The sequence below is a fragment of the Bactrocera tryoni genome, chromosome 1 (genome assembly GCF_016617805.1).
Source record: "Bactrocera tryoni isolate S06 chromosome 1, CSIRO_BtryS06_freeze2, whole genome shotgun sequence".
Lineage (NCBI taxonomy): Eukaryota > Metazoa > Arthropoda > Insecta > Diptera > Tephritidae > Bactrocera > Bactrocera tryoni.
The window spans coordinates 24,949,648-25,238,005 of NC_052499.1; the positions used below are offsets into that span (position 1 = coordinate 24,949,648).

At 36.3% G+C, this 288,358-nt stretch overlaps 8 protein-coding genes and 1 long non-coding RNA gene across 19 annotated transcripts in view; 2 read left to right on the forward strand and 7 right to left on the reverse strand.

Annotated features, from left to right (window-relative positions):
- Positions 1-523: 523 nt before the first annotated feature.
- Positions 524-67,223, reverse strand: LOC120772089 (transmembrane and coiled-coil domains protein 2). 3 transcript variants are annotated; one of them, XM_040100494.1, is made up of 14 exons: positions 66,524-67,223; positions 38,405-38,449; positions 14,693-15,076; positions 5,976-6,503; positions 5,534-5,722; positions 4,491-4,555; positions 4,259-4,428; positions 4,013-4,140; positions 3,629-3,812; positions 3,387-3,507; positions 2,831-2,935; positions 2,635-2,748; positions 2,281-2,456; positions 524-1,178 (listed from the first exon to the last, which is right to left on the reverse strand). In XM_040100494.1, the coding sequence occupies exons 3-14, from the start codon at positions 14,919-14,921 to the stop codon at positions 1,052-1,054; spliced, it is 2,136 nt and encodes a 711-aa protein (XP_039956428.1). In that variant the 5' UTR covers positions 14,922-15,076; positions 38,405-38,449; positions 66,524-67,223; the 3' UTR covers positions 524-1,051. The 3 variants fall into 3 exon arrangements, with proteins under 3 accessions (XP_039956428.1, XP_039956444.1, XP_039956436.1); XM_040100510.1 differs by lacking the exon at positions 5,976-6,503 and having other exon boundaries at positions 66,524-67,222; XM_040100502.1 differs by lacking the exons at positions 38,405-38,449; positions 66,524-67,223 and adding an exon at positions 6,743-7,183 and having other exon boundaries at positions 14,693-14,780.
- Positions 22,011-23,057, forward strand: LOC120772108. Its single transcript, XM_040100522.1, has 4 exons — positions 22,011-22,059; positions 22,113-22,211; positions 22,268-22,447; positions 22,689-23,057. Exons 1-4 carry the CDS (start codon positions 22,036-22,038, stop codon positions 22,737-22,739), a joined length of 354 nt encoding a protein of 117 aa, XP_039956456.1. The 5' UTR covers positions 22,011-22,035; the 3' UTR covers positions 22,740-23,057.
- A 715-nt stretch (positions 67,224-67,938) lies between the features above and the next one.
- On the forward strand, positions 67,939-190,766 carry LOC120772068 (histone-lysine N-methyltransferase, H3 lysine-79 specific). 4 transcript variants are annotated; one of them, XM_040100458.1, is made up of 10 exons: positions 69,536-69,801; positions 131,403-131,548; positions 173,279-173,654; positions 174,385-175,788; positions 176,623-177,206; positions 177,469-177,644; positions 178,280-182,722; positions 183,272-183,511; positions 183,600-184,076; positions 189,035-190,766. In XM_040100458.1, the coding sequence occupies exons 4-10, from the start codon at positions 175,510-175,512 to the stop codon at positions 190,399-190,401; spliced, it is 7,566 nt and encodes a 2,521-aa protein (XP_039956392.1). In that variant the 5' UTR covers positions 69,536-69,801; positions 131,403-131,548; positions 173,279-173,654; positions 174,385-175,509; the 3' UTR covers positions 190,402-190,766. The 4 variants fall into 4 exon arrangements, with proteins under 4 accessions (XP_039956399.1, XP_039956415.1, XP_039956392.1 ...); XM_040100474.1 differs by lacking the exon at positions 69,536-69,801 and adding an exon at positions 105,263-105,361; XM_040100465.1 differs by lacking the exons at positions 69,536-69,801; positions 131,403-131,548; positions 173,279-173,654 and adding an exon at positions 67,939-68,450.
- Positions 190,767-202,483: 11,717 nt separating this feature from the next.
- LOC120782657 lies at positions 202,484-203,656 on the reverse strand. Its single transcript, XR_005706272.1, has 2 exons — positions 203,479-203,656; positions 202,484-203,419 (listed from the first exon to the last, which is right to left on the reverse strand). It is a non-coding gene; the product is annotated as an uncharacterized LOC120782657 (long non-coding RNA).
- A 5,744-nt stretch (positions 203,657-209,400) lies between these two features.
- LOC120779370 lies at positions 209,401-217,592 on the reverse strand. The gene is made up of 5 exons (XM_040111566.1): positions 215,887-217,592; positions 215,721-215,830; positions 215,536-215,668; positions 215,020-215,479; positions 209,401-214,956 (listed from the first exon to the last, which is right to left on the reverse strand). Exons 1-5 carry the CDS (start codon positions 216,831-216,833, stop codon positions 211,567-211,569), a joined length of 5,040 nt encoding a protein of 1,679 aa, XP_039967500.1. The 5' UTR covers positions 216,834-217,592; the 3' UTR covers positions 209,401-211,566.
- A 723-nt stretch (positions 217,593-218,315) lies between these two features.
- Positions 218,316-220,598, reverse strand: LOC120782467 (translocating chain-associated membrane protein 1). Its single transcript, XM_040114760.1, has one exon. The coding sequence runs from the start codon at positions 220,469-220,471 to the stop codon at positions 219,368-219,370; it is 1,104 nt and encodes a 367-aa protein (XP_039970694.1). The 5' UTR covers positions 220,472-220,598; the 3' UTR covers positions 218,316-219,367.
- Positions 220,599-221,288: 690 nt separating this feature from the next.
- On the reverse strand, positions 221,289-230,765 carry LOC120771398 (activating signal cointegrator 1 complex subunit 3). Its single transcript, XM_040099370.1, has 10 exons — positions 230,599-230,765; positions 228,820-230,489; positions 227,989-228,687; positions 227,215-227,903; positions 225,654-226,202; positions 224,709-225,585; positions 223,580-224,588; positions 223,051-223,501; positions 222,856-222,987; positions 221,289-221,900 (listed from the first exon to the last, which is right to left on the reverse strand). The coding sequence occupies exons 1-10, from the start codon at positions 230,706-230,708 to the stop codon at positions 221,568-221,570; spliced, it is 6,519 nt and encodes a 2,172-aa protein (XP_039955304.1). The 5' UTR covers positions 230,709-230,765; the 3' UTR covers positions 221,289-221,567.
- Positions 230,766-238,293: 7,528 nt separating this feature from the next.
- Positions 238,294-240,537, reverse strand: LOC120778079 (chymotrypsin-like protease CTRL-1). Its single transcript, XM_040109780.1, has 4 exons — positions 240,421-240,537; positions 240,175-240,351; positions 239,914-240,118; positions 238,294-238,920 (listed from the first exon to the last, which is right to left on the reverse strand). The coding sequence occupies exons 1-4, from the start codon at positions 240,506-240,508 to the stop codon at positions 238,320-238,322; spliced, it is 1,071 nt and encodes a 356-aa protein (XP_039965714.1). The 5' UTR covers positions 240,509-240,537; the 3' UTR covers positions 238,294-238,319.
- Positions 240,538-253,385: 12,848 nt separating this feature from the next.
- LOC120766809 (dystrophin, isoforms A/C/F/G/H) overlaps positions 253,386-288,358 on the reverse strand; it is a 776,746-nt gene continuing 741,773 nt past the window's right edge. For all 6 annotated transcript variants that reach the window (XM_040092514.1, XM_040092517.1, XM_040092515.1 and 3 more), the window contains 12 exons: positions 270,725-270,984; positions 268,235-268,435; positions 267,435-267,568; positions 267,049-267,278; positions 266,814-266,942; positions 266,638-266,734; positions 266,263-266,393; positions 265,520-265,675; positions 263,682-263,802; positions 263,173-263,615; positions 262,835-263,111; positions 253,386-254,557 (listed from right to left, as the gene is read on the reverse strand). In XM_040092514.1, coding sequence (XP_039948448.1) covers positions 254,322-254,557; positions 262,835-263,111; positions 263,173-263,615; positions 263,682-263,802; positions 265,520-265,675; positions 266,263-266,393; positions 266,638-266,734; positions 266,814-266,942; positions 267,049-267,278; positions 267,435-267,568; positions 268,235-268,435; positions 270,725-270,984 — 2,415 coding nt within the window. In that variant the 3' untranslated portion in view covers positions 253,386-254,321. The remainder of the gene's footprint in view (positions 254,558-262,834; positions 263,112-263,172; positions 263,616-263,681; positions 263,803-265,519; positions 265,676-266,262; positions 266,394-266,637; positions 266,735-266,813; positions 266,943-267,048; positions 267,279-267,434; positions 267,569-268,234; positions 268,436-270,724; positions 270,985-288,358) is intronic.

Consider the following 288,358-nt stretch of genomic DNA (forward strand, 5'->3'; position numbering starts at 1 on the left):
ATAAGTTTTTTGGCAATTGAAATTTGTAGTTAGATATTTTCTATTTTTATATTTATGCTTGCTTGAAAAACGTAGGTTGAATATGGCGCGGTACATATTTGAAAAGAATTTTAGAATTAGTAAATGTATATAAGGTATCTTAGAAAGTTTTCAATCTACAACTTCAAAACTTTGTTGTTATCATTACATTACAGAACAAAGGTTTATGGAGGTTATTGTTGTTGGCGCAAAAATGCATTTTAGACTGTTTAAAAAATATTTGAGATATTAAAAAATGGCAGAAGAACATTTAAAGCTTAAGCTTCACCTAAAATACATAGGTTCAATTTTGCAATGTGTGTGTGTGTGTGATTGTGGCATACAAATGAGCGCATATGAGTATAAAACTAAACTAAACGCATTGTGAAACAGTGGAAATTGAGTCATTATTTTTAAAATCAATGTCAAAGTGTGTGTAAATGTCCATGTATATCCGACTAAATTTAACATTTCCCACAAAAACTGTAACTAACCCGCTTGTAAATCAACTTTATGTTCGTATTAGCTGTATTTCAAAGAAATTCCAATTATACATGAGTATTTTCTCTTAAATTTGTAGTGGCGCTAATATTATATGTACTTAAACAGGAAATTAATATACTATAGTTTAATATGTCACACGTGTAAATCTTTGCTAGACGCGCACCTCACATTAAACCACGCTTCCAGTAGAGTGCAGCTATACAAGACGGGTGCTTTAGGCCTAATTTATAGCGTTACTCTCTAGATATATGTATGTATTATTATATTATATAATAGTATTTAACATTGTAATTTATTTGCATATTGTTTTCCATATTTCTCTAATGACACTAACAGCTAATCAAAATTAACAAAATTTGTATAACTAATTGCTGCTACATTCACCCGCGCATATACAGATGTATTGCTGCCGTTACTATCTGCTGCCAGCATATGTATTTCTGCTTTCTGCATTTCGCATTTCACTTTCATTGTGTGCTTATGTCTACGTTTATGCTTTGTTTGTTTACAAGCGCGCCATTTACATACTTCATTTGACAACCAGTGATTCCTTTAAGTGTCGCATCAGTCCAGCGCCGATGTCTTGCACATCCGGCCATTGTCGTATCACAAATATAATGAAGAATATGAATAAGAATGTCGTCAGCACGCGCACTCTGTTAAAACAAAAACATAATTTTAAATGATGAAAAAATAATATATTGACATGTATGGACTATAAACTTGATACTACATTTCTGAAAAAAAATTAAGTACAAACAAGAAAAAATTCTTAAAAAATATATGTTTATATACATATATTATGTAAACAACGCGACAAAAGTTACTAAATATTAAAAAAAAAAAGTATAAATACACCCAACTCTTCTTTTACACGGTTTCTTCTTACACGGATTTGAAGTTACACGGTTGAAAAAAAAATTTATTTTGTAAAAAAGTCGACGACGCAAGACCTTTCGGAAAGTAGTCCGATAATTCAAAACTCTATTTCCGGGCGAAAGTTACCATTGGATAATTTGATGAATATTTCCAGTGATGTTACCGACTTTAGTCCAGTTCATCGCAAACAATTGCGCTTATTATCAAATAGCGACGAATAGTTTTGTTGCTATGTAAATATTTTTTCATTATTTCTATTTAAATTTTTTTGTTCTTAATTCTGCATTAACAGATTTCCTTTATTTTTTGCTTGCTTTACCAATTTTTCACCTGTATGAATTATGTATTTTAAGTTTTAATGCTCAATAAATATCAATTTGTATGTATATCTGATATTTTATAGTTTTCAACATTTTTTACACGGTTTTGCGAAGTAAATATAGTTCGTTAAGTTAAGTTGGGTGTACTTATTACGTCACGAAATTTCTTTATAAAGCCCTACATGACGTATGATTAACATTTGTTTTCATATCTTCCTCAAAGCTGTGTTGTGTCTACAAATGATATTAATCAATTAATGACAGCGCTCTAATTCTAATAATTTCCCCTTAATTACATTCATACTAATATATTTCATATTACTTTCAAACTAATTGTATGTAGGTATGAATATGTACATACATATGTATGTTGCTTGACAAACTTTTAACACTTTAGATCATGTAATATTTGATGGTAGACAGGGAAACCTTGTCATCTCTTTGTTATTATACAAAAAGGATATATGGCAAGTCTAATACAATATAGTTTTTCATATAATCAAGAACAAAGTAATTCTACCTCTTGTAAATGAAACAACTGAACACTCTCCGCACTTACCTCGTCTTCAAGAACGGCATTATAATGCCTGCTGCCGTCGCTACCAATAACAACACCACTTGTAATACAGTTAAAACGACATTAATGAGCTTGACGACGAGCGCTCGTGCATTCGAATTGTCTATACCCTCGACGGTAACGTACTGTTGTTGTGATAAATGTTCCATTTTGGATATCTAAGTTGGGGAAATGTGAAATTCATCAAATATACAATTACAATTAATGAACATTGTGTATATTAATGAAATGCGCTAAACGCCGCATTTACAAATAAATGCATGAGCACAAAAATGCAATGTTTAATGCATAATGTTAATTCATTGCTTTCGGAAATATTAATACCACTGCACTCACCCGCGTTTGGCAATTTTCCAGTACTTCATTAACATCGCGCAGTCGCTCATCACTTTGATATTGCACCTTTTCCTCCATATCGGCAATTGTTTGCTTTAGGTTTTCGATTTCATTCTGTAGCAGAAGCATTACGAGAATAGGAATAATGTAGTTAGCTTTATAACGGAAGTTTTTCCCTACCCCCTTTTTTACGTACCTGATGCAGTTCGGTTAAATCGTTAATTTGCTCCTCTAAACTTTCGGCACGGTACCGTTCACCTTCTAGCGTTGCAGTTAAACTGTTTAATTCCTTTTGTGCAGTCTAAAAAATCAAAAACAATATAAAAATCTGATTTAAAGAAACGTTCATGCTTTGTTTAGAGTGTTTACATCTACTCATTAACCGAAACAGTTGGAGCGATCGTCTTGAAATTTAACATGACCGAAGGAATAAGGTAATTAATTTCGATTTTTTGCGACACTGATGTGTAAGTTTTTTCACAAAAAAACTTTTTTTTTGTTGTGCCGACATAGTATCAAAATCAAAACTTTGACTAGTTCTTTGATAATTACTTGTATTCAACTATTATATCATTTCTTTTGGTTTTTGGATTTGATATCAATTTGAGTTAAAAAATGTTCATAATGAATCACCGATTATTAAAGTACATTAAATTATATAAATTTACATTTTTTTATATACTCGTATGTATTTTTGCATCTTAAAACTCCTTAATGGGAAAAAAGTTAATTGTTTTTGCTATTTGGCTCACCTCTAGTCTTTCAACACGTTCTTTTAGTTTTTCGATTTCATCTTTTCGCTCAGCCAATTCGGTTAAAAGCGATTTGAGCACAAGATGATATTGACTCGCGCCCGATTGACTCTTGCCAGAGCTAGAGGAGAACAAGTAAAGGGGACATAATATTAATAATCATATTAAATTTGTGACAAATCAAATATAAGAAAGAAGGCGGCATAAATGAATGTGCGCATTATTAATATAGGTACACTCACCCGGCTGGTATGCTCTCGCTGGTGACGCTGCTGCATTCACTACCGTTATCGCTATTAAATTTACCGCTACCCGCGCCACCAGTGTTACCCGAACCGGTGGAGGTGGCCGCTATGTTATTACTCGGCGTCGAACTGCCAATCAGTTCAGCATTGACGGGCATGTTAATGTTGTTGATTTCAGTTTCTGCCACATAAATAACAATAAATAATTTCAATGAGGAACTAGGTTTATTATTTAAAGAGTAAATATTAGTTATTTTTTCATTAGAGCGACAATGCAAAGTTAATTATCTTTCATTTTTAATTATGAAAGTAAAGCGATTCAAAAACGCTACACTTGCGCCTAAATGTAGGCTAGCGCACATGCAATACTTTCACACTCACCTGACATTTGATTAATATTATCGGCGCTACCGAATTTGTTCTTAATTAAATGTGCGAATTCACGCGGCTTAGACATCACCGAACCAGAAAAGCCGGTAATACCGTCGCGTATATTGCCACCGACATTTCTACAAACGCGTGGGCGGAAGCAAATACGGTAGATTATAGCGCGAAAGCGGAAATTAGAATACAAATTGGATTAGAAATATTGTAATATGTTTTTAATTTTTCATCGAGCGCTCTCACCTCAAGCCCTGGCCCACATCTCGTAACACTTCGCGCGGCTGGCGATGCTGACTTTTATTCGCGAATTGATGATTGGTTAGATCTTTCGCTCGCTTAGTGTAGTTGTCAAGTTTCTTTTGTAGCTGTGAGATACTGTGTGCGCTTTTCTGGTTTTTCTTCTCGAAGACGGCCTAAAGCGATGACAAAGCATTGCATAAGTTTCTAAATATGTACGGAGTGGCGCATTACCTACCTTTATTCGCTGTAATTGCTGCTTATCAGCACTGGCCGCCAACTTCAAATACTCATTCACGTTATCTGGACAATGAGGAAATATCACAAAAATATACGATTACTCTTTGTCGCCTAGTTGTAATAGATCAAGTAGTCAAGTTGTTTGTACTTTTTTCATTTATTTTATTTACCATTACCAAAGTTTTTAAAAATATTTTTGAACTTAATCAGACAAATTGTTGCTGTTGTTGCAGTTTCATAAATTATGCTGAGAATGATTATTGCGAACGCGGCAGTCCATTGGTGGTATATAGCAACCGCAGGATAAAGATTTATTACCGCAACTAACAAAACCGTCTCTAAAACTGACAAAATGTTCAAATGGGAGTCCAAGAAATAAACGGTTTAGTAGAAATTCGAGCAAGCCAACCACCAAAGAAGAAGTATTGGGGAAGAAAGCTTCAGAGGATTTTGAAAGAAATTTCTGTTGTGATTTCGAATCGTCTGCGTGTGTATGTATGTTGTATAGAGATTGATTTTCTTCTTCCTTTCACAATCTAACAACGTCATTCCGTTAAAAAATATATGTACATACATATATGTATATATAGCATGGATTAATGAAGAGAAAGTATTCGATAAAAGATGATTCATTCACATCTGCTTTCGTTTGGACACTTCAACTTTAATAACTCTGTATTACTTTAGTCGAAAAAAATAGATAATACCGAGATTTTTACAGTCGGAATTTCGAGGGTTATACTGTGTCTCATTATGATGGGTCTTAAAATGTTTTGCATGGTATGAGAAAGGCCTCACTTATCACCATTCAATATTTTCGCCTTTAAACGGACCTCGGACAAAAGCTAAGAACTGAGTAAATTTATGCCGTATTATAAGAACATAAGGAAGAAAGGATTTACAAAATTTAAGAAATGTACGAAAACTGACTTCCAAAGGGTGGGTGGTATTAGACTTACACCTATTTTTGTATTACACATTGCAAATATAATTTAAATGTAGTTTCAATTCAAATTAATTATCTAAATAATTCTCGCTCACCATCTCGGGCTGTTTGTTCCTTCCGTATGGACTCTTTCGTACATTGGATTTTCGTGTTGAGACGATCGAGCGCTTGCAGGCTGGAGGTACGTTCATGTCGTCGATGGTGTTTCTTGCTGCCATCCGCGCCCACTTGTGTGCCATCCTGTTCGTCGGAAGCGAACGACTGATAGCAGAGATCCTCGTTGCCTGATAACATTAATACGTCATAATTAGAAAATTGAGACAGTTGATCATCAAAAGCAAATAAAAAAAATAATAATAACAAGAATAAAACATAGAAATAATGCAAAGCAAATTAGAAGCACGACTTGAGAATGTGAGCCAGGTATTTTTGAACTAACAAATAAAAGACCTTAGCACACATTTCAAGTTTACACAAAAACAGGCATATAATAGACTAGCGTACACATATAACTACATATTTTCTTGTTAGTCACACCTGAAAGACGCGAATCCTCGGCGGAAATGCCACCCATACCATCCAGTGTGCTACCATCACCACCGCCCACTATGAAGCCGCCGCTGACGCCCCCCGCACCGATGCCAACACCACCACTGCTGATTCCGCCGATACTTAAACCGCTCAGACCGCTGTAGGCCAATAGACCGCCCTGATCGGAGCCATGTGTGCGCTGGAACTCGCGCCGGCTGCGTTCGCGACTGCGTCGACTCGACGGCGAGTGGCTACGGAAGCCGCGAAATGTGGCGACAGTGGCGCCACTGTTGCCGCTGCCGATACAACCGGTCATAGTGCTGCTGCCGTAACTGCTGACACCGCCCGTCGATGTGGTGGTCGCGAGCGAGGTACCCGATGCGCCGGCGCCGCCCAGTGTGCCGGTGGTGCCGACCACCGTCGATCCGGCCGTTGAGGACGTCACCGCTGATAACGCTGTGCCGCTGAAAGCCAAACGGTCGTGCTGGCCCGCCGAATCGGTGCTATCACCGCGATTACTTCGTTCACGTGACACTGTGGCGCACAACCAGCGGTATTGTAAGAGGTGCAGCCGAGTGCCCAAATAACACACGTGAGCGTCGTACAAATCCGGACAGAGACAGTCGTATGTAGAGAGTTTTGTTGTTTGGTTCGATGAAGTTTAGTTGTTTTGGTGTAGTTGTTGTTGTATTATCAATTTGAAGTAAAATGTTGAAAATAGAATTAAGTTTATGCTTTGTATTTTCAGTTTTCTAAGATTATTCTGTTTTTACGTTTAATTTGGTTCTTCATTAGATGCGCGTAGCCCAATGAACTGGCGACAGGTGACAACAACACGAAACACACAACAATTATTATGGCAATACTAACAGCAACTATGCAGATATTAACGATGCAGAAGCGGCTTGTTGTTGTTGTTGTCAGAATGTTTATATTGTATTTGTTTTTTTTTTTTATAAATTTGATTGTTAATGTATTGTTTGTTTGCTTTGTTGTAATTCAGTGTTGTTGTTGTTATCCTTGTCTGTGCTGTTTGCGTTTGAAGCTAAAAAGCAAGCGTTAAGCGAGCGGGCGGACGTGCTTGCGTGTGTAGTAGTGCTGTTTCTTCTTCTTCTTCTAATTTAAAGTGATATTTTTTTATAGCTTTTGTGGGCGTGTGAGTGCGTGCGTGAGAGCGTATGCGTGTATTGTAATTGTTGTTGGATGTCTTCGAACTGTGCGAAATGCGCAAAACAATAACAATGAGCGGAAAAAATCGAGAACGAGAACAAGAAGAAGAAGCACAGTATGTTAAAACTCACAGCAGCGTACACAAAACTAAAAATCAGTTATTCAATCATATGTACATACAGTGTCGGTCAAAAAAATAAAAACAGTCATCCAGATAAAATTTCAAAAAATATGTATTATTATTTTTGGCTCATTCAGTAAGTTTAATTTTTATTAAAACTAAGTTCGAAAATATTTCATTGTAAAAAAATTAACTGTTTAAAGTTATACTGAATCACATTGGAAGCGGACAACAAAATAAGAACACTTCAAATAATTAAGAAATATGATTAAAACGGAAGTGAAAAAAGAGTGCATATTGGCTATTCTCTTAAATAGATATTGTTTTTTCACACGGCTTGACACCTTTTTGGCTTTGAGTCCACTGGGATCGCATAGGTAGTCAGGGAAATCGAATACTAGGCTTTTTGGATATTCCCCCATAATTCTTCCTTCTTTTCGACCTAACGGTTCCAAATTTTTGTTTCGTTTCCGGTCCGGAGATTTGGCAGGCAAGATGAAAACGTCAATTTTATTGTGAAGAAATCTATTTCGTGCAAGAGCCGATGTTTGGGGTCGTTGTCCTGTCGAAAATTTCACTTATATATAAGCATATTTCATTCTGGCATTGGAAGCTTAACTTTATTGAGTATGCTGACGTAAATAAATCTGTCCATCTTTTCTTTTATCCAATACGGAAGACACATACCGTACCATGAGAAGCATCCCCATATTATGATGCTTCCACCCGTGTACTTCAAATTGTTCATAGTATATTTGGAGAGGAATACTGCATTTTTCAGACCCCTTATCCAACGTTTACAATCACTTCCAACTAAATTGACTTTCGTCTGTCCATACCATATTACGCAATTGTTTACATTTATTGGGCCATTCCATTCGACATGAGTTTTAACGAATTCGATGCAAAAGTTTCGATGTCTCTGTGTCAATAACGGTACTTTGCGCACTGTTCTTCCATAAAGTTTACTTTCAATCAGACATCTTCTAACTGATTGAGTACAAATTTGCACTCCAATACCCCGCAACGATGCAATTCTAATGAAATTATCGTCTGAGCTTCTTGTTTATCTTGTCCTACCTGTTTTGCAGTGAGTTTTTTGTGGTAACAGAGCTTGGTGCACGAATGTTTTAAATCTTCAATAAGTTTTGCGACTTCCCGAATACTTTGACCTTCATTTCTTAGTTTTTTTCTACTATTTCCCACTCTTTTGCAATGCTTCGTCCTACCCATTTTTTTAAAGCTGTAATGCTTACCGATACAAAAACAAATAAATTGGCCCAACTTGCCTTTGTTCTTATTTTATTGACCACCTTCACATGCTTCACATTGGCAGTATTCGGGAAATTCGCAAAAAACCAATTTAGCTGCGGAGTTGCTAACCATATTTTCTTTTCGCATGGGATGCCACCCAATCCTCAAACAAAAAAAATTAACAAAAGTTGCCTTTAACAAATAATTTGCAATCAAACACTTGATTAAATGCTCTTTTTTGTCCGACACTGTACATATGTTTGACTATTTGTACTTTTTTTAGTTTTTTAGTTTTAAAATGTTCCAGATTTTAAAAATAGCGTGCGGCTGAGTTATATTCCTTAACTATTGTTCTATATAAAAAATTATTAAACGCTTGCAAGTCTTTGATGAAGAAACACTTAAACATATGTATAGTAAATCTGTTAAAGCAAAGAATAAAACAGTTTGTGTTGAAAATGAGAAACTTGAGCATTAAGAGACAAAGGTTTACCTCATAAGTATTTACTATATGATATACAACATGCAAATGTAATGAATACATACATACTATAACGTTTATTTACTTTAGTTTATGTAGTAGTATAGTGTGTAAAATTAAAAAAAAAAATATACTTTTCAAACCACGCAGAAACTAGAGTTAAGGTCAGAAGAGGTATTTTATTTAATAGGCTTTTTTGACATATCACGAGTGAGTCTTGTCAAGCTGTCATGTTATTTTTGTTCAGTATTGTTTGGCATTTCATCAAGAAAGACTTACGCCTGAACAACATTTAAAAATCGTTCAACTTTATTGCGAAAATTCAAGTTCTGTAAAAAGTTTACGTCGTGATCTTAAATTGAAAGCGTACAAATTACACCTTGTGCAACGCTCGACCTTCCTAAGCGACCATCACTTCGCTCTATGGGCTCTAGAAAGGTTCGAATTTCTGCCATTTCTGGCTCAGTGGGTTTGTAAACAAACAAAATTTCCATATTTGGGACGGTAAGCAACCTGAAAAGATTCAAGAGCTGTCATTTCATCCAGAAAAAACAGTGGCTTTGTTGTGGTTTGTGGGCTGGTGGAATCATCGGTCTATATTTTTTCAAAAATGATGGCGTTGAGAACGTAACCGTCAATGGCGACCGTTATTGTGCCATGATAACCGACTCGGTGGAATTTGGTTTCAACAAGACGGCGCCACTTCCCACACATTGCATTAATCGAATGAATTTATTGAGAGCACACTTCGGTTAGCAGATAATTTCACGTTTTGGGCCGGCGATTCTTCAAAAAATAAATGCCAAAGAAAGTTCTTTCAAATGATAAACATGAAACATTCCTCATTAAATATAAAGTTTCTGCGTTTTTTCTTTAAAAAAGTAGATAACCTCGACATGGGTCACACTTTACATATGATTTTCAATGAGTCAATACTCTTTTGAAGATCGATTCTTTGACAGCTGTGGTTTGATTTATAGTGTAGTTTGGGTTTGCCTATTGAAGCCGAACGATCTACAAGCTCATCGCATCTTCGGTGAATGGACCCAAAACGAGAAGACCATCAATGCCTATTTTCAAAAGAAAAATTTTTTAAGCGATGGAGTTCACTTCTAGTAGAATTGGTCCGTTAGTAAAAAAAAATTTCTCATTTGGAATGATGTCACATTCAGTCAATGTTTTCTTCAAAAATGAAGGCGAACAATCTGTTGCAGTCAATGGGGAACGCTACAGAGCCATGATTAATTAATTACTTTTTCATGTATCAATTGAAGGATGTTGATGTGGACGAACTTTTGTTCTAACAACCATCCATATAACCAACAAAGCAACTAATTTTGTAAGAAAAACTTTTGGTAAGTGCGTCGTGAGCCTGTGGCGGGCCGCACATTGGGATTTCCGTGGCTGAAATTCAAAAATGGCATGTTGTCTGATTTGAAAGAAAATTTCACAGTTTGTTACCAACTATCTATACATTATTTTCCCAAAGTATTAGAATTCTATCTGCATGAATGGTGAATGTGGAGAACATCAAAATTAGCAAAAAATTTACTCAAAAGTCAAATCATTGATACAATAAAACAACTATTGAAATTCAACTTTATTATTAACGAGTTCATTTTGAATATGTTTGCAAAGAAAAATCTATTTGGGTTTTCCACCATCAAAATCCATTAGTGCCATAAAAATAATGCATTTTTAAAAATATTGTGGAACAACATAATTTGGACGTCAAAATTTCAATGTTCTTCAAATTCAAACTTGGTGCAAATTTAAGAATTATGCGCTGTCTGATACTCTGTTGAGGATTACATCCCTTTTGTCGATTCACCGAATTACAAGCCGAAAGCCTCATAGCTAGAATCTTATTTTAATTATTTAAAATTTTGAAATTAAAAACTTAATTGAGATTCTAGAAAATTTAATGGTAAGTTACCGCATCATTCCAAAAGTATATAAATATAACTACTGACCAATGATTACAGCACACTATGCCATTTTCTACGTATTTCCGAAAGAATAGTAATTGCGCGTACTAAGAATAAAACTAAGAAGATGTTTTTCAATCGAGATAACATTACGAGTTATCTTAACTGTATATTTAAGAACAATCTATTATATAAAAAACAAGTTTACAGTTACTACAAAAAAAAGTTACAACAATCGAAAAAAATCATTATGCACATATAGTTTCTTTACAAAAAGGTACATATGATTTTTCAAAGTTCAATAGTTTCTGCGTTTTTTTTTAAAAAAGATTGATGAGTCTTGATTTTCAATAGGTCAAAGAGATCGGTCTTTAGCTGTGGTTTGATTTATAGTGTAGTTTGGTTTTGCCTATTGAAGCCGAACGACCTACAAGCTCGTCGCATCTTCGGTGAATGGACCCAAAACGAGAAAACCATCAATGCCTATTTTCAAAAGAAAATTTTTTTAAGCGATGGAGCTCGCTTCTAGTAGAATTGGTCCGTTTGTAAAAAAAAATTTCTCATTTGGAATGATGATAATCCATAAGCCACTGTTTGGTTAGCTCTACAGTCAGTGTTTTCCTCAAAAATGAAGGCGAACAATCTGTTGCAGTCAATAGGGAACGCTACAGAGCCATGATTAATTACTTTTTCATGTATCAATTGAAGGATGTTGATGTGGACGAACTTTTGTTCTAACAACCATCCATATAACCAACAAAGCAACTAATTTTGTAAGAAAAACTTTTGGTAAGTGCGTCGTGAGCCTGTGGCGTGGCCGGATTAAGGGGGGGAGCCTGCTTTAAAAGCTTCAAAAAATCGATTTTTTTTTTTGCTTAAAGCTCTTTAAAAATAATCTAAGAATATGCCCCCATAGTTATAGCAGGGAATTCGAAATATTTTCGAAGCTAGAAGGAAAATAGGGACCGAGCGTCTAGCAGATATCTAAGCGCTTAGGCAGAAAGCGAAAACTTTGACACGCGATTTCTCGGTTTTTCATTTTTACGATTTTTCTTAATTGGCGGGCAGGATAGAAAAAAACTAAACCAAAAACTCCTCAAAAAAAGTCGAATTTTTTAAGCCTCTAAAGCAGGCTCCCCCCTTAACCGCTGGACAATTTTTTGTTATGTTTACGGATCACGGTTATGTGAAGTAGCTTGTCTACGCAGATAAGCCAAAGACCACTGACGCCTTTGAAGTGAATATTCAGGCGTACTGTCAAAATTTATCGAAAATTGGCTCTATCGGCTGCTATTTATGCTTCCAAGCCACGACGGTCTCTTGCCTTAAATCATTTGGTCAACCCTTATTTTTTTAATAAAGCTAAATTCTTGGCCATTCCATTAAACTATAGACGTTTTATTTCTTTTTGTAAACCAAATGTCTATAAAGACACCCTTTAGTAATTGTGGACTATTTCAAAAAATAACCAGTAGTAAACTCTATTACTACATAAAAGAGACCTAAATATTAAATCAAGAACTCACAAGCTGCTTGCTAAAGAATAGTGCTTCACAACTGAGTTGCAGCTGGAAACAAATATATGCGAAGAAGAATAACACAATTACTAATAGTTTTAACAAAAATGAACATATGTACATATATATAGTACATATATGTGTATATAAATGTCCGAACATGTACTTCACTGTGCGCAAAGCTTTTAATCATCTGTCTGAGTGCTACCACAATAAATACTTTATCTTAATTGTTGCATAAATGGAATTCCTTCGTGCGGCTACGAGTAGTTAGTTATAAATGTGAAGAACGCGCTCCCAATAATGCGATATGCACTAAGCCGGTCATAAATTGGAGCCACAACTGCACATATGTACAAACACACCCACATACAAGTATATGTATATTGACCGGTATTTCTATATGGATAGTTTCTTCATGGAAATGAGCCCAAGTAGTTAAATGAATTATGTGCATACCAAGCTTAAATGCATGTGTGTGTATATGTAGCTTATATCTGGGGACACACCTACTTTTTCGCCACACCGCAAATACAAGCGGAAATGTCCAATTGACTTGAAGAAAACGCGCTACACAATGACAGATAATAAATGGACATTGTGATATACTACTTTGAAGGAATTCCAAGGAAAGGTGCTCATCAAGCAAATTAACCAGCAAACAAACAAACATACATACTTATACATACTATGTGTGTATATACATACATATGTACATGTGAATACAAAATGGGAGATTAACTGCTAAAATTAGCCACAGTTCAAATTTAATTAAGCCGAAGCCAAGCAAAGCTTTTGAAAGCATAGGATAAATTTTGTTCTATTTTTGAATGCCGTGAGCTATTTATGTATGTACATACTTATATCCCTATATACATATGTTTGTACATATCCACATACATACATAAAATAAAATTTATAGGTAATGTCGATATGTAAATGGTGAAAAATAAGTGTTATATAATAAATACATATAGTATAAGTACAACTGTGATCGAAATAATAGCAGTGGCATAACCAGTAATTTTAATGATGCAAAGAAATAGTGTCATTGATTTTTATTTATTCAAGTTTAAAAGAAATATGATTTCCTTACAGATTAACATAAAGTGCTTCCTTAAATAAGTAAAATTGGGCTATCTATGTCTTATTTAATCCAAAAAAACGCGCATGTACGTAGTAAGAGGAAACCGCCATAGATTGATTTTGGCACTTGCATTTTTTTCCATCATATTTAGGATCAAATGAAGCTTTTACTGGCCTCCGTATATACCTTCAGGGTCCTCGAGAACCAAATAAAACAATTTTTGTTTCGTCGGACCACAATATTTTGCGCCATTTTTCGACTGACCAATGCAGGTGCTCTTCAAAAAATTGAACTCTGCCATGCACTTGTCTTGGTTTAAGTAATGACACCTTTCTTGGGCTCCTGCCGTAGAGTTTAACTGTTATCATTCTTTTTCTTATTGTGGAAGCAGTGACTCTAAGGTTTAGCTCATCTTTAATTGTTTTTTAGGTATAAAATGGCTTTTTTTTTGTCACCTTGTTTCCGGATTCGGTTTCCATATTTTACATTCGCTATTATTTTGGCAGGACCTCCGAGCAAACCTTAACTTGTCAGATTTTCCTTCCGTCAACATTTCAGATTAATTTCATTAATAAGACCCTCTTTTTTTTAGAACAATGTTTGGTGGTCCGGCCCATTTTTGCAAAAGAAATATGTTTTAAAATTTAAAGAGCGATGTGTTCACTAAAGAACTGTTGTTTCAATTAACATTAATTGAATTTTTCGCATTTCAATGAAATTTTTTGAAATTATGCTGCTATTTTAAATCAGATAAGAAGCAACTACGAGCTGAAAAAATAACGGGACTCCAAGAATGTGGTAACTGTATCAAAAATCAATTTAAGCCCAGAGTGGCAATATTTGGACCTTTTAATTAAATAAGCAGAATTTCTTAAGTGTAAAAATAACATTTTTTTAATTTTCACAAACCAATGCTATTATTTCGAATACAGTTGCGGTATATGTATGTACAAATGTTCCTTAGCTTCAGTAATATTCAAGTTAATTATTATAAAACTGATAATGAATATATGAACATGAAAATGTATGCACATAAATATTAAAGATAATCATAAAAGCGTTTAATGCACATCCGCAGGTTACTTGCAAACGGATCTGTGAATCTGCATACATACTTATAAAATTAAGTATATTTAAGCTATGTAAATCCATGCAATCTACGTACTTTGTTCGGAACTGCGTGTGTCTGATGGAGATCTACTTGTGCGCAACTGTCCGCTTCCTGCGACTCGACTAAGCAACAACAAATTGTTATTATGATGATCTTTCGCTGGCGTTGTTGCGGCACTATTCGTTGCTGTTGCTGTTGCTGTTGCTGCTGTTGAGGTTGAGAGTAATGACGATAATTGTGTACCACTACCACCAGCAGTACGCGTCATATGTACTGAGTCCATACTTTTGTCAATGCATAATAGTCAAGTGTCTTCTCTGCGGTGTGGTTGTTGTAGCTACTGATACAGTGGTTATGTGTATGTATGTACGTGCCGTTTTTTTGCTGTCCAAATAAGCCAGCGTTGCGCAATTAGCTTCACGTACTATTGTGCGAAAACTGCAATGAGATGAATAATACAAACGAAATTAGTCGCCATTCAAAGCTATTTAAATGGTAGTAAAGAAGGTGAAGGGCAAAATTATTATTAGGCGTAATAGTTTTCAATCCGATTAGGAGCCAGCTGAAATAAAAACAAGAAAAAACGTTAACTTCGGTTGTACCGAAGCTAAATACCCTTCACAGGTGCATTTCTCTTAGTAACTATATGTTTAGTTTGTATGGAAGCTATATGCTATAGTAATCCGATCTGAATAATTTTTTCGGAGATTATGTTATTACCTTAAGCAGTAATCCATGCCAAATTTCGTAAAGATACCACGTCAAATGCGAAAGTTTTTCATACGAGCCCTTGATTCCGATCGTTCGGTTTGTATATCAGCTATATGCTATAGTAATCCGATCTGAGCAATTTCTTCTGATATTACATCATTTCTATAAACAATAACTCATACCCAATTTCGTAAAGATATATCGTCAATTGAGGAAGTTTCCCGTGCAAGCATATGATTCCTAGCATTTAGTTTGTATGGCAGCTATGTGCTATAGTAATCCGATCTGAACAATTTCTTCGGAGATTACATTGTTGTCTTAGAAAATAATCTATGCCAAATTTCGTGAAGATATCAAATGCAAAAGTTTTCCATACAAGAACATTTTTCCGATCATTCAGTTTGTATGGCAGCTATATGTTATAGTGGGCCGATATCGACAGTTCCCACAAATGAGTAGCCTCTTGAAGAGAAAATGCCGTTTGCAAAATTTCAAAACGATATCTTAAAAACTGAGGGACTAGTTCGTATATATACAGACGCACAGACAGACGGACATGGCTAAGTCGACTCAGCTCGAGATACTGATCATTTATATATATGTATACTTTATAGGGTCTCCGACCCTTCTTTCTGGGTGTTACAAACTTCGTGACAGACTTAATATACCCCGTTCAGGGTATAAAAACAAGAAGAATATGTTAACTTCGGTTGCACCAAAGCCATAAATAATACCCTTCACGAATAAACAAATTTTGATCGATCAGTTTGTATAGGAACTGCTATGCTATAATAATCCAATAAAATATTCCATGCCAAATTTTGCAGATATTTTAACGACTAGAAACATTCTCCAAGCAAGAACCTGATTCCAATCGTTCAGTTTGTATGACAGCTTTAATGGTTCGATGTCGGTCGTTGCGACGAATCAGCAGTTTCTTGGGGAGTAAAGGACGTGTGATTTCAGATTGGTATCTCAAAAACTGAGTGACTAGTTCATGTACATACATACATATATACTTATAGACGGACATAGCAAGACCGACTCGGTGCTGCTGATTATTTGCAAAATTATTTAATTTGGTCGCCGAAATTTCCTTCTGCGTGAGACAAACTTCCTGGCAAGCTTACCCTGTTCAGGGTATAATTATAAATAACGAATAATAAATTTCAATTCAACTTCGTTTCGCTTTTTCTCGCATCTCTAAAGAGTTTCTCATTACTTACATTTCTACTTGGACTGAGAATTTCTTAGTGACTTTTAATATCCGAATGAAACGCGTAGTTCAGTAAGCGGAAGCTTAAAGAAAAATCTTCTAAATTTCATATCTGTATGTAATATTTAGATATCTAAACATTTTATCGATATTAAATATTTCGAGAAAAGACTTATTAAATTAAAAAAAAGGATTTTAATTAAAAGCCGAGAATACGGAGGCTGCTATATACATATATTTCTGGCCTAGACAACACTAAGTGTTGCCAGGTGCAATCTGACATTTCCATTGGAAAGTTTGACATTTTTTAGCATAACATCACTCAGAACGTTTTGTCATTTAACCGTGAATTGTTTTATTTACAGGGAATTAAAAAATTCATCTCGGCCAAAAAAATGGAATTAACTCGTGAACATTTTCGTGCGATCATTTTTCACAACTTTCGACGTGGATTATCACGACAAGAGTGCATCGATGAACTAAAATCTGTGTATGGCTATGAAGCTTCATCCTATAGCACTTTGAAAGACTGGTTCAACGGATTCAATCGTGGCCGACGCCCGCTCAAAGACGAATTCCGTGAAGGTCGTCCAAAATAGCCGTTGTGCCAGAAAACATCGATGCCGTACGTGAACTGATAATGCAAGACCGTCATGTAACATACCTTCAGATAGAGGCATGCCTATGCATTTCTCCCACCAGCATACATTCGATATTGCATGAACACCTGTCCGTAAAAAAGGTTTGTTCTCGTTGCATCCCGCAAAATTTGACAATCGCTCAAAAAAAGGCTCGTGTGGATTGGTGTAAAGAAATGCTGAAAAAATATGATCTCTGTGCTTCAAAAGACGTTTATAAGATCGTCACAGGTGACGAATCATGGATCTATGCGTATGAGCCCGAGACAAAATAGCAATCGACCGTGTGGGTCTTTCAAGACGAGCCAAATCAAACAAAAGTTGTTCGTGGAAGAAGCACTTCGAAGCAAATGGTCGCCTGTTTCATCGGCAAAACTGGTCATGTGGCGACTGTTCCGCTTGAGCAACGTAGGACGGTCAATTCTGAGTGGTACACCACCATTTGTTTGCCTGAAGTCTTCGGAGAAACGAACAAGAGAAGACGAATCATTGTGCACCATGACAATGCGAGCTCTCACACATCGGCTCAAACCAGCGCCTTTTTGACCGGCCAAAAGGTCGAATTGATGGGTCATCCGCGTACAGCCCTGACTTGGCACCCAATGATTTCTTTTTATTCCCACACATCAAGAAAATAATGCGTGGTCAACGATTTTCGTCGCCAGAAGATGCTGTTGAAGCATTCAAAAACCATGTTTTGGAGGTGTCTCAATGGGAGTGGAAAAAGTACTTCGAAAATTGGTTTGAGCGCATGCAAAAGTGTATAAATCTTGATGGAGAATATTTTGAAAAACAATAAAACCATTTTCGTTGATAAATATTCCTATTTTCAATATTAGGCCAGAAATATACATAGCAGCCCTCGTAATGTATATTAACCAGACGTTGTAAATCCAAATAAGTGAAAAATAACTGGATATCTGATATAAATGTATGCTATGTTGCTATTTCACAAAAATTACAATGCGTCTAACTATAAAAAGGCTTCCCTTAATTACATCGAAACCACAAGAATGTGCTCAACGCTTTTTAAACTGATACTCTTACAAGTGCAATTTATTTTGTAAACTCTCATCAGTACAAAAATAATTAAGTTTTTAAGGCCGCCTTACACATACATACGTACATCAACATGCAATATAATATAAAAAATTATAATAATATCTATAGTCTTTATTTATTTTTTATTGCGCGAAAAACAGTTTAGTTGATAGTAATAGTACCTAAAAATTAAAAAAAAAAATTAATTTCCCAAAGTCAAACATTATTTAAAATATTATAAAATAAAATGCACTGAACCAAACCAATTAGAAAATAAAAAGTGAAAAAGTGGAATTCGTACTTTTGTATAAATGTATGAATAAATGTGTGAGTGTAGTCATAATGCAGGGTTGTTCTTAAAGATGTCGAGATCTTTGGTGTTATCTGCTTCATACTTGATTAATTAATATAAATATCGTCACGAAGATAAAAATTGTTTACATTATGCGTTTTAGAATTTTTTTTGTGCGGTGTAAAAGTTGGAAACAGTGAAATTAATAAGAAAATAACTAAACGGCTTTGAGAGATTTTTAAGTTCTAAGTAGTCCCACAAACTGTTTGAAAATTCTTATAAATTCAGTTCCATATCGTCTCTCTTGTACAAGTTTGTAAATATCGCGTTAATAAATGATTTTGTTATAAATAAAATTAATTTAAACAATTCTATTGAGGGCTTAAAGGACACTTCTCGAGGTAGAAAGTTTAAATTTCGACCTTTTACATCTATTAATTTCACTAATGTCTAGTCTAATGTGAAGACAAACCTAGCCTATAAATATATGAATATAAATGAATATAACTAATTTCATTAGGAACAATTTGCAAACATTTTAAAGTAGAGCATATCGTAAACATGGTATATATGTATGAGTGTAAGTCTCCAAAGGATACATGTCTATGTATGTATGTATGTTTTTATAAATATAAAAACAGCAGAAGCAATAAAAAAATAAATCGGCATCCAAGCTGGATGCATAGAAATAACAACTAGAGCAATTTGTTTCAGTGCAAATTCCAAAGGTGAATCACCCAACATCCGACTAATAAACAATTTTATTACTCTCAACTGAAAGAAAAAAGCAAAAAAATTATTCAAACAGCACAAACAAAGGAAGTGGTGTTCGCGGGGCGCGTGCGCAAGGCGATAAGAAGCGGGCAGCCGAGTGGATGAACAGAAACTGTTATATACAAATATACACATAAACATATGTACATATGTTTGAATGATCACTTGTAAAATAGGCCGGCAGATTAGAGAAATTGAATGACTAGTTATCGTCTAAATATATTAAGCCATACATATCTATATACATATGTACTTACATACATATGCACGTGTATATATGATTGGTTGTTGAGCGGAAGTGTGTGATAAGAGTACAGCGTTGTCACTACTATCTTCGTGTTCATATAAAAGAATGTACGTATTCAATATTTTTGCAAAGTAAGTATGTATATGTATATCGTCACCTAAAATGCAAAACAACGTATCATCAAAAAATAGAAAATCGCTACAATTTTATAACCAAAACTCAAATTTTGTTTCAATATGAGCGGCTTCTATTATAACATTTTTCCTTCGCCTGTAACTTATGAAAACTTATGTTACGTTATTTTGCATTTTAGGTGACGATATGTAAAGCTGCCTTCCATATTGAAAGCGTGATAAAAATATAAAGTACAAAATTAACAAGTAAGGAAGGGCTAAGTTCGGGTGTCACCGAACATTTTATACTCTCGCATGATAAAGTGATAATCGAGATTTCATTATCCGTCATTTACATATTTTTCAAATACCGTATTTTTGTAAAGTTTTATTCCGCTATCATCATTGGTTCCTAAAATCAGATAGAATCAGATGGAATTCAAAATAGCGTTATATTGGAAGAAGGCGTGGTTGAGAACCGATTTCACCCATATTTCGTACATGTCATCACGCTGTTAAGAAAATATTATATACCGAATTTCATTGAAATCGGTCAAGTAGTATATAGTCCTGAGATATGGTTCTTGGTCCTTAAGTGGGCGGCGCCACGCCCATTTTCAATTTTAAAAAAAGGCCTGGGTGCAGCTTCCTTCTGCCACTTCTTCCGTAAAATTTAGTGTTTCTGACGTTTTTTGTTAGTCAGTTAACGCACTTTTAGTGATTTTGAACATAACCTTTGTATGGGAGGTGGGAAGTGGTTATTATCCGATTTCTTCCATTTTGAACTGTATATGGAAATGCCTGAAGGAAACGACTCTATAGAGTTTGAAGTTGACATAGCTATAGTAGTTTCCGAGATATGTACAAAAACTTAGTAGGGGCGGGCCACGCCCACTTTTCCAGAAATAAATTACGTCCAAATATGCCCCTCCCTAATGCGATCCTTTATGCCAAATTTCACTTTTATATCTTTATTTATGGCTTAGTTATGACACTTTATAGGTTTTCGGTTTTCGCTATTTTGTGGGCGTGGCAGTGGGCCGATTTTGCCCATCTTCGAACTTAACCTTCTTATGGAGCTAAGAAATACGTGTACCAAGTTTCATCATGATATCTCAATTTTTACTAAAGGAAAGACAGACATCCGGATTTCAACTCTACTCGTCACCCTGATCACTTTGGTATATATAACCCTATATCTGACTCTTTTAGTTTTAGGACTTACAAACAACCGTTATGTGAACAAAACTATAATACTCTCCTAAGCAACTTTGTTGCGAGAGTATAAAATCATATCAAGGGGACTCACAAGTTGTCATAACTCATCGTAAAATCATAAATTTGTACACTACTTTATAACAGTTGTTGTTAGATTGCAAACAAAAACAAGAAAAAAGGTTAACTTCGGTTGCACCAAAGCTAATATACCCTTCACGGATGCATTTCTTTTAGTAACTATGTGCTCAGTTTGTATGAAAGCTATATGCTGTAGTAATTCGATCTGAATAATGTTTTCGGAGATTATATTATTACCTTACGCAATAATCGAAGCCAAATTTCGGAAAGATACCACGTCAAATGCAAAAGTTTTCCATACAAGCCCTTGATTCCGATCGTTCGGTTTGTATGGTAGCTACATATATGCTATAGTTAACCGATCTGAACAATTTCTTCGGAGATTACATTGTTGCCTTAGAAAATAATCTATACCAAATTTCGTGAATATATCTTGTCAAATGTGAAAGTTTTCCATACAAGAACTTGATTCCGATCGTTCAGTTTGTATGGCAGCTATATGTTATAGTGGTCCGATATCGGCAGTTCCGACAAATGAGCAGCTTCTTGAAGAGAAAATGACGTTTGCAAAATTTCAAAACGATATCTTAAAAACTAAGGGACTAGTTCGTATATTTACAGACAGACAGACGGACATGGCTAAATCGACTCAGCTCATTTATATACATATATACTTTATAGGGTCTCCGATGCTTCCTTCTGGGAGTTACAAACTTAATATACCCTGTTCAGGGTATAATTAGTGGTTTCACATAGTCTCATAAAGTTATGAGTTATAACGATCCGAAAACATGGCGTTCAAAGTTGTATTTGCGTAAACTTATTTTAGTATGCAATCCAACAACAAATTTTTTTGAACTAGTATAAAAATTTATGATTTTATGATTTTACGATGCTTTATGACACGTTGTGAGTACCCCAAATAAGTTTACCCAAATACAACTCTGAACGCTATGTATTCGGATCGTTGATCAGCCAATTTCTGTTTATTTTCAGTTTGCTTTTGTGTTGTGGTTAGATTAGTGTTTGAATTTTTCTCAGCTTGCTATTTTCGAGCGTTTTTGGATTAATGGAGCCGTTTAATGTTATACAAGTAATATGAAAATGAATAATAAATACAATTTTACTAATTAAATGTGTTTTTAGACAAAAGCAAAGCGGGTGCGTTCCAACCCAACAAAGAAGTGGCTGTTGGAAGAAGAGAAATTATTGGTGGAATTTTTGACGCATAACAGGGAATTTGAGGTACTATATCTATTAAATAACAACTTAGAAATAATCTACTATAATTTAAATTACAGAAGCCAACGTCTCAAATTTATTATAGACGTTTTGCAAGAGAGAGCAACATTGCGGTGGACTGGAAAGTGACACGCTCGAAGGTGCGGTATATGCGTATAACATATAACAAAGCAAAAGCATGGGCGCGCTCGACTGGTGCAGAGAGTATGGATGGCGAAACTATGAAAAGTAGGATTTTGTTTTGTAATTTAAACTACAATTTCCCTGTTTCTGCATGCGTACAGAAGTTAAGCAAATAGGAAGTGTTGAGAACAATTGCGAATTTATGCAAATGGTTCAAACCATAAAATGGAGTGAAATAACTAGCAAATCGCATCAAAATTTGAGAATTTTTATTTAAATGTCATTCATCCTTCTGCTCTTACTTAGAATAACTAGACATTTTTATTTCAGCCACTTTACTTAAAATGTGTACGTTTTTTTATGAAATGGATGAAATTTTCGGCGGTACACTGGTTGAGTCAGCAGTGATCAACGAGAGTTTGGAGAGCAACGATAACTCGAACTATTCAGAAGTAGACCTCAACGAGTTACCGTCTTTTGCGGCTGTAAACGAAAGCAAATGTGGAAATAAGACAACCCGTAAAGGAATCTATTCCAGAACTGCGGACTCAGAGATTCTACAATTTCTATCTGAAATTATCCAGCTGAAAAAACAGAAAATTGAGCAAGAAAAGAGTTTTAAGGAGAAGGAGTTGGAATTAAGAGAAAGGGAATTGGCGATTAAGGAAAAACAAATGGAGTTAAGAGCGAAGCAAAAATTAGTACTAAAAGACAAAGAAATGGAAATGAAACTGAAAGAGTTGCAAAGTAAAGAAAAATTAAAAATAATGGAATTACAAATGAAGGAAAGATTAAAAATGGAGGAATTGAAACACAAATACAAATAAGTGGAAGTTAACATAGTGGTGCAAGTGGATTTAAAATTATTTAGAATACCTGCAGTTTTTTTCAATAATTACTTTTTCTATTAATTTTTAAAATAAAAATAAAAAACCTTTTTATTTATGTGTGAATTAAACCAGTAAATAGTGAGTATATATATTTGAATACCGTGTACTAATATATAAGTATATGATATTAAGTTGTTATATGCTTTTGTTTGAAGTCAATAAGACTCCAACACGTGAGTTGGAGAGGTTCTAAACGAATTCATATCTCTGCCGGAAATTAAAGAAATCAAATATATGTAGTTATAATTGTGAAATAATCGACTCTTCAAAGAAAAAAAAAATGATAAAAATAATTGTTGTGTTTGCTTTCTTATCTATCTTATATTGTCAGAAGTGGGTTACAATTTGTAACAAGGTAAACAGTTATTGTGCATTTTTGGAGTAACGTTGATGAGTAAGTTGATGAAAATAAAGACAATCATTATAATTGTAAATAATTGAAAAACAAACGAACAACCAAAAAATAATATAAGAACAAGTAAGGGAGGGCTAATTTCAGGTGCAACCGAACATTTTATACTCTTTCAAATGACAAGAATCTAAGCCAGGAATATACCTTAAGTTACAAAACGTCAACCAGAGGGTTGGAGTCCCAGCAATTATATATATAATTATATACATATGTACATACATATATACATATCTTAGACACTGACCGACATATTCGACATAAGATTTGTTAGAAAAACGAAAATCATTATATGAAGATATGTAGTATATGGGAGTTGGGGGTAGTATCGGCTAGATTTTATTTATTATTGCCAATACCACATATTATTATCATGACACATACTAAAAAATGTTTTCTGAGATTAATTAAGATACCTCACAGAGCATCACCAATCATATAGAGTAAATTCACCCGAATGTTATATGGGGGCTAAGTCAAGTTTTCGCCCAATTTTATACACTTTATTCACAAAGATACACTGTTATCAGTTAAACATTTAGATATAATGTCACCTGGCAGTTCGAAAATCGTTGTAATGGGTATATGGGAGGTAAGGGCAGTATTGATTCGATTGAAGCCATTTTTGATACACAGAGTTACTATTATCAGGAAAGGATTATCTCTAAACTTCAATTATATATCTCACACACTGATAGATATTTGCGGTAAGAAGGTCACCTGGTGTCCAAATATTCGGTACCTAGGGGCTTGTTTTTGTTGGATTTGTTGAAGTTTACGCAAATACAACTCTGAACGATCTATGGAATTTTTGTCAATATGGGAAGTAGGTGTGGTTCGTTATTAACGATTTATAACTTTATCACAGTGTGTCATAAGCATCGTAAAATTCATAAACATTTTTTATAGTGTAAAAAAATTTGTTGTTGGATTGCATACTAAAATAAGTTTACGCAAATACAACTCTGAACGCTATGTTTTCGGATCGTTATAACTTATAACTTTATGAGGCTATGTGAAACCCCTAACTCTCACATAAAAATATCAGAAGTACATATGTGACGTACCAAATTTGGTTGAAATCTTGAGCGATTTATCTTGAGCGAATTTGGTTGCTTTGCCTTAAATGGATAGAGAGATATGTAAATTAAACCTATTAGAGGGCGGGACCACACCAACGTTTTCAAAACTTTTAGCTCACAGATGCCACTTGCTTCTGCGATCCTCTGTACCAAATCTTCTATATCTTAATTTAGCGCTTAGTTAGGACACTTTATATGTTTTCCTATAATGGCGTTTTGTGGGCGTGGCCCGCCATACTTTTTTGTCAGAGTACATGCGTACCAAGTTTCATTACGATATCTCAATTTTTACTCAAGTTACAGCTACACGGACGGACGGATCAGATGGGCAGACAGAGGGTCATTCGGATTTCAACTCGTCTCATCATCCTGATTATATAACTCTATATCTATCTCGCTTAGTTTTAGGTGATACACACAGCCGTTAGGCGAACAAAGCTATTATACTCTGTAGCAACATGTTGTCGCAAAAGTATAAAAAGGCATGGTTTGGCAATTTGTAATCAATTTCACGTGAAGCTACGAAGCAACAATTTTCAATATTTTGTTATCAACTCACTTGACTCATTTAAGTGATAACAAATATTGGATTTAATTGAATAGGTAAATATTTACATTTGAAACGCAGAGAAATAATGCTTATTTCCACACAGATATTGTTTATGAGGTCCGATGACTGTTTGACTAACAGGCGGCTCCAATATAAAATCTTAAAAGAGGAAATGTGATGTTTATAATGGCACATACATATGTATATTATATAGGCCGCCACAGATATGTAAGTGTGCATAACCGCAATTGAGGTTTGTTGGTGCACATTTTTGTACAAAGTTATTAATCTACATTGTACAGCGTCAGAGAGCAACACTCTGGATTTCTCCAAAAGATAAAGTGGTAATCGTTAGTCGATAGATTTGAGCGGTTACTCGATACTTAAAAGATTATTGTGCCGAACATGACACGAGATATTTATGCTTGCGTGAAGAGACTTCGATTCAAGAGTTTCCGTTAAATTCGGAATATATTTTATTATTACAATGAACTGGTATGCTTTTGGTGAAATTTGTCCGCCTGGCACGTTGGAGTGTAAAGTATCCTTATATACATATGTATGCACATACACAAGTGTAATTGTATTATATGCCGATATTTATTTAATATTCACGCATACTTATATATATAAATATTTATTTATATCAAGTGATATATTGTCTACAAGCTTTCTGTAAATTGAATAGAAATTGAAATAATAATACAATTCCGCCGTCATAAAAGTAATTTTACTGTGAAATTTGTAATTTAAGCACTTTGTAGTTTCTAAGGAAATATTATTATTATTAAATATTATTCGACTATTACTTATCACACTAGTATTATGAGTAATATTGTTTCTATTTTTACTCTTATTTGTAGTTTTTTTTTACATTCATGTTAATGACAGAATAGAAATTAATTGAGGTTTTTACCGCGACTTAAGGTCTATTGTGCCCTTATTTTCATAATAAAAACAATCAAGTAAAAAATGGGCGTTGAAAAAAATGTTTCATACATACATATGGCCGCGAACAAAAGAAAATACGTTTTCTTCTTACTGAATAAAAACAGTTCCCAGAACGGTTCGTCTTACTTAATCCAAACAAACCTTTTGGCTGGGTTAAAACCAAGGCAAATGTTTGATTTGTCGAACAAATTTCTAAACTACTTAAGTGCTAAATGTCACTCATACGACATGTTGCACCACAGTAAAAATCAATATATTTATTGAAATGAAAAATTATTAACAGAACATGCACAACAAACTTTGTATCAGGTCATAAATGATTTAATTATTCAAGGTTACCAAATGTAAAAAATTATCTTCAAATTGCCTACAACACCTGTTAATCATGGCGGCTAAAGAGCTTAATAACCTTAATGTGACTACTGATGCATGGAAGTATATGTACATAACCTATAGACCGGATAGTTATAGGCAATTTATGCAACATATGTTAATTTTCACAAAAGTAGTTTGCATTTAAAAGTATGTACATATATGTATGTATCTAGGAATGAACTGATGATTTACAGAAATCTTGAAAACGAAAAAACCAACTTAAACCGGAAAGGAAACAAAATACGTTAAGGGGGTATTCTGGTCTAGAAGCATGAATTTCAGATAATTTTTAAAGTGTCGTAAAAAAAGGCAATTAATATTTTTACTATACATTTTTTTATTAGTTATTTGCTAATTTTAGAAGAGTACAGAAAAAAATTAAAAACTAAAAAAAGTAAAAAATTTCAAAAATTATGAGCTGACGAAGTGGGGGGTCTCTAAAAATTTCCACGTCACCATATTCATGATTTCAACCCTCCTAGTTATCTGAAACCAAAAAAAAAGATTATCAATCTAGAATAATGTCGCAATGGCCGGAACTACGGAAAAGTGGGAAAAAATTTTTTCACAAAATAGCGACTGCCTGAAAAAAAAAGTTTTTTTGGATCAGTTTTTCTAACTATTTCGAATTTTTTAAAAATAATAAAAATAAAAATTTGGGGATGGGGCTAGTTCCAACCATAGACAAGCCTATAAAGAGGACGCTATAAAAATTTCAAGTAAATCAGTCCAGTAGAACCTGAGAAATCGTGGGTATCGTTACGAAAAAGTCAGTTTTGAGAAAAACGCGTTTAAAGTTTCGCGTAATGTCTTTTGTTCGATTAGTTCCGGCCGAACCAGTTTGGATGCCGGGTCAGAAAAATGCCTATATCTCCGAAAATAATTTGAATTTTGAAAAAATCCTCTTGTACACATATTCTTGAATAGTTAAACTTTGAAAATATAAAAAAAAAATCGATTTTCTTAAATTTCTAGAGCAAAATACCCCCTTAAGCTTGCAATGTCTTTAGTCGAAACAAGGACAGAAGAGAAGATTTCAAGACAAGTTTAGTTAAATAAAGGACGTATTGAAGTTTATCTTCTGAACTACGTACGCAGGTCAAAGTAGTCCACGATATTTAATATATGATTTAAATTTAAATTTAAATTTTTTTTGCAGACTTTAAGTTTTTGTTTTAGCTATAATTCTTATTTTTGTAGTAGCTCATATAGATTTATCTTGAACTAGGTTCTTTATTAAAAATGCTGCATGAACCTGATTTGAAAGAACGAGAAAAAAACACTTGATTTTATTACAAGAAAAAGATCAGAGACCATAATCATTATTTATGATTTTTACGAGCGCTGCTATATATATTCTGGCCTAGAGCAACACTAAGTGTTGCCAGGTGCAATCTGACATTTCCATTGGAAAGTTTGACATTTTTTAGCATAACATCACTCAGAACGTTTTGTCATTTAATCGTGAATTGTTTTATTAACAGGGGATTAAAAAATGCATCTCGGCCAAAAAATGGAATTAACTCGTGAACATTTTCGTGCCATCATTTTTCACAACTTTGGACGTGGATTATCACGACAAGAGTGCATCGATGAACTAAAATCTTTGTATGGCTATGAAGCACCATCTTATAGCACTGTGAAAAACTGGTACAACGAATTCAATCGTGGCCGACGCCCGCTCAAAGACGAATTCCGTGAAGGTCGTCCAAAAACAGCCGTTGTGCCAGAAAACATCGATGCCGTACGTGAACTGATAATGCAAGACCGTCATGTAACATACCTTCATTACATAGATATTGCATGAACACCTAGCCGTAAAAAAGGTTTGTTCTCGTTGGATCCCGCACAATTTGACAATCGCTCAAAAAAAGGCTCGTGTGGATTGGTGTAAAGAAATGCTGAAAAAATACGATCGCGGTGCTTCAAAAGACGTTTATAAGATCGTCACAGGTGACGAATCATGGATCTATGCGTATGAGCCCGAAACAAAACAGCAATCGACAAAAAAAATAAAAAAAAAATAAAAAAACATTTTCGTTGATAAATATGCCTATTTACATTATTAGGCCAGAAATATACATAGCAACCTACGTATATATTTTTAATTTTTTTGCTCACTATAAAACTAACTTTTAGATCAAAATGTGTATTGGTTTTCGTTTTGTAATTAAAAAGAGAATTTAGTTAAAAATAACCCTTATTTATGTTGTTTCAAAAACAATGATTTTATATCTATGATTTATTATAAATTAATCAAAATTAATTATTATCCGTGAATAAAATTATAGAAATCCGATATTAAAAAATCATAATGGAAATACTTAGATCGTCGCAAAATGAATAAAATGACATGATCTGTTTTTTTTATGTATGCTAGTTTTAGGTTATTGATTTTGTCATTTAAAAATCTAAAAAGTAATCATTATTTGCGGTCCTTGGTAAATACGTCTTATATGTGTACAAAAATATATATTCATTTTATGAAAGAAATATCTGCAGAACAGCAATAATCCAAATTTCCAATTATTTACAACTAGAATCTAAACTATTTGTTCAACTATACTCTTCACTTGAGTTTACTGTTACGATTACTGTTTACTGTTTTGAAATTGAAGCTTAAATTACATACTCCAACGCCCATTAATACAAACGCAAACTGTTGAATGGGTGGCAGAGCCTATGATTCGAGGTACGTATAATATAAAATTTAATCGCTGATATACATATGCACGAAAACCTAAGTATGTATGTATATATGTATGTAAATTATTTGAACTTTATTCCCTTGTACATATATTAAACTAACAAGAAAGGATGGGCTAAAATCGCGTGCAACCAAATATTTTATACTCTAGCAACTTTCAAGAATCAAAGCCAGGAAAATGCCTTAAGGTGTAAAACGTAAACCACAGGATCGGAATCCAAGCAATTATATAAATATATATACACATACTTACATAAACTATATGTATATAATTCATATACTGACCGACATATTCGGCAAAAGATTCGTTAGAAAACCGAAAACAACTATATGTAGTATACGGGAGTTGGGGTTAGGTTCGAGCCGATTTTATCTATAAACTATTATTATGCCACATACTGAAAAATATTCCTTGGGTTTCATTAAGGTACCTCACATACAACCACCAATCACATGAAGAAAAGTCCGCCGAATGTTCCATTAGTTATAAGAGGGCCAGACCAAGTTTTATCCATTTTAAGCAAAAAGATACACTGTTAGGAGTAAAACACGCTTTGTAATTTTCATTGAGAAAACTGAAATATTAGCCGATATATACGGTATAAAGTCACCCGGAAGTTAGAAAATCTTTATATTAGGTATATAGGGGCTCAGGGAAGTATTGACTCCATTCAACCCATTTGTAGCACACAGACATACTATTATCAGGTACAAATTCTCTCTGAATTTCAATTGCATATCCCAATCACTGACCGAAAAGTCCGGTCAAAAGTCAACTATTGATGCTGGGGTCCACATATTCGGTATCTAGGGGCTTGAACAGTTTATCCCGTTATATTAATAAATTCTTTATTTTTGTACAGGAATATGAAAGAATCAAATGGAATTGTGCCACCGTTAAAATCTCAATTTTTATTCAAGTTATAGCTTGCATGGACCGTCACCCGTATTTCAATTCGTCCTGTCATTCTGATCATTTATATACGCAGGTTGCTATATATATATTTCTGGCCTAATAATGTAAATAGGCATATTTATCAATGTGTTTTTTATCGAAAATTTTTTTTTTTTATTTTTTTTTGTCGATTGCTGTTTTGTTTCGGGCTCATACGCAAAGATCCATGATTCGTCGACACCTGTGTGTATAAACGTCTTTTGAAGCACCGCGATCGTATTTTTTCAGCATTTCTTTACACCAATCCACACGAGCCTTTTTTTGAGCGATTGTCAAATTGTGCGGGATCCAACGAGAACAAACCTTTTTTACGACCACGTGTTCATGCAATATCGGATGTATGCTGGTTGGAGAAATGCATGGGCATGCCTCTATCTGAAGGTATGTTACATGACGGTCTTGCATTATCAGTTCACGTACGGCATCGATGTTTTCTGGCACAACGGCTGTTTTTGGACGACCTTCACGGAATTCGTCTTTGAGCGGGCGTCGGCCACGATTAAATTCGCTGTACCAGTTTTTCATGGTGCTGTAGGATGGTGCTTCATAGCCATACAAAGATTTTAGTTCATCGATGCACTCTTGTCGTGATAATCCACGTCGAAAGTTGTGAAAAATGATCGCACGAAAATGTTCACGAGTTAATTCCAATTTTGGCCGAGATGATGAGAGATGATGATAAATAAAACAATTCACGATTAAATGACAAAACGTTCTGAGTGATGTTATGCTAAAAATGTCAAACTTTCCAATGGAAATGTCAGATTAAAAACCTGGCAACACTTAGTGTTGCCCTAGACCAGAATATATAAAGCAGCCCTCGTATACATAATCCCATCACTAGTTTTAGGTGATACGTATGTACAACCGTTAGGTGAACAAAACTATAATACTCGTGTAGCAACATGTTGCAAGAGTATAAAAATATTCATAACTACACACATGTATGTACAGATATAAATAATAGTGGTTGTATTTCTGAGTATCCTCTTATGGTTGATTTAATTAAATATTTATGCAAATATTGACCAAGGAATTTTCTTCACTGACTCATCGCTTTCGGAAAGTGTTGATCGGATTAGACGTGAAGAGAGGTGACAGCCACATATGGCGATGTATGTGAACAGCCGGGCCGAGCGCCATGAAGGGTGTAATTGGAAATGAATTTTAAATATTTAATAAGTAATTTGAATATACTTGGCTGTTGACGCTCGTGCTTTGGTGATGATGGCGATGAATAACGGTGGCATATTAATTTTATTAATGGAAATTGGGTTAAAAATCAACGCTTGGTGAGTAGTGGGCTAAGTTAAGGTCAAATTATGGGCGTAGTGAAAATATTTAGGCAATAACATTTTATTTTTACCTCGCAGCGACAAAGGTTACCTTTCTCCTATTTCTTAACTCAAAAAAATATTATATTGTAGTATAGAATTTGTTTTGAATTTTAAGTAAGAACAAGTAAGAAGGAGCTAACTTCGGGTATAACCGAACATTTTATACTCTTGCGGCAAATTTGCAAGTGGTTAGAACTAAGTAAAGGTCTCACAATTAGGACATACTCCAACGATTACCCCTCCTCCCGTCCAACCGACGCGAGGGGCGCAATCCGCGAAAACAAAAATTTCAACAGCCAAAATTAAGAAATAGATTTAAGTAAGTTCATTATTTTTAAATGATACTTGTAAAGAGAAGATAAAATCATTTTTTTAAATGGTAAAAAGTGAGTCTGTTAGAATGGAATGAGAATTGAAATCATGACATACATATACGGCGGAATGGTTCTTTTGATTCAAAATTTGTTCTAGAAAATTCTTAAAGTAAGGGTCTAAAATGCCTGGTAGAGCAAAAGGGAACGTTAAATTTAATATCAGATAAAGAGATGGGACTGACCCATTCATGAGTTTTACAAGAGTTTAAGGCTTGTTAGTTATATCAGGTATATGTATATGTATGTATATTTAAACGTATGTCTAATAAGTAGGGAAGAGGGCTAAGTTCGGGTGTCACCGAACATTTTATACTCTCGCATGATAAAGTGATAATCGAGATTTCATTATCCGTATTTGTGTAAAGTTTTATTCCGCTAGCATCAGATAGAATTCAAAATAGCGTTATATTGGAAGAAGGCGTAGTTGTGAAACATATTTCGTACATGTCATCAGGGTATTACGAGAATATTATATACCGAATTTCATTGAAATCGGTCTAGTAGTTCCTGAGATATGGTTTTTAGTCCATAAGTGGGCGGCGCCACGCCCATTTTCAATTTTTGAAAAAGCCTGGATGCAGCTTCCTTCTGCCATTTCTTCCGTAAAATTTGGTGTTTCTGACGTTTTTTGTTAGTCGGTTAACGCACTTTTAGTGATTTTCAACATAACCTTTGTATGGGAGGTGGGCGAGGTTATTATCCGATTTCTTCCATTTTTGAACTGTATATGGAAATGCCTGAAGGAAACGACTATATAGAATTTGGCTTGACATAGCTATAGTAGTATATAGATATGTACAAAAAACTTAGTAGGGGGCGGGGCCACGCCCACTTTTCCAAAACAATTGCGTTCAATTATGCCCCTCCCTAATGCGATCCTTTGTGCCAAATTTCACTTTAATATCTTTATTTATGGCTTAGTTATGACACTTTATAGGTTTTCGGTTTCCGCCATTTTTCGGGCGTGGCAGTAGGCCGATTTTGCCCACCTTCGAACTTAACCTTCTTATGGAGCCAAGGAATACGTGTACCAAGTTTCATCATGATATCTCAATTTTTACTCAAGTTACAGCTTGCACGGACGGACGGACAGACAGACATCCGGATTTCGACTCTACTCGTCACCCTGATCACTTTGGTATATATAACCCTATATCTGATTCTTTTAGTTTTAGGACTTACAAACAACCGTTATGTGAACAAAACTATAATACTCTCCTTAGCAACATTGTTGCGAGAGTATAAAAAGTTAGGGTTCTGCTTGTGTTCCTGAAAGACTTGTACATAAAAATTCCTTATTAGTTCGGATGGCAGGAAACAAAAGTTTGTGAAATAATCTCAAGCAAAAATCTGAGAAGCTATGTAGAACAAATACATTGGAAATTTATAGACGCAAATTTCATATGCGAAATATATAAATAAATTTTAAGCAGAATCAGTTTTACTGGGCAAGACGCTGTGACCTGTAAGTATCACGTATTTCTAAGTAAACATCTGATATTTTACGAATTCTGAAAGTGAAATGAAAACCTACAAAAATATTCCATTAATGTTTGTAAGCCATGTAAAAATAATTACTTAACTCAGCTGTCAATCTTGTGAACATATATAACAATTAACTCCGACTCATTCTGCCTGTTATTGTTATCGTTTATGCGATATATGTTATATGGAAGCACATGTCGTGCACCGCTTTTTCTAAAAGCCACTTGACCGACAATAAAATGACTAATTATATGACAACTCCCCCATTTCGTTCATTACACACATACATACATACATATGCCAATAAGTATCAGTCATTTTAAGTACTTAGCGTAGTATATATAATATCACCTATGTAGATGTTAATAGACGTGCAAATAATAAATAGGTACTTCATGCTAATTGTAGGATTATTAAATTTAGATGACTAAATTAATGGTTGTTAATGTTACGAAGCTAATACCATAGCCCGAGGTTAATAGCAGACATAATAAGAATATGAATGTCAATTTCGATACAATCTCTTTTTTTGAAACCATACCAACAAACCATTTCTCACGTTTACTTCATGTATATATATATATGTATTTGTTAGTAGAGTGGTCAAACAAATTCTGTTTTCGGTTTCAGCGTTTAAATTTGGATCAAGGAAATCACAATGCAATCTGAGCTTTTTAAATTCTACCTACTTCTATCTTCTTCTTCTTTACTGGCGTGGAAACAGCTTGCGCGGTTATAGCCGAGTTAACAACAGCGCGCGTTCTTTTCGCTACGTGGCGCCAATTGGATATTCCAAACGAAGCCAGGTCCTTCTACACCTGGTCTTTCCAAAGGAGTGGAGGTCTTCCTCTTCCTCTGCTTCCCCCAGCGGGTACTGCGTCGAAAACTTTCAGAGCTGGAGTGACGACATGATCTAGCCAGCGTAGCCGCTATCTTTTAATTCGCTGAATTATGTCAAGGTCGTCATATATCTCATACAGCTCATCGTTCCATCGAATGCGATATTCGCCGTGGCCAACGCGCAAAGGACCATAAAGACTTCTATTTAGTAGGTGTAAATATGTATGATTCAATTACGACGAATTTATTTAGTTAGCCCACTTCACATACTTTCACTATCTACATTTATACATAGGTGAATATATACGTAAATATGTATGTTGCCTTTTATATTTGTGTTTCAATCTGGAAGCTAACAATTTTATCGTAAGGTTTGACATTTTTGATGGTATGCCTTCTCAGAACATTTTCTGTGGTTTACAGTAACTTAAAATATTCTTCTCGATCAAAAAATGGAATGAAATCTCGAATATTTTTGGGCAATTTTTTCTTTACAACTTTTAACATGGATTAACTCATCAAGAGTGCCTCGATGAACTTAATCCAATTTTAGACGATGAAGTTCCATTAAGGGACAGTATTTATCGATGGTATGGTGAATTCAATCGTGATCGTGGATCACTCCAAAACAAATTTCGGGAAGGTCTCTAAATCAGTTGTTGTTCTGGAAACTATTCATGCTGTGCGCAAATTGATATTGCAAGATCGTCATGTAACCTATCGTGAGATTGAGATAACTATGGACAATACTGGGACTAGCATACAATTAATATTGCATGAAAATTGAACTGTACGAAAATTTGTTCGCTTTGTAGGGTCTAACCCTACATAATTTAGCAATCGCTCAAAAGCAGGCTCGTGTTGATTGGTCCAACGAAATGTCTATGATATCGTGAAATATGATGCGTTGTGGATTTATGATCATATGAGCCCGAAAGTAAACAGCAATCGACTGTATAGGTGTTTTCAGAATCCAAAACAAGTTGTTCGCTCACGATGCACTTCCAAGCAATTTTTTTTTTTGGAAAAACTGGACATATCGCAACTATACTTCTGGAACAATGCAGAACAGTGATTTTTTTGCCAATCGTCTTTCAAGAAATCAGGAAAACCAACCGCCGAAAACGGATGGCTCTTCACCATGGTAGCAAAGCTATCACACATCAACTGAAATAACTGCATTTTTGAGCACTCAAAACATCGACTTGATGAGCCATCTTATTTTGAAAAACAATAACGCGATCGGTGACTAAAATTTAAGCAAGTGCCTAATAAAACAATTTGGATGACAAATCATTTCAGTTGACGATCGGTCTTCTTCTTTTCTTTTTATTTTGCTTTCAAAGGCGCCAAATAATGTTTATTTCCAGATAAAAACAAATTTAGAAAGACAACTCAATTGACAGATGAGATCGCAATGTTGTAGGATTTATAATAATCTCAAGATCATAGATATTAAAAAAAATAAACAATTAAAATGCGTGCATGTGTTCTTTCAGTAAAAAAATAAAAATAATTACTAAATACCCAGAATTTTGACATTCATAAAATATCGTTGATTAGTTTATTTATATTTCCAGATGGCATTATGATGAAAGACTATGTTTATTAAAGTGATGCCAACAAATAAGCCAACAAATGAAGTAGCTTATTTCGACCTTAATAATATACTAACATTTTTATAGGATATTTGAAATATTTTTTTTATTTAAAGCTTTTTAAAGTGTAGCCGCTCAATTCAATTGGTTAATCAGTTTATTTCCAACGTTTATTTCTCATCTCATTCTCTCTCTCTCCAATTTTCATATTGTCTGCAGTTGTTACTTGAAGACAAAACAAGTGACTGCTTTAATTTTTTCTTTCTGTTTATTTGCATACGTTTCTTTGAACAATGACCTTCCAGTTTTTCGATTATAAAAAACATGAAATATCGGCGAGCCTGTTTCGTATATACATATGTATTCTTTACCAAATGTTTTTGTTAAATTTTTATACTCTCGCAACAATGTTGCTAAGGAGAGTATTATAGTTTTGTTCACATAACGGTTGTTTGTAAGTCCTAAAACTAAAAGAGTCAGATATAGGGTTATATATACCGAAGTGATCAGGGTGACGAGTAGAGTCGAAATCCGGATGTCTGTCTGTCCGTCCGTCCGTCTGTCCGTCCGTCCGTGCAAGCTGTAACTTGAGTAAAAATTGAGATATCATGATAAAACTTGGTACACGTATTCCTTGGCTCCATAAGAAGGTTAAGTTCGAAGATGGGCAAAATCGGCCAACTGCCACGCCCACAAAATGGCGGAAACCGAAAACCTATAAAGTGTCATAACTAAGCCATAAAAAAAGATATTAAAGTGAAATTTGGCACAAGGTATCGCATTAGGGAGGGGCATATTTGGACGTAATTTTTTTGGAAAAGTGGGCGTGGCCCCGCCCCCTACTAAGTTTTTTGTACGTATCTCGGAAACTACTATAGCTATGCTAACCAAACTCTACAGAGTCGTTTTCTTCAGGCATTTCCATATACAGTTCAAAAATGGAAGAAATCGGATATTAACCACGCCCACCTCCCATACAAAGGTTATGTTAAAAATCACTAAAAGTGCGTTAACCAACTAACAAAAAACGTCAGAAACACTAAATTTTACGGAAGAAATTGCAGAAGGAAGCTGCACCCAGGCTTTTTTGAAAAATTTAAAATGGGCGTGGTCTCGCCCACTTATGGACCAAAAACCATATCTCAGGAACTACTCGACCGATTTCAATGAAATTCGGTATATAATATTTTCTTAACACCCTGATGACACGTACGAAATATAGGTAAAATCGGTTCACAACCACGCCTTCTTCCAATATAACGCTAGTTTGAATTCCATTTGATGCCTTTTCTGTGTAATATATACATACATTAGGCACCAATGATGATAGCGGAATAAAACTTTACACAAATACGGTATTTGAAAAATATGTAAATGACGTATAATGAAATCTCGATTATCACTTTATCATGCGAGAGTATAAAATGTTCGGTGACACCCGAACTTAGCCCTTCCTTACTTGTTAAATTTCAATTTCGTATGTTATTGCATAAAAGAATATGTTCTGAAAACATTTCATGTGGTAATTTTCTATAAATCACCGTTATTTACCGTAATGTAAACAATCTCAATATTATTTAGATATGCACAGTGGCGAAATTGAGATCCGGACAAGTAGCCAGGTAGCATTTATAGATTTGATTGAAAAAGGATTTTAATTTATATAAATAAAAGAAATATGTGCTATTTCGTTAATTATTGATTTATTTTTGGGACTTACAGTTTAGAAAGTGAAAAAAATATATATAAAACATGCCAAATCTAAAAAAATTACTACTGTGGATAAGAGCAAGATTTTAACTTTGCGTAAAAAGTCTTAGTATACGGAAGATCAGTGAAAGAGTAGGATTCAAGAAGTCTGCCGTCGGGGATTTTTTGAAAAAATTTCAAAGCAGTGGGTAGCTCTGAGTAGTAAGCCAGGCTCTGGAGCAACAAGGAAAACATCTTCTAGGGAGGATCGACAAATAGACCGCAATAGTCTAAAGGATCGATTCAAAAGCACTGAAGACAACAGGATGGAGATCATAGAAGACCTTTGAACCGAAACCGCTGTTAGAACTATACGAAACAGGTTCCAGGATGCTGGTTTCAATGCTAGACGATCCGCAAAAAATCACAAAAGCAGCACAAACATTTCAGAATTTGTCAAATTCAATGCCGAAAGCAAAGGAGGCTCAACAAAATATTAGTTTTTACAGTTTTGGAGTGTTTAATATTCACTGACGATTAAAATTTATTTTTGCAAAAGAAATAGCATTAAAGTTATGTAAATATTTGTTATTCACTACTAAAACACCAAAATACACAAAAATAACAAAAAATACATTTTAATAAGTTAATTTGTTTTCTTTCATTTAAATGTACAGAGAAATATAATAAGCACAAGCAATATTAAACATCAAAATTTAAGGAACTTGGCCGAAAAAATAAGAAAAACCATGACTTTTTAACTGTCCGGATTTCAATTTCCGTCACTGTATATGCCAAACTATCAGCTGTTTAATTTGAAAAATAACTCACCGAAAACCAATAATGCATCAATACTCTCAATTGTTTATGTTTTTCCTGCAGATGAAAAAAGAAATAATATTATAACATTAGTTAAAAGGAAGTATCAACTAGATTTTAGATAGCAATATTATTATTGCGGAAATATAACATAGTTGAACTTCGGTCATTCGAACTTCTATAAATCGAAGTTCTCCATACCTCGATTTCCTGAATTGGCAATAGAAGTGAAATGTCAAACAAATTTCTTTCCATAACTCGAAGTCTCTCTAACTCAAATAAATAACATTAACTTTAACATCCAATATTCTACTGAAAGAAAAATTCTACAATGGTTATAAAAAAGTTCGTACCAAATCATCAGACGAAAATTAAAGCTATTTCCTATTCAAGTACCATTGTGAAAGATGACTAGTCATACTTGATACCTGAGAAGCAATGTCATCGCAAACACCTGCTCATTGGCTTTGAGTGGGACGAACGCCCATATCGCACCAGAGAAGAAACTAACGAAGGAGAAATAAAGTAGTAGTGGCTATGGCAAACCGTAGTCAAATGGGCGTAAAATATGGTTGTCATTTTGGCAAAAGATAGCAAACACATAGCGGGCCAGCTGGCAACGCGGCCAAGCAGACAGGAAATATCGATTGTTGGTGGCAAATTGTGCGCGAACGCAACTCAAACTGCCCAGAAACTGGAATGCGTGGCATAAAAAATAACAGCGTGAAGGAAGTACTTTCCTACCACTCATACCCATTTATGATATTGTGAGCATTGCGCATACGCCATGGTGTGCAAAGTTCAACATTTGTATGTGATTTCCATATTAAATATTTGCATATTTATATAGGTATATAGATAGATTTTTAAAGGTATGATACAGCATACACAAGATCGAGATTTGCTTTTCTGAAGACATCGCGGGCGCACAAGCAAATGGTTGATCATTACAAATGTATGGGCGCAAAAGCCGTTCAGTTAGCGAGCAACTCTGAAATCTTATGCAGCCCGCATTTGAAGTGTTCTTTTCAATTACGTGAATTTCCACTGAATTAAACTTCAATCCATTTGCCAGTTTCATGCAAACCTTATGTTGGCGGCTTTGTCAGCTGCTAATCGAGTAGATATAGCCTTAACGCAATTCATATGATTAACAAAAAAGAATGAACTTTGAGGCTTCGAAGTTGAAAATGTTATGAGTGGATTTTTATGTTTTTGTTAATGATTTTTTTGCGATTAACTACTGATTAGCAAATTTAAAATATGGCATGCAATAAAAAGCAATGAATATAGCAATATTGTAAATGTATTATATACATACATATACTCGAAGTAATAGGTTATAAACGGGCAGGGAAACAGGAAACCAAAGAAAATAAAGATATGGGAAACCATATTTATATAGTAAATCATAATTTTTATAGAGAAGTTTATAACATTCATTGGCTTAAAAAAATACAAATTTCGGAAATTCTATGAGACATGTGTTATAAGCAAAAGAGCCGACAAAGCGAAATTTAATATTTATTTAATTTCCTAGAGGAATAGCTGACACATTCGCATTCAAAATAAACCTATTTGTTTGACAATCGTTTTCAGTTGGCTAACTGGGTGATGTATGTTAGTGTCAAGACCATGCATAGACCTTTGTTGCTGATGAGCCAGCTACAACTGACCGTTTACAATCGTCAATTTTGGTTCGTTCAACTCCGAAAATATGTATGTCTATCTGTATCAATTACTTATTAGCAAACCCTTAAATTAAATTTTAAATTTTTTTTATATTGTCAGTGCTTTCTAATCCCTAATATTGTATATTAAAAAACAAGAAAATGCGTTAACTTCGTTGGCACTGGTTACTCCATACATAAAAAAGTCTACATACAAGAACTTGATTTTAATAGCCTAGTTCCGTTCTGCACAAATTCTTCGGAGATGCCTCAGACAATAATCCATGTAAAACTACGAAAACTTATCAATACAAGAACTTGATTCTGATCGTTCAGCTTGTATGGCAGCTCTATGCTGTAGTGGTTTCATATCGGCGGTTCTGACAAATGAAAAGTTTCTTGGGGAGAAGAATATATAGTTTTTAGAGTCTCCGACGTTTACTTCTGAGAATTAAAAATTTCCTGACAAACTTAGTAAATTGGCCACTCGGACTGTTTTTAAATCCTCATTACACGGGGAGCCTTGCTTTATTGCTCTCTACTGTATTTTGTTGCTCTTTGTAAAATTATTGATAAACAAAACGCGGCGATCGCATTGTGTTGTCTCCCGCTTTCAGAAGATAAGAAAATATTTACGAGTAAGTGAATAACATTCAAGCTGAATAATGTTAAAACAAAAGCTGTAACAACAAAAACCTGTTGTATGTAAGATTACAATGGATTAAGAAATATGTAAAGAAACAAAAAAGTAAAACAAAAAATCAGGTTAATATGTACATACTCTTAACTGGAACTAAATAAAAAAGTTGATGTAAAAGAATATACAACAAAGAATAGCTGGAAAACTATCGAAATATGTAAAGTGGAAAACCCAGCCGATAAGCAAAAGCAATGTAGAAGAATATGTAGATAAGTCCAAAACACACACAAAGAATGAAAATAACAGCAATAAAACTAGTAAATCTTGCAATTTCAAATAAGTTACACAAAATCTCATGAAAAATCGCACACAAAAGAGCAGCGCAAAGTCAGCGCTGATAGAAGCAAAAATAAAAACAAAACAAAAATCACACAAAAACAAAGAATGCAGCCAAGTGCACTAACCCTGAAAAAGCCTGAAAATTACTCGCTGCTCACGAGGCGTGTGTCGTCGGCGGTACTTAAGCGTTTGCCTGGCTGTGCTTTATTCATTCGCATGCTTGCCTCTGGCTTTCTGTTGACAGCGTGGCACACTCGTACATATTTGAACTTTCTATTTTTATATTGTCTACACACATCTAACCTTACCAACAAGCACACACACTTACACAAGTGGAACAAAAGGTTTAGTAGGGAAATGTAGCGAAAAGCGGAAAAGCTAGCAAAGCGGGTGTGCAAATAGCAATGCGGACAGGGAGTGAAGTGTATGTAAGCGCAGTTGAGAAGAAAAAACAAGCGCCAAGCCTCAAGTGGAATAAAAAGTGGCATATGAATAAGCAGAAACTAATGCACGCATTTGGTGGTATGTGAGAAAATGCATTATCGCTCTTTGAAAGCATATTGCCTATATAAATATATATATGTATACTACATTAAAAAAGAGTGAATGAAATCCTTGAAATCCTGGGACATAAAAAACTGGTATCTCTCACCTCTTCAAAACTTCTGAAGAGAGCTTCAGAAAACTTGAGTAGAATTAAAAATATATTCTACATCGCATAATTATTCAGCTTTCCCCTACCATCTCTCTGCCATGAAAGAAATTCATTTTTATACTCTCGCAACAAAGTTGCTAAGGAGAGTATTATAGTTTTGTTCACATAACGGTTGTTTGTCAGAGTCAGATATAGGGTTATATATACCAAAGTGATCAGGGTGACGAGTAGAGTCGAAATCCGGATGTCTGTCTGTCCGTCCGTCCGGGCAAGCTGTAACTTGAGTAAAAATTTAGATATCATGATGAAACTTGGTACACGTATTGTTGGCTCCATAAGAAGGTTAAGTTCGAAGATGGGCAAAATCGGCCCACTGCCACGCCCACAAAATGGCGGAAACCGAAAACCTATAAGGTGTCATAACTAAGCCATAAATAAAGATATTAAAGTGAAATTTGGCACAAAGGATTGCATTAAAGAGGGGCATATTTGGACGTAATTTTTTTGGAAAAGTGGGCGTGGCCCCGCCCCCTACTTTGTTTTTTGTACATATCTCGGAAACTACTATAGCTATGTCAACCAAACTCTATAGAGTCGTTTCCTTCAGGCATTTCCATATATAGTTCAAAAATGAAAGAAATCGGATAATAACCACGCCCACCTCCCATACAAAGGTTATGTTGAAAATAACTAAAAGTGCCCTAACCGACTAACAAAAACCGTCAGAAACACTTAATTTTACGGAAAAAGTGGCAGAAGGAAGCTGCACCCAGGCTTTTTTTAAAAATTGAAAATGGGCGTGGCCTCGCCCACTTATGGACCAAAACCCATATCTCAGGAACTACTAGACCGATTTCAATGAAATTCGGTATATAATATTTTCTTAACACCCTGATGACATGTACGAAATATGGGTGAAAAAAATATGTTAATTATTATCACTTTATCATGCGAGAGGATAAAATGTTCGGGGACACCCGAACTTAGCCCTTCCTTACTTGTTTCTTTTAAAATTTGTATCAAATTAATTTTATGCTAAATTTTCCTCCACAGAGATCTGCCTAATAGTATTCTCAGGCATATCTACATAACTTTACCAAGCAAAAGCGCCTCCTTACTTTTAATACAGCACTCGGCTGATGCCACCTCCGAGCACATTTCTGCCGGAAAAAGTCTCTGTAATGTTCGTGTGCTGTTCGGAGAGAATTAATAATTGTAGTGTCCTATATTTAATTGTACAACAACAGGACAGAAACCAATGCAAAAGTCGGCTCTAACCGATTTATTATCCGGTAAACGATTCTTACAGACAAGATGGAAATAGTTTAGTGCTGTCATACGAAAATTTTCAAAATTAAAAAAATATGTTTCAGAAATTTTAAGTTTTGGACAACAGAATTAATATGTAGAGACTTGCTGAAAAGGTGAGCCCCCAGCAAACGCGACAAAACGTACTGTTTTATTGTGACCGTCACACAAATCAATGAAACGATGACTAAATTGCATGGACTGGCCTTCGAATTTTTTTCCATATCAACCGTATTCTCCGAAACTGGCTCTCAAGACTTTTTCCTATTCTGAGTACTCAAGAAACTGTTCGTTTTAAAGTAATCTAGTGACATTATAGAGCTAATCACCAATACAGAGGCCTATTTGGATGCGAAAATTCAATAATAAAATTGAATAGCAAACCCGAATTTCGTAATTTTTTAACGAAACAACAAGTAAGCTGTATTTTCTATACAGGGCCCATCTGATACCGAACTTTTTTTGCACACCCTTCAAACCGAATCTTCCTACATCCTATTCGCCGAAATTTCGATTAGATAACTAGCTATTAACAACGTATACATATACTATATACATAAGTAAAAAGGAGGCAAGTTAAAGGACCTATTGTGTTGTGAGCTAATAAAACTACCCTAACTAGGCGTTAGACTTAACCAGTTTGCGGAAACATTTGAAAAAGTCGTAAGTCATGCTACAAGTCATAAGAAGAGCGGTGCGAATAGGAAAACAGGAGGAAAGTAGGCATATAGATGCTCTATAGCATGACACATGCGACATTCACATGTAGTGTGTATTTAAAGGCTGTTCCAAACGCACAAAATTAGCATTAGATAGTAATTGATTGAGATTTTTTAATTGAATCATAAAGTACATAGGATTGGGTGATTTATGAAATAACACATCGGACAGATGGCCTACACAGCTTTCCGACACATACGCATTCGCTTGTCGAAATTTTCCAAGACTATGCTGCATAACCCCTTAAAAACTGTATGGAGCTTCTTGAAATTTTCAATTCTTGTCCACGACGGTGAATTGAGGTATATGGATTGTCAAGGACACTCTCACGCACTGCTTCGATATTCTCATTTGAACGGCTTGTTAATAAAAAAGTAAAGAATATGGTGCTTGAAAATCGTCAGGCAGGAGTCAGAGAGATGACAAGAGAGTGCGTCATCTCTCTCGAGTCCGTTCGAATGATTTTGGTGGATATTTTTGATATGAAACGCGTTCTTGCTCAATTCGTTATGCTAATGTTTTTTTTTTCAGCAAGAGTACAATGTGTATTCAGCAGATTTGGCTTCGTGTGACTGTTTTGTTCGTTCTGTCCGTTTTCAGTTGATCGAAGAACAAAATTCGCTGAAGGAGCTGAAGGCCATCCCAAAAAGTGCTTCGAGGACTTGAAAAATCGTTGGCATAAGTGTATTACATTTGGTGGGGATTACTTTGAAGGCGATAAAGAAATATTGATAATTTATTTCCGTGTACTTTTCTGTCACATAATGACCGCAAATTAAAATATTGCGTTAATTTTGGGACACCCTTTATGTCTACACGACTAAGCGACTGAGTGCCAGAGTTCATGAAATTGAGCTTTAATACAATTTAGGTTGCTTTTGCTATCACTTTTGCGGCGGAACGCGAAGTCTGGGTAATGGAAATATCAAATTATTGGGAGCGATGACACGCGATTTGTTTTAGGTTTTTTGTGTTTTTTATTTTTGGATATTTTTGGAATTGCCTTTTGTGACATTTTGTCACATCGAAAATTACGCGAGAAATGTCAAAGTACTCATAACAGTATTGCGAAAGAATTTCATGAATATTATACAGTTATTTGGTGTTGCTACTCACTTTCTTTTTGGTGATGAAACAAGCTTAATTGAATTAAAATGGTGGTGAGTCATTTCGGAAATTGTTTGATTTTATTTCTGAAGCCAAAATACCAAAATTAAAAACCTCCGTAAAAAACATACATACATATGTATGTGTGTGTGCATAGTTGCAGCTGACATTGGCGTACAAAAACAACTGCTGCTGCTCGCATAATAACTATGGAAGTGATGAATGTCATAAAAGTATGTCGGAATGTATGTTATACTAGTTTATATGTAAGTATGTATGTTATGTACGTTCGCAAGAGAATGCTTATAAAAATGCCTTTCAAATGAGCAGACTTTATTGGCGTCGCTGGAAAATAAAAAAGCAACGAAAAACGCTGACGCGACTACGAGCCGACACCAACAATCAGCAGCGAGTTATTGACCTGTATCACGCGTCATAAATTAGCGCATAGATGGGAAATGCAGAAAACAAATAAAAAGCATTTACATATACTATATTTCTAATATGTACATGTAAATAAATACATATATAGAAAAATTTTAAAGTGCGGTGGAAAATGTTAATTTTTAACCTAAACACACACTTTATATTTTCGAAAGTGGAAAGCGCCACAATTGGCCATCAAAATTATTTATAATTAAAATTTTTTTTTGCTTACCCAGCGGCATATTGTTAAATTTCTATTACAACACACAATGCACGTTACAACAATACAGTTTCATTATGTAATTTATTATTATTTCAAATATGCATGTTGGCATGTCAGGCCTTTCATGCATGCAAAGCTGACGGCCATGTGCTGTACAAAGCAACAATAATGCGTATGAAAAACTTCATTAATAAAACAACTTTAGGCCAGCGCTGCAAAGTCAGTCGGAGCCCCTATAAATAAATTGTAAGCGTGTGTGGATGCAAATTTCAGGTTTTTTATTGCTTTGTTTTGGAGGAGAGGCCACTGTTACTTTGATTTATTTGTACGTTGACCGAGATAACGGTATATGTAACTCTTTGGTTAACACCAACGAGTGTTTTAATAAAAGCGTAAATAAAGAGCGGCTCGGGAGAAAAATTATTTAAATTAAGGGGTTAGGGGTAGTCAGAGGCACGAAAAAATGAGAATTTTCAGTATTTTTTTTTTTGCTATTAAATCGTGTCATTTTACAAAAGTAGTAATATGGCATTATTATAGAATGTGTTGACTTGAAGTCACGAAAATTTCAAAAAAAAAATTCATTTCAAAAGTTATAGTTGTTTGTGTGGACCCAGTTCCAAAAAAAGGTACTTGCGGTGACAACCATAAGTCCTTGGAGATTCATCTAAAACCAATTGGACAAAAAAAATTAGTTTTACAAATAGATAATCCTGGGCCTGTTCGAAGGATTTTTTTTTTGTTCAAAAAATAAAAAATGGCAGGCTCAGGAAATTTTTGTCTAAATTTTTGGGAAAAAATCAACAGTTAATTAACCATAAAAATTCGAAATTTTTGAAAAAAAAATCCTTCGATCAGGCCCGAGTTTATTATGTATTCTTAAAGCTGTATAAATTTCATTAAAATCTACTGAGCGGTTTCCGAGTTACAGTTGTCACCAGTTCAAAAAACATGCACGAGCTCTCTTTGTTATTTGTCGAATAACTCAAAAACTAATTATCGGATCAACGCGACATTTTCAGAGAATATTTTTAAGATATTACACTTAACGAAAATGCAAAAAAAAATTTATTTTTTGAAAATTCTGACTATCCCTAACCCCTTAACAAAAATAATATGGCAAACGAACAACTACCATATAACGTTAAGGGGTTACATGGGTTTACGGGTTTCAAGAAATCGATTTTTTATTGTCTTATTAAATTCTCCAACACCTCTAGAATATTTTTCTAAATTTCCAAGTTGATCCCAATAATAGTTTCGGAGATATAGCCCTGAGATCTTGTGCGCTCAAGGCTAGCTACGCTAAGTGTTAACGAGTTGAATTCGTACAAGAGAGTAAGCGGATCCCTCATAAAAGTGTTTTATAAGTGTTTATACACTGTCTTCAATCCTACCAAGTTTGATTTTGTATATTTTACATCAGTTTTACTATAATAAATAACCCAAATACCATAGGAAGATACAATAAAACTTAAGACTTAAAATCAATTATAATAGTTTATAGAAAACCAAGGGGTTACGTAAACTTTTTGTGATATGGAAAAATGCCTTTCTTCACCAAGCAAAAATCGTAGCACAACATATGCCTAATCGGTTACAAGATGAATTTTGACTATTTTAAGGCTTTTTTTAATTTCTGAACCCAATGAAACAGCATATTTTAAAATTGCAAATCTCATAGTCTTGTAGAAACGTTGCTGATATACAAAAATTATCTTTTAAGTAGCTGGAACTTTCCAGGAAGAATAAGTGCCTTGTAATTAAAAATTATTATTTTTTTCTTTCTCCAACCAAATTTATGGAACGAGATATTTTTTTAAGTAGTTGGAAGTGAGTTATGAATTTTTTTATTTGATAATAATAGAAGAATAGAAAACCGTTAGGCGGATGACCTTTCGGTTACAATTGAGAACTCATGCTTAGATGTGTCTATCAACTTATTTTTCAGAGTACGAAGCGAAATATCCCTAATGCATATACATTTTAATTTTAAATTAAATTAAAATTTAATTTTCACATAATATATATGGTTTATGCTTAATACAATGCATAATTAGACTCTAAATCAACTATTGTCAACATAGTTTAATATTCGCTTAGTTGTAATTAGTTGTGGTGAGAAGCTAAATAAATCCCTCAAGACTCCATATATAAGCATAGTAAGTACATATTTATGGTGCAACTGAACTGAAAACTTTTTTTTGCAATTAAACGATTAATGAGTACAACAAAAAACAAACAAAATGTAATATAATAAATATACAACTACTGGACGGTGAGTTATCGCATTAATATGAATAAAAAGAAATAGAAAGAAGACCTACCAGGCATTGTTAATTACATTTTTTGAGCCAATAAAGTACATAATGTCATTGCACATGTCGCTTTATAGTCATCGTACGAGTATATTAAAGTAAAGTTAGATAATAACAATTAAAATATACTTTATAAGGGATTGCAAAAAGGCGTTGACGAAAAATCTAGCACGACAACTAAGTTGAATATACAACGGTAAATATCTGTACAAATCCATAAACATGTAACCATAGAAATATTAAACCCAAAAACAATCGAGAGAAAGTGAGAGAATAGGTACACTGGACAAAGATGAAATTGAAAAAAGAAATAAGTAAACAGTTATACCCTGCTCGATATATTGACATATCCTATAAAGTACAATGGGGTATTTATTTAATTTTTTTCAAATATTTCAAATATTTAAAAAACAAAACTAAGAAGGTGTGTTCAACAAATAATATAGCACTTATATAGAATAAATTTAATTTAATTATATTTTCTTTGAAAGTTATTATTTAGTCAAAACAGGTTCTATTGGACCTTATACAACCATTTGGAACGATCAACCAGTGAACAGACTTTTCTACCAATTAAACATTAACTAGCTCCGGGTCGATAAATTATGACCACAATTTTTATTCTTTATTAAGATCTATATAAGTACTTTGGCATGCGTTTGAATCAATTTTCGAAACACTTTTGCCACTCTGATTGAGGCATCACCAAAACATGCGTTTAAATACATCAACCGCCTCTTCAGGTGTCGCAAAACGTTGACAAGAAGTCATTCGGTTCCCAGGCAGGGCTATAGGGTGCATGGCTCATTAAATTAATGTTTTGAGTACTCAAAAATGTAATTGTTTCAGTCGATGTGTGAGAGCTAGCATTGACGTGGTGAAGAGTGATCTGTCTTCGGCGGTTAGTTTTCTTGATTTCTGGAAAGACAACTGGCAATCAACGATCTCGATTGAATTCACCATACCATCGATAACCACTGGTTCTTGATGGGGCTTCATCGTTAAAACTTGAATTAAATTCATCTAAGCACTCTTAATCCACTTTGAGAGTTGTAAAAAATAGTCGCCCGAAAATGTTCGCTATTATATCAACTTTTTGGTCGAGAAGAATATTTTAAGTTACTGTCAACAGAAATAGCGCTCGTATATTAAAATGTTCCGAGAGGGCATACCATCAAAAATGTCAAACTCGACAATGAAATTGTGGGTTTCTAGATTGCAACAATAGTGTTGCCAAGTCCCGAAATATAAAAAGCAACCTACATACGTACTGGAGTACGACTCATACAATCATCACCATCAATTTTTTCATCTATTCGTATGTCTCAGCGAATTTGCTCATCAGTTAATTTTCCTTACTTATATTTTTTTGTTAAATTAACAGCAGTCGAAGATAAAATAAATACACATAACATGTTTACACCTTAGAAACAATCTAAAAGATATTTACAGTTGAGTCATTGACCACAATTAGTTGCAGAAAAATAAGAATGTCATCTTTTAACATAAAGCTAGAGAGCATGATGCTTGATGAACAGCAATTATACAGCAAATTTATTTCGGAATAATAACAATTAGAGAAATAATCATAGGTAACAAAATAACACAAGTACTAATTCTCGCAAAGCCTAAAAAAGCCATGAAAGCGAAGCAAAATGGCCGAAAATAAAAGAGACAATATAAATAAACCAACCGTCTGTTATAAAATAATAATAAAAACAATAATAATTAATGGGAAAAAACAAAGAACAATAGTAATTACAAACTGACAGCGAAAAGTGAAATCGTGTTTACCAGCATAATAACCCATTCGTGATGGTAAGAGATAACAAAATTCGGTGATGTGGCTATGACAGCTGGTATATGGGTAAAACATTTCACACAAGTCACACTAACGAACTGACAACTTGACAATTGATGAATGTCTTGCCTGACACTCATTCGTAGACTGCAAAAAGGTGGAGAAAATAAACAGTTCAAAGGAAAGAAGGCAAAAAGCCAAACTAAAAATTCAATAAACGATAGAAAAGCAATTTCAAATCTCACCACAGCCGATTATCCGTATTTGCAGCATCGAATTGCTTGAACACATTGGGAAGATAATTGTTTTCCTACCTGAATAAGTAGCAACACAACTTCCTCTTTAGAGTGCACATGCACTTAAATGTCAGCAAATCCCCTCACAACTGAACAGAACAGTAGGAAATATGAAACAACAAAAAAAAATAGCATTAGAATGTGTGAAATGAGAGCATTGTATACTCAGCACCTTGTGTAGCGGCATAAATTATGATTCACGCGAGTAAACCAAATTTGTAGATCCTAGGCGTTCGCATTGCAGTCAGCGTTCAATGCTCACAAGCGTTTTATTCATGAATATCGAATTAGAATACGCTAAATGGTGAAGTAAACAAAAAACACTATAAATTAGTAACACACAGAAATGGAGAAATGCTTTAAGTAGCTGTGATGACTAAGATTAATTAATATTTCATTCGGTTTAATATAAAACGTGTTTTGCATTTTTTCTGCGATAAAACCACATTTTCAGTACAAAGTTTAACGAACGAAATACACGACTCAGCATTCAATGTCAAAGTCGCAGATACTATGGCGAGAAAAATCTACATTAATGAGAGCCATATTTCAAAACAGCTAAACGCGACTTAAGATTTTGTAGTCAATATGTTCCGATGAACTTATTCCAGATCAGACGTTGCGTTTTATATTGGAATTAATTAAAAAAAACACTAATTGTTAAGGAAAATCAAATACCAATTTATTTCATGTGAAGTATAACGTCATTCAAATAGAGTTCACGGCTACTTTCGCAGGAACGAATTCGGTGACCCTAATTTCGAGTATTTTCTCCACTAAATCATATTGTTATCGAAATATTGACTTATAAAGCCAGAAGAGACTTCAAATAACACCACAAGAAGTAGTCGAATGGTTTTAAATCACAACTTCGTGGGGGACATTCAATGTCACAATTACTTGAAATAATCCCACTAGCTTCATTTCCAAAGAAGTACGGACCGATGATACCACCAGACCAAAAACCACACTAAACTGTCAATTTAGGAGTATGAGGTTTTTATGAATAATTTTTGGATTTCTTCGCACCAGAATGGACAGTTTTATTTATTTGCCACAACACTCAGATGAAAGTGAGCCTCAAAACCGCCAAGTTGTGGTTTGAGACAGTCTCCATTTTTGAGAACGTCTTGGAATCGACAATTTGCGGCCTTTGCGACCTGATAGCAATATTTTCATTAAATCGAGCACTTTTTTGCCTTATTGGCACTTGAACATTATGTAAAGAAAATGTACGCTATAAATTTTCAACAATTCGACGAATAGCGAGCACAGCTGCACGATTATTACGACCATAAAAATGCAAGGGCGCACAAGAGGTTGCATTTGGAGAACGATTATTTTGATAATAAAATTGAATAATTTGTAAACGTTATTCATGCGTATTCTTTCCATGATGAAATTGTAAACATTACTGATTACAGATCATGACATAATAAAAATGACCAAAACGAAATTTAGAAATCATATCATCCCTATTGGATAACCCGATATTAAGGCACGGTGTTGGTAAATGGAAAACATATCTGATCGGAATAAAGATAACATTTCCACTCCAGAGTTAAATTTATGTCGGACGGTATATCATTATAAATCCCGTTTTTTATTACATTGTAATTTTCTATAATTCATAGAGCTCTGGGCGCGTTGAAGTTAGTGAACATTAGTTCGAACGTATAAGCTTGCAAATGTTATTACAGATTTTTTTACGTAACCTTGGCCAGCGCGATTTATTATACAATCAATATTGCTGAATACCTTTACACACAAAGAACATGGCATAATATTTACGCAAAATATTGGCGCATAGAAGATTACAACCAAAACAAAACACAGCAAGCCACGAAAAAGGTAATATGAGAACAGATCGTCGTTTATATCGTGCAAGCGTTCGGCGGAATACGACCAAAACAAAAACTAAAAGTCAAAACGTAACTCAGAAAAGTTTTGTTTTGCAGCATTGGCAAATCACATATACATGCACAGTTAAATGTGAGTAACTAAAATAGAAAACCGGAAAGCAAATACTACTTAATTAAGTTTTGTTTTCGTTGGACTTGGCTTTGATGGAGCTGCGTAACAGTTTTCCATGAATAGTCAACTCCTATAGTAGTTTATAGTTATTCGCTAGTAACTGCGCACATACATATTTATGTTTGCTTGGGCGTCAAGCGCAAGCCGGTAGTCAGTCAACACGAGCCGTGCTGAATATTATATCAGCGCAAATGGCAGCGTCTTCGAGTTAGTCATCGGGTTGAGTAAGCTTCAATGTGGATTTTAATGTGCACACCTCATATGTGATAACATAAAAAATACAAAACAAAAGCAAAAAGTTATTGAATAAAAAATTGCAGGAAATAAACATTTACACAAACAATTAAATAAAAAAACTATTCCAACCTTTGCGTTCTGATAATTTTAAAAATCATTTTTATCAGAAGTCATACGCTCCTCGTAAGACTGATTTAAAACACTTTCTATTAGTTTTGCATGTTAGTTGATGTGTTCGTGCGTATATTTTCGGCGACCGTTATCGCGACCACCGCGTACCGACTATTTGATGCCTGAAGTCGAAGTTTGTAATCTCGGCGACACTTGCTTTCAACAAGACGGCGCCACTTCTCACACATCGCATAAAACAACGGATTTATTCAAAGAACATTTCGGTAAGTAGATAATTTCACGTTTTTCAAGACTAAAGTCTATGCAGACAATCCAACTTCGATTCAAGCTTTGGATCAAAACACGCATATTATTCGCCAGTTATCAGTCGAAATGTTCGAACGAGTCATTGAAAATTGGACTCAGCGGATGGACTATCTGAGACGTAGTCGCGTCAAACATTTCGAAGAGATAATCTTCAAAAAAATAAATGCTATATATGCGATATGGAGGATGGAGTCATGTGTAGAAGTTCACGCAAGTGAGGAAAGTTCTCTGATCGCCATTCACTTGGGAGTGGCCAGAAACGATTCTTTTACACATGGCTCAAGCAGCTCACTACTTCCGGTCTTTGACCAAGTATCCTCTGGGTAGCCTAAGAACATCCGTTCGAAGGCGAGCTAAAGTGAGAAGGCGAAACATTCCCTACAAGGGTTGTGCGCTGGGCTTGGGACCCGCCACGTAAAAAACAATACCAATGAAAATGTTAAAACAGCCTCGGATGAGAGACCCCCTTTTGATGACGACCATGGCAAACGGAATAAGGACTACGATTTAAGGGCATGCACCTGGAATGTCCGGACCCTTAATTGGGAAGGTGCCGCTGCCCAGCTGGTTGATGTCCTCGCAAAAATAAAGGCTGACATCACCGCCGTCCAAGAAATGCGATGGACGGGACAAGGACAGAGACGAGTAGGTCCTTGTGACATTTACTACAGTGGCCATATAAAGGAGCGCAAGTTTGGTGTTGGATTCGTGGTGGGAGAGAGACTCCGTCGCCGAGTACTATCATTCACTCCGGTGAATGAACGTCTAACCACAATCCGCATCAAAGCGAGGTTCTTCAACATATCGCTGATTTGCGCCCACGCCCCGACGGAAGAGAAGGACGATGTGACCAAAGATGCCTTCTATGAGCGCTTGGAGCGCGCTTATGAAAGCTGCCCCCGCCACGATGTCAAAATCGTGCTTGGCGACTTTAACGCCAGGGTGGGCAAAGAAGGTATATTTGGCACTACGGTCGGTAAATTCAGCCTCCACGACGAAACATCCCCAAATGGGTTGAGGCTGATTGACTTCGCCGGGGCCCGAAATATGGTTATCTGTAGTACTAGATTCCAGCACAAGAAGATTCATCAAGCTACCTGGCTGTCTCCGGGTCGAAAAACTACCAACCAGATCGATCATGTTGTGATAGATGGAAGACACGTCTCAGTGTTTTAGATGTGCGTGCGCTCCGAGGTCCTAACATCGACTCGGACCACTATCTTGTTGCAGCTAAGATTCGCACTCGCCTCTGTGCAGCAAAAACGCACGCCAACAAACACAAGGAAGGTTCGACGTCGAAAGCTGCAATCACAACAGACAGCCGAACGATTCTCTACTCGGCTTGCACTCCTGCTCTCTGAGAGCACTCGTCAACAACTCGGTATAAAGGGAACTGTGGGACGGCATTTCAAACTCCTTACGTACAGCTGCAACCGAAACCATTGGTTTTCGGAAAGTGCAAAAGAACAGCTGGTACGACGAAGAGTGCCGTGTCGCAGCGGAGAAAAACAGGCTGCCTACCTCGCAACGTTACGATCGACCACTACACGTGCGGGATGGGATAGATACCGAGAGTTGAAGAGGAAGCGAGACGCATTTGCAGACAGAAGAAGAAAGAGGCCGAAATGCGTGAGTACGAAGAGCTTGATAAGCTGGCCGACAGGGGTAATGCTCGAAAATTCTACGAAAAAATGCGGCGGCTTACAGAAGGTTTCAAGACCGGAGCATACTCTTGTAGGACCCCCAAAGGTGATCTAGTCACTGATGCCCAGAGCATAGTTAAATTATGGAGGAACACTTCTCCAGCCTGCTGAATGGCAGTGAACGCACAACACCAGGAGAAGGAGAACCCGATTCCCCAATCGATGACGATGGAGCAGACGTTCCATTACCCGACCATGAAGAAGTTCGAATAGCAATTGCCCGCCTCAAGAACAACAAAGCGGCAGGGGCCGACGGACTACCGGCCGAGCTATTCAAACACGGCGGCGAAGAACTAATAAGGAGCATGCATCAGCTTCTTTGTAAAATATGGTTGGACGAGAGCATGCCCAACGATTGGAATTTAAGTGTGCTATGCCCAATCCATAAAAAAGGAGACCCCACAATCTGCGCCAACTACCGTGGGATTAGCCTCCTCAACATCGCATATAAGGTTCTATCGAGCGTATTGTGTGAAAGATTAAAGCCCACCGTCAACAAACTGATTGGACCTTATCAGTGTGGCTTCAGACCTGGAAAATCAACAACCGACCAGATATTCACCATGCGCCAAATCTTGGAAAAAGACCCGTGAAAGGAGAATCGACACACACCACCTCTTCGTCGATTTCAAAGCTGCTTTCGACAGCACGAAAAGAGCTGCCTTTATGCCGCGATGTCTGAATTTGGTATCCCCGCAAAACTAATACGGCTGTGTAAACTGACGTTGAACAACACGAAAAGCTCCGTCAGGATCAGGAAGGACCTCTCCGAGCCGTTCGATACCAAACGAGGTTTCAGACAAGGCGACTCCCTATCGTGCGACTTCTTCAACCTGCTCGTGGAGAAAATAGTTCGAGCTGCAGAACTAAACAGAGAAGGTACCATCTTCTATAAGAGTGTACAGCTGTTGGCGTATGCCGACGATATTGATATCATCGGCCTCAACACCCGCGCCGTTAGTTCTGCTTTCTCTAGGCTGGACAAGGAAGCACAGAAAATGGGTCTGGTAGTGAACGAGGGCAAAACGAAATATCTCCTGTCATCAAACAAACAGTCGTCGCACTCGCGACTTGGCTCTCACGTCACTGTTGACAGTCATAACTTTGAAGTTGTAGATAATTTCGTCTATTTGGAACCAGCATTAACACCACTAATAATGTCAGCCTGGAAATCCAACGCAGGATTGCTCTTGCCAACAGGTGCTACTTCGGACTGAGTAGGCAATTGAAAAGTAAAGTCCTCTCTCGACGAACAAAAGCAAAACTCTATAAGTCGCTCATAATTCCCGTCCTGCTATATGGTGCAGAGGCTTGGGCGATGACAGCAACCGATGAGTCGACGTTACGAGTTTTCGAGAGAAAAATTCTGCGAAAGATTTATGGTCCTTTGCGCATTGGCCACGGCGAATATCGCATCCGATGGAACGATGAGCTGTACGAGATATATGACGACATTGACATAGTTCAGCGAATTAAAAGACAGCGGCTACGCTGGCTAGGTCATGGCTAGGTCCGGATGGACGAAAACACTCCAGCTCTGAAAGTATCCAACGCAGTACCCGCCGGGGGAAGCAGAGGAAGAGGAAGACCTCCACTCCGTTGGAAGGACCAAGTGGAGAAGGACCTGGCTTCGCTTGCAATATCCAATTGGCGCCACGCAGCGAAAAGAAGAAACGACTGGCGCGCTGTTGTTAACTCGGCTATAATCGCGTAAGCGGTGTCTACGCATTAAGAAGAAGATATATGCGATTGTTACACCGGCTCCTAAAAATCTTTCTCATACTATCTCGGGGGTAAAAATTAATGTCCTACCCATATTCAGTAATTGATTTAAAAGTACTGTTATATGACTGACGGACGTGTGGACAGACGGACGGACGAAGAGACGGACAATTATTCGGAATTCAAGCCGTCTCGTCATCCTGGTATATTTGCGAAAAACATCCGCAATTCACGACTACACAAGCCAATAATTTTCTATCATGACAGCGATTGGCCTCATGTTACAAGACCAGTTACACAGCAGGTTTTTGAAGTTTTGCCCACTTTATAACCCAGAGCCTGCCTCTTTTGCCATTCGTTGCATAAAGCCCTCGCTTGAATACGGTTCACATTGAAACGAGTTATTAAACACCCAGCTGGCGTAGTGTTTTTGGGATGGAATACACAAAATGCTAGAAATATGAGAAAATGTTATAGCCGCAGATAGGCAATACTTCGAATAATGCTATTGTACACACATGCTTTTCTGAAATAAACTTTCAAATTTTGAGAATACAGTTTGTTATAGTTAATGAAATATAAATTAAGAATGAATAAGTAATTTAATTTTTTTTCGAATTTTAAAGAAGAATTTATTAGGAATTTTAAAAAATTAAAAAAGAAAATTGTATTTAATGAACATACTACATATGTACATATGTATATACCTATGTGGTTATATACGTAAGTAATTTTTTCACAAGGAAATGTGGTTAATCCGCCAAACAACTCACATTAGCCATTTTTTTTTGCAAACGATTCTAAATGAGTGTTGCGGTATTTGCGGTTTTTTGGTAATTTTTTCAGGTTGCTTCATTGTAGTGGACAAATTGCATTTAACAATTTATTATCTTGACAAAACAGCGGCGGGCACAATGCCTCACTTTGACCACAAAGTTGAAGCTTACTTGCACACTCTGCTTTCAAATTAAACTCTATTTGCCGAAATGTTTATTTATGACAGATGGATTGTTCATAATGTCATACAGGAGATGAGTTTATTGAGTGTTAATTAGTGCTGAGGGGTTATAATTTAGTTTTGAGATTTTGCCCATTTTAAAATTGTGAATTAAAGAATTATTTTCGTCAGTAGCTATTTTTCACATTTCCGGCAAATAAAAAACTACTAATAGAAAATAAATTGTGTCTCAAACACTTTTCGTGGTGTGTTGAATTCAAATGTCCACATAACAGGGGAGAAATATTTTGCAATTGATACAGCATAATATATGTATATCAGGTGGTGAGCAGATAAATATGATGGTGCACATACAAAAAAATGTAAATGCGAGTTTAGTGCTGTGGCTGTATTATAAAGAACAGCATAGCAATAAATAATTGATAATGGAAATTGGCGAGGGAAAGGGTTTTAAAAATAAATTTGTTCATGGAAACAAATCGCTAAATCATAACATCAATGTTGTTTGGCTAAAAATGTGTGCTTAAAACTGCGACCGTCTTTCAACAGACTTTTTGCCCACTAGCACACTGAAATGGTGTTCGTACAACAATACAACCCACGTAAAGTACTTCGGTTGTGAATTTTTTTATAAAATAAATAGCATGAATGTGCGTGATTCTTAAAAAAATACGTTCTGGTGGGAAGTCAAGCTGTGTAATTATATGTGTGTGTATGAAAAAGGCAATTTCATTAAAATCATGGTAAATATAGCCATAAAAGTACATAGCCGAGATGTGGTCGAGTGGTCAAGTTTGCAACTAGTTATTTGCGTTTGCCAAAAGCCGCGTACAAACTCTCTGTTGACTCAGCAAGTCAGCCAAGCGAGAATTTAATAACCACGTGTGCATATGTACATATGTATGCATATACAAAATCTAACCTATCTGTTTTATATTACTTATTGAAATAAATGAATTTTAACTGATTATAGTTGAATCCGCTTGGAAACAATTGCTGCACTTGACTGCAATTTTAGCGCCAAAAAGCACTTGCCAACCATAAATAAAGGCTTCATTCAGTTAAATGATTACCTTCAATAATATCACAACTTTTAATATTTATTAGCAGCCTTTTGCCTGCTGATTTAAAATGCTTTGTTTTTAATTTATTTATTTGTTTACATTTTTTTTCTATCAGCTGTGATAATGTAATGGGTTCGAGTAGATTAGCTCCTAATTAACAAATGTCAATTTTGTATGGCGAAATCTTGCCAAATCGGCTAGATTTGTGAGATAGTCTGTTCAACAGCGTCAGTGACCCAAACATGGTATTTGTGCCGAAGATTCGCCTAGTATCCACCCTTTTGTATCAATATACACCAATTGTATATAATTTAATATTAAAATAAAACTTAAAGAAAAAGGAAATTCGAGTCTATTTTCATCATTATCACAGTAAATCGGCGCAATATTTCTGTATATATATTATAGTGTGACCAAACCTTTTAATGTCAATGAACTAGTAAGGACAAAGTAAAACAAAGGAATAATATTTTGTAAGTCCCAGACGAATGCGTTCTTCAATATTCCATAATGAATCTTCGGATATTCTTCAGATTTATTTAGTAAATTAGTTACAATTAGTGTCTAGTTGACAACCGCAGATAGTTTAGACACCAAAGAATATTGCAACTGTTAGCTCAGGAGGATTACGGGTTCTGGTATTCAAATATTTTTGAATTCGTCTTCTAGTATAATTCTGCATAGCTGAATCCTATTCAAACAAGCTGCATCAATAATGGTGTATTTCGTCACCATTTGGTCGAATGTATCGACACCACTTGTATAGTAATTGTAGAAACAGATATCCGCTCAACCACTCCTCCTTTTTGAAACATATAGGCTTATATTATGTTTATAACAGTAAAACTCGATAGTTTCGACAAGTTTCAGCAACATTTCATCTTTTAGCATCAGTCCACTTACTTCGCAATAGCGAAAATCTTATTTAAGGGTATCATGAAATTTCAGTATGATTTCAGGGTTCAAAATTGCATATTCGGGCCAAATATGTGTATTAATGTCAGAAAACAAATACATACTACGTATTTATTTATACTCTCGCAACAACTGCTAACGAGAGTATTATAGTTTCGTTCACATAACGGTTGTTTGTAAGTCCTAAAACTAAAAGAGGCAGATATAGGGTTATATATACCAAAGTGATCAGGGCGACGAGTAGAGTCGAAATCCGGATGTCTGTCTGTCCGTCCGTCCGTCTGTCCGTCCGTGCAAGCTGTAACTTGAGAACTTTGAGAAAATTGAGATATCATGATGAAACTTGGTACACGTATTCCTTGGCTCCATAAGAAGGTTAAGTTCGAAGATGGGAAAAATCGGCCCACTGCCACGCCCACAAAATGGCGGAAACCGAAAACCTATAAAGTGTCATAACTAAGCCATAAATAAAAAGATATTAAAGTGAAATTTGGCACAAAGGATCGCATTAGGAGGGCATATTTGGACACGCAATTGTTTTGGAAAAGTGGGCGTGACCCGCCCCCTACTAAGTTTTTTGTACATATCTCTGGGAAACTACTATAGCTATGTCAACCACAAAGTCTACAGAGTAGTTTTCTTCAGGTATTTCCATATACAGTTCAAAAATGGAAGAAATCGGATAATAACCACGCCCACCTCCCATACAAAGGTTATGTTGAAAATCACTAAAAGTGCGTTAACCGACTAACAAAAAACGTCAGAAACACTAAATTTTACGGAAGAAGTGGCAGAAGAAAGCTGCACCCAGGCTTTTTTTAAAAATTGAAAATGGGCGTGGCGCCGCCCACTTATGGACCAAGAACCATATCTCAGGAGCTACTAGACCGATTTCAATGAAATTCGGTATATAATATTTTCTTAACACCCTGATGACATGTACGAAATATAGGTGAAATCGGTTCACAACCACGCCTTCTTCCAATATAACGCTACTTTGAATTCCATCTGATGCCTTCTCTGTATAATATATACATTAGGAACCAATGATGATAGCGGAATAAAACTTTACACAAATACGGTATTTGAAAAATATGTAAATGACGTATTATGAAATCTCGATTATCACTTTACCATGCGAGAGTATAAAATGTTCGGTGACACCCGAACTTAGCCCTTCCTTACTTGTTATTTATTATATGTATACTCTAGAACAAGAGTCAACGGTCAATGACAGCTTTTAATCTATTAATGCGTGATAAGGAGCCCGCAATGAAGATACGAGTACTCATGTTCGTTTAAATGCAATTAGGGCGAAACGATTAAGTACATACATATATACTTATGTATGTATGTACAAATATAAATATGTTATATGTAATTAGTTTGGAGTTTGTGTTTGGCTTGAAGAGCTCATAAAACATACGCGATAACCAAAGTGTGATTAATCAATAAAACAAAATGAAAATAATAAAAAAATGGTGGGGTTATTGGTTATCAGTTGCATATGAAATTTCGCAAGCATTGTTTTTGTAGAACATAAACAGAAAAATACTGATAACTAACAAGTGATTAACGTGGGATTAACGAAGGCAACACGAAACAGTCAAGTGAAAAATAGGTTATGTAGCACGAATAAAATTTAATTTTTGAAAGATAATAGAGGAAGTTGGCAACAAGCTACATATATTCTATATTAAAATATCTCAGACATTTGACAGAACAAAAAAAGGTATAACTTGAGAAAATATTTGAATTAGTTTCACTTATTTAAGAAAACAACTTGAATTGATGGATATATACAATTCTTAAGATTTTAAGTAAAATTTCATGAGTTAAATACAATAATATTCGTGTTTAAAAATTCATATACAAAACCCTACAAACAATTTTTAGTACATATATCGTCAACTGAAATGCAAAACAGCGTATCATAAAAAAATTAAATTTAGTTTTTTTATTGCTTACGATTCACTACATTATATTATATATGAAATATCGCAAAATTTCAAGTTTACGCTCTCTGACAAACCAAAATTTTGTTTCAATATCGTTTTTCCTTCACTTATGAAAAGTGATGTTACGTTATTTTGCATTTTAACTGACGATATGTGGAATTAATACCAGTATATAGGACATACCTATTTATGTACGTCTTTTTACATTTTGGTTTACTGTAAACTCTACTCTTCTATGCAAAAGCGACGTGCGAAAGTAATTAGCAATGAAGGTAAAAGTTAGAAACATTTTGCCAGCCACAGTTGACGTCATGAAATGATAATGCCGGCTAAGCAAAGCATTTAACGATTGGCTGGCACACGCACAAATGACAAACAGATGAAGGTGCGTGACTCTCCAGTACATAAAGACCGACACGTAAGCCACAGAATACTTACAGAACATAAGCAAATGCTTTGAATAGTTTCAGTGACGCGACCCAGTGTCAGCAAAATAATGCATTTTTTGTTATTGTGATTCACCGTCTTGCATGCAACGAACAAATAATTTAATTAAGTAAAATTACTTAACAAAACAAAACAAGAAATTGGCATAGATGACATAGACAGACGAGCAGATTGAACAGCAAATTGTCAATTACAATGCCAAGCACGCGAATTCAACGATTATCTCTCACGAGTTTCCGCGATTTAACAAAAATTAGGCAATGAATACAACTAATTGAGGCATGTGGACTCGTGTACTCGTCAAAAGAATATGCGAATGAAAAGAAATGTCAATTAATAACTCGACTTAACGTCGTGTGTTCATGTGTATGTAACCAGTTTCTTATACAGCTGCTTATGCATACGTGAAAATACACTGTCACGCAGTGACACGAGGCGCGGAAAATAGCGAAAAAAATAAATATACAATAGGTGCGCGTATGATGCTTGGGCAACGAGGTGATTGGCAAGGAATTTAAATATATTATGGCACACAATTGCAATTTGCGTTGTAAAGTAAATAAACAGTGTTGCAACATAACTAATGACAAACGTGGAGTTAAATCATATGTAATAATAACTAAAAATGCTTATTTCAATTGGCAAGATACTTTGAACCCCTAGCCTGTAGGTGTATGGAACTATTTTTAATAACAATTTTTTTTTAAGTTGAAAAATTACATAAGATAGGCAAATACAAGTACTTCAGAAACGAATAATAATTTAACTGATTTTAAAACCGACTGTGTCAATATGAATAATAACCAATGTGCAACCTAAATTACTAAAAAGATAATTTAAACCGTTATGCACAAGTGCACATGAAATGATTCATAACGTATCCGAATTCATACATTTCTGTGATTATAAGTGCCGACACTGATCCGAGTCATAAATCAAAGAAAATCCTTTTTCGTCTACTCTTATCTGTGCTTCAATGAACTGCATGTAAAACGTACACAGACATGTGAATTTATATCTGAAATGATTAGATATGTAGACGCAACAAAAAAGGCGGCAAATTCATTTATATATAAATAAAATTTTATGACTTTTTAAACAATTTTATATTTAAAGTTACCATAGCTTTTATATTTATTATAGGAAAAGTACAAAATTGTGAAATACATATTATATATGTATCTATTTTGATACAGTAGATCACATAATTAGAAACTGCCTGGGGTTTATTCAATCACTGTTAAAACAATATCGGTTTATTCAGTAGCATATCATATTTAGGAAGTGAAAACGCGTACAAAAATTAAATTATTTACTGAAACTAATTAAACAGTTGTGAACGGTACGAAAATAGCCTGAATACCACCATAGGATTCTTATACAGAGTGAAGAAAGTTGACAAGGTTAGCAATCCTGATATGAGAACCGTTGAACACATAGTTTATAATAGACGATGATGCCTAAGAGAAAGTCCAGAGGGATCAAACTAAAAACTGCAATCTATATCAGGTGCATCGATCTGAAAATTTAATAGTTGGTAGAAACATGCTAGTCAGCCATTATCAACAATTACTTTAGAGTTTTTTTTAGAGAAGATTTAAAGTCATTTAGGAAGTCATTAAAAAGAAAAAAGTAACGCGGAAATTATTGATAGGGCAAAGAACAATGTTCCATATAAATTATTGTATAGAAAAATATGGAAATCAGTAAACATGGAAACATAAAGAGTGCCAGTATTTTAATAATTAAATATGTGAATGCGTTTATTTTTATAAAGCAAAGTCTAAAAGGCATTTGCATCAGATGTTGAAGGTGTCGTTGAAAAAATCGAAGCAGCAGACTGTGGTTTTTCGCATTAATTTTTACTTTTTGTTCACAGCAGACCACGAGTACGACCTTTAAAGTTAAACAGCTGAGTCAAAACATAAAAAACATACACACTTGATTACATATCATGCACAGTGCTCGTCCAACTGGTCAGCTGTGATTGCCGAATGACAAATATGAAGATAGTATATGTACATACTTATATTTACATAAGTCCCACAAAATCTGCTGGCAAGCTTCTCTTAACTTACATAAGTGCCAACAAGCATAAATATGTACATATGTATGGTGCATGTAATACATTTCATAAACTTTAAAATTTTGATCGTTTAGGTTGAGAACGGATGTCTTTTGAAGTGGATGGGAGGAATATGTCAAATGCGGCGCAATACGTATAATGTATGTATTTATGAATGTATGGATGTTTCTTTGTTGCACATTCATGCAATTAAAAGCACTTTAGGCTGTTTTACAAGTGCGTACATAATTGTTGTAGCTGTCAGAGTCAATGTCAACAATAAATATTTAAAATACAGTTGAACTTCTCTAACTCGAATCACCATAATCCAAAAAAACTTCCGAGTTATAGAAGTTTTGATTAAAAAATAAATTTTTTCCAAACGCAAGATGTAGATTTATAAACAGTTTTATTTATTTACTTTTCTAAAGTTTTTTGCTTACGCACATAAAACATGTATTCGGTAAATTTTGGCTGAAATACATTCTCTCTGAAACAAACCAGCAGATTTAATGAAAAGAGATTCTAATCTGTTTAGTTATTTGTGGTGAGTATTAGGTTTCCGCTACAAGATTTTTGGATGACGGTTCAATAATTTCATACTCATCGTTTTCCATGATCTAGCGCCATATATTCGTTGGGTCAAAAATATTCGGGTCTACAGTTTGTTATAAATCCGGCTGAGCAATTCTCATTGCTCAACTCAATAATATCTGTAAAAGTATTATTTGAAGGGATAAATACGTGTGGCGGCTTCTACGCGAGCACCTGTTTACAAAGTGGGATTACACCGAAAAATAAGACTTAGAGAATCACGGGCCAATTTAAAAGTTCTATTTATGAAAGAAAACTTGTATGAAATTTAAATTCTATTGCGAATTCAGGAGTTCGAGTTATGGAAGTTCAACTGTTTTACAAGAAGTAGATTAAAAGGTAACTAAATTTATTTAACATATGGATTTTATCAACATATAAAATGTGCATTCTTTTAATTTTATATCCAAATATTAAAGAGCAAAAATTATATACTATTTTCCATCTTAAATAATATAATATAACAGAGAACTGAAAAATTTAACTTTAACAAACAGCTTTAAAACAAAAAAAACTTGCAAACACACACGCCAATCCAGACACCGGCACTGTCAGTGCCCCAGTCAAATCGGCTGAACCCTCACAAAATACGAATGTACATAGTACATACATATGTATATAAATACATATGTACATACATATGTGTATTAACACTTATATATAGCGAAAATAAAACCTAAGAGCACGAATTTAAGTTGCCGACGTCACAGGTGGCAGCACCATCAATGAAAACCAACGAGAAAGCAAAGAAACTAAATAAACCTAAAAGTATATGTATATGTAGTACATATGCTAGAAAAACAGGCGGATTGGCCGTAGGTGACATATCGCTTTGTGAGCAAATAGCTCAAGTGTGAACGTTTCCGCTAGCAGACCCAGTAAATACAATGCAAACAAATGTACGAACATAAGAGCATTAGCAACAGTAATGGCAAAACAAGCACAGAATCAAACAAAATAAAAGTGACAACAAATTCGACACAAACAAAAATAAGTGTGAACATTAAATGTCAAAATGCAACAAATGATAAAATGAAAAATGTTTTTGCACGTTCCTGAATGTTTCGCTGTCCAATAAATTTGTTTTGGTGTATTCATTTGATTTGCCATTTGTATGATATTTTTGGGACTTCGTCTGTGGACTTCAACCATCAGTCAGCCAGCTGTCATAGAAGTTTCCTGGCATATAAGGATCAGAAGGGAAAATTGGTGGCGCATGGCAGTGGCAACATCACTGCCAGTACACTTTCCTTGCTGTTTATAACGTAATTATATTATGAAGAAATGATATTCATATTTACTATATGTACATACATACATATATGAATTACGAACATAGTGGGCTCAATGGGTTAGGGATAACAACAGCGGTACAGCGGTAATTTTCATAACAAAAACAAATATTCGTAACCGAAACATCGCAATGAGTTTTCGCTCAAAAGTAAAAGATATCTGACACATCTAGCTAGCTTGTAAAAATATTTGTATTGCCCCCAAGAGCTTAAAATATAGTAATTTTTATGAATGATTTGTTGCTTTTTCATTTAATTTGGTTCAGCTTCGCAGATTAAAATAGATTTAATTCAATTGGGTGACTATTGTTGCAGCATGAACAGCGCGCCATTGTTGACACTATGGTATGTATGTATACCCCTGTCTTTTGCAGCTTACAATCCCATAAATGTTTACTTGAGATATATTGTGATTTGTGAGCTGGAGTTTACCGGCTTGACGACCAACCAATTGTAAGTTGGTTATGTAGGCAAAAGTATTTTCCATTTCAATCAGACGATTTGTACAGCAGGCATACGTACATACACACACATGTACATATGTATGTTCAAATCTGTTAGTCACCAGTGGCCTGTAGATTGTCTGTAATTGATTTGGAATGCATGTAAACTTTCTTCGTCGCAACTTTCTTCTTAATATTAAATTGAGTCTAATTGAATTTATTGTTATTTCTTTAATTGCTATTATTATGTATGAATGTCCACACTTTAATAAGCATTATATTTTTCCACAGTGCTCAAATTATTTCGCAAATGTAATTTATCCTTTAAATATTAATATAATTAATGCATTACCAAATGCACTCTATGCACACCCTTCATTATTACATTTTTCTGAAGCCCACTGCACATACAAAGTATGCACCGTATACATTTGTATATGTACATTGTACGTATGCTTAGATGTCACTAAATTAAACGCTTACTTTATATCTGCGATTTATGCACCTTCATATAAAGGTAGTCATAATTATTTCCAAATATATAATTCATTAAATATTATTGTTTCGAATGTAAGTACGCCAAGTAAAAATCAACCAACAAAGTTTTTTATATTTTCGTCCTGTGCTAAAGCAGATGAGATTTTGATGTAGGCGTTTATAACTACAGTTCATAATTTCATCTAATTACATTAGATTACATTTTGTATTTTTTGAGTTTCTTAATAATAGTTTATGCAATATTTTTCCAGCTTCCTTACCTCTTTATTTTTGTTTGTCTTCCATTTATTTTTCTCGCATTCCGTTTTGTTTTGCTTTCTTTAGCAGTTTTCCCCTGCAACAAACGACACTCCTTTTTTACCAGGCAATTCACGTCTTTGTTATTTGTTTAGACAAAACCAAGTTGTCTACTTTAAGATAGTATTTTATTAGAAATATATTGAAACTTTTGAAATAAATGTATCTAACTCAATTTTTCCCGACTCTTTTACACTTCAACGAGAGATACAAAATAAACTGTGTGCTCAATTTTCTTTCATTTTCTTTTCTTCTTTTCCGCTTAGTCTGCTGTTGTTTTATTTTACTTTTTTTGGTAGCTTACACGCCACAAAATTGATTTATATTTTTAATCTTGGCATTAAAAATTACACAAATCAATCACAAAATTAACTTCTTCAAGCTAATCGTTAACCTTAAACAAACCCAACATTGTAAATAAAACGCCGTATAAAAGTTTTCGAATTAAATGCACGATACAGGAAAATTAAACGAACACATCTGCCAATAAACGCACGATAACAATTTTCTCTTAAGCCAATTATACTCTGCACGTTTTTGCAACTGTGAATGTATAATAACCTTTATTTTAATAACACTTTTATTTTGTTTAAAAAATTCTCTATTGCTCAGACACTACAAAATTTCTGCACTTCCAAATCGGACTGAATCTACGGCGACTCTGTTCGTAAAAATCCACAACAAAATCAAACTGCAACAATTAACAATGTTGTCATGTTTAGTTGTCTCCGCCAAAAAGGGCGTTACCAATGAGATTTGGAATGAAAATGTATTCTTTCTTTAAAACACATTTCGCAAATAACATTACGCTTTTTAATAAATTATTCATAATAACTGTTTTAATATTAGTGTTTATTAATTAAGAATTAAAATTAAATAAATTTCACTTTTCATTTTATAACCACAACACTGTTTACCTCTGGGATGCCACAGCTTCTAAAGAATTACAGTGCCATCTTACGGCAAGTAGCGAGCTACTTTTATTTGACTCGAGTCCGCTAAACAAATAACTACAATTTAGTATTTAAAATTATTTGATTCATCATTCGACCAGAGAATAATAATAAATAAGAAAGTACAATTGTTGTTCGTTAACATTCTCTACTAAAAAATCTAGTTGATATACTTCGTTATTATAAAGTTTTGTTAGTATCACAGCAGATATCTGTTGCCACGAAATTTCTCAATTCATTGCCAACGCCCATGGCGAAAAATCCGCTGATAAATGCCTCAACTGAGCCTTCGTTAAGTTAATTGAATATATGACAGCTATTTCAAAATGGCCGACACCCAATTCAGCGTCGCCATGACGCATTCAGCGCAAGGTGCGAAGCTATAGGAACATTCAGTACTGTGGAACAGTCGGGTGGCTGAGAACGTGAAAAGTTGATTTATTTCAGTTCCTTCTTCAATTGCCAGTGAGCCAGACGATTAAATTGAAAAGGGGGGAAATGGCGCAAACTGTTAATAGAACGTGTGGAGGATTGAAATTATGCTACAAATTTGAACAGAGCAGTGAAAATAATTAATTTTAGAAAAAATCGGAGTGATTTGAAGGTGCTCTGCTAAAAGGGTGTAATTTATAAACAAGAGCAAAGTGAAAAAGGAATATTGTGTAGAGCCGAAATGAGCATCGATTGAAATAGATAGATGAAGAAAGAAGTATGAATGAAAAACCGAATGTGTTGAGCGAAGAAAATTAGTAAAGTGACGATTATGAGTTCATAAAAAGTGTAAAGTAAAAGTGGAATAAAAATTATTAAAGTATAAAAATGAAAAATACATAATTGAAAAGTTAAGTGTGTAAAGTGTGAACCAAAAATTATTTAAACGTATTGAACCGAAGAGTGGTATGCAATGGAAGAGAAGAGAAGGCGAAAAGTGCAAAACGTATGTGAGAAGAATCCAAACGTTGAAAAAATTAAGAGCCTGAAGAAACAACAATAATAAAAACAACTATAAGCAGCAAACAAAAAGCAAAAAGTAAAAAAACCGAATCAATTAAATAAAACAGCAAAAATAGCAACTGCAACAACAACAACCGCGATTAAGACAACCGACTACACTGACGCCGACGTTGACGCTGACTGCAGCATATATTGAGCTAGACGGTGCGACTGAAGACGTCAAGACTTTGTAAAGTTGATAGCAGTCTTTCAATACATACAAAAATAGCTGATGGTGACGAAAAATAGAATGTAGAAATCAGAAGTTAGAGGAAGCTATAGAGGGATGGAAATGTATTAAATAAGTGGAAACACCGACAAGGCAAATGAAAGCAAGCAGTTAATTTTATTTATTTTTTATTTCATTAATTTTAATATATATACATGTGTACGTGTGTGTACACTTGTGTGGGACAAAACAAAACAGCGGAAAAAAGTTGAAATAAGGTATAAAAACGTAGAAACGGGTGGTTTCATAAGTGTATAAAATATGTACATATCTACGAAAATTCGTCGAAAGCAAAGCAGAGTGGAGTTTGAACAACTGTTATACAATAAAAAAACGATAAGTTGCAATAAGCAATTATTTGTGTACAAATTTATTTTAATAAATTTTTGTTACATAGTTTGAAAGTTTTCATTTACGCATACGAATAAAGACATTAAATTAATGAATATATGTAATTAATTCGCAAATTGAAATCAGTTGTTAAATAGGCGAGAAAAGCCAGAGGTGAACATTTTACTTGCATATGAAAAACCTTGTTAAATGTGTTTGTATCGCGGATTTAAGGCATTATAAATATATTAAATATAAAATTTGGAATACGTGCGCGAAAAGAGAAATTATAATAAAGTTAAAACCATTATTTATGCATATGTTCGAGTATACTAACTAAAACAATTAAAATTAATTGGCAGACAAAAATTAGAAAATTAATTTGATGAAACAAATGTCATAAAAAACTCAACTGTAGACAATTAATATAATAATAATAATTTAAATTTACGGTTTCATGAATTGAATAGAGAAATGTCTTCCCCGCAAAAATATCGAAAGTGCTAAACTCGCATTATAACCGAGACAGATTGTTTACAGTTTACACATATGTAATTAGCATTGAAATAAGAAAAAGAAATTGCTAGGAATTTTTATTACAAAATGCCAATATTATACGCGTGAAATCGTGAGAAAGTTTACGTTCGCCGGTTTTAAATCATAAAAACTCTACCGAGTATAGTGGAAGAAAAGTGGTCGCCGTCGTCAACATAGAGATTTAAATCAATCAAATAAGGTGTGTATAATTGTCATATTTGAAATTTTAGCTTGAAATTTACGTGTGATATGTATTTTCGATTACAAATCAATCGGCGGTTTGTAACACTTACAAATATTTGCTGAAATTAAAATCTCAACAAAAATGTGATCATCTTAGTAATTAAAGTAAATAGTTTTTAATTAACTAATTTGCTTCATGAGGAAATAATACTTTGAAGAAATTGATTTGTTGGGTGGAAAGATTCAGATATTTACATATCCCGCAATATTGTCAGATTTTGTTCGATTTCTTTGCATATAATAATTTATTGGATTACATTGCCTCTAACATTATATGTTTATTCATATGAAAAGGTCTAATCTCAAAAGAAGATTTATGAGCTACCTATTTTAACTAGAAACAAAAAATAAATTACTGTAAACTACAAACTCAACTAAAGTTCAACTAAACTAAAAATATATTACAAGTTGTTAGATAATAATAAAAAAAAAAAATATTTAAAACTTAAATATGTATTTGTATCCTTGATTTATAAAAGTTAAGCTATTAAAATGTCTTACGATCTAACTACTTTTCTATATATGTATGTAAATGTCAAATAACAAATAGTATATTCATTGTCCAAAATGCTTCAGCCATGCAGCTGTAGCCAAAAACCAATTTAAATTTAAGCAGTTGATATATCCAAAGAAACGAAAAATAATACACCAAAATAATGCAAGCAATTTCTGTGTATCTACTACAGTCTGTGAAGTTAGTTGGGCGCGCGCAGCAACTCGTTACCCAGAGCCGACAATAGTGGGCAGCTGCAGCACCAATGGCGGCCACAAGGCACATGCTAACTGATTGTTTGTTTAGCTTTTCGTTCTTCCGACTCTACGCCAGTTCTGCGCCAGTAGCTTCTAAGCAAGTAAAGTAATGCAGCAAAATTTTAGTAGTGAATTTTATTTCAAAGCAATGCACTAGTGTGTACAAATTAATGTGTGATGCATTACTGTCTCGATTCTGGCTGCCTGATCTTTTTCACTTCCATGATATTTTTAAAAAGCTTGTTGGTCGTCGCACGTCCTCTACGGCAACCGCTGCATTCTACACGCATACATGTGGATCTGTATATATGTAGTTTGCCGCTGTTATGCTTATCTCGTTTCGTTCGTGTTATATGCTTCGGCTGAATACAATATAATATGTTTTTTTTCATTTATTTTACGTTTCTTCTTCATTGTCGACATCAGCGCTTTGGTTTTATGCTCGCACTTCACTTCAATTTCAATTGCCGCTTCTACTATGAATGGCCTCGTATGGCCTCACTATCTTCTGAGTTTGGCCACCCATTCTTACATACCTACGTGCTTACACATAAACGTTGGTATATACGTATATATTTTCTGTTTTGTCTATCTATCTGTTTGCTGTTAATTTAAGTTTCCTTTTCGTAAATGTGTTTGTGTGTAGCTGTTTCCATTTGAAACCAGTTTCGTGTCGCAGCTGCCGCCCTCCTCATCCCCACACCTCTATCGATCACTCGGAACACTTACATACGTACACCTGCCTTTGCGCCCGCCTGCACATCATCATCATCAGCTCCATTTTAGCTTTTTCACTGTTTGCTGCTGCGGTTGGAGTTATGCTGCTGCTGCGTTGTTTATCGCTGCAATGGTTTTTATTATTAAGTTTTGTCTTCTGCCTGGCTGCAGCTGGCCATTGCAACAAAAATTGTTTTTGTTGTCTGTTTTATATACGTATAACTGCTATTGGCTCGTCTGCAGTTGCCGCATTTCTTCTATTACACTTAGCTGTTGCCGTTGTTATTTATATTCGTCTAACTTCAGCTGTGCCTCCATATTTCGTTACGGGCATTATTCGTTCTTCTTTTCCTCCATCGTCAGTGATTGTTAATGTGTCGGTCCAATTGAGCACACGAGCCAAATATAAAATGGTAGTTCGTTCGATTTCTTGATTGTTGTTGTTTGGGGAACTCATACAAAGTTTCATTTAATGCTACAATTTATTGGCATTCATGCTTTACCCCACTTCTATCGTTGCCATCGTTTCTATTTTTGTTAACATTGTTAGGTTATGTACATATTGTGGAATGCATTTTGAATTAGCATTTGAAATCGAAGTGGTTTTGTTTCAGAAATTGGTGTGATTTACATGCAAATTGTAAATAAACTATTACTCTAACAATTCGAATTGTTCATACCGGTGTATAAAATCCTCAATTGTACATAAAATGTATAACATTTAATAAAAATCTATTTTTGAATCGCAACATTTTGGGTTGTACTAGTTCCAATTATTAAGTTTTTGATGGTTTTATAATTTACATTATGTTAATGTGTTTGAAGTGTTTTATAATTATGTGTTTAAGGAGGTATTCTCAGTCCAGAGGTCTCAATTTTAGTAACATTTAGTAAAAAAAATTTTATTATATGTGACCTGGTCTACGAAAAGGGAGCTAACGTGTGAAAACTAGTTTTCTGAGAAAAGCTGTTAAAAATAATCGTCAGTTTTTCGTTATCTCATTAGTTGTTCTCCTTTTTTTGACACCTAAGCCCCCTTTCCGTAGACCAGGTCGCATATAATTTTTATACCTGCGTACATTTTTATGTTCTAATATTCGAGTTTACAAAAGTAATTTTTAAAAATAAAAAATCACAAAGTTTCACGATGGGAAAAAGGCGTGTCCGTCATTCGCTTGGTCATTTTAAAACAAACAAAGCTATAATCTCATTGAGTACAAATAGCATTATGGTGGAAATCTGGAAAACTGCAATTTTCTTTCCGAAAAATGACGGCTCATTTTAAAATATCTGTATTTTAGTGATTGGTTAGCTTTTCGGAATTTTTATAAAAATAACACAAATGAATTTTTTGTCGCTTTTCACCATTAAAGGTTATGTGAAGAAAATGTTGGAGAAACTGATCAGAAGGTGTGGATATATTTGTGGTAATTATTGTGATGTGAAATAGCTTGAACTGGGTAAAGGCATATAGGCGTAAATGAGCATTAAGGCTGGAAATAGTAAATTCTAATCACCCAAAAGTCACTGACTAAAGAAGTTCCCTCTCAGAATATATACACTTTTAGGTTAATGTACATTTAAAACATAATTAGAATCTGATATTGAAGTGTAAAACCAAACTAAACCAAATGTGCATAAAATTAAATTAAAGGAAAATCATCAATATTAAAAAGTAACAGTGCATGTGTTATTTCAAAACTACCGAATGTGCTACAACTGAATTTGTGCCACAGTTTGATGACTGATTGTTTGTTAATGTTAAAATGACAACTTGACAGCTGTTTATATTAAATGAAATCAATATGTTATGACATTTTCATTGTTAATGATGATGACCTGATTTTTATTTTAGATTTGTACTTACTTATTGTTGTTTTTGTCCGTAAAATTAACTCATAAAACTATATAAATTGGAATATATTCTTTGTATTTATACAATTTACACCTTTCTAAGTGTATGTATTTAAATTCAATGTAAATGTCTACGCTTATTTATGTATATCTAAGTATAGCCCGATCACAAAAATTCTTGCAAAATACAAGTTGGTACATAAATTTAAGAATTTTTTGCTTAACAATTAATAAAAATATATTTTTTGTTTTTTTAGTCTCTGCAGTTAGTGCCCTTTTCATTCTGTACAATAATATTTGTAGTATTATTTTACATATAATAAATAAAATAAAATATTTTTTATTTTGCCTAATTTAAACTTGCTTATACATATGTACATACATGTAAATATGTGAGTTTACCACATCACTGCACATGCATATATGTACATACATACATACATATAAAAAATCAAATTAGAAATGAATTTTTATAGAAACATAAATATACCTCATCTGTGAATTATAAAAATAATAAAATTTCTCTGCTTTTACTTGGAGGTCAAGTGAGTGCAAGTGTCTGCTGAAGAAGAAAAAGAAATGAAACAAATGAAGGAGACGAATGAAAATGTGGTTTTAAATGAATTTAATTTTTCTCTGTGCGACAATTATTAATTTCATTTTCAACTGCAGACTTGCCAAGAAACATTTTTCAAATGAGTCGTCTTGCGTTCGTCGCGTGTGCGCCATCGCCGCATTGAGTCATTTGCCATGAAACATAAAAATAGGTAAAAAATTGCTGAACACAAAATAAATGTGAACATCAGGAAACATAAAAGTAAAATGCCAATTTTGCTAAATATATCACAAATATAGTGGTGATGATGAATAGCATTTAAGTGACAAACGGGCAAAATGTTGCGCATCAACGCCTTTGAAACTTTTCGCTGAACTTATCCACACTTATACACGGTGTTTATAAATAAAGTTGCTGGTGACACGAGTCTGAACCTAATCATTTCTATTTCTAATTGTTACAATTGGTTCATTTGTGGACTTAGTTGCTTAGATACAGTGGGCGCGTTTAGACCAATATATGAAAGATCGTTGAATAAGCAATCTATATTTTGTTCTCTGAGTGTACTTATATTTATTATGTCACTAGATTTGTAACGCCCAGAAAGAAACTCGAAGACCCTATATTGATTTACTTATATATAACTGATCAGCGTGAAATTCTGTAAAGTCTAACTGTATATATGTAAACTAGTAGGTTTTGCGATATCGACCTGAAAATTTGAACACGTCATTGTGTTATTTGACAAGATATCATGAAATTTGGGATGAATTATTTTCAATGGCAACGTTACAGTCTGAATAAAGGTTTTAGATTGGATCGATCAAAATACGGTTCTTTTCTGACGACATACATATGTAACTTAAGGAAATTTGGCAAAAAAATTATTGTCCAAGGCATTGGTAAAATCTTTGAACAAATTGTTCAGATCGGACCGTTATAGCTGCCATTGAAAGCGATTAGTCAAGATAAGGATCTTCATAAAATATCTTTTGTATTCCATGGAATACGTTTTTAGTAATTATAATCGAGAGAATGGTGTATTTCTACCTCATCTTGTAATGCATTTCCGAGAACATTGACAGCAAAATGTAAAAATAAAAACAATGTGTAAGCTTTCACAACTATTTTTGGCAACATCAGCAGAACTACTCTTACGAACTATTCATATGAATGTATGCATGTACATATGTATGTACGCATGTTTTACAGCTCTGTAGTCGCCGTGTTTCCTGTTTCTATGATTTCTTGCTGCTTATTGCGGTTTGGTCTTCGGTTTGGCTTTTGAATAAACAAGATGCGAAGGCGATTGTCTCAAATGAAATAATGTAAAACCAAAAGATTAAACGCATGAAAGTTCCATGCAGTCAAAAACGAATAAATATGGTCACTCATAGTTTTATATTTTATAAAATTCATAGTATTTTAGGTCATTATTTCTTTGGAATATACGACGTCGGGTTTTATTCTTTTTCCACATTTTAGCACTTGGAAATTGGAATCTAATTTATTGTTATTCTAATATTAATTTTCATTGATGATATTTTGGATTTTATCCAGTTAAGTATTTTTGTTACACGTCGCCAAATTAAGAAATTACAATAGCCAAACTTGCTCTAATTCGAAGAATAAAATTTAAAAATATGTATGTAAAGTGGTGATCCGATTGCTTTGGCCACAACTGTACGTTATATACATACATATGTATGTATGTATGTACATATTTATATTTCCACAAATGTATTTAATGCATTGTAAATATTACATCAACTACAGAAGCACAGTCAAAAACTAAAAATAACCAAAAAATCTTAACCAAAAGGCACCATTATAGGAGGCAAACAAAGCAACCAAAGCGCCAAAAATCAAGTCAGCTGCAGCCGCAGTCCAAATGCACGAAACGAAAATGCATCGGTTGTTTTGCTTTGGTGCCGTAGCCACTGCTATTCTGTTTAGCGTTACTCAAATTTTACCTCAGCCCATTTGCGTTCCGCTGCAATTTGCTGGTGCCTATGATTTGCCATTGCCATAGTTTCAAATGCTATTTTATTCCGGCTTCTTGCCTTCGCGTCGTCTTGCCTGTGTGTGCGCCTTCGACTTTGCCGCCATTCTTGCGACGACCTCTACACACCAAGGCAACTTTAAAATCTGTTTTGCCGCATTCTGTGTAGTTTGTTGTTATTGCTTTCAGTTTAATTCTATCTTTTTGGCAGTTGAATGAACTCATTCCCCTTTTGAAGCACATTCTCCCCACAAACACACACGCACACAGCACGACGAGTAACCAAATCGTCGTGTGCTTAGATACACGAGTCAGGCTACCGGACGAGTTAGCAGTTTCTTAACTCGTAAAATTTATTTACTTTTTAAATTCTTGGCTCTCTGTTGTATGCGTTGGCAACTGAAATAAGCAGAAATTATTACTTGTGTACACAAAATATTAAAAATAGTTCATAATAATGAAGCGCGTGAATATGTGAAGCAATGTGTGTGGAGGGGGCACATGTGTCAATATTTTAGTATAACCAACAACCAAATTTTTTGTTCGTCGATGTTGCGAGTAATACTGGCAACAATGTGACTAAACTTTTTTTGCATGCCAATGAATTTGGTATATTCACAATGCAATAACTACATACATATGTATGTAGGTCTGTTTGGCGAATATTAAGAACCAAAATTTAAATCGAAAAGTTTGAAGAAAGAAATATACTTATCGTATTCATTATATGTTTTATTTTTAAAATCACGTAATAACAAAAAAATAAAATTATTTATGATTTTGAATTTTTTTGCCTAAAATAAGAACTCAGATTTCATGTTTTTTGATGAAATTTGTTACAAACTTCGTTGCATGTTCTTTCAGAACAAATCCAAAGTATCAAATTTATGTTATGGTACTTATTGCCACGCTCGCTTTCCATCCGAAAATTAGAAACAAGTTAAAATCAAGGGAATTACTGAACTAGGACATAATTTTCCCAAACAGGATAAATGTCCTAGTCGAATGACTATTATAAATTTTATCGCTTTCGGATCCAAAACATGAATGTTATTCGAAAAAATATAATAATTTCCTCTACAATTCTTTTGTTATTCATATTTTTGCTTCTTTTAATGATTGTTTTCAAAATAGGATGTATAAACAAAAGATTAAACAGATAAGACTCTAAAGGAAATGCTATAGAAGCTCACACGACTGTGAGTGACCCTGCACTTTTTAAGTATCTATAGTAATATTGTCCAATAAAAGTTTCTCAGCCCAATTTATTAAATCATATAACGAATATGGACATAAATCACTAACAACAACATATACTTTTATTTTCATTCTTGTTTAACCTCTCCTACTTATCTTCTCATATCTCTTATTTCAATTCGTTCTTTACTTCTTGTTGACTGATCGAGCTTGATAACGAATTTGAGTTCAAAAGTTTTCTATAAACATATGTATGTATGTATACAGATGCGTGCAACTAATTAACAACACTGATGGAAAAATCCATATTGGTTGATATTTTGTTTTTCGAAGAAAATGTTTAACTATACATTCATATGTCTTAAATATAAATGGTGTAAATATAGTTACTGTAAATTCGCAAATTTTTATTATATCGTTGTTTTTGTAAAATAAAGGCATTTTACGACTTCAAAGCCAAAAATCGGTCGTTCAACTAATTAACAACGATTTCTTTTTTTTGGAAAAATGCTCTTATTTCGGTTTTAAAGTTAATATTTGGTTGCAAACCCATTGCTGCCAATCATGGCTTGACATCTGCGAGACATTGACTCCACTAAACTTTTGCAGATGTCCTTTGGGATATGATTCCATTCTAAAAAAAAATTTCAAAACGATATCTTAAAAACTGGGACTAGTTCGTATATATACAGACGGACAAGGCTAAATCGACTCAGCTCAACATACTGATCATTTATATATATACTTTATAGGGTCTCCGACGCTTCCTTCTGGGTGCTACAAACTTCGTGACAAACTTAATATACCCTGATCTGGGTATAAAAATCTATCTAAAAATAAGATAACGTAATAACGAAAGTAATAAATAAATTACATATGTATATCAACTTTCCATTCATATTCAGCGAAGCAAAGAAATTTTTTGTTTTTCTTGATTTTAAAAAAGCTCTCACTCATACGAGCAACTGGGAAGGCTGGAAATATGAAGTTGGTTATTCAGATCGTTATTAATTCAAATTGAATACGTACAAATATGTTTCTCTTTAAACACGATCCAAATACTACAGCACCCACTGGAACGAAAAAAGTTCAAAACAGAGATAATATCTACTATTTGTTTTTTATTGTTTGTTTGAAGCAGAGTTGTAACCAAAGAAACGTGTGAATCGGGGTCGTCATGTTTATTATCAAGTTAATTAAATGATTTTGAATAAATGTTGACCCAATTTATTGTCGAATACAAACCACTCTATTTTAAAGTTTCAATTTGCACTCACACTCGCGCGTCTATTTAAAAAGAAGAGATGTATTTGTGAATTTAAATTGTACAATTTATTTAGAATGATCCTTTGTTTACAGAACAAAAGTTTAATAACCTATCGCGTCGTACTGTGTTGGATCGCTGTTAGTCGGCGCGAATGGAACGATGTCGATCGAAGCAAGTGCGGCACAGTGTCGAATAGAAAGTCCAAAATGGATGTTGATGTGCGAAATGTAAAAAAGGAATTGAGTTGGCATCTGTAGATCGAAGTAAATATGCGAAAGGTGTCGACGCGGCGCAGAGTGTAAGCCAATGTAAAAAAACAGCGATGATCCAATCCTTTTGTAAGTTATTAGATAGTTGTCATCTGCTGTGGTGAAATCCAATTTGTCCCCAGGTGTGGTGTATTAGTGCATGTTGTCTTCAGATGTTGAGTGTGGCGTTCTTCTCAAGGGAGTTGAGTTGTGCTAGGGTGCGCCAGTTTTTCTCGAATAGAGTGGGGGAGGCTTAACTCATTTAAACCGATGTAATACGAAAAGTTTTTATTGACAAAAAAATTATTAGTGAAAAATTTAATGTGGCCAGAGTAAAGAAGAATTATTTTAAATTAACAAAAATATGATAAATTGCAAATCTTCACTTATTCAGAAATCGAACATTCAGAAATATCGTTAATTGTATAAAAGCGAAATGTTAATTATTTCTAGTATCAGGAAAGTTCATAAAAAAAACATATTTAATTTGTCATTGGAAAACATCATATTACGCTGCTTGAGCAGAAAAAAGACTTCTGAAAGTCATTTGAGAATTTTTATTCTTAGTTGCATTATGCTAATCACAACATATACTATATTCGCATATACAGTCGTGCTAAAAGTAATAGCAATTCATACAACACTCCCTGTATACTTAATACGTATAATAACGGATTTTTCAATAAAATAGGATGACCAAAAAAATTGCACCATTTTCAAAGATTACATCAGAATCACAAAATTTCAAGCAACACAATTTAAATTTTAGGAGATGTTATATAAGTTGTAATTTGAAGGTTGAAACTCCACTATGTCTTCCAACTATCATAAGTATTAGCTCTCCTTCGAAGCAGTCGTTCAATTTATAGCTTTTTTTTTGAGTTCGTGGAGGCGTATTTGCTGATTTGCTGTCATTGTCACCCTGTTTCTTTTTATTTTGCGTATAACACACTATGTATGTAATTGTATTATATTTACAATGTATAGAAATTATTTTACACACGACTGTATGCGTGCATATTTTCATCATAGTTTCCCTTTACTCACTTTTATACTCATTCATGCGATGGTTTCCCACAAATAAGCCACGACCACTCAAGTAAATACGTATGAATGTATGTATGGATGTGTGTTGGTTCTCACCGCAGCGGAAAATGCAACATTAAGTTCACCTTAGCATATGCATAGCTACATATTTACTATATGTACAAATGTATAAGTTAATGTTTGCACACATAGTTTTCTAACTAAAAGCAAACAGATGAGATAAAAAAATGGAAAAACTCTGAGAGATATTCACTTTAATCAGCAAAAAAAAAACAAACAAGAAAAAATGGAACGAAAAAAGCCGTGTGTCCTCATTTCAATTCGCAATACAATGTGAATATGAATGCGAATGTGCAAATGTACTGCTCGAAGAGTGACTGAGCGAAATGCAAAACCGAGGAAAATATCAACTATTACGATATATATACTATATATCAGCGTGTGTGTAGATGTATGAGTGACAAATAGTTGCAGAAAAACCAACCAAAACAAAAGCGCGAAAGAAGAGAGATGCAAGATGCAAAGTAATGAGCGAATAAAAAGCCGCAATGAAACAAAAAAGTGGGAAAATTACAATCCGGGCCGCAAACGGAGTGAAGCCAACACATTTGGTTGGACTTTTGCGATGCAGGTGAGGAGGGGGTGTCATGCGGGACTTGCAAAACATTAATGTGCAATTTAGTTTGCACAGCCGCAGAGACCCGCTGCAGAGGTTTGTCAAGATCATAGCAAAGCAACGCAACAGCAGCAACCGTGGTAATTTTGAGGCTTAGGCTGAGCAGATAGCGGAGCGCAGTGCAAAACAGAAGAGAAATGTGGGTATCTAAATAATGCTTTGTTTTAGTTACAGTCGCTCTCAATCTACCTGATTAAGGCATTATTAAGGTTAAGAGTTTTGCTCAGTGTGGCTACTCTCTGTACTCACGAGTTGAAAATCCAGGGTTTAGAAAGTTAATATTGCTTTTTTCAGTACTTGTTATTGGATGCTTATTATTGATTATTTCTAAATTAAAACATTGGTGTTAAATAAAACTCTGGAAATTATAATTAAAATTTCGAGTGCCTTTTCAGCTCTCTTGAAATATACTATGTACTTAGCCTTAGCTAGCAAAATACTGAGATAAGAAATATTTACCAGCGTCCGGGGACTTGTAAACCTACACTTACCTTCTTACGTCCGTACTTTTCATTGGGTTTACCTCCCAGTCACCCATTTGATTGTGATACCGTTAAGTATGTACGGCGCCTGTTGTTGCTGTTGAGTAGAAAGGGGGTGTTAGGCGTAAAAATCATGCAGCTAAGTCTTCTGTCTCATACTGTCACAGCCGCTCCTACACATGTGCACACTCAAAAAGCTGAGCTACATTTATTTATAGTGTAAGTTGTGTATTTTTTCCTTTTTCGCTGCTCTAAATCTACATTTCACCGTTACAGTCGTTGATTACTGCGTTACAATAAAAAGCATGTAGGGTCTCTTGTGCTGGGTGAGTCGGTTTGGTTGGGGCACCACCGCAATCCACCACCCAATGGCGCCAGTTGAGCTGTCAAGCTAAATTCAGTAGCTTTTCCGTAAGTTGCTGTCTCTCTCACTCTCTTCTCTCTCTCACTCTTATTCTTATCATTGTAGTTTCATCACTCGCTTCTGTCAAAACTATCGCTTGACTGTTGGTTTGTTTGTTTTTAGACGCTCCACTGCATTTCGGTTTCCCTTTTCAGGCGTTTACTCGTTGCCGCGCCGGTTTTTGAAGGCGTCACTGGGTAGTTAGGTGTGCTGTCGAAAATAAAGGACATGAAAATGTGAATAATATTGTTAAGAAACCTCCCGCGCTATCAAGTATTTCGTGTTTTTAAGGGTGCGCTTTAAATCAGCCGGGGCACAAAAAATCACCAAAAAGAGGAACAAGTTCTTCGAAATGGTTTTACTTAACTAAAGAATTTTTACTTTTATTCCTGTCGTCATATATTTATTTATGAATGGGCGTATCAGGGTTTGTCAATAAGTTCTCCTAGTTTGTATATATATTTTTTGTGCGAAATTTTCGGCTGCCATACTTTATGTGCAAGGTAAGAACATTAGCAGCACCACTAAAATCAAGTCGTATGTGATGAATAGCTCATTCAATATTGACTTCTAAAGCTTGAAGACAGTGGTTTATTGCTAAAGACCAATGACTTAAAATAACGCCACAAGAAGGGAGTCGAATAGTGTTAAATCACAACTTTTTGGAGGTCATTCAATGTCACAATTTCTTGAAATAAGCTGATCTCCAAACTGTTCTCGCAATAATTCGGTTGTTGCACGTGCTGTTTGGCACGTAGCCCCGTCTTGTTGAAACCAGATGTTGTCTAGATCAACTTCTTTCAATTGTGGCAATAAAACGTTGGTTATCGGCGATCTATACCGTTATCTCTTGATAGTAACGTTGTCACCAGCTTCATTTCGAAAGAAGTACGAACCGACGATTCCACCAGACCTAAAACCACATCAAACTGTCAATTTAGGTGAATGTATTGGTTGTTCATGAATAATTTGCGGATTTCAACAGCATCGATACTTTTGTTTTGTTGGTAACCACTCAGACGAAAGTGAGCCTCAAAGGAAAAGATGATTTTCTTACAAAAATCTTTATCGTTTTCAAGTTGTTCCAAGCCAAAATCAGCAAATTCACAACGTTTACGGTAATCCAATGGCTTTAGTGCTTGAGAGAGAACAATTTTATACGGATGCAAGCCTAAATCCTTTCTCAAAATTCGTCTGATTGTGATTTGAGATAGTCCCAATCTTGAGAAGTTCTTGAAATCTACAAATTGCGGTCAATGAAAAAAATTGCAGATCATGACATTTATAATTTCGAGCATTTGTTGTACCCTCTGCTTTTCGAATAGTAGCACAAATCTAGGAAAGTTATATCTGTATATTTTGGGGCCACAAATATCACCTCTTTTACATTAGACTAAGATTAGACTTGTCCTTCGTCTTCTTTAAACCAGTAACTGTCCAGACTTTTTTTTATGATTTTGTGCGCAGACATAATTCCATCCCATCGATATCGCTTTCAAAGACTGTTTCGTTTTGTGAGGGAAAAAATCTTGCGTAATAAAGGTTTTGGCGCAAATGGCTGTCTAAGCGGTTAGATTTTGGTCATGCAATGGATTTGGAATTGCTCTGAATTGAGGTTCCCAAAACATGTATAACCAGCTCAATTTCTAAGTTATTCATGGTTTTTATCAAAGAGTTTACTTATTAACAATTGTTCTGACCAATGCCAATTTTTCTCATTTAATTCATTGTTTTTTTTCTCTTTTCAGGTATGCATTTGTTTTTATTGATTAACTGAATAAAATTTTGTTTGTAAGTATTGATAATAAATATAAATTGTATCAGATAATATAAAATAACGATTATATTTGCTACTTACCGACCCAAACAGGGTTAGATCGCCGTAGTGGTAGCCCTTACGGCGAATAAAATTCGCGCCGATCCCGATAACGTAGAACAGGCTGTCGTGAATGTGTTAGAAGTCTCTGCATTACACTAACCACCTCTTAACATAAACTATGAATCCAATCCACCTAACACCGCTTTTCTTAAGGTCTGTCTTCATCAAGACAGCTCTTTCCTGTACTCTCTTACTTTAAGTCTGACTTGATTGGGACAGTTCTTTTCCTGAATAAACTTACAAATCAGTTTTTTCTTTGATTTCAAATTCCTAAGCTTAAAATCAATTATAATAGTTCATCGAAAACAAAGCTAAGGGTTTACAAAAACGTTTTTTTGGAAAAAATAATCTCTCCTATAAATAAATAATTCTATAGACCGATTACGGACACGTCAGAAGACTTGCAGGCTTGCACCATAAACACTTCTCTCCAACGCTTGACGGATCGAAGCTTCTAATCCGAGACAATGGAAACTTCGTATAACGAGATAAAAAGAGTTAAATTTGGTTTCATCGAAGTTTTCCATACAAGACTTGATTTGATTTTCAGTTGGTATGTTGTTGTTTGTTGTTGTAATGGTTATCTTGTCCCCGTAACGATGTTACGGTTCATATAGGTTGTCATCGAGTTCATCCAACGGTAGACCCAGAAAACGTGCTGTTTTCGGGTCGATTCTGGATAAGTAGGCGTTTAATCTACTACAGTATCCAGAACTAAGTTTTAAAATTCCCACAACAGGTTGGTGGTTCCACGTCACTGGTATTAACCCTTATTTTATACGGCCAAGGGTTGTACTTTCGGAGATCTAATATGTTGTTGTTTTGGCGGCGTAAAACATTCCTGAAGCAATTTCGAGGAATGGTGCCGAGTTGACGGTCCTTGGCGGAATAAAATCCGGGTCCGTTCCGGTTACTTAGACCCGACTATCGTGGGAACGGAGATCTAACCTCGTTTGGATCGGTAAGTTTTATATTTAGTTTCAGTTTGTATCGCAAAAACCGGTTCGGACAATTGAGCCGCTTACGGATAATATACGTTGACATATGTATGTATGTATAGCTCAATTTGCCATGATTTCTTGTCGGCTTCGTCGCCTTAAATCATTTGTATTGATCCAATTGGAATCGTTTTCATCATACTCGTGTTCTCAAAATCAATTACTAACTCGTTTGCAAAAAGTACTTTTAAAGTTGTACAATAATTTTAAATGAAATTCTGCACCAATTTCCGCTAATCACTTTACAGCCTCATTCCGCGTGCTCCCATTAGGCCAAAAATTGAGGGTAATTTATTAAATTCCCTCTCTGTGCACAACATTTAAATGAAATTATCTAAATTAAGCCGCAAATTTAACTAATTTATGAAAAGTCGCAACGCAAACAAAAATAACACAGCGATAACAACAGCGACAACAACAACAACGAGTAGACCCGACTTCAATGCCCCAGCATTAAAGCATAATTTTCATTTGGCTTCAATTTAATTTGCAGCAAATGCTGTTGTTGTGCAGTCAAGCAGCAGGCACACCCAACCAGCAGATACTTAGAAACCCGTGCATTACATACATATACATATACTTATACATGTATATAGTACATAGTACATAGTATATAATGTCATGAGATATAAAAAGTTTGCAGCAACGAGCCAACAAGAATCGGAAAATAAAATGAATGGGCAAAAACTAAGGGAATATAAATAAAATACATGAATAAATAAATTGCGATGTGGGAAAGAAAGTAATGAAAAAATGGAGCTTGTGTTTGATATAAAAATGGGCACAAAATTACTTTTCGCTACGCCAGCACAACGGCACACACTAAATACATACACACTTAGTAATGTAAGTAGACCGAGCTGCGGTTCTTATATACCTTATATACATGTTTATTTATGTATATATAACAAGGATCTACACAGGATAGCAAATGCTTGAATAAATGTAGATTGTTATGTACAATAACACACACCCATACAGATAGGACATGCAGAAGAATGTGCTGAGGAAGCAGCAGCGTTGCTGCCGTTGATGCTGCCTTCCGACAAGCAACTGCTTCAGCTGGATGTGGGGCAGAGGCCGCCTGATAAGAGTTCTTTCTTCCTGTATGGCGTGTGGTGTGTGGCGTACAGCGGGGACAAGCGCTTATTTTGTATGGATATCTGCATGTTGTTAAAAGGCAACGCTGACACATGACGGCGACAACGACTACGACGACGTCGTTACCAGTATTTGCACTGTCTTCCGTTTCCTGTAATGTTTTACCCAACATCAACCCACCCCACCACCACCACCGCTAACCGTCAACCGCCTTTCAGTACCCAATTCAACGCTCTCGCCGCCAGCTTTTACTTGCTTTCTTCCATTGTTGTTCTTGCTGTTTTTCCTTCTACCCATTTCATTCCTGGCTTAACTGTTTCGCTTGTTATTCTTCTATTTTGCTCGGTCTGTGCTGGTATGTGCACGTACACTTGCATAAACGCATTCCTTGGTTATATATGTGTGGTATAGTTATGTACATGCGTATGCGAAATATAATTCATACCAAAGTACTGGGTAACAGCTGCATAAATACATATCAGATAAGCTATTCAATTGGCAGTGTGTGTGTGATTAAGAATAAATCTCATGATTATGATTAAAAGTTGGCAGATAAATATGTATGCACATGCTTGAAGCTACACAAAAACAGTAGGTCGCCAAAAAATTAGAGCCACCCACGCAAAATACAGTTATTAACTGTGCTGAAAGTTGTTCTATAAACCAAAGTATTATGATGTAGTGTTTTCAGAGTTGCATCGCATGAGCTGCATTCTGTGTTACAGAAACGGAACAAATGATTTTTTATTTGGCTGAAATCAAGGTTTTTCGATTTCTTTTGGTTCTCAATTATTTTTTGCCTTAATAGCTCTAAAAAATGTATGAGAAGAAGAACAGTTATCAAATTTTATAAAAAAAAATATGAAAAATGATTTCCTTACCAATTTTTATTTAAATCCTACTTATAAAAAATAATGTTTTTTGGAGTTCTGGCAAGCGTTTTTAAATTACCATAGCCGAATACTATAATTTTATTAAATGCTGAAATGCTGCTTGTTAAAAGATTGACTCCTTGTCCCTCTTTATATTTTGAAGTTTTCTTAAGTTAGTATATGTACATATATTAACTTCTTTAAGCGGTTTAGCTGGTATATTTATATTGCCTACAAAAGGTTTAATAAAATCTCATAAAATTTCATTGAACATTTCGTTTTACCGAGATTTTTTGCAAAATAATCCACTTTTCATTTTCGTACCCCTCTGTAATCTGGAAAAAAATATAGATTCAGATATGATAACTGTTTTTTTATAAGTATTGAAGATGCGTTTTCATATGCAATTTTTTCTTTATGTCAAAAAATAACAATTGATGCGAATTTGAATGTTTCTAAAACTCGATAAAATATAGGCCTGATCTGCTTTATTAAACTGCCGGCACTTTCTCTTTAAATTAATTTTCCATAAAACTTTTTGCAAAAAGTTACTCCAATCTAACGCCGGAGTACTGCTTAGTAAGCTATATATACAAATGCACTTATGTATAACCATAAATATATACATATGTAAGTAATGCCAGTTGTGTTTCTGAATATGAAAATGTTAACTCTTGCTTCTTCTGGCAACACATTTTCCTTCTTTTTGCCTCTTTTGCCTCCTTTTTGCCAGCCATCTAACAACGCAAAATGCTGCTGTCAGCATTGAAGGCAACAGCAAACAGAAATATACTCGACAGAAACTCAACGACAGTCGACAACAAATATAGCAGAAGCAGTACTAATAGCAGCATCAGCAACATTTGCGAGCAATGAAAACTAAAAAACTGAAAAAAGTAAGTAAACAACAGTAAAAGCGACCGAAGCACCATCAATCCGCGCTCTTTGCGTCACCACTCGCCCGCTCACAATACTCGCTGTGTGCTATGTGTTGTATGCATCATCTCACTGATATTGCTACCCCTCGCTCCTCGTCCGACGACTCTTCAACCTCAAGGAAAATCAGAAAATCGATATTTACAGCTATGCTGGCTTTTACATACACGCGCTATGCTCGGTTGTGTGTGCATTATTTTATGTACAACTTGCATTTGTATATATGTATATACTATATAATTTATTTGTCTATATACAACATGTCTTTGTATAAAATACATTCATTTAGTCCATATGTACACATGTGTGTAGACAAATCCTTGTGCGTTTAGGTATATGTTGGCACAATGTATATAGTTACCTGCGATAAAACCATTAGCTTGACGTATATGCTTTCATTTTTGTATGATTCCCCGCCAACCGTCTGGCCGACACTCCATTATTATTATTTGTATACATACTATCAGCTTGCATAAATGTATGTATACCCGCATATGAAATTCGTTGTTTAGCCACCCACCGACTCGCCGGTATTGATGGTTTTCTGCCAGGATTGCCACTTTGTGAATTGAAGTTGCCAAAAATTTATATTTATTTTTTGAACCTGACAAAATTTTGATGAAAGTGATTAATTCAGGGTGCTCTTTGTCTACGCTTTTATAAGATATTTTAGGTAACCTGACGTTGAAAAAGTTTCTGGTTTTGATTATTCAAGATAATAATATTTTAATTTATTTAATTTTTTGATTAAAATATCCAATAACCGAATCTATAATACTCTTAAAAAATATAAAAATTTCAGATATCTCAGACAGACAAACATGGTGAAATAATAAAAGAATTTTATTTTAACGTCTAATTCATTTATTCAAACAAAAAATATTATATGTTATCGGTATCAAAAAACTTCTTCTTTTGATTTAGCAGTTATGATCGTGGCTTCAATCAAATTTGGCAACAACTTTTTCACAGCCAACAGCAACAGGTTGCAAGATTATAATAATTTCTGTAGCCCCAAAAGATGTCATTTGAAATGTCGAATTGTATTGGTGAAAGTGACTCAAAAAAAGCTTCGACGTTTGAGATCCCCAAAAATCAATGAATACAATGGTTCGGGTGGAGTTTTTAATGCTGCCAATTGCCATTAGCACAACACATTCCTGGCATTTCACGGATCACAATGTTGACAATTTGCGGTCATCACTTTAAAGTATGAATACATACTATAATCAATCTGACTGCTGTCATTAAAAGCGTGATCGCAGAGCAAAATTCAGTACAAGTACAGGCACAACAGCTTTATTTAGTGCCCATGTTTAAGTCCCCTTAAGTTTTTGAGATGTAATTTTACCTTCTTTCTGTATAATTTTGTGTTTTCGCTATATATTTAAACGATACTGCCGTATTTAAAACGAACCATTTTTCGTAATATTTATAACTAAGTATATAATACAATAAAGTGTTGTACCTAAACTTTGTTTTTTGTCCCAACGACACCATTGTACTATTGCAATTAATTATTAAAAAAAAACATATTTATTCTTAATATATCACATTTCATGCTAAATCATCAATGCGGCAACTCTGTAGCTATTTAACACCACTACTCGTTACAGCTGTGCAAATATTTTCATGTATCTTCTCAGTGTATGCTGTGCTACTCGTCACTGGTGCGTTAGCCATTATTATTATTCTTTTTTTTTGTTGTTGCCATTCCGCCATCACAGTCAGTAGTCAATAGCCAAGAGCCAACATTCCACATACATATTTTGCTTGTTTAGTTTCACCGACACCACCATTTGCCCGACGACCCCATTCAGCAGCAAAGCAGCGCGGCGCCGATGTCAGCGACGTCACTGTTTTGTTCGCTGTTGTGGTAGTGGTTGCGTTTTGGTGAGCGTTGAATATACTGCCAGGTCTCCTCACCTACCATCGCCTTTATGTGTGTTTGTGTGTGTGTGTGTGAAAAGTATTTCTATTTTGCCTCCACGGTTCCAGCGCGCTCTGTAAATTGTCCGCGTTGTTGCGGCGCTGTCAGTGCCACGGCATTGTGTTGCCGCTGCTGCGTCAGGTCAGTGGGTGGTTGGGTTGCATTGCGACTACGCTTCGCTTGATGCTGTTAATGGCGTCGACTGGTCGTTGTGGGTGGGGCGGTAGCTGGTTGTTTTAATGCCGTCTGCCTTCACTTGTTTCTCCCCTTGCTGTGCGCTGTTGCCTACTGCGTTTCTATTATATTTATAACTAACGAACGTACGTGCTTACATACATAAGTACAACGTTGTGGTGCCTGGTTTTCTGTTCGCCTCCGAGCGCTGAGCTTTTCTGCTTTCATTCTGTGCTATGCTTGTTGCCCTCCTTGTCCATGTAGCGTCTTCTCTGCCGTCATACATATTTTATGTTTAAGTTGGACGCATGTATACGTTAATCGGGTCGATGGCGCTCGGGTTGCAGGCAGCGGGTCTGCTGGGTGTGCATAAAAATCAGCAGTAGTTAGTTGCAAGTAAATCCCTTTTCAACCCAACTCCCAACTAACCATTACACCCAACCCCATTTGTGCCATTATTACTTTGCACCAATTTTTTGTCGCACTTTTGTTGTGGTTGGCGTCCCTTGTGCTGCGTTTCAGTAGGAAGGTTCCATTTTCCATTTTCGCTGGCATTCATTTCACACCGCGTCACATCGCATCGCATCGCATTGCGTTACGTTCCATTTCGGCTGCTGTGCGCCAAAGTAATATGGCCACTATCCCATTTTTCACGTTGCCTTAAATTTGACGCACAATAATTTTCGTCCCTTATTATATTTGATTTTGTTGTTTTTTTTGCGGCAACCCAGTTGTGTTTTTTGAACGCAGCATATTTGGGCGAAAATGAAATTTAATATTTGTGTCGTGAATTCCATTAAATTTATAGCAAGCAATTTAATGTCTCCGCACAACTCATAGATTTTTTATGGCAAATCTTTTTTGTCCATTTCTTTGTCATGTGTGTATTTTCGTAAAACAAATGACCTTTGTTTCGAAATACATCGAATAAAATCGTCAGTAGAAATGCGAATTTCCCCAATATACATACATATATGTTATATGTCAAGTTTTCTGGTTAAAGTTCTTTATCCAATTGCTAGATTTATAACCTTTTTAAGAAATACGCAAATTGTTTAAATAATTTTTGCTGGTACTATGTTTTAAAGCCTCAGGAAAACGTCTGATAAGTGCTCTTTTCTTGTTGTTTAGAAGAAACGTTTCTTTAAGACTCGGTTAGAAGTAAAGGGTAATCCATTTCGAGGTTCCTTTCTTTTTTAGTAAAAACAGAGAAACTTTAAATTTAATGGGGAATGTTTATTATCATTCGTAAGAACATTCTTTCACATTTATTTTTTGAAGATTATCTCTTTCAAATGTTGACCACGGCTACGTCTCAGATGATCCATCCGTTAAGTAAAATTTTCGATGACTCGTTCGAGCATTTCGACTGCTATCTGGTGAAACACACGCGTGATGTTTTGCTCCAAGGCTTGAATCGAAGTGGCATTGTTCACATAGATTTAAGATATAGATAGATGGATAGATGTGATATCACACGATCTTTGTGGCCAATGACCCAACCCAAAACGTAAAATTATCTGCTCACCAAAGTGTTCCCTCAATAAATCCATTGATTGATGCGATTTGTGAGAAGTGACGCCGTCTTATCGAAACCAAATGTCGGCGAGATCACGTGCTTCAATTTCATGTATTTCAGTCGGTTACAATGGCGCGACAACGGTCACCATTGACGTTTACGTTCTCACCGGCATCATTTTTGAAGAAATGTGGACCGCTGATTTTTCCTGAATGAAGTGGCAACTCTTGAATCTCTGCAGGTTGTTCTTCGTCCCAAATGTCTTAATTGTGCTTGTTTACATAACCTTTAAGCCAGAAACGGGCCTCATTGCAGAACAAAATATGGCTCGAAAACGACAGATCTTTTTAAAACTTTTCAAGAGCCTATATAGATTGAGAAGAGCGGCTTCAGTTCTTGTACACTTTGTATTTTGTACACTTTCAATTTTAATTCTCGAATTAAAATGCGCTAAGTCGTTCCATACGTCAGTCAGCGTTGCTGCGAACAGCGCCGAATCGACACTCCACAATCATCGTGTACACTCTCAGCTACGGCTGCTATATTTTTTTACTGCGTGCTGGACGTAGTCTATTCAGTCGAATATTATCCAGTTATGAATGACGAGATCTAGTCTCAAGATGGGTGAAGGTGTTGCGAATAACACGCCCAGTAGGGCAATTATGTTGTTGACCATAAGTTGATCGGAGTGCGCGAAATACATTCTTTACAGAACTTGAATTTTCATAATAAAGTTGAACGACTTGTAAACGTTGTTCAAACGTAAGCCTTTCCACGATGTAATGCCAAACAATACTGAACAAAAATAGCATGTCAGCTTGACACGACTCACGCGTGATCTGTCAAAAAAGGCTATTGAAAAAAGTACCTCTACTTGGATCACCGTTTATTAGTAAGTTGAATTTAAATAGCCATGTTGTTGTTGCTTATATTTCAGGTTTGAAATTTAGTTATTATGATCTTAAAGATTAAGGTTTAGGAGATTTCCTTTAAACATTCGTCATTCAGAACTGGGGTATTCTCCATGGAGAATCCTACACAGAGAAAGCTACTTCGATCTTTAGACCTGAAGTTGTCACTTGACTTCATTTTCTTCTCGGTTTTGATATAGCATATATGGTTGGTTAAGGGGTCACCTGGCTTTTTTAAGGTTTCAGGATTTTTTTCTGCGATCAATAAACAGAGAGCTTTACCTTTATTATTATTTATGACCACATAATTAAAGATTATATACATATATACATATATATTTTAAGCTAAAAATATTGTGTGAAACAAGTGGTACCTCTTTCAAACTTTATACTTCTAAAAGCACCCTATATTAATATGTCAAAATTGTTCCTTGTTTTTTGCATTTTCAAGTGCGAATTTCTCTACTGCCTATCGCTTTGACTGCCTTACTGCGAAATCCATTTGATATACCAAAGTCTAACTGGCTTTATTTTCATTCTGCATAATTTAATTTGAGCATGTAAAATTAACTCAAATTTATTTACATATACGCACGTACTGGCATAGCGTCGCATGGAGACAAGCATTATGGGTGTAGTCGCCTTTAAGACAGCCGCTCATTACTTTGCTGCCGAAAAGACATTATTCTCTGCCAAGGAGGATGTACACCAAAGCCGCTCTATATCACAGTTCCCGAGAGTGCACACATAGATTTGAGAGCGTGACTGCCTGTGTACATACATATATACATATATTGTAATGTAGATGTGTGTGAGGTGTGCGTCTTCAATAAATTTGAAAGAACGTGGCTCGAATGCCGAAAACTGAAAATGACATTCCAGCGCTCCGACAGCTGTTGACTCCGCTACTGCGCTGCGTCGAGTAGAAGCAAATTTTCGGTTAGTTGGTTTCCAAGTGAAATTGGTTTTGAACATTTGGGTTGTGTTCTTTAGGGTGGGGTGGCTGACGTCTGCTGGCTGCTTGTTGCTGTTGACGTCGCAGCGGCGCAGTTTCGATTTGATTATAATGCCTGTCTCGCTTTGTTGTAGTTGGCTTCAATTTGCTGTTGTTGTGGTTACTGTTATCGTCTGTCGGCAACCAACCTGCTGCTGCTGCTGTTACTCCTTGTATGTGAGTGAATGTACATACATACATAGATATTTTTGGTTTTGCAGCACTCTACATCATCTGGTCTTAAGTTTAAAGCAGACAGGTACATCACTTTTTACTCAACTCAGATCAAATATGTATGTACATATATACATATACATTTATATATTCCATTTATGCATGTCTGTTTATATTTAGATTGGAGCATTTTCAGAGCCCTGCAGTGTACGCGCTGTCAAATATGTATGCATAAGCCCTGCATACCTTAAAGCTCGATAATTCATTCATTGAAATTTCAGTGGTTACTGCTTGTTGCTGCTGTTGCTGTGGTTGCACAAAAATTTATATCTGCCACAGCAGCTGGAAGTATTAGATAGCTACCCTAACCCCCATCAGCCACATTCCGCTATACACCGTTACTCGACCTGTCCCTATGCATTTTCTCCAGTTCACTTCACCAGCTTCTGGTGTTATTTTCATCATCTGCATTTTGGTTCGGCGTTATTTACGGTCTCATACAATTTAAATTTATTCCATTTAATTTTTATGCGTGTTTATTTTTCGGATCTGTTTTTGAAGTTCTAATTTTGTGCTTGCCTTTGAATGAGCGTTGAGATTTTCCTCGACCAAATTGAAATTGAAGTGTCGAAACACAGATTTTTCGAAAGGAATTTATTAAAGTTACATGGTTATATCAATATATCGTTATGTCAAGTATCCTGACGCTGTATGATTTAAAAACATATTTCATCAAGGCCAAAAGAGACTTCTTGAGTTGAGCTTTTCTGTTGAAATTTATTTACTCTCTTTGCTTTAAGCAAACGTTTAATTTAATCGGCAGATTTTTCGTAGACTAAAGTTTTTGGTCCAACATCGCCTCTTATGTTCGTAACAAAAAAATTCAAAACCGAGAATGTTCAGTTCAATTTTGGCATATCCTTCTCCTTGTTTCTACGCTGTTACCACACTTTTAAATTTTTCGAAATATTTCGGAATTGAAATTCAATAGATTTAACCAAAGTACTATCTAAAACACAACTGGAATATTAAAATGGATCCATAGATCTTCGCAACAGGTTTGGGATATCAATGAAATTCTTCATTCCTGTGAAAGTACATTCGATGCCATTATGTATGGAACTCGATTTCTTTTGCATGGCCAGCTCGGGTATGCTTGCAGAAGTCCAGACGCTGAACATAATTTTCGAGCGTAAATCGTTCGATATTCGTATGAAGTTCATCAATCGTGCCTTGCTTATTGACATGTACCATAGACTTGACGTAGCCCCACAGAAAATAGTCTAACAGCGTCAAATTGCACAACCGAGGCGGTCAATCGGCTGTGCCGTTTCGTGAGATAACACGTTCACCAAACTTGGTTTTTAATCAATCGATTGTGATATTCGCTACGTGGCTCCTGGCGCCGTCATGTAGGAACCATATATTGTCCAAGTTCATGTTATCCAATTAGGGCCAAAAATATTCGGTTATCTATGAGCGGTAGCGATTCCCATTTATAGTAACGTACCGGTCTTGATCATTATGGAAGAAGTACGACCCAATGACGAGGCCGGCCCTTAAACCGCAACGAATCGTAATATTTTCGGAATGCAATGGTGGCTCATGGAGTACTTGTGGATTGTTGCCTGATCAATAACGGATATTTTACTATTTTACTTATTGACGAAGCCTTTCAGCCAGAAATGAGCCTCATGAGCTGAAGACGATTTTTCGATGACAATCCGGATCATTTTCAAGTTGTTGCTCAACCCAATTTACGAACATACGACGATTCTGGTGGTCAAGCTTCAGTTCTTGTGTCAATTTGATGTAGGCCAAGATCTTTTCGCAAAATTTGCCACAACGACGTCACAGAGATGCCCAGCGTTTGAGAACGACATTTGAGAGACTGATTCGGGTCTTCCTCAATTAATGCGCTAGCGGCAGCAATATTTTCTACACTGCAGGCACTTCTTTGTCTCACTGGCACGGGAACATTTTGTACTGTGCTTTTAGATTCAAATTTTTTCACTAGACACTCAATTGTTGATCTGACAGGACGATTATGACATAAATTGGACGTAGCGCTTTTTAGTTGAAGCCACTGACTCCGAATTTCGGTAGTAAATTGTAATAATTTCGACTCGTTGTTGGATCGTATATTATACCACGATGAAATGGCAAACCTTACTAAAGAGAAATGTCAAAAAAGCTGGACAAAATATGGCTTCGTTTACTGGTCCTATCGGTTTACTTCTGTAGCGTCCCTATTAAAAAATCAATTATAAGATATTATAACACTGAACAACCTTTGATTTTTTTTCTACTTTATAAGGTTCTTTTAAACTGACCGTAGTGTTAGGACAAGAGATGTGTTCTGCCACTTCGGAAGTTCTGGCCTTGTCTTAGATTCCGACCAGACATAAAAATAGTACTTTATTGCTGGCAGTCGCTTCACTGGTCAAACGCACGTTACAGTGTATTTCTCCCATAAAAGGCTAAGCTAAACATGCCAAATACTATAAATACATTGAATTTACGATTTTAGAGAGCTCAAATACTTAATTAAAATTAAAAAAAAATGCAATGATTTCTTTATATTGATTTTATATATTTCTGTCGGGATGACGTTGGTTCATAATGGTTCCTGATTCAAAATACATTGATCGTTGTTTTTATCCCTTTCTCTCTATCTCCCTTTCGATACGTTAGTTGGATGGAGTGAGTGAGTAAGTTTTTTTCTAATTTTGTACGAAATTGCCAATTTTATCCAAATCTTTGACGAAATTGTTTTCAAGTTCTTGGCTTTCCAGAAAATATATTCTTAGGACATTGTACTTATGATCTCCAAACTGATTGTTCCAGGCCTTGGTTGGGATCTCTATATACTATATATAGATAAACAGACCGTGGTCCCATATTGGCAAAACGCCTTCTTTCAAAATTCCAATGTATTTTTCGGCAATCACAGAACCTTTAAGAATAATAAGCCGCCCAATACCAAACTTGGTTAGAGCCCCGCACACCATTAAATAATCAAAAAACGATCTTCTTTCCTACGACTGTGGCATTTGCGTCGGGTCCAAACAAATGAATTTTGGATTTGTCGGAAAAAATAGCTATTGCCAGTGTGATGCAGTTCAAGTTTTATGTGATTCTGCCCACTCCAGCCGCTGTTTCTTTATTCGGGCAATGAGATGTGGTTATTTTGCTCGAGGTCGCGCTCTTAATTCAACATTATTCAGTGCATTTTGCCTAGAACGTGTAGTTACTTTTATCACCCTAAAGAATAATAGGTGAACAATTTTCAACCGAAGTGTTCCTGGTATAGCTAGAGCATTTAGCAACACAATGTGAAAATTTACGTTTTCATTAACAACGAAAGTGATTGTTTTAAGAGATGTATGTACTTCAGATCCCCTGACTACAACTATCGTATCTAGAAACTTATGTACATATTTCGTTAACATCTATATTGTGGTCGCAAATGTAGCCCGATTACTGAGCCAATTATGTTTCAAGTCATTCATTTTTGTTTTCAGGAAAACACGCTCAATCAATGAATTCTTTTCGTGAACAGCAGTGTAGAAATTGTTTAGCAGTTGAATTTGGAATCCAAAGCAGTTTCTGAAATTATAGGCAACCGCAGTGACATGTAAAGCTTTCCATACAAATCCAAAAATTCTAACAAAATGTGAAGGTCGAGCTACGAAATTTAAAAATAGCCAACGCTTTAATGTTCCCTAAATAGCAGCACTCACGTCCTAGCTCAACAAAATGTGTGCTGTAAACTTAATTAAGTTGTTGCTGTTGTTGTGCGCTGCGCCTGTGGCCGACGTAAAGCACTTTGAAAGAACTCTCGCAGAGAAAACAAACAAAAACTGGCGAAAAAAGAATTCATTGTTTGACATTTCAAATTAATTAAAATGCTACAGTGCAATGCAATAACGAAGGAGCGTCCAAAAAGTAAAAAGTATGAAAAAAGTTCAGAAAAAGTCAGCTAACAAGCGAAAGAATAACTAGAATTAAAAGCAGGAGAAAAAAATAAAACAACAAAATAAACACACACACCGCCGGGCAGCCACTACACCACCACCCACTCCTCTGAACCACTCATCAGTGTGCGCCCACTCGAGTACGGTGCGGACTATTGTTTTAAGCAGCTAAGTGTGCAAACAGCAACAACAATAACGAGCGCCGGTTAAGCAGCGAGGCTACCAGACTGCGTGGCACACCCTGGCGCTAATCGCTCGCCGCGTCTTTCTGTGCGTGTACATACATACATATATGTTTGCCTGTCATTGGAGCAAACGTCACTTCCTCATAAAAATGTTTTGCAAATATTTACACACATATTTATATCACTCGCTAAATAAACACATTTTGTCCCAGCAACGGACACGTCTCGACGAAGTCAACGTTGCATTTGACTGCTATGCATTATGTGCTTATGCCGTTATTTTTGATATAATTTAATTTTTTAATTTCGTCTCGTTTTGATTTTGCCCTCATTGCTCATTTTCATATTTATCCCTTTTCCTTTGGCATTTTAATATATGAAATGTGAGCTACCCAATCTCACACACACACCCTGTAAAAGATGAAAGCGAGTTCTTTATAATGTAAATAATGAAAGGCGCACCAAAAATACTTTCATTTCATTAAATTAAAAATTATAAGCCAAACCCTGCCAGCCGAAAGGCGGCTATACAATTGAATGGATTTTACTGCGGCTCGATTTCAGTCCCTCCCTCAGCTCGGCTCCGTTCTTTTTTGGTGCGCTAGTCATAACCATGAAAACATGAAAATTTGAGCCACAAACAAAGAAAGTGAAATATATTTCCACTGAAATAAAATACAATAAAGACAAGACATTTATAAGTCCTATATCCTTCAGCTCAATTATTAGTTAGCTTGAAACTTAGGAGATTATAGCCAGAGATATATAGTATGAACTTAGTTGAAAGGCCCACGGAATCAACATGCTAGCTTCGGAACATAACTATTGTACTTCCCGGCAAGAGTAGTCTAATATGAGCATATTAAATTTTCCTTGCACAAACTTTTTGAGATTAATAGTTTAGTTAGACCAAGTATCTAAGGATTCTAATAGTCTAAAGGCCAACATTCAATATTCCAATGAAATATAGATAAAGGAATGCAAAGGTACTGTGGCTAAATACTTCCTCTTTTTTTCAGTTTCGTTGGTGTCACGAAACATTCTGTTTGTCTGAAAACATGACTCTGAAGTAAAGTAAAAAAAAGTACTCAAGATTTGTACGTAAGGATCTGATAGCAATAATCTCGTATCCTAAAATCATCTTTCGGTTGACTTCTCTTTTGTAACATTTTTACATGTAGAGATGAGTTCCAAATTCGTTTTTAACCTCATTCTGTTGTACACAATTATTCTCAAAAACTATTGAGAGAAAGTTTTTACGTTACAATAATAAAACATTAGATCCCAATAATGTCTGAGCCTAATTGAGGTCTTCTTAATGGAATAAATTTCAAACAGACTCGCCGCAAAAGATAGGTGGTGAAACTGGTTTTTTTCTAGTTCTTTTCGGAGTTCTATAATGTTGATATATTGAAGGGTAGATAATTCTGATACTTTTTTCCTCTCTTTAACCATTATTCCCAGTTTTTATGACACCTGTTTATTAAAATCGGAATAATAAGTTCATATCAGCTGTTCTTGGGATTTACAAACAACATTCTCTGAAGGCATGCTATTTCCACATACACTCTTTCAAGGTAGTAAGAACGTCTGCTTTTCATTTTTGTAGTCTTTGCGTTGACTTATTCCGTACAATGCTTGTGCTTAATATCCGTTTTCTTTTTGCATTTACCAACATCTTTCACTAATCGTCGACACCTAATCAATTAGCTGAAGGCTACATCTTCGGTTATAATACTTATAGACACGTAAAATACTAAATTCAGCGCAATTATCTCGACCATCTGACAGTAGTCTCAATTTACTTAGACAACAACTGGATATTCTGGTGTATCACAGTGGCCAAAGGCTTTCCAATTTAGAGATTTGCGCGGAAAGTTGAGCTGCGCCTATTTATCGCATCTTTTTCCGCTAAAAGCAACAAAACAGAAGCCGCAATGTCCAGCAGGCACCGAATATTTACATATACACGCAATTCCTATGCGGCCAAGTCCCCAAGATAATTTCCTCTACTACCAACGAGACATGCACTATTTCAGCTGCCAGCTATGTACGAAGAAACCCAAACCCCTTTTGGGTGACTACAATGCCTGTAATTATTACAGCAAACATTCTACGTACTATATATAGTTGTTATTGTTGTTGGTGTTATAGCTTTTGTTGTTGAGTCGTTTGCTGGTTTTGTTGCCTTTGCTTTGCATTCATTGTCTGCCCTTGATTTTATTGATTTTCCTCTCTCGAAATACGTAACTTTGCTTCCGCTGCGGCCGGTTGCGCCCTTTCCTCTTAACAAGACACACTTACATACGAGTACACAAGCACGCGCCATAAACACAGCTAGGCAAACTCACTCTCTCATGCGCCACACTCGTGTCAGCATTCCCTCGTCTGTTTCGACACTTGTTTGCAGTTTTCGCCATTAACAGCAATATGACGCTATGTGCAGGCTCCGCAAATCACTTCCACCGCCCCACGCCTGCTCCGCGACGCTTTTTGTTTCGGCCATCAGTTACAGGCACTGACTGACAACAAGCTTGCCGCCAGCGCAGTGGTGTCGGGAAAAGGACCTCCTGAAAAACCACACAACTCGGCCCGAACCAATCCGAGCCGACTACCGGCCGGTCTTTGTATCAAAATTCCTTTCCATATACTATGTATTCTAATGAATATACATATGTATTTGAAACTTAGTATATAAGGTCTTATTTATTACTTCTACATATTTATGTATATACATAGCTAATGTTTTATATACCAATTTGTATATATACATAGACTGTTTCTATGTGTACCCGAGCGCTTGGGGAAAATCGTCTCACCCCAACAGCACAAAGTTTAGGCGTCGCACCGTCACGCGCATTCCTGAAATTCGACGCCCTAAGCATTAGTGATTTGTGGGTAAATAAGCAAATGTGTCTGTTCGCCATATACCATCTAAGTATGTATTTACGCAGTACATGGTACCATATGTAGTTGTTCGGCAGCAGTAAGCATAGTGGCCATTTCTGTATACTCGAAGTCGCTTTGACTCTCGACTCGACTTCGCTTGCTCATTGTTGAGGGTGTTTCGGCTGTAGCCGCTTACTTTGTGGGGCGTTTTTGGATGGCTTGGTTTTTATTGTTGCAGCCGTTGCCGCTGTCGGTGTCGTTAATGGCTTTAAGTTATTTTCGGTTTAAGCGAAATGCTGTAAATTTCAATTTCACTCGTTTAAATTTTCGTTTAGTCTTTAAGCGCGTAGAGTTTCAATGAAATTTTTGGATTTTGTAATTTTTTTTTTGTAATACAAATTTGTTTACGATATTTTAGTTTTGAAAATAAACAATATATTTTGACTAATACCAGGGTTTGCAATATTTTGCATTTGTTTTGGATCTAGTCGAAGCACTGAAAGTCTTGAAATATTTATTTTCTAAAATAAATTATTTAAAAAACTATAGATATTTGGTATGTTTGAGACATTTCTTCTTCTTCTTTATTGGCGTAGACACCGCTTACGCGATTATAGCCGAGTTAACAACAGCGCGCCATTCGTTTCTTTATTTCGCTACGTGACGCCAATGGGATATTCCAAGCGAAGCCAGGTCCTCCTCTTCCTCTGCTTCCCTCGGCGGGTTCTGCGTCGAATACTTTCAGAGCTGGAATGTTTCCGTCCATCCGGACAACATGACCTAGCCAGCGTAGCCGCTGTCTTTTAATTCACTGAACTATGTCAATGTCGTCGTATATCTCGTACAGCTCATCGTTCCATCGAATGCGGTATTCGCCGTGGCCGACGCGCAAAGGACCATAAATCTTTCGCAGAACTTTTCTCTCGAAAACTTGCAACGTCGACTCATCAGTTGTTGTCACCGTCCAGCACTCTGCACCATATAGCAGGACGGGAATTATGAGTGACTTATATAGTTTGGTTTTTGTTCGTCGAGAGAGGACTTTGCTTCTCAATTGCGTAATCAGTCCGAAGTAGCACCTGTTGGCAAGAGTTATCCTGCGTTGGATTTCTAGGCTGACATTGTTGGTGGTGTTTGAGACATTTAGTGTCCTTCTATTTGTCCTTAGTTTGTACCTCCAATTCAGGAGGATGTTTGTCTAATTTAATATATTTGGGTTTTAAAGGTATTCATTTGGACATTCTTCTTACTTCTTACTGCCGAAAAATTTTTCCGTCGTATTCACTTTGCCTTATGAAATATATGGGGTCTATAAAAAATAAGTCCTTTATTTGTCCAATAGATGGCTAAAGTTATTTGGTACTAGAAATAGAAATATAAGATTTTGTACTAAAAAACCTCTCAGCTAGTTTTGTGACTCCTAGACCCGGTATTTTTTGAACACTCTTCAAAGATGGACACCGCCAAAGTAAAAATACGGAAATATTTACAAAATAAAAAAAATTTCATTGACAAATTTTCTTCTATAAATGCGAAAACGTACGCCAACTGAAAATGTGAATAGTGTTTATGGTCCTGATATCGTAGGAGTCAATCATACATAATTTGGTTTCGTCTATTCAAGATGCACCACGCTCTGGAAGACCAATTGGCGAAAATATCGATAAAATAATGGAAATCGTTGGGTCCTTCCGTCATGTAAGCACTGTTTCAATTGCTAAGGACCTAATACGACGCAAAAAAACGTTTCGTACTATTTAAATATTTAAACATAAAAAGAAGCTCGTTGTATAGGTTAGGTTAGGTTAATATGGTAGTCCAACAAGCCACACATAGATATACTTTGGAGTTCAGTTGCAAAGTCCAAGCATCCTTTAGGATGCCTGCGCTTGATGCGGTTTTTAACAGACTCTGCGGCCTCCCTATCGATACCTCCACTAGTGTGTTATACCGTGGGAACCGCAGTTGCTTACAGCGTAGTCTTGCCAATGCGGGACAAGTACACAAGAGATGATCCATTGTTTCTCTGGTGCCCTGCTCTAGTCATTCCCTCCAGTCTTCTCGATTTGTCAGCCCTATCCTGCGAGCGTGTGACGCTACCATCGCTGAAAAAACTCATGGACGATTTTCCATCTGCTGAATCGCAAGAAAATCGATGTCATTTCAAAATTGAATGCTTACTGCTGACGAAAAGTGGGTCATTTACGACAAGGTCAATCGAAAGCGGTCGTGGTCGAATCACACTGGGCCGATGTAAACGGGGTGGCAGTGCCAAGATTAACGGTCAGGCAAGTTTTGCTAAGTGTTTGATGAGATTGGCAGGGAAGCAACATGAAGAGCAATCTGAAGAGGTTGATGTGGTTTGTGGGCCGGTAGAATCATCGGTTCATATTTCGTAAAAGTGACTATTTGAGTCCGTATATTGAAGCTCGTGATCTCGGCGACATTGAGTTTCAACAAGACGGCGCCTCTTCCCACACATCGCATCAATCAATGGATTTATTGAGAGAACACTTCGGTGAGTAAATAATTTAATGTTTTGGGCCCAGAGATTGGCCACCAAGATCGTGTGATAACACACTGTTACATTTTTTCCTGTGAAGACGAAAAGTCTTAAGTCTATATAGACAATTCCGCTTCGATTCAGGCCTTTTGCACAAGCGGACTGTGTTCTCATTTGTTCTATTTTTATATTAAACTTAGCACATTTTTGTACTTTCATATATTCATACCTAGTATGTATATGTATGTATATTTACTAATGACGCCAACTTGCACTAATTTCGCCTCATTTCAAACTTATTTTCAAGTTTCTCAAATTTATTTTCTTTACAATGTTAGCAAGTTTTTTCGAACAGAAAAGTGGCTAAAACAAGCAAACAAGTTCGAAAACTTTTCGTTTGTTGATTTCTTTCTAAGTTTGTGTGTAAATTGACGTTGAAACTGTTACACGTGCACAAATATTTATTTACCGAAAATTAAATGTTTTTGCGCAATTTCAAAGCTTTTAATGGTAAATGATTTTCAGTACTTTTAAACGGTTTTGAAACTATTTGCTTCGCTTTAAATTTTTTAAGGAATAATTTAAAATAAGTAATAAAAACTTTAATTTCACTTTTTATATTCCAAATTTACACAGTATTGTAAGCAGATTTAAAGTACCGTTGTATAATTTTTTGAATTTCGTTAATTTTTTTCCATTATCAATAATATGAGAAGAATACAAGGTTTTCTATAAATGAGTCCCTATTCATTCATAGATTCGAAAAGCTTTGGTTCAGAACAGATATATCGACATACATACATACATACATACATACATAGACAGAGTTACAAAAATAGGAACATTAACTAGCTAAATTATGACAGCGATAAGCCTGAATTCCGATAGTTTAAGTATTTTTTGCACGCGATAAGCAACAATCTCATAAAATAAAAGTAACGTAGACAAGTAAGGAAAAGTTATGTTCGTGTGCAACCGTAGCTATTTTAGGCACAAACATGCACCGTTAGAAGGAAAATAAGTTGTCTCATTTTTATGAAGATAACTCACATATTTGGTGATACATGCGTAAGAAAGTCAGCCGGATGTTCGAAAATCTTGCTATAAGATACATATGTACATATATGGGGTTTTTGTCCGAGTCAACCCATTTCTGACAAGCATATCTATTATCAGAAAATGAATCTCTCCTAATTTCTGTATCTCTCAGATTGATCGATATTTTCGATAAAAAGTTCGTAATGGGAACTAGGATCCAGATATTTGGTATATGGGGCTTGAATGTTTCCCCTACTTTTTTTAAAGAAAAAACACAGCAACCTCAAATTTAGTGGGGAATGTTTATTAACATTGGAAAGAATATTCCTTGACATTTATTTTTTGAAGATTATCTCATTCAAATGTTGGCCGCGGCTACATCTCAGATGGTCCACCCATTGAGTCTAGTTTTCGATGACTCGTCCGAGCATTTAGACTGGTAGCTGGCGAAGGACATGTGTGATATTTCGCTCCAAGGCCTGAATCGAAGCGGGATTGTTAGCATAGACTTTAGATTTCACATATTCCCACAGGAAAAAGTTACACGATCTTAGTAGCCAATCGAGCGGCTCAAAACGTGAAATTATCTGTTCAACGAAGTGTTCTCTCAATAAATCCATTGATTGATGCGATGTGTGGGAAGTGGAGACGTTCTGCTGAAACCCAATGTCGCCGAGATCACAAATTTCAATTTCTGGTCTCAAATAGTCGGTTAACATGGGACGATAACGGTCGCTATTGACGGTTACGTTATCACCGGCATAATTTTTGAAGAAATATGGATGGATGATTCCACAAACCACATCAAACCGTTGTTTTTTTTCTGAATGAAATGGCAGCTGTTGAATCTCTTCAGGTTACTATTCGCCCCAAATGCGGCAATTTTTCTGTATAACATGCCCATTGAGCCAGAAATGGTCCTCATCGCTAAACAAAATTTGGCTTCTTGGAACTTTTCAAGAGCCAATAGAGCGAAGTGATGGCGCGTGGGTAGGTCGAGTGGCTTCAGTTCATGCGCAAGCTGTAGTTTGTACGATTTTAATGGAAGATCTCGTCAGTCCGAGTTGCTGCGAACAGCGCCGAATCGACTTTCCACGGTCTTCGTGTATACTCTCAACAACGGCTGCTATATTTTCTTCACTGTGTACTGGACGTGTTCTATGCGGTCGAATATTATCCAATAATGAATGCTGGCTCTCAAGATGGGTGATGGCGTTGCGAATAGTACGCTCAGAGGGCCTATTGTGTTGACCGAATTGAGCGAAACATACTCTTTATAGAACGTGAATTTTCATAATGAAGCTGAACGATTTGTAAACGTTATTCAGGCGTAAGTCTTTCCATGACAAAATGCCAAACAATAATATGACAGCTTGACAGAACTCACGCGTTATCTGTTAAAAAAAGGCTAGCCTTGAAAATAGTTCTTATACTTGAGTCATCCGATTCAATTGTAAGTGTTGTACCTTGTTTCTGTAATTCAGAAATAAATGAAAAAAATGTGGAGTTTCACTTTCCTCTGCTCCAAAGGGGATGGCTCACCCGAAAACAAAGATAAGAGTCGGAGACCCTATAAAACAAATACTATTATAATTGATCTACATGACAAGCTAAGTCGATTTAGCAATGTTCGTCTGTTTTTCCGTCCATCCGCCCGTCTGTCTGTATATATGCGAACTAGTCCCTCAGTTTTTGAGATATTGCACTGAAATATTACTCACGTCCTTTTCTCCCCGACAACTGCCATACAAACTGAATGATCGAATCGCTTGTACCGGAAACTTTTTCAATTGACGATGTTCTCACAAAACTTGTCATGAATTGTTTAGTGATAAAATAGTGCAAACTCCGCAGAAATCGTTCAGATCGGAGCACTATAGCATTTGGCTGTCATACACACTTTACCAACAGAATGAATTAGAGATCAAGTGATTGTGTGATTGTAAGGAATAATTTGTATTTGTACAGCTTCGGTGCAGCCGAAGTTAACTTGTCTTCTTGTTTTTTCTTTTTAATAATAAATGAGTAACTAGTATTAATAATCATGTTTCTTTATTGATATTTTTTCGTTAACAAATTTACTAAACTCAATTATGTTCTCTTTTCTTGCAGGTATGTTCAGATGTAATCAGAGTTGTTCGGCATAAGTGCGAGCATAATCAACGTTTAAACAAGTTTGTATGCGCAATATTTATACTTCCTTCCTCTACTTCCTTGGGGATAGAAATTTCTAAAAGGTACTTACATTTAATTAATTATGCATACATACACACACTTACATATCAACCACTTTTTATTAGAACTATGATGCCGGAAATCAAACTAGTACGCCATTGCGTTTTCCGCTGCTAATTAGGAAAAGTTGAAGCAAGTAACGCAGGTGCGTACACATGTACATACATTTGTGCGTATTTTTATTGCAACTGTAAATACCAAGCTTGTTGAACGCACCTACATATGTATATACATATATATTACTAAAATGCATACATACATAGCTAAATTAATAGAATTCGAACTTTGCCACCCCCACGCTAATGAAACTTCTTACCCCACTTCGCCCACACACAGTTACAATATTGTCTGTTCAGCTGGTGTTTGCCTTTCAAAAAGCATTAACCTACTTTCGTTCTGGCGAGTGAACATACTCGTATTAGGAATTGTTTGTTACAGAGTTGCATTTGCTGCAATGTATATGTATATAGTATGTGTATGTGTGAGTGTATTTTGCTGCGTTGACCCATTAAACTAGAGCTGCCAAATCAGCGGACACTACTGGGTGCCACCCAGTTTTAAAGGCCGCTATCAATTGTTGTTATTGTTGTCATATATTTCGTCGAAAAACCGCTTAAACCATAGCTGCAACTTAGTCTAGGCCGCTAGTTCACGGTACATGCACATTTTGACCCTTCAGCGTGCGAATGCGTTTTCCTCTCACTAACTGCCCAAGCGTGTGGTCAGCCGCCAGTTGTCGTGCATGTGACATGTGACTCGTGTTGTGATTTTGGCACATTTTCAGCCACCAAGTCTCGGGAAACTAGCACGCCAGACACTCCAATAGATTGTGCCCGACTCTAGAACTCAAGTTCAGCCGCACACGCTGTGCCACGTCGTCTGATAAATGTCGGAATTGCGTGTTCGGGGCAGTGATTACGATCGCTCAGCGATACACTGACACATATTCACATTCATGCATGTATTGTAGCGGAGGTGGCGGTAACCCTTGGATTTAAAAGTGCAGCATATGTGAAGCACGCATTTAAGCGATTGACCTAAAAGCCGAGGAAATTACCTTCCAGGCCGCCGCTCACATGAATAAATTTACTCACACTTTCAATTTGTTCCAGAGCACGAATGTGTGCAACACTAACTTTAACGGAATTTTCTTAAAGCTTTAAAATCTTTGTTATGCGTATTGGTCAATCAGCGGGCTTAAGATCAAAGAGTCTAAGATACTTCTTTCAAATTGATCACGATCCGTTGAACTTTTGCAGATTGGTATTACCATACCTATTTCTTTTACCTTCGTATGCCCGTATACCAAATATCATATGCTAAATCGAAGCTCGACAGCTTTTACCATATTCCGGAAATCTTGTTCGGGCTTATAACTTGATGTTCGCCTTATTTCTCGAGAGCTTCGAATGCTAAGGTCAACAATATCGCTTCGTTAGCCAAAGTATGCTTCCATCGCTTACATTTCCTTTAATTTTCTTCTTCTTCTTTATTGGCGAAGACAGCGCCTACGCGATTATAGTCGAGTTTACATCAGCGCGCCCCTGTCGTTCTTCTTTTTCTGTTTGGCGCAAATTCCAATTGTAGCCAGGCATGCCTGTCGTAAGAGGCGACTAAGATCCTGGCCACCAATCCAGGGCTGTATGGAGGCTCAACTGGTCGTAGTTTCGGCTACAAGGTCAATACCAAAGACTTTAACCTGGTACCACGGGGAGCAGTAGCCCCTGGAGTTCGCTCCAGTCTGCTCATTGGGTTTGGCCCTTTGTGGAGATTCGTGGTGGCTGTGGTTAAAACCCAAATCGCGGGAAGAACTGACTTTGTCAGTCGAATGTGGAGTTGCATTGCAACCGGGTGCCGGACCCAAAGTACGGCAGAGGTTTTAGATGGGCCTCGAGCCCTACCAAGGTGGTTAGTGTGTCCTTACCACACTGCCAATTGGTACTGAAAATCCTTACGCAATTTTCAGGGCGCTGATCGACGCATTGTATTGATCCGTTGTACTTTTGAGCACCGTGGAGTTAAGCTTTTCATAAGCAGGATCCCACGTAAAACACATTGACAGTTGTAGCCAGGTTCTTCTCCACCTGGTTTTCCAACGGAGTGGAGGTCTCCCTCTTTCTCTGGTCTTACCCCGGCGTGTACTGCTTTGACTACTTTTAGTGCTGGAGTGTTTGCATCCGTTCGGACGACATGACCTAGTCAGCGTAGCCACTGTCTTTTAATTTGCTGAACTATGTCAGTGACGTCGAATATCTTGTACAGCTCATCGTTCCATCGACTGCGGTATACGCCGTTGCCTTTGCCTTTCCGGGGTAATGACTGTCAACAGTGACATGGGAGCCAGTTCGACGACTATTTGTTTGATGATAGGAGTTATTTCATTTTGCCAACTTTCACTACCAGACCCATTTGCTTCGCTTCCGTACTTAGTCTAGAGAAAACAGAACTAACGACGCGGTTGTTGAGATCAATGATATCAATATCATCGGCGTAGCCCGGCCGTTTTTTTTCATTTTATGGGCAATTATAATTTCTAAACACCTAGAAAAAAGTTGTTTTGCTCTCCAATTATTTAACGTAGTAAGAAAGTATTGCTTCTTCAGTGTTCGGCAACTTATCCTGTGGTGTTGCTCTCCAAACTAATTTGAATATGGTGCGGACGGAATCCAATTGACCAAATTATTCAAATTGAACGTAATTACAACAAATATTGATTTTTCTTACGATCCAGGCTGTTGCTTTGCTTGTTACAAACTATTTACTGAACGTGAAGGGACAGCGATAACTGTTCATGAGGGTTAAAGCACATATTCGATGTTATGACATTTTTTTTTTTGCTCCTTTTTTTTGAATTTTATTTTATCTACTGTTTTATTCGATGTGGTTTCGGTTCGTATTTCCTCACATATGTATATAGTAGTTATTTTGCGGTATTGTGTATAACGGTAACAGGCATGTGATTACAATTGTAATTACTGTCTTTCTACAGACAGAAGCAGGGAAGCGACAACTCACACGCATAAACGGAAATATGTGTGTCTGCAATGCGGTAAAGCTAAAATTACAATAATAATCAGTCAATCCATCAGCTGGATAAGGCGGCCTGAGGTGAAATAAAAACAAGTGAAGATAAAAAATATTGCCTCTGAGTTCATCGAATTTCAGTTGATTTTTCCCTCCACCAGTGTAATTTAATTGTGGCGAGTTTTCCGTGCGTAAACGATGTGATCAACATAAAATCGAATATTTTCCACATTATGGTCAGTCAGATACAAAAACTTATGCGCCCGCAAGTTCATTTTCATAAATCTGTTATGGCGACCCAAGTTATTTTGTTTACATACAGTCGACGGCGAGTCGGTCCTTCATTCACCCGCTGATGTGTCTATCAGCACAAACACATAACCCAATCATATATAATATACGAGCTCATATGCATACATAACCCTTTATGTGCATATCTTTACAATCACGCTGTTGTATGCTATGTTACTCCATTTGACTCACACGTATAAGGTCCCATTCTACCTTTCTAACTTTTCAGTGTTTCTGCAGCCAGCCGCTTTGTCTGCATTTGCCTGACTGCTTCTATGTCTCTGTCTGTGCTGCCTCTGCCATTCGTCACACAACTGACGACGGCTGACTTATGTCAGACATTCTCTGCCTCTCTCCATCGCTGCTTACCTTCTTACACATACATATAGTAGGTTGTTCGTTTTTTATTTAATTGCAAAAAGCCATAAAAAAGGTCGTTGGCCACTAATGACAGACGTCGAATGCTGGGAATAACAGCAGTCGAAGCTGAAAATACCAGCACAATATTTGTAGACACAATGAAGTAGTAAAACATGAAAACGTATAAAAAACGGACTTGATAAATTCAGTTAGAAGTACAAGTAGGATTTCTACATTTCAAGGTTGTCTTCAACCAACTGATCGCTTTAATGAAGTTTGAAAGCTTTAGTTGGTGGTAAAGTGAAGTATATTGTGGAAGAATGTATTACATGTAGATAATATTGTCGCTAGTTACCCTAATATCGCCGATATTTTGGAAATAAAAAAATCATTGAACTTCTAGGTCGGCTCTTTGGATTATGGATCCTAAATGAATTCAAATGAAACTTCCGCTATGTTTCTATTAGCAGGCGATATAATACTATTTGATGATTGAATTGTATAGTTTCGATTCCCTCTTCTAAAGATCCCAAAAAAAGCTAAATTATTCAGTTGTCAAGGAAGTTTAGTTTCGCCTTCATTGAAAGGCAGTTGGACAATTTTGATCCAACAGGACTGATTTATTTGAGATTTTAAAGTCTTATTTCTCTGACAGTCAATAAAAATTATACTGAAATAAGTAAAAGATAATAGTGAGAAACCTTGTTGATCATTCACAATAGATAATGAAACTCCTTTTCTTTGATTGAAACTTCCTTTTCTGGTTGGTATTTTTTGTAGAATATAGTATGTGTTTTTAACCACCTTAGATAATCTACCTTTGTAGGCAACAAGCCTCAGCAAAAGTAAATTTTAAGATCTCTTTTTGAAAGATTTAACACAAAATGCGACAAAACAGTCAAATGCCGTTGAACGCAAAGCTTAGAAGTTGAACTGTGTCTGCACAAACTGAAAAAAGTGCAAAAAACATGCGTGCAACAAAGTGGCAAAACCAAAATAAGAATGCAGTAGGTAGGGGAACTTAGCGTGCAGGATATTGTACACACATACATATCAACTTTATATACCATAGACACAGACAGAGGCGCGTCGAGCCAAGCTGGGTATGTAGAGGCCGATAAACCACAAAGTCGTGCCACGCAGACACGCAATACGGCATTAAACCCGGGAACAGACGCTGTTTCTTTTTATTTTACTGTTTCTATTTTTTAATATTTTTATTTTCATTTTATTTCGTTTGGTTTATTGTTTTCTTTTGCCACATGTTAAATTTATTTGCGCATGCTCATAGCTTCAGTTGGGGAGCTTAAGGCTTGCTTCGGGGAAAATTTAGTTTTTTTAAACGCGCATAGAGTTTAAACTCAGCTATGAAAATGAGAATGAAAAAATACTCCGCGAGCACTTTAATTACAACTTCATTAAATATTAACATTGTTGCAACAATTCTCGTGCTGTATTTCAGCCGCTGTGTTCTACCGCTATGCCATTACCCTTATGCATACGGTTTTGTGTTTCGACCTACACACCAACCTTTTCGGTTAAGATACTCTTAGTTATTTATACCCTTAAAGGGGAATATTAAATTAACCAAAAACTTTGTAACTTTCAAAAGGAAACGTCGGAGACACTTTAAAATATACATATATGTATGTATGTATGTATGTATATAAAGGCGCACCGTGAGGAGCCGATTCGATTTAGTCTTGATCGGCTATCTGCCGCGAACTAGTCAATAACTTTTTGAGCTATCGATCTGCTCATTTGTTGGAACCGTTGAACTGCCATACAAACTGAATCATCCAAATAAAGTTCTTGTAAGGAAAACTTTTTTATTTGACAAGGTATCTTCACGAAATCTGACATTATTGTTCTCCAACGCTACAATCTCCGAACAAATTGTTTAGATCGCAACAATATAGCGTATAGCTGTCACACAAAGTGAAGGATTAAAATCTTTTATACATTTCTATGCTTTAAAAAATGCACCTGTCAAGGGTATTACAGCTCCGGTTAATGTGTTCTCTGTTATTTTTTTTTTTTTTTGAACTATACTTTTTGAACTTTTTTTATTATTATTTCGCGTTCTATATTTTTAATTTTTTGTTTTAACATTTTTATTGCTTTGCTTTTTTACGTTTTGTTTGTTTTTATTAATTCTATTTGCTCTTCTCACCGCACATTTGTTTTAAAGTTTATGTTTTCTTTCCATATTCACCACAAACACCGCCCCCTCGTTTCCTCCGCTATTCCCAAATTTTGTGAATTCCTGTTCGCTTAGTCAGCCGGCAGTGTCAGTTGGCTTTAATGCTATTTTACTGTTACTTTTATGTTTATTACTGTGACATGAATACTGCGACTGACATTCGCCGTAATATTTTGGCTAAAATTTACGATGTCTTGTTCAATGGCTTTTGTTGAGGCAGTTTCTTCTCGTACGTTTGCACATTTCATGTATATTATGTCTTTGCTTTTTACATACTTATGTATTTATGAAACGTGCCGAGTTTGTACTGTTTCGGGAGTCGCTTTAAAATCCGAAAATGTCATTTTTTTTACTTTAACTCCAGTAGTTTGGAGCTTTTTTTTCAACTTTATTCATAGAACAAAAAATTATGTCATTCGAAACCCGCAATTTTTAATGGCAAAAAAAGTCTTTAAGTTCTTCTTCATTAACTGGATAAACTTTTCTCATACCTTTTTTGTGTGATCTTTGTTAACGGACCCACCCTCAGTCTAAAACAGCACCCTCAAAGGTATCAAAGATCATCCACCGCGCTCCGTATTATTTTTTGATATCTTTCAAAATTAATTGAGAATTTTTTAGTTTTCACACAAAAGGATTACCATAACATAAGAACAGAAATGTCCTTCGTCTTCCCACACCACCTGAGGCTGGCAAACTAATAGCATGGCTTCCGAAAAGTGCACAGTACCACCACAGCATTTAGCGTCATAAACACCCAGTTAGTTCGTGTCCTTAACCAGAAACCACCGTCGAAAACCTCTGACACAGTTAGTCACACGACGCTACTGGAGGAAATCGAAAAAGCTGTATTCCCTCCAGGACTGAAGAGATGGACCATGAACTATCGGAGCGGTCGTCAATCATCCGTGCTATTTCGAGGTAAAAACTCAAAACTAAGAAGAATTAAACATGGGGTTCCGCAGGGCGGTGCCCTCTCCCCGCTATTGTTTAACTTCTGTATCTCGAAACTCTCACAACTACCAGAGGGAGTTTTGCATGATTTTGACTTCGGGCAATGGTATCGATGGCTTATGTTCAATGGTAAACAGCTATCCCTCCGACCTTTTTCGCTTCCTCGCTGCGCGGATCTTAACATTTCTCCCCAATAAATCCACAGCGACCATATTTACAAAATGGACTAATAAGGAATACAGACTTGACCTTTATTTGTAGTCGATGGCGTCAAGATTCCGACTGTCAATAATCCTAAAACTTTAGGTATAACTTTTGACAGTCTGTGCCGCTTTACTTCTCATACGACCACGATTATCGCCAAAAAAAACAGAGCCGTAACAAAAGTGAAGTCGCTAGACGGCAGCAGATGGTGAAAGGACAAATAAACGCTGTTGTCAACTAACAAGGCAATCAGCCGATGGAAATGCAGACGAGAAAGTTCCAGACTTGTCAGAATATCCTTTCGAACACCTACATAGTGAGACCCGTATTCTCCCAGTTTAGGAGCATAATGAACTTCTTTCCAAGCAGTTCATGCTGTGGTGCTTTCGTAGAAATTATCCCTGCAGTCATCAAGAGGTCATTCTTCAACTACGTCTACGACATCAAACAATAAGCCCACCAGATTTCGGACGCAACTAACTTCCAACAAGCACTGGCCGCCATTCACAGTGGAGCCATCAACCGACTCCCTTTCAGTGAATGGCTTACTTGGAGTCAAACCATCACCCAGACGATGCAGACGATGAGGTCTAGTTGAAGCGAAAAACGAGAGTGACGCTTGCGCAGCTTCGTTCTGGATACTTTAACAGGTTAAACTCCTACTTGTCCAGAATAGATCCCGATATACTATGTATGTAATATATGTCCTGCGTGCAAGGAGTATCCGCATAATAGTATTGCATGTCCCACTAACCCCACTCATCTAACACCCCTTTTCCTTTGGTCCGACGCCGTCGACACATCACGTTTCTTGGACCTACCGTTGGATGACGTCGATGACAACTTCGCTAATCCTTACCATTTTGACGGGAATCAGGTACCCACCAGAACTACAACAATATTCGTGTCAGTTATTTTGTTGTATTAAGATTTTTGTAATGTATACTTATTTAGTTATACATAGTATATAACTGACGCACTTTCCAGTGAGAACAATTTGATTTACAATATGAGCCCACGATCCGAAGCTATTGCCCTTCCGACCTCTTCTTATTTTACCGTTTGTGCTATTTCCTCTTATTTTCTGCGGAAATAGTCATTACATGTTGTTGTTCGCCTTGCCATTAACACCATTTCAACTTGATATCGTGCACTTGACACCATCACAACAACAATAACAACCAGAGGGAGCAACAGCGGCAGCAGTTTAATAAAATTATATAAAATAAAAGAGAACAGAAACAAGTTGCAGCAGCAGGCCGAGTGCCAGCTGAGCAGTAACGGTGCTTCGTGACGTGTCGCGCACACGCCGCAACAATAACGACAACAAAAATGCAAAACGTTAACAATATTACATGACGAAGTAATATCACAAGTGAAGGAATTTTTCTTATTTATTTATTGTTGTTTTCTTTCTCTTTTTTCGTTGTTGTTGAACTGACATTTAGCCGGTCTTTGCGGCGGGTTACTGACTTCTTGGCCGTCTGCCCGCCAGCTCGCCTGTCTCAGCGCGTTGTTTATTGAGCGAGTGAGTGAGCGCGAGAGGGCGTAACTTAAAGCTGCAAGTTGGCAATAAATTCCAAAAATAAATTTACAACAACGGCAATAACAAGCAACAACAACAGACGCGTGCTGCTTGCACTTTGATTTGTGCGCTCATTGATTCGCACACACATCGTCTCGCTTGTTTATTGAATTCGTTGGCCAAGTTGTAACCTTTTTATCATATTTTTTTATTATTTGTGTCTTATTATTTTTTTTTTTAATTTTTAATTTTTTATTTTTTTTTTTTATTTTTTTTTGTTTATTTTTTTTTTTTTTTTACTTTTTTTTTTTTACTTTTTTTAATTTTTCACTATTTTACTGTTATTGATGACACAATCTTTCGTGTTATTTGTGCAATATGTTAACCAACGCAACAAGAACGAAATACTGCAAAAAGTATAAAAAATAACCAACAACTACAACACTTAACGCCTCAATTCTGTGGGCGTGGCAGGCGTGTTCTCAGTTGCTTAATAAAATGAGTGGAGTGTCAATATTAACACCTTGATGGCTTAATGCATTTAGTGGTTGTTCAGCTATGTTACTAGGATAGCTCGATATGTACCAAATATTCCCTGAAAATGTATATTTAGTAAGAAACCCCATATATCGTCTTCTATATTGGCATAGGCACCGCTTACGCGGTTGTAGCAAACTTTACAATCGCTCGCCAGTCGTTCTTGCTTTTCGCTATTTGGCGTGACTTAGAGATTCCGAGTGTAGCTAGGTGTTTCCAATGGATTGAAGGTTTTTCTCTGCTTCCCCCGGGGGGTACTGCGTCTTATACTCTTACGGCTGGAGGGTTTTTATCCATTTGGACGACATTTCATGCCTCTGCACCATATAGCAGGGTGGGGATGACTTGTAGAGTTTGGTCTTTGCTCGTCGAGAGAGGACTACTTCTCAATTGCCTGCTTAGTCCGAAGTAGCACCTGTTGGCAAGAGTTATTTTCGTTGGATTTCGGGGCTAACATTGTGGTTGGTTTTAATACTGGTTCCAAGATAGACGGAATTATCTACGACTTCGAAGTTATAACTACTGGCGTGGTAGCCAAATAGGGAGTTCGTCGACTGTTTCTTTGAAGACAGGAAGCATTTCGTCTTGCCCTACCAGACCCATTTCCTTCGCTTCCTCAACTCAAATTCAGTCCAGTTCAGGTTCAATTCAAATCAGAGTAAAAGTAATGATTAAAAACTCATTTTATTTCTCATGTTCTCTGCTATTTTTTCCTCTTTGCAAAAATAAGCTTCAAAGACGACTGATTCAATTTCCTTTAAGATGACTTATCAAACTGCTCGAGCTGGATGCATTTTTGCTATTTTTGTTGTTCTCATGTTTGTTTTGCGCATCCATAAATTTATGACACTTTGACACGCGAATATGAGCGAGGCAAGACGTCAAGCCAAGTCCAGGCCATGTACAGTTGTACGGCGGCGAAACTTGAGCCAAGCAACAAATAGACAGCTAGACTGGCAGTTGTCAAGTGTTAGTCATTGCAAGACCAGTGTGATTGTTCGAGGTAGTCGGCCAAAAATAATCTACAAAAATAATTTTTAATTGCTATTTTAAGCATTTTCCTCAATTTTTTCTTGGCAAATTTCTTTTTGTCAACTCCTTTCCCTGCTTCTTTGGCTCTTTTCACTCTAGAAATTTGGAAAGATGTGTACTTTTAATATTTGTAAGTATACATAAATGTTTGTATGTGTGTGTATGTGCAGCATTTTGCGCTCATAGCCCATGATGGATTGTGTTGTTAGCTCGACTGGTGAAGCGTGCTCGCGTAGCTGTAAATAGCTTTTACTTTGCCCTGCCTGTTATTGCTTGGCACACCTGACATTATGACTTGCCCATTTGTTGTTGTTATTTTCGTATTTTCCATTTTGCAATTTATCACAGAAATTTGTCATAGCATAATCATATAATAAAACTGTCAATTAACGGAAACAACCGTACACACGAACACAGGTCACAGAAGGGAAAGGTGTGGCGTGATGAATTTCCAAATGACTGGAAATCGTTAATTGCATTTTCGAATGAAACATTTATGCAATAGTCAATTAATATTTAAAAGAAAAATAAATAAATAATATTAAGGAAGGAAGCAGGAGATAAATGAAGTCGTAAATGTTTATATATACAGTTTTGTGCATGCAATTGGAACACTTGAGTGTTAAAAACAGCAGTACTTATTGCAGTGCAGTTATCTGCACTGAACTTTTTTGAGAAAAACAAAAAACAATTTTTAATATTTTTAGCTAACTTTTCAAAACTATTTGAACTTATATTTCTTATTGTGAAAAGCGTGAAATTATCGCCATTTATATCTAAAATAGCTCAATATTCGCTATAATATTAGGAAAGTTATTAAATTTGCAACTGGAAATCACCAAAAAGGGAGGTTATCAACGAAAAGTTTATTAAGTCGAATTCACTAAACTTCGATTCTAAAATAATCATAGTTATCTTTCTCACATATCTAAAAAAGTCTGAACTACTACTATAGTCTGTTATTGACAAACCGCAAATCCGAAAGAGTTTGTAAGTGAACTTCCCTGACCACTTTCCAACAAATACGGTTCCATGTTCCAAATACCTTGATTATAATCCTGGTTGAGTTAACATCATTGACTTCAGTGTATTTGGGTTTCTTTCATCTCTCAACAGACTTTCGTATTATTTTTCGAGTTCAAATGTCTACCATATTATATTATTTTCTTACTCCTCACGATTGTAGAACATTTTTGTAAAGCACTCTTGTGTCAAAGCCACTTATATAAGATTCCCGTCGTCTCTTTATATTAGTTTTAGACTTAATGCTTAATTATCTCGTTAGTGGCATGCATTAGCAGAATTTCAAAATTAACATCTCTGATGCATATTTTGCTTTCTGGCGAAGCCATTCAGCCAGAAATGACCTTCATCACTGAAGACGATTTTTCGATGAAAATCCGGATCATTTTCAAGTTGTTGCTCAGCCCAATTCACGAACATACGACGATTCTGGTGGTCAAGCGGCTTCAGTTCTTGCGTCAATTTGATCTTCTGAGGATGTAGGCCAAGATCTTTTCGCAAAATTCGCCACAACGACATCACAGAGAGGCCCAGTGCTTGAGAACGACATGAGTGTGAGAGACTTCCTCAATTGATGCGCTAGCGGCAGCAATATTCTCGACATTACGGGCACTTTTTTGTCTCACTGGCATGGGAACATTTTGTTCTGGTCTTGTGGTTTAAAATTTTTTCAGTAGACGCTCAATTGTTGATCTAATAGGACGATTGTAACGACCATAACTTGAACATAGCGCTCTAGAGTTAAGGTCACTGCCTTTGGTAGTAAGTTTTAATAAGTTCGACTCGTTGTTAGATCGTATATCTTTCCATGATGAAATGGCAACTCTTACAAAGATAAATATCAAAAGAGCGGGAAAAAATACGTCGTTTGCTGTCCCTATCGGTCTACTTTTGTAGCGTTCCTATTAAAAGACCCGGTATATGTAGAGACTTATTCGAAAAATACATTTTAATTGTGGGTTATAAATGTGAGGCTTTTGAGTAAACCGTTACTATCATGTACTAAAGACATAGGTCATGGTTGAGGCCAAAGTCAACGGAGTTGTTTGTGAGTGTGTAGGTATATACTTGGTATATATGTATATGTTGTTTCGAAAGTTAACCACCACAGTTTAATTAACACAAATATATATTTATTCATACTAATGTACGGCATATATAATATAATATTACAACAGCAAAGTTGCTAAATTATCACGAAGAGCAATAAAAATCATACATATAGCGCGATTTCCGGTCCAAGACTTGTTTCTACCACTGCGAAATTTTAAACTTCGTACGCGCATTTGCCGCTTCTACTGTGGCGAGCGATAATAATGCAACCGTGTGGTGTTAGTTCTTCTTACGATTTATTAAAAATGTTGTATACAGTATTTTAATAATAATTATAAATTACTACTGAAGCCAGTTTTTGACCAAGATATTGGAACAATGTTGACCTTAGTCGAATGATTCCCATTTTTAATAAAAATATTAGCTAAATACATGGCTTATAAAGTTTGCTATTTAATTAATATCAGCTTTGTATTTTATATGGAAGTCTTTAGGTTTGGTGATTTCTTCCATCAAAACCACACGACCTTGAGCATTGTTCTTCCTGGTACAAAATATTTCATCGTCTTCAAAATCAAGGCTCTATAATGGAATCAGTAGATTTTTGCTTTGATTTCTGTGCTGTAACAATAGAAATAGAGACCTTTGTAAGTAAAGTATATGTAGCTTTCGCTCTATACTCTAACATTGCAGCATTAAAGAAAAGAAAAAATAATGGACAAAAGCATAAAATAGCAAAAATGATTGGAAAAATAATTTAACGGCGATCTGCGGTCGGGAAGAAGAAGGGAAGGGGGTAGTTGAGGTTTTAAGGGTTAAAACCGATTTTTGGAAATAAGTCTTTGTAAAGTTTTATGTTGGTGATTGGCCCTGGTCGCAATTAAATATAATTAAATTTCCGTTGGAAATACTGCATTTTTTATGGTCGTCACTGTGTGCTTATATCTCATTGCCTTACTCTCTCAGCCGCGTTGCGTTTCTGCCATTCTGAAACTCCAATAATGCAACAGAAACGCGACTCTGCAAAGCAAATGCCAGCAGATGCTTCTTCTTCTTTCATTGTTTATCCATTGCCATCCTGACGTGTCTGCCACTACAGTCGCTGTGGTGTCAAGCGCCATTGCTTTGGTGAGTTTCGAGTGTGGAGTTGTTATTTGAAGAAGTGTCGGCGCATTGTTGCCATTGCTTTTTTCCGGTTAGTTGCACATACTCGCATACAAATGGGAATGTACATATGTAAGAATGTGTGTAGAATGGATTGCAGCGTTGCTTTTCGAGTTGTATGACCTTTTCACTGTACTTATGTATGTGTCGCTGTCATTTTATATTGTTTTTCGCTTTAGTCACTGTCACTGTCACACATGCCCGGGGAATACGAATGCACAAACACACACATAGATATCTATGTATATACATATGTAGTGGTTCCATACAAGCGCATTTGTAAGTATGAATTGATGTGCTTATGTAAAACCTTGACTACAGGTGTTGTCATATGAATGTATGTATATAAGTAAGTATGTATGTGTGTATATGTATGTGATGAGTTTGTCTGTATGTGCTTATGTCTGCATTTGTTGTCGGTTGCGTCGAGTAAATGCATAAAACTTGTTGATGTTTGTGGTAAATGCGATTTTTCAACCCAACCAAACAGCCTAACGGTACTTTAGGTGGAACCAGCCGTCATCAGCACACAGCAGTATTAACCGTAGCAACAACAACAACTAGAATAACGTGTAGTTTAATGAGTGCCTCAATCGGTGAGTTGAGGTGGAGTTGGTGTCATCAGCCAGACAATTTAACTCATTTCTTGTTAGACAGGTATACTCGTACAGACGGTCAGATTGGTAGACAGACAGACAGTTAACAGCAAAAGTGCCCATAAATTTATGCATGTACAAACCTGTACATACAGGTTGACAATGGGAAGTTGTTGCAGAGTTGCATGTGCAACATGAAAAAGTATTTTACGTTGGACTTGAATTTTGACGGAATTTAAAGGATTGCTCATTCTTTAAAGAAATTTTATATATTATTGAAAAAATTCTAAAAATATATACCATAGAATTTTTAACTTGTGAGTTCTTGACAATCAATGTTAAATTTTCGATTTTAAATAAAATATAAAAACCTGAAGATTTTCGTTTTAACTTCGCTGTGTGTGAAATACAATTAAAAATCCTTACCTTTGGGTCCTCTTATTAGCTAACCTCAACATCCTAAACTTTGGAAAGCGCTTGTCGTTAAAAATTATACGCTTTACTACCGTCTTCATTGCCTGTGATTTGCTATGGACATATATGTACATATTTTTAAATACACCTTTGCGCCATGACAGGAAAAACAGTATTGCAAAATAATTTCATGGTTCAATCACAAAATAAATCATCTGTGCCCCTGCAACACATGTGTAATTTTAATGTTATAATGCCAGGTCAACGCTCTAACGGTATGAATATTGATAAAATGGAACCCTGTAGGAAAGCCGGCGGAGGTGAAATTACAAAAAATTATTTAATTTAAAATAACAAATTGCGACAAATATCTGCAAACTCTTTGCCAATTTTGTTCCAACCGACTTGAAATTGTTCAATAAAAACAAATAAAATAATCAAAATAAAAAAAATTTGTATATTTTAATGTTGTTTGTGTTTTCCGAAGTTTTGCTCAAAGTAAAATTTTTTAAAGTAATTACGATTTTAAATAATTTTGTTTGTATTTGTTTTAATAATGATTTATATTGTCTGTTGGTGTTTAAACCAAAAATTATTTTTATATCATTTTAAATTTTATATTTTTATATATTTTTTTATTTATTTTTTTTTATTAATTTATTTTTTTTTTTATGGATTTTATTTTATTTTTATTTTTATTTATTGTTTTTATTTTATTATTTTATTTTTATTTTTATTGTTTCGAATTAATTTTGTTCTTTTTTTTTTTTTTTATTTTATTTTTTTTATTTTATTTTTTGATTTTATTTTTATTTTTTATTTTATTTTTGTTTTTATTTTATTTTTTTATTTTTTTTATTTTTTTGTTTTTTTTATTTTTTTTTTTTTTTTTTTTGTTTTTGTTTTTTTTTTTTTTTTTTTTTTTTTTTAATTTAACTTTTAAGTCTATTTTACCTAAAATTAATACTAACCAACTTGATTAGTTCATAACGTTAGCATTAACGCAAAAATTGGTTTCGCAAGGTCAGTTTTCTCTACAGATAACGCTTGCACTTACACACACACACACTTTCAAACATTCTGGAACAATATGCGCCAAGCGATTTTGTCTGTATGCCTATCTGTGGGAATTCATACGCCTTGCAAACGTACAATTTGCATTCCTTATGAGTCCGCTTAATTGCTCTTAAATTATTTACAAACAGATTGTGGGCGTGACAGATGCCCTCCACTCATCACACTGCGAACAATCCACTAAAATCAATTTACACTGGCGAAAAAACGCCAACCCCGCAAAAGACAGCCGTAGTCTGGCATTTCACCTTGCAGGATTTTTGTAAGTAAATGGAAATAAACAGGTGGCTGCTTTGCATCTTTTCTCTGTGTGTGTGTGTGCTTACATTTCTCTACTTTTTGGTTAGACTTGAAGACAAGTTCTACATACAAACTCACAGGCAAGTAAAGAGAGGGTTGCAAATACTCTTCCCTCTTTTCCCTTGTCATATAAAATACACACTTGTATGTATGTATGTGTGTATTTAAGTAATTCATATTTTTTGATTGCAGTAATTTGAAAATTACAAGGTATAATTTAATGTAATTTGTTATGTATTTATAGTTCGCAGCGTTTGTCGTTACGTGCTTATTAGAACATTATTTATTTGAGTGAATTATTACCGGCTCGGCATTGTTGTGTAATTTTGTGAAATCTTTGAGAGTTTTAACACACTTTTGCATGGTTTGAATAATGCACATTTTAAAGCGAATTGTGTGACACAATTATAATGCAATTACATATAATTTATAAATATGCAAATAATTGAGGGCTTGAGAAATTTTCCAGATAATTCAAGGCGGCTTCCTTGTTAAAAAGCGCTTAAGGTAAACAGAATGAAACTAATGAATGAGGTTCCTTACTTTTTTAAAGAAAAAAACAGAAACTTCAAATTTAATCGGGAATTTTAATTATCATTCGAAAGAACATTATTTGACATTTATTTTTTTGAGGATTATGAAGCCTATCGACGTGGCGCCATCTGGTTGAAACCAAATGTCGCCGAGATCACAATCTTCAATTTCAGGCATGAAAATGGTTGTCATCATGGTGCAATAAGGATCGCCATTGACGGTTAAGTTCTCATCGGCATCACGTTTAAATAAATATGGACCGATGATTCTACCGGAACACAAACCACAACAAACTGTTGTTTATTCGGAATGAAATGGCTGGTCTTGAATCTCTTCAGCTTGTTATTGGTCCCAAATGCGATAATTTTATGTGTTTGCATACCAATCAAGCCAGAAATGGGCCTCAACAAAATTTTATGCTGAAAACATGGGATTTTTTTTAACTTTTCAAGAATCCATAGTGAAGCGATGTCACTTGGTAAGGTCGCGCGGCTTCACTTCTTTTACAATCTGTATTTTGTATGCCTTCAATTTAAGATCTCGACGTAAAATGCGCCAAGTCGTTCCATACGTCAGTTCGATTTGCTGCGAACGGTGCCGAATCGACTATGCACGATTTTCATGTACACTGTCAGCTACGGCTGCTATATTTTCTTCACTGTGTACTGGACGTGTTCTATGCGTTCGAATGTTCAGGCGTAAATCTTTCCATGACGAAATGCCAAACAATACTGAAGAAAAATAACATGACAGCTTGACACGACAGACCCGTGATCTGCCAAAAAATGGGTATTGAAAAGTTACCTCTACTTCCGAAAAGCACTATTTAAATAACCCCATTCAATTGTACATGTTGTACCTTGAGAATTTGTTTAATCCAGAAATTAATGAAAATAAATGTGGAATATCGCCTTCGTCGGCTTCGAAGGGAATATATCACCCGAAAACGAAGATAAGGTTACGTCGGTGACCCTATAAAACATATGTATGTTTATGTACATGCATATAAAAATGATCAACATGACAAGCTAGGTCGATTTAGCCATGTACGTCTGTCTCTTCGTCCCTCCGCCCGTGTGTCTGTATATACGCGGACCTCAGTTTTTGAGATATCGTTATGAAATTTTCCATACGTCCTTTTCTCCCCAAGAAGCTGCTCATTTCGGAACCGGTCCGCCGGTATCGGACCACTATAGCATACAGTTGCCACACAAACTGAACGATTGGAATCAAGTGCTTGTATGGAAAGCTTTTGCATTTGACGTGATATTTTCACGTAATTTGGCATAGCATCGCTACATTGTCTGATAAAATTCTTCAGCTCGAACCACTATCGCACATATGTATGTATGTAGCTGCTATTCCAACTGACCGATCAATATCAAGATACAGATTTTTTATACCCTTTTATGCCAAGAAAAGTGCACCTCTGAAGGGTATTATAGCTTCGGTGTAGATGAAATTAACGTTTTATCTTGTTTCAAAATTTTTTAGGTTATAGTCACAACACTTAATTATATAATTTTTTGTCCATCCAAGCTTCCATAATTACAAAATGTATATGTATATAATTACATCAGTAGTGGAAATAATGGAGTAAAAATCCATTGTTAATTAACCCTAATTTCGTAAATACCGGCAGTTTTTATTGAAAGCTTGATTTTGTCTATTACATGTGCCCAAAAAATAAGGGGACATTTTATTTATTTTGAAAATTCTTTATTTATTCTTCCAAATCAATTTCATCCCCTTCAAAGTAATCCCCTCCCGATGCAGTGTACTTATGCCAACGGATTTTCCAATCTTCGAAACACTGGTTGTAGTCACTTTCCGGGATGGCCTTCAGTTCCGTCTTCGCTGCGGCTTGAATCTCCTCTATCGTATAAAAACGGTGTCCCCGGAGCGGTCTTTTGAGCTTGGTGAACAGCCAGAAGTCGCACGGCGCCAGATCAGGTGAATACGGTGGTTGCGGAACGATATGAGTTGAGTTTTTGGCGAAATGATCACGAATTACGCGGGCAGTATGGGATGGTGCTTTATCGTGGTGTAAAAACCAAGAATTGTTTTTCCACAATTCCGGCCTTTTTAGGCGGATAGCGTTACGCAAACGACGCATAACGTTCAAATAACATTCCTTGATGACTGTTTGACCGGTTGGAAGGAATTCATAATACACAACACCACGATAATCGAAGAACAGTCAACATGACCTTGATTTTTAAGCGACTTTGGCGCGATTTTTTAGGTCTCTGCTCTCTTTTGGCACGATATTCGCTCGATTGATCGGTTGTTTCGGGGTCGTAAGCATAGATCCAAGTCTCATCGCCAGTTATAATGCATTTCATGACACCCTGGTAGTCGGAAAGCATCGTTTCACACACTTCAACGCGACGCCTTTTTTCCAAAAAATTCAATGTTTTCGATACCAGTCGAGTTTTGATGCGCTTGAGGCTCAAAACATCCTTCAAAATGGTATTGGCTGAGCCTTTCGATATGCCAACTTCATCAGTAAGGTCTCTAATTGTTAATCGACGGTTTTTCAACACCAAATCTTTTATTTGTTGAACGTGAGCTTCGTCGGTTGAGGATGATGGTCGCCCTGGACGCTTTTCGTCTGCGACACGTTCACGGCCGGCTTGGAACTCACTATACCACTTGTAAACAAAACCACACGTATCTCAAACACTAATGCATATTTTGACATGAAATTTGACATAAATGTGACTGACAGTACTACCAACCTAAAAAAAAACTAATTCTCCAAATTCTCCGACGCGCGCGGTTTAAATTCAAATGTCACCTTATTTTTTAGGCACCGTATTATATCAAGTGTCTTGTTTGTATGTTTTGTATGGTAAATAATTAAGCAATTAGCACTGATTACAAATCATAATTACTTCAAATTACTTGCCTAGAACTCTCTGGTGTGGAAATATTTCGGCCTGAGTAGTCAAATAAGCCACAAAACCGCAAGTAGCGAAAGTTTATATAATAAATTTATATTAGATACCAAATGCATACATTTATTCAAATTAAAATTCATAATATTTAAACTTGCGCCTATGGTTGTCAAGTTGCATAAAAGCTGCGATAAGTTTGTAATTTTATTTCAAGTTCAAATTTATTACGATATTACGGCTAATCACACGAACAAGCAAAAAAGCGAGAAGAAAGCAAAACAAAAACAATAATAAAGTGCTGGTTGCCAATGACAAGCTTAAATCGCGATTAAGTAGTATAGTTTAATACGTGAACGTTAGGGTGGTTCACTGTATTCGTGCGAAGACTTACTCAATACAAAAACCATTACTAGGAATGTTTAAAAAGAGCCAAAAGTAGACAACTTTTTCTTTGGGAACCCAAAAATTACACTTCTTTTTATTAGCAATACTGCATACTTCATTTTATTCGCCACCACTGTACATACTACTATTTTGCTATGTAATGTAACGACTTTTTTCTAACGTAGAACCAGATATCCCACGTTCTTGAGTACATAGATATATGTACATTACATATGTATGTATAGTGCAAAAATGTTGACTCGCCCAGCCTCGTCTACTCGCTCTGTGTGCTTTGCTGTGTATTTGTCGCGGTTCCGCTGTCATGCTGTCCGCTTATGCAATGAGCCTATGCGGTGTACTAGCTCTGTCGCGCTTTCATTAAGTTGGCGAGCCCCCTGCCGATGACAGCTCCCTTTGGGCTTAATCGACACCTGTGTTCTATTATCATTTCGTTGGCAGCCTTGACGCATACGTTACGCTCATTATTTTCCATCTGTGCTTAGCTGCCGCATATTTTCTCATTTCAGCTCATGTTTTATCTACTGTTACGCGTGTGTCTCCTTTTTTTATTTTATTTTTCGTTTTTATTACTCTCAGCTTACATGTACATATGTACGTAGTTTTTGTAACTTTTTGTTACCCAATCTCGCATGCAAAAGTAATAAAGCATATGTGTGAGTACAGTGTGTCAAATTTGTAATGGTGCAATGCAAATATGTAGTTTTATGTGGTAAAAAGTTCACAATTTCCTATGTACCGTACCGATACTGAAGGCAATATGGCAGCGCTGATTGCCTATACTTTAATATACACCCCTCGAATTGAAACATCCCCATCCCAGCTCGAGTCAACTTTCTCCTTACTTTAGTGGGTAAAGTATGATAATAGCAAGTTTGCGTCACCCTACGTCATAAGTGTTATGTCATATTTTCATGACAATTGTAAACAAAGCCTTCCTCTAATTTCCTTCAGAACGGCATGAACCAATATACAGTAGAGGCCCGCTAATCCGGGCACGGCCTAATCCGGATTCCACTGTAATCCGGACAGGGTTAAAAAATTCAAAATTTCTATTATGTCCCTTGTAATCCGGACCGATATTCTCTATCCGTATTCTCTAATCCGGATCACATATTTATTATTCACTACATTCGCTTTTATGCTTTATTGTTTTAAGTTTTTTTTTGGAACATGTGTATTATTTATAATAATAAGCAAACAGAAATTTATAAATATTTTTTCTTAATACGAGTACATAGTTCTGATATGTCTTTGGTAATCCGGATTCCCTTATATTCCGGATAGGGGCCGGTTTTAATTGATCCGGATTAGCGGGCCTCTACTGTATCTGCCAAAATAATTGCATTGAAAGTAAGCGGTGTGTTAATTCTAATTTTTATCAGTTTTAAGTGTATCGTTACATATTTCCGTTCCGTTACTTCTGTGCCAAGAATGCTTTCCAAGTTGATTGCAAAGTTTTTCAATGAGATATTGTGGGGTTACAATTTATTCCTTCGAAATTACTTTTTTTGTAATTTAGTGTTAAACGTACCAATCGAGGCAATAAAGCCATTATATAAGATTTCTAAATTTTCAAAATAGGCCTCGGTTTGCGCGATTACCTTTGCATTACCGTTAAATTTAAATATGGTGGAAGAAGCAGAAAACTGAAATACTTTCAAATACCGCTCAGACTGATCAATTCGTTGTAGTTTTCGGTCGGTTGTAAGCTCTCGCAGTTTTTATTTAGCTCAGAGCTTTCGAATACCCAAATATTTATGAACTTTAGGTCCATACGTTCTTTTGATATTTAGAGCGTGTCAACTTAATTTTAGCCCATTCAAAATCATTTTCGTTGCTAACTGTCTATTTGACGCTTACTAATAGTTGCGGAGGATGGAGTCATGTGTAGAAGTTCACGCAAGTGAGGAAAGTTCTCTGATCGCCATTTACTTGGGAGTGGCCAGAAACGATTCTTTTATATATGGCTCAAGCAGCTCACGACTTCCGGTCTTGGACCAAGTATCCTCTGGGTATCCTAAGAACATTCTTCTGAAGGCAAGCTAAAGTGAGAAGGCGAAACCTCCCCTCCACAGGATTGTGCGCTGGGTTTGGGACCCGCCACGTAAAAACAGTACCAACGAAAAATTATCCCAGCCTGGAAATCCAACGCAGGATAACTCTTGCAAACAGGTGCTACTTCGGACTGAGTAGGCAATTGAGAAGTAGTGTTCTCTCTCGACGAACAAAAACCAAACTCTATAAGTCACTCATAATTTCCGTCCTGCTATATGGTGCAGAGGTTTGGACGATGACAACAACTGATGAGTCGACGTTGCGAGTTTTCGAGAGAAAAGTTCTGCGAAAGATTTATGGTCCTTTGCGCGTTGCCCACGGCGAATATCGCATTCGATGGAACGATGAGCTGTATGAGATATACGACGACATTGAAATAGTTCAGCGAATTAAAAGACAGCGGCTACGCTGGCTAGGTCATGTTGTCCGAATGGACGAAAACACTCCAGCTCTGAAAGTATTCGACGCAGTACCCGCCGGGGGGAATCAGAGGAAGACTTCCACACCGTTGGAAGGACAAGGTGGAGTAGGACCTGGCTTCGCTTGGAATATCCAATTGGCGCCACGTAGCGAAAAAAAGAAACGAGTAGCGCGCTGTTGTTAACTCGGCTATAATCGCGTAAGCCGTGTCTACACCAATAAAGAAGAAGAATGGTTGCTTAGATTGGCACAAAGCCCTAAACACTTGTCGAGCTATTTTTTACAACTTAATTCTTTGGTAACAACATATGTAGTGTTTCTACTAGTGGCGTCCATCGTAGGGAAGTTACGAATTCTTTTGCATGTCGAGTATAAAACTCAACGGTTCCATTACAATTGTAAGTTACTATTTTCTAACACATCTACATTTACATGCCTGTTTAGCCTGCTAATCTGACCAGTCTTTGGGTTGTTAGTACCTGTATCGCTTTCTGCTTCTCTATATAAGTTTAAATAAAGAAAGGATCACTTTAAGCGCAGTTGGAGTAGCACGGTTGCCAAAACTTAAGGTAAATGGCTGCTCACAGAATATACCTACAGCTGGCTTACGCATTGCTTACAGCATCTAATGGCGTTTACTCTGACTTTATATTGTCCTCTGTCTCTGTACAATTCGCAAGGCTGCGCTGCAACAGAGACGGCAGTAAACAGGTTTCTCAAGCTACAATATTGTACGCGCATCTTTAGCTGCTGGCGGCTGCTTGCTTAGGCATTGTCGACTGTGTTGTGGCATAAAATGTGCAACATCCAGATATAAAATTTTCATCGTTGCGCACTTTGATTGCATGCATTATTTCGTATTTTTATACCCTTGCCACATGTTACTACAGAGTATAATAGTTTAATAGTCGGTACCGTCTGTTCATCCATGCAAGCTGTAACTTTAGTAAAATTAAAAATACATTGATAAGTAAGTTTCTTGGCAAAAAGAAAAATTACGAGTTCTAAGATGGGCGTAATCAGCCAATTAATATAACGGGATAGAACTTTGCTCGAGTAATGCCTATAGGGTATGCCACCTTATTGCCAAAAACTGTCAAAATCCAAAAAATTCGGTCAAGCCCTAGGTACCGAGTATTTGGACCCCAGTACCTGTGGTTGACTTTTTACAGGAAATATTAGTCAATGTGTCAGATTTATAATTGAAGTTCAGAGAGAATGCTTTTCTGACAGTTGTAAGCCTTTGTGCTACAAATGGGTTGAATGGGGTCAATACTTCCCTGAGCTCCCAATATACCTAATCAAAAGATTTTCGATACAGCATTTTATACCACTTATGTGATGTTAGTTATCTCAATGAAACTGGGAGAGCTTGTTTTACTCAAAACAGTGAATCTTTGTGGCTTTTACTCCATATGATTGAATCTAGGGAACATTTTTTGAGCTGGTAGTATTAACAAACATAGACAAAGTCGGATCGATACGACGTCAACTCTCATGTACTATATATAATGATTTTTTTCTAACAATCCTTATGTCGAATATATCGGCCAGTGTATAAGCTTGGATTCTTGCAAGTTGCAAGAGTATAAAGAGAGTATCGGGTTGCACCCGAACTTAATGCTTTCCTACTTGTTTATGTTGTTTTGCTCCTAAGTTTCTTCACAAAAGCCGCTTGGCTTTGTTTGCCGCAGCGTTGCTTAGGGAATTTAGCCACTTGCTACGCTCTTAAATGCACACTTCTTTTCGATTTGTGTTGAAAAATTCGTGGAAACAAGTTTTTATTTTTAGTATATTTTTTCAATTATTTCTTTTTTACATTTTCGTATCTTGTCTTCTACCAAAGGCAGTTTAGCATGTTTGACCACCGCTTCGGACCATTATGAGTGAACTTCTTTTTGCATATTTTCTATTGCTGCTGTCTGTCGTTTGTACACCATATACATACATATGTATGTACATACATATGTATACATATAGGTATGTAAGCTTGGTTGTGGATATTTTTGTAAGCTAGAGGACAGGTCTCTGTTGGTCCTATCTACCACCTGTCATGCCAAGAAATTTTTGTGCAGTTTATATTTGTTTGTAAGTCGAAAGGTGAATAACAGGAGTAAATGTTCACTTGCTTGATCTTAAATCTCAGTCTTTCATCTTGAAAAACCATTCTCCGTTGTAATTTGTATTGCTTTATCCAGTAAACATAATTTAGAAAAGCTTTTCGTCGAGTAAGCTCGATTTCAGAAATATAGACAATTTTCTCTCTTTAATATTTTGGCCTGTTCACCATCCCTACTATCCTGAAGTGTGGTACGATCTGTATGGATGGTGTTAGTAGACTTCAGTTATTCCTCATTCATTGCTTGGAGCATCCTCAGAAGAAGGACACTATTGGATAGTGTTTCCGATTGCGCCACTTACGATCTCTATATTTCTCTCTGTCCGGTTACCAAAATCAGCCATCATTTCCTAATCGCAACTTCTAGGTATAGCGAAGGCCTGTGGTGTTATATTCAGTAACTACGGGAGAATACAGAAAGGAACTATCTATATACACGGCGAACCAGTTGGCTTTGCTTGCCTTTTCGACACCACAGATTAATTCCAACGTAGTTAGTCAACAAATGCAGCAAGGCTTTAAGCTCACTGGCAGGTCAACTCTACTTGTCCACAATTTTGGTTCCCGGTCACACGAGCAATTTTGGCAACGAAAAAGCAGACGAATCCGCTGCTCATTTAATGCTGGGAACGATCAACGGAGAGCTTTGTACTCATTTTGAATAAATAGCTCAGAGCAGATGGAAATTAATAACGGAATGCAAGATAATGTAGTAAATATGGCCCAAAATTTATAAGGCTAGAACCTGGCCTTTTGGAGAACATGCGCTGAAAATGGGTCTGCCCTATAGAATATTTTCCGCAGCCGCAAGCTAGAAGAGTATATAAAAACACAAAGCAGACACAGATTACTTAGAAGCCATCAGACATTAAACCTTGAATGGCTGTCCTCAAAAAGCATGACGAATGTAAGTAGTTTCATTGAGATCACCGACTGCTTTGAGCGCATTGATGAAACTAGATGCCACCTAACACACTCTAAATGTGAACCCCACTATAGGCAGAGTTGTTTTAAATGTTCCACATTATAAAAGTGTTAGAGTTTAAGCTTAAAGCTAGTATTACAATACCGATATCCATCTTAACTACAAATTAATATTTGCTAAATGACGCAAAAGAGTCGTCGTAGTTTATACGCTTACAGACCAAAACCAATAGCGGATAGGATAGTAGCCAAGTCTTTCTCTACTATAACCACAATTTTGAGTTGTCAGGAGTCAATTAGGGCTTATCACCCCAACAATGGGAAAGTATTTGAAGTACCTGAGGAGTGGTACCGATTATGTAGAGTTCCTTGGATTGAACCTTAAAACCATATTAAAAGATAAAAAGTGTTTTTTGTTAAAATGATTCGAGAAAATATTTTTTCTTTCTCAAATAATTGTGATATTTAATCTTTGACATTTAATATATACTTAAGACTCTCTTCAGACTCAGTAGACTCTAATCATAAATAAATACTAAAAAATACTTAAAAAGGAATCTGAACGAAATATTGCTCTAGTAGAAACCTAATCTCGCCAATTAATACATACATACATACATATGTATGTACATATATTACTTATGTGTTGCTTCATTAAATAGAAAATTTAAGTGGCAGCACGGTGCAAGTATTTGTCAATCACTGCAATCACTGTATTACAAAACCTAACCTCAGAAATAATACGCTCTATTTTGATATACATATGTATGTATGTATGTACATATATTTTTTTTCTATAATATAAACTTTATTTTACAACACTTAATTCATTTGTTAATATTTAAAACATTTAAAAATATTTTCATTTACAAATTAAGAAATCTCTGTGAATAATATGACTAAATCTCAATGTTTCCGCTCTCTCTTTTCAGGTGTTTCGTGCGTTGTTTGTGTCTCCTGCGTTATTCGTCTGTTCGGCTCGCGTATTTCTTTATTCGTTATGTTGTACCGTTGCGGTTTACTCGCTTGTGAAAATACGCTTAATTGATCATGCTGCAGTTTTCAAATCTATTTTTAGGTATGTACCACATATAAACTTAACGAATGTGCCTATACAATAAAAATGTATAATTATCTATAAAACCAGCGTGAATTTTACGATTTTTCTTTTTCTAGATCCTATTTGATTTTTTCTTTTTAATTCTGCTTTTTGTTTTGTTTTTCTCATGCATTGCTTCATTTCTTCTCTACATTCAGTTTTGCGGACACTCTTTGAACAACATCATATAAGCTCAATATACCTATGTATGTATAAGTACTTACGTACATACATATATATATGTATGTACATATATGCATTTACATAATCTTTTTTTTTATTAATGTGTTAACAAAACTCGTTCAGAGCTTTATGATCTTTAATTTTATTTTTATCTTGATTTTCGTTTTTTGTTTCTCTTCCATTTACACGTGTCAAAGTATGGGCGTTTGGTCGCTATGTGTGTGCGTATACACTGTTGACTGAGTTTTTCATGATGATGCTCGTTTGTCGGCATATACATTTGTATGTATGTACAAATGCTGTAGATATGTTAATGTGTTTGCTTAATTTTGTGTATATGCCTGTCAGAAACTGGTTGTGTGTGCAGTGGTGTTCACTGACCTTTAATGTTAATTTGTGGCGCTTTTATACACGCAATTTTTTTCCGAATTTTTTGAGAATTTTATTATGCCCCTGCTTATTTTATTTTGCGCCGCTCTCACTCTCTAACCAATTTAACAAACATGATCTCTTCGGTTAGTTACCTCGCACGGTTTAATTATATTTTGAATTTGGTCATTCAGCTGCGCAGAAATAGCAATTTTATTTAATATTTTTAATTTCACCGGTTTGTTTTTTTAAATTACGAAGTCATTTTGCCTGACTTGAAGAAATCGAAAACTCAAACAATAATAATAATTAAGAAGAATAATAATTAAACAATTGTGGCATATTTGCATCCCTTAATAAAAAAGTTAAATCACATTTTTTGGGTGCAGTCGTCTCGATCACAGAACTTGAAAGAGTTATCAATACTTTGACACCTCTTCTTTATATCATAGCAGAATAAAATCAGCGATTTTTCTTCATTTACTTAGTTTTTGAAAAGCTGCAGCATAAGCACAAATATGGTTATTGGCAGCACTTTTCAATGTTTGAACTTCTTTTTAAATCATCATTCTAGGTTGATTTTCATGCAGTCAAATTGATCTTTTTTTCAATTTAAAAACATATACATACATACATATATGAAAAAACGCTGACAAAATTTGTTACTCGTTTTTAAAATGTTAGATTACAAGACCTTATAATCCTTAAAAATCCAAATAAGTAAACAAGAACAGTTCTTTGGGCTCATTCAAGCTTCTTAGCCAGCGTAGCCTTTTTGCGACAAATACAACATACATAAGTAGATCATTAATGGCTTGACTACGGTTTCGTAGAGTCAAAACACTACCTTTGGTGAGAGACCGCACCTTTTCCCTATAGCAATATAAGGCAATCTATGCATTCCTTACTCTCGCCTTAATATTTGGCCTCCATGACAGCTTTCTATCAAGGAGGCCAGGGGTTAGTAATTCACATTAAAAAAAAGTAGAAGACGTGAGCCTTCGAAACACGGGACATATTATACCTCCAGGAAAATAAAACCATTTAAATTTTACTTGTATAAGCCGCTTCTACTCGCCCAGTTGAATGCCACATTGAGGTACTTTCGATGGTGCTTAAGAAACGGTCACTTTTTATTGTATATATAAAATGATGAATGTGAATTGTGAAATAGTAAAATTTTTGACGATGATTTTGTCATCTACTTATCCATCAACAGCGCGATATCACACACTATACAGATGCCTCATAAGCACCTGAATCAAAAGATTTTATACTGAACACTCCAATAAACCCACACTTGTCCTAACATCTAGAATCAGAGTTTATTAAATTTAGGCAATTTGCGCTCTTAAATTTGTGATCATTTCTCATTAACGCCATGCGTGACACAATGCCTTCAGCGCAGCAGCGACTTGTGCAACACATTTCTGCTTTATTCCCAATATTTCTTTAATTCTTTTATTTATTGTTTTTTTTTTTTTTTGTAATAATGTTTTTTGTTTCGCATTCTGTATGCTCGGGAAAACGTGCAAGCGTGCAAGCAACCAAACAACCTGCTGCTTCGCCATTGAAACCTTAACCCTAACCCTCAATTGAATAATCATGCGACCCGTTGGGATGCCAATCAAACGAGGACAATAAACAACAATAAATACTACTTGTAGTGCTAGTGTTGTTGTTGGTGTTCATGAAAAGGATGTGGAATAATCGGATGGAAAAAAGTGTGCAACGGTGTGAGGGTTGTTTTTCGCTTTATTGAATAACGCTCTGGTGAATGCGAAAAAGGACAACATTCTCTGACATATATACTAGTGTCTGCGAGTGTGTGTATGTGCGCCATAATCCTTTGACAATGCGGCAAGTCGATGTAATGAAGGGCGTTTTCGTCCGGCTCCTGCAATGAAATGGAGAAAAAGAAAAATTAAGAGGAAGCGCATGTATTCGTTTGGTTATAAATACGTGTATAAAGAACACATAACAACAACAACGACAAAAAATAAGAATACACGTCCATTATAAAGAATAAATCAATAAATGCCATACAGCGGTGTCCAACCCCCCTCCAGCAGACATCACTTCATTCTTTGCATACGAACACATACATATATACGTATAATCTGTATGTATGTCACACAGAGCAATCCCGAATGTCCTTGTACATTTTTACTGGGAGTTATTTTCGTTGGTTTCCACATTCGTTACATTATACAAGTGAATAATTCAATACAGAACAATGCTCTGGGTGTTCGCTTGCGTTTGCCACTTTTGAAACTCAGTTAAGGTCCACTCAATCGGCTAATGGCACGTTCCCGACACGCGCTTCTTGCTTTGCTGGGTGCCGCTGACACCCTTGATTCGGGTTTCTAACCCTCACACCCATTTTTTGGGGTTATTTTTAATAAACTTCGCTGTTCCGCGTCTTAAAACCTCATTAGCCATATGTTTGGGCGCGAGCAGTTGCTTAGCGACTGTTTTTTTCGTCATTAATCGTTTTCGCTACTGATCATGTTCGACTCTAAGCTGTTGACGTAGGCGTTCTAAAAGTCGTCTCACTTCCAACGTTTGAAATGCGACAGAGAAGCGTGTTTTGAAATTTAATGTTGCAAAGCAGCTTGAGAGAAACCGCCCTTAAAATGGATTACGAATTTCGATAAGTGTCTTTAATCACTTTTTTTTTAAATTAGAATCTTTAAATATTTGATATACGGAACATATTATATTTTCATTAAATTTTTGCATCGCTTACAATTGTCTAATATGAAAACATAGTCTCTGAAACCGGCAACGTAATGGTAATAGCAAGTAAGAAAATGCACATTATGGGAAATCGTCGTTAACCCACCAAGCTCTCGTAGTTTGGACATTTCTGAAACATCACACTTTGTCCCTTTGAAAATACCGTTGGAAGCCTGTGCTTGACGTGAATTTAACAGGCCCTGCGGCCTCACTACCGATACCTCCTCCAGTGTACCCAGTGTGGGGACGCCAGATGCTTACAGCGTAGTCTAGCTCAATGCGGGACAAGTGCAAGAGATGCTCCATTGTTTCCCTGGTGCCCTGCTCTAGACATTCCCTGCAGTTTTCTCGATCTGTAGTAGTAGTAGCTCATTCCATCAGGTTTTGATTTTCTTTATCATGCTTCTGTCGAGATCATCGTATAGGCAATGCATGAGTTTCCTAATGTTGATCACGTTTTCGGATGTTAGCCGTGCACCATTCTTGACAATCTCGTCTAATATTTCATTGCCCTCGATGCCTTTGTGCCATAGCACCCAGTAGAACTGAAGCTGCTTACTTCTGGCAACACATTTCACTGCTGCCTTGCTTCTCAAGACACTTCTGGCCGATATACGATACGAGGTTACTGTCTTGATTGCTGTTTGGCTCTAGATGTTGACTTTGGAATTTCTGCAGGTGCATTAGAGGCCAGCTCCGCGGCTATAGCAATATCAAAGACCTCAGCTTGAAATATACTGCAGTGGTCCGGCAACTTAAAAGATTGCCTTATGCCTAAGTCTGGACAACATATTCCCGCACCAATTCTATCGGCCATTTTCGAGCCTTCCGTATAGATGTTAAGAGTGTTGCGCATTGCTAACATACCTTTACGTCAGCCATCTATGTTTACTTTGAACCTTCTTTCCCAGTTGAAAAGTGGGGTATGTCGTTGGTTTTTGCCCAACTGCATCGAGCTCAAATACACATCTTCTATTACATGTAATGATATTTCTGTTGATAATTAGTTTCGTTCCTTCAAGCAAGTCTTCAAAAGTTTAAAAACTCAAATAATTTGAGTTGAGCTGCATTTAATTCTCTTTCATTGTCGTCGAGACCAGTATGAGTAACTATCACTATCAGTCGAGTGAGAACCAGAAGGAGAAGGTTCATACCATCCTAGATCAATCGTAAGTGGTAATAGAAACACAACAACTAACGATAACAGATTTGTAATGGAATCAAGGTGCCTTGTCGAAACACGAAATACAACTAGTTTTAGTTTCATGACTTTACTTGTCTTTCCAGCTTTCAAGGCTCCATTGGATTTTGTCTAAACATTATTTTCTTTGAAATTATAATGTAAATTATTGTTTTGCCTATCATTTACGTCCATCCAACGGTTTCTCAACAGCTCGCACACTTAAACTTTTGCAAAAGGTTTAAAGGCCTTCTTAAAGTTCTCGTACATTTCAAGTGCTTTCACTTTTGTAGTCAACTGCCTGTCATTATTTTCGCTTCATTTTCCACCGTACTTTCAGATGCACATTTATCCACGTCTTAACGTTTCTTATGGTACAAACTAATAATACCGTGCGTTTCTCAGTCACTTGTTATTAGCTTTTCTTTTATCTCCATCATAAACATTCGTAAATAATGTATGGCTCTAATGTAATTTCGCCATTTTTCAATTTCTCATTTCCAGACAATTTCTTGCAATCTCAATCATAAAAGTGAATGGCTGAGTGAGCTTGGTCGTAAGGTACTGACGGACTCCAACAAATTCTTACGTCTGCAATATCGCCACTACTGGTACCCTAACATGCCTGCCTGCTCTATATTTCACGGTTTTTATTTTTGTATTAGCGTCAGCAAACCATGTAGTCTATAAACTTTATCTTATTTTCCTTTTTTGCGGAAATAAATTTTCCTCGGTCGTAATCTTTAGCTGCAGCTACAACCAAACTTCTTCACTCCTTCACTGTGTTCCGTTAATGTTGAGAATTTCGCTTCTAAAACGCCTTAAGGAAATTCTTGCCCTGTTTTGGTTTGTATGTTCGTGGCTGCTCCAAGTCGCCTGCAGCATTCAATGGCCCGAGTACAGAAGTTTTTCACTCAACTTCCGTATATTCCTTTCTGCTGCAAATTTCTGCGGGAACTCCTAGCTATGGGATATAATATCCTTCATACTTTATATTTACCTTCAGTCACAGACACCGACCCATACACTTCAGCCTCAAGCTAAATATGAGTTCGGTTTTTGAAACTATTATACCGGTTCTTCCTGCAGCACCGCTTCCATATACGTATATCCATATTAATACAAATATTCATTTGTATGTGTGTTTGTGGGTATATGCGCGCTCATATCCTATTACTGGATTCTCTTTCATTGTTATTTACTTCGTTACCTTCGGCATTGCTCGCATTGTTCTTTTGTTTCTGCCATATAGTAAATTACCTACTCCATGGCTCCACGGCTCCATGGCTCCACAAAAGTTTTCCACACTTTCAGCCAAAGCACTTAACTACTTGAGTCAGCCTGAACGCCAGACAATCAGCCAGTCAGGAGTCGGCGGCAATCGACGCGCCATTTCAGTCAGTCAGTCGGTCGGCCGTCATTCCACGTTCGCAGTCAGATTTACGCTTTATCTAGGGATAAATGCTGGAGCTGCTTGCCATACATTGTTGTTGCCGCTCTGCGCCATTACACAAGTACCATACACTTGTATGTTTGTTTTTCTTGTTCACCATTTTCCTAGAATAGTCCGTCTGTCCTTCGCCCGACATACCTGCATACCAGGAAGAAGATTTCTTTTTTATTCATTGCATTGTGTCTATCTTCGCGCTTCACTCTTTGTCACTGCTGCCACATAACGCCCACAAATTCCGATTGCTTCTCCAAATAGCAATTTATTGTGTTGGTATTAGCCGCGTTTTGTTGTTGCAGTTGGTTATCGACTCTATTTCTTCTTACATTTTTACATACATCCATATAAACAAATACATATACAGGTATATAAGTACGTTTGTATTTGTGCTTGCAACTGGCGATATGGCAACCTTGCTTGAGTTAGCCGGCGCTGTTGCCACATTTCGCGGCATGCAGCCAAATGTTGCACGTTTTTTCTGTAAACGTTTTAATTTTTTTCGTTGACTTTCCGCACGCGTCTCGTTACGGTGGGTGTGTCTGTAGTGTAAAAGCGCACTATAACGGTGGCGAGTGGAATTCACAAGCACAAGCGTGCGTGCATGTGTGTGACTTTGTGTATATTATGTACTTATGACTTTCTGTGCCTCTATGCTTTTCATCTGCCTCGCACCATACCATCCACCCTCGGCAGTCGACTGTCGCTATCGCTGCCGCCATAATCGTGCAACACTAACGCAGATATTTGTTCGCTGTTTTGTTGTTGTAATATTCTTGCCTATAAGCCGTAGTGTGTCGATCTATTCGACTGACTTGACTTGCTTGCCGAGCTGTCTGCACTTCTTTTTCCAGGCATGCAATGTTGTTGACTGCAAGATTACCGAGCATTGTTGTTGTTGGTGTTGCCATCATTGTTTTGCTTTTTATATACATATACATAAGCGTGTAGGTGTTCATTTGTACATTATTGCTGCCATTGCTGTTTTAGAAGTAATAGCTGCTCAGTAGTGCACCGTGGGTAGCGAATGTATAGTATTCGGACTGTTGATAAAATGGTGAACATTATTAAAAATTGTCTGACAATCTTTCTTAAAAAGTATTTTTATTAAAGCCTTCTGAAGACTTCAATGAAAGCTAGTCTAAGCCAGTTTCCACGCATTACTGCGCTCAGCTATTTTGTCCAGTTAAATCCATCCTTCAGGAATGAGTTTGGATCCATTTAGGAGCTACCGCTTACATTAGTCAGAGGCTCAAACATTTAAGTATACTGATGAAGGCCAATAAAATCGATAAAAGTTCAAAATATTTTGATTTTTAGGGCACCCTACATCTATTTTGGTTGTGTCAGAGTACCGATTGGTCGTTATACATATGTATATCATACATCAAGCCTAAACATATGAACAGAAATTTAGCTTTAGCTACCATTATATTATATACATATTTATTTAGAAAGTTATGTATGATAGTTCTTTAAACATTTCCTGTTTTTGTATGTCTAATAATGGAAGTTATCAAAGAAGGGATGGATGAGAATACTCCAGCTCTGAAAGTTTTCAACGCAGTATTCGCCGGTGGAAGCAGAAGAAGAGGAAGACCTCCACTCCATCGGAAAGACCAGGTGCAGAAGGATCTGGCTACACTTAAAATCTCCAATTAGCGCCAAACAGTGAAAAGCAAGAACGACTGACGCGCTTTTGTAAACTCGGTTTTAACCGGTGTCTACGCCACTAAACCAATAAAGCTATAACAACAAAATTCACGTCAGTGTGAATATCGATGAAATCGAATGATAACCCCGCTCACTCCCCCGCTTGCTGTTTAAAATTACTTAAATCGGGATAAATCAATAACTAAATACGTCAAAGACATTAAATTTTACCTCCGAGATAGTATAAGAAGGCTTTATTTGAGCCGGGGTAAAACTTGGACGATAGGCATGGCACCGCTCACTTTTAGGTGAAATCCCACATCTCGGAACTCGCCCAAGTAGAACCACGTCTCCTTTTATATAGCACAACTTTAAATTTCATTTTATTTTTTGTCTTTCCAGTAAACAAGTCAAGAAGCAATTAATATAACGGGATAAAACTTTACACAAGAGTATGCCACTTTCTGACCAAAAATTGTCCAAATCCACCCAAACCGCTTCAAGTCTCTACGTACCGAATACCTTCTATAGTTGACTTTTGACCGAAAATCTCGGTTAATGTATAGAATATATAATTGAAATTCAGAGAGAATCTTTTCCTTATAATAGTATGTCTGTATGTCAAAAATGGGCTGAATCGGGAAGTATTGACCTCCATATACCTAATATAAAGATTTTCGAACTTCCGGTTGACTTTATACCCCGACTTTATATCGGCCAATATGTGAGTTAACTCAATGAAAATAAGAGATAAATACTTAGTTCGGGCAGCTTCTTTGAAGCGGCTAAATTCAGATTGTTGCTACATCTTTAATTATTACACCATACATTTTATTGCTTCTTATGGTGTGTATATTGACATTATTTCAATCTTTCAGCATTTCGGTCTTGATTTATGCTGACTTGACATAAAACTCTATCAACCCGACACTATCTCAACATTGCTGAGCAATAAGAGGTTTCTAAATGCAGGTTTACACAGTATTTGAAAGAAGGCTCCGATATTGTAATATTGATATTCTTGATGTCTATTTAAAAAATAGCTCGAAGAAAAGTATGTAATTTATGCCATGCTCTTCTACTGCACTGTGCCTAGTATCTACTGCAGCTGTGAACGATTTTTTTCTTTCACTACTTAAAGTTTGCTATGTTGTTTTTGTGCGCATAAGTATACAATTATTGGAAATATATACAAATCTATCTATAGTATACATACATCATATGTATATGTATACTCGTAAGAGTAGTGCTTTGGTTTAAAGTTGTCTATTCGCTCATAACTTCTGCTTTTTGCTACCACGATCTTTTCCTCTCACTTACTTACACCGTCTTTTTGCTATTCTATTGCTCTGGGTTCAGTTGTACGTGATGTTGGACACGAGCGATTTTCCGGTTTTCATTTTCATTTTTCCTTTTCAACGAAACTTCAAATATTACTCTTTATACATACGAATCTACGTTACGAGTCATTTGCTGAATGTTGTATGCAATTTTCGGTTCTGTTTTTGTTTCTTTTCTTTACTCTGAAATCTTTTTAAGTAGCTTGTCTGTAAATATTCGTAAAATGATTAATGGCTTTAAATTTATACATAGAAACTTCCATTTAACTCATGTTTGGGGTTTTCTTCTGTTTTCTATTACATATTTGTTCCCGAATTGGCGTTAATGGCTTTGAATCGTTCGAAAAAGAGTTAGGAATTTGGGTTGCTTTGATTTACAGCTGCTGATATTGCATTCTCGTTGTTGTAATTTTAATTTACAGTTGGTTTTCTGTGAGTGACGTGTAAAATAAATATTTTTTTGTTTATAAATTTAAATTTCTAACAGAAAATGTACTCACAGCTTAGGTATTGACTTAAATTTACCAAGAAGGTTGTAAAACGTCAGTAACCAAACCGTACATTTCGAGTTATGTAATTTGTAAAAATTTGGAAGCAGTTTGTGCCGATCTCTTTGTAAATCAAAGTTTAAACCCCTTTATCCATTGTTTGGATCAGTTGACTCTAGAACAAGTTTTCTTAACAGAGAGAAAATTCATTTCAACAAATTTCTTCTAATTTTCTTCTATAATTCTCTTCCTTATCAATCAGTCCTATAGGAAAACTATAGGATTTAAATATCCTCGTGCTTGTCATTATCCTCCCTCCCCAGGTCAACGGCAAGAGGTCTGTTGAGTTTCTATGAAAAGCTACTTCTGATGAAATCCGCCTACAGATAGCAAACACTTGCTGCTTTCCTCAGCCTTAATACCAATGGTAAGCTGATCTAATTCTTCTATGTCTGCAAATATGGATAGTGAAAAGGAAGAGAAATAATACATACATATGTATGTATGTATATGTTATGTAATAATTCTCTGGATCTGTGAGCTTGCACACTATTATGATTGATTTTAGATTAGAGTTAGAGGAGTCCGCAGGAACTTCAAAATACTAATTACTCTCTTTTTCTTTTTCATAATTAGGCTAAGAGTTGAAACACGTTCTCCACAAACGCATACAGATTTTACGAAAAATACAATCAAAACACATTCATGGCAAGGAATATTAAAGAGTTGCGCTGATTCGACGTAACTTGCCGTAAATTCTGCTATTCAAAAATTAAAGCCAACTCATTGATAACTTAAATTTTACTGTTTTCTGCAAGTAATAACACTCTCTCGCAGCCAGCAGCTCTTGTTTGAGCAAAAACTGTACTCAGCTGCATGACAACATAATTTCCAAAGCAATAAATTGTGAGCTTTTACGAGTATGTATTGGTCGTCGTCGCCGCCGCCGCCCTCACTCAACCCTCAAATGTTGGTGAGAGAATAACGATGGGTTGGTGAAGAGTAGGCGAGCGAAGATACACTGAAAGCAAGCGACACAACTGCGGTTTGAGACGAAGTGGGTTGCTCTAGGCTTCGACTGACTCCCTGGTAGAATGGCTGACGCTGACTAACTAACTAAATGTGCTCGGGCAGCGTTATGGGTTGAATAAAGCTTCATCACAAGTATGTGTGGGTCGTTGCTGCTGCGTTCAGCCGTTTTTATGTCACCACCCAGCGCAGTGCTGTGGTGGCTTCTTGTTGCTGCATGCTGCTTTAGGGTGGCCCACTAACGGGTAATTTTGTTCTGGGTGAAATGCTGTAAGCCGCCAGTGTGAGTTGCTGTCAGTGTTGGCTGCGAACTCAGCGTCGACGCTAGCGCTGACGCTGCTCTCGCATTAATTGCTTTATCGATTTTTTAGCTTTCAAGATTGGTGCCCACTTTTCGCTAGTTATTTTGAAATGTTGCTTCTGCTTGCATTCTGTTTCACTGGCTGTTGTTGCTTTTGTTGTGGCAAGCAAGCACTTTTCAACATTTCATACGAAGAGGCTTTTATGCCTTTTTTAGCACAAGGACGAAACTCAGTGCATCAGATGAAACAAGCAATGTAAATAAAAAGTATGCTTTCATGTCTGTATGTGTGTGTGTATATGCAGAATAGCTGAAATGATATGTTGAATTTGCAATATGAAATGAAAATCGTTAAAAGTGATGAAAATCCCAGCTGCGCAGAGCACATCTCATCCTTGTCTCCATATGAGCACATATGTATGGATGTATATGGCGCTTTCTCCTACTCTTGTTCGTTCCATATTGTGCCAGTGCAATTTTTCTTTATTTGTTTCTCTTTTCCTAGATTAGTGCTTTTAGTTTTGTTTTGTTTTGCTTTGGATGTATGGTGACAGTACTATTGCAACATTTGTGTCATCTACTTGAAGTGTGGATTATTCTTCCATACTTAATTGTTTACATAGCGATTGCTCTAGGGTTGTCCAATGATGTGGAGCATATGTATGTAAGTTCGACTTAAAGCACTACAAATATACAGAAAGTCAACATTTATTTGACTATAACTTTGGAATAGTAATTATAGTTAGGTTAGGTTAGGTTAATCTAGTAGACCAATAAGCCACGCAAACCAGTTTGGTCCTTTGCGATACCAGATGGAGTTCAGTTCCTAGGTCCAAGAGAACCTTTAGGATGCCGGCGCTTGACGCGAATTTTAACAGGCTCAGCGGCCTCACTCATCCAGTGTATCATACCGTGGGGACTCCAGATGTTTACAACGTAGTCTTGCCAAGTGGACAAGTGCACAAGAGATGCTCCATTATTTCCCTGGTGCCCTCCCTTAGACGTTTCCTTCAGCCTTCTCGACCTGTCAGCCCCATCCTGCGGCCGTGAGTCACCACCAGACAGTGACCAGTATTCCCATCATGTTCCTACAGTGTTTTATATCGATACCTGCCTCAATCTTAGAAAAATCTCTTCTTTCTCTCTTTAAAAATTCTGTGATGGTTATAAAATATTTTCAGTTTTCTTTTTATCATCTTCAAACTAGAGTACCACCTTTAGCAGAAGTCATTTTATGTTATCAGTCTACTCATAGCTCGTTCTCTTGAACAGTTATTTTATTTTCCGAAAATAGGAAGTTCAGTGGGAGTCAAATCCTGTTAATAAGTTCTTTAATCGACATTGTTACCATTTCTCTCGGTATTATATTTGCCTCAAACCTCTTCCTTTTTGAAAGTATTAAAGTTAAAAGAAAATAGATGTTTCTGTTATGCTAACATGAATTCAGCATGAGATCCCTATTCCTTAACTCGTTTCGAAAAAGAATTTACTCGAATTCGAATTTTTTGTATTCGGTAACTTGTTTTTCGCACTTTCAGTTCTATTTTCGTTGGACTTTGAGTTGTACAAGTATAAAGCAAAAACGAAAAATGTAAGTGTTTACATGGGGCACAGGGTGATACATCTTTCGACTTTCGCATAATTATAAGATAGATAGATCACAATTTCGAATATAACACATTTTCGAATCGAGATACATTATAGGTCCACAGATATAGAAAATGTCTCAAAAGTTTTTACTAGGTGGTCATGATTTATGTACATTATATTATCATCTAGATGGAAACACTCATCCCCCTAAGAACAACTGTTCTAAATGTAACTGTGGAACCATGGATCACTTTATGTGCATTTAGCCTAATGGCAGAGTTCAAAATAGCCATGCTGCCGAGGCTGGGATTCTACTTCTCTACTTCTTCACTATAAAATTCCAGTTTTTGTGTATATTTTCGGGTATTTCTAGAATATTGGTGTGGTATTGATTCTAAATTGGTATTTTTTAGCAGCCAAACTAGGTAAGAACCAAAACACGCGTATATCTGGATGTCTTTTGTTCTTTTTCTTTAGGTTTTTTGCGCTTGTAATGCGTGGTGCGGCAAATTAAAAGCAACGGAAATACAAAAACAAATAAATAGACATTGTAATGGTTTGCCAACAATTAAGTAAGGAGTGGAAGTAATGCTAGCATTTATAATACAGACTGCTTAGATAGACGTATTGAGTATAATGCACATACTTATGTATGTACATACTTAAATATATACATAAAATTACACTTGCGTATGTTTCAGTACAGAAACACTGCCCTCAAATAAGTCTCCGTTAAGCCTAAAAGTAAAGCAAAACAAAGCAGACAAATAAGAAACAAGAAAAATAGCAATGAAAAAAAAAACAGCAAAAGTAGAACAAGCAGCAAAGTGCAAAAATTGAGGTCAGCTACGCACACACACACCCAATACAAATGCAAGCGAAATACAGGCATGTAAACCCAGCTGAGCATAATGAAAACAACGCACACACACACACACACTTGCGTGGTTGCAAAGGTGGAAAAACATACATATACCCTTACATTGTACATACATATGTGCTTATGTATGAATGAAAATATACATCCACAGTGTTGTAGTTACGAACAACGGTAGCCATATTATTAGAAACGTCCTTTTGAAGTGCCGCGGTTTTTTCCAACTTTTCATTTCTGAACTAGTAATTTTGGTACTGGACGAGGAAATTATTTTTTAAAATCCATCCATAATTCAGACATAGCGACATAAAGGCAGTGACTTTTCGTGCTGTCAAAAGCAGCTTTAAAATCGACGAAGAGGTGGTGAGTGTCGATTCTCTTTTCACGGGTCTTTTCCAAGACTTGGCGCATGGTGAATATTTGGTCAGTTGTTGATTGTCCAAAGCCACACTGATAAGTTCCAATCAGTTTGTTGACGGTGGGCTTTAATCTTTCACACAATACGCTCCATAGAACCTTATATGCGATGTTGAGGAGGCTTATCTTATGCCACGATAGTTGGCGCAGATTGTGTATTGGACAGAGCGCACTTAAATTCCAATCATCAAGCTTGCTTTCGTCCGACCATATTCTACAATGAAGAATGCATGCTCCTTATCAGTTCCTCGCCGCCGTATTTGAATAGCTCAACCGGCAATTCATCGGCCCCCGCTGCTTTGTTGTTCTTCAGACGGGTAATTGCTATTCGAACTTCTTCATGATCGCGCAATGGAATGTCAGCTCCATCATCATCGATTGGAGAATCGGGTTCACCATCTCCTGGTGTTATGCCATTTACGGCCGTTGAGCCGGGTGCCGAAGTGTTCCCTCCATAATTTTAGTATCATTTTTGAGTAAAATTTAAATTTTAGCGTTAACTTTGGACAAAAGTCCACATCCTTCTCGAAAGGCTTGATAATAAATTATTACAGCCAAAGCCAAAGTCATTGAAATACGTCCAAAGCAGACGGGCAAATATACATACTACATAAAAATAGTATATAATATTCATGTCTCTATATTTTCAATTTTTAAACACAATTTGCGTAGAAGAGCCTGAAAGCAGCTTAAATCGATTTCACATTAGCATAAAAGACAGCTGAAGGAAAAACTCGAAAGAAAATAAAAACAGCAAACTCTAAATAGCCACGCAGGAAGAGCAGAGCAGAGGAAAGCGAGAGACGGTACTAACGGTGCACATAAAGTTTTATGCTGCAATTCTAGGCTAGAAGTGTCTGTTGGAGCAGAGGCAAAACTTGCAAAGTTCATGCGAAATTTAGCAACAAAAACTTTATTTATTACGGCACACACACAAACATATGTATATACCGATATAAAAGTTGATATTTTCATCCGCACATAACATTTAGTATACAGCCATACATATACATAGTTTCAATTACTTTTGCGCAAATGTGTGTGTGAAGTTCTGTGTCACATACAGACATACATACATACATATATATGTATATATATGTACATGCAGTATGTACTTTAAAGTCATTAAACGCTTTCATGTCGGCGCGCATAAAAGTTTCCAACTGCAAGCACACACACACCCACTGTCATATATATGAATCTAACTGTTTGTTGTTTTCTCCCTCTTCCACTCCTTTCACAACTTTTGCGTTCGGCATGCATGTTTATGTAGTTCAATATATGCAAGACTACCGACCCGGCCACCCACTACGCCTGAGCGATAGGCCAAATGTAATAACGGCATAACAAAAATGTTGCCGAGCCGACGCATCAAGCGAGCGACGCGAAGCGTAAGATGAAGGCAGCTCAACGCATGTTACCATTATTAGTTGAGAATGATGTTGGCTGATAGCAGCGCCGCTGGCTGAAGCAGCGGCTCTTGGCAGCGAAATTATGTGTGTGGGAAATGTAGGGTGTCTGCTGTGGAGGTGCTTTAATGGCATGCCAACCCTACTCCTAAGCGACACTGTGCTGGCTGAAATAATATATGTATGTATGTAAGAAATAGTTGTCGTTCCCTAAGAGTTTAGTTTTCGCAACGCAATTTTGCTATGTTTGGGTAGTTTGTTGGTGAAGCTTTATGTGCACTCCCACTCCGACTCTCTGCCCCCTTATACAATAGGCTAGCTTTTTTCTTGATTACCTTAAACATGCGCTAAATAAAGTAAAAAGAAAACATCTCAAAATACTCCACAGAACAATGCTGCTGCGATACCCAGCGCCTAACAGAATTTGTGCAGAGCACAGCTGTCACCCTGTACTGTGCGTGTGGCAGCATTGAGTGTTGAATACTTTGGGTAGTTGATGGTTAGAGCCGTTGCAAAGGAAATGTCATTAAAGTTGTGTGGAAATGGCAGTTGTGAAAGGCTCTTTAGGAGAGATGCCAGCTCAACGAAGACGACGACAGTGAACGTTGACGGTAACAATGGAATAGATAATGGTAGAGGGTGGTGTACGAGTAGGACACACTAATGAAAAAGCGCCAAGGAATGCTGGAAATCAACGTCGATTTTATCAAATTGTAGAGGACGTCAGTGCAATATGATGGGCACAAGTGCAAATAACCCCAGACAAGTATAATAAATGGGTAATTTAAATAAGAAGGACAGGCTTGGCAGCATATTACTGGCAAGGAACCTTAAGTAGCAGTAAGAAATTTAGTAGTAGGGATGCATAAACCAGACGCAAATCTACTCATGGAAAATATAGGATTGAGCAAAATTTTGGCAAATGAAGCAAAAATCTGCGTCCATTAGTCTAACTAGACAATTAGTAGGCTTGGCTAACAACCAGCAGCGCCAAGAACGTTATGCTTCATTGAAAGAGACGTGAAGAGGCAATATGACTTTCGAGAGTTGTTCTCCCAACCCAGTGTTCAAATTACATATATCTTACAAAAATTGTGTATCGTGCGTGGAAGTGTTTCGAGCTGTTGTTTTGACTATTTTACGAATTTCGAAATTTTGCTCAGGTCGATATACATATGGATAAATCAAGAGTGTAATTTGAGTCGATGAAGTCGAGACATTCCATTAAAGGCGGCTCATTGTACTTTTTCTAGCTGTCAGGAAGCTCTCAGTTATCTCATATAAAACCTTACACTTTATATCGTACTAAGATATATCGGAACATAGTTTCAGGCGCTATGATCTACTTTTTGCCTTTTTATTTCTAGTAAGATGTATCAAAAGATTGGATTACGTCTTTTACACTTTTACGGTGGAACTTTTTTTTGACAATAAGTACACTCCCCAAAGTTTGATATTAAAGTAAGGGCTATACCCTCGAACCCAATTTGGAAATCCTTGTTTTAGATAACTGAAGCTGTTTTTATTTCCGCGTTAACAACATCAGTTCTTGTTAATGGACAAGCTGCCGATGTTTCTTGAATGTAGATATTAACGACTGGAAACCATTCTAGTATTCTGAAGACCCAAAAGAAAGCTTCTAACACATCTCTCCTCTAAGCAGCAATTTTGACACATACATTTATTAAACCGTATCATACAAAAACCTAAGGTCGATAGAATAAATTGCCAAGAAAAATAAATGCAATAATCAAATATTTGCTCGCGCTGAGTGTCTGTGTAAGAAAATGTAAGCCTCAAAATAAAAGTATGGCGCTCGGCAGCATAAATGTTTATTAATGGCTTAGAAGATTTTGCTGTTGAAGCTTGCCGAAACTGTAGATACCACATCAATACTAACCACCACCACCCCCTACAATGTCACTATTGGCGCGTGTATAAAGCTTCATTGCTTACGTACACTCCCTCAAACCCAAAGTACTAGCTTCGCTTGCCTGAGCAGTGACCCGCCGGTAATGTGGTAGGGGTGCGCCGCTTTCGGCTGCTGCTGACAGCATTGCACTTAAAATACCAAGCCACCCGCCGAGGGTAAGGATTGTCGGGAATGCTGTGGCGGTAAGAAAGTTTTTGCCCAAGAAGCTCAAGTTGTAAATAACAAAAAATACAACAAACACACATCAACCTTTTTTGCAACAATTGAAATAACTTTTAGATTGCTGAGAGCTGACAAAAAAATCGCATTCAATTGCCTTTCTCGTGCGATATTAATCTGTTAGTATGTATATGTTGTGTGTAGGTGGCAACCCCGCTTGGTCGTATGCATATATATGTATGTATATATTTACCCATGTACATAAGTCTTGAGTTATTAAAAGCGCACCGAAGGTATCCAACGTTTTTATACTTTTGCAACATGTTGCTACAGGGTATAACAGTTTTGTTCAGCTAACGGTTGTATGTACTTGTATGACCTAAAACTAATCGAGATAGGGATATTTATAAAATATTAGGATGGCGAAACGAGTTCAAATTGGGTGATGGCCTGAGTGTATCCGTCCGTCCATGGAAGCTTAAGCAAAACATGAAATATCTTAATGGAACTTGGCATTCAGGTTCCTTAGTACAAAAAAAATTCGAGTTCGTAGATGGGCGTAATCGAACCACTACCACGACCTCCAAACGCCATTAACCGAAAACGTATAAAGTACCATAACTAAGCACAGTAGTAGTAGCGGCACTTGTGGGCTAAAAATTTTGAAAAAGTGGGTGTTGCCCGCCCTCTAATAAGTTTAAGCAACATATCTTCTAAACCACTAAGGCTTATAAGATCTCGTACCGACAGTGTGGAAATGGATGGAATCGGATGATAATCCTCTCACATCACATATAACGGTACTGTTAAAAATTACTAAAAGCGCGATAAATCAATAATTAAATAAGCCAGAGATATATAAATAAAAATATAAATTTTACCACCGAGATGGTATAAGAGCGACTTAAAAGAGCCGGTATTTAACATGGACGATGGGCGTTGCACCGTCCACTTTTAGGTGATATCACACATCTCGAGACCCGCCCGACCATTTTCAACCAATATCGGTATATGACATTCCTATGTCAAAGTGAGAATATTAGTGAAATCGGACTGCAGCCACGCCCGCTTCCCATAAAACTCAGTTTTAAATGCCAGAGTAAAGGAATATGAAATGTTCGGTTATACCCGAATTTAGCTCTTCCTTACTTCTTTTTGCTTTTGCAGTTTAGTGCTGGCATGTCACAGCCATCGCCTCAGCACCACAGACTTGGTGGGTACTGGTGTTGGCCTGAGCTCTTGTGACAATGACGAAAATGTATATTCAAACAAAATGATGAAAAATGTTGACAACAAAAGCGCACAAAGTTCCTGCTGTAATGGCATGGCGTTGATAAAGGACGAAATGCCATCAGTTCACTTAAGCGCCGTGTTGTTGGGTTGCCACTTGGGTGGAATTGGGTGCTATTGGGCAAACTCTACGGGCGTTCTGTCAATATAATATGTACATAGGTATAAATATGTAAGCCCTAATGGCGAACACGTGTCCTAGAAATCTGTATATATACTTGTTTGTTTGTAGTTTCTGTTCGAAAATGTTGTGTGGTGAGCTTTAAGTTTTGTGCCAAACGTCGGCCAAAGATTAAAGCATTAAATTTTATGTGAATGACGAACATGACTGGCATTTTCGGCGCTAAGGTGCTCGGTAGGCAAATAAGATTCTAAATTATTAATTAACTAAAATGGAGGCTTTCTACAATGGTATACTCCACCACACAGCTAAAATTAGTAATATTTTTTCAGGTTTTGTTTTGCATCAGGAATCGCTAAAAGCTTATGTGTACCAATCATCTAATATTTTGTAAAAAGTAGAGATTAAATTTAAAACCAGATAATCATTATAAACATGATAGTTATATAATTAAAGCTTTCATTAGGAATTCACTAATTAACATCTTCAATATCAATTAGCAGGTATTTTTTTTAGCAAAGGACCAAAAAGTTATTTCATTTGTAACTTAAGCTTTCATTTTTATAATAACCTTTTTCAAGAGCTTTCATATGAAGCTAAAGCTCAAATGTTGGCAACAAAATAAATAGAGTGTCATTATATACAATGTTAAAATTGGAAGCTTTCACAAAAAAGCTAAGCTTTCACCCATCTACATCTTCAATATTAATTTGAAGGCATTTTTTAAAGGCCTTATAGGTATAGTATAGCTAAAGCTCAAATGTTAAAAATGAGAGCTTTCATAAAAAAAGCAAAGCTTTCACTCATCTACATCTTGAATAGTAATTTAAAGGCAATTTTAAAGGGCTATAGGTATAGAATTTTCAGCTTGAAGCAATAATTTTTTTATCAAGTTCTTCAAAAGCTGTCATATAAAGCTAAAACTCCCAATGAGTATTCGAGTATTTCACTATATATTGCATGTTGTTTTAAATACGAAAGCTTTCAAAGTTATGATGATAAATATTTTAAACTTATTTTATATATGTTTAATTATTGGTGTAAATTTATTGAGGTTTTAAAGATTTTATTACAGTTTTAATTAGTTAAATTAGAAATGTTAATAAAATCGAAATACCTCATTGATTAGTAAATTGAGCAAATTTACTTAAAGCTTTCATAAATAAATTGACCAAACTTGTTTGAAGCTGTCATAAACATATAGTTTATGATCGTTTATTCGAGGCTGCTCCACCCACCATTTCTACCACAGTAGTGCTTTATTTAAGAATGATGATAAGGACAGTAATCATCCTGTTATAAGCTTTAAGCTCTTTTTTTATGTCTATCGTAATTTTTGACCAGCCTCAATGTTTTATTCAGCAAGTCAGCTGCTACATTGTGGTTGTGACTATAACTTATGGATTATTTCTGATGCATATTGATTATTGTATTTAAATGTGTGTTTTCACCACATGAAATCGCACTCAAGCTGTCATTACACTGTCAATTGAGCACATGCTACACACTTTTTGCTTTGGACTTACTATATACATACATACTTATTTATGTAAGTAATAAATAATAAAGTGGCTTGGTGAGAGCAGGTTTTTGAGATTGGTATATTGTATAATTTAAAAACCGCAAGCAGATAGCAGCTGTTTGCGCGATCCGAGTCACAATGCAAAGGCGAGCAAAGCAGACAATGGCGAATCGCAAATTTGCGTTCATCGAAGCCGCAGATCGTCGTCTGCAGTTTTTGAGTGTGGTTGGAGATAGCAGACATTGAACTTTGTTGTCGTGGGGTGAATTGCAAACTTACCGAGCGGGAAAAATTGCAATTTTTTTTCACTTTACTTTCTTTCGGTAGTCACCGACTTCTGTTGTTTGCTTGACGATCAGCCTTAAGCAACTTGTTGAATTTTGCGCCCTAGTCTTTACTCAGCTGTTGCCGCAGTCGGCTCAGCTCGCATATGTATACAAATGTATGTACTATATATGTATATATATATGTATATGTATATTCTTTAGCAGTCATCGATTGCGATCAGTGGTTCAATACAAACGAAGCCATTTCATTGAGAGGGGAGCCAAGTGCTGCAGTAGTCAATGCCTGTGTTCATTTGTCTCGTGCTATTTGGGCTCCACTGCACTTTCCTTGCTCCTCAGTGTTGTATTTATTTTGCATTGATGTCTCGCCTGCTGCTCAGCAGGTGTTTGACTGACAATCAATTGCTGTTTTGCAAGCACTAACTGTTTACTCTTTAAATGCGTGCCACATGCCATAAACCGAACATGCACAGGGGAATGCAATTGAGGTATGCACTTGCCACTCCATTTTGCGTTGGCATTCGGCACATATACATATATAAGTATGTAACTGCCCTAAGTTATCGGTAAGTTTAAGCACTTATCATTACTTAAGAATTTCTTTCCCCCATTAAATGCATTGAATTTATTTTCATATATTACTTGCAGCTGTAGATTGTCGATGGCCATAATATTATATCCAATGAATTATAACTGCTTGACTACACACTTTTATGCTTCAAAATTGATTGATTTATGCAATCCATCAGCTGACCATAATGACACCCATCCGCCGACCGTCGATTGGACCCAGTCTGATTAAAGTAACTGTATTTTCAAACTTTATTCGCAGTCGTGATTTTTATTGTGAAATTTTGCTTATGTCTGTGATTTTATTAATTTATTTAAACTTTTAAGCCATATGGCAATACTATTTAAACATGTCTACAGTAAAATCGTTCCGCGATTGTTTCGTTTATATGGCAACTATGTATATGCTATAGTGGACCGATATCTGGGGGTCCGACAAATGAGCAGCGTCTTGGGGAAGAAAGGGCGTGTGCAAAATTTCAGATCGATACCTCAGAAACTCAGGAACCAGTTCGCGTACGAGTATATAGTATACAGACAGACAGACATGACTAATATAGGTATTCTGCTTGTCACGATTGTCTCATGTCTCTAATTGTCAATTTGGTATTCTGGCAGATACAGTATACTACTATACTGTATCTGCCAGAACACCAAAATGAGACTCCTGACTAACAGAGTCACTAAATTACGATTGTGACAATTAGAGACATGAGCCAATCGTGACAAGCAGAATGCCGATATAAATCGACTCAGCTCTTATTGCTGATCACTCATATACAAATTTTATAGAGTCTCCGACGTTTCCTTCTAGGCAAGACCTGATACCTCCCACTTAAAGTCGCATCAAAATCGTTCCAGCCATTTCAGAGGTTAGCCCGAACAAACAAAATGACAGACAGACAGATACAAATTGTAAAAATTTACACAAAATACACATAAACTTCAAATTAAAATAATTCGAAAATCTTAACTCCAAAATCATAATATTTCGTGAACATTAAGTTTGGAAGAGATAAGGAAACTCTGAAACAAATTTATTGAAAGAAAGCGAGGTTATGTGAAGTAATAGAGTGCTGTTTTGTTGTGTTTAAATTATAGATTAATAAATAGTGGAATTAAAAGAAATATTTTCATAACAACAAATTACTAAAAGCAACGCAGTGAAAATTTTAATGTTCAACGGTATCCGTCAATACTTAGAATAATACAACAACAAATTGAATAAAAACTGTTAAATGTCCAGAAAGGATATAAAATGGCATATTATTACAATTATTGTGCTCAACAAATATGTAACATTCCAAATCCACTCTAAATACCAATATGATTACGTAATGGATTACATCTAATCATAGCAAGTTGGTAAACAAAACTCCTTTGTACTCACATGCTAATATAATGTACGTACATAAAGCACACACACTAAAAAAAAATCTTATCGCACTTCACTGCTAAAGCAACCGCACATTAGAAGTACACCCAGCACACAAAGCTCTACGGAAATGTAAACACTTGTGAATGATTATGAAAATAGCGACATGTTTATTATAATTATAGAAGGGGAAATAAATAAAAACACGCGCTCAGATATTAGCCAAAGAACGAGCTGGGAGGTAGGTGTCGAAAGCACCACGAAAATAAACAAATGCTAATTAAACAAAAGCACGTGGAGAGATAAGACTGGCAGGAGTGTAAAAATAATTTCTATTATGAGTGAACAGTTTTTCTGCGGACGTGAAAAGCTTATATCAGAGTGGGTGGTACACGTTTCGAAATGAGCTGATAAAAGTGTGCATACATATACAGTTAATTACAAAACTGTTCACGAAAATGGCAATATTTTTCTAAGCGCTCAGAAAGTTTAAAAGACATTATAATACATTCAAAAGGGCATTAGATTTGCTTTCGAAACCAATAACTTAAACTTAATTGGTTTAAAATACTCAATTTTAAAAAGGATGTAAGTGCGAGCACCTTTGTCCATTGACTCAAAAGTTCGGTTTTTATCCGCTCATATTTTGTGTCACCACAACGCGACTTTGTTGCTGCTTTCAAGCTTTTTGGCATACTATTTATGAGATTCTCTACAATATTTGAACTTATATTATATTTTGCGGTTTCTTTACAGTAAAGTCCCGCTTTCAAAATTCATTGAGTCTTTGGAGTTTTCCTTTCAGCAAAATTTTCCTTTTTAAAATGGCCCAAATGTACTCAATGGGGGGCAAATATGTGACGCGAAACAATAACGGTACACATAACGGGATACTAGCATTAAAATACTAAACAAATTTTTATTGTGATGATTCCTATTCTACTTCTGCTTTGCTAGTTCTGGAAGACACTTGTTACTGCTTTCCACAAAATAACAGGAGTGTTAGATATTTCGTTTTCAAAATAGTCCTTAACATAAAAAATTTTCACAAAATTAGAAAAGTGAGTATAGTTCCATAATCTAGCAGCAATTTAAATTACTATTTTATTTAATCATTGTGTTTTTCTCCAATGGGTAGAGGAACACATTGTACAGAGGTTAAGCGGAAAATTTTAAAAAATTGAGAAAAGTAGGAAAAACTTATAAAGAGTTCCAAAAAATCGTAAAATACTCTCCTCAAATGCCTTAAATTATAGAAACAAAAATAAAACTAGTAGACAAAAGCGCAAAACATACACTGCAGACGATCGCAATATAGTACGCCACTGCAAAATTAATCCTTTTGGTATTTCTTATTTGGTAGTATAGACTCTAGGAACTTTGTCCGACGTTCCACTAACTCAGAATATAATCCCCGGTTTACCATAAAACCCGTTATACATAACGATGCCAAATCATGGTGCGCGGTCGTTTTTCACATTGTGGTGTTGGTCCAATTCATTTAATTGAAGGCATCATGGACCAAAGGGCATATGTCAAAATATTATATGAGGTAATGTTGACACATGCCTCGTGAAATATGCCATTTCATTGGGTATATGAACGGGATAATGACCCTAAACATACTAGCAAGTGCGCAAAAAAATGGTTTAGTGCCAACGGAGTTGAGGTTATGTGGTGACCTGTTCAGTCTCCTGACTTCAACCCCATTGAAAACCTGTGGACAGATATCAAGAAGAAAGTAGTTGAAGAGAAACCAATCAATTCGAGAGATTTATGGCAAGTAGTGAAAGAGGCTTGGAAGGGATACCAATAAAACGTTGCCAGGATCTCATTGGAGTCTATCAATAGCCTCGGATATGTGATGCTGTGTTAAAAAAATCGAGGTTATTCAACGAAATATTAGTTATTTTAATATTCTGTGCAACTTTGGAGCCATTATATATTAAAATTATAGAACGGCCCCGTATTACATAAAACACTCCTATTTTTTTGTGGAACTAATTTTTTAGTTTACTTCATATAAACTGCAATATACAATTTTTTTATGTTTAATTGAAATAGATGAAGTATGGAAATATTAATAGATCTTTAGCAAATTACATTATGTAAAAATTTTGAAAAATAAAAAATTTTGTTAATGAAAATTAACAATTCGTTTTTCCCATGTGGTCACTCCTCTTTTTTTGTGGACAACTGTATTTTGGCGAACTATAATCGAGCCTTACGGTACTTATCACTTTAGATTTTTTGGGATTTCTTTCATCGCTCTAGCTTTGAGCCCATTTTTTTCAGGCATCTTCGTACTGTCTTGTCACTGACGTTAACTCCATGTACCTCTCTAATAACTTTATCAGTGTAGTTTCCACAGCAGTCTTTGTTGCTCCTACAATAATTAAACGTTTTGTTTCTTCGATTCAAAGAGCTAGTAAAAGTCCCGTTACTTGGAAAAAACGTCGCCAACCTGGTGCAACGCAAACTTAAATTACATGTATTCGTGAACAGTTCTGCCACTTACTGTATACATTTTATATGGATATACATATTTATATACATACAAACAAGTGTGTGGGAATTACTTCTAATCATCGCAGTGACCCAATTATCGCGTTGATAAAAAGTTAATGGAATAAAAGCAAAACAGAGTGTGCGCTTTGAGCAGCGTGTGAAAGTCATGTGTGGGGATGAATAAAAAAGGCAACAAAATGTTTCTGGAAGATACTGTGCAGGTATATGTACATATGTATGTGCAGTTGTGTTCAAAATAATAGGAGTGCATCATGATATAAAATACAAAGCTATGTTTTTCAACAAAAACAAGAATTTTAGTCATGGTTTTTTTCACGAATTGTTCTTTTTATGCGGTATTTTTATTAAATTTTTAGTAATACTCAGTAAGTGAAAAAAAAAAAAATTATTTAAATAAAAACGTCAATAATTCGGTGTTCAAAATAATAAGAGTACATCACAAAATTCAGTAAAACTATTAATAAATTTAAAAATTGGAAATTATGACTATTATATAAGTTAGCTTACCTAATATTTAGTCAAGTAAGCGCTATTTTTTTATTACTGCAGCACATCTGCGGGACATAGGATCGATCAGATCACCACACCTTTTCAGCGGGACTGTGCTCCATAATTCCCTTGTATTTGATGGTCTGCGGTCAGCAACACCTTTTTTATTATCTGCCCATACGTTTTCTATGGAATTAAGGTCAGACGACTGAGCAGGCCTTGACATAATCTCAACTTTATTGACCCGAAGCCATTCCTTTGCAGATTTACTTGTATGCAACCCGAACGTTATCTTGCTGAAAGAACCGCCAGCATAACTTTTTTCAATTTTTCTTTTATTTTTTTATTTTCCATGGTTTCTTCTATCAGATGGATTGGTCCCAACCCGTTGTACGAGAAACTTCCCCACTTTACACCACCATGGTTGACGGTCTTAAGAGTGTATTCCGTATTTGGTGGACGATGGATATACTGCCTAGACCCCGTGCCACCAAATAAAACTACCTTACATTCGTCTGCCCACAAAATATTTCTCCATTTCTCCGGTTGCCAGTTGACATGTTCCTTGGCAATGTGTTCCGTGCTCCAATTGTCAACAATGGAACCTTTCGCGGACTCCGCGCAAATGAATTATATTCCAGTAAACGTCTATGAACTTTGACGTCACTAACATCAAGATATAGACGCTTCTTTGTTTCTGTAGACGACGCTTTGGGCTCTTTTTTAGACGACTGGAGTATGCGTCGATTTCTTTATTAGTTTTGCGTTTTTGTCCATGGGTTTCGGCTTTATTTTTTTAGCACAGGACATTTGATATCATTTTATCAAAGCACCCGAGTATTTCTTTAATTTTTTTTTAAGTTTTCCCGTTTTTTATAAGACTTTTAACGATTTCACGCTTTTTGTCACTGCAATCTTTTCCTCCACCCACTAATTAAAATAAATTACTTATCCTTTAAAAAATCTCATCGTTTTTATTTTTTTGTACTTACTTTTTAATTTTTTACAGATTTTACAGATTGTGAAAAAATAATTATAATTTGTCCCTGTCCAATCTGCTATATTTTTGAAGTGTTTGAGTCAGTCAGCCACCTTGGAAATCTGATTTAGACCTTATTTTGGGACCTCTATACTAGCCTAACTCTTTAAGAACGGCGCTGTAAAGTATGTACTTATGTAAGTATATCTGCTGCTTTCATTTTTATTAAAATATCATGAAAAAAGGAACCCAAAGTACTGTTCCAAGAGCACGTAGTCACAGTTAAGAGTATAATCGTCGGTCCTGATTGCTTACTTTAAATAAAACTTCAGGGATTCATCAAAAACATGAAAATTTTTCTATCTCTCTGGTATTCGTGGTGAATAAAACATGTTTCGAACTATTTCTTTTCCGATACGTTTTTGAGTGATCTCAGACTTCTAGAAACTCGGTAGAAACACAAAAATTATAATAAAATGCAACTAATTGAAGAAATATTCACACGAACAACCGTTAGCTTTTCAAAATACTATGCATAGTCCAATCGGTATTTGTAGTCCTGCTGATAAAAACAGAAGGGCCCAAAAGTTCATGGAAATATTTGATTTTAGTTTTTTCTGAAATGTACGTGACACCTACAAATGTGTCGTTGTACGTGATAGAAAGTTATTACAAAATCATTATCTAGGAGTATAAACCTACATACATATTCATATACTTTTAACACCTAGCATTGCAGCACGCTTCATAATCACATTATACATAGTGATGATGCAACATTATTTACAACAACAACAAGTAAAAGCAAACAACAAGTGAGCATTTATAACTGCGCGGTCATTATAAAAGTAACACAAACATACTTATGTATATATATAATTTCAAAATCTTGGTGTAAAAATATTCATGATGAGAGGAGGGTGGTCATTTATGACTATGACTGCAGGCAAGTACGTGTTTTTCTATTTTCGTTCAATAACGGAAAGCACGATTGGCGGCAATCAAAACAAAAACAACAGCGAAATAGTAAAAGAAAACAGAGTTCCACAGCGGATGGCAACCTTGTGTAAGAAATATGTGCCAGATGTTCATGATTGAAGATAAATACCTAAAGTTTTCGCAGGAATTTGCGCAATTTCCAATAAGCCATTAATATACTATCCTGTGATATTTACATATACATACATACATACATACACTCTTAGGAATGTACATATGTGACGTGAAATATTTCGACAAGATCGAAGCAATCTAATTTCACATTTTATGAAATATATTTACCATAGATATTGTTTTAAAGTAAAAATTGTATTTAGCTTCTTTTCATGCTGTGTATACTAATGTGGGCGAAAAATAGTAAGACTTTGTTCATAATTTATTCTTCAAAATCTATATCATTCCCCTAAAAGTAATCCCCCCTTGGACCCAATACACTTGTGCCGACGTTTCTTCCAATCCTCGAAACAGTTGCTAAAGCCAATTTCCAGTCTTCAATTGACTCAAAACGGTTTCCACAGAGCGGTCGTTTGAGTTTGCTGCATAGCTAGAAGTCCCATGGTGCTAAATCAGGCGAATATGGTGATTTCGGCATTGGTTGAAAATTTGGCGAAAAACTCACCGAAATTATCGTAATGCAAAAACCAAGAGTTCGACAACTCAGGCCCATAATTCCGGCCTCTTTTTACGAATAGCTTATCGCAAACGACGCATAATACTCACATAATATTATTTGCTGACAGTTTGGCCGGTCGGAAAGAATTTAGAGAGCACCACATCTTAATAATCCAAGAATATTGTCAACATAAACTTTACTTTTGGTCTGTTTTGACTTGGTTTGTCCGGCTTGGCTCATTTTGGCCACGATATTAGGCCGTTTGATCGACTGGTCGTAAGCATAGATCCAAGATATATCGCCAGTAATAATATGTTTCATGACATCCTGGTAATCGGAAAGCTTTGTTTCATAGACGTTAGCTCGAAATAATGGTTTTCACTGATACTTCTGATATTCACACGATGCCAGTAAGATATCTGGCTTTTAATCGTCGATTCTCAAGCACCAATTCCTTTATTTTATTGACGTGTTGGTCATCAGGTGATGTTAATGGTCGTCCTGGACGAGGTTCGTCGTCCACGCGTTCTCGGCCCTCTTTGAATAATTTGTACCAATCAAAAATCCATACAAATTGGAAATTTATACAGTTAAAGGAATAAATCTTTTTAGCAGAAGAAGCTTAATCGGATTTAAACATACACCACATTCAAGTTTTCTGCTCGAAGAAACAAATTTTCATTGCCAAAGTCATCTACTTTAGTATTACTTAAAGATCCAGCTATAATGGGCGAATAAGTACTTAAATAAATAATTAAGCAATTCTTTTTTGGCGTCTGAGTTGGTGAAACGCTTGTACTTCTTTTTCTATTTAGAAAATTAAGCCAGCGTGTTGGAAGTCATAAAAACGATGAAAGCAACAAAATCGTCATGCCTGACGGCCCACTCTAAAAGTCGCTTAATAAATTTATGACGTCTCGGTCATTGCCGTGATAGGGAAGCCAGCAAATCAAATTTTTGTTCAGTAGGTTAATGGTCGGTGATGTGACGCCATTGGTAGGAGATAGTGGAAGATGTGGGTGTGAAAATCACAGCAACGCAATGACAACTCGCGTGTCAGTCAGCTGACGCATTGCTGTCTTTAACGATGACGTGTTTGCCGTTACTTTTTGGCTGTGTACCGACTTTGTTTTTGTTGCGTGTCGTTTGGCACGCTTTCAAAGTTACGCACTTAATTACAAAAGCAAAAAAATTGAATTTTTGTTTTGAATATTAGAACGGAAAATCAGAAAATACATATGTATACCATTTCCATTTATGTATAATAAAGACATAAAATGTTTGTCCACAGTTTAATGTAAATTTCCCAATTAGATTTTTTTGTTTTGATTGGAATTTTCACCCTAGATAGGTATGTAGGTAGGTAGGAGTGTAGCCCTGTTGTCTATCGGGCTCTTTTGATGCACCATTCGTAGAACCTTCTGTATCTGCTATTACGTTTCACCTTCTCTCTCAAACCATTTTGAGGTTTCGATGAAACTACTTATGTCTGATATGCTTTTAGTAGAAATCCGTTCAAGGTTTGGAGCTTGATGGATTTCAAGTGTTTTGTGTCGGATCTGTGCTGGGTCTGGGCATTCACAGAGAAAGTGGAAAATTGTTTCCTTGTTCCCAACTATTCCGCAGCATCGGCAGATGTTGTTGTAGGGCATACCCATTTTGGCCGCATGTTCCCCAAATGGCCAGTGCCCTGTTATGGTAGCTGTTACTCTGTAGATACTTTTCCTTGACCTATTTAATAAATCGTTGGTTCTTTTCCTGTCATATGTTGGCCATAACTGTTTTCTTATGATGCATTTTGTTTTTCCATCTGTTATTTGCAACTTGTTGAAATTGTCCATTGATCTCTCTTTTGATCGTTCCAAGCGTGCTTGGTATTAGCTCCGCCTCGGATTCGTTAAGGAAAACTCCTGCTTTTGCCAACTCGTCTGCTTTTTCGTTACCGAAAATGTTCCTGTAACCGGGAACCCAGATCAAGTCTAGTTGGAGCTTGTCTTTATTGAGCTTAGTGCTTTCTTGCAGTTGTGGACTATACTGGAATTTGTCATGGGCGAAGACAAAGCCAGGAGCGCCGCCTGGCTATCCGTAAATATAGTTTCATTATGTATATTCTCGTGGTTTTCCAATAGAAAATTTTCACCCTAAGATTTCTAATTTAATGCTTACTTATTTATTTTTCTTATACATTTTTATTTCTTTCAATGCTTCTCTTTTTTTACATTATTATTATTATTGTTGTTTGTTTTTTTTTTGCTTGAGGAACCCAGTATATACGCGAACTAATCCTTTCATTTTTGAGATATCGATATGAAATTTTGCACTTTTCACATCTGTAGTATATAGCTGCTCTACAAACTGACCAATCAAACTCAAGCCTTTGTATGAACAACTTTCTTGCTTGATCACGAAATTTGATACAGATCCTTATCCAAGGCATCGCTACAATCTCCAAAGAATTTTTTCAGATCCGCCAACTATATATGTGACCTGGTCTACGAAAAGGGGGCTAACGTGCGAAAACTAGTTTTCTGGGAAAAGCTGTTAAAAATAATCGTCAGTTTCTCGTTATCTCATTAATTGTTCTCCTTTTTTTGACACCTAAGCCCCCTTTTCGTAGACCAGGTCACTTACATATATGTATGTAGCTGTCATACAAATTGATTTTCAACTTTGTCAATTTATTATCCAATTTCCTTCCTCTGAAAATTTCACTTATTGCCTCTTTTGTTTGCGCCGATCAAAGCAATTATTTAAGTTTTGTTGCGATTTTCGCATTTTCCTTCCATTTGTTCATGCGAAAATGTTTAATTCATAAGATTGCTTGTTGTTGTTGTTGTTTATTTATTTGTTTATGTTGCAATTGCCATCAATTATACCATTGTCATTGCGGGTGTGTGTGTGTGTTTGTTGTTATATTTGCTTGTTGATTCTCATTTTCAACGTTTCACAGCGTTTCTATGTCAAGGTCGATAATTGAGAAACAAAGAAAAACAACCATTACAATAAATGCAAAACACAACTTTGTATAGCAACAAAGTCCGCAGAAACTACAAGTACCAGCAATTAGAATGCAAACACACACATCTACATCTCTGCAGTGAATATATGTATGTAGTTGTAGTAAAATATGCGCTTGCATGCAGCACATCTAAAAATAAATAAATATGTGACTTCAATATTAGCTACAACAACAACGACGGCAACAATGACATTCTCGTGGCTAAATAATTATCGCAAATGCTGCTTTGTTGTTTTGTTTTTACGCTTATTTGCTATTTATGTTTATGTGTTTTGTTTTTATTTTTGTTGTAGTACTTGTCGATTTTATAATAGCAAGCGCTATTGAAACAACAATAACAATAGCGAAGCGTCAACCGCTTCAAAAGCTAACGCTGATTGCAATCAACAACGACAACAACAAGAACAATAGTAATGCACTTCTACTTGTTGAGCCATAGCAACAACAAACACATGCATACATAAATATTTATAAATTCATTTAGCGATATAGCGTTACGAACAGTCCAGAGCTTATTTATTTCGAATATTGGCAATAGAATCTTTGGAATTTGTATTCTTTGTGCGCTTGGTTGCTTTCGTTGGTATATTCACACAACATACAGCCCGGTGAATACGTGAATACGTTCATATTTTGTTTATAAGAGACAAGCATCCATATGTACATATGTATGTATGTATATCTCTTCATTTAGGTATAGCTGAAGCTTGCTTTTAACGACGGATATATTTCAGTATCCAAGGATAATTCACTCCATGCAATTTTTATCGTTACTATAAGGGACTCCTAATCATCGAATTGACGTTTTGACTCATAAAACTTGCGGGTCTCCATTTCCATTATATTAAAGTCAGGAGAGTACTATAGGGTGGCCACAAATTCACAATTTGAGCTGTAATCCAAGATTTTACTATCCTTGCGATTGGAGCTTCAATCTGTTGTTATGTCCAGGGAAGGGAATAGGTCCAAAAATATTGAAAAAAATGGGAAATTGCAGACTGAAGTGTTTTTACGAAGATCCAGTCATTTTTGCTGTTTAAAACTGTAGCTCAGTTATTCCAAATAACATACCGCAACCCAAACCAGCACACTCCCTTGCAAAAAAATATAATAAATGTAAAAAAAGTTACCTCCAAGTGAAACAAATTGCTTTTTTTGATTTGATAAATATCGATTTTTACAGATGTAGTTGGCTAAATAGTTCCAAAATGCAATCATTGAACGCAAGTTCATTTACATTCACACATTAACATACATATACATACATATGTATTTGCAGGTTATGATTTTTAAATTCTCATTTTGCTACCTATGAGCAACGCCACTGAAGGTCAGCCTCCTGAATTAAACGCTTTGCCATGTTTTCTCTTTGTCGTTGTTTGTTTTTCTCATTTTCTAGTTAATAGCTTTGTTATATGTACACCTCTCTCTCGGAGGTGAGCTAGTCAGCTACTATGTACAGCTACAACTATACTTTGACCACGCAAGCGAACACGTCTGTGATGTCATAATTTCTGTGCTTAACGATTGCGAAATGTGCTTTAGTCGCTTGCTTTTGTTTTTGTTGTTGATGTTTTTTGTATTCACTATATTATTATTATTATTGCTTAATATGCTGCTCTCATTTTTATTGCTTACTGGGCTCATATTACACACTAATTATACCCGTAGGACCGGACCGTCTTACCGTCTAGTATCAGCTTTGAGGTTATGTTGGCGAAGGAACAAAAGGGGGCACGTCTGCACTCGTGCGACTTGAACTCTGCTTATTAGCGAAGCAATTAACCGCAAAGCGTTCAGAAAATAGTTCGCATATTTCACATGAGCATATGCAAATCATAAAGCAATATTTACATACCATTTGTACATATGTATATGTGTATATTGGTATCCATTGTGCGCTTATTTAGGCGCGTCTGTAAGTCATAAATGCTGATCCACACATATTTACACATTTTATATTGCTCTCGACGTCGTGCTGACTGACAGACTTGCTTATTATAATTTTATTAATATACAAACCTGCATACATTGCATATTTTTATTTTTTATATTCTCGCTCAGCTCTTTTCCAAGGTTGTTTTTTTCGCTGTTGTTTTGTTGTTTTCGCTGTCAAGTTCAATGTCAGATCATTGCTGAGAATATGAATGCGCTCCACGTGTTGGGATTTTCGTATGACTCAGTGTTGCCAGAGGTGTTGTAATAATGATTACATTGACATCCCTTGCATGATATGTAACGAAGATCATGTAACGGGAAAATACTAGGTATATTTTCGGCGAATAACGATGAGCTTGAACTATAATTTTAATGTGACATTCATTTCTATTAATTGTCATATTTGTTTGTTGTAATAGTTCCGTAGTCAATGAAATATTTTACCTCTCGATCGTATGACTCAGCGTTGCCAAAGGTGTTGTATTAATTATTATATTGAAATTGTTCTCCAACGAAAGCGGGAAATTAGTACGTTCACGGAAAAATAAAAAGATGGAAACGAGTTAACTATAATATTTCCTATAGCTAATGAAATATATCTTTAACTTTCTATTTTCGCAGATAGTAGCTCAGCTTAGTTATGAGAAATGTATGGGTTTTCCAGCTTTTTCAGTTAGTAAGAAAGACAGTGATTTCTTCTAAATTATTACAACACTTCTATTCGCTATAATCAGTAGTATATAACATTTTAAATAAATCAGAAATTTTTAGATTATTTTTAAGTTTATTTTAGAAACTAGCTTACAGCTGTCCATCATAAGCATTTTTATTTTAGTTAACTACTAGATATATCCGTAAAATTTCGGTCACCTTAGCATTTTTTATGCCCATAATTAAATTTTTGAAATTAAGAAGGTTTAACTTCAATTTGTACTTAAATTTCACTCTGTAAGTGTACTCAAATCTTTTTTTATAAAACTGTCGAAGACACAAAATAATATTGGTAATAAGAAATTTCGTAACTCGATGTTCTATTGAATAGCATTTAGAAGTCAAATTTCATACATATTACCTTCCATAACCAGAACTTCCTTAACTCAAAGTTTTCCATAACTAGAACTCTTGAAATGGCAATAAAAGTTAAATCTCATACAAATTTCTTTCCAAAATTCGAACTTTTAGATGCGCACCTGATCCTCGTATTTTTCGGAGGAATCCTACTTTGCAATCTGATGCTCACAAAGAAGTACCCCTGCTTATTTATCCTTTCAAATGTTATACCATGTTCAGACCGACACTTAATCACACGATTTCGGCTGTTGAATGGATTATCCCACTAATCTTAAAAATTTATCAAGATTTCGCCATACAAAAATGACAGTTCCAAATCACTTCATTGAAATGATTTGAAACTGACCCACGCTAAATCTCTCTGTGCGACTCTGATTTTGCGCAATCTACTTGTCAGCACTGGAAATCTGTTACATTATCACAGCTGATTTAGACACTAAAAAGGAAAAAAAATGTAAACAAACAAATTTTTTTTAAAGCAATGAATCTAATTTCATCTGAAAATCGACTTAACAAATGAAAAAACGCATCCATTATTTCTATTATATGGAAAATATTAAAAAAAGCCGTCTTTGTATTTCAAAATACTATATGACAATCTTTTCTTTTGATAAATATTAAGCGATGTGAATTCTTGAATGACAATAACAGCTGTTTTTTGATCATTCTAACGGCAGTGAGAACACTGTTGGGTTATGAAATGCTTAAATATAATCTAATCTTTTAAATTTTCGGTCTGAACATGGTATTACTATTACTAATACAGATTACATTGAGGTAAACAATGAGATTTGCTCAGCGGTTGTGTTTCGAGTTAGGAAAGTTAAGCTGTATATTTTTAGAACGATGAATTTTAAAGATTTTTGTTTCTTTATTAGAATCCGGATTTAGGTTGGATGTAAATAAGAGATATTCTATATAATCATTAATTCAAAACTTCGCGACTATGGGGCCTTCTAAGCCTGAACAAATATTTTACAATATTTTCGATATTATTTCATGTTAAATCTGCAATAATCCTCTGTATTACTTGGGAAAAGCTCTGTCGCTAAAACAAAATCGGAAAGGTCCACAGTTTTTAGCTTGCTTAAGTATAGATAATAGTTGATAATGCCTTCAATAGCTGATTGGAGAATAAAGGAACATGAGTTCGTAGCCTTAATTGAAAGTAAAGAGCTACAATGGTTCGCGAGAACCTACTATATCCACTTATTAAAAAAAAAATCGAGCAGTTAGCCCAAGAGGAGGTGAAATTATTTCAAAGCCTTTCAAAAATTGCTATTTAAGCGCGGAAGAAAGTATTTGCTGAAAGCAATCTGGTATAGTCCGTCTGTCTGGGACTTTTTGAAAATATTTTTTGGACTTTCCCTTTCATTTATAAAAAACAGATTTTCTAAAGTTTCTATTGTTGTAGCAATAATTAATTATTTTCCGACTTTTGTGGCCTTGAAGGGTTGTATTTTGTGACTCCACTTCTTCTTGTGTTTTTTAATGTCTGTTTTATATATTTACTTCTGTATGTATATATGTGGAAGCTTACTTAATCACAAACCTATGTTAGAATTTGTTTACATACTTACACATTTTGTCGTTAAAATGCGCAGATATTTAATACGATTTTTATAGGCCACAAGCCAAGTCTCCCGTAGACTACTAAAAGCTCAGACATATGTACCTATATAAAAATGTGTTTCAATGCTATCAGATTGCGTGATAAATACGAGCGTGTGCGCGTTCAGTCTTACAGCGTTTAGAAAATCAATAACAACCCCTTGAAGCTTTCGCTGGTCTGGCAATGTCATGCAATGGCATCTCCACTGTCAACCCACATATAAATAATATATATGGCATATATTTGTATGTACATTTAATCGTATATTAAAGACCCACGAGGGTTAAATTAACAGCGAACATTTCTCTAAGCTTGTATTCAAGCTGTGTCTAAATATTTCTACTGGAAAAAAGCTTCACAAAAACGTATTTTGCCGAAAGCATATTGACATATGTACATATTATACATATGTACATATGTATATAAAATGACTGAAGCTTATATTTCTCTTTTAGATAAATTAGTAAGACTCGCTTGAGCTGTCGCTTAAAACACGCTGTTTCACTAATTCTCTGTCTCATCGCTATGCTCGGCACGCTCGCTTTGCGGCATTTCATGGTGTTGGAAATTTAAAAGGAAGTTTGCCTGGTTTTGGGTAAAGAATTCAATATCTTATTTATAACAGACTATATTAGTACAAACTTAGATAGAATAATAATTCATAAGATATTTAATCTAGGAAATCCATTAAATGCTGGATCTGCGTTACTTTTGCAGAACAAAATTAATGTCGAAATTGAATTTCTTTTCATTATGTTTATGCACTTTGAGTTATGTTGCACAGTTTATATAGTGTTTTGTACTTTGTTATTTTTGAAGGATATTATAGCAACCTTAAGGGGGTACTCTCATGTGAACGCATACATTTTACCACTTTTTAGGAAATTTTTTTTTATGCGACAACAAATGTCAATCATTTTAATTTTTTAATATATTTTTATTTGTGTTTTGAAATGTATAAAAAAAGTTTTTTTTTTGTTTTTTACATTTTTAATATATTTTTTTTTTTTTTAAATCAAAGTAGTCCCCAACAAAAAAAGTAGTTCACTGGTCATGGTGATAGCGGCTGTTCATGTTGTCTGAAATAAAAAAAATCCAATGGATTATTATTCAGTAGTTCTGCGGCTATCGTCCCTACCAAATATAATCACTAATTTCAATTAGTAATTTCATTAAAAAAATGTCGAACTTCAAAAAAAAGTCACGAAAATCTTGTTTTTTCGTTAAAAATCGTTTAAAAAAATATGAAAATATTTTCGAAAATAAACAATTCTTGTAGGGACGATAACTATAGAAGAATATATGTAAATTTTAAAGCAATCGGTTGAATACTTTAATTTTTTTAGGACCGTGACAGTTTCAGAAAAGGATGATTTGAGAAAAATGCGTTTAAAGTTTCAAGAGCTGCAGATTTGTCATGGCGCCTGGTAGACAATCGCTTACGACACGTCCTCGACTATGAGCTGTAACTTATCAAATACTATGAATTTCGGTCTGAATTTTTCACAGCATGTTTTCAATAGGTTTTACTGTCAAAATAAAAAAAATCGATTTTTCGAAGTGATTACATGAAAATACCCCCTTAACGCTCGGCAGCAATAAAAAATAAACCTTAAAACGTTGCCTAAAATTAGGCGCATCGCTTAATAATAATATCTAGATTACATTTTAGCAAAGTCAAAAACCTATTATGGTCATATGAAAACTTTTCTAGTATGTTCCTAAGATATAAGTAAAAATTGTGGGTTTTTCTTTTTCTTTGTTTACTCCGGACACATTTAAAATTATAACTTTTTGGTATCGCCCGTTCAGCATGTAACGATTCTGTTAAAGACTATTAAAAGCACGATAAATAAATAACTAAATACTCTACAGACATTAAATTTTACACCCGGGCTTGTACTAAAGGTCTTTATAACAGACGAGGGCAAATTAAGACGATGGTGAAAACCCAAAAAACCATATTTGGTAGGTAATACTATCCTGACATTCTTACATTACAGTGTTTAAACGAGCGAAATCGCTCTACAGTCACACTTACTTCCCGTACAACAAAATTTTAAATTCCATCTGTTCTTTCACTTTCTAGTATATAAATCAAGCGCCAAACAATGTATCCGTTTAAACTTTCCACTAATAGTGCCTTTGAGGTGTGCACCCTTATGACCAAAAATTGCCCAAGTCGGTTCAAAATTATTCAAGCTCCCAGATACCGGTTATGTGAATTGCAGTACCTATTGCGAACTCCTTACCGAAAATATGAGCCAACCGTGCGGTTACACTATTGCAATTCGAAAATAAATTTCCCGTCTCTGACCCCTGAAAGTTGCGAGTGTAAAAGTGTTCGGTTACACCCGAACTTAGCTCTTCCTTACACGTTCACTATTCCTTTACATTTGTTTACTTCTTCTGCTTAAAGTGGAATTGAATGGCTTTCACTTTTGCTTTTCACATTACTTTACTTTCAAGCATTATGCTTTCCACGTCAATAAGAAAATTAATTATAGCCCATAATTAGGCGTTTTGTTAAATAATAATATATTAGCGAAGTTGTTTATGAAATGTAAAAATTAATTTATAACGAATAGTTTTAGCTTTTTAAAGGTATTTGACTTTCATTTTAATAGCATTCGTACTGCTATGTACTGTTTTTTTTAATTTGTGCTCAATTCTTAATTAAACTTTTTAGTGCTTGAATAATTAATGTTTATATTATATAATATATATAATTATCTTTAAAACAAAGGAAGGAAACGAATCAAATAATTAATTAAACCATTAATTAAATTATAAAATCTAACAGTAATGCCTGCTAACTAAATTTAAAGATAAAAAATGAATTTAGAAGACTTTTCGAAAAAATTTTACAAAGTAATTAAGCACTGGTATTGAAAAATATTTCTAATATACAGCTGTTGACTGCTAATTAGAAACGCTCTCTTTTTTGTAAGTGGCTGATGAGTAGGATGATAAAAATTTTTAATATACCGCTATTTTTGTTCCTAAAAGTCTTGCATTGTTTGTGTTCCCATATTCACTATTAAATTCACTCTGTAATTGTGAAGTTAGAATTCTTTTCTTTTTTTCCCAAATAGTAAAAGCAGTATTAAGTAAACTGAAAGGGTTAAGCAACAAAATACTAACTGAAAGTAAGAAAAATTTTTTAATAGCACTATTTTTTGCTGATAAAAAATTTTCGTTTCTAATTAGTTGTCGCACTCAAATCGTTGATTCCACACATTTTGGTAAAATCTTAAAAAAAAAAAAGAATTTTTAATTAAAATGTTTACTATTAGAGTTTAAGTTTAACGTAAGTTTCAATAAAATGTGTGGAAAAACGGTAAAAATAAGTGATTTCTTTAAAATAATTTCATTTACTTCAAAATAAGTCGCGTTTCTAATTAGCTGTCAACCGCTTTACATACTTGCTGTTTTAAAGCATTTTTGTAAGTTCTTTAAAGTATTTTCAGTGATAATACACAATGCAAAACGTACTTTGCCCTAGCTATGCCATTAAAATTATTATCGAATTTAAACGCTTCGGAATTCGGCAGCAAAAGCATTCCAATAATGACATTAGATTTGTTATATTAATATACTCGCTTAAATACATATGTACATAAATACATACTTATGTATCATATATGAAGAATCAAAATTATAATGTTTTCCGTTGGCTTTGCAACCCAGGTATTTGATAGTTCGGTCTGTTGCTATGCATTTCGTGTATACTGATGTAATCAAACTTCCAAATACATACATGTGTATGTACTCATGCAGTTAGGATGCATATGGAACATATGTACATACCTTTGCGTCATACAAATATACATAACAAAACGCAGTTATGCAAATTTAACGCAATCTATGTACTTTGCTATGCATGTGTGCGTATGTATTTATAACTAATGATGCTGCATCAATCAATAGAAATGCCATATATATTTATAAGCGCATAACAAATATACACATACTATGTATAAGTATGTGTGCAGTCATGAGTCAGTTTTTGGTGATGTATATGTATGTATGTACATATATTATTTTGTGAATTTCTAAGTGTTGGCGCATTGCTCCCAATCAATTGCTCTCTATGGGCCAAATTATGTACCTTAATGCATATATACAGTTAGTGTACATATGTACATATGTATGCATGTAAGCTCTCAATGTTGCTTCGCATATTTTCCATTTTCATTTCCAAAAATTTTCCACCACAACAATCATTTGTGTGCGTTCGAAATGGCTTATGTAAGCTTATGTGAGTGTGTGTGTGCGTACATTGTCCTGGTCTGGTCTGGTCTGGGCTCGTAGCAGTAATTCAGAGGATTTTGCTTGACATTTGTGCTCGGTCACTCATTTATTTCCATTCGTTTATTGCTAATTTATTTGTCTCATGTCTGGCGGCCCACACGCATAAATATAAATACATTTGAATGCTGTGTGTTTGAGGTCCTCGAGTAATGTGTAATTATTCGAAATTGAACAAATTAAATGTTTCGTGCAAGTTTAATGAAATTTAAATATGCTGATAGTAGTTAAATTTTGAAGAGTTCTTATGTGTGTTGATTAAATTGCACTTTTTTCGAGCTTTCGTTGCTCAATATTTTGAACTTATGTACCTTTTGAGGCAAGATATTTTTGTAGTGAATTGTTTAACCAATCATATTAATATTCACTTTATATCGCTTCTTGAGCTTCTCGGAGTTCCTCTCGGTGACCACTATATCACTGAACTGGATCCTCTGAAATTAAAAAAACAAACAGATTTCATTAAAGTAATGTCAAATCTAATTAAACAAATTGGAGAAATAAGCAAAATAAAATTGTTTGACAATATGACGGTTTCTAAAAAAAAATCGTTTTTCGACTTAAATTTCGGACTTACATAAATTGTATAAAAAAAAAAAATACCAATTGATTAAAAAAATTTATATTAGTTACTAAATTTATATATTTCAGAAGCTCATGTTGAAATTTGAGTTAATCGGTTTGATTAATCGGTTTAGCCGTTTTCGAGTACTGTTGGTCACCGACTTGAAAACACCTTTTTAAGAAAAACGCGTTTTCAAATTTGCGTATAACTTCGAAAATATTCACCGGAACGATATGATGTGTATATTCTTAAATGTATCAAGAAAATAAAATTACAAAAAAATCGATTTTTTGAAAACTGTATAAAATCCCTTAAGAGTTGGTAATGAAATTATCTTAAAATATACTTTTTTAATGAAAATAATTTTTGAATTTTTATGAATTTAAAATTTTATAAGAATACATAGTATATCGTCATCTGAAATGCAAAATAACGTATCATCAAAAAATTCAAAATTGAGTTTTTTACTGATTACGATTCACCACATCATATTACATATGTGTCGCAAATTTTAAGCTTCTGCAATCAAAAATACCCAAACTATATTAAAAGTTCAAAAAAACGTATCATCAAGTGCTTTATTTCATTAAACAAAATAACGTATCATCACTAAAGTATGTAAATATAGCAGAGTGTTTTTTTGTTTAATATCGAAGTTAGCCTTCATTTATTGTTTATGCCTGTAAACCTACGAAAAGTGATGTTACGTTATTTTGCATTTCAGGTGACGATATGTACCTACATATGTACATATGTATAATATTAGCGCTTAGTACTTTTTCTGCGTCGAAGTTAAATTTTATGCATAATAACTGATATTTTTCAAACAAAATATTTTTTATTTATTTTATTTTTTTTTATTTAAAAACTATTGCTCTCTTTTATATTTCTTTTCTTTGGTTTCTATTTTTATTAGACAATTTTTTTTAGATGTTATTCAATTTTTTAAATTTTTTATTTCGTTTTTTACATAAATAATACATATACTATATTTTTTTTTGTATTAAGTAATTTTGTGCAATTTGTATATACTCGTATGCATATTTTTTATTGAAAATATAAATTTTACCACATTTTTCTTATCTCACACTTGTATATGTCCTTTCATCATACTTTCATTAGCTTCTCTGCGCTTGTTATTCTGTCTTCATATCTCAGTATTTATTCATATAAAATATTTTATTCATATTACCACCTTTCATAAATCACATCCATACATACATATGAAAACATGCATATATTTCCTAAAAATTATTTTATACCTTATTTATTTATGTTCACCCTTTCTGTTTCTTTCTTTTACAGACTACTTTGCAATTACTCGTACTTCTCGTAAAAACGCATTAAAAATATTGCAAATGAATGAAATGAAGATGAAAAACAGTTGAAATCAATTCCGCATAACTCGATCATATTGTGCTAAATAAATTTGAATGTGCAGAAAAAATTGTTGCAAATTCACCTACACATACACACGCATGCCAAACAGCGCCAGAAAGAATTGTTAATTGCGTTAAAATTAATAAAAATAAATTAATTTAAAAAAAGTAGAAATTTTCGTGTTTAAAGTAACAAACAGGACTTGTTTATTAAAGCAGCGCTGTTGCTTCATTTGCCGCCAAAGTCAAATCGTCATCATCAGCATTCAAGCTCATCAATATCCTCCGAACGAACGACCAATGTTACTACACACTTACTGATAATCACCAAAATTTAGTTGAAGAGAAGGATGGAAAGAGTGAGCGCGTGTTAGCTTGAGAAAAGCGAGCGATTAGCAGTCTTGACCTTGTATTGTTAAGCGGCAAACAAACAGAGAACTAAGCAAATTATGATCTACAGCTAATAAAGATATCTTGAAAACTTTTTCCCTTTAAAAATATAAAAATAGCGGTCGATAAAAGCTCCTATTTGGTCACAATATTACTGATCTTCGCAGCTTAACTTCTATCTAAAAATAAAAACAGTACTAGTTCTCTTGCAGACCAATAAAACTTGAATAATACACTTTCTTTGTCTATTAGCTTATTCAAATACGTAGATTTCCAACAACAAATAAATTAAAAAAGTAATTTTTGAAGTTTTTGGCGAGAGATATGTCACTTTCCAAAATTATGTAAACAGCGAAATTAAGGCCTTGTGCGCTTTCCATACTTGTGCCTGCTAAATTAGAATTTAGACTTATTAAAAAATTGTTTTATACTCGCCTTAGCGCTGGGAATCATGCCACACACGATCGCTCCTCTTTCATCTAATTCCAAACAGCTTACATAGCTTAATGACTGCTGTTGTTGTTGTTACGACGCTGCAACAGAAATTTTCATAAACTATTTTCCATCTTTTTTTTATTTTTATTTTTTGTTGTTGTAAGCATATAACCTCTAAATGTGTGTTTTACTTTTTACTCTCATTAGCATTAGCCAGCGAAGCAGATCCCCAATATCACCACCACCAATCACTCGATTCCATATAATAGTAAAAAAACACCTGTACACACACACATACACACATATACGCATAATTGAGTTAACACACCAAAAATTGAGGAAATAATACACGTACATACATACAAAAACAATTATATCGTAAGGAAAATGAAATGAAGTGAAAACAAAAAAATTAGTTTTAAAAGTGTAATAAGTAAAAAGTTAGAAAAAAGTACAAATTACAACGATAAGATCATCAAAACAACAACAATATAAGAAATCAGCACATTACACCGTAGAGCGTGTCACAAGCGTTCGTCAGCGATCGGTGATCACATGATCAGCAACGAAAACATCCGAGCTGAGGTTCAACAGTACAGCCTTGTGAGAGCAAAAGAGAGCGTGTGAGCGCCATTTCCACCAGTCCAACGCGAGCGTGTATGCGCAAACGCTGAAACACCACCACCCACCAAAACACATCATAACTTCGTCTGGCCCTGAGCACTTTCCGAGCACATCTATGCGCACGCTACCAACTGTATCCTCTGCGCAATAGTTAACCTGCAGCCGAGACACTGCGTTACCCTGTTCCTCGTCAGGTGCATCTTAGCGCTGTGTGCCGCTTTACAACAACAACAATCTTAACTGGAGCGCTTTGCTTTTTGTCGCCACGCTGTGTGCTCGCCGACAACATTATTGCCTTCTTGGTGGTGTTGGTGGCGGTGTGCCGTCGGTATTGTCGTTGGTGTTGATTGTCGTAGACGGTGCAGGTATTGGCAAGTTGGCAGGCAGTTCACAACGTGAGTGGTTAATTGAGGACAGGCACCGTAGACTGACACGCGCCCATCGCTGTACCAACGCACCCGTACGCCCGCACGCCCAATAGTCCAACAGCCCGCTCGTACAACTCTCACACACATACACTCTCATCTAAAACGCATTGTAACGTAATCAATATAATATAAAATAGAAAACAAAATTAACCGTAAAAAGCATCAAAATCATCATAACAACAACCATAACAATTACTGCCCATTGGTTGCCTAGCTGATTGGCTGGCTGTGCGACGGCCGCCAACGACTACAACATTGCAGCGCTCGAAAGTAACGCAATATGGCAACACCGCAAGTCAAGGATTTGGTGTTGCGTTCTCCTGCTGGCTCCTCCGAAGTCATCACCTTCGCTTGGCCCCTACAAGTTGGCAGCGGCCAGGACAAGCACGACAATGGCATCGATATTATCGACACGATCAAATTCGTGTGCGAAGAATTGCCGAGCATCTCATCCGCATTCGAAGAGATTAATCTCAATCAAATTGACACTGCCTGCTACAAGACTATGACAAATCTTGTCGATCGATTCAACAAGGCTGTTGACAGTATTGTTGCATTGGTGAGTAGTGCAAACATTTACATACGTACCTATTTATGGTTCATAGAGTGTTTACAACATACAAGTATATTGAATTAGAACGCGCTTCTCGTCAAAACTTAGGTTAGACTCGTTATATCTGCTATATATAACTTCCTATTTTTATATAATGTTTGAGTTTGTTCATTGGAATCGAATAACGAGGAGAATAAATACAAAAGATATAGTACTTACAGTTAGTAAGTCAGAAGTCGTAAAATGTTAGGTTAAGTACCACCATCCGGAATAACTATTACAGCTGCCTTAGCTTGAGACTTATATAAGAACTCAGTGTCATATTTGTATTTTATAACTTTTACGATTAGCCTTATACCGAGAAATTCTCAAATAGAACTTTTTTCACTTCATTTGGGAGGTTTTTGAAAATAAAATTGGTTAGGTCCGAATTTTTTCTGAATATTTTTTTGCTTAACAATCTAAATACTTTATAATATAAAATGTAATCACTCCCAAACTCGATATAAAAAGTCGTTTACTCTCTAAGATAAATAGGTTACCAAGTTAGACTCTTTCAAATAATCTTTTATATTTGCTATAAATATTTGATACTAAAATACATTTACATAGTTTATATTTAAAAGGTAGGTTAAATCCGATTTTGTAGTTTTTAGATAGTTCTACAATTACCAAAGTAGCATTTTCCCGTTATTTATAAACTAATGGTTGTAAAAATATTATATGTTTGCTCTCAGTAAAATAAAAAAAGTAAGGTCCGCTTGTTTATAGCAGTTTAATACTTACTCTGAAACTAAAACTAATACTTTATCTATCTATTTCCCTCTTTCTGCTACATAGGAAAAAGGAACTTCACTGCCCGCTGAGCGTCTTAATAAATTCGCTCATCCCAGCTTACTCAGACATATACTGCAATTAGTTTATAATGCTGCCGTACTCGATCCGGATAAACTCAACAATTACGAACCATTCTCGCCCGAAGTCTATGGCGAAACCTCATACGAACTCGTCCAACAGATGATCAAGCATGTGAATGTGACAAACGATGACACATTCATTGATCTCGGCTCCGGTGTGGGCCAGGTGGTATTACAAATGGCTGGCTCATTTCCGCTCAAAGCATGCGTGGGCATTGAAAAAGCCGATACGCCCGCACGTTATGCCGAACGTATGGATATGTTTTTTCGTCAATTTATGGCGTGGTTCGGCAAACGCTATTGCGATTACAAGTTGATAAAAGGCGATTTTTTGGTCGATGAACATCGCGAGAAAATTACTTCATCGTCGTTGGTGTTCGTAAATAACTTCGCATTTGGTCCGAATGTGGATCATCAGTTGAAGGAACGTTTCGCCGATTTACGTGACGGTGCACGCATTGTGTCTTCGAAATCGTTTTGTCCGCTGAATTTCCGCATTACCGATAGGTAAGTGTTAAAACTCGTTTGTTAGTTTATAAATAAAAGCTTTTGGGTGTTTTAAAGTAAGAGATTAAAGCTCAAGAAGTAGCAATAATTTTTTAGCTTTAGCACTGGTTCTTAGAGGTCATTGATCTGTTGTACATCAATTAGAGCAAAATGTTGTAGGAGAGCATTCAAGGGCGTCGTGTTCTTGAAAATAATGTTCTTTTATCAATACGACTCAATACAACTCTAATTGTTCATTTTTCTTTGTTCTTTATATTCACAGAAACCTCAGCGACATCGGCACCATAATGCATGTGAGCGAAATACCACCACTAAAGGGTTCGGTCTCGTGGACCTGTAAACCAGTATCGTACTATTTGCATACGATCGATCGTACGATATTGGAGCGTTATTTTCAACGCTTAAAAACTCAAAAAGGTGCTGAAAACGATCATGTCGGTAAGTAAAAATAACGCCATAATTATGAAAAATCCAACAGAGTGGTTGCCTCAATGGTTAATACTACTGTCGGAACAAGTACGAGCAAGCGATAAGGGAGTAAACGAAATCGAATTAACCAAAATAAAATATAAATTAACTAAAAACGAAAAGATTTAGTTGGAAAACGTCTAAAATAATAATAAAATAAAAGCGTAGAAAAAAATAATTTTACGAAAATGTTTATAAAAATAAAAACGAAAAATATGTTTAATACCAAAAGTACACCACACACCAATCAATTGTGCAGAAAAGAAAGTACACAAGCATATCTGCGAGTATGCACACGGGACACTCAGCAAATTCACGCAACACTCACGAGACCAAACTAATTCTTTGCATTCGAAATTCATGAAAAATCCATCCACTCATTTTTGCTATTTTTCTCAAGACATTTTGGTAATGTTTTTTATTTTAATTCTATTTTTTGTTATCTTTTTTTTTACTCCTTCTTGCGCGCCCTCAAACGTAACTTTTTTTCGATGTCGTGTACATTTTTCGTATTGATATTTATGTCCGCTTTCGCCTGCCATCGACGCCATGCTGAAATCCTTTACTAATTGCAATTCCGTTTCTCTTTGCTCTTTTCTTTAAAGGCTCCACACGCACCACACGCGATCGTGCCAAACGTGAGGCGCATAATCACGCGCTCAATAATCACCACAACCATCATCATCATAACAACAACAACAACAGCAACAGCAACAGTAATACGCACTCAAACTCCTCCGCCGCCAATTCGTCGTCCACGAATACAACCCACAACAACAGCAGCAGCAGCAACAGCACGCAACGCACCAATTCGCCGGCGGCGCATGTCAGTAACAACAGCAGTCACGCGCAACAGTCGAACGCAACGGCAACAACGACGACGTCGTCGGCTGCAACGTCCAAGACTACGAGAAATCAACAACATCAACAACAACAACGTGAACAGCAGCAAGCACAACGCAACAACTTGGACATGGACACATCGACAGAGAGCGAAGCTGAAGGCGACGTGGCAAATGGCAGCGCAACCGGTGGCACCGCCAACGGACCGACCACACGCAAAATCTGGTCCGACTGGTGCAGCAGCTCGAAGGGCAAGTCGTCGCAATCCGACGATGAGGAGAATAATAATAACTTTAGAAATACCGTCACGGCGACGGCGCGTAATGCACGCACCGTTCCACAGAAAAAGCGCAAAAAGCTTACGCGCAAGGCGGCAATTGCCAGCAAGAGCGCAGCTGCAGCGGCAGCGCAACGAGAAGCGGCAGCTGCTGCACGTGAGGCGGCAGCGCAAGAGGCCGCAATGGCAGCCGCTGCGGCGAACAGCAAAGACTCCTCGTCGAAGGAGGATGGTGGCGCTGGTAGTGGTGGTGGCGGGGCACGCGGTCGCAAAGGCCGCATGAAGAAGGGTGCACGCGGACGCAAATCTTTAAAGATCGCTGGTTTGGATGTGCTGCACAAGCAGACGCTGTTGAGTACGTCGCACGAGGTGTTGAGCAAAAAATTGCCAGCGGCGCCAGGCTGTGTGGATCAACAGCTGACGTCACTGCTCACGCGCAATATGACACATACGGAGCTGGAAATTCCGGAGGCGCCCCAGGATACACCTTACGCGCTACAAATTTTATTGGATGTCTTCCGTACGCAATACATGGCTATGATCGAGCAGATGAAGGCGAAATCGTTTGTGCCAAACATTAAGCGTCAAATACAATTAGAACAGGAGCGCAAACAACGCATTAAGAATCGCGCCAGTCAGCTGGACAAGCAGATCAAGGTGCTGATCGATGACAGCGTAATGTTGCTGAAGGCGCGCATGAATGAGTTGGGCATCAATGTCACCTCTCCCAATGATCTGATCACAAAGGCTAAAGAGATTGTCGGTCGACATAAGGAGTTGCAAGGTATAGCAAAGAAAATCCAATCGCAAGTGACGACCTGTGAATTGGAGCAGAAACGTTTGTTGAAGAAGCACCTACAGCATTTACCGGAATATCAGAAGACTTGTGGCACTAATGGACGCACCAAGGTTGAGCTGCCGAATGGCGGCAACGCAATTGACCTGAGCGAAACTGCTGCGCACGAATTGGTGCTGAAGGAGATCGCCAATACATTGGCGCAACGTAAAAAGTTATACGCGCAAGTGTCAAGTATTGAGAAAGAGGCGGCGCTCTTGGAGAAAGCAGCCGAAGAGCGGCGCACAGCAGCAGCGCTACTTGCGCAGGGCACCAATATGACATTAGCTAACACAGCAGCAGTATCAAATAGTGCGCCAACAATGATGCCCGCCACGCTGATATCGGCAGGTGCAAGCGGCGTCACACAACCGCTGCAGTTGACGACGACAAGTGGCGCGTCGGCAGGCAGTAGTGCAGTATCGAGTAGTGCACCCACAACGCCAAGTAAATCCGCGACAAACGCGACATCAAAAACACCGCGTCGTAGTCGCGATCATCGTACGCGTTCGCAGGAGTGGCCTGATGTACCGGACGTAGGCAAAATAGAGGAAAGTAATCCAGAAGTGTTAGCACAAAAGATACTGGAGACAGGGCGTCAAATCGAAGCGGGTAAATTTTCAGCCGCGACTGGCACAGGAAATGCATACACCAATGCTATGGTCAGTGCTGGCGTTGCCAGTGGCAAGCAACTGGCCTTGCCGACAACAGCGCACCACCAGCATCTCAACAATAACAATATAGCGCAATATCATGATGAGGTTCTGACGACACCGTCAAAGAAGAAACAGCATGCGCGCAGTTCGAGCAACGAACACCTACCGTCGGTGTCTATTTATGTGGCCGACAGTAACCTGATGCCGGCGCCTACAGCAGCCAATAAGCAGCAGCCGCAACAGCAATCCTCTCCCGTAAATGGTAACGGATTGCGTGGTGTTGCCGGCTTACTGCCGAAATGCGAGTTGCCTGGCGCGCGTAAGTCGTCAATGTCCGCCGCTGCTTCCGGTGGCATACAGGAATCACCTAAAGTGGCCAACTTCGAAGATCGCCTTAAGAGTATCATCACCTCTGCGTTGAATGAGGATCAAGAACATCGCAAAGCTGCCGCGCATCATATGCCCGGCTCATCAGCCGGCCACGACTTGAGCCTTCACTCATCAACACAGTCGTTAGTGTCGCAACAACCGGGTTCGCATCAATCATCGCCGGCGCCAAAACGCAGTAAACATACTGCGTCAGCGTCTTCTATGAACAATCTAAATCAGCAGGCACACCCACACCAGCAAATGCAAATGCATCACCAACAACACCCACATCATAATCATTTGCCGCCGCTACCACCACAGGCCATGCCGCCAAACAATCTGAGCAACCTCATTACCGTTGCCACTCAGGGCCCAACACATTTAAATGCTACCACCACCATATCACCAATAACACCACCGCCGTCCATTGGCAACAGCCAATATGGCAGCAGCGGTGTTGGCGCCGGAAAATATGGTGGCGGCAAGCAACAGTCTTCCGCTGCGACTGGCAGCCATAAAGGCAGCGCTGCCAAGTACCAGCAACAACAGAATAATGCGCACTTACAGCAGCAGCAACAACAACAACACATGACACACTTACAACAACAACACCAGCAACAACAACACGCACACTTCGGCTCGGCCGCGGGTGCTGGCACTTCACCAGCCGATCTGGCCTTCCATCATCGCCGCCGCAGCTCTGTAAGCGCAGCCAGCTTCGAACATTACGCTGCACAGCAGCAACAACAACATCAGCAAGCAATGATGATGGCTGCCGCAGCAGCTGCAGCGGGCAGCGCGTCATCACAACACCTCGCCAGCGCCAATCACCAACATCTAATGCCACCGCTCGAATTCAAAGCGCCCACCGTTACCGCAGAAAATCTCATATTGAATGCGTCGCAACGTTCCAACAGTCGCGAACAACTCGTCGAGGAAGTGGTGGTCGCACCACGTTCCAGTTCGGCCAACTCCGATTCGGCCATTATGTACTACCCACCGACACGCGATCGCCTAATGTCGCTAGAGCGCAGCAATAGTCGCGAATCCGCGGTCTCGCAACCGTTGCCGCCACACCATACGAACAGTGGCAGTGGCGGCAGTAGCGGCCAACAAATGTTGCCGCAACCCAGCCGGCCAAGCTCAAACTCATCACAGCCAGATTATACACAAGTTTCACCGGCAAAGATGGCGCTTCGTCGCCACCTCTCACAAGAAAAACTTAATCAACAAATGCCGCCTGCTGGCGCTATGTCCGGCTTGCCGCTATCCACAAAGACCATTGGCGATCTGGTGAATGGTGAAATCGAGCGTACGCTTGAAATATCGCATCAGAGCATTATAAATGCGGCGGTGAATATGAGCACAGTTGGTGCCCCACCGCCAATTACCGGCGCCACTAACGTGGGTGCCAACAATTACATGGACCGCGCCGCGCACGATCGTTTGCTAATTAATCCGAATGCGCAACGTCCCGAGCGCGTGCACGTGCGTGTGTTCGATGAGCAAACGCCGCCCACACATGTGCAAGGCAACGCTGTCGACGTGTCGCCACGCACTATTGGCACTGGCAGTGGGCGAAAGTCGCCGCCGGCAACGCCAACGCAGTCCTCACACAATATGTCTTCGCTGGGACATGTCGCATATAATCACAAGACTGCGACTGGTGGCACAGCAACGGCAGCGCCTCCTAATGGTGGTCGCGTCAATAACAGTAGCGGTGGCTACAACCCCTCACTCTATCAGCAAATGACGATGGGTGGCGGCAGCAGCAATGGTAGGGAAGCGACGACTGCCCGTCTTGCTGCTAGCGGTAATGTTGGCGGTGCAGTAAGCGGCTCGCGCAGTCGCGACTACCAGCCGGTTAGCTTACCACGCGCCGAAATGAAGGGCTGCATCGAGGCGTATTTCAATGATGAGCAACATCAGCAGCAGCAGCACCACCAACAACACCAGCAGCAGCAACAGCAGCATCACAATCATCAAACACACTCGCACAAGGCAAGCAGCAAGGAGCGCAACAATGGACGCGGGAATCGTTTGAACGGCAGCAATCCACCATTGGAGGGTGAGTGGGAATTATTAGAAAGGGAATTATTAGGCACTTAAGAGGTTTTTGAACTTGGTATTAGTTATAATATTGAACTGAAAGAATTTTATACGATAAAAATGCATCTACCAAATTTAATTCTCAGCTACTAAAATAGTGTTTTTTTTTTGTTCCGAAAAATCTCCATTCTCTCTAGTAATCACAGTCTAATTAGGTACTTAAATCGAAATTAAACATTTAAAATCTAATTTTTAATCACAAAATTTTGCTGAAGTCAGAAATTAAAAAACAATTTGTTATTTTATCAATAATAAACTTGCGATGAAACATTTTTTATTTTTAAATTAGGGTTTTGGGGTTACAAAGTTATTTTTAATTTTTGGGATTAAATCTTTATTTATTAAATTTTTTTTCAATCCTTATTTGAGATAAAAACGCCAAAAAATAATTTTAAATAAAATGTTCGGGATACATATACACATATATAATATACATAAATGTTTAACTATAACATTCTCCGACTTAATTATTTGCCAACATATAAAAATATCACATTTCACATCGTAGGTCTGGCAGCTTCACTGCAGGATCACGTTATGGCCTCGCGCAAATACAAGGAAGAACATGAAGAGCGCCAACGGCGGGCTGCCGCAGTGTCCAGCGACATGCATAATCAACACCATCACCAACAACACCCTCACCAGCAGCAACAACAGCAACAGCAATATGCGCATGGCCAGCAGCACCACTATCAAGCACAGGCGGCACATGGTCACAACAACAACGCCACCCCCCATAAGGTGGAAAGTGAGTACTTGCCGTTTTAGACTAACCCTACTCAGCTATTAATTGGAAATCTAATCAATTTTTTTTTTGCTCACCCATAAATGCTTAGTCGGCGTGAAACGCACTTCGCCCATGGCAAATAATCAGCAGCCACGACCCGCTAAGATGGCCCACTACAACGACAATGCCGTTGCGCATAACCAGCAACTGCATCAACATCAGCAACACCATCTAAGCAACAGTAATCCATACGCCAATATGAATGGCGTTAGCAGTAGCAGCAACAGTGGCGCCATCTCATCATCGGCGACAGGTGCACAAACACAACCGCAGTCCTCACTGTCGCCATCTTGTCGACGCAATGCGAAATTGCCACTCGAACCGCTGCTAATGAGTCCGGAAATCAACTCGATAATGAGCGGTGGCGCTGCTGCTGGCGGCGATGAGCGCCCCTTGCAGTTGTCAGCAACGGCAGCAAAAATGTCGCGCCAACAGCAGCAGCAGCTGCAACACGAACAGCAATCACGCACAGCGACCACGCCGCATAGTACAACACCAATCGTGGGTGGACGCGCCGGTGATGATGGTAAGAACTGATTGACTGTTTGCAACACAATTATTACCAAAGACGCACCAACCGCCACGTACCACCTAAAGTTAGTCACCAGCACAGCAAAAGACAAAGACCATCTTATCAAGCACTGTATGCATTCGGCTCAGGCATAGTTTAGTTTAACACTTAGCAGCATTGAGAATAGTACATACGCGAATTAGCATTGAAAGAACTCAAAATACTTGTATATGTACCTGAAATAAGACGAAATCAAGTTAGCATTAATAGTGAATACATGCATACATACATACATACACACATTTATATATGTATATAGTAATGAAAGATATAGCGAAATGCTGCATAATTTTATAAGTTTCTACCTCATCATCAGCACAAAATACACGAAATATTCCACGCAAACTAAAAATCATAATCATGTGTACAACTACAATGCCAAAAGAAAAACAATAATTATAATAATAATAAAAACAACAAATACTAACTGCATACTGCGTGCTTTGAAATTCCGTTACTAACTGCATTGTCCATCGTATTAAATACCGCTACTTGAAAGTGTCGCAACTTGTGTTTCGCTCCGCCTTTTGGTCTGCGTTTCTGCGTGTTACTGTTATATTGTTGTTGTTTGGTTCATGCATGGCCTTTTAGTGTGTAGCACAAAAGATTTAGGCATTTAAGCTGAATTTGTACAATTGTGTTTGTAATTGCCACATATTAACTAGCGTATTTTAGTATATTTTGTTAGCTCACTTTTCAATTGGCAAAGAAATATTTGCTTAGAATCATTTTTTATTAATAAGTTTACTGTTATTTTTATAAATAATTTTTACGTCGCACTCTTTGAACACACAAAAAAGACGCCTTTATTTAGTTCATAAGTTTTTCGCAAAAAAAAAATATTATTCTTGTTTATAACACATGATTTTTCCTAATTTTTACGCTTTCCTACATATTTGGTTTATATGTATGTATGTAAAAAATTTCGAAATTTTTTATCGCAATTAAAATTTAATCAATTTATTTTTTTGTCAACATACATAAACGCTTTTTTATTTTTTCCCCTCTCCGCCTAATTTCCTTGGTGTTTTGGTTTCGCGGCTCCACTGTCTGGGTGTTGGGTTTTCTTTTAGTCCATTTTCGAAATTATTTTCTTGCAATTGAATGTTTTTGTTGTTACTTTAGGTATTGTTGTATTTCGTAAGCGCTAAGATAGTTGGAACGGCATTAATTTTTAGCAAGTTTTCGCGACAAACGCGACGGTGACAGGTTAAACGACAACAAAAAAAGAAAATAATCTTACTTCAGTTTTAATAATGTCTGGTTGTTTCAGCATTTCTGGAAAGATTTCTGACAGATTTTTCAAAGTATTAGAAATGTGCAATTGGTTGATATTGGTACTTCAATCTTCGAGAAAGTGATATTCTATGAAATTATATATAAACTTTACGCTGCTTGCATTGGCTTTTACCAGCACACAGTAAAAAAAAAGAAAAACAATCCTAGAACACTACTGTGTAAAAAATATTTACATAGCCTCAAACTTTTCTCGCCAATTTCTTTGTTTTAAACTTTATGTCATAACTTGCGGTTTTGTATATAATAATTAAAAATTCTACCAATCTCTATATCGACATTAAATCGCTGCTGACGTCATTAATTAGAGTAAAATATGGAAATGATTTATGGAGCTTATACGTTTTGTCAATCGTTTAGAATAACTAGTATTAGTCGGTTTATACGCTGCTTATGAAACCTGAGTTGAAATTTGACAAACTTTTCACGTATTGAAGAGTAATTTGTTTGAATTATAAACATTTTTCGAAACAATATAAAAACTGTTAATAAAAAATATTTGTCATAAATATTTATTTATTTAGTATTAAAAATTTGTAAAAGTGCATCAAGTTTTCGTGCAAATTTAAACTGCTGAAGCCAGTTTCTGTTGTAGCGGCAGAATTCTGGCCGGAATAAAAATCCGGGTCCGTTCCGATTACGTAGATCCGACTGTCATGGGAACGGACTACCGAAGCCAGTGGTATTGTATCCTGCCAGGGTTGTGAATTTTTCAATTAAAAAAACGAAATTAATTGAATTTTCAATTTTTAAATTGCACATTTTGGATTAAATTAGTTTTCCTACATTTAATTCTGATTAGATTTTCAGTTCTTTGTTTCGAAAATGTATTTTTTAATCCAAAATAGGGTATTAAATATCATGGTTCTAGGCGAGCTCTAGTTTAAAATGGTCGAACACGCAGTACGAACGAAAAAATGGAAACTCAAAGACAATTTATTGTTTTATTAATTGTAAACGTGAGATTAATATTTTTTTACTTTTCAATGCGGTATTTGCGATTAAACCTTTTTTGATTCCGGCATTTGGGGTTATAAATTTATTTTCAAAATTAAATTGATTAAAAATTATTTTTAATAAAGATTTTTCGGTGTTAATCTAAAAAAAAAAATAATTTAACTGTTAATTCAATAAAAATAATAATAATTTCAATGCTAATCAATTATTATTTTTTAATGATTTTTTTTTTGTAACATGATTGTTTTTAGATTGCTCAAATAAACTGCTCTAGTTTCCATTTTCTTGTTGTTAAAAATAATTTTAGTATTATAATTAATTTTCTTAAAAGCATATATACTTTGACGTCTCAAAAAATAGTTTAAGAATAGAAAGGAGTATACTTTTTTAAACCAAATAACGTTACATTTCTAGTAAAATGGGCTCTATTTTTGAGTTTACTGTGAACCTTATTAGCTAAATAGTTCTAGCATCGATATTTTAACAGTTTTGTCACATTTCAAAAGACATACATATATAGAGATTTCATATAGTCTCACAAAGCTATCAGTTATAATGAACCGAAAATTATAGCGTTGAAAATTCTAAATTCGTAAACTTATTTTTGTATATAACCCAACAACAATTTTTTTTTAAAAAGTGTGAAAATTTATGATTTTACGATGAGTTATGACAAGTTGTGAGTTTCCTAATAAAATGAATAGGAACAATATTTTTAAATTGCCTTTTAGTGGTCCTAAGCAATATTAGTATGTATCGGTTCTTAGTTTTCATAGTTTTTTTTTTTCAATTTATACAAAAATGTTTGTCTCAAAAATTCAATTCTGTAGAGGTCAATAAAATATTTGTTTCCGATTTCAGATCATAACATATTTTTTTTAAATTTTTTTCACGAATATTGTTACACCGTGAATTAAGTAAATGTTAATGTTTAAACTAAAAAATGTATAAACTTTTTATGTATATTTTTGAAATTTATTTTATAAGATTTTATTTATGTTTTTTCTTTTTATTTTTTATACTTTTAATTTTTGATATTTTTTTTTATTTATTTGTTTGTTATTTATTTTTATTTGTTTTTATTTATTTTTTTTTATTATTTTTTTATTTATTTTTATTATTATTTTATTTTTTTTTTTTTTGGTTCATATAAAATTTTCAAAAACTCATTGTAAAAAATTGAATTGTTTAAAAAACACAAAAAATATGAAAATATCAGAAATATCTGAGAGCCTCTATCAACCACGTGCAAGATTAGACCTTAAAATTTTAAAAATTAAAATAATATTTCTTTAAATTACCGCTCCATCTATTTCATTTTCCAATTCCATAAGCGCACACTGCCTTCTCGCTATTTTTGCACTCACATTATTTTCTTAAGACTTAACCGCTCATGCCTGCTTGCCTGCTATATTGAATAACTTCTTTTGCACTTTGTATTAGCTGTGTATTTGATCTCCTCATTTATATTTTCCTACACATTACATTCCAGTTTCCAAGAAATCCTCCCATACCATTTCTGCTCCATACAGTAGCTATGGCTATAAAAAGCTCAAAATTTAGCTGACGAAAGGGGCTTACAAATATTTTCCACACCCCATTGTGATTCACATATATACGTACATACATGCATATATATACTAATGTATATATGCGAGATATATAAAACCTAATTTGAATATAAAAATTATGTAACAATTGGTAAGTGTCTGCGAAATAGTTATTGATTGCTTTTAGCTATTTGTTTGTATTATTGTTGTTGTGATTTTTAGTTTTTAGTTAATTAACAAGTCGTTTATCTAAAGTCAAGCATTTATTGTACATAATACTAAGTCTATACTAATACTCGTATCCAAAAAGTGTAGCACATGTATACTCTAGAAAAATTACACAAATGCTAGAAAAAGCTTAAAGACTTAATTAAACAAATTATGAATGTTTTGAAACCCCATACATACGGTTTTTATACACGGAAGAGGGTGTAACTATACAAACTGATCAATCAAAACCAAAGTCTTGTACGGGACCATTTCTTTGAGAAGATATCTTCACGTAATTTGGCATGAATTATTCCAAGGTAGTGGTACAATAATCGAAGAAAATGTTCAGATCAGACCACTAGACTGGTCGGCTAAAATCCAGACCTTATTGGAACACTTTTTGTATTTGACAATATAGCGTGACGAAATTTGAAACGGATTATTGTCCAAAGTGATTAAAACATATACATATGTATACTCTTTTTTGGAAATTTTTATATTTATGAAGATTATTCTAGCTTCGTTTTAATCGAAATTAACGTTTTTCGTTGATCTCTTTTAAAAAATTACAAACTGTTTTTAAGTGTTGGAAACGGCATTAAAGCTAACGTAACTTACATTTCTAATATTGTTAAATAACTATAGCAACAAATATTAATTGATAAATAAACCGTTTATTTTAACATTTATAGGTTAGGTTTGCTTACGCTTACTGACTAAAGCTCCCTTAACTTGTTAACTACTTATGATCATAATTTAAACACATTCCATGCTAAACACACACACTGAAACATCACAACACCACACTCACCCAATTACAGTTCAAAATCTAACCGTTTAGTTTATAAGTATGAAAGTTTCGAAAAAAGTCTGATACATTTTTCCTTATTTTCCACATAGATGATGTCATCGCCGACGATGAAACACACTGGCAACATCGGGTCAGCTCCGGCTTCGATCGCCTAGTCGCCTTCGCCTCCACCGAATTGGATAAGACGCGTCGCTCTATTGACACGGACATAGTGCCGTCGTCGATCAGCTGCAACACCTCGCCCGATTCGGGTATTACCCACAGCAGCAGCAGCAATTCAGATACGGCGCGCACATTTCTCTCCACCTCGTCGACATCCTCGCAACTGGACATGCCCATGAGTAGCGGCGGCAGCAGCGCTGGCAGCACCAGCAGTTCCAGCGGTTGTAGTGTGAGTGGCGCTAGTGCCAGCTCCGGCGGCAGCGGTGTCAATAGCTACATGCATGGACACCTACACCATCATCATCATCATCATTCGTTGTTGTTGCATGCACATGGCAATGGCGGTGGCGGCACCGCTAGCAGTCACGCTTCATCATCAGATCACCTCAGCGATAGCAGCATGAAATCAACGCATTCCGATGTCGCTTCTATGCCGCCGATAACGTTGCTGAAGGCGAACTCGGCATCACCGGTTGACGCGAGCGCCATTGATAGTCCGCCGCTCTCTGATATCGGCTTGCCGCGCACACCCAGTCCGAATGCGGCCGTGCCGACGCCTCCCTTGGCCGCAGCTATGGCGGCAGCGCATAGTGTCACACCGACACCGACACCAACACCACCGACCAGCGCCGCTGATCCCTATGGCAATAATACACTCAAGATACCCTTAAAATATCAACGCAAATCGAAGTCGTCATCGGAGAAGCATTATAAGAAGAAATTCTGCGAACGCAATTGGGAATACGATTGTGATGATCTGTTGATGCCATATGCGAATAATAACAGTAATGATGCCAGCAACAACACTCTGATTGAGGGTTGTGCAGCAAACGATGCGGTTGGCAAAGGAATGGCTGGCGTAATGAAAAATGGTCCCACATCATTTGCTAAAACGAATGGCGGCGAGACGAAGAAATCCCATCAAACGAGTCCTGAAAAATCGCCAAAGCGTCAGCAACAACAACAGCAACAGAATTCTTCCGAGGTGAATACTAAATCCGCCGAAACACTCAATCATAATCACAACAGCAACAACAATCTGTCATCGACTACATCGGCGACGACGGCGACAATGCAAAATCTTTCGCAGCACCACCATCATCATAAGTCGTCGAAATTTCGACCGAAAGGCAAGGATTGGGACTGGTCCATGGATAGTAGCAACAGCAGCAGCAATGTGAACATCAATAGCGGCGTCACTGGCGGCAACAGCAGCGGCAACAAGTGCAAAGCGGACGCAGGCGCCGCAGCAGCGGTATCTATAGCCGCGCCCACAACAACCAATGTTAGTTAAGTTGAAAGTGTTGCATAATTTTTCGTTATTTTTTTGTTTGAATATTTATGAACTTGTTCTGAGCACATGACACTTGTAGCCCCTACATAATCGGTCGTCTGTTGGCAGCAATTGGCAAATCAATAGCAACTAATGTTAATTTATATATTTATTTTGTAATTTACATAAGATAAAAAATGGTTTAATTGCATCATAAATTTCGTTCTCGTTGATCGCTATTAATTTTACTGTTAAGTTATAAATTTACTACAGGTACCACGCTGCTTATTTCAATTAAGTAAAATTTTTTGTCCCAAGTGAAAAATAACCTACAATTTGTACAGTTATTTAAACGTAAACTTACTCGTTAATTTAACATATTTTTTTTTAATAATTTTTGGATACTTGACTGAGTGTATTCAAGCTACTTGTTATTCTTTTTTTCAAAATGTGTTCTCTAACCTTTTAAAATTCAATTGCAAAATATGAAATATTTGAAAAGCATGAGGAGTGTAGTGTTTAGAGGAACGCCCCAACTCTCCTAAAAACTGGGTTCGATTACAACATCCGACATATTTGATGTCATAACATTTTTTAACATCTGACAAAACCTCTTGTTTTAGAACTGGTTTCGACCACAGCTGTATTTTCGAAGCTCCAAAGACAGACAGTTTTGACAGAATGCAACGCCACATCAACGACTTTTAAGACGTACTGTGTATGAGGTGTGCTCAAAAAATAGCGGGAATTTTAAAATTTAAAATACTTGGAACATTTTTGTACTATGTTGAATACATGCTGTTGGACAATCCCGTTATTTTTGTACACAACTCGTATATTAGTTGTCTTTTGAACTCACTGACGTACAATAAGTTTCCTTTTCATTAGGGTCTTTTCACACAGTTTGGCAGGTCCTAAACCCAGCTTACAACCCTGTGGAGGGATGGTTCGCCTTCAAACGGATGTTCTTTGGTCACCCAGAGGATACTTGGTTTAAGACCGGAAGTCGTGTGCCGCTTAAACCATATGTAAAAGAATCGTTTCTGACCAGTACCAAGTGAATGGCGCTTTGAGAACTTTCCTCACTGCGTAAGCGATGTCTATGCCAATAAAGAAGAGAAGAGAAGACATAAAATATTTTCATATTTTGCTTTAAATTTATAAAATTTCAAATTTGAAACTAAACTTCTATTGAAATATTTGCAATAATTTGTTTATTACTTTTTTTGTTGAAAAATACTTTTAATTAATATTTTAATTTTTGTAATATATTTTTTGAAATTGTATTTTATTTTTCTAATATCAACCGTTGTTCATTTGATAACTTACTATGCGCTATAGCTCGCTAAAGTTTTCTGCATAAGAAAAAGCTTTGAAAGTATAAGTTTTTTCTTTAATGTCTGTGTATGTGAAGAAAAAGTTTTTAATTTCCAATTTAACGTTTGGAATATGAAAATTACAACAACAACACGCGCCAACCACTTCGTGCATGGTAAGGTAACTGAACGATGTTTTTCATTAACATAAGATTTTGACAAAAATTGTTATTTTTTAAGTTTTTTATAAATTAAATTAAACTTTATTAATGTAATTTTTTTTAGTTTTATTTTAATTATTTTTTGAATGTAATAATTTTATTTATTTTTTCTAAATTAATTATAACAATTTTTTTTTTAATTTTAATTATTACAAATTTTTTTTTAATTAATAACTGTTTTTATTATAATACTTTTTTTAGTTCTTATTTTTTAGTTTTATTTTTATTTCTCACCGCGTGGCGGTTTTAAGAATTACTTTTACTAAGTTCACTTAAAAAATAATTTGTCATGCTTAAATTGTATTATATTTTTTGAACACTTTGTTTATTTTTTCTGCTGGTTTTACATTTGTTGATATGAAATGTTTTTTCACACAGTTTGCTTTGCACAGTTTTAAATTTATATTTGAAATTATTTGTTAAACTCTATAATAAAACTTAATTATTAATATACTAAATTTGTTTTTTTTTTAATATTTTGTTGCATAGTGTAACAACATTTGCCACATTTTAATTTGTGAACAATTAAAGAAATATTTAATAAAACGAAATTTAAATTACAATGCTGATTTACTTTAGATTTAACATTTTTATAAAAGAAATTATTAAAATTAGTGAAATTTTGTTGTTAAATAAGTCTGAGGGTAAAACAAACCATATTTTTGGGAAAAACAATTTCAGCAACTGCAACGAACGCATTGAAAACGAAGCTTTTGCGCTGAATTGCTGATAAAAAAATTTAAAACAAATAAGTAAGGCATACTTTTTTGCAATAATTTTTTATTTTTGCTGTTTTTTTTTTTTTAAATTGTTAAGCGACGACAGATTTTATGCACATGCGCAAAGGCATAACGTTATGTATATATATAAGTAATTTTAGATTTAAAAACCGAAATAAAGGAAAACAATTTTAGCATGGAAAAATGTATGCAAGGGGAAGCTAAAACATTTATTGTATATTAAATGATAAAAACAAAATAAAAAATGTTAAAATTAAAAAATGAGTTAAGCGCAACACAGGCAATGCAACGGTAAAAAGTTATTTAATGACAAATGTATGCGTAAACAGTTTAAGCAAATTGTAATAATAATAATAAATACATATATACACACAGATATACGTTTGTATATAGTAACCATGTAATGTAATATAATTATAGAAAAAGTAAATGTACTGCAAAATGCAACAAAACTTGTAATACTAAATAATAATAATAATAATGAGCAGTTACGGTAAATAAAATGTAGAGAAGGAATTATGCAATTTAGTTAAATAATATTTAACAATTAAATATGGTAATTAAAAAAAATAATAATTAAATACTAGCGGAAAAGTAAATAAACATTTAATGCAGCAACATTAATTTAATACATAATTATTATATAATACTAGTATTTATGCAACATTAAAACCGAAACAAACTTAAAACAAAAAAGAGCGTAAAATTAATGCGAAAAACATGAATTTTAGGTTAAGTGCAACCGCAAACAATTCACGTTCAGGAAATGAAAAATGAATAGTTCTTTAATTACAACAACAATTGCAATGTATTAAAAATGACAATTTATAAACAGCAAATAGCAGTTACAATATTAAAATAAAGAAAATTTAATTTAAATTTAAATATTATTACACTCGTGGTACAGTTGTTTCGAACGAATGCAAATGCAAATGAATAAACAAATACAGTAACAACAACAAATAATGATGGCATTTAATTAATTTACAAAATACAAGTTAGCAACGTAAACAAACCTAAAACGAACGAAAATTTACGAATTGAATAATTGAATTTTTAACAAAGCAGTCAAAGCTGAAATAAAATTAAATGGAATATAATAAATATACGTAAATAAAAAGAACATACTAGTGTAGAAATAGTAGCGCGAAGGTAAAACAAATGCAGTTAATTTCCCGTTAAATGCGTGCGAATCCAACCAACGCACGAATAATTTAAGCCACACTTCGTTAGGAGCGGCGATTCGAGCTTTCGCCCTCTCTCTTTAAAGTGTGCTTTATGCCAGGCTGGGGCACAACACTTCGGTTTTACAGGCAGCGGGCAAACGATTTTAATACAAAAATGGTGCTTACGAATTTGCTTTTTTTGTTTTTTTTTTTTAATAAAAAGTCAATAAGAGTAAATGAATATCCGCTCTGAAAGGGCAGACTGTTAAAAAAGTATTGCAATAAACAAGAGCGCACGAACTTGGGCGGCAGTGCACTTGATTTGGTGATTCTAAGCGTACAACTATAACTTAAACGAAGCTGTAAGAAACCTTTTCAGCAATTCATTCATTCTTGCTGAGAGTTTCGTATGGATTGTGAACCGTAAATTAATATTTATAAAAAAAAAATTTTCAATTGCTGCTAAAAAAGAGATGAAAGTTAATCTTTCAAACGCAAATTAATGTTGTCGTTGTTGTAGGGGCAGAAAACATTTCTGACATAATTTTGAAGAATTCTACCGAGTTGACAGTGCTTGGTCGGGTCCGTTCCGGTTACGCAGACCCGACTGTCGTGGGAACGGCCGCAAATTAATGACATTATATGCCAAAAAATTTTTGAAAGCGGGATTGGTTTTTATGTTTGTATTTGGTAATACGTAAAACATAGTTTAATGTTGATTTTTCCACTCTTTCCGCGATTTGACACTATTATTTGTTACATCTAAAATAGTTTAAAATTGATTTTTTTCTGAAATGCACCATTTTTCTAATATTTTATATCACTTCCTTTTTTCGAATTCTAATTTTGGGATATTGGTGCAATATGTCATTATTAGTTATTATTTTTATTGAAGTTAGTCAAATATTAGTTTAGCTGGAGCCAAACGTATATAGACTGATAACATCTTAAGCTTGAATATCCTGTTAATATTCGATTGTGCCGCGAATTTCCATATACGAACTATTATACACTAACCTGGATAAAATGCAGATAGCGTGATTATCCGCATGAGTATGCACCTAATTCTTCTTCTACACGGTTTAAAAATAAAACATTTTTTTAATTTTTTACTTGATTTTATTCCATTTACGATTCCACGATTCGAAATTTATTGGACTTAAATTTCCATTTTGTGAATACAACCAAGTTTACTGGTTAGAGCACATTTTAGGGGAATGATCAATATTCTTTTTACACGAGTTTTTCTGGTACCAATCTATCGTGTAAAGGAAATTAGGTGTTGTTTGGAATGAAGTTCAAATGAATAACAACCGGATAGCGTGAATAACCGATTAATATTCGTTTGTACGGTTATACAGATATCCATATATACGAAGATTCAAGTATATACTTATACGTATGCACATATTGCCACCTGAAATGCAAAAGAAAGTATTTTCAAAAAATTCGAAATGGAGTTGTTTATTGCTTACGGTTCACAACACCATATTACATATAAGTAGCACTAAATTTTCAGCTTCCGCGGCCAGTTATAACCAATATATAACCATTTTATAACCAAAACTCAAATTTTGTTTCAATATGAGTGGTTTCTATTAAATCATTTTTCCTTCGCCTGTCAACTTATGAAAAGTGATGTTACGTTATTTTGCATTTTAGGTGACGATATAGACTTTCCACTCACATGGATAAAGTCTGGATAGGATTGTTGTCCGAACAAGCATAGTTTGTGAACTTACCCGGTTATTCGTTTGAAAGTAGTTAGGATATATCAAGATGCGTATATATATTATGCGAAGACTATTGCGCACATTGTTTTACAATATTTAACAGCAACAGGTCCTTTTTCAAAACTTAAATATGCTCAAATGCAACCCTGGTGAATTTTTGGAAATTTGCTTTAAATTATAACGCATATTTATATTGGAAACATTTGCGCTTATTACTTGTTAGTTTACGTCATTTAATTAATCATAATTTAGATATTTTGATTTATCCGGAGAGACAAAATTCTTTACGAAATTTGCGGTACTAGTTTTTTTTCAATTTGAGGTTAAGTAATATTTTGTATTTTTATTTTTTAATTTTATTTTAATAATTCATTTTTAAAGACAGGAGAATTGTCTTCTCGTAGCACAGTAGTAATTTATATGTTCACTTGTTGTCGGGAGATTACATAATACAATTGGGGCATAAATATAGAGAACTATTCATTAATAAAGTCATTTATATAACTGTGATCTATGAAATGTGAGATTATTAACATTAACATCATCTCATTCATTCTTGTTTTTTACTTACCAACCGAAAGTTAGGTTAGATCCTTACAATAACAGCGCTTGGTGGAATGAAATCCAGGTCAAATGCGTTAACGTAGAAACGGCTGTTTAAATAACTCTCCTCCGTTGCACTTCTTCACTATTCGTTGGTCTAATAATAAACTACTTGAATCACTGTGAGTAAGCTTCGCTGCCTCTCCAACGCTTTACGATTCCTCATGGAAAATGGGTGAAGCAAGACCGTCTTCAATTAGTTTTAAAATTGGTATAAACGGTAATTGTTTTGACTCGTTTTACCTTAATAATGACAAATACTAGAGCTGTCGCTACCGCTGCCTACTATAATACTAATGTTGGCAGCATAAATTTGGAATAGTTAAAAAAAACAAAAACCAGTTGACTTGATAGAGTCACTACTTTCGACAAACATTTTTCCTTTTATTTTTATTTATCTTCGATTCATACATATTTGGAAAATTTCTAAATTGTTTTATTTTGTGATTTTCTATACTTCGACTTTTTACTGCTATTTAGCTTGGAGACGAATCCCAGAGCTTCAGTGCATTTGAAAGCTAAGTACAAATTCAGCGTTAATAACCGTATCTTGATCCTAATCCTGATCGTGCGAAAAAAATTTTTAAATTTTAAAATTTTTTAAAATTAAAAAAAATGTTGCTCGAGCATAAAAATGAAAGTGAAAGCAGCGCGGCTTATACAAAATAAAATGGCATCTCTGGAATAAAAAATATGCAAAGGAGTTCATTTTAAATTTACATTTGAGTGCACTGCCCCAGGGGAGTCAATGACAGTGAAATGAAATAACCTTTTTGCAAATGAAAATAAAAAACAGCAGCAAATATGTAAGTTTGTATATTGATTTCAAAATCCCAATTGCTAGCTAGGGCATTCAGTCTATGAAAATATTAAAAAAAAGAGTTAGAGTAACAACGGGACTTTTGTTATTAATTTTTCATTGGAAAACTTTTAAAGTATTGGCATTCCTACTCAGGGTGAATAACATACACACACACAGACATAAAATAAATAAGCCTAAATATACTACGCGAATTATACAAAATTAAATATATATAAAAATATGGAAAATACAAAAACAAAAACAAAAATAAAATGAGAAAATAAACAAAATGTTTCAAGTGTCAACTCACAAACCGATGAACCTTTTTTCCACGAAATTAGAAATACAATTTTTTCACACACGTATGTACGCATGCATGTCTATATATATGTACATATGTATGTGTGTAAATAATAACAAAAACAAGAACCATTTTACGAGAAAGACTCCCAGAACTCAGCACGCCTACCCAAAGCGATTACTTTTGCATAATACAAATGCAAATGCAAAAACAAAAACAAAAACAAATAAACCGTTAAAATATGTATATGTAAAGTATAATTGAATAGAATGCAAACAAGAACACCAAATTCCAATGAGGTAAAAAATAAAATTCTAACAGCAAACATTTAAGCATATTAAATACAGTAATAAATATAGGAAATTTAAAGAATTTTTCCACCTCAGCGAAATAAATATCTGAAACCAAAAACTGAACAAACAAAAAGTAAATCTAAACGGATTTTTTTTTTTCAATTTCTTTTAACGCTTTTTGTATGATAACTTTTTCTAACCTAACAGTAAAGTTAAAAAACAAATTTCAAAAATTAAAAATAAAACGAAATGGAAAGCATAATTCAGAGAAGCCAAAACCAACAGCAAAATTAATTCAATCGATGCAACATAGTTAAATAACATTACAAGAGATATTATAAAAAGTAAATATACAGTTTAGCGAAAAGTAGTGCGGGGTATAGTAAAATGAATAAAACAATTAAAGGCAGCATTATTATAAATAAAATAATTAACACATATACGGACTTGTAATATACATATATATATATATATATATATACTAAATAAATATATACATACATACATATTTCTCAGATGTAACAGTAAACTTTGAAAATATGCAATAAAATTTCTTGTAAAGGGAAATCGTAAAAGATTTTCAGTATACATACGCATTCGTTGTTTTTTTTTGTGTTGAAATATGCAGTGGAGAAGAGAGGGGTAGATATTGGATACAATTCCTTCCGAAACCGGAGTTCACAGGTGGGCCCAGTGCACTGCAACAATGTTTCGCCGAATTTTTCCACTAGCAATTCACTACAATCATTCCCAGGCCCCCGTTTTCTCTCCATGATCCTGGAAATGTGTTACTAGCTGAGAGTAAAGAAAGGAGTTTGTAAATATTCAACTAAAAATCATTCAAATTAATAAAACGGGTGTTTTTCCAAAGTTAAAGCGTTTTTCTTTGACATAAAAACATCAAATAATTGCCCAATATTTTGTTCCGCTCTTATATTTTCTAGATGTTACTGTTCGAATTTCAGTAGATGGCCACAGTGATTTGTGAAGTTCAACCTGCCAGTCAAACCAGTTACCGTCAATTGGGAACCACCTAGTACTTTGGACGATTAAACATGATTTGAGGAAACAAAAAGTCGGGTGTCATTCGTCTCCATTGTCTTGTAGTGAACCTGGGCAAGACGAAATACAAATCTCTTGTCATCAAACAAACAGTCGTTGACAGTTATAACTTCAAAGTTGTAGATAGTTTCGTTTATCTTGGAACCAGAATTAACACCAACAATAACGTCAGCCTCGAAATCCAACGTAGAATAACTCTCGCTAACAGATGCTACTTCGGACTGAGTAGGCAATTGAGAAGTAAAGCCCTCTCCTCACGTACAAAGAGCTTACTTTACAAGTCACTCATCACCCCGTCCTGTTATATGGTGCAGAGGCATGGACGATGGCAATAACTGATGAGTCGGCGTTGCGAGTTTTCGAGAGAAAGGTTCTGCGGTCCTTTGCGATGGAACGATGAGCTGTATGAGATATACGGCGACATTGACATGCATAGTTCAGCGAATCAAGAGACAACTGCTAGGTCATGGATGAAAACACTCCAGCTCTGGGGGCATTCAACGCAGTACCTGCTGGGAAAAGCAGAGGAAGAGAAAGATCTCCACTCCGTTGAAAGGACCAGATGAAGAAGAACCTGACTACACTTGGAATCTCCATTTGGCGCCAAACAGCGAAGAGAATGAACCGACCTCGAATTTGAATCTGGTTAAAAAAGTACTATGTATATTTATCTGTGGATTGTATGGTTGTATAAAAGTAAGACCGAATGAATGAAGACAGCTTCCATCATTGCATATTTTTCCTCACATTTGGTAGTCTAATGGTATCTTTAAGTTGTAGACACTGATGATCTCATGGAAGATTTTCAATGGAAAGATAAAGTCCTGAAGCTGCGAGTTATCGGTCCTGCGACAAAATTCATAAGCGAGCAGGGTCTAAAAATAATTCACAAAAAAAATAATTCATACTTAAGGAGAGAGTAGTTTTAAATTTTTTTGTTGTTTTAAGCCAAATTTATTAGTCTTATACATATTTATCATTTCCCCTTCTTTCATTTTCATGACGCAAACTCCACCACGAAATATTATCTTAAATATTCTAATCAGGCACAAATAAAAGCCAAACATTAAAAAATATAAAATTCACGGTAACAATTTATTTTTGCTGGCAATCTTTCGGACCTTATCGTTTTGTAATAAATACTTCAGTTGTTGTATTAAAGTGTAAAAGAATCGGTAATTTTTGGAGAGATGTTTTATCGCTGTCTTCCGTTGTATAGATTAAACTGTTCGTGTATTATAAGATTATTAAAGTACTCTCTGCTTCACATAAAGTTGAAGAAGGGTCAGTGTACGGCATCGAACGGGCTACCGCGAGATTAAACTTTTGAGCAGATTTTCGTCGGAACTATTCCGCACTGGTAAAATAGAAATTTAGTTGGTTCAGTCAACTAAACTATTTGAAACGGTCTTTTTGATAGAGCTTTAGCCCAACTTAGATAGAGCTTTCGCACAGAAAATTTTTCACTGACGAGCGGTGTGGAACGGCTGCTGATACCGGCAAGAGCACGTCGGCTAAATTGTATATGTATACTATATAAGCGCGCTCCAAGCGCTCATAGAAGGCATCTTTTTTACCTCGTCCTTCTCTTCCAACGGGGCGTGGGCGCAAATCAGCGATATGTTGAAGAACCTCGCTTTGATGCAGATTGTGGCTAGACGTTCATTCACCGGAGTGAATGATAGTACTCGGCGACGGAGTTTCTCTCCCACCACGGATCCAACACCAAACTTGCGCTCCATTATATGGCCACTGTAGTAAATGTCACAAGGACCTATTCGTCTCTGTCCTTGTCCCGTCCATCGCATTTCTTGGACGACGCTGATGTCAGCCTTTATTTTCGCGAGGACATCAACCAGCTGGGCAGCGGCACCTTCCCAATTAAGGGTCCGGACATTCCAGGTGCATGCCCTCAAATCGTAGTCCTTATTTCGTTTGCCATGGTCGTCATCAAAAGGGCGGGTCTCTCGTCCGAGGCTGTTGTTTCCTTTTCATTGGGGGTGTTGTTTACGTGGCGGGTCCCAAATCGAGCGCTCAATCCTGTTTAGGGATGATTCGCCTTTGCACTTTAACTCGCCTTCAAACGGATGTTCGTTTGCTACCCAGAGAATGCTAGATCTAAGACCGGAAGTAGTAAGCTGCTTGAGCCAGGGAACTTTCCTCCCTTGCATAAACTTCTACACACGACTCCAACCTCCAATAGCAGCTATACATTGTGAGAAAAAACTCCGGGAATTTTAAATAAAACGCAAAATATTGAAATATTCATCAATATTTATTTTGTTACCTTCAAACTAATGCTCACCAAATGTGATACACTTATGCCAACGTTTGATCAGGTCCTTGAAACCCTTTTCATAAGCACTTTTTGGGATGGCCTTCAGCTACTTCAGCGAATTTTGTTTTATCTCTTCGATCGACAGAAAACGGCTTCCATTTCGATGATTGTTGACTTATTGGCATGCGAAACTCTAAACACATGTCTCATCGGCAGTTATAATGCTCTCCATGAATGTGAGATCAGAATTCGCACAATCAAGCATGTACAAATAGACCTGTTTACGCTACTCTTTTTGAAAAAATTCAGCTTTATCGGGGCGAATCGATGAAGAACGCGTTTCATACCCAAAATATCCACCAAATTAATTCGAACAGACTCGCGAAAATTTGCTGAGCTCTCTTGCCATCTCTCAACACTAGCCTGACGATTTTCCAGCACCATAATCTTCACTGTTTTAAGGGGTTACATGGGCTTACGAGTTTCAAAAAATCTAATTTTTTATATGCCTTATTAAATTCTAAGGACACCTCTAGAATATTTTTCTTAATTTTCAGGTTGATCCGAGTAACAGTTTCGGATTTACAGCCTTGAGAACTTGTGCGCTCGAGGCTAGCTGGGCTAAGTGCGCCCCCTTTAAACGGGTTTTCTCGAAACTGTGTTTTTAAAGTCGGTTGGCAAGATTTCTCGAGAACTACTCAACCGATCTTAATAAAATTTCACACAGGTCTTTGACATACAATTCTCAAAGGCTTGGGCAAAGGGTTTTTTTTTCGATTAAAACTGTTTGAAAAAAAATGTCGCGAAATTTTCACAGAAATTTTAATTTTTTTGTATAAATGTCTGTAAAAAATCCAATTTCCAGTTTTTTCCTTCGTCCAAGTTCTAAGTTCAGGTTTTAGCTAAAACACGTATTTTTTCACTTTAGATGATCCTGTACGGATATATCTTTTTTCAAGGGGTACCCGGAAATGGCGTCGCAGTGGTCGAGTTTAAAATATTTTTTCCAAAAATTTCAGAATTTCCTTATTAATAGTGTATGTTTGCAAAATAAAATATTTAATTTTTTTTATAAAAAAAAATTTAAAAAAAGCTGTTTTTACCCGAGGCAACCCATGAAACCCCTTAATGTTTTTATCAGCTGAGAAGGTCGAAGATCGTCCGTAAACTTTTTTTCAACATTCGCAACGATTCCGTACACGAAATTTGGTTCGAAATACAATATTTGAGACCAATTATTTGTTCGATTTTTTTATCCATTGAAAAAATCGCAACGTACTACTGAGGTGTACAGAATTAAGTAGCTGCTGTAAAAAACTCGTTGACAGGTCGCGCTGTTTTTTGGCATAGTAATTAAAGGCAGTCCCACCAACTTAGCAAAATACATTTTTTTTAAATATCATTTACACGGGGAATTCAATTACAATTTCCGGGTGCTGTTTTGTCACAATGTATGTTATATGCACGTTGATCACTTATATACAGTGAAATTCCTCATAACCGGACACTCACGGTCGCAGTATTTTGTTCCGGTTATGGGAGATGTCCGCTTATAGGCGATGAGGTCAAAAAATATATACTATACATATAAAATTCATTGTAGTTTATTTAAGAAATTTTTCATAGTAAAGAATATTTAAATACTTTAGTATTACAGTTTCGGATTGTTGTGGCTTCCACTTTATCCCAAGATGCTTTGATAAAATACACAGCTTCCAGTACATTAATCGATTTTGAGAGCTCTGAGGCAGAACTTGTATCGCCAATTTTAGTTATCAAGTGTTTTAAAACTAAACTAACTTCTATACAAAGTTTTAAAATTTTGGATTATACCTTGATCAAGGGGTTGTCTAACTGCCGTTGTATTTGGTGGCAAGAAACAAATTTTTATGTTGGTCAAGTCTAATTCCTTTGGATGAGAAGCCGCGTTATCTAGAAACAAGATTATTTTTCGATTGAACTGCTGCAGCCATTCGCTCATCACTTCGTGAGTCATCCATGCTTCTTTATTAGACTTCCAATCCACTGAAAGTTTTGCAATTGGAACATGTTTAAAGGATCGAGGACGGGCTGCTTTCCCTATGACCAAAAGCGGCTCCTTATCTCCAGCCATATTAGCACAGAACAAAATTGTGAGTCTTTCCTTTGATAGCTTACCTCCCATACATTTTTCAGATTTAAAAGCGACATCATCCTGATTCACATCTGCAGCTTCACCAGATATGCATTTGAAGGAAACATTATTCCTCAATCGCCATTTATTTAGCCATCCATCCGAAGCTTTAAAATTAGGTACACCAAGTTTTCCATTTCCATTACCTTTGCTTTCAAAATGGGACCAGAAATCGGAATTTTTTGACTTCTAGGCTTAGCGAACCAATGAAAACACATCCTGTCTATTTCCGAGCCGCCTTCTTTAAGGAAACTTCGCTTTTGGTGAATATTAGATCCAGACTCCCATTTAGAACGAATTTTCTCTTTATTTTTATTAATTTCAGCAGCTTACGTTTTGCCAATATTGAACCTTTTAAAGCAAAGGAAACGTGTACCTACAAGTTAAATTTTGAACTCACCATACTTTACCTTTTTGCAATTCCACGTACTGATAACTTTTCTTTTTCGAAAACATTAATAACTTGCATTTTCTCTTTAATAGAAAGTAGCTTCTTTTTCGGTGCCATATTATTACGAACTTTGAACGCAACCACTCGCATGCAACTTACTTGATAAACTGAATAGAAAACCACCTTTTACTTGACACGCACGGCTTGAATGTGTGCATACATGTTAAAAGGGGAATCCCCTATTTCATTTTTATAATGAACAACAAAGCTTGCTTGCGATGTATTTGAATTTTGTCCGTTTATGAGAAATTTGTTCATGGAAATGGCTAGAAATACAGTGTCCGCGTCCGGTTATTAGAGCGTCCGTTTATTAGAATGATATTTGTATGAAAAAATGATTGAAAAACCTGTGTACACAAAATTTGTCCGGTTATTGGAGCTGCCCGGTTATAAGGACTGTCCGTCTTGGTGAATTTCACTGTAGTGTATATTTTATAGTCTAACTGACGTTTACTTTTGGCTGCCCCCTGTTTGAAACCACAAATGCCTCTCACTACTGAAACACTACACTCAAATTCAGTTTAAAAAAATTCAAATTTATTTTTTTATACTTTTTTCAGCACTTTCGGCAGAATGGTACCTTTCAAAAAATCTTGAAGCCACAAATGTTCGTTCCTACATTGTTGCCATGTGCCAAAATTCTGATTAAAAATTCCAAAGTTGTTTTTTTTCGTTTTTATTATTTTTTCATCATTTTCGGGCTTAAGAATCTTATTTCATTTACGCATTTTTATCAAAAAAGAGTTCTATTTATGTCTGTATATAGTAGTTATATAACGTTACGGACTATGGTTGTACATTTATGTATGTATGTATGTATGCAGATATTATATATATAATGTGTGTGTGGACTCGTCTTATTGTAATGCTGCACTTCGTTGCCATTGTAACGGTATTTCATTTTGTGTATAATTTGCCTGCATTCTCTTGAAATTCATACGCATTACTTTACATTACATTAGATTACTAATTACAATTGTTTATTTCATGCGCTGGAGGCGTTTCACATAGGCTATTCACGGTTTATACATATGTATGTAAGTGTAACTTAATGCTTGATTAATTAAGGTCTGTAACATAGTAGGTCTGCTATTGTTGTATTTAACATTACTTGCGTTAAATGTTTGTTTGTATGTTCATACCATATGCAATCGTATTGATAAGTTTGGTTTTGAATTAAAAAAATAAGCAGCCAAATTCTATTTATTTTAATATTTACTAAATTTATGTATTTTTGTAGGCTTATTGTAAGTTCTGTGCTAATTCGTTTAGTTACTAAGCGATTGTTAATTGATTTATGGGTTTTGTGGTTACCGGCACTAGGGCCAGCACCAGGACCGGCTGCTAGTTGCCGCCCTGCTTCGTTGATTACATAACTACGCGTGTACGTATGTATGTGTGTAACTTGAGTTACAGTCAATTGCTGTATGTGTGTATATTTGTATTCATTATTGATTTGTGTTTAGCTGTTCGGGTTTTACACTGATTGATTTACGATTTCCCTTTAGACTTAAGTTGCTGCTCACTGTTTTGTTGCGATTATTTTGGGAATTTTTTATTTGGCTTTATTCTGACTCTGTTGTTGGTGTTGTAGTATGCGTATTGGTAATATTGAGTGCTTTGATTTATTTAAAAATCCATTTCATGACAATGTGTTTCCTTTTTGTATTTTCTTGCGACATTTCTCTTTGACAATTTGGCAAGTTTAATTTCGATTTGTTTCATCTGCACATCCGCACTTGTATATATGTATGTATATATAGTAAATATATATGTATGTATAAATAATTTGTTTGATGTATTAGCAATGTATACCTAGTTTTATCTAACGGTAGTTGCATGTATATGGATATAAGAATAGTACAATATAACTTCATTTTCAGAATTTCTTATTTTCTTTTTGTTTTTTTGTGTATATCTCTTATTGGTCATTTACAAATAAGCCTGAGGCACAAACACATAATTTTCTTCCACATAATTTTGTTTTCTTATTTATACTAAGCACACTCCCACATTAAGACTGCTATAAAAACTGTTGTTGTTGTTTTTTATTGTAATAAGAAAAATGTGTCTTACTTAAGCTTAGTGCTGCTTCTGCGTATTATACTTGTTATAAATAAGTTACAAATCGTTTTAAGGAAATATTTCTGACAAAAATGGTTTTAGGTTATATTATTTATTTTTTTATTTTACTTTTGTTTTACAACATCTTAGCGGTTAAAGTACTTATTTCGGCATGTGCTCGTATGCATTTTATACATTTAAACACATTTCATAACAATAAATTTTGCCCACATATACAAATAACAACAAATCTTCGAAAGCGTAATTCATTCAAAGTGTCAATTTCTTAGAAAAAAAATGTTTGTCACAAATTAGTCAACAAAATAATTTCATGTTTTTTTGCATACAATAATAAATTTTTCATTATAAAACTAATGCTTACTTACATTCATAATATTTTTTAATTGCGTCAGCTTTTATTTAAAGTAGTTTGTATTCATAGGTGACTTACATAATAAGAAGAGAGAGAAAATAAAACAACAAATAACCAAACAAAATCACTTAATATTGTACACACCTTAAAAAAGTTAAGACAATAATGCACTTATTGCATAGAGAAGACAGAAAAAGTATACAATATACATATGTATGTATGTACATATGTACACATACATATGTATAATAGAATTATAAGAAAGCAAAGTTAACATACATATGTAAAAATAGTAAGAAAACAAAAATTAAAAAATAAAATAAAAGATTTTAGAAGAAAATAAAAAAGTTTTAAAAATAAAAAAATTAAAAACACAAAAAAATTAAAAAACAAAAAAAAATAACAAAAATAAAAAAATAAAAAAATTAAAAAAAAAAAAAACAAAAATAAATAAAAGAAAATTAAAAAAAAACAAAAATAAATTAAAAATTAAAAAAAAGAAAAATAAATAAAAGAAATTAAAAAAACCAGAAATAAAAAAAAATTAAAAAAACACAATAAATAAAAAAATTAAAAAAACAATAAAGAAAAACAATAAATAAAAAAATAAAACGATAAATAAAAAAATAAAAGAAAATAATTAATTAAAACATTAAAAATAAAAATATATAAAGCAGATTTAACATAAAAATAAAAAAACAAAAATGAAAATAACATTAATAATAGTAATAAATAAAACTTAAAAAAATAAAAAAATAATATAAATAAAACAAAGAAAGTTAAAAAATAATAATAAATACATCATTGAAACAAGAGAAAATGATACATTAAAGATTTAAAAATTTCGGGAAAAATTTAAAATAAAGAAAATATTAGCATGAAAAAATTAAAAAAAAAATATTAAGATAAAAAAATTAAAAAAGCAATACAAATGAAATACAAATGAAATAAACAAAACATAATAAAAATTAAAAAAATAAAAACAATTAATAAAAATCAAAATAGTAATAAATAAAACACTAAACAATTTCTATAAGAATAAAAATAACATTAATTGCTTATACATACATACCAGACATATTGAAAATATTGTTATAAAATTACAACCGAAACCTTTACATACATGGTGGCGCTTGCAGAATTTACAATAGAAAGGAAATTATTTAGTTTATTTATTTTTAGTATTTATGAATATATAACATTGTACATGCCATAATTGACTAAAATGAGTCTCTGGTGCCGTAAATATTTTAAAAGCTTGCTTTAAAAAGCTTCAAAGTTTGCATTAGTAAGCTTAAAAGCTTTATTTTAGTGAATTTACCAGCTTGCTCTAGTGAGCAACAAAGCTTTATTTTATTGAGCTTCTAAAATTGCTTCAAAAAGTTTCAAAGTTGGTTTCAGTAAGCTTAAAAGTTCCATTTGGTGAGCTTCGAACTAGCTTTAGAATGCTTCAAAGCTTGCTTCATGCTTAAAAGTTTAATTTAGTGAGCTTCAAAACTGGTTTTAAAAAATTTCAAAGTTTGCTAAAGTAAGTTTAAAAGCTCTATTTTATTGAGCTTATAAGCTTGCTCGAGTATGTTTCAAAGCTTGAAGTTAGATGGAATTTTTAAAAACAAATTTAATGGCCATAACATTGTAGGGTAACTTTATTATAAAATAGCAAGCTTTAAAACTGCTAAAGTGCTGTTTACATCTTGATTTTTGACTACTTCAATACAGTTACTTTTTCGCTTTCACAATCTCGCTACATGCAACGAAAGCTTTTTAAGTTAATACAAAATTAATGTGATATTTTTGTTTAAAAGTTTTTTCTAAACTTTCAAAATTATTTAAAAGTTCAAGAACTTTTTCAAACAACTGATCAGCAAAGTTTTAGTTCGAATAGAAATGATAATTATGGAGAGAAGATTTTACAGCAGTTTGAATGAATTGTGTTTTCTGTTATGGCAATGTAAAACAGTTAGAAATTGTTTTTTATTTCTTACGTAGCCACTAGCGTCATGTAGCTACATAATAAGCCTCTACATGTATTAATTCTTAAATTTTTTATTTCCACAAGATAAGCACTTTTTGAAAGGATAAGAGTTTTCATTTTAAGTTTCTCACGAAAAGCTTCGTTATTTTGAAAATTTTACAATTATACAAAAGAAGCTTTCTCTCAAGCTTTCGCATGGCATAAGTTTGAAATATACATATGTAAAAAGCTTTCACAAGCATTAGGAGCTAAATTAATTAAACGATATTGAACTTTGCGGAAAAAGCTTTAAATAACTGTTGTAGCTTTCGTTAGCTTTCAATGTTATTGCAGTATGAAAGTTTTGCGGAGAAGCGGTTTGAGTTCTAGAGTCTATACATATGTATCACTTTCGATACAAAAATGGAATTGAAAAATGTTCCTGCAAGCGCCAACACAATATACAAATCTATGTATGTATTAAATTCATTTTCTTTCTTTTTTGTTTTCTAAGTCTACTTAAGTTTGCAAAAGATTGCAAAAACTAACAAGTTTGAAAAAAAAATAAGTGTAAACATGTATTCTATAGTACTTTTCAAATACATTATAGCGGTGCTAATTTTTAGTTATTTAGTAAGGGAAAAGTTATAAACATTTTCGTGAAACATATCTACACAAATGTCGTTATGTCACATGCAAGGCGCTTTTGTATTATTCCTATTTGTTTTTAGACACTTTTGTTTGCGTTTAAAATGCGCTTATATGCACATAGTTGCTGTACGTATTTTAAAAAATTTCTCTTAAAAGCGCGAAAAAATCTGTTTTCAATTTTACAATAAAATTTCACATTTTCATGCCTCGTTGCAGGTATACATATAATATATTCGTATATAAATTTTGATCATAAAAGGCGGTCCAAATGTCGCTGCCAATATACACATATTTACATATATAAATATTAGAGTTGTAAAAATTTTATTTTATGTATACATAAGTATGTTTGCTAATTTTCATTAAAAAATTCCTTTTCACATTTTTGGTTTATTTAAATAACTTTTAAGCTTAAAGCTTGTAAAATAGTTTCACACTCTGATTTATATCTAAATTTAATATAAATTCAATAAATTGAATTGGTATTTTGGGTGTAGACATTTTTGAAAAATATGTTAGAAAATTAATTCATACAAACTTTTAATTAACATACTTACAGTTACGGACAATAAAATAGAATCAAAGGTTTTGTTTTAATTTTACATATATGTCATAAGTTTTTTGCATAACAAACACAACCATGTGTACTTTTAAAATAGAGCAACTGACAACATTGTCGAGTTTTACAGTTAATTGTACTGAACTAAAAAGTGTAAATAGCGTGCCACGTGCTTAATGACAAAATAACAAATTTAATCGCGAAATATTTTCACAAACCGAAAAAATTTTATTTAAAATGCGTATTAAGTAGTTATCTTAACTTAATTAGATCTGTGGAATGAATATTTATATTAATTATTTATTTGCGTAAAAAATGGGTCAAGCCAAATATAGTTCAAAGGAAAAAGAGTACGCATCAAAAATTTGCAAGGAAAGATTCGCATGCAAAAGGAAATTGCAAACATATTGAATAGTAGGACCCAAAAATTTGCGTTTAATGCCTTAAAGTCTCCGAAAATATGTAAGAAAAAAAGAGGTCGACCATGAAAAACGAGTGCGGAAGTCGATCAAAATATCGCAAGATTGTCGATGCGCGATCTGTTTAAGTCCGCTGCAGCCATGCAACAAGAATTAGTTGCACACATTTTTGCAAGAACGATAAGAAGACGACTTGTAAGTTCTACATTACTGGATTTGACCCGGATTTTATCCGGCCAAGGTCTGTTTTTTCGGAGATCTAAGCCCGTTTAGATCGGTAGTACAATAGAAAATGTATGGAAAAACGTTAAGCGAAAGATTGACCCGTAAAATAAGGCGGAACTCTAAGAAAGTTCCAAAGGTCGGGCATTCTGTTCACAGAGCACTTGCCGTAGCCTAGTTCAGTCTATACCTACAAGATATGCATCTGTATTAGACAATAAAGATGCAAAAAGTTTTCTCTCTTAAAAAAATATTATGTTTTTAGTTAGATATTATGACTGTATTCTATTTTATTATCCATAACTGTATGTATGAAAGAGAAGAAATCAAAACAAAATAATAATAATAAAAGAAAATTTCATGTGGCGCGTTGGGCAACTCTAAGAAAGTTCCAAAGGACAGAAAGACTGAAGCAAAAGGTATCAAAACCTATCTGCCAATATCAAAGCCTGAAGCAAAACGTGTCAAAACTTGTCTGTGAATCAGCCATGACAGACTCCGCCGTTATTAGGCAATCGTTTCAATGAAACCGTTAATGTAAAAATTTTTTACAGTTAGCTGTTCCTCGCGGTTTGAGCTAATTAAAAACTAAAGTATGCTCTTCTTTTGGAAGACCATGAAACGATAAATTTTCATTGTTTTTTACTAAAATTTCATTTGAAGTGCAACGGTAAAAACGTACGAAACCGTCGTGTGTCTTTGGTACGTTAAAGAATTAGTATTGCATTGTAAATGAATTTTACGCCAACATAATTAAAAGCACTAAAAATTTTGAAATTTTTCGTTTTGTACTTTAGCATTTAAAAATGTTGTATTTTTGCTGCCCTTAGACTTACGAATGTATTCCCTTTACATATTTATAACTTTACATAAAATAGTTACATACTTAATACGACCATTACATTATGCATATATATACAAATATACATTACAACATTTAACAAACAATTGAATGGTTCATACCACGAACAAAATAATAGTAATAACAAAAAATATAGTGATTGAGTTTATAGGTTAACAGCACTGTTTTATCGAAAATTATAAACTTTTTGTAGAAGTGTGTAATATTGACACTTTAGGTGAGTGAAAATCTTGGCAAATTTCACTCTTGCGGCACTTAGGGCGATTGAAGAGAAAGCTTCATTGGCTATGGAGTTCTATGTGCATGTATTTTTAGAAAAGATGTATTGATGTTGTTGCAATTGCACAGATTCGAAAACATTTGATATGAATTATCTAATTTATTGATAGTTGTTGTTATCGGCATTTTTAAAAACTTCCGAACAATTTGTTTATTTTGTACTTTTATAATTTTGCTTTCGGACGTAAACAAAAAACAGCTGATGTGACAGAAGGATACTACAACCTTTAGAACTAGGCAAGTGTTTCAGCTGTGGTATGCTTTCTGTGCTGTTTTGAACACTCAGGGCTCATTGGCCATAGACTAAAGTATTTTCACAACACTGACACATTTCTTTCAAATCTTAATAAGCTACACACCATAAAAACACACACTTGTATTTAAGCTCACAAGTCTTTTTACCGGCAAATATGCAACAACAACAACATACATGAATTACGTTGATACAACTCTATAGCTTACCAACTTGCTCCAATAACAGTCCAACAACAACACTGCTTGGAATCACATTCTCTGGTGGATGAGCTTCGTCAGCAAACGAACGCGGACTGGATGCCGATGGTACTGCACTGGCGGATTCTAAAATTTGTTTATTGTTAGTGTTGTTGTTTTTGCTTTTAATATCATTGCTAGTAGCCAACTCCACTTCCTCTTCATGCGAATTCTACAAATTCCCCAATAACTCATTCGCTTCAGCAATTATTGATTCAGCATCGGTGACGGTGTGATTAACGAAGACATCGGCGGATAGCCCACAACTCTCATCAATGAGTGCATCATTATTGCCTGTGAGGCCAGTTAGCGCAGCGCTAAGTCCTTCGCTGGGGGCACCAGCATCGGTGAGGCTGCCGGTGTTTGCGCCACCGCTGATGAGACTATCGATAGTGTTGCCGTTGCTGAGAAATTCGCGCGTAAACTCTATTGGACTGTAACGAAAGCGTGGTGTCGCCGTTGGTGTTGTTGGCATGGAACGAGACATGTCGTAATTGCTGTTGCAACTACCACCACCGCCACTATTTCCAAATGAGCCACCACCATTGTTGCCATATTTGAATACAGTTGTAGTGAAAGTGCCACCCATGATACTACTAGAAGTTGTGAGCGAAGGTGAGAGATTCACTTCATCCTCAAACCGCCGACGTCCGCCATAGAAGTGTGTTGCGAATGGGCTCTGTTGTGGCAGCGGCGTGGATGGTACCGAACGCGACATTGTATTGCCCGTACAACCCAATAAGTTATTGCCGTTTCCACCTCCACCAACACCCGATATTAGCGCAGCGCTACCGAATGCCGTACAAGCACTGCTGCTATAACCCGATGAAGAGCCTGCCGAAGAACAAGTCGTTGTTGTGGCGTTACCTTGAAAATTGTTCGGACATTTCATGCGCAAAAAATTGGTATTGAACATTTCCTCGAGGTTATCTAACATCGCATCCGGATCGTTAGCCAATAAGGCAGCTTCGTCGTCCAGTATTTTGGCGGACAATGTTTGCGTCCCATGCTTCCCGTTTAAGCCGCCACCACTATTTTGACTACAGCTATTCTCGGAGAAGAACGTCGTTGAGTCAGCGAATTCCTGTGGCACCGGTGTCTGTGCAACTGATGTACACGCCGAATAGGGAGCCGCTTGAAAACTCCGATTGAAGGCCGGCGAATGTATGCGTTGTAACTGTGATAGTGGTACCGATTGTGAACGCTGCATCTCATTGGGTGCAGTCGTAAGGTCATTCAGTGTTAACTCATCATAAACAATGCTTCTGTCCACTGACGCGCTAAACATATCCAAATCCAATGAGTTTTGATCGGCGCCCAACAGATCGGCTGCACTTACGTCCGTGTTATTGTTCATCTGATTGTACACCACACCGCTTGCAGCATGATTGTTCGGTTGTTGGCTCACGTCACCGCCGAAAAATGGTGTGCCATATAATTGTTGCTGCTGTTGTTGTTGCTGTTGCAAAACAGATGGACTTGGTGGCGCCGATGCTGAGGTGATCGGTAAGAGTGAGTTATTACCACCGGTTGCGCCGAGATTGGCATAGCTCCGACGTCGACGGCTAGCACCAATCATCGGATCACTGGAATCGTGCTCCAATGACAGCTGTTTTCCTAGTGCAAATGCTGCTTTGGGACGTACACGATGGGCGCTCTGACCGGGGCTGACGAAATACGAGCCACCGCCATTGTCGGGGGCCGAGTTAAGCGCGTTCCCTGCATTCAGCGATATGCTGCTGCCATTCACTTTTGTATTGTTAACGCTATTGCCAGGGTTTTTATTGTTCCGGTTTCCCGTGTTAGCGTTGGTATTGGGCGATATGGGAAAGAATATGCAATTTTTGCGCGTCGCAATAACTTCGGCCGCATTTAGCGCGGTGCCAGTCAAGCTGATTTTACGTTTGTTCAAGTTAGGATTGTTGTTAGCGTTGTTTGTTGCAAGCATTAGTTGCGTATTTTCTTGTCGAACTTGTGTATGAAGTTGTTGTTGTTGTTGCTGATGCTTCTGTGACATGAAAGTGAGAGACGCTGAGGCCGATCCAACAGACATTGTTGTTGTGGGACTTGCTTTGGATAGCACAGCGCTTGCTTGCTTTTTGGTACCAGCAGCGGCTGTAAAGCCGCTATTTGACACTTGTGATGGATAACTACAGTTATCCATGGCATTTAATTGTACGCTCAGTTGTCTGCTGATAGTTTGTGGCGAATTTTTCGTTGCCATTGGCTTTGCACGCGCTCTTGACGTCGTTGGGGTTGACGTTTTCGTTGTTGGCATTGTTGTTGCTGCTGCCTGTGTCGTGACTGTTGGATGCCTATTTGATTTTACAGCATCTAAGGAATTCAGTTTTTCCTCAGCGTCTCTCGTCTGAAAATATTGAAGCAATTCGGTATCTTGGTCCTCGGGCTCTTCCTCCACCTCGCCAGCTACAAAGTAATCGTCTAATTCGTGTTTGTCCATATTACATATACTAATGACACGTTCGCGTGGCAAGCCCAAATTAGCCGACAGATCACCTGCATCCGGATCGGCCAAATTATTACCCGCATTTGCCGTGGCTTCAGCTGCCAAAGCGGCCATAATTTGTTGGCGCTTAGCGCGCATTTGTAGCATGTTGCGTGACAAAACCTTTGGTGAAGCTGCAGTGGGCGGTTGGGAATTATTGCCACTGCTGTCTGCACCTAATAGCGAGCTCGACGGACTGACGGAAATGTTGCTGCCAATTTGTGCTGGTGGTCCCATCAAATCGCTGGATGTGGAGCCTGCGTCGTGATTGCCTGTTAAGGGTTGAGTCGACGACACGCCAGATGTGGCAATAACTGAGGTGGCAACAGCTGATAATCCTGTTGACGAGGATCCCACCTCTTTAGGAGCTGAAGTTGTTGTAATGATGGGCACAACATTATTACTTGTTGCAGAAGTAGGTGAATTAGCCCAAAAACCTTTGGTTTGTTGTGCTTTTCGTACTTTTTTGCAAAATATATTCGTATTATACTCATCAAAGAATTCTTCCTCTTTAATAACTGTGTTGGGCTCTTGTGCTCCACCTGGTGACATTGCAGAAGATTCTGCCGCACCAAGTTCAATGATTTTTGGTGTTAGATTCTTTACGGCTGTTGTGTTAGGTGGTACACCTGCCAAGGCAGTGCGTAGTGGTTGACGTTGCTGTAGTGTTTGAGGCTGTGTGTGAACTGGTCCAAAGGCACTAGGGGCTGGTGGTGCACGTGCCAACACTGTACGCTGCTCAGTTGCCAAATCCATAGGTATCATTTGCTGCTGTTGTTGTTGTTGCAAAAAGCTATCTGTAACTGTTGCCATTTGCGGCATTTGTGTCGCGGAAGCTGGCAAGTGTTGCACTCGTTGCATTGTCGGCGACTCCAATACTTCCTGTTTTATTTGTATGAATTCGCTCATTACAGGCGGCTTAACATCAATTGCTGGTGTGTCCGCGGCAGACAAAGTTTGTGGCTGCGCCTGCGCAGTAGTCTGGCTGCAACTGGATTCTGACGATGACGATCCTTTGCGTTTTTTCTTTCGTCTTTTCTTCAGAGGACCCATATCCTAAAATTTAATTGTATATTATTAAGCACAAAAATTAACAAAATCCATTATATTTAAATTTACCACCATCAATCGTTTCTCTTTCGGCTCACGTGGTGTGTATTTTTTATGTGTAGTACTGCTTCCAGAGCGTACATTTGATGTGGACAATTCGTTTCCGCCGGTTACAGTTTTAATATGGGATGCTAGCTCCCGTGCGCTATCCACTTTCATATTTAACATGCCCTCTGCCCAACTGCGTATGATTTGCCATGTTTCCGTATCACCAATAGACGCAGTGGCATCTCCAAGTAAGGTGTTGCTGCCATCACCAATCAGGGACGACTCATTGGCCGTAGTGGAATCAAGTAGTGGGAGTTGAGGTGCCTCCAATTTGGTGGTTTTACGCATAGCTGCATAGCAGTAGCGAGAATGACCACGAGTACCTAAACGGCGTGGCCGTATGCCGGGGAACACTTGTTTCATTACCTTACCAAAATCTGCTGTCGAAAGCGGCTTAATGTCTAGACGTTCGCAATAAGCTCTGCAAAAGAAAACAGTACTTTTAGCTTGTGATTTCAGTATAAATCACCTACTCACATGTAATCATTATATACATCTTGCTTTGGTATGGACACTTTGGGATCATGTTCTAGGTGAGAGCGCACCCAGTTAATTGTGTGATTTATCTCAGACCGTGAACCTAATGGATTTTGGGGATGCCGCAGTGGATCTGAAAATCAGTACATTAATTTAAGAAGATAATTCATTATTATATGTAATACCTGATTCTGGCGCTTCTCCTGGTAAACGCAAATAAAGCAGTAGTTTTTCCACCGGCTTCAAAGTTGAAACACGATCAACGATTTGTTGAATTTGTTGTTTTGCTAATTCACTGTAAAATAAAAAGAAATATTTATTTGGTTCCTAAATAAGTGCATTGAAACTCACCTTACGCCCGACTCTACCATTTCCTGTACGCGCCGTAAGCGGTCATCATCCGGCATCCTCACTCCAATGCCAGTCAAACGTCCATGCACTGCCGGCACGCTGGCGCTGACGCTACTATTTGGCGCTGCACTTAAAGCGTTTAAAACATTCTCAGTAATAGTACTGCTAATGGCTCCTGCCACTGTTGCAGCTCCACCTGTACCACCACCGCTGTTGCTATTACTACCAGTACTAGACATTGGGACGTCGGTTACAAGGTGTCGTGTTGTTTGCTGTTGACTTGTTAAACTACCTGCGTTGCTTCCTCCACTGCCTATTGCACCGGGTGAATGAACGGCGTTAGACTGGCAATTCATTGCAGTCATAATTTTATTCAACTCCAATTGTTGTTGCAAATTTAAATGCGGTGTTAAATGTTCCAATTGTTGTGTTACTGCAAATGGATTTTGCGTTAACACTGATGTCGCCGCACCTGAGAGTAATGGTGGTGGCACAAAGCCACTTTGTACCGGTACACTGGGTGAAGCGGCAGCTGGCGCAGTTAGAACTGTATTTGGTGTATGCGTTGGCGAAGGTTGATGTTGCACAAGTTGCGATGGGTGTTGGGTATGCTGGTGCGCTAGACTATGTGATAAATTTTTTGCATCTATTGTAGACTGTTGGATTGGTAATGGTGGTGGCTGAAAGCGTGCACTGGTGTATGGTGCTATGCCATCTGGATGTGATAGATGTCCCAGCGAAGCAGCAACACCTGCCCCGAAAATACTGCCATGAGCTGGCATTAGCGCTGCTGGATCATATAATCGTTGTTGTTGATGTAAGAGTTGGGACCCAGGTAATACATTAGTATTAAGTGTTTTTTGTTGTTGTGCAGCAATAGCAGCTGCAGCTGTAACCGTTGCTTTCGTCCACTGCGTTCCATTATGACCAGCATTCTTGTCGGTCATGTCCACAAAAATTTATTTGTGTGTTGTTTCGCAGATTGGCGCGTTTGCTGCTGCCACGATATACAGCTTTCGCGACAAATTAAATGACGTCGCCGTTTTAACTTAAGTCGATAAAAATGTGTGAAATATAATTCCGTTTATTTTAACTAAAATTACAATAACAAATAAATTTCATCGTTCGACCTTCGATGGCCGGTACAATTCATAAACGACTGCGTCGTACGTTGACAATACTACTGAGGGCACAGAGGTTTGCCTACAGGCGCTAACACTCAGTTCGGAACTGATAAGACAGAGTCGACCGACCTCCACCTCTGTGCGCTACCCGATTCCGCACAAACACAGCAATGTGCACACACACAGGTACACCTTTGCGAAAGGTGTACTGCGGCTGCTGCTATAACTCGACCACTAAACTTTTACTAAAACACCCCCTTCCCTTGAGAGTATTTTTAAAGTTCCAATACACAAATATTTCTTGTAGCCACAATATTGCCCTATGAAATACGCTGTTTACGAAACCGCGTATGTCGGTGATGATGACAATAAATGCTTCGATACGAAAAAACGATAATTAAACATTTTCTTGTGTCAAATAGCACTTCCTAGACGTCACTAGTACTTTGCTATTATGGATTTGCACTTTAATTTTATTAGAGCAAAATTGTTTTTGCACAATCAATTACTTCTCTTTGCACTTGTAGCGCTTTGGCAAATAACAAAACTATATTTTAAGTTTTAAAGCAATTCGAATAAGAAAACTACATTTTTTTTAGATTTTCCAACATGAAAAATATTAACTTTTATCTGCGCTCTAAAACGCGTGAGTAGTGTTGCCAGATTAATGATTTGTAAATTATATCGTACGTTGGCAGTAGTGATGCGGAATAATATGGAATCGGATCGCCAATTTACAAAAATTATTTCAATATGATTAATATATTAATACAAGCTATGAACAAACACTCGATTATTAGGCTGGAAGGAAGACAATTTCATCATTAATAAAATTAAAAAAAAAAAAAAACATGTTACATAATAATTAAAAGCAACTTGCAATAATAATTATAATAAATTTCAATGAGCTGATTTGGTATATATGTAATACTTAATGAAGTAAGCAATTTGGCTGATTTAACATTTTTTATTTTAAATCTAAAGCAAATTATATTTTTAGCAAAAAATAAAAAAATATATACATACATATATGTACATATATTATATAAATTTTATTCTTTAAATATAATTTAGCAACACATAAAAAATTAAGCCAACCAAATAAAACAAATCATTCACACTTGAACACTACTTCCTGTTTGTTTATTGAAAAATCAATCTTTTTCTTTTTAAAATTATATTTTAATGCTTTCAAACTTCTATAAGTACATAAGTAAGATGTAATTAGCTGCAATATGCTTATTACAGGCAGATGAATGTATTCTAGTAGTATATTAAATATTTAAGGTAAAACCAAAAGAAAAATTTCAAAGCAATTTCTACCAACTTATTTTGCTTTCTTACATTTTATTGTTGCTTAGTTTTGTGCATAATTCATACAAAAATATTCAAGCAAGCTTACAATCTCTTAAGAACTACTTAGTTACAACATTTGCATTTTTTCATTTAATTCATCATTCAGTATCAAAGTATTCAGATATTTGCTTTGTTTATGTTTGTGAATTTGTTATTGTTTGAGAACATTTTAACTAAACACTAAATTTTATTGCAATTGTAATTATAATAATAATATTAGAAATGTCATGGTTCAGTGCTTGCACCACAATCATAATGGAAGTTGAGCTTTATTCAGTCTCAAACGTCTAACTGTTATTGGAGTGTAGAAGTATATATTTTTTTTATTTTCCTCATACATTACTTTCTTTTAAATTTTTTTTGTTTAAATATTTGTTCATTGAAACATTAGCGTAAATTTAGGCAAATATTGAATTCAAAAATTCAAACTGTTATTCAGATAGGAGCAAAAGTTCACTCATTGTACTAGTATCGTTTAATATTTTTATTATTTGTTTTTTGTAATTTAATTTACGATAGAAATTATTTTGCAAAATGCATTTAAACAGTAGGTATAAAAAATAAAACAAAAATAACTAATTTTATATGAAAAAATATGCCTTAAGTTTAGCGGTAGCAACAGCAGCATCGGTGGCGGCAGCGTGGCTTCAAGCTTTTGATTTCTTGTTTAGAGTTGCAACGAAACTTTTGTATATAGTAAGTAAATGCAATCTTTGCTTTCCCTTTTCCACTGCCAATCCATTATTAATATGATTTTACATATTTTAATATGCAACATCTTACATATGTTTTTACCCATTTGACATGTATGTGTGAGTGTGTGTGTTTAACTGTGCAGGAAGCATACTCGCCAACATTACTAGGGGCTCTTCAGTTAGAAAATTTCGACATTTTATGCGCATATCTTAATGAGCATGTAAGTTTCGAAAAGTTTCTAATTTCAATTTTTATTGTTTATGTTATTGGTGGACGTCGTTGATTTGGCATTCGCTATGGAATGTTTATTTTACCTTTGACTTAACAGGACTAGGGCTCTGATCAGCCTCAGGGAGATCACTTTCTTTTTTCTTTTTCGCCTTCTCCTTTACTGCTTTTGGTTTCTTCGAATGTTGCTGTTGCTGTATTAGTTTAGCCTCACGTTGTGCCTCGCGAGTAGCACGTAGCTCTTCAGTGGTGAAGGAATATATTAAATAACCCTGCAACACCATTAAGCCAATAAGTGCTACATTTGCGCGCTTCGTATACTCCACGGGAATACCGTAATACAATACTAGCACGGCAATAACCATTGTCGTAAAGCGTACGAAAACAAACGACGAATTGTTAAAAAAGCGGACGCTAACGAATTTCTCCTCCCGATCGAAAACACCAATTAGTTGGATTATATGCGACACAATTTCGCCAAGATAATGCAATGTCAACAAAACCAAAGCAATGCGGTGGAAGCTAAATGTGTATGCCAAGCAGATGGCCGAGAAACCGGATATGGAATGAATTATTATTGCTTGTTGATCCTCTTTTTTAACCTTCTGGAAATAAAGTTCGGGCAGCATGTGCAGATAGTAAGCCATTTGAATAATAAAGAACAGTTTATGCAGAAAAGTCATTGGATGATCGGGATATTGGTTCCATAGCAGCGCAAACCTGTTCATATATCCCTCACGCGATATAATATTTGCACCCATCAGAAATGAGAACACATAGAAGACAATTAGTTGGCCAGATTCATTGAAGCGCGTCAATTTGAATTTGGAAAGATGTAGCCGCTTCGATATTTTGTCTAATACATACTCCTGAATGATGGCGTGCATAATGATGCATGTTAATGTATAAAAGAAGATAGCACAGTAATCCTTAATGCCCGCCACGTAGCTAAATGGCTTACCCTGAGGATTTTCCCGACTAGGCTCCTCACCAGTCACATTGTGATGCAGTGAAATAAACGCGCTGGCAAAAGGTGATGTAGATTCGTCCATCAATGCTACAACGAATACCATTGCCACGCAGGAAATAATATCCGCGTGATTTTGTATAACGAATTCATGACTTAAAATTGGTGGATTTTTGCTGCTGGTCTTACGTCCCATGCCAGGTTTTATCGCCATGATGAAACCACTTATTAAATGCTTATCGTTGCACCGAACAAAATATTTTGATGGATTTACCAAAACGCTACTCGGTTGCTGATGTGGCTGCGACCGCTGCTACTCAATAATATTTGACGTAAACTATCGCTGACGTTGACGCTGTCTTCGTTTTCTACGCAGCATTGACGTTTCCCAATTGTCAATTTCTCAATTGCTATCACTTTTTGTTTTCGTATTGTTAATCCCGAAACCGAAAAAGGTGTTGCCATACAAATGAGGGATTATTAATACTACAAAAAGCTAATTCTTAGACGTTACATCTAAGCTGTTCGTTTGAAAATATATTATTGATAATGCAAAAGGCTAAGTCTTAGACAGTACTTCTTATTCAATCTATATAATTAAAAGCTCTTCGTTTGAAAAGATATCCGAAGTAACAGACCAGCAAGTGACTACTTACTTATCCAAAAGGGTTAAAATAGCCGAAATAACACCAAATGGCTGGATATAATCTCGGCCAACTTCCGTAAAATAGCAGAGGCTTTTTGCTACGGATATCGAACTTAACTGAAAGCTACTCGTATTCACAGTTGGAGCTATTAATACCTTCACTGATTCCGGTTAATGGCGCCTTTTGAAAAAAATCACCCATAGTAGAAGAAGAATTCGATTTGTCTCCTCAATCCAGAGTAAATCTCGCGCAACTTCTAATCCAAATACATAATGAAACGTTTATATATGTACATAAATATGTATATTTTAAATTATAGGTTTTTATTCTTTGCTTCATACTATTGAATTTTAATTTAGATGAATCAAATTCAGTTAAATTACAAAAATACGAATGGGTATAGGAATATAGTATTGATAATTAATAAAAAAAAAGCGTACGTACTTACATATTACTTTTTGCGTACTTAAATATACATACATATAATGTGCAATGGGGCAAAAAAGTTCGCGTACACTTAGTGTAACGACAAAACTTGTTAAGGATTTCAAACAATGAAATAAAAAAAGTTACCCAAAGCTAAAGTTCTTATTGTTTTAATAAACAGCTGGCACATCTCTTCAATTTGAACTTAAACTTTCGAATATTTTATTTTTAAATCGCTCACGCTTTTGCATCAACGACGTCGAATTGTAGCTCGAATTGTTGATCCACACCAATAAGACAGTCTGAGATAAGGTACAGCGTGAGAACCACGCGTCCACGACGTGGCGTCGATTGGAAGCAAATGCGATTGGTGGCCCGATGACCACGCATACTAACACGCTTCATGGCGAGCAACTCGCTATTGGCTTGGGAGCCGAGCGTCAAGAACCAAGCTTCACTCTTGCCCTTGGGATATTTTGGACAGTGTATAGCAATGGGATTCCCATGTTGTGTACGCAATTCACGTACATTCCAGTTCATACGTTTCATTTCTATAGAGAGCACATAGTCCTGGGGAAGAAGAAATGTGAAGTGTTAAAATTTTAATTTATAAACAAGTAAGGAAGCTTTAAGTTCGGGTATAACCGAACATTTCATACTCTTGCAACTTGGATTAAAGCCGCGGTAGTACCATCAGTTACATAAGGATTATTAGTTACAATATATGGAGGTCAATGGAATTTAAAATTGTGTTGTATGGGAAGTAAGTGTGTTTGTTGCCCGATTTCACTAATTTTCGCACTGTGTCATAGGAATGTCATACACCGAATTAGTTTGAAATCGGTCGAGCGGGTCTCAAGATTTGTAATTTCACCTAAAAGCGGACGGTGAGACAGCCATCGTCCAATTTTTACCCCGGCTCCTTTAAAGCCCTCTTATACCATCTCGGGTGTAAAATTCAATGTCTCTGGCATATATGGTTATTGATATTATATATCGTACTTTTAGTAGTTTTTAACAGTACCGTTATAAGGGGAAAGGGCGGGGTTATCATTCGATTTCATACATTTTCACACTGTTGAAGCTTTAATGGTTTAGGAGATATGTACACGCTCACTTTTTCAAAATTTTTTGCCGACAAGTGCCCCTTGCTATTGCCAAATTACAGTTCTATATATACATACATATAATAATTTAGTACTAAGTTATGTTAATCTATGTCGTTTTGTGGGCATGGTGTGGTCCGATTACGCGATCCACGAACTCGTCCTTACTTTTTTGCTAACTAATGCGTATACCAAGTTTCATCAATATAAATCAATGTTTACTTTTACTTACAGAATGTACGGACGGACATACAGTCAACTTTTCTCGTCATCTTGATCATTTATATATATTTGTATAACCCCATATCTATCTCGATTAGTTTTAGATGATACATACAACCGTTAGGTGAACAAAACTATTATACTCTGTAGCAACATGTTGCACGAGTATAAGAAATAGTAATTATATGATAACTTACTTCATTCGGATGTATTTTCGTCCAGTTTTCGGTTGACGGGGCACTAGATATAACACGCATAGCTTCCATATCATCAAAATGCCTACCCTGTATGGAGATCTGTACGCTTAACTCTGGTACAGCTTGCAACACCTTATTAAACGGAAAATGCATATGTTATTAAATTAATACAGTACTTTCACAGTTAGTACATACCCTATAGATTTGTTCAATCTCTTGCTCTTCGAATACATCTCTTAGCGGGCCGGCTAGACGCTCGTAATCCTTCCTGCATAGCTCTTTCAATGTCGGCAATGTGAGATAGCTGTAGTTATGTTCTATATTATAAAATACCGACACATTCGCGGCAGTGACATGTGGCAATGTTAAAAATTCCGATTCGTCGAACCAACGTGCTTGTATGACACACTGCATAAGTTGTTGCAGGCGCAACGTGGTGCTGAGCCAGCCACGCTCTGCTGTGTAGTCGACCATGGCTTGCATGACACGCGTGGCATTGTCTAGGGCGGACTTGGTATCGGTTAAAAAATCTGAATTCGGCAGTGAGAGGCGTGAGAAATGCGCTTGCAACAGCAAAAACGTTTTTGTGTATGGTGAGTCCCAGGTTGGAGCGGGTGGACGGTAACGACACGATTCGGCCAATTCCCTATTAAATAGAAAAAATAATAAAAGTTTAGCTTTTTTGTGATACGAATTAAAATTTGAAGCAGTTTGCAATACGCACTCATTGTATTTATCCTCGTTGTGCCGTACGGGCTGCTGATCGAATTCGTACGAGTCTGCGATAGCCACTAGTACCTCACTCGTACTCATGCCTTCAGTTAAATCGTCTAGGAAATGTTTCATTGTGCGATGTGATAAGTAATAAAAAGACGCGATGCGTCCAAGGAACGTCGGTATAAGCATGTTTTCGCGTTGCAGCACACAGGCAGCTGATTCCAGTTCATATATGACGCGTTCAATCAACGACGAAAGGAAACCATTGAGCTGCTCCGGTTCTAAACCCTCCAAATTGTAATACGTTGGATTGCGCAATAGGCGTCTGAAGAAATACGTCCACGTGAGGTAGTCCAGTGCAGCCTGTTTGGTTTGCACAGTGCCGGAAACGATTTCCGCATTTATATGCTCCGACAAAACACCCAACAGGCTCGATTCAACGGGAAATGGATCATACAGGAATTTTTTATAGAAATTCTTCTTTTCATCGTGTACCAATACAACGGCAACACCTTCGTTATCGAATTGCGGACGACCGGCTCGACCCATCATTTGCAAGACATCGGTGATGGGCATGTCTACATATTTCTTCACTTTTCCATCGAAATACTCAGTACCTTTGATGACAACTAAATGTGCCGGCAAGTTGACGCCCCAAGCTAGAGTGGCAGTGGCAATGAGCACTTGAATTTTGCGATTGAGAAAGAGCTCTTCGACTGTCTTGCGGTCTTGCTCCTGCAGACCGGCATGATGCAGACCAATGCCAAATGCAAGGCAGAATTTTAAATTGGAATCCTTGATTTGCTGTAGTATTTGATGCATTTCGTGCTCTGGTAGATGCAGAAATTGCTTGGGATTATCATCGCCGGCAACAAAGGTGATCAAATCCAGTGCGGTCAGTCGGGTCTGACGACGTGATGAAACAAAAACGATGGCCGGTTCGCAGGGTGAATATGTACGAATGGCCTGGAATGTCGGACGATTCATGGTGGCCATGCGCGGGCAATAATGCTTGCCTAAAAGTTGAGAAAATAGTTGAGGTTATGTCATCATTGTAAAAAGAATTGAAATATCGAAGAAAAAATATTCATTTGCAGTAGCTGCTTGTAAATTATGTAAAAAAAAATAATACGCACCCGAAAATCCATTGATGTGCACTTGTAGCGGCACGGGACGCACCGATGGCTTGAAGTTGTACAGTCCCATTTTCTTGATGCCCAGCCAATTGGCCAAGTCTTGCGCATTGGCCAATGCCGTTGACAAGCCGACAATGCGGATGCTGCGTCCTGTGTGCGACGTTATGAAATTAGTACGCGACACAATTACCTCGATAACCGGGCCACGATCTTCGCCCAGTAAATGTATCTCGTCGATTACAATCAACACCACATCTTGTACGTACTCTCGAGTTTGCCACGACCGACTTATACCGTCCCATTTTTCCGGTGTGGTCACGATGATTTGACTCTCACGTATGGCCTGTATATCGGGCGCTGTATCACCGGTCAGCTCCACAACCTTCCAACTTAGTGGCGGCTGCTCGAAGCGTCGCTTCCAATCGTTAATACGCTCCTTAACCAGCGCTTTCAGCGGTGCAATATAGACTATTTTGGCGCGTGGGTGCTTATTGAAAGCACGGAAAATAGCGATTTCAGCCACAATGGTCTTGCCGGAGCCAGTAGGTGCACCCAACAGCACGTTGTTATCGGTATGGTAGAGACAATGGAAGATCTGTGTTTGAATCGGATTGAAGTGTGTGAAATTGTATAGTGATTCGAATTTCGGGTTCTTTAGGCATGAGACCGGCAACGGATGCAACGGCAGTAATTCGGTCAGTGGCGGATGGTGTTCGGGTAAAACGAGGTGTTTGAAGGAGAGCGCCGTCCAAGTGGCGCTGCCCAACCAAGTGTCGCTTGCAATGCGCACATAATATTGCGGTGGCAGTGGTTCCTTTAGTGGAATGGTCATAACCAACTGTTGCGGCTTGCCACTATAAACGAATTTGCGCGTGGCCTGTAGGAGGTAAAAGATACATACACATTTGCACTGCATAAGTAGTTTAAATTGAAAGAAGAACGCACCTGAAATTGCTCGGAGTGATAGATGAAATTTGATTCGGGATCCTCAATCCAGAGCCAAAAAATTTCGCTCACTTTGCCATGGACTCGGTCATTCCAATTGAAATCGGCCCAAATATCGATCTTTATTCGTAAGACTGTGCGCGTTATAGGTTGTAGGGTTGCTTCAATATCGAGCATGGGCACCTCGCGTGCTGAGCGTAACACCAACTCGGCATGGCGTGGATTGCGCAATATCTCCTTCAGTTCATTTTGCTCCATTTCGCGCAGTGTATAAAGGCTAATGCCGCGATGTTCCAATTTGTCGATAGTTTCGGCATTTATCGAAGAAAATTGTCGCAACGGTGTTTCGAAATCCCATTGCTGGCGTTCAAACATTTTACAGATCTGCAGAAGGCGTGTAGCCAGTATAGCGTTGTTGTTGCGCAGCACAATCGAGAAGAGCGCGCGTGTTATGCGTACTATGTTTTGCACAATGTAGGCCATGTCGGAGATGAGTGAGAAGGACTTCACATAGCCGTGTGAGAGATAGGTTTGCATCAGAATGTTGACCTGTAGGGAAGAGTGATTGGAAGAAATATGTGAGTACTTTGTTCTGCCTAAGTGTTAGGATTAGATAACTTGTTATCGACGTTATCCAACGGTAGGCCCAGGAAACGGGCTATTTCGACGGTGTCGGACCAAAGGGGGAAGGCTGTCAGATGTGTAGAGTTAGCAGGGCATGCAAAGAGGTGGCTATTGTCATACGGGGATTCATTCCACGCTGGACCTATGTTTGATATGTCAGGGTCTATTCTGGATAAGTAGGAGTTAAACCGGCTACAGTATCTAGAACGAAGCTGCGCAAGGGTCACTCTTCGTCTGCAATTGGTGGTGGTTTGACTCCAAGTACGCCATTCACTTAGAGGGAGTCGGTGAAGATGTTAATGTCTCTACTGGTAATGGTGGTCGGTGCGAGTTTGAAGTTAGTTTCGTCCGAAGTCTGGTCGGCGTATTGTTTTATGTCGTCAACGTAGTTGAGGAAGGACCTGCTGATGCTTCTAAGAGGCGGTTACCCTCTAAGAAGGTGACAGAAGCGATGCAGAAATTGCTTAGATAGAAGTTCATACGATACGGATCTCACTATGTAGGTGTTCGATGGGAGACATCAAGAGGCATCCTATCATAGTCCGGAGTGCAGTGTTCTGACATGTTTGCAGTTTCCTCGTCTGCGTTTCACTGCATCCAGGCGACCATAACAGCAGGTTCTATATCACCTGAATTGACTGGGATTTTATCCGGTATTGTTACGCGATATTCTTAGCTAATTGAGTTCGGTTTGAGGCAATGCATTTTTTGCAGTCCAATTTATTTTATAGTATTGTTGTTGCAGTAGCGGAAAACGTGTGTCAAATAATTTTGAAGAATGCTGTCGAGTTAACAGACTTTGACCGCATAGAAATGCGGGTTAGTTCCGGTTACATATATACGAATGATTTGGGAATGTATTTATAAAACTTAAAAAAGTGGAGTGAGTGGGGGTTTGGAGCTTTTTTCATCTATTTAATAAATATAACACACTCACCTTACCGCTGACATTCTCACTGCCGCCGGCCGCTTTGACCTTACAGTAGTATGTGCGCAGCTCATCCAATTCTTCTAATTCGTCATCACGTACTTTAAGTTGTTGAAACTCTTGCGCTTGTGAAATCATTGCAAAGATCTCGGCTTCATTCATAAAAGGCTTCAATAATTCGTTGAAGATCTCCACTGTATCATACTTAATATAGAAATGCGATGCTGTTCGTCCCAAGTCGGTAATATTGAAATCCATTGTGCGTTGGTTGAACCGTATCATGCGCGCCTTGTCTAAACTCAGAGCAGCAGACATAATGAGGCCACGCCTTTTGGCCTCGAGCGTGGGATCTCTGTGCAGGTCAGTATATTCGATGCCGTACACATGGGGATTAATGCGCATACGTACAAACAAATATGTATAACTCAGCCATTCAATGGCTTCTTCAACATTTGAAATAGTACCAAGTGTTATTTCGGCATTCAAATTATCGGCAAGGCATTGCACGAAATTTGATTCGATCGGGAATTGATTAGTTAGCAACGACAAGTAGTGATTCAACTTGTCGTAGGTGGTGATGATGGTACCAACACCTTTTTTATCGAATTGCGGACGACCAGCGCGACCGAAAATCTGCAACACATCCAAAATTCCAAGGTCAATGAACGAACCGTGTTTGGAGTCGTAGATATCAGTACCTTGGATGCAAAAATCAAATGGTTATTATGCATCTAAGCAATTTCATTAATTAAATTTTTCAAAAATGTTCAAAAAATTGCATACCTTTTATTATAACTGCGTGCGCAGGCAGGTTGACACCCCAAGCCAATGTCGACGTACAGACCAGCACTTTAATGTGACCCTCGCCAAAATATTTCTCGACCATCTGACGATCAGAACGCAGCATACCCGCATGGTGTATGCCCAAGCCGCAGGCGTATAACTCCACCAATTGTTTATTACGACTCTTTTGTATGGCTCGTTGCGCCAAGCTGTAGCTATTCGTTGCTTCATTAGGCAGAAAGAACGCACTAGTGTTATTTTGTTGTGCTAATTCGCGCAAGGTCGTGGCGGTTCGTACTGTTGCATTTCTGGCGTGTACGAACACCATAACCTGATGACCCTCCTTCACCATCTCCAAGCATTTTTGATAACAAACCTGATCCATGTCCGTGAGTTGTTGAAGCGGTTTTACCGATTTCACGCCAATAAAATTCGTATCCAAAGGCACAGGCCGGAAACGTGAATCAAAATAGAAGAGGCCTTTCATTGGATTGACTCGCAGAAAGTGTGCAACATCAATATAATTGGGCAAAGTAGCCGAGAGACCCACTATACGTATCATACTCTGCGAAGATTCCACAAGACGCAGTGTGCGCGCAACAAGCGCCTCCACTACGGGACCACGCTCACCATGCAGCAAATGGACTTCGTCAATGATAAGGAGCTTCACCAAACTTATTAGGGCTACATCGCCAGCGCCTGTTATGAAATTTGGAAAGAAAAATTGGATTTATAACATAATGACACTTGACACGGAACTATTTGAGGGACTGTCATGCAACCGGGAACTAAATATATCGAACTCCCAAGTATTCCAAAAAAAAACCTTACCTTTTCTAGTTACCACATCCCACTTTTCCGGTGTTGTCACCAATACTTGCGTCTGCGTCATTTCCGTTTTCGTCAGCTGCATATCGCCCGTCAGCTCTCTTACTGCAATATTTAGAGATTTTAAACGTTTGCCAAAATTATCTACCATTTCAGCAGCTAAAGCTTTCATAGGCGCTATGTAAACAATCTTAAACTGATCGCGATTGATGACGCCATTTTCAAGATGTGCACGTATTGTATGTACCATAGTCAGCATAGCGACATTAGTTTTACCAGCACCAGTGGGAGCGCACACCAACATATTTTCGTTCGTGTGATACGCCACCGGATAGACCACAGACTGTATGCGATTGAGTTGCCTACAATTTTCGAAGGCCATTTTGCCAATATCATCGAGATCGGAAATTTGTATGCGATTGTTTCCGATACTGAGTGGCGGTGGTTCGTTGGCGGCAATCTTCACTTCCTCATACTGTTTATTGTCTATGCGCTCAGCATGATCTGGCAGGCTGATACGATTGCCACCTATGAAGCCGGCGTGTTGTTTGGCGTTCAACTGGCTGTCGAACACATATGGATACTGTATGACGTTGCTGTTGTAATTGGCTGCTGCGCGCATTTCTTGCAAGCGCTGCGTTGTTTTCAGCACCGGTTGCTGCTGTACATTTTCAAGTAATTTACGTTGTTGTTGTAAACGCAATTGGGTTGGATTTAGTGCACGAGCGACGTTCTCATCATCGTTGTCGTTATTTCGATTGATGCTATGCAACATGCGTTGCAATTTTTTCTCCTCGCGGCGATTTTGTTTGTTCAATTCTTTTTCTAGTGCAGATTGCACTACTACAGTTTTCGCAACGGTCGGACGCAATTCAGCGTTACCCGCAGTTCTTTGTTGCTGCGCTAATTTACTAAGTTGCAAACGCTGTTCACGCTTTTCATATTCCACTAATTGTGCAGCAATTGTGCTGCGTTGCTCTAGCAGCTGTTGTACCAAATCAAAACGTTCAAAGCCCAACAGTTCGATGAGTTCATTTTGCAGCTCGTTGTTAGTACGTTTGGAACTAAGTTGCTCGTTCACTTTCGCAACCAGTTTCGGATCACCAGCAGCTATTGATATCTCCAAGAGTTGCGTTAATTCGCTTTCATCATGTCCACTGTGTTGTTGTTCGGCTTCTTGATTCCACTGCATTGAAAAGTTGACTGACGCGTTTTTGAGCAATTGTGCGGTAGGAGCGAGATCCTGCAATTGATGTAAATCGCCTAATGGTGGTCCTTTCAAGCGTATGCGTATATTTGTGCCCCAACTTTTCTTGTCCAGTGCATCTCGATTGGTTTTGCGATTCCACTGCTTTAGCGCATCGATTTGATAATCTTCAAGCAGTTCACGCAGAGCACCCACACATTCTTGCATTTTTGTAAATTTATTTTCGAAAACACTGCCAAACATACTGCGTACACGCATTTTGGAGGCTATGGTCACAACGCGCTGCTCCAGCAGCAACCAAAATAGAAATAGTGTCGCATGATCCACAACTTGAGGTTGTTCCTCGTAGCCCATGCATTCTTGCACAATATTCCGCAATTTTACAAGATTTACCTTCGCTTGTGCTTGTTTATCGGCTGGAAATTGTTCCAGCACTTTTGACACGGTTTGTCTTTCAGCTATTTCACTAAAAATGCAAAAAAAATATGGGGATTATGAATGTTTTTTGTTGTTGTTTTTGTATTGTTCTGACGTATGCAAAATGTAAATTGTAATTCACAGCTGTGGACACTTACTCTTGTTGCAGTTTTCGCAGGTCGGCTGAAGCGGCACCGGTTAGTGGAAGTTTCGCTTCTAAGTCTGTATTCGCACGCAATGCAGATGAAAAGCGTGGGAGCTCCTTCATCGTTTTAATAAAACCTAATTTAAATTTGACTTAAATATATAATGGATTTTATGAAATTTTGTGAAATTTTAGCCTTGAGAGTTGATTTCTTATTGTACTTGATATTTCGCGATTATAAGAAATTATCAGCTGTTTCAGTGTTGCTTTGAATTTCATTTTATTTTCAGTGTGACAACTGCAATAGTTCGCGCACTTAACCCTTAAATGCATATTGTTGCAAAATTGAAACATACATTGGATAGATTATTGGATTATTGATGAAATGAATTGACAATGAACGATCGAGAAGTTCCAGGAAGTGTTGAAGAAGGCGATAACGAAGACTTTTCGTATATTTCATAAAAAAAAAAAAACACCGAAGATAATGTTGTTGATTGGAAAGAAAATCAAAACTCTTCTAAGTCAAAACGATCCACCTAGCCCCAGCATTTTGATAAATTCCAATATAATGCTAGGTGCTATTTAGGCCATGTGATCCCTATTTGGATACATCGCAGAACCGGCAATTGCCTAAGAGGCCAGGCCCATGTTATAAAAGTGCTTTTTGAGCTTACAATGGCCAGTGTAGAATGCGACAAGTAGTCGGGAGGGGAGATTGATTACTAAATTTTTAAACCTGCTGAGGTTGTAACCCCCCATTAGCAATTTGGCTTGGTGCATGCCTTGGAGTAGTTGCCAATACCTCTCTGCCTACAACTCTTTCTTGCGGAGCAGCTCTTTTATGGTATGAGGACCCACCGCGATGAAGAGCTCAGGTTTTACCATGTTAATGGATGCTGTGAAGCGGGCGAGCTCATCAGCCAGTTCATTCTCGGCTATACCTTTGTGAACGGGCACCCAGATAAGATAGACTTGGTTACGTTCTGATAGACTATTCAACCGTTACACTCCTGCGTTAGAAGCGATTTGATCTCGTAGGAAATGATTGCTTTAAGTGCCGCTCGACTGTTACTAATTATGGTTATACGTTCGTTGCAATAATTGCGTTGGAGGTTTATCTCTACTGACTTCTGATTGATAAATGATATGAAAACTTCCCATAGGTATGGAGCGTTTAGTGCGTAGTCCTGCAACTCCTGCATCAATTCCCTCTGACGTTTTCGAGCTGTCGGTGCCCCACTTGATTGTACTATCCCTAAGCAGAAGCTCGAGAGGGGAATCATTCCATTCAGTATTACTGCTGCTTGAACTTCTTGGTGAAGTTTATTCTTTTGGTAATGCTGTCCCTTGGCAGAAGAGCTAATGTTATTCTAACACTTAAGTCCTTCATCCGCTGAGATTAGATTACCTTACCTTTGCCAATCCCTTCTGTCATTTGAATGTGAAGTGACTGAGTTCAAGCATGCAGATGTATGCAAGTCGTTGCAGCTTCGAAGCTTGGGGTCCTACCGGAGTTTGCGATGCTTTTGAGGCCTAAACCACCGCCCCATACGGGATTATCGGTCGCACGATCATGGTGTTCAACCATCTGACAATCCTTAGTTTGCAGCCCCAGGATTTATCAGCTTATCGATTGCACCATTAGCGCTTTAGTAGTTTTGGCCATGGTCAGCTCACCATGCTGCTTCCACTACAGAGTGGTTTAAGCGTGAGACCAAGGTATTTGACCATATTAGTCATCTCTACCACTCTGCCCCAAGGGTTAGGTTGCTGAGGCCAGGCAAGGATTTACGTCCCGTAAGCGGGACGATGGCTGTCTTAGAGGGATCGATATTCAGCACAAACTTACTGCACCATCCTTTAGCCAGGTTCAAACCCCTTTGTACTAAGAAGCAGAGAGTGTCCTCGTATTTGCCTCTAGTTATAATAATAATGTCATCCGCGTATCCTTGACACAGGATCCCATTGTCAGCAAAACTAGTAGCTCGTCCACGACAAGGCTTCATAACAGGGGGAATAGCACTCCACCCTGTGGGCAGCCTTTTATAGTGCCGAGATGAATTCTGGTATCCCATATTGTGGTTTCAGCTTTTCTGGTGCGCAGTACGGCCTCTAATGATCTGCGGTGCTGTCGCTCTTGGGAGACGCGTTGTCAAAAGCACCTTGGATGTCTACGGAAGCTCATAACATTACTTTGCCCCTTCCAGCGAACTCTGTATCTCCGAAGTTAACTGGTACAGAGCAGTATTAGTTGATGTGCCTGCTTTTTAAGCATGTTGGTTCACAAGCAGGGGTGGAATTTTCAGCGCCTTCGACCTTATTTCATAATCCACGATCTTTTCCATACTTTTTAGTAAGAAGGAAGTTAATAGTGATATAGTAAGTGATTAGTTCTTCCTTCCTACCTTGGGTATAAAGATCACCTTCTATCCCTCATCAGCCGAACGAGGTGTGGCAGTAGAACCTGCTCTGCCTGTTGTATAAGTGCTAGAAGAATTATCATAGAATTTATATACTCTTGCTACCAGTTGCTACAGAGTATAATAGTTTTGTTCACATAACGGTTGTTCGTATCACCTAAAACTAAAGGAGATAGCTATAGAGTAATATATACATATATAAATGATCAGGGTGACGAGAAAAGTTGAAATCCGGTTGAGTGTCTGTCTGTCCGTTCGTGCAAGCGGTAACTTGAGTAAAAATTGAGATGCCTTGACGAAACTTGTTCTTTAGTACAAAAAAAAAATACGAGTTCGTAGATGGACGTAATCGAACCAATGCCTCGCCCACAAATCGCCATTAACCGAAAACCTATAAAGCAAATTCGTACAGAGGATCGCAGTAGCAAGGGGCACTTGTGGACAAAAAATTTTGAAAAAGTGGGCGTGGCCACGCCCTCTAATAAGTTTAATGTACATATCTCCTAAACTACTTTAGCGACAACAACCAAATTTGCTGAGCGCAAATAATATATTATGAGAACTACCGACAGTATGCAAATTTATGATCGGACGAAAACCCCGTTCACTCCATATACATATAACGGTATTGTTAAAAACTACCAAAAGCGCATTAAATCAATAACTAAATACGCCAGCGACATTAAATTTTATCTCCGAGATAGTATTAGGAAACTTTATAGGAGCTAGGGTGAAAATTGGACTGTGGGCGTGGTCACTTTTCGGTGAAATCCGATATTTCAGGACGACAAAATTTAGTACGTTGCATCGCTTTTATATTCTTATGTCACAGTACGAATATAGGCGAAATCGGACTACAACCACAACTACTTCCAGTATACCACAATTTTAAATTCCATTTCATTCTTTAACTTTCCAGTTCGCAAATCAAGAAGCGTTTAATATAAGGGGATAAAACTTTGCGTGAATAATGCCCTTAGTATAATCTACCTCAAGAACAAAAACTGTTCAAATCCAATCATAAATCTTCGAGCGCCCAGGTACCGAATATTTGGACACCAGTACCTATAGTTGACTTTTGATCGAAAATATCGGTCAATATGTGAGATATGTAATTGAAAAACAGGAATAATGCTTCCCTGATTTTTTATTACATACCACCTATGAAAACTCTAGAAAGCCTGTCTTAAAAAGCCACATATCTCGAGAAGTATTAATGATAGCGATCTTTGTCCGTTTTTTGTAGCGAATAAAATTTCCTACAAGTTTGTTATGAACATTTTTTCTATAGCTCTTGTCATTTACGAGATATATACAAAAAAATGCGAATTTCGTGGAAAAATCAGGTTTAGAGCCCCGTACTACCTCCCCGGTGTGAGTTTCGACTTTGTCGCAATGAGGAATACATATGTATGTGTCTGAAGTCAAAGCGATGCCATAAAATACCTCTGAGCTATAGAAATTTAAATATAAAAAACCACGATTGTCGTGCATTTTCAATGGAAAATTTTTACATGCCACGATCCAGTCCTTAATGTTAATATTAAGGGCTCAAATTTTCAGGGAATTTTTTTAAAGATATTTCCAAGGAAATTTCATATTGGGATTGAAAAAAATGAATAGTTAAAAAAAAAAAACTAATATGTATGTATGTACATATGTACATCTACACTAATATTATAAAGAGGAAAGATTTGTACCTATTTTTGTATGTTTGTAATGAATAGGCTCAAAAAGTACTGGGCCGATTCAAAAGATTCTTTCACCAAAGAATGCTACATTCTTCCAATTCGACATAGGCTACATTTCATTTTGAAAAAAATTAGGGATGGTTGGTAAAATTTGAACAATGTAACCGAAGGTGTAGAAAAATGAGTCTTAAAACGTCTTTCGTCGAATGCGCTGCCGAAACTATTAGCGATAGAACAAAATAATGTACAACAATATTGAAGAACATCATAATGTCTACAAAAAACTCCGCGGTAGCATATGTCCAACTATTGTAGTTATGTCACTACAACAACTTTTTTCATTTTAAACAATAATGAAAATGCTAACCAAATTCAAACCATGCTATTTATGTGTTTATATTAATGTGTATTTCAACTCCAAGAATACAGTACAGCCAGTGAAAACACCGCCAGCAACAAAATTAACATTGACGAGCTTTTTCTCAACTTTCGTCAGTGATCCGTTTACGAGAACGTTGCTGTATTCGGAAATACCCTGATATTATACATGGAATGCATCGTCGAAGAAATAGTTGCGCAGAAAGCAAGGCCAACCAGTAGATTGACATCCAGATGTGTTCTCAACTAATGCATTAGGACGAATTTACACGATCCACTCGAAAAACGACGACTGCTTCTACCTTCGGTTGCTATTGATTAATGTATGCAGTTCAACTTTATTTGAGTCATTGCTTACTGTGAATGGTACGGTGTGTGCAAGTTTTGGAGAAGTAAGCCAGCAATTACAATTGCTGGAACACGTTAATCACTGGAATGAAAATGAAGTTCGCACACTTTTCGCGATAATTATTTCGACAAACATATAAGCCTTCAAATCCGCGTCAATTATGGGATACGAACAAAAAAGACATTGCCGAAGACATTTTACATGGCCTTTGCCAAAAATTGGAAATGGTAGAATTTCGGTTGATACTTCCGGTGGTTCGATATCAATTCCATCTCCCTTTGTCAATTCACGAAAGATGAACTCATCACAAATGTTCGGACATTGGCCAAATTATCGTAACTACGATTCCTTAGGTGCACGCGCAATGTTAGCTGCCAAAAATACCGATGTTGTTGGCTTAAACTGGAAGATTCAAAGTCAAATTCAGGGAGACTTGCGCTCATACAAATCGATCGATCGTCTTGACAATGAAGACGGCGCCGTGAATTATCCAGTGGTATTTCTAAATTCTTTGGACAGGCTTGGTGTGCCACCGCATCATTTGCGTCTCAAAGTAGGATCGGTTGTTATTATGTTTCGCAATCATCATGGCACGAAACTGTGTAATGGAACCCGACTGATTGTGACGCACCTATCGAATACCATGGGCAGAATGCTTGATTCTACGAATTCCTTTGAGTTCTAACGTATTTCGTTTCCAGTGAAAATTGCATGTGAGATGACAATCACCTAAAGATAGTCGCATAGTGTGAGGCATAATTTTGGAAATGTTATGTTTTTCACACGGCCGTGGCGTGCTCACGAGTTGGAAAACCATCTTTTCTGTACACCGGAACAGAAACAAAAAATTTTGTTTATCAAGCTGCGTTACATTGAAAAAAAAAACAAAAATTAAATGATAAATTTAACTTTTTTTTCATTTCAAAACACATAATTTCACGCAGGACAATGGCCTCGGGGTCAGCTAGTATTTTATATTTGGACAGCATCTGCTATGACAAAATCAAATTTGTATTTTCATACTTCTCGTCAGAAATGGGAATTCCTAAGAATCAATACTTAATATAAACCACTCGCCGTTGAAAATATATTGCAATAAATTTTTGTACAAATAGTGTCTAACAGGTGGGTCACGGTTGTCAAAAAAGTCTTGCTGTATTTTTATTGATTTTTTTTTTGTTGAATTTGAAATGAATTTTTGATGACTCATGCCCAGCTCTTGACCGATGCTACGGCTGCTACTATGCCGGTCTCTTTCGACCAATTCAGCGATTTAATCGCAATTTTCGACGACAGGCCTTCCGGAGCGTGGCGCATCTTCGTCCACCTCTACACCAGAACGAAAACGTTGAAACCATCGTTGTGCTGTGGAAATGGAAACTGTATCGGGTCCATAAACTGCACAAATTTTATTGGCGGCTTGAGATGCAGTTTTGCCTTTATCGTAGTAGTACTGTAAAATATGCCGTATTTTCTCTTTATTTTGCTCCATTTTTGCGACGCTATAACTCACGAACGACTTAAAAGAAACGACAATCAATCAAACACGTGTTAGCGCGTGAAATGAGCTTTCCAAAAAAGTATAGCATAACCCGATGCGACGAATGAAACTAGAACTACGCGCTTTCAGCGCCAACTAGCGAAAATACCGCAAGGCTTTTTTGACAACCTATTATAAAAATGGTCGTATACATTTTCCTGACACCAGATACCGAATATGAGGAACTCCGTACCTATGATTATAATAATGATTATGACAAAATAGTTTAGCGTAGTAAATCGTTCAAGATCTTGGTCGACCGCCCAAAACCCTTAAATAATAATTTTCAACTTTATTACGCAAATTCACGTTCTGTAAAGAATATGTTTCGCGCATACCGCTCAACTTATGGCCCAACATTAATTTTTGGATAATATTTGTGACCTCTTTCTGTCTCAATGGGTATGTAATAATGTAATGTTTACATGTTAAATATATCTATTGTATATTAAAAAAAACACAGATTTTTAATTATCGCAGCATATTTCTCTCTATCTCTCGCCACATCTATAAGGTTGCCAACGTTCTGGATTTCTGTCCATCGTCGAATGTTTCGAAGCCACTAAAGTTGTTTACGGCCAATACCCCGTTTTCCTTCAATTTTTCCTTGGATAATTATTTGTAGGAGCGCATACTTAGAGTTCCTCATAATGTGTCCTAGGTAGGCTGCCTTCTTTGTTTTATAGTCTTTAACAACTCTCTATTGCGGTTCACTCTTCTCAAAACTTCACTGTTTGTAACTTTATCTGTCCATGGGATTTTTAGGATTCTTCTAATAAGCCATAGCTCGAAGGACTATGGATGCGCACAGTTCTAATTGTTGCACGCGATGGGGGATGGATTCATTGGGTCTTCTACGATACTCTGCTCCGCAGCAGTCTTTAAGGATGTACATTATCCACTCGAGTGCTGTTCATCGAAGGAAGTCTATTCATTATGGAATAGCAAATCAAACCAAGTACAAATCAAGTAACAGTTGTCAAACATACCACATTTGTCTGAAAACACCCCTGTTACAATGGCACAAGACATGAATTCTATATAACATAATGATGTAACACCTGATAGGCAGTTTTGAGGAAATCCATGAGGTGAGGCGAGTTGGGCTAGGAGATACTCAAGTATCCGATCATTTTAAGAATTATATAATATGAGATTACGAAAATATCGGATATGAGTGCGTTTGACTGGAAAATAGATTAGTTCGTGATGTCAAAAACGAAAGGAGAACAAGACTCTACTTACAATTACAATTAAAGCTTCCCAGATTAATAGAAGTTATTCCAGATAAAACTGATTATAATAATGTTTAAATAAAAACATTATATAAAAGTTTGTCACATTCACAATGTATTATTTTTGGTTTGGCCACACATGAAATTCGATGAACCTCACAAAAGCAGTAACATTTGTATTTAAGCTTGGTGAATCTTGGCTACCACATTCGATTTGACCTTTTGATATGATACCGGCAACCATATATAGACATTTGTATTTTTCCTCCTTGGAGGGAAATGTTATGAGTAAGGGTCCACCAGAGTCTCCTTTGCAAGTGTCGTACGTCTTTCCGTGCGCACAGAATTGTGTGCGTTCTCGCAGGCCACGTAACAAATTATGCGCTTCGTTTGCAATCGGTCCACAATCGTTGAGTTGCTTCAATTGAACACGACGCAATTGCGGAGACATATTAGTCGAATGGTCAACGGCACCCCAACCAACGGCCCAAAATACGCCATTGTTGTATACCGTCCGATTTGGCGTGAGCAGGCAAGCGGGTTGAACATAATCGGTGAAAGTAACTGTGCCATTCAATTCCAACAACATTATATCGTTGTAGTTTGAACTGTCGTATTCAGAGTGCGAAATGAGCCGACTTACTGAAAACTCCTGAACACCCTCATCATCCTTGTTAGAACTGAAGTCCAATTCGCCAAGTCGGACCCTATTTATAACACTGTAAATTTACAATAATTAATTTGTTAATTATTTACTTTAAATTATTGTTGTTATGCTGTTTAAACGTTGAGTGATATTATTTTTTATCATCAACAAGTCTTAGTTTTACAAGGATTTATAAAAACTGAAAATATGCGTTAAAGTCTAAAAAGCTACGAATTACGCCATTATAACGTTGAAAATCGTTTAGAAGCTTATCAAACATAGGTTCGATGACTGATCCGGGGAACGTACTTGGTCTACTCTATTCAGTCTTTTCTGAACCCATGAAAAGAGAACTCATGTATCCGATCTTACGCCAAGTGTTTAAATCTTCAATTCGCAAAGGCGGGACATTGAAGAAAAAAATGTTAATATATTTCCACCTCAACTTCTTTCTTACAGCTTCTGCAGCGGGTAACCGGTAAAATTCTTATCCTGATAGCGTTGACTCCGATAGAGTAATAGCCTGTTTAGAACTCCCACAACTAGGGGGAGGCTAATCTTACTAAAGGCAAAGAGCTCACGGGATCTCTTATGATTGGTATTGGGTCAAAAAGATATTGCGACAGCGCATGGGTCGGTGGAGCTGGCCAATCTCAGCTATCCAGTAGTAGAAAACACGAGTAGAGGTGAAGCATCGATCCGTTCCCATTCTACTGTTAGCGGGGTAGGGTGTCCTTCCTTGCTTACCTTGGAAATTCTGTGGCCTGGTACTCATACTCGATGCCATTGATAATGAGGTTAGGCATTCCTTAGCCAGCTTGGATGCACGGTTAGATAGCTCAAGGCTAATATACGAAATTTCGAATATAGTTCGTCTGATTTTTTCGACTTGTCACGTCGTGCGTTGAGGACTGCTATCACATATCTTCAGTATGTTAGTATTCGATATCAATGGAACATTATGCAGCGCTTAAATATTGCTTAAGTTGCAACACGGAGGCTTTTGGATCAGAACAGACCTCGTGGTGTTTCGAATAGGTACACATTTCCAAAACAAAATATTTACCCTCCTTTCGCGCAATGACTTGCAGTCAAAACGAAACGTTCACTAATCAGTGTACCGCCACAGAACCAATCGTGTTTTTTAGTCTCCAAATCGAAGCGACCTACCAAGGCAGCTGGTGGAAATTCTTTTGCCCTAGCCAATTCTCCACCGGTTATGAATTCTCGGGCACAATCATTAGATATCATTTCAGTGTAATTTTGACAAGCTGAAAATAAATAAATGCTATCCATAAAAATACTGACATAAAATGTTACGTCTCACCAAACTCTGAGGCCAATTCTGCCGGCGTAATAATTGGAATTTCGGGCTCTTGGGGACAACAAACAATGCCCTGCTTTCTATTACAGTAATTTATATCAACCCGATCGTACAGCACTTTGCAATCACTAAGGTATTTACAAATGCATCGTTGAAACTCACATTCGCACGGCTCACCCTCTGTTAAATTTTAAGAATTTGAGCAAAACTTATGAAATGTGTCTTCTTTTTTGGCTTCTGTTACTTTACCAGCTTTCCGTGTTTTGTTTTGCACAGTTCTCGATAATGTGAATATTAGGAAGATGATGTATGGCAAATATTTCAATAGTCCTTTCATTACGAATGTTGCTTATTAACTGTCTGGTGGCTCGGCAGCTTTCTTACTGAACGAAATTAGATGCTGAGAAATTCTTGTAGGCAACTGATAACCTGTGCACCTCGCTCTAGGTATGCACATTTGCGTTGCATATTCGTAACATATGAATGTATATTGTATTTGAACAACATATGTTATGACGATTTCAAATATTTATTTTTATACGTTTGCCTTATCATCAAAAATGGGAATTCCTAAAAATCAATGAATACATAACAAAAATAGTAGCTGCTGAAAATAGTGACATAAATAGTGAATAGTAATTGTTATATTATATCTCGATGAGGGTGCTCAGTAAGTGCAATGGCGTTGTGAGTGCTTAGTTACTGCCAGGGCCCTCTAAGTGGGTAAGGTGGAAGGGGAGTACCGCTAAAACAATCTATATAACATAATCTTTCTTCGAAAGAGGTCGTAGTGTCTGCTCAAATGATAGTGACGGCTACAGCGGGCGTGTCTTGGAGTGTATGGTCTTATCACCAATTTTTTTGATGATACTGATTTACTGAAACCAATAGAAAAGTAAAGAAGAAAAAACTTATTGACGACGATATTTAGCCTGAAACAGGTTGCCCAAACTGGATACTGGAGTGTTGATACCGGTAAACTGAAAAAAATGATCTTGTGGTTCCATAGATTCAAGCTCGTTGTACTGTGTATTAGGGTTCAAAACCTAATACAGACCCACATTGAAGATTCGCTGAGGAAGCAACAAGCAGGATTTAGCATATACAGAAGGTCTTCCGATCATATAAACACACTCCACGTTATACTGGAGCAAATCAACGAGTGAAAGCAAATATCCAAACCTTTTTTTTTAGATTTCAGCACCGCTTTTGATGTTTTGGACGATGTACCGAACAAGGCGTTAATGGGAAAACACGGTCTACCTTGAAACTTTCAAGAACGTCTCGAAGAACTGGCTTACGCGGATGATATTTCACTCCTTGCAGTTAAAAAATCGGACTTGCAGCAATCAAACTAAGCCTGACGAGTGTATTGGCCCTGTTGGTCTAAAGATTGACATACTTATATACGTACGTAAAACCAAATTCATCTAGGTCGTTTAATCTATCTTGGGAGCAAAATTACCTTCGCTGGAGGTTCTACTAAAGACATTCCAAACTGCGTAAACAAAGCGCGTGGTGCGTTTGCACAATTAAATATCATCTGGTCCTCTAAATCGATCTCAGTCAGCATTAAACTTCGAATTTTTAGTTCCAGAGTGAAAACTGGGTTGCGAATCCCAGTCGTTAATAAAAAGTCGACACGGAAACTGCTCTTTGTTATTTGTTAATGAATATGTTTGACAGATGTCAATCAAACAGAAAAAAATGAAGACTCGTTCACAAGTTTCTTACCAATATATTTGTTTCTTAATGATGACACGCCCACATGGAGCGGCTCTCAGCAGGTGACATCTACTGCGGCAATTGCTGTTGAAACGAACTCTGCCAAAACATCCCTTCGCAGGCTCAGCTGCTCGGATTCGGGTGAGACACAAAAGGCCTGTACCAGGGGGTATGAGCGGTGCCAGTCTAAAGTGCTACCTAAGACATTTCCAGGATGGAAGAACTCCTGAGCAAGCCAAAAAGCTCAGACGCAACATGGTTAGAGGCAGCCGTGCCTCACTGCTTCTGAGGGACGTAAAGGTGGCAATACCGCATTTGTTGCCAAAAGGAGTAGTGGGATGCGGAGCCGATGTCAAGTTACCGCAACCCTGACCGTTAGGCGAGGTAGCGTAAAGCAGAGCGTCCGACCATCCAAAACTCAAGTGCGGCCAGTGGATTTCACAACGGAGTATGTCATTGGAGCCCTCCTCGTCAGATCACAAAATCATAAGATTCGCGCTGAAGGTAGAGATCAAGTAACTCCCTCCCAAACGTATTCCTAAGAATATGAATTGGGTTCCCTTCCATGATGAGCTAGGGATGAATGTTAGTGGGGAATTGCTGCTAGAACGCATGTGCCACTGCTACAGGACCGGAAAGCAGATTGCCTGCGCTTAGCCAGTCCATCATAGATTTTTTCACTTCGGCTGTCCCCTTAAAACAATCATCAAGAACACAACTGTCTTTTGTGATCAAGCATTCTCTCAGAGTTTAAGAAAAAGGTACGAAGCTCTTAAACAAAGCAAAATGTACGGGGAAGGAGTATAACTGCATCCGAACTATTATTAACAAGGAGATGAGATCTGCAAAACAGAAAAGTTTTAGAAATACTTACGAAAACGCAAAAGGCTGCACAGGGCTGTGGCCAAAGGCAAGACTTACACAGTATTAGTTATCGAAAGATTTGAAGGGAATTTCCACAGAGACAATTCGGGAAGACCAGTCGAATACAAATCTTCGGATTGTATAGTGGCAGGGCAGCTGTTTACTGCGTACTGAATTAAGGGGGCTATGGATTCATTCGCGTAATATAAGTCTCCGGATATGTAGAGATAAACCTCGAACGCAAATATCGCAACGAAAGTATCGCCACACTCAGCGATAACTAAGTAGGCAGGAGAAGTATTGGCATCACTCTAATCCATACGCAAGGCCAAGTGGCTAATGTAACCATCGGTAGGTTTAAACATTTAGTACTCAATCTCCTGAGAAACAAATCTCGGCTACTTGTTACATTCTACGGGCCTTTGTAAGCTCAAGAAGCAATTGTTTAACGTGAACCTAGTCTCTTGTGCAAATTGCCGTTTCTGCGACATGCAGACGGAAACCGCCAAACATCTGCTGCTTGACTGCACAGCAGTCTCCAGACGCAGGATTAAGGCCACGGATCATGTTTTCAAATAAGGATCACAGCGCCTCAAAAGCACCTAGCAGAATACTGGAATTTATCAGTGTGCTAAGGCTATGTGATTCGCTGTGACATAGGGGAGGGCACAATAGACATTAGGTGGCTGTGCAAACCGTTTATTATCTATCTATCTAACATATTTACTGGGATAGTCTATCCCGGCTCGCAAAAATCGGAGTTAAAGGAAAGAATATGCATAGTACATATATTAGAGTGATTCAAAAATTTTTTTTTTTTGTTCGTTTGGTACTCGGAAAAATAGGTTCCTAGACACCTCTAAGCCTCTCCAAACATGAGTTTTTAATTGTAACGGGAAGGTCCTCCTACATACAGTTTTCTATTTTTTCTTATTATCAAATAGAAACATTTATATCTCGCTTCCAACTACTTGAAAAAATATCTTGTTCCTTAGGTTTTGTAGGAAATTGAATGCTCTACAAAAAAGGTCTATTATGATTTTTTCGTAAATCCAAAAGTTTAAAAGATATTAACAGTTAAAGTTTGATTATTTTTGGGAAAATTTTTTATTTCTTATGAATTTTATAACTCAATGAAAAACAATTATTATGAAGCAACTTTTTCAGATTGGTTAAACCAAAATTTACCGATCGCCCAACGGGGTTCGATCGCCGAAATATCATGTTTTGGCCAGTTAAAATCCGGGTCATTAAAGTAGAACCTGCCGTCTTGTTTTCAAATTGGCCATACGGTTCGCTCTCTTGGGATGGTGGCATCATGGCGATGAGGAAAAATATTTTATGGACCATCCCCGTGTCGTGGAATTGTGTGGAATTTCAAGTGGTTTGCCAGAAAGCGAACAATTGAAAAAATTTTTTGGAAGGACTGATCAAAATTAGTAAGAAACAAGTTGGTTGCAACATTTTTATCACGCTAAAGAGGTCTAGATATATTTGTGCGGAAGATCTTCGGAAAATGTTACAAACTGTTTTTAAGGTTAGCTAGGCCAATAAGCCACGCATAGACCTGTTTTGGTCCTTTGCGATGCCAGATGAAGTTCAGTTGTTAGATCCAAGAGGAGTAGTCATCCTTTAAGATGCTTGCGCTTGACGCGAATTTTAACCTACTCTGCGACCTCGTTATCGATGCTTCCTTCTGTGCAGTTTTGCCAATGCGAGACAAGTGCGCAGGAGATGCTCGATTGTTCCCTTGGTGCTCTGTTCTAAACATTTCCTGCAGTCTTAATGATCTGCCTGCCACTTCCTAAGGGCGTGAGCCGCCACCAGGCAGTGATCAGTTAGTATTCCGATCGTTTTTCTACAGTCTCTTTTACATATAAATTGCCAATAGAAATTTTGTGTACTTCTGATCTTCCGTTTAACACAGGACTTTTGCAATTTTGCACCTAGGTAGCTCGTTCCATCAGGTTTTGATTTTTTTTTACCATGCTTCTGTCTAGATCGCCGTATAGACAACGTTGATCAGGTTTTCGGAAGTTAGCCGTACATCATTCTTGGCAAACTCGTTCACTATTTCATTGGCCCTGAAGCCTTTGTGGCCTGGCACCCAGCAGAAGTGAAGTTGCCTGCTTCTGGCAACCATTTCTGGCCGTTATACGAGGTGACTGCCTAGATGACAGGTTTAGTACTAGTTGAAGAGCCGGCGTTAGAGTTGTTCGTAAAGCCCCCGTTATGCACAGCACAGCCGGCCACTGAACCCTTTCCATTGGCTTCTGCCTTCCAAATTCCTTAGCAGTTTATTCACCACGAATGTCCATAAATAGCACTCAACCTTGCGGAGTACCTCTACAGACTTCCTTGGTCATTTGCCAACCATTGCGAAGATTTAATGCAAACATATTTATACTTCTGCTTCCCGTTTGAGTATTTTCATTTAAAGACTTTTCATAATTTTCCTAAATTCGTTTATTTTATTAATTCAATTTGTTTATTTGCCAGTTATACATATAATTAGCATTAGCTATTATTTAGTAGATTTTCATGATATGATTACTTTATATATAATATGTATGTGTATGTATATGTATATGTACTATAGGAAATGTACTTTAAGGATATTGGATACAAAATGAAAACAAATAATGTTCCATGAATATATTTGTTTTGATCTTACAATGAATTTTCCTTTCTTTTTGCAATATTAAATATAAGTTTTTTTTATTTATTTGTTCTACATTTTTGTATACATGCAAACATCTGGTAATACTGCTATATTGTCAGACATTTTTTACTTTATATATATATTTATTATATAGTATTTATATTTGTATATACTTGTAAGTAGCTACGTATGTATATGTGTACATAATCAGATATGATATAAAAATTGTCAGAATACTTGGGTATAAGAGACATTAGATGAACAGTCGCTTTCTTTGTAACGAGAACAGCTTTTATGAGCAAGCTTGACTAAGCTTTCATTTTTGCATATAAGTTTTAAAATAATTCGTTTGAGTGAAAATATTGTGTGCCTTCATACCAAAGGAAATGGTGGAAAGAGCTTTCATTAGCCAAATAGTCGTACGCCTTTAAAATATAGTCTAACATTTCAATATAAAAGCTTATAGTGCGTTTAAGTGTTTCAGATGTAAAGCGAAGTACACTAACTATGGCAGTAAAAAGACAAAAAATCGAAACTAAACTATGCTTAATTTTATCGTATATAGATATTTCTTGGTGAGCCTACTAACATTTAATTTTTATGTGATCGAAAAAGCTCGAAAGTTAAAATTTATTTAATAGTGCTTTCTCAGAATTTATCGTACAGTTCAAACTTTTTCATTTTTTGGTAAGATACGAGAGCTTTGGTAGCTTGTAGCTTAGGTACTACTCAGTAAGCTTTCACATTCACATCCCAATAACACGTTTTAGCTGTGTTTACTTTGTTTAATTCTAGATATAATATTAAGAAGTTTTATGATTTATGTTTCATGCATTTTACTTTCTTTTAACGGCAATTTAAGTACCAAATATTCGTATGTATTACAACTGTGGTCGCTTTATTTGCGATTTCTATTAAAACTTTAGAATTCTTTTTTGTTTTTTCTTTAGCCAGAGATATTTTTAATATCGATTAGTTGGGCAGTACATTTTGAGTGCAGTATATATTGTAATTAGTTTATTTATGTAATTTAATTTTTCGAAAGAATTCTTCCGCATATATGTCTTTTTATATGTCGAAACAACAAGTAATGTCAAACACAATAAGACAATTCATAAGGGATAGGCCTTCATTGGGAGTTATAGCTCATCTTAGTAGGGTCTGCTAACAGATGTTATCTGATTTTTCTACAATGCTCTCAGGAGAGTATTTGAAGACAACTCCGTTTTCAAGGTTCTAAAAAAATAACGGGTGATCCAAGTAGAGGTACTTTTTTCAATTGCCTTTTTTGACAGATCACGTATGTTTCGTGTCAAGCCGTCATGTTATTTTTGTTCAGTATTGTTTGGCATTTCATCGTGGAAAGACTTACGCCTGAACAAAGTTTACAAATCGTTCAACTTAATTATGGAAAATCATGCTGTGTAAAGAATGTGTTTCGCGCGCTTCGCTCAACTTATGGTCAACATAATCGGCCTACAAAGCGTACTATTTACAATGCCATCACTCATCTTGCGACTCAACATTCATTATTGAATACTACTTGACCGAAAAGGCCAGGTTCAGCACGCAGTGATGAAAATATAGCAGCCGTAGCTGAGAGTTTACACGAAGGCCGTGGAGAGTCACCGGCACCGTTCGCAGCAACTCGGACTGACGTATGGAACGACTTCGCGCATTTTACGTCGAGATCTTAATTTGAAAACGTACGAAATATAGCTTGTGTAAGAACTAAAGCTGCTCGACCTTCGCAAGCAACATCGCTTCGCTCTATGGACTCTTGAAAATTTCAAGAAAATTACACGTTTTCGAGACAAATTTTGTTAATTTCTGGCTTAATGGGTGTGTAAACAAGCAAAATTGCTGCATTTTAGACGAAGAGCACCCTGAAGTGATTCAAGAGCTGCCAAAAACGGTTAGTGTGGTTTGTGGGACGCTGGAATCAATGACTGACGCCATTGATTCCAGCGTCCTACACTCTCAACGGTTCTCAATGGATTTATTGAGAGAACACTTCGGTTAGCAGATAAATTCATGTTTTGAGCCGATTGATTGGTCACCAAGATCGTGTGATATCACACCGTTACACTTTTTTCTGTGAGGATATGTAAAGTCTAAAGTGTATGCGGACAATTCCGCTTCGATTTAGGTCTTGGAGCAAAACATCACGCGTGTCATTCGAATGCTTGAACAAGTCATCGCAAATTTAACTCAATGGATGGGTCATGTGAAACGGAACCGCGGCCAAAATTTGAAACAGGTAATCTTCAAAAAATAAATGCCAAATGATGTTCTTTCGAATGATGATAAACATTTGCCATTAAATTTGAAATTTCTTTCTTTAAAAAGGTATGGAACGTTGAAATGGACCACCCTTCATAAATCAGCGAGAAAGTGCTAAGTCAAATGAAACAATTCCTTTCGAAATTGAAAAAAAAAATCAAATTACTTTGGAAGAGTACTTTTAGTGGCAAAAGTTTTTCCATATGAATCACTAGCTTTTCTTGTTCACCTCAAGAAAGAGATGTAAAGTAAAGGATCGACAAGAATCCATATAGACTTTACTATGTTGAATAAAGTTTATCTTCCGTTAGTCACTTCCTTATTTCATGTCTGTCAGTTGTTTGTTCGATTCGCCACTTAACAAGTTTCAAATTATTGTGACCGGAAAAGAACTTGTAAAGACATTAATCTGCGGCTCTGCGCATCTCATGTTCAATTAATTGAGTTTTTTAATTCTAATTCTGGCTTGCAGCAATGTTTATATTTCAGGATATGTGAATTCTAAATCGTTTATTCGAATATACCATATGTATGTATGTAAGTTGTCGGATTATTAACTGTATGCTTTTCGGTTTCGGTTTTAGATAATTTTCCTAAATTCGTTTATGCAACCAATTATTTATTTTACTTTATATATATATATATATATATGTATATATATATGTATGTATGCATTTATGTCTTTAATTAGCGTTCAACTATTTAATAGATTTATCATATGATATGAATAGTTTATATGTATATGTATGTATAAGTATATGAACTATAGGAAATGTACTAGTAAGATAATGGATATGTTGCCTAAATTCGTTACAAAATTAAGAAAAACGACTATTTCATGAATATATTTCACCTGATCTTACAATGAATTTTCTTTTGTTGTTGCTGTGTAGTACAAATGTTTGGTGTACTCTTATTCATATTTAAATAATAAAACTGTATATTTGCAACGCTGTTATGTAGAATATTTTGCATATGATTATTTTATATATATTCCAAACATTTATGTATATTCCAAACACACATTAATTTCGTTAATTCAGTCGACCGATTTTCTCAATGCAAGCTTACGCGAAATTTAGGTGAGCTTTCATAGTTATCGAAGCTTTTTTGAAACAAGTTTTGAAAAAGTTGCAAAGTTTTTTACCTAAAAATTATCAAAAGCTTAGAAGAGCTTTCATTTGAATATATGAAAAAGTGTTTCATTCTAAATGCCAACAAATGAAACAAAATATTTGCAAACTAGTATTTTATATTATTTTATACTGCCACGAGAAATGCGTATGTGTATAATTAACCACCGGGCGGAAGTCAGCTGTGCGAGCTTTCACCTATGCAAAGCAAACTTTGATTTATAAAGTAAAAAGTTATTTTCGGGCATTTATTATTGGCAGTGTACGTAATAAAACATTAATTCCCGTTCTTTTCAAACTTTTGGGGCTTATTTATAAAAGCTAATAAAAGCCAAGAAAATTGAATTCTCTTATATATGTATATACCTCACAAATCCATTTAGTTGTAAATTGTTGTATTAATTAAATATTAAATGAAAGCATAGTTGTGCTGTAAACAGATAAAAATGTTAAAGCCCTCATTAAATTGGCAGTAAAATCTGATTTTAAATAAAACGTGCGTGTTTACAAGTCGTAAGTTATCACACACAAGCTCTTAAGTTTAGAGAATGTTATAATTTTACTTAAAAAGTACTTAAAACGTATGTAGGGACGAGCTTATGAAGCGCCAAAAGTCCTTAGTATATCTATAGTCAATTGTTTCTTCGTAGGCTTTCGCACATTTAGTTTTAAGTTGTGCTTTTTTGGCATGCAACTTTCGCTGTATACAAGAGAGCTTTCTGTTTGTACATATTATAAATATTGAATTTAAAACATTTTTTGTTGCATATTGGTTTTCGTAGTACTGTGTAAGCTTTCACTTTTTTATTAGAGTTGGTTATGGTTGGTCTAATATAGTTACAAATCAGTACAATTGTGTTCGAATAATTTTTTATTACAATTTTAAAACATTTTGTTTTCTTTTGTCTATCTTTGATTATAATAAGAGATTTTCGTTTAATATTTTGTCGCTCAATTATTTTTAGAAGACTTTTTCGTTTAATATGATTTGTTATTCTAAAAATATTTTTGTTTTTCAAAATATATAGACTTGGAATTGGTATTCTTAAAGCAGTTTGGAGGTTCATTTCTTACTGAGATTGAAGTTAGTTTCATATGTCTAGGCTTATTAGATTTAGGTTGTATAGTGATTCACATATTTCGAAAATAATCTAAGAAGTTCGATAGGGTTTACTGGTTAGGTTCGGATTGTGGACGTTAATTTTATGAATTATTAGACTTCGTTTAGTTTGGTTGGTAAAAAAATTCTGACAACAATACTATATGTATGTATGTATATTGACCGATTATACACGTTTAATATTTTTCAAGAATTTTTAAAATTGGATTATAACTGTAGTGTATTTCTAGGTATTTTGCTTATCAAACTACACGTATGGGTAGAAAAGGTGGTACATTTATGATCGTTCTTGTCAATTTGATGTAGCACTGCGTTAGGCTTTATTTGTTTTTTTTTCTTTCTTTGGTTGCTGGATTAATTGGGTTATTTAGCGATATATTTGTTATGAAAACTGTTAAATTTTTTTAAATAAATAAAGCTACAAATTAAATCGTAATAAATTTGAAAATAATCATCAAAGTTGGGGTGTCTTTTGACGCTATTGAACTGTCACTACTAACTCGACGACAGGCTTGGTGTACACTGTCGCAGTTTCACAAACTAGAAAACGTCACTGAAAATGCAATAATTTCTAAAAAATTTGGACTAATACGCCACTTTTCAAAAATAATTGATTTTTCTGCATAAAAAAGTCAAATTCTCATACTTTTGTTTTCCTAAAATTTTTGTTTGTGCGTATTTTACTATGAATATTAAGATTTCCATATTATTCATCCACCAGTTTGATCTCCTAATCGAAATCTTCCAAGAGAGCTTTGTCTGACATCCTTTAATAAACAACACAACCTCTATTTTAAAACTAAATGCCTTGCCAAATGTTCTGAATCGCTGTATATAGTGATAGAAGTTAAAGGTCATAAAATTATTTTAATTATTTATTTTAGGCATGTGGTTTTGAATGAGGCAATACTTTTTTCGGATTTGGTTTCTTTGACAGCTGTTACTTGATTTATACTCAGTTTGGTTTGCATTTCATATTGAACAGACTTATTCCGAAACAGCTTTGCAAATCTTTCAAATTTATTACCAATCTAACGAACTTTTGGTTGAAAGAATACGTTAATAAACAAAACTGTCGCATTTGAAGTGATAATAATCCATAAATCATTGTTGGGACCGCATTGGGACCCTCAAAAAGTCACTGTTTTGTGTGATCTATGGGCAGTGTGAATCATTGCTCCATATTATTTTAAAAATGAAACTGGCTAAAATGTTAAAGTCCATCAGGAACGCTATAGAGCCATGATTAATAACTTTTTCGTACTTTGCATTAGAGGATGTTTATGTGGACGAGCTGTGGTGCCAACAAGCCGGTCACACAGGCAACGAAACAACCAATTTATTGCACGAACGTTTGCACATTACCTCACTTTGCTTCGTGGTGTGGCTTTTCAGATCGTGCGATTTAACAGAGCTGGATTATTTTTTGTGGGATTATTTATTCGGTTTGTTATTGCTGACATACAGCTCCAATTGCTGCCAAAAATGGATTGGTTCGAGTTTTTTTAACACTTATTTTTATAATGAAGCTAAATTCTTAGCCAAAACATTAAATTATATGCGTTTTATTTCTTCTTAAAAACCATGTGCCAAAAAAAAAACACTACTAAGCCAAATATGAGCGCGATCTATCAATCAGTTTTTTTACAGCAGCCGCTTAAGTCTGTAGAACTCGGTAGTGCTCTGCGATGTTTACAATGGATAAAAATATTGAATAAAGAATTTGTCTCAAATTTTGTATTTCTAACCAAATTTCGTGTGCGGAGTCATTGCGAATGTCGGAAAATGATGAAAACACAAGCCTATGAGTGGTACAAAGCCTTCAAAGACGGTCGGGAGATCGTTAAAGCTATGCATCGTACTGAACGACCTTCGACCTCTGTTAAAAATGTTAAAAAATCGAAGGATATGGTGCTTGAAAATCATCAGGCAAGTGTTCAAGAAATGGTAAGAGAGCTCAACCAATTACCGCGAGTCCGTTAGAATTTTGGCGAATATTTTGGGTATGAAACATTGAAAAATTGTTTTCAAAGAGAGTACCGTAAAGAGGTTTCTTTAGACATGCTTGATCGTGCGAATTTCAGCATTATAACTGTCGATGAGGCGTGGATTTATGAGTTTGACAACAATCGTCAGAATGGTGGGGAAAAAACGAGCAGAAGACAAAAAAATCAATTCGATGCTCATTGTTTTTTTCGATATTAGTTGTTTGGTGCATCATGTATTTGTTCTGAACAGACAGACGTTTAATAAAAAGTTCTATTTGGCCGTATTGAGCCGTATGCGTGGGGACATCCGTCGAAAATGGCCGGAATTGTGATAGAATATGTCATGGATTTTACACGATGATAATGCTCCATTGCTTTGTGTTATGACTGTGACCGAATTTAAAGCCAAAAAAGCTGAAAAAATCCGTGTCGATCGAAGAGATACAACAAAATTCGCTGACGGAGCTGAAAGCCATCTAAAAAGTGCTTATGAAAAGTGTTTCTAGGACTGCAAAAATCTTTGCCATAACATTCCAAACTTGCCTGCGAACACGTACGAGACATGTTGAAGAAAATGTTAAGAAAAGACACTTGAGGAAAATGAACTGTAAATACTTAAATTAAGAAAAAACAATAGTAAAAGAAAACACTTTTTATTTCGTAAAATCATTTAATGAAAATACTCAATATTTATTTGAAATTAATTAAAAGCAAAGAAAAATTAAAACTTAACTGCTAACTAAACCGTTATTTGTAAATTATACTTAAATTGCTTGGCATACGAAATTAAATAAAAAAAAAACTATTTTAAATAACAAAATTACAAGAAATAAAGAATGCAAGAATTTTAAGCAAATTTTTAAAACTTTTACGTAGTGAATTTTGAAGTTAACGGAAACGTTGAAATGTAAAATTTACATTGAATTTGCAGCAACGCTCAGTGCTTTTGCTTACAAAAGTTTTGACTTAATTCAAAGCAACAAATGTGGTCACCGTTAAAATATATGCAGGTGAAAGCTACAATTCTTGCATTTCGCCTCGACTTCTGCATGGGAAAGCTTTCAATTTAAATTTACAAGTTGCTCGCTATAAAAATCTATATTTATACATGTGTATATAAAATTACAAAGCATTACAAAGAGCGCTTACTTAATAAGTATATAAGTTAATTTTTTCATTTTTATTTTTTATTTTTATATGCCTTTTTCCACTTTAGTGTTTTTGCAATTTTTATGTGTGTGTGTGCTTTTTTTAAATTTTAGTTTATTAGAAAACATCTATTTGAGTGGCTAATATTGCTGAAACTATTTGAGTAGAGTTAAGTTCGTTTGTATCGTGATATGTTTTACAAGCTACCAACTATTGCAATAAACTTTTATTTATTTATTGGCATTTCATACAAAATTGTTGTTGTGTGCTTATTGCAAAAAAATTGTACAAATTAAATGGAAATTATTTTACAACTACAACATTTCGTTTTAAATAAAAAAAGTAACATTAAAATATACATAATTTCTATTTCATGGAAATTACAATATTTGTGAAAGCTTTCTTGGAAAATTTGCACAGATTGTTGTTGCTTATTGATGGAGCCAATTTTTTCTTTCAATTTGCTTAATTTCCCTTTAAATTTGTTTCATTTTCCTTTAATTTTCTTTTACATGCTTCGCTTTACGCTCTGCTCCAGCGCTTTTTCTCCGCAACAAGTTCGACAGCAAACAATCGCCGAATTTGTGTGGAGCTTTTTGTTAGCTTTCATTGCAAATTAATCAATCAATCATTGTTATTAATTAATCAGCAGCGTAATTCGATTGTGTTAATTAACGAGCTAACTTAAACGCAATTAAAATTTGCCGCAATTTTTCTTTTTTTCGCTAATTTTTTCGAATTTATAGCTTTTTATTTGTATGTATGCATTTGATAACTGATTCTCCGTTTTTTCGCTATATTCATATGTATGTATATCATATTAAGTATATATATGTATTTGTAGCTAAATTTAATTATATTTATTTAAACAATTGCGTTTTTAAAATTTTTTTTTGTTTACACTAAGCAAGAAGTTAGCTTCATTGCAATGATATATCAATATAACGCAGGTGTATATTTAGATATGAACAGAGCGGGGTCTCCGTTTCACCCAGCTACCGTGAGTAGCTCTCCTCCGTTCTTAAATTGTTTTCAGCATTTTTTGACTGACTCTTCCAATTTGTGCTGCTTCAGTTTTCACGTTTGCCTTCATCTCCTTTACGCTTCACACAATTTCCTCACTCACTACCAAATTTTTTTTCATGTTAACGTTTAATCATACATCATTTAGAGTTCCTCTTTTTATCGCTTTACATTTTATTTTTCCGTTAGCTCTAGCTCTAGCTCTAGTTTAGTATCGTTGCAGTTGTGCTATTGGTGGTTGTTACGTTGGTTTTGGTTTTCGTTGTTGCCGTTAATGGTTTTATGATTGTTTTAGCAGTTATCGCTGTGGCCACACTTTCACTGTCCTCATCCTCATCGTCCAAGGCGTCGCGATCGTTTTCTTGACTCTGTGTTTGTTCGATCATCTCCTCGGTTATGACTGTAACCAGCTCTTCCACGGCGCGTCCTATTTCAGCGGCTGAAAAGAGGATTGTGTTGTTAAAAAATAAATGAACAAATAATTGTGGAATTATAATTGATAAGACTAATTTGCAGATAGAATACATTTAATATTTGCTGGGCTATTAGATCCTAATCACTTTTTTAGCATTTATTTGACTTGGGTATTTTAAAGACTTTGGTTTCTTACAGTGTTAGGTTAGATAGTAATGTTAAACCCCCTGCAGAAAATTAGCTTTGGAAAGTCGTAGACCTAAACTTTCGGTTTACAAACACTCCAAGAAGTGATTTAGACCTCATATATAGCTTGCAGAAGGTATTTTTAAACTTTTACTTGTTGAAGCTAGTCGGTTCTGTTAGTTCTCTCTCTCCTGCTGCCAGACAACTTCGAATATTGACATCTTGCATAATATTTAGCATCACCGCATTGATACATGCTAGGTAATGGCGGTATAGAACCCCTCAAATTAGGGCTTATGATATGATAATGATATGATATGCAGTACATAATGACAACGGAGGTCAAACACCTTCCCAGTTTGAGCATTTAGCACGTATGTGTCACTTAGCTTGGCAAATGTTAACTTTAATCGATTTTATTAGCGGCTCTTACTAGGAAAATTACTTGGAAACTAATTTGTTGAAAACTTTTGGATAACAAGTTAAAATATTGTAATGTTGAAAAATCGTTTTGAATCACAATTAGATTAAACAAAGAATTGCTGACGTAGTGCAATACAGTTCTTAATTCAATAGTTGTCTGTGTCAAGCAGTGGGTCCCAACATGTGAGATATCTGATAAAAGAACTACTGTAAGAACGCTAATGAAAGCCATCATTCTCTTAATAGTTTTTCAATTGGAAAATATGTAAAGACTTAATGCCGAGTAAACATGAGTTTACGCATTTACTACAATTCTCAACGCTATGTTTTCGGTTCGTTATAACTTACTTGTATAACAATTATGAGACTATATGAAACCCTTAATTATTTCATTGTTAAAACAGCAAACACTAAGAACAATTTTTTTTATAAATATTCTAAGGATTTAAATTTTTTCATTGTGTTAATTAAAAATTTAATTCATTAATTAAAAGTTTTCCAACTGTGGTTACTTTAGTAGTTAGCCCTTGAGCTGTGCATTTATATCCAGGCTGTTACGTGGTGCGATATTCTCCGAGTGCCCAAAGGTATACAATGACGAATTAAATTGACAATGATTTCAAAAACATTCCAAAATTACCGTTTAAATCAACAATTTGTTCTAAAATTTCCTCGACTTTAAATATGAGCTATTTACGCGTGATCTTTGCATGTTTAAATTTTTTTATCGATCACAGTTTATCGACAATTGCGTGGCATGTCCAATGTAAGCAAGAAATCGATAAAATAGAGAGAAACGTTAGTAAAAATGCGTTGTAATAATTATTTTGTTGGAGATATAATAAATTTAAACTATAATTAATAAATAGACTAATTTTAGAGTTTTTTTATTATTTTTATGTATTTTTGTTTATATATACAGAATATGAAATTAAAAAATCGGTAATGAAGAACTAATATTCGCTGTATAAGGTAAGATTTAAGCGCTAATTTAACTTTAAGAACTGAAGGAAACGGTTCAATACTTCATTCAAATAAATAAGATTTAAAGGTTAATTTCATGGATAGAAATGAAGGTTTAATACTATAAAAAGGTTTAATACTATAAATATATATATAAGTATTGAAAAGGAAATTAATTAAAATTTTTAATAGTTTGATATAAAAAGCTGAAAAAAATATTTAAAAAATTATGAAAAAAAATCAAATTCAAATAATTAACTAATACTTTGTTATTAACCCAAAAAACTGTTAGTTTATTCATAGTTTGCTTACGGTTTACTCACGAACTTTATATTTTTCAACGAAGGAAATTGAGGTCAAACGATTTGACAATTACTCGCTTTCCTTTTTTTTGTTTACATTACAAGTCGAATATTTTCTAAATGTGGAGATATTCCGAATAATTTTTTTTTTGTAATTATTTCTGATATTTTTTAAGTAATTTTTCTACTAACTTTCCGATATTTTATAAGTTATTGCGCTACTCTTGCTAGACACACGATTAATAAAACTTACTTTTTTAATTTGTACCTTTCGTACACCAAAATGTTATCGAATCGTATTAAGGAATACAAATTTTAGCTTCAAAATCCCCTTTTCGAACAATTGCGAAATTGTAAAAAAATAGTTTGGAAACTCATTTATCATGGAAATCCGTTTCATGATGCCATATTTTCCTGTTTAAAGCTCTAACTAAGCGATAAAGAAACTCATGTTGAGAAATAACTAAAAGGTGATTCATTTCGAGTTTCCCTACTTTGTTAAAGAAAAAACACAGAAACTTCAAATTTAATGGGGAATTTTTATCATCACTCAAAAGAACATTCTTTGGCAATTATTTTAAGAATATTATCTCTTTAAAATGTTGGCCAAGGGTACGCCTCAGATGGTTCGTCCGTTGAGTCAAATTTTCGATAACTTGTTCGAGCATTTTGACCTGGTGACTGGCGAATGACAGGCGCGATCTTTTCCTCCAAGGTCTGAATCGAGGCGGCATAGACTTTACATTTTACATATCTTCACAGGAAAAAGTCTAGCGGTATTATGGATGAAACTCTTCAGGTTGCTCCTCGTCCCAAATGTGGAAATTTTGCTTGTTTACATACCCATTGTGCCAGAAATGAGCCTCAGCGCTGAATAAAATTTGCCCACAGAGCGAAGCGATGTCGCTTGGGAAGGTTGAGCGGTTTCAGTTTTTGCACAAGCTATATTTTGTACGCTGTCAATTTAAGGTCTCGATGTAGAATGCGCCAAGTCGTTCCATACGTCAGTCCGAGTTGCTGCGAATAACGCTGAATCGACTCTCCGCGGTCTTCGTGTACACTCTCAGCTACGGGTGCTATATTTTTTTTTCACTGCGTGCTGGACGTGTTCTATTCGCCCAAATATCATCCTATAATGAATGCTGCTCTCAAGATGGGAGTCTCTCAGTACGCTCTGTAGGCCGATTATGTTGCGAAATACTTTCTTTACAGAACGTGAATTTTCGTAATAAAGTTGAACGATTTGTAATTGTTGTTCAAGCGTATGACTTTCCTCGTTGAAATGCCAATCAATACTGAACAAAAATAATATGACAGGTTGACACGACGCACGCGTGATCTGTCTAAAAAGGACTATTGAAAAAGGTACTTCTGCTTCGATCACCCTTTATTTATGCTCTTAACTAGTTGCAAAGTGCTTTCCTAAAGTACAAATTTCTTCTGCGTAACCCTCGGGCAATAATCATATGTCATTATACTCACTATTGATTTTTTGTTTTAAAAAAAAGTTTACGTTATTTTAAGTTAAGATCCCTAAAGTTCAATGAACACTATGCGGAAAAGCCTAGAACATTTTTTTGATTAAAATGAAGTCTTGAAAACTAATATAGACTTAAATAGAAATTCTGTGATGCCTGTAGGTTCTTCAGTAAACCTAAAATCGTTAGAGTTTCTATTTTGAATGTAGTTAAAGAAGAAGTTCAAATAAGCACTGGACATAAGGATGTGAAAATGGTTGACATAGAACAAGAGCAATAATCAATAGTGAAGATATTCAGTTATAAAATATACTTGTACGCATCGAAGTAAATAATTTAAACCACTACAGAAATATATTATAAAAAAATATCGTTTTTTCGTCTAAAAGTTACCAAGATCTTAATGAAAGATTCGAGAGTAATTGTAGCGCGGATAAGTTAACGGATTTTTTGTTTGCTTTTCTGGAAACAAGTCTTGGAATTAGAATAACCTGATACCTGACACCTGAATAATGAAAAAATCTGATTTACTAACATAAACATTTCGACTTATAGTTTGATAAAAATAAAAAAGCTATATACTACAAAATTAATTGAAAATTCTACATTTATAACTGTGAAATAGAAAATATAAAACAACAAAAAATAACCTAAAAATAATATCGAACACGAACACTTTGACATTGAATCAATTAAGAGCACTTAGCGGCTGAAGAGCAAACGCGGAATGGATGACCACAAATTAACCAATAAAAGTGGTCGACAATCAACAAGCAAAAAAGAAAAATCAACAAAATAATTAATTGGCAACGCGCAAAAAGTGCCGCAAGCGAAAGCAATGCAAATAAGAAATGGCGACATTTTCGAAAATCAACACGAAAAAAGCACAACAACAAATCAACACACAAATTACAACAAAATCAGAAAAATCAACGCATAAAACAACAACAAAAATAACATATGCAAATTGCAAAACCAAACAGATAGTCATGCAAATCGCTAGCACATTGTTGTTGTAGTGCATAATTCAATATTGTCAGCTTGCCACGTCATGCTGCCAGCGCATTTTCACTATTTACCAGGCATAGTGTGTAGTAGACTCGAGTGTGGTGGCGGCGGTGGGCGTCCGTCGTCCAGCATGTAGCCTTGACCGGGCGCATGACAAACGCCAGCCATATCGATGCCTCCGTTGCCTGTTGCGCCAGCAATGCCACCCAGGTGTCCCATACCGCCAACCATACCCATGCCACCGCCACCGCCGGCAGCAGCATTCATAGCAGCGCGTTGTTGTAGCGCCACAAGCCCAGGGCCGAGCGGATGCTTGCCAACGCCCATATGCTCACCAGCGCCACCAGCACCAGCCGTGGCGGCGTTGCCCACATTGACCATGCCCATGCCGGGTAGCATCATACCCTCTGTTGTTTTGGTTTTAATGACGTCGTTGTGTGGCAATTGAGTTAGTTGAAGCGCGTGTTGGGGTGCGGAAAAGCGGCGTAATCAGCATGTCGTTGCGTTGGTGTTAGTGAGCAGGCGATAATAATCGAAATTGTGGCAAATTCCGGTTGACGTTGACGTTGTTGTTGTTGTTTATATTTCCGTTTTACATTGATGTCATATTTACAAATATATGCATGTGTGCGTGTGTAGAGGGACGCGTTGTAGCATAAGGGTGTGTTTGTTGTTGTTGCAGGTTGCAGGTTGCAGTTACATTGAAGGTTGTTGGCAACATTCATTGGCAGTCATTTGATTAGCGACATAAAGTTGGCGGTTTTCGTTTTATCAAAACATATACAAACACAGCGGTGGACGGCGTGAGGAGAGGATAAACATTTCCGTTATAAGAAACATAGCGTGCAGTTAAAGGAAGGGAGAAATACAAAGAGTATAAAGTGTTAACAAAGGGCGGTATTGGAAGATTATATTAGTACATATGACGTTTATATACACTGCGCGTCACCAGTTGGTTACCACACCTAAATCAGCCTAATACATTTGCTTCTGATTTTTTGTTATTACTGCGCGTACTTTATTGTTTTCTGATTTTCTCATCTTTGTATAAATAATCATTGGTAAAGAAAAAATGCGATACGATTTTTTTGGTTATTTTTTGCTATTTTTTTTTTAACCGAAGAGCAATTTTAAGAAAAGTGCCGTCGCCAAGAGTGAGCTTATCTACTGTTCAAAGAGCGCTAAGCAATGCTGTTTATTTGAAACTGTTAAAACTAAAGAAAAACTCACGAAAGTTTCTCGAAAATAACACGATTACATTTTGAAGGGGAACCCTTAAAGTCTTATTGGCGCTAGGTTGTCTTTTCGAACCAAAAAAAGACTAATTTGGAAAGACCCATGGATACAACTATTATTGCAATGATCTACGGAACGACTACATAATCGTGTGAATATCAAACACGAATAAAAAGGTATTGGAAAGTGCTTTTCTCCCTTTTAAAATTTTGTTTGAAACTTTGCACGATACGATAAAGTACTGTTTCATACTACACGAGTGCTTAAGTTTGGGATTGAAGGACGAAACAACGGGTTAATGGACTGGACGCCTTACTCATTTCACATCAACCCCTGGGGAACTGTTTATAAAATCTGTAAGTCAAAATTCCAAAACGTGTGCCAGCAATCCAAATGCGCTCCGTTCATGAGAAAAGTCGTCAAGGCATTATTTCCGACGCACTCCTCGATTTCTAGCGCTGAGCGACGAAACGAAGCTGCTGAATCACCCCCGCTGGTTACAGAAGAAGAACTATTGGTCAAAGCAAAAAAATAAAAACAACAAAGCGCCTGGAATCGATGGCATACCAAACACAGCTCTAAGGGTAGCCATAATTTCAAAGCCCTCAGTACTTCATAAATATTGTTGTGAGTTATTTTGAAAATAGAAGGCTGTTTTACGACAACAACGAAGGCACCAAAGGCTACCCTATTTCAAGTGGAACACAACAAGGTTCAGTATTAGGCCCTCATTTATGAAATCTCGTGTATGATAGGGTCCTAAGAATGCAGCTACCAAAAATGTTAAGCTAATCGTATACGCGGACGACCTTATAGCGCTGGCAGCGACTAAACACTTGGTGACTTCCAAATTAATGTAATTTATACAGAAATGGTCGGCGCCAATGGTTTTTCCCATAAGCTTGGAACTGGCTGAGCACAAATCAGAAGTATTGCCCATAAGCACCAGGAAAATTGAAGAAAAAATAACTCTCACTGTAGGAGAGTGTGCGTTACTTCTCAGCCACAGTTGAAGTATTTGAAGGTGATATTGGACTTCATACTGAAATTCAATGATCACTAGGCATACACATCAAATAAAGCAAATCACAATGTTTTATAGAGAATGATGGCAAATAGAGGCTGTGTGCGCTCAAGCCGCCGACTTCTAATCGCAAAAGTGATGAGCTCAGTTGCAGCTCCAGTATGAATACAGGCACTAAACATAAAAGCCTATGCCAAACTAATAAATGCGTTGCATAGACTCACAGCAATAAGAGTAACAAGCGCTTTCCGAACTATTTCCAGCGAAGCAGCTGAAGTACTAGGTAGTATGCCGCCCATAGACATCCAGAGTGACGAGTTCACAAAATTATATGAGCTATCAGCGCCAATTACAGAAATCCAAAGAGAGAAGACAGAAAGAAGTGCATAACTATATGGCAGCAACGGTGGCAAACCGCAACTAAAGGACGGTGGACCCATAGACTTATACCTGACATCCATTATCCATGGATAAGTAGACAACATAGGGACCTGGATTTCCACCTGACCCAAATATTAAGCGAGCATGGGTGCTTCAGAGGCTATTTATATAAATTTCAAAATCACGGCAGTCCGTATTGTTCGATGTGTACGGAGTCCATACAGAAGACTCTGTCCTCGGCTTCTAGAAAAATTATTTGCTAATAATTATAATTTTTGAATTATAGCTTCTTCAGTTATTAAAACTGAAATTAATTAAAAACTATTTAAACCTGAAGTGTGCTATTCTGATGCCTTGCAGTGTACATACATACATATACATAGGTATATATCAATGATCGCACGGTATTCGTTTATATATAATCATAGTGTAAGTATATTTTTCCTACTATTTTTATTGTTTTCAAAATTAAATGGAAATCACTTTACTTGCAAAATTAAAATAATTGAGGTGTATTAATTATATATATAAATATGTTTAATAAACACATGATCAGATTTGACCCGGGCTGGACGCAAATTGAATCGATTTTTCCTAGATTGGTTCAATCTTCTTTATGTTCATGTGAAGTTTGATTTGAGTGCGGGTCATGGTTATGACATGATTTTACCATGGAAAAAATTGAACAACGAGTTGGCTTGAAATTATGGATTACTAATAGAATCACTACTACGAAATCGTTGAAAATGTTGCTGAAGTGTTTTCGAGTGTCTATTTCATTACGAACATAAGTATTTGCGTGGCACAAAACATACTCTGAAAGTCGTGAAGACATTGCCATCTCTGTTAATGACGATGACATCGAAACCGTCAAAGAAACAGTGCTTGAAAATCGTTGTGTTGGCATCAGAGCGACAGCAGAGGATCTCAATATTACTAATAAATCGATTCAACACGTTTGGTTATTGTTTTGGGTATAAAGTCCACCATTATACTATAACACAAATGTATTCTATTCTAGTGGCAACCTCTCAAACAAACAAATTTTTAGTCTGTATAAATGTATACATATAAATACACAGATGTTTACATATATTTAAGTGGACTAGGCAGTTTTAAGTAAAAATTTGTGTTTCAAATTAATCGAATGTGTTGAATTCAAGTGCGATTATTACTGCAAGAGAAGGTTTAGATAAATGCCTTATAACAAAAAGAAATAATAAATGCAACCGTTAAATAGCTTTCAGGAAACTTTTATTTATTGAAGTTCCCCTTCCTTCTCTAAGCATTCGCCTACTCACTTGTGTTTTGCTCATAATGGCCATTCTGTTGATTCATTTTCGCCGGCGAGTCGGTATTCAGCTGAGATGCGGTCACGGAGCGTGTTTGCAACGTGTTCGGCTTGGAATTCAACGCAGAGCCGGCGGCACTCACCGCGCCACTATTCGGCTCGTCTAACAATTGGCGCAGTCGTTGCAATTGTGCTTCCAGTTGGCGATTGTGATCTTCCAGTATTTGCATGCGCGCCTCAAGACGACCCTTATGTTGGCGTAGCAGTTTCGCCTCGGCAATCATATCCTTATTGTAAAGCAGATTTTAAATAATGACGGCACTCTCAATAGCAGTCTCTCTCTCTTACCTGTCCATGTTCACCTTGACCTCCGGCATTAGCTCCAGCAGCCAGTCCACCCATGGCGGACGTTGAGTGCTGCATGCCACCATCCGCGTCGGGTGTGGTGCTGTTCTGTTTGCTGCACAACTGCTGATATTCCGCTTGTAAATTGGCATTCTCCTCTTCCAGGTCGCGTATAATCGCTTCCAGCTCTTCACGTTGCTCTGCATCCATGGCTGCCATTACTTGAACTGGCGATTTGGGGCCGCTACCGTTATTTGTCGGCAATGCCTGACAGTATTGGGCGATCAGTTGATGTTCGTCGTCGCTGTCGGGCGTTGAATTTGAACCGGTACAATATTCAACTTGCGCCAAACGGGAAGCGTACATTTCGAGCCGTGAGTGCATATCGTTTTGTAGCGTGTGTGTGGTGTGTTGTGGGCTCGGTGCGGGACTCTCTAATGCATCACCTGCTTGGTAGAAGTTTATATGTTTGAGTATTTATTTATATGTGTTTCGAAGTGCGTTAAGCTTACCCTCGAGCACGCTTTGTACCGGCAAATAGCCGACACGTGGATGCTTTTTGAAGTATTTGCGACTCTTGAATTTGTTCTTCAAAGCGCGTGTGAAATCGCGAACGTCTTCTGTTGAAGTGGTCTACAATTTGATTGGATAAATATGAAGTTTAACATAGAGACTAAATATATTTAGTAGAAGTTCAAGAGATTCCAAATGCGCAAAACTTCTTCTCTAAGTGTGGCTATATATCTCTTTCTTTTTATCTATCTCCATCTCTGCCTATGTCTCTGTGTTTAACTCTATCTTTATTCTTTATCTATCTCCATCTCTATCTCTATCTCTATCTCTATCTCTATCTCTATAATTGTCTTTATCTCCTTGTCTATCTTGATTTCTAAGTTTTTCTGCATTTTTTACCTAGAACAGGGCATACTTGTACTAAGTTTGCCACAAAGTTTGTGACAACCAGAAGAAAATGTCGGAGACTCTATAAAATATATACTATGTAACTGATCAGCATGACGAGCTGAGTCGACTTAGCCGTATCCGTCTCTCTGTATATGTCATCATAATCCCTCAGGTTTTGAAATTTTGCACACCGCCTTTTTTCCTCAAGAAGCTGCTCATTTGTCGGAACCGTCAATACCGAACCATTATTGTATATAGCTGCCATACAAAGTGAATGATCGAATCATATGCTTGTACTGGAAACCTTTTCATTTGATTAGGTATCTTCACGAAGTTTAACATAGATTATTGCTCAAGGCATCGGTATAATCTCCGAAGAAATTATTCATATTGGATGTTTATATTATTTACAGATGCCTTTGTCTATAGTACATATTATTCATTTTTGTTTCACTGGACTGTATAATTCATTATTTTACTTACTTATTTACTGTTATCTCTATCTCTATCTCTATCTCTATCTCTATCTCTATCTCTATCTCTATCTATATTTTTATTTTTATCTTTATCTTTATCTTTATCTTTATCTTTATCTTTGTCTTCATCTTTATCTTTGTCTTCATCTTTATCTAGATCTTATTAGTTTTTGTATTTTTATTTTTATCTAAACTAGTGAATACTAATAGTGGCACGATCCAATATCTTTATCTACATTTTATTCATAACTCTTTATCTGTGTCTTATTCACTTTTATTAAACCCTGAACAAAGTATATTAAGTTTGCCACGAAGCTTGTAACACCCAGAATTAAGCGTGGCATGTTGAGATGAGTCGATTTAACCATTTCCGTCTGTCGGTCCGTCTGTCTGTCTGTATATATACGAACTAGTCCCTCAGTTTTTATGATAAAATTGTTTGTTTTGAAATTTTCATTTTCTCTTCAAGAAGCTGTTCATTTGTCAGAACTGCCGATATCGGACCACTATAACATATAACTGCCATACAAACCGAACGATCGGAATCAAGGGCTTGTATGGAAAGATTTCGCATTTGACGTGGTGTCTTCACGAAATATGTCATGGATTACCGCTTAAGGTAACAATATAATCTGCAAAAAAAATTTTCACCTCGGATAATTATAGCATATAGCTTCTGAACTCGAACTGAACACAGAGTTACTAAAATAAATGCACCTGTGAAGGGTATATTAGCTTCGGTGCAGTCGAAGTAAACGGTTTTCTTGTTTTTATTACTGATCATATCGTTTATCTCAAGCATTGTTCTTTTTACCTTCATCTATTTACTACTGACATTTGATTCACCGTAAAGTTATCTTTATCTCACCCTCATTACACTCATTCACTGCTATCTTCATCTATTATTTGCTCACTTTATACTCGTATTATCTCTTGACTCTCATCTACTTCGCTCTTCGTCGAAAACTTACCGTTGTGCAATACTCGTGCATTGGATGACTCAATTTGTGATTTTTGGCATTGCGTCCGAAGAAGAAACACTTTTGGCACATATCGAAATTGAAGCACTTGAGGCAGCGATAACGGAAACCAATTATCGGATACTCCTTACAAATGTTACATTTTGCCTGTTGTCCCCAATTTTCGGATAGCGTTGTGGCCATTTTAATATTTGGATGGAATACCGTTAGTTATGTGCATAGGTGGTGGTTACAATTATGGCGAGCGAAGGTGTTGGTCACGACAAAGCGACGAGTGGTGTACCGAGAAATGCAAATATTGGAATTAGTATCTACTTGCGGCAAAGCCATAGATATACATACATATGTACATGTGGGTGGTTGGGTTAAGGTAGTTGTTGGGGTACAATTTGTATGTATGTAAGCATTAAAGGTGTAAGATATTGGCTGAGGTTCGGGATTTGATGTGAAAATGCGAGGAGCGAAAAAGGTAAATGGCGTAGGTGTTTGCCGCAGAAGCGCAGACAGGATTCGCGGAAGCTGTGGTGAATTGGGAAATAATTGCCGTTAAGTGTGTGAACACTGCTGCGCCTGCTGGCGTAACGGGTTCACAAGGATGAGGTTGATTGCAGGATGAGTTATTGTAGGTTGTGGTAAGAAGAGTGGTGTTAAAAGCGCCTTCCAGCGCCGCTCCCTCAATTACAGGCGAGCTTCTGCTGTTAGTAGGAACTTTACAGATTCAAAAATGCACTTACCTGATGTTTGGCCGTTTCGGCAGCCGCCAGACGATGTAACACCGGCATCCATACTAAACTCTGCGGCTCGTGTTGCAACCAGCCGAGGAAGTGTGATTGTTCAATGGCAATTTCCTGATTGGCGTCAATGGCTGTGATGGCGGCGCAGAAGAGATTGAAAAGAGGTGCATAAAAAGTTTATGGTTAATAGGAGGTGAAATTGAGTGGTTTGAAAATTGCGGAAAATTCATTTACAATGTAATTAATTAACGCTTAAATGGCAAATATGTATTTTTATGATGGACTCTCGTGGCGTTGAAAACCGTTGCAAGTGATAGGTTAATAGTTTTCATTAAGGACATTTAAGTAATTGAATTCTTCGTTGAAGGCTCTTACCTTCCTGCGAGATGCCAGCGCGTTCGAGGCATGAGCGCACCGAAGGCTCGATGTTGGAGCCGCCGAAAGCGGCCACTTCGCCCAGCTGGCGTGGAACCTGCGAAGCAGAAATATGTGCATTTAAGCAAATGTGTGTCAAATAAAGCTATCCCGCCGAGCTGGCAACAACAACGCACCTGTATGCAGTCATGCAGCAGCAAGCCCAATTTTCTTTGGTCGACTTTGCGCTCCGGGTCGGCAATCAAACGGAATAAGTAGCGATATTTCTCCTCGAGATGACCCTTGCAGAGCAAAATCAAGCCAACCTGCGGACGTACGAAGGCAAAAATGAAACAAAAAACAAAAAAGAAAAAAAAAAACACATTAACGCATAAAATGAGTGAAATATGTACCGTTAAGCGGCGCTCTCACCTTAAAGCTCAGCACACGTATCTGTCCGGTGCGCTGCGAGTCGTAAACATTTAGTATCCAGTTTATGGCCAAATCCAACATTAAAGTCAAGTCAATTTTATCGATTGTCACATAGAGCGAATGCAAGACGGTCGTCATGTCGGGTATGTCGATGAGCTTGTCGTTTTGTGCGCGCAACGCATGGCGATCGAACGATTCGATGGCAGTGGACATGGGTATGCGATCCAGCGCTATATTTTGGGTAAACAAAGTTGTAAAATTATTAAAATTATTGCGCGAATTGCGTGCGACCTCTACGCTGGTGGTCACGTGTTTTGTATCAATTAATTAAACTTACACCGTGTACTGGTTTTTGCTAGTTTTAGTTATTTTTGTTGGCTACTCACCCAAACGCTTTTGCACGGCACGTAACTTCATTGCTGTGCGATAGGCGGAGAAACGGATTTCATTAAGATCAGCCAAACTTTTCATCAATTCAATCATTTCTGGATGATCCCAGTGAGTGGTTTCGCGCTCGTGACTGTTGCAAAAGGAAAATAAACACGAAAAAGTTGTGAAAACAAATAAAGTTTGGAAAATTCCTGTTCTATCATTCTGTAGGGTATAATTGCGGCAAACCCAAAGGCTTTTTTGGTATTTTGTGATATTTTTTGTCTACCCCTAGAGCAACTTCTTGCCGAGTTCTACAGTATAACCTTACCATAACGAATACTTTATGGTCTTTAGATCTTTACCGTTCGAGAAACTTGGGATCACAACTGTGGCAAGGAGGATCTAAACTAGTTGATTTGTGCTAGACTTGCCAAACTTATATTAGACATTCTAATGAATCAATTGTTAATGAGCCGGATCTTAAAACGATAACCAAGGTCCGAGGAGAAAAATCTACCAGACATTATAGCAAAGCGCCGGGCTCTCTGCGAACTTCAGTGAGGAATTGTTTCCGATTGCCCCTTCTCTTCTTCACTGTATCTGTACAAAAGTGAACTATTTTCATGCGTCCTGAATCGTTCTTCATTTAAGAGTAACAAAGAAGAAAACACATTCAAGGTTATTTGTATTCTAAAAGATTCTAAATTTGTAAGTTTTCAAATATTCTTCTTCTAAAGAAATGCTTATCTAGTCCTAACATCTGGTATAGCTAAGGATTTTTTCCTCCTCGAGGTTGCCACGTTTTAATACTCACTCAATGTAGTAAGGCACATTGGCTGCTGTCGTTGCTCGTTCCCAGGGTGGCTTTACGCTTTGACCTAGGTTAGGTAATGGCCCAATTGTGCCACTATTCGATGTTGTACGTCCATCTTCGCCATTCTCCAAAGCTTGATTAGCACCAGCGTTGCAAAGTATCTTTTGCCGTTCATCCATTGCAATTTGTAGAAGTTTCATTCTGGAAGAGTAATAATGAGAAACTTGGTTAAAGACTACTTAATTTTTTTTTGCTGTCGTTTGTAAACTATGTACGACATTAACAAATCTGAAGATAAATTCAACCTTAAGTAAGGCTAAATTCCGCAAAAAGGATACATCCGAATTTCAAATCTTCCCCAAGTCTGAAAATCTCTGCGTATAGTGTTAGATTCCGAAGCGATTACACTTGAAATGCCAATTAGAAATCCTTTGGGAAATCATAAACTTTCGTATTACTATCATAAGTCTCCTTAGGCGTTGTAACGGGTGATCCAAGTACATATACTTTTTTCAATAGTATTTTTTTGACAGATCACGTGTGAGTCATGTCAAACTGTCATGTTACTTTTGTTTAGTATTATTTGGCATTTCATCATGGAAAGACTTACGCCTGAACAAGGTTTACAAATCGTTCAACTTAATTATGGAAAATCAAGCTGAGTAAAGAATGTGTTTCGCGCGCTTTGCTCAACTTATGGTCAACAAAATCGGTCCACTAAGCGTGAGAGCTATTCGCAACACCATCACCCATCTTAAAATCCAGCCTTCATTATTGGATAATATTCGACAGAATAGACCACGTCCAGCACGCAGTAAAAAAATATAGTGAAAATAGAGTGTACACGAAGACCGTGGAGAGTCGTTTCAGCGATATTCGCAGCAACACGAACTGACGTATGGAACGACTTGGCGCATTTTACTTCGAGATCTTAAATTGAAAGCGTACAAGATACAGTTTGTGCAAGAACTGAAGCTGCTCAACCTTCCCAAGCGACATAGCTTCGTTCTGTGGGCTCTTGAAAAGTTCCAAGAATATCCGATGTTTTTCGAGCCAAATTTGGTACAATTTGCTGTGGTTTGTGGGCCGGTGGAATCGTCGATCCATATTTTTTCAAAAATGATGCCGGTAAAAACGTAACCGTCAATGGCGACCTTTATCGCGCCATGATAATCGACTATTTAATGCCTGAAATTGTACCTCGTGATCTCGGCGACATTTGGTTTCAACAAGACGGCGCCACTTCCCAAACAACGCATCAGTCAATGGATTTACTGAAAGGAAACTTCAGTGATAAAATAGTGTGATATCACACTGTTAGACCTTCTCTTATGGGGATATGCAAAGTCTAAAGTCATTCGAAAAAGTCATCGGAAATTGGACTCAACGGATGAACCATCTGAGAATGTTCCTTCGAATTATAATAAGCTTCCCTCATTCAATTTGAAGTTTCTGTGTTTTTTCTTTATAAAAGTAGGGAACCACGAAATGGATCGCTACTTATTTACATTCGCACCAATTCATCTGGTTGGTTAAAGGTGTGAAATATAATATGTTTCAACCGCCATCTCTTAAAGACGAGACAGTCAAAAAGGAATTTTTGAAATGATGAATTTCTAAGCAAATTCTGGATTTGGCATACAGTAAGATTTTTAATGGATCGATGCAGAATGAATTACAACTAGTAAATCCCCCACAACTAGGTACAAGTAAACTTGACTAAGTTTGCAGAGCTCTTGTATTTTATCTCGCTCAATTGCACAAGTGCTAGCGTAGTACAAGCCTACATGAGATCCAGCTATCAATTAGTAAACCCCAAGAAGGCTCAAGGGAATGTAACTTTCGAATAAATCGACCTCTGCATCTGAACGAACCGTTGGAGTTCATTAGTAGTTAAACCCTGAAAATTTTGGGAGCACTAAGATACGGGGAAATTGTCCACCAATTAATCTTTGATACAGTCACCAGTTAATTAAGTAATCAAGGAAACTTCGACGCAAATTCGGTCTTAGGTGATAGTTTGCAGTTTCCTGTACACGTCGTTGTCAAAGCCGTGTCGGATACTATTATGGTGGGACTTCTTCATTGAAAATTTAACATTTGAAAGGAAGCTGAGTTGAAGCTCTAAAGAAACCTGCACTGGGTCTCTTATATTTCAAAACCTAGAGATAATAGATTTGCCAATTCTAGAGGTGTGCCGTCTTCGAGTGACACAGGTTAATGAAATAATTTATAAAATACGACGTTTGCTTGACAAGATTATAGTTTCACAAACGTTTTACCTAATAACGGCTGCGACGCTTTCCTAAAAGTTTAGTTTTGTTAATCTGGCGTTCTCACAAAATAAAGGAGATGCAGAAATACGAATAGAAATTTAAATGAAAAAATGTACTTTAAAAATGTGCAAAAAATATCATAATTCTCTTAGAAATATTTAATTTATGATCATCTATTTTGACATTAATTGAATGTGCTTTCTTTGGCACTTACCTTGTGTTCAAATCTTCCAGCCGTGATAGGCACATGGCGGGCACCAACACTTGATTGGCGGTGAAGAATGCCTGCTGCTCGTTGCAATCGTCCAACAGCGCACCGGCGGTGGTCATTTTGTCGCGCAAACGTTGCAAATGTTGCATTTGCTCGGTGGCCTCCTGTGCGGAGACGGGTGGCAACCATGATACTTTCGTGGCTTCGGCCGAGGCGACGCGCGAACTCAAATCCTCGAGCGTCTTTTGGAATTGACGCATTTTCTGTAATGACAGGGAAATACATAAACATTTATTCAGTCTTTTAACAAAAATTAAAGTAATATAGCGTGTAAAATATTTAAGTGAGTTGCAACATTATTAATTTGTCATATTTTTTTTTAATAAAAAATTTGTCTTTGCTTGTAATTGGCAATTCGATGCGCTCATACATACATACATATGTATGTATATGGTTCGCTTTCTCTCAGCTTTTGTTCTTTTTAATTGACACATTTTAATTTAATGAAGGAGTTGACATTTTAATGCCGTTACATTTCGCAATCCCGCTTAGCACCTACTTTCGTTTGCAACTGTAACTTGCGAGAACTGGAATGTGCGTGAAATATTCGGAGTTTTTACTGCAGGGATATAAAAGACGAGAAATTCGATATAAAGAAGAATTGAAACGAGCAAGTTTTCATTAATTTAAGTAGTTAATTTTTCTTTTTCTTTCCCTTTTTAACATTTTAATTACCGAATTGAAACTGTCTTTTGCATCTACTTTGTGCATTGCTCTCGTGACTGTATTCACACATACTTAATTATTTACTTATAGCCGTTTATTGCATTCCACTCACATCAATTCAATTGCAGTTTTCTTGCATTGTTGTTGTACATGTGTATAAAGACTCACTGTAATCATATGCCTGTGAATTTACATGCATTTGCTATCCCGACGATACTTGGAACAAAAAATAATGAGAAATGCGACTGAAAAACGGTTAATATGGCGCTATTTAATTAACGGTTAACGCTTCAGAACTTTGTTCTTTTTCGAAGATTTCTTTGCATGACTTTCGTTTACAAAAATTTCTTATTATAGATTTAATATTTATTTGAGTTATAAATAAATACCTAAAATTAAGTAAGTTTCATAGCGAGAGTCGGAGTTCCGTTAGATCAGAGTTGTATTCTAATATGTATTTTTACATACATTCGTGATAAATGAATTTTTCTAAGAACTTTTTTACATACACTGGCGGTCATGAAAAGCGCACCAGTGGCAACACTGCAATTCAAATTGTAAATTTGAGAAATTTAACAATTAATTTGTAAAGCAATAAAGGGGATTTCCCGCGTGGAAGTTTTGCTGATGTGATGTTGGTATCTTCAACTGAAATCCGGTAAGATTCCCAATTTATCAATCCTCAGTAACCGGTTAACTATAACTAGGACAAGGATAGTCTTACTGCGAGCGTAGAGCTTCCTAGAACTCATGCGTTCCATTTTGGCCAAAAAGATCATATGAAAGCGCAAGAACTAATGTCTAAAGAAAGAGAAGCTTTGACCCATTTCCTTTCTATAAGTATTGAAAGTGGAGCTAAGATGTCTTTTCCGACCAGTTAGTCAGCTTTGCTGTTACCTGGGATTCCACCGTAGTTTGGCACTTATACGAGGTGTGTTCAGAAAGTATCGCGAATTTTGTGTTTTTTCAAAAATTATTTATTTATTCATGAATATCTATTTTGTCCCCTTCAAAGTAATCCCCATGAGATATTATACACTTGTGCCAACGGTCCAATCTTCGAAGTACTTCAAAAAAACATTTTTTTTTATCTTCTTCAGCTCCTCCTTCGATGCCGTCTTTATCTCGTCAAGAGAAGCGTAAAACGGCGTTCTTTTCCTGGGCCTCTTCAGTTTAGGGAACAAGAAAAAGCCACAGGGGGCCAGATCTGGGGAATACGGTGGCTGCGGCATCATTAGTGTGTTTTTTTTTTTGGCCAAAAAGTCGCGCACAAGCAACGATGTGTGAGCAGGGGCGTTATCGTGGTGCAAAAGCCAATTTTTGTTCTTCCACAAATCCGGGCGTTTCTGGCGGATTGCTTCACGCAAATTGCGCATAACTTGCAGGTAATATTCCTTATTGACCGTTCTTCCCTGTGGCAAGAACTCATGATGCACCACGCCCCTGCAATCGAAGAAAACTGACAGCAAACTGTCGCGATACTTTTTGAACACACCATTGTTCATATGGATAAGTTAGACAATTGTCTTGGGCGCAAGAATTTTTGGCAAATTTTCTTTACGTTCGTGAGTGATCTTTTGTTATAATCGAAATGCAAATCAGAAACAGTTGAGTCGTGATAAAAAAGTTGCTATTCAAGCGTTGGTGAAGGAAGGTCTTTCTTATAGGACTATTGCTAAAAGGGCGGGTTGTTCACATTTAACTGTGGTACGTTTCTTGCAAAAAAAAAGGAAACTTTAAAGGATTAGGGGCGAAAAAAGGAACTGGTCTGAAATGTGCCACTAACAACAACAAAATTGATGGCATAATAAAAATGATATGTGTTAAGGATCGATTCAAAAGTGCTGGATTGAAAATAAGTGTGGAGACAGAAGGAAGAAGATTGCGAGAAGCCGGTTTGTTAGGAAGAAGTCCTGTAAAAAAGCCAATGCTGACTTAAAAAAATGAAAAAATCGCGTGTAGAATGGGGAAAGAAGTACAAGAACTGAACACTTGAGCAATGCAGAAAGGTTTTGTGGTCAAATGAAAGTAAGTTCAACCGACAACTTGCCCTATGTGCGCCGCTTTGCTAGAGAAAGAAATGAAGAAAAACGTATTGTCAAAACAGTTAAGTTCTGGGGTTACTTTTCATACTCCTTTTTATGTGGCAAAATGAATGCCCAAATGTATGGCTAAGTTATGAGAATTTCTTAGTTCCGGCTCTTGAAGAGCGTCTCTTATGCTTCGGAGGCAGTTTTTCAAGACGACACTGCACCATGCCACAAAGCTTCCCAACAATAAAATTGCATACAAAACAATAATTAGAAATATATTTTTTTCACTGCTCGAACTAGTATTGGAGGATATAGGAACGTAAATCCGATTAAGCAGTTACGGCACGCAATGAAGCGAAATGTGGCTGAATAGAATCCCACCAATAAAAAGGAGTTAATTGCGGTTTAAGAACTTTGTTGACTTCATGCCGTCCATGTTTATGGTGAACGTGCACTAGCTGAATGAACGTGCAAAAAGTGTTTTGGCCGATTTAAAAGTGGTGAAGAACGGCGAGTGTTCAGGGCCTGCAAAAAGGTTGAAGATGAGCAACCGGCAGCAATACTGTTTAAGGATTGTTACGAAACACGCAAGAAGCTCGCAGAATCTTTAGGAGTCACTCAGGCCGCCATTACAAAAAAATTATACCATATGATTTGAAGCCAAGATACGTTGAAAGACAATCTTGCATTTCTCTTCACTCTTCAGTCTCACTGATGATGAAAAATGGATTTACTAAGACAATTCTAAACGCAAAAAGCCATGTGTGAAACCTGCACAATATCCCAAATCGACTGCAAAGCCGTATACCCATGACGCGAAGGTAATTTTCTGTATTTGGTGGGACAAGAAGAGCGTTCTATATTATTAACTTTCGATGTTCCCTACTTTTTTTTTAGAAAAAACACAGAAACTTCACATTTAATGGCGAATGTTTTTTATTATTCGAAAGAACATTGGCATTTATTTTTAAGAAGATTATCTCTTTCAAATGTTGGACGCGGCCACAGCTCAGATGGTCCATTTGTTGAGTCCAATATTCGATGACGCGTTCGAGCATTTCAACTACAAACAGGTGAATGACATGCGTGATGTTTTGCTCCAAGGTCTAAATCGAAACGGAATTTTCCGCATAGAATTTAGACTTTACATATCCTCTCAGTAAAATGTCTAATCGTGTGATCTTGGTGGTCAACCGAACCGCTCAAAACGTGAAATTATCTGCTCACCAAAGTATTCTCTCAATAAATCCATTGATTGGTGCGATATTTGGGAAGAGCCGCCGTCTTGTTGAAACCTAATGTCGCCGAGATGACGACCTTCAATTTCAGCATGAAACAGTCGGTTATGATGTCGCCATTGACGGTTATGTTCTCACCGGTATCATTTTTGAAGAAATGTGAGCCAATGATTCCAATGGCCCACAAATCACACCAAACCGTTACTTTTCCTGGTTAAAATGGCAGCTCTTGGATGTCCTCAGATTGCTCTTCGTCCCAAATGCGGCAATGCGGTTTATTCGGTTGTATATTATCCAATGCTTCATGCTGGGTTTCAAGATGGGTGATGGTGTTGTGAATAGTACGCTCTGTAGGCCGATTACGTTGACCATAACTTGAGCAGAACGTTTACGGTAAACCTTGTTCAGGCGTAAGTATTTCCATGATGGAATGCCAAACAGTACTGAATAAAGAATAACATGAGAGCTTGTCACAACTCACACGTGATACGTCAAAAAAAGGCTATTGGAAAAGGTACCTCTACTTGGATCACACGTTACTAGTACCCACAGGTCAATTTTTAGATTTATTCAGCTGGTTCCAACAAAAATCAAAAATTTAGATTCTAGTGAAATCTAGTGAAGAGTTATTGGGAGCTGTGAAGCAAAATCGTCTTTCAACATTTAAATACCACCCTAATGCATATCGGTACTCGCATGTGGCATATGCTGGTGCAAAGCAAACAAAATGGCAGTCGGTGCAAGGCGGAGGGGAGGCAGTGCTGTTGCTGCAAAGACCATGGTTTCCACTTTTGTTGTCGGTGTGCCTTTGTGTGGTAACAATGCAATGCCTGCATGTTGAGCCAATACAAGCATGGCTAAGGAAATGTGTAATTATGGCTGACGCCGCAGACATTTGCTTACTTCAATTTGCGTTTCTCCCTCCTCCAGCCACTTTGCACCGCACACACATTAACGGACCATTTATCTATGTACATATGTATGTAAACAGTGATATGGTCGCGCTGCTGTTGAAGGTACGTGTGTGTGTGTGTGTTGCACGTAATTAAGTAATTCCTTTATTGTGATATTCTTTCCGGGCGCACTGCAGGCGCCACCAAAGCGCAAAGAAAGTGACGCAAGAAACTGTCATTAGCATAATGCCACCGAATAACGGTATCGCAACAAAGGTCTGTCAAAGCCACGCAGGATATGGCAAATATGGAGCATTATAGCAGGAAACTAAGCCAGAGTTGGCAAGTAAAGAGGCGATGGCGGCGAATAATGTGCAGCCAAGGAAGTATAAAAGCTGCAAAGTGTCGTCAAAAGCGACACAATTTCGCGGCGAAACTTAAATGCAAATGCAATGAGCTCAACGGCAGGAAGTTGATGGCGTAATGAGCAGTCGGCGTTTCGTTAAACGCATGATTATTAGTGCGTCGTTGCCAGCAAAATTTGCGAAGTTCTAACCACGGTCTGGCGTCTGGCTTCCCGCTTTTGTCTTTTGCAAATTCGAGTAATTATTTGCATTGCGGATCGTATGCGGCTTCTTTTGTGGCATGGCACAATTTTCAGTATAATAAGGAAGATGAGATGATTTTGTTTAATTTTTGGCATATTTACCCTCATAAGTTCATCAAGCGCATTAAAGAACAGCTTTCGGTTAGTATAAATCTAGCTTAGCTTTTCAAGGTATAGTCAAAATTACGAAAAAGAAATCTGGATGTGTCTATGCCAAAAGTTTACCTTTGAGGAACTACTGACCAGCAGGAATATAGCATCATAATAAAGACATATAAGGAGGCAATATGTTTTTAGAAGTTGGTTTTTGACGTTTGTTACCTGATTTAAACTCCATTTAGTGCCGTCCGCTTGTGCCCGTCTACTTTATGGAACATTTTGCGTAAAGATCTGGTTTTGGGTTTTACAAAATCTATATCGTGCAAAATAAAACATTAAACGCATCGTACTTTGGGTGATTAGCCCAAAATGAGGTGGTCACCGATTCAGATATTCACAAGAAAATGTTGTTCAGCGATGAAGCTCACTTTTGGTAGAATCGCATTTGGAGTGATGTTTTGGAGTGATGATAATCATTGTAAAGACACCGTTACATCCTCAAAAAGTCACTGTTTACTGAACTCTATAAGCAGAGGGAATCACTGGTCCATATTCCTTCAAAAATTAAGCCGGCCATGATGATACAGTCAATGGGTGTGCTTGAAATGAATTATTTTAATGTGGACGACCATTGGTTCGAACAAGACTGCCTCAACGAAACAATCAATTTATTGAGGTAAGCTTTTGGATAAAGCATAATCTCGCGCCGTGGGAATGTGGTGTAACCTTTAAGATAGTGCAATTTAATACCGAAATACCTTCTGCCATCCAACAAACAGTCGTCCCATTCGCGACTTGGCTCCCACGTCACTGCTGACAGTCACAACTTCGAAGTCGTAGATAACTTCGTCTATATTGGCATCAGCATTAACACCAACAACAATGTCAGCCTCGAAATCCAGCGCAGAATAAAGTCTTGCCAATTGAGAAGTAAAGTTCTCTCTCGACGAACAATGACCAAAACTCTACAATTCACTCATCATTCTCGTCCTGTTATATCGTTCAGAGTCATGAAACGTGACAACAGCTGCTGAGTCGGCGTTAAGAGAATGGTTTCAAGAGAATGGTTCTGCGGAAGATATATGGTCCTTTGCGCATTGGCAACGGCGAATATCGCTGTCGATGGCACGATGAGCTGTATGAGATATACGACGACATTGACATAGTTCAGCGAATCAAGAGATAGCGGCCACGCTGGTTAGGTCTTGTCGTCCAAATGGATGAAAACACTTCAGTTCTGAAAGCATTCGACGCAGTACCCACCGCGAGAAGCCGAGGAAGACCTCCACTCCGTTGGAAAGACCAGGAGCGAAAGAGCCTGGCCATACTTGGAATCTACAATTGGCGTCAAAGAGCGAAAAGGAAGAACGGCTGGCGCGCATTGTAAACTCGGCTGTAACCGCAAAAGCGGTCTCTACGCCAATAAAGAATGATAGAAAGAGGACTATTTTTTGTGGGGTTATTTGAAGTCGCTTGTCTACACAGACAAGCCCGAGTGTGTGTGGTTGACGGCTCGGAAGGGAATATTCGACGCGTTATTGCCGCTGCACGGCTACAAACGCTGCAAAAACAGGCTAAGGACTGGGAATACTAGTCGAATCTTCCACAATCCCAATACTAATCAAATTCTAGTTTCGTTGTCATCGAAATGAAAGCAGGTTGAAATTTTGCTGTCTTTGACAGGTTCCAGCGACCCCAACACCTCCCCTTTGACAGCTCCGCATTTGTTAAGCCTTCAGTCTGGCTCTTTTAGCAATATTGTTGAAGAATCTTGAACAAAAATGGTCTTCGCAAAATTTGGGATGGACTCATTTAGGAAAATGTAAAACATTTGCACACTGAAAAGACCACTAAATATACCGATTGGGATAACGTAACTTATTCTAAGGTTAATGCAATATCAAAATCTCGATTTTTTCTTGGTCAGATAGATACATTTAATTGCCGTAATTGTCTTATTTACAAGTGAACACCAATTTCTCCCAAGATTCTTTGCAGTTTTAGTGATGGATCTTCCGAACTGAACATATGTATGCTCCCAGTAGGCAAGTTTATCTACATATCTTTATATAATGGATTGTCAAAAAAGTCTTGCGGTATTTTTTTCACATCCTAATTTTGGAGGATGGAGTCATGTGTAGAAGTTCACGCAAGTGAGGAAAGTTCTCTGATCGCCATTCACTTGGGAGTGGCCAGAAACGATTCTTTTACACTTGGCTCAAGCAGCTCACTACTTCCGGTCTTTGACCAAGTATCCTCTGGGTAGCCTAAGAACATCCGTTCGAAGGCGAGCTAATGTGAGAAGGCGAAACATTCCCTACATAGGGTTGTGCGCTGGGCTTGGGACCCGCCACGTAAAAAACAATACCAATGAAAAAGTTTAAACAGCCTCGGATGAGAGACCCCCCTTTTGATGACAACCATGGCAAACGGAATAAGGACTACGATTGAGGTGCATGACCTGGAATGTCCGGACCCTTAATTGGGAAGGTGCCGCTGCCCAGCTGGTTGATGTCCTCGCAAAAATAAAGGCTGACATTACCGCCGTCCAAGAAATGCGATGGACGGGACAAGGACAGAGACGAGTAGGTCCTTGTGACATTTACTAGGATTATTAGGGTTTATCGTATGAGCCCATCATATATTCACAGTAGGTATAGATGTAGACACTCGTGCCTATTTCACTTCAGCTACAATAATTATTGCTGTACCCACAGGTATCAAAATTTTTAGTTGACTGGCCACATTACACGGTACTCAACTAAATTATTCTCCCGCCATATTATGAGCCCTAGGGTTTGTGTTCTTATTCACAGTAGGGGGATTAACTCTCTAGTGACACACGGCGAAGAAAAATACTTTGAGTTGCAAGTACAAAATTATATAGTTCCCCCAACAAAATTCTACTCTGGATCCGCCCCTGTACATAAATTAATACCCATTTGCTACCTTAGCTCTCGCATCATAATATCTGGTTAGAGAATTTTAATCATAGCGAACAGCAATAAACCGTTACATGAAATGAGCGGCATTCAGCAGGAGTATTGCGAGTAAGGAGAGAGGGAGCAAGCAAGTAAATAACCGAGTGAGAAATAAAAATGTTGTCTGAATGTTCAGTTATTATTATTTTTTTTTCTTTGTGTTCGACATTTGAGTGGAAAGAGTGCATGCGTGTAGTGAGTTGAGAAAAAGTACAAAACGAGTGAATGTAAAAATTGGAAAAGTAGAAACTGCAACATTGTGCAATTTAATATCCTCGTGTAATTGTAAAACCTTGCAAGCAGAGAATAAGAATGGAAGGTATTAAACAGTGTGCTTTGATATTTTTTGCAGCCACAAGGATTTTGCAAAAACATACAGACACACATACATACCTCCAACCATGAATTTAGGGAAAATGAGCACTTTGAGGCAAAGAGCTTTAGTGAAAGCTTTAAAAATGGTGAAAGCAAAGTGTGAGTAAAGCATGGTAAAAGCATAGTAATTGGATAGCACGACTTGGTGTTTCTTGTTGTTATACGGATTATCGATATTGTTGAAAAAGGCTAAAGCGTTAATCTGTGAGGCATAAAGAAGCGGTAAATATTTTTTGTAAAGCATAAGCTCAGGCGCAAACACTTCTAAGGCTTCGGCAGCGGAAGCCCTGTGCGTTAAAGACAAGGTCGAACACGAGCGGCTGTCTTATGCATTTAAAAAGCAAAGAGGCGCATGAAGTGGTCAATTTTCATTGCAGAACAAAACGGCAAATAACGGAAAAAGACGAAAAAGCGAAATAGAAAACACCGTAAACGCATTCAACGCGTCAAAATGAAGGCAAAAGATAAATGCAAAATATTAAAAGTGCAAATATGAAAGCAAAAAGAAAATACAAATTAACGCCGAGTATTCAATGCAAGGGCAAACTTTATTACGGACCACAAAAGCAAAAAGGCGCAATAAAATTTATTTCATTTTCGTTTTGGAAATTAATTCTACATAACGGTGCTTAAATGCTTTGGCGCGCTTTTTACGGTTATGTACAACAAAGTCGCCCTAATTTACAGCTGCATTTTGAATGTTAAATTTAACACGTATACGCCCCAGCACCCGGTCAGCACTGACCTGCCAACGAACCCATAGGTAACACTTTTCGTGCAACGTGGAGGGGAGTCAGTGCAATATTTCCTTTATTTTTGTTGTTTTTAGCTTTTTTGTATTTTTTTTTTTGCACTTTTTGGTTCTTTGCTTTTGCTGGATTGATGCGAAAATGTAGGTTAAATCAAATGAGTGAATGTAGATCGGCCACAAAAGCACTGTTCGGCAACAAGGGTGGCTGCCAAACTTTTGCTTAATGAAAATGTTGCACAAATGCTAATAAAAGTGGCAAGAGTGGTATGTAAGCACAAGTGAAAATCATTTACTGTGTGCATGTCAAACTGAAAATGCAAAATTGTGGTGATGCTAAAGGAACATATTGACTCGAAGGCACTTAGACAATGTAATGTTTGCAAATAATTAAGAAAATTTTGTGAACTTTTCAGGAAGGTCTTCTGCATTTAAAGTTCGTTATTAATAATTTTTAATTTTATCTTAGCAAAACCTTGATTTAGTCAATTAATAGCTAGTATAGGAAGAATTACTAATTGACTCAATTAAGAGCATTTTGGAAAAGCATCAGTGGTCTATCACATATTGAACGGATACTCTTTTTTCTTTGTAGTATATGAAACTTGACTTAAAATGAGTGAGAATGAATAAGGAGAGAAATACTGAGGATATAGCGGAACTGTTTCGGTAGTCTAATACCTAGCGCTGGAAGAAGGAGCGAACTTGCTGAAGTAAAATAAGTTACTTCCGCATTTCAAAGCGTCTATGGTGTGTAGACCTCGTCATAGTCGAATAAGTTATTTCACACGTGCACAGTGCTGTAGGCAAAAAATTGTAAGATTTTTTAAATTACATTTCGCGCGAAAAGCCATTCGTCGAAATATTTTTTTTCTATGTTAGTATGACTGTCAGTGAAATCTGTGCCAAATGTCACATCATAATCATTGGTGTTTGGTACATAAAGTACGTTCGGCGATTTTTACGATGAGTGAAATTCTTTGGTATTTAGTAGTAAGAAGTTCCATTAAATTTTGTGTGCAAAATCAAATTACTGGTGCCGAAACGCCTTCAGTAATAATTGTTTGTCGCAAGCAAGTGTTGTTTTTGGTGTAAATTATACAAACGCGTTGACGACGAACCACGTCCACCACGGTCATCAACATCAACTGATGATCAACACGTTAATAAAATAAAGGAATCGGCGCTTGAGAATCGACAATTAACAGTTAGACTTCTTATTGGCATCGTTAGACTATCGGAGGTATCAGAACCACCGCAAAGCCGGTCAAAAAACAAGATTATGCTGATAGATTTTTCAATTATTGAGGTGTGGTGTGCTCCGAATGCCTTCCGAACGGCCAAACTATCAACAAAGCATACTATTTAAGCGTTATACTATACACCGATATTATGCTATATTAGTTTACATTAGAAGAACATTAAGCCAAAACCTGGTAAATTTCGACAAAAAGTTATAAATGGTATAGCTTTAGTCTAGTGCAGTCTGCACATCGCACCCAAGGAAGACATCATTTGGATATTATTTTGCTCAGTTCCTGAAGATTTTGAAACTCAGGAGGCTGATTCCAGTGTTGCCAGATTGCAGAGAGTTTTAAGCTTTGTCAAGAGGTAAGTTTTCTTTGTTATAAAAGGAAAAGTTAAGTAGTGAGAGGTCTGAAGGAATTTCGTTTTGTAATGAAATTTAAAAGAAAATTTATTTATTTTTCATTTAACTTCTTTCTCCATACAATCATTAAAAAAAAAGGATATAACTATAATCCCTCTTTGGGTCTGCCAACACCCAGCTTTGTATTGTTAAAAGTTTATTTGAAACCATTTCAACGAATGCCATACAGAGCCATCGGGCCTTGAGCACAATAGTCGTAAGGAAAAATGGTGAATTCATGAAAAAGGTAAAGTCAGGAAAAATGAAAAAATAACAATCTTTACAAATCTAGAATCAGAATTTTTTGAGGTTTGACTCACTTTCTGAATTCGTTGATGATGTAATGAGGTTATCAAATTGTCCTACTGGGAACTATTTACAGTCTGTTTTCACTCGCTTATTCTCATTCTCATTAGAATAGGTACAAGGCATCCTTATTTTCCCACCGGATTAGTAGACATATGCGTATATATGTATGCACGTTGGTTTATATGTATGTTAAGTATATATTTACATAAGGATGATGTCCGGTGTGTAGGCTTATTACTACAGTAATATGCCATTTGTTCGGCGGCAAATGAAACATTCGTTACTAATTAATGTGACACAGCGGCGAAGAGGACATTCACGCTGCAGCAGCGGAAGACTGGAGCGCAAGAGAGAAGTTATAGCTAAATATGCTATGCTGAGTGTGTCACGTGAATAATTTAGCAAGGCAGAAAGAGCAGTTACAAATAAAAAATATCAAAGCTGTGCTAATTCTTTGAAACGTAGTACACACATGTGTTTATACAATAAGTACCATGCATTAGGGTGTTCGTTTTTTACCAAGTTGAGTTTTTTTTTGCAAACATTCACAGAAATTGCAGTTTTTACGCTAAAAATAAGGCTCTAATAATGGGTTGTCAAAAAAGTCTTGCGGTATTTTCGGTAGTTGGCGCTGAAAGCGCGTAGTTCTAGTTTTATTCGTCGCATCATGCTCATGCTCATGCTCATCGTCATGCTATACCTTCTTGGAAAGCTCATTTCACGCGTTAACACATGTTTGATTGATTGTCGTTTCTTTTAAGGCGTTCGTGAGTTTCCATTTCCACCGCACAATGATGGTTTTAACGTTTTCGTTCTGGTGTAGAGGTGGTCGAAGATGCACCACGCTCCGGAAGGCCTGTCGTTGAAAATTGTGATAAAATCGTCGAAAGAGACAGGCTTAGTAAAAAAAAAAATAAAATGAAATTCAATAAAAATACCGCAAGACTTTTTTGACAATTTATTATATACATAAACTTTATTATCAATTTTAAACCGTCCGAGATTAGTTAATTTTTCCCATGCGCTTAATATGGCGATTTTTGATATTTTGTATTCCAATGTTTAATTTCCTTCTTCTTCTTCACTGGCGTAAACACCGCTTTTCTATTTTCAAAGCAAATAAGTTTACAAATTTGAAAAAGTGATATTCTAGTACAAAATTTTTTGCTATAAAAAAGGTTTGCATGCTCTTTTTAAAACGGCTTTTCATTAAAGGTTGTAATATATTGTATTCGTATTCATATGGTACACCATGTCGTATGAGCAACACAAAATATTGTGTAGTCGAAAAAGTCTTTTCGTATTTCTAATCAAACTGCAACTTAATTTTTTTTTATATTTATAATGAACTTCAATGAACCTAATTTATTTTTTAATTATTTTGGTCCACCACTTTTTGCCCTTTTACCGCTAGAGACATTTTTCCATCAGTGTAAAATTTTTCTGGCAAAACTGCGACAAGTAATTTTCACAGGCTTCTCTTGAAGCCAACTTTACTTCATTAAGGGAGTTCTGCATTGACCGCAAGAAATGGTAGTCCGATCGTGCAAGGTCTGGGCTATATGGTGGATACATCAAAACTTCCCAGCCCACCTCTTATGAAGACTTGTATGAACTCAGGTCATTTGATGATTAAGTTTAACTGCGTAAAATTTTTGAAGGCTTACTTTAATGAAAAAGAAAATCATCTGGACCTCTTCTCTAGAGCGGAAAATTTTGTATTAGATTGTAGATATACTTAATTAATGCATAATATAAAATATTTTGGAGTTATATACTAGGAAAAAAATGTGTTGTTGTTGTTGTAACGCAAGAAAACATTTCTGAAGTAATTTCGAGACATGATACCGCGTTGACAGTTTTTGGCTAGTTAAAAATCCGGGACCGTTCCGGTTACTTAAACGCGACTGTCGTGGGTTATATCTGATTAGGCACGGCTTAATTTGAAAATAAACAGCGTGTATACGTTGTATAATTATTTTCAGAACATAAACTGAAATCAACTCGGAAATAATGGACACCCTAACACATTTATATATTCCCACACACATTTATGTACATATACAAAGGTGTGTGCTTTCATCTTTCAGTGTCAACTAATCACAGAGCCGGATGCTATTATCGCTGCTCTTACTCAAATTTGCTGAAATTAGTTAAAACAGTTGTTGCAACATCGAGCGCAGCAATTTAAAATATGCTCCCCAATTGGTTTGCTCACACACATGAGTGAACGGCGGTTAAGTTTTCTGCAAACGAGTGCGTGTGTGTGCGTGTGCGCGTTGTGATTGCAGCTGGCAGGGAATTCATGCATTTGTTTGCAATTTTAATAAAGTTGTACCATTAACTGTTTGCAAATTGTGCGTGCAACAGTGCGCTTTGGCGAATGAATTTGCGTGAAGGGAATAACAAACGCATGCCTAACACTCACACACAAACACGTGCGCTCTGGGCAACAATTGCAATTTACATAATTACCCGTTGTGGGGCAAAGGTTACGGCGGCTTGAATTGCTAGTTGAGCGCGCACTGAGAACTTGCCACACTGGCGCCGGTGACAATGAACACTGACAGTGGCAATGACAGCCAGCGCTTGACAGTTGTCAGTTGTGTTGTTGCATATTTGTGCACACGCAAACATTTCGTTGACTTCTGAGCCAGAGCAGGGCACACAGACACATACAGATAACTTCACATATGTCAATATATACACACATATGTATACATAGTGCTTTGCATATGTCAGCTTGTTCGTGAGAGTGTGTGTAGCTACTTGTTCTGACGGCTGCGTTGCGGGATTTTCATAAATTTCGTTATTAAATAAGCTTGTCAGCACTTGCGAGCTTGTCTCTTGCTTGTTTGGCTTAGTTGTTGTTGTTGTTCTGCTCATATTAATGCTCGGAATTTATATGAGTAAATAATTTTTACATGCTACAGTTGTCACGATAAATGTCAACAGAGAACACACAAACAACTAAGCACACAAAGGTATTATTTACATACTTATGTATGTATGTGTGATGAACCATTGTGAGCGCATAAAAACCAAAAAAAGATTCCAAGAAAAATTCATAGCCTACACAGATTGCATTTCTGTAATTTCAAAACATGCTTTTATTTTACGCCACAGAAAAAAAGAGATTATCTTTATCTAAGAGAAAGAGTGACATTGAGAAAAATTAGAGAGGGAGGAAAGCATAGCTTTGTGACAGGTAAGTAGCCAAGACACGCACCTAAAATTTGTACTAAGATCCACTCTAAGAGCAAACAGTAAATTTTTTCTAAGATTTAGTTTAAAGCCGGAATGTTTGAAGTGAAGTACAGCAATTGACGAAAGAAAGAAGAAGCGAAAATTTTTATAATTTTTTTACATATAAACATGTATGAAGATTCCCAATGTAATTTTTAATTACATTTATTTTGAAATTCTAGAAACTTTTTACTGTGAAGAAATCGGATTTTTGCATATGAATATTAAATTCTCAACTTTCATCTTTTGGCTACACAATATTACGTGAAGTTTTGTAGTTCAATAGATAATACGCATTGTAACAAAAAGCATCCGCAAAATATATAACTACTCATCAATATTTGTTTTGTCGCCTTCAAAGTGATCCCCACCAGATGTAATATACTTATGCTAACGATTTTTCCAATCTTCGAAGCACTTTCTATAAGCATTTTCACAAACTTCGCCAATGTTTTATCTGTTCGATCGACTGAAAGCGGGTTCCAAGGCGATTTCAGTTTGGGGCACCAGAAAAATCACATGGAGACAAATCTGGTGAATACGGTGGTTGATCGAAGGAATTCATTGCGTTTTTGGCATTAAATTCGGTCACAATCATGACTCGTTGCGATGGTGCATTATCATTGTGTAAAATCCATGAATTGCTCTTTCACAATTCCGGCCGTTTTCGTTCAATCCGATGACTGTTCACTTGTTTGCTGTTCAAACTCATAAAATCATGTCTAATCGGCAGTTATAATGCTCTCCATGAATCCGCACAATCAAGTAAGTCCAAGGAGAACTGTTTACGGTACTTTTTTAGAAAAAAATTCAGTTTTATCGAGACGAGTTGAGCAAGAACGCGTTTCATCCCCAAAATCTCTCCCAAACTCATTAGAACGGATTCACGAGAACTTATCGAGCTCTGTTTTCATCTCTAACACTTGCCCGATGATTTTCAAGCACCATATCCCAAACTTTTATAATATTTTCATCAGTTGAAGAGGTTGGAAGGTCGCCCAGAAGGTCTATGAGGGCTTTGTACCAATTCTGTTTGTAATAAAACTAAATCGCCGTAAGTCTTTTCCAACATTCGCAACGATTCGGCACACGAAATTTGGTGAGAAATACAAAATCTTAGAAATCTTTTGTTCAATATTTTTATCCATTTTAAAAATCGCAACGCACTACTGAGGTGTACAAACTGGTTGACTGATCGCGCTCATATTTGGCATAGTAATTAAGAACAGTCCTACCAACTTACTAAAATGCATTTTTTTAAATATCGTAGCGTGTACTTTTTTGTCACAATACATACATTGTCTTAATATATTATTGTAAATAAATGTTGCGAAGCTTACACCTGCAGAGTTTTATAAGTTCACTGAAGATCCTCCAAATAGGTATGACTCCGTTAGCGACGTATTTTTATTCCTCTCTTTGACGTTCAGCAGACTCACTCAGTTGAGAAATAGAAAAATGCAGCCAAAAGTGGAGAATGTATAGGGTTAGAAAGCATTTGTAAACATCTTTGTTGCTTCAGTGGATAAGCATATTGTGCTGTGTGGTAGAAACTGTCAGCTGAATAATATTTTAAGGTCATTGGTTTACTTTTTCTCGGTAATCCCTGCGATCATTTAACAGGCGCTTTAATAAAACAACGACTTCTTCCGTCGTCTATAGGCAAATCTATTATTGATCTTCCATTCCGTTGGTATCTAATCTAATTATTGCTTTCTTTATAACATGGGAAGATGGTGACAAAGTATACCAATTTCTAATCTCTTTATTAAGCTTTTTATAGATTTTTGTGCTGAACCAAATAAATTAAATTTCATTTGTCCACTTTTTGTGGATATCTTTTTTTATAATTTGGGCTCAATGACTCTCAAGTTATCCTACATAATACAAAAAATAAAAATAAAATTTTTACAATACAATATTTGACAGTTGTTTGTTAGCAGCTGACAATTGACAGCAACACAATTGCATTTGGAGTTTTACACTGAGAGTTATTCATATTTTTTGTGGTTTTCAATAATTTTTTATGAAAAATACAGTATTTATTGAAACAAAAATTCCGCTGTATAATTTTAATGAATTTCAAAACTAAATTTCACATATTCATACTAGACTACATGTGACTTGTTAGCCAACTAATGGTCTAACCACTAACTGCACACAATTTATCAGATGGCCTTTATTCAATTAATTGAGAAATGCGCCAGTTAATGGATATCAAATTGACTTAAAAATTGTGTGAAAAAGGAGAATGGCAAATTCAGAGACCCATACATTGATATCCATATACGGTGTGTATGCCTCCTAGGCACACAGGCGATTGCTTGGTCACTAAGAACACTGGCACAGGACATACTCAGCGAGTGCCAATGTTCGAAATTACACAAAAAAGGGTGAAAATCATACAAAGTCATAACACGGTTAGTTTTCGAAGCGGAAAATGCAAGCGTGCTTGTATGTGTAATATAAATAATGTTGCACCAGGAGAGCATATAATAACTACATATACATATATATGTTACTTTATGTGCATTAACTATAGCGAGGCATTGCCCTGTAAAAAGTATGCAGCACTGCGCTGCAAGGGACTTCATGCTTTCCTACGCGCATAGTTCATATTTGCAGCTGAAAGCTTCTTGGCAGCGCAAAACTTTACAATCATTTTTCATAATTAACTTAAATTGAAAATGGCGAAAGATTCCAAACTCGCAAAGAATGGAAAGTAATGACGTCA

What these genes read in the sequence shown, in the direction of transcription:
- LOC120772089 (XM_040100494.1), bottom strand. Translation starts at nt 14,921, where the DNA reads ATGGACTCAGTACATATGACGCGTACTGCTGGTGGTAGTGGTACACAA. An exon ending in TAATATTAATCAAATGTCAG is followed by an intron (nt 3,813 to 4,012) that starts GTGAGTGTGAAA and finishes TTTATGTGGCAG; the next exon opens with AAACTGAAATCAACAACATT. An exon ending in TGGAAAATTGCCAAACGCGG is followed by an intron (nt 2,457 to 2,634) that starts GTGAGTGCAGTG and finishes TCCCCAACTTAG; the next exon opens with ATATCCAAAATGGAACATTT.
- LOC120772108 (XM_040100522.1), top strand. Translation starts at nt 22,036, where the DNA reads ATGGAGCCGTTTAATGTTATACAA. An exon ending in AGCCGTTTAATGTTATACAA is followed by an intron (nt 22,060 to 22,112) that starts GTAATATGAAAA and finishes ATGTGTTTTTAG; the next exon opens with ACAAAAGCAAAGCGGGTGCG. An exon ending in CGCATAACAGGGAATTTGAG is followed by an intron (nt 22,212 to 22,267) that starts GTACTATATCTA and finishes TTTAAATTACAG; the next exon opens with AAGCCAACGTCTCAAATTTA.
- LOC120772068 (XM_040100465.1), top strand. Translation starts at nt 175,510, where the DNA reads ATGGCAACACCGCAAGTCAAGGATTTGGTGTTGCGTTCTCCTGCTGGC. An exon ending in TGCTGAAAACGATCATGTCG is followed by an intron (nt 177,645 to 178,279) that starts GTAAGTAAAAAT and finishes TTTTCTTTAAAG; the next exon opens with GCTCCACACGCACCACACGC. An exon ending in TGGACGCGCCGGTGATGATG is followed by an intron (nt 184,077 to 189,034) that starts GTAAGAACTGAT and finishes TTTTCCACATAG; the next exon opens with ATGATGTCATCGCCGACGAT.
- LOC120779370 (XM_040111566.1), bottom strand. Translation starts at nt 216,833, where the DNA reads ATGACCGACAAGAATGCTGGTCATAATGGAACGCAGTGGACGAAAGCA. An exon ending in ATGGTAGAGTCGGGCGTAAG is followed by an intron (nt 215,831 to 215,886) that starts GTGAGTTTCAAT and finishes TTTATTTTACAG; the next exon opens with TGAATTAGCAAAACAACAAA. An exon ending in GATGTATATAATGATTACAT is followed by an intron (nt 215,480 to 215,535) that starts GTGAGTAGGTGA and finishes TTTCTTTTGCAG; the next exon opens with AGCTTATTGCGAACGTCTAG.
- LOC120782467 (XM_040114760.1), bottom strand. Translation starts at nt 220,471, where the DNA reads ATGGCGATAAAACCTGGCATGGGACGTAAGACCAGCAGCAAAAATCCA.
- LOC120771398 (XM_040099370.1), bottom strand. Translation starts at nt 230,708, where the DNA reads ATGAAGGAGCTCCCACGCTTTTCATCTGCATTGCGTGCGAATACAGAC. An exon ending in GCACATCAATGGATTTTCGG is followed by an intron (nt 224,589 to 224,708) that starts GTGCGTATTATT and finishes CTCAACTTTTAG; the next exon opens with GCAAGCATTATTGCCCGCGC. An exon ending in AACGAGGATAAATACAATGA is followed by an intron (nt 223,502 to 223,579) that starts GTGCGTATTGCA and finishes TCTATTTAATAG; the next exon opens with GGAATTGGCCGAATCGTGTC.
- LOC120778079 (XM_040109780.1), bottom strand. Translation starts at nt 240,508, where the DNA reads ATGAAAGGACTATTGAAATATTTGCCATACATCATCTTCCTAATATTC. An exon ending in AAACAAAACACGGAAAGCTG is followed by an intron (nt 240,352 to 240,420) that starts GTAAAGTAACAG and finishes AAAATTTAACAG; the next exon opens with AGGGTGAGCCGTGCGAATGT. An exon ending in AGAATTGGCCTCAGAGTTTG is followed by an intron (nt 240,119 to 240,174) that starts GTGAGACGTAAC and finishes ATTTATTTTCAG; the next exon opens with CTTGTCAAAATTACACTGAA.